The 279,026-nt window shown below is 47.9% G+C and overlaps 22 protein-coding genes, 1 long non-coding RNA gene and 1 pseudogene across 42 annotated transcripts in view; 9 read left to right on the top strand and 15 right to left on the bottom strand.

Moving 5' to 3' along the window:
- Nucleotides 1–2,490: 2,490 nt before the first annotated feature.
- six1a (SIX homeobox 1a) lies at nt 2,491–5,120 on the bottom strand. Its single transcript, XM_076161689.1, has 2 exons — nt 4,262–5,120; nt 2,491–3,490 (listed from the first exon to the last, which is right to left on the bottom strand). The coding sequence occupies exons 1-2, from the start codon at nt 4,819–4,821 to the stop codon at nt 3,196–3,198; spliced, it is 855 nt and encodes a 284-aa protein (XP_076017804.1). The 5' UTR covers nt 4,822–5,120; the 3' UTR covers nt 2,491–3,195.
- Nucleotides 5,121–8,617: 3,497 nt separating this feature from the next.
- LOC143009542 (uncharacterized) lies at nt 8,618–10,545 on the top strand. Its single transcript, XR_012964692.1, has 3 exons — nt 8,618–8,705; nt 9,712–9,915; nt 10,467–10,545. It is a non-coding gene; the product is annotated as an uncharacterized LOC143009542 (long non-coding RNA).
- A 273-nt stretch (nt 10,546–10,818) lies between these two features.
- six4a (SIX homeobox 4a) lies at nt 10,819–17,933 on the bottom strand. The gene is made up of 3 exons (XM_076161491.1): nt 16,902–17,933; nt 14,545–15,236; nt 10,819–13,179 (listed from the first exon to the last, which is right to left on the bottom strand). The coding sequence occupies exons 1-3, from the start codon at nt 17,633–17,635 to the stop codon at nt 12,566–12,568; spliced, it is 2,040 nt and encodes a 679-aa protein (XP_076017606.1). The 5' UTR covers nt 17,636–17,933; the 3' UTR covers nt 10,819–12,565.
- Nucleotides 17,934–19,938: 2,005 nt separating this feature from the next.
- Nucleotides 19,939–47,102, top strand: mnat1 (MNAT1 component of CDK activating kinase). The gene is made up of 8 exons (XM_076161632.1): nt 19,939–20,119; nt 24,884–25,036; nt 25,447–25,520; nt 26,009–26,112; nt 26,265–26,405; nt 27,653–27,784; nt 35,081–35,202; nt 46,721–47,102. The coding sequence occupies exons 1-8, from the start codon at nt 20,031–20,033 to the stop codon at nt 46,839–46,841; spliced, it is 936 nt and encodes a 311-aa protein (XP_076017747.1). The 5' UTR covers nt 19,939–20,030; the 3' UTR covers nt 46,842–47,102.
- trmt5 (tRNA methyltransferase 5) lies at nt 47,086–49,577 on the bottom strand. Its single transcript, XM_076161630.1, has 5 exons — nt 49,483–49,577; nt 48,428–49,002; nt 48,015–48,139; nt 47,299–47,938; nt 47,086–47,219 (listed from the first exon to the last, which is right to left on the bottom strand). Exons 1-5 carry the CDS (start codon nt 49,488–49,490, stop codon nt 47,149–47,151), a joined length of 1,419 nt encoding a protein of 472 aa, XP_076017745.1. The 5' UTR covers nt 49,491–49,577; the 3' UTR covers nt 47,086–47,148.
- Nucleotides 49,578–49,602: 25 nt separating this feature from the next.
- slc38a6 (solute carrier family 38 member 6) lies at nt 49,603–60,162 on the top strand. Its single transcript, XM_076161631.1, has 16 exons — nt 49,603–49,933; nt 51,101–51,231; nt 51,333–51,406; nt 51,750–51,802; nt 51,927–51,966; nt 53,948–54,026; nt 56,615–56,700; nt 56,877–56,935; nt 57,042–57,104; nt 57,509–57,565; nt 58,009–58,088; nt 58,291–58,391; nt 58,477–58,601; nt 58,713–58,857; nt 59,172–59,266; nt 59,377–60,162. Exons 1-16 carry the CDS (start codon nt 49,817–49,819, stop codon nt 59,458–59,460), a joined length of 1,389 nt encoding a protein of 462 aa, XP_076017746.1. The 5' UTR covers nt 49,603–49,816; the 3' UTR covers nt 59,461–60,162.
- A 4,698-nt stretch (nt 60,163–64,860) lies between these two features.
- prkcha (protein kinase C, eta, a) lies at nt 64,861–80,175 on the top strand. Its single transcript, XM_076161567.1, has 14 exons — nt 64,861–65,438; nt 68,380–68,443; nt 69,628–69,778; nt 69,872–69,906; nt 70,004–70,089; nt 71,128–71,257; nt 71,370–71,503; nt 71,593–71,730; nt 71,848–72,021; nt 73,250–73,404; nt 75,724–75,862; nt 76,673–76,861; nt 79,305–79,451; nt 79,637–80,175. The coding sequence occupies exons 1-14, from the start codon at nt 65,088–65,090 to the stop codon at nt 79,784–79,786; spliced, it is 2,043 nt and encodes a 680-aa protein (XP_076017682.1). The 5' UTR covers nt 64,861–65,087; the 3' UTR covers nt 79,787–80,175.
- A 4,282-nt stretch (nt 80,176–84,457) lies between these two features.
- hif1aa (hypoxia inducible factor 1 subunit alpha a) lies at nt 84,458–95,554 on the top strand. Of its 3 annotated transcripts, none has more exons than XM_076161583.1 (15): nt 84,458–84,741; nt 89,977–90,167; nt 90,629–90,789; nt 91,068–91,152; nt 91,566–91,675; nt 91,800–91,999; nt 92,177–92,283; nt 92,420–92,567; nt 92,699–93,003; nt 93,188–93,363; nt 93,455–93,577; nt 93,664–93,929; nt 94,016–94,106; nt 94,192–94,297; nt 94,389–95,554. In XM_076161583.1, the coding sequence occupies exons 1-15, from the start codon at nt 84,710–84,712 to the stop codon at nt 94,547–94,549; spliced, it is 2,262 nt and encodes a 753-aa protein (XP_076017698.1). In that variant the 5' UTR covers nt 84,458–84,709; the 3' UTR covers nt 94,550–95,554. The 3 variants fall into 3 exon arrangements, with proteins under 3 accessions (XP_076017698.1, XP_076017700.1, XP_076017699.1); XM_076161584.1 differs by having other exon boundaries at nt 84,459–84,741; nt 90,632–90,789; XM_076161585.1 differs by lacking the exon at nt 89,977–90,167.
- A 2,232-nt stretch (nt 95,555–97,786) lies between these two features.
- Nucleotides 97,787–101,227, bottom strand: LOC143009566 (serine protease HTRA2, mitochondrial-like). The gene is made up of 8 exons (XM_076161587.1): nt 100,570–101,227; nt 99,966–100,170; nt 99,661–99,855; nt 99,517–99,549; nt 99,172–99,280; nt 98,923–98,992; nt 98,732–98,827; nt 97,787–98,627 (listed from the first exon to the last, which is right to left on the bottom strand). Exons 1-8 carry the CDS (start codon nt 101,007–101,009, stop codon nt 98,462–98,464), a joined length of 1,314 nt encoding a protein of 437 aa, XP_076017702.1. The 5' UTR covers nt 101,010–101,227; the 3' UTR covers nt 97,787–98,461.
- A 136-nt stretch (nt 101,228–101,363) lies between these two features.
- Nucleotides 101,364–106,330, top strand: mis18bp1 (MIS18 binding protein 1). Its single transcript, XM_076161582.1, has 15 exons — nt 101,364–102,350; nt 102,432–102,548; nt 102,625–102,929; nt 103,025–103,098; nt 103,182–103,394; nt 103,480–103,589; nt 103,683–103,840; nt 103,929–103,998; nt 104,073–104,700; nt 104,916–105,094; nt 105,182–105,315; nt 105,392–105,534; nt 105,619–105,706; nt 105,799–105,853; nt 106,031–106,330. Exons 1-15 carry the CDS (start codon nt 101,633–101,635, stop codon nt 106,129–106,131), a joined length of 3,093 nt encoding a protein of 1,030 aa, XP_076017697.1. The 5' UTR covers nt 101,364–101,632; the 3' UTR covers nt 106,132–106,330.
- Nucleotides 106,331–107,169: 839 nt separating this feature from the next.
- Nucleotides 107,170–109,049, bottom strand: srp14 (signal recognition particle 14). Its single transcript, XM_076161588.1, has 5 exons — nt 108,947–109,049; nt 108,367–108,439; nt 108,158–108,270; nt 108,043–108,075; nt 107,170–107,873 (listed from the first exon to the last, which is right to left on the bottom strand). The coding sequence occupies exons 1-5, from the start codon at nt 108,968–108,970 to the stop codon at nt 107,784–107,786; spliced, it is 333 nt and encodes a 110-aa protein (XP_076017703.1). The 5' UTR covers nt 108,971–109,049; the 3' UTR covers nt 107,170–107,783.
- Nucleotides 109,050–109,300: 251 nt separating this feature from the next.
- Nucleotides 109,301–112,185, bottom strand: pld4 (phospholipase D family member 4). Its single transcript, XM_076161586.1, has 10 exons — nt 111,941–112,185; nt 111,703–111,863; nt 111,408–111,591; nt 111,187–111,307; nt 110,958–111,085; nt 110,665–110,865; nt 110,430–110,569; nt 110,174–110,339; nt 109,974–110,070; nt 109,301–109,867 (listed from the first exon to the last, which is right to left on the bottom strand). Exons 1-10 carry the CDS (start codon nt 111,989–111,991, stop codon nt 109,641–109,643), a joined length of 1,476 nt encoding a protein of 491 aa, XP_076017701.1. The 5' UTR covers nt 111,992–112,185; the 3' UTR covers nt 109,301–109,640.
- A 495-nt stretch (nt 112,186–112,680) lies between these two features.
- On the bottom strand, nt 112,681–127,953 carry cep170ba (centrosomal protein 170Ba). 5 transcript variants are annotated; one of them, XM_076161620.1, is made up of 19 exons: nt 127,778–127,953; nt 126,600–126,737; nt 125,036–125,125; nt 124,170–124,248; nt 123,660–123,718; nt 123,310–123,466; nt 121,031–121,156; nt 119,882–120,385; nt 118,843–119,705; nt 118,502–118,642; nt 118,016–118,154; nt 116,281–117,894; nt 115,205–115,451; nt 114,977–115,106; nt 114,714–114,851; nt 114,547–114,638; nt 114,261–114,354; nt 114,122–114,173; nt 112,681–114,042 (listed from the first exon to the last, which is right to left on the bottom strand). In XM_076161620.1, exons 1-19 carry the CDS (start codon nt 127,817–127,819, stop codon nt 113,810–113,812), a joined length of 4,938 nt encoding a protein of 1,645 aa, XP_076017735.1. In that variant the 5' UTR covers nt 127,820–127,953; the 3' UTR covers nt 112,681–113,809. The 5 variants fall into 5 exon arrangements, with proteins under 5 accessions (XP_076017735.1, XP_076017737.1, XP_076017738.1 ...); XM_076161622.1 differs by having other exon boundaries at nt 114,547–114,635; XM_076161623.1 differs by having other exon boundaries at nt 115,205–115,346.
- Nucleotides 127,954–130,090: 2,137 nt separating this feature from the next.
- akt1 (v-akt murine thymoma viral oncogene homolog 1) lies at nt 130,091–156,894 on the bottom strand. 7 transcript variants are annotated; one of them, XM_076161758.1, is made up of 14 exons: nt 156,684–156,894; nt 153,672–153,824; nt 140,226–140,355; nt 138,488–138,598; nt 138,132–138,223; nt 137,498–137,614; nt 137,291–137,356; nt 136,797–136,839; nt 136,540–136,639; nt 135,122–135,244; nt 132,121–132,339; nt 131,435–131,500; nt 131,224–131,291; nt 130,091–130,717 (listed from the first exon to the last, which is right to left on the bottom strand). In XM_076161758.1, exons 10-12 carry the CDS (start codon nt 135,203–135,205, stop codon nt 131,483–131,485), a joined length of 321 nt encoding a protein of 106 aa, XP_076017873.1. In that variant the 5' UTR covers nt 135,206–135,244; nt 136,540–136,639; nt 136,797–136,839; nt 137,291–137,356; nt 137,498–137,614; nt 138,132–138,223; nt 138,488–138,598; nt 140,226–140,355; nt 153,672–153,824; nt 156,684–156,894; the 3' UTR covers nt 130,091–130,717; nt 131,224–131,291; nt 131,435–131,482. The 7 variants fall into 7 exon arrangements, with proteins under 7 accessions (XP_076017873.1, XP_076017874.1, XP_076017872.1 ...); XM_076161759.1 differs by having other exon boundaries at nt 130,091–130,714; XM_076161757.1 differs by having other exon boundaries at nt 130,091–130,714; nt 131,224–131,500.
- A 3,597-nt stretch (nt 156,895–160,491) lies between these two features.
- On the top strand, nt 160,492–167,651 carry zbtb42 (zinc finger and BTB domain containing 42). The gene is made up of 2 exons (XM_076161742.1): nt 160,492–160,672; nt 161,999–167,651. Exon 2 carries the CDS (start codon nt 162,013–162,015, stop codon nt 163,606–163,608), a length of 1,596 nt encoding a protein of 531 aa, XP_076017857.1. The 5' UTR covers nt 160,492–160,672; nt 161,999–162,012; the 3' UTR covers nt 163,609–167,651.
- Nucleotides 167,652–170,801: 3,150 nt separating this feature from the next.
- Nucleotides 170,802–172,822, bottom strand: siva1 (SIVA1, apoptosis-inducing factor). Its single transcript, XM_076161744.1, has 4 exons — nt 172,636–172,822; nt 172,186–172,374; nt 171,522–171,675; nt 170,802–170,981 (listed from the first exon to the last, which is right to left on the bottom strand). Exons 1-4 carry the CDS (start codon nt 172,754–172,756, stop codon nt 170,933–170,935), a joined length of 513 nt encoding a protein of 170 aa, XP_076017859.1. The 5' UTR covers nt 172,757–172,822; the 3' UTR covers nt 170,802–170,932.
- A 284-nt stretch (nt 172,823–173,106) lies between these two features.
- Nucleotides 173,107–177,331, bottom strand: adss1 (adenylosuccinate synthase 1). The gene is made up of 13 exons (XM_076161743.1): nt 176,965–177,331; nt 175,985–176,087; nt 175,835–175,897; nt 175,702–175,752; nt 175,532–175,598; nt 175,295–175,402; nt 175,121–175,202; nt 174,911–175,037; nt 174,653–174,807; nt 174,007–174,131; nt 173,769–173,866; nt 173,529–173,678; nt 173,107–173,413 (listed from the first exon to the last, which is right to left on the bottom strand). Exons 1-13 carry the CDS (start codon nt 177,154–177,156, stop codon nt 173,361–173,363), a joined length of 1,374 nt encoding a protein of 457 aa, XP_076017858.1. The 5' UTR covers nt 177,157–177,331; the 3' UTR covers nt 173,107–173,360.
- Nucleotides 177,332–177,451: 120 nt separating this feature from the next.
- On the bottom strand, nt 177,452–189,838 carry LOC143009675 (inverted formin-2-like). Of its 8 annotated transcripts, XM_076161737.1 has the most exons (24): nt 189,626–189,838; nt 188,923–189,035; nt 186,298–186,708; nt 185,473–185,588; nt 185,120–185,279; nt 184,304–184,337; nt 184,011–184,152; nt 183,797–183,929; nt 183,062–183,658; nt 182,570–182,715; nt 182,379–182,440; nt 182,188–182,290; nt 182,002–182,087; nt 181,813–181,913; nt 181,650–181,720; nt 181,454–181,561; nt 181,293–181,363; nt 181,065–181,185; nt 180,806–180,970; nt 180,457–180,559; nt 180,191–180,343; nt 179,024–179,890; nt 178,683–178,736; nt 177,452–177,960 (listed from the first exon to the last, which is right to left on the bottom strand). In XM_076161737.1, exons 3-23 carry the CDS (start codon nt 186,692–186,694, stop codon nt 178,684–178,686), a joined length of 3,789 nt encoding a protein of 1,262 aa, XP_076017852.1. In that variant the 5' UTR covers nt 186,695–186,708; nt 188,923–189,035; nt 189,626–189,838; the 3' UTR covers nt 177,452–177,960; nt 178,683. The 8 variants fall into 8 exon arrangements, with proteins under 8 accessions (XP_076017852.1, XP_076017850.1, XP_076017849.1 ...); XM_076161735.1 differs by lacking the exon at nt 188,923–189,035 and having other exon boundaries at nt 178,652–178,736; XM_076161734.1 differs by lacking the exon at nt 188,923–189,035.
- A 2,893-nt stretch (nt 189,839–192,731) lies between these two features.
- On the top strand, nt 192,732–220,096 carry dnajc17 (DnaJ (Hsp40) homolog, subfamily C, member 17). Its single transcript, XM_076161694.1, has 11 exons — nt 192,732–192,938; nt 197,596–197,665; nt 199,206–199,264; nt 199,353–199,440; nt 199,581–199,657; nt 200,299–200,398; nt 201,373–201,422; nt 202,831–202,908; nt 204,573–204,653; nt 205,242–205,361; nt 219,805–220,096. The coding sequence occupies exons 1-11, from the start codon at nt 192,858–192,860 to the stop codon at nt 219,916–219,918; spliced, it is 918 nt and encodes a 305-aa protein (XP_076017809.1). The 5' UTR covers nt 192,732–192,857; the 3' UTR covers nt 219,919–220,096.
- LOC143009641 (cdc42 effector protein 3) lies at nt 209,098–212,921 on the bottom strand. Its single transcript, XM_076161695.1, has 2 exons — nt 212,799–212,921; nt 209,098–211,321 (listed from the first exon to the last, which is right to left on the bottom strand). The coding sequence occupies exon 2, from the start codon at nt 211,219–211,221 to the stop codon at nt 210,607–210,609; it is 615 nt and encodes a 204-aa protein (XP_076017810.1). The 5' UTR covers nt 211,222–211,321; nt 212,799–212,921; the 3' UTR covers nt 209,098–210,606.
- A 2,508-nt stretch (nt 220,097–222,604) lies between the features above and the next one.
- Nucleotides 222,605–224,529, bottom strand: gchfr (GTP cyclohydrolase I feedback regulator). Its single transcript, XM_076161512.1, has 3 exons — nt 224,251–224,529; nt 223,700–223,794; nt 222,605–223,113 (listed from the first exon to the last, which is right to left on the bottom strand). Exons 1-3 carry the CDS (start codon nt 224,284–224,286, stop codon nt 222,963–222,965), a joined length of 282 nt encoding a protein of 93 aa, XP_076017627.1. The 5' UTR covers nt 224,287–224,529; the 3' UTR covers nt 222,605–222,962.
- Nucleotides 224,530–238,882: 14,353 nt separating this feature from the next.
- LOC143009698 (cytochrome P450 1B1 pseudogene) lies at nt 238,883–241,534 on the bottom strand (annotated as a pseudogene).
- Nucleotides 241,535–242,525: 991 nt separating this feature from the next.
- Nucleotides 242,526–245,228, bottom strand: cyp1c1 (cytochrome P450, family 1, subfamily C, polypeptide 1). Its single transcript, XM_076161772.1, has one exon. It carries the CDS (start codon nt 244,973–244,975, stop codon nt 243,398–243,400), a length of 1,578 nt encoding a protein of 525 aa, XP_076017887.1. The 5' UTR covers nt 244,976–245,228; the 3' UTR covers nt 242,526–243,397.
- A 30,298-nt stretch (nt 245,229–275,526) lies between these two features.
- Nucleotides 275,527–279,026, top strand: part of bmf1 (BCL2 modifying factor 1) — a 10,873-nt gene continuing 7,373 nt past the window's right edge. Inside the window, exons 1-3 of the mRNA XM_076161726.1 lie at nt 275,527–275,769; nt 277,435–277,631; nt 278,295–278,521. Of these exons, the coding sequence (XP_076017841.1) occupies nt 277,460–277,631; nt 278,295–278,521 (399 nt within the window). The 5' untranslated portion in view covers nt 275,527–275,769; nt 277,435–277,459. The remainder of the gene's footprint in view (nt 275,770–277,434; nt 277,632–278,294; nt 278,522–279,026) is intronic.

The following is a 279,026-nucleotide window of genomic DNA, read 5'->3' as shown; positions in this document are numbered from 1 at the left end:
TATGGCACAGCTTTAACATTGTCAGATCCATGCATCATTGGTAAGAAAATCTCTTTAAACCCCCCCTACACACACACACACACACACACACACACACACACATACACACACACACACCAACACCCCCGCCCCTCTGAGGCAAACCTGAAAAGATCCTTTTGTCCCTCATCGCCCGCTTGCCTCCCCCCACCATCCCTTTCCCCACACACACACACACACACACGTGAGACAGTCGCAGGTATCCATAACCACAGGGCTGTGTGTGTGTGTGTGTGTGTGTGTGTGTGTGTGTGTGTGTGTGTGTGTGTGTTGGGGGGGATGAATCTACTTCCAGTCACCAGACCGAGCAAGGGCAACATCCCTCAACTTCTTCTTCTTCTCTTTTTGTGCTCTTTTTCTGGCTGGACGCTGATTCTGATGCCAGAGCAAACATGCAGTTTGAGGGAGAGACGGCGCACACACACACACACACACACACACACACACACACACACACTCTCCCTGTGTTTATTTGCACACGTCAGGGCCCTTCCTGCTGTTGATATAGAGCCACTGCCACTTCCATCCATGACAAATGAAACGCAGCGCTGATGACTCGGACTCTGTTTGCCGTCAGCAGCTGTTGTTACTGGCACGGGCGGACCTTCACCTCCGGGCTTTCGCCATTTTTGTTTTACACTTGTTGCATATGGATGATGAGAGACATGACGACGCGCTCTCTACATGTCTGCCGGTGTGTGTGAGTGGGTCTGTCTGGGATTCGGAAGCGAGGGGATTCGAGCCTACATGGAGGCAGATTAATTTGAGTCTCTTGCACATCCTGAAGGGCGCCTCTGTGTGTGTGTGTGTGTGTGTGTGTGTGTGTGTGTGTGTGTGTGTGTGTGTGTGTGTGTGTGTGTGTGTGTGTGTGTGTGTGTGTGTGTGTGTGTGTGTGTGTGTGTGTGTGTGTGTGTGTGTGTGTGTATGTGTGTGTGGCAGAGAGCCTGTTTAATCCGGCCTGTGGCTCACATGTTGTCATTAGATTAACAGGTATGAGTGATCGCCCCGGGGGCTTTGTGATCACCTGTTTGCTAATTTGTGAATATTCCAGTCGCACCGTGAGCCAAACGGGATGCACTCAGGCCGGAATAGGTTCACATGTAAACACCAAACTACACCGCTGCTGCTATATTCTGTCTCTTAATCCAATTACAGTTGACCTCTAACATGGATTCTGCGCGTCCATTTTGGAAGAACATGACTTATTTCCAAGCTGCAGCTGCTGGTGTATCACCTGACACGTGACATGATATATGGGAACGGATTAGTGTGTAAAAATGTATAGAATCAGCTGTTTGACTTTGATGGGGTGTATCATATTTGGGAGTAAACCTGGTCTGATAGAAGGTCTGCTGAGGACAAGCAAACACACATATCACTCACTCACACACAGATGTATGGATGGACAGAGGGTGGGGGGCAGCATAGCTCTCTCTCTCTCTCTCTCTCTCTCTCTCTCTCTCTCTCTCTCTCTCTCTCTCTCTCTCTCTCTCTCTCTCTCTCTCTCTCTCTGTGTGTGTGTGTGTGTGTAGCAGACCTGAGGGGCTGAGAGCGGGAGGCCTCCGGTGATGCCGAATGTCTCAAGGTCCCTCCGCGGCGGATCGAGGCCGAAGCCGCCGCCGCAGCAGCCCCGCAATCTGCGCAATCAGGCAGCAATGCGGGCAGCGACTGTTTCAGATTATGCTGCAGGAAATCCTCGGTGCACTCTGCTCAAAACAATTTAGCCTGACATGAGCCCGAGGAGCCCAGGGGGGGAGGGGGGGAGTAAGGGGAGGGAGGGAGGCAGGAGAGCTGTCCTCAACCAGAGTAGACCCTCATACTGGGCCTGCACCACAGCTTGGCCACCACACGTGTGTTTGGACTATTATCTGGAGATTAACTATAGAAAATGTAAATTATAATTGTTATTGTTGCTGTTGATAATAAGGGTGGGCGTTCTGTTCCCATAGTTACTGTCAAATTATATTTAATCTATTGCTTCATTATGCTCTTATTAGTATCAATATGTATTTATATCTGCCATAATGGATTTATTATATATGTAGCTTTTAAATTTGGTTGTGTGTGTGTGTGTGTGTGTGTGTGTGTGTGTGTGTGTGTGTGTGTGTGTGTGTGTGTGTGCAGCTCTGCAGGGGTGTGCAGCCTGTGAGCGGTGTGGCGCTTTGTCGTGGCCCGGAACCGACAGAGCAAACTGACGGGGAGAGCAAAGAAAACACGGCAGCAAAAAGCAACGATCCGCAGAAAAAGAGGTAAAAAAAAAAAAAAAGCCCCTCCGCCTTTTCCCCCCAAACATGAAGTATGAATCAGACAGGGACGTGATGGAGCCGCATGTTTACACAGAGACAGCTGCTGATGTTTACTCACATGTGTACAATTACAGATTCTACCACTAGCATATGTATGGATATATATATATTAAAATTACCATTATGATAGTGACGTCATATGCCTGCACGCATTTCATCTCATGATATTCGAGTTTAATTATTAAATATTTTGCATGTATTCTACACATTGAGGTACATCATATTTTGGAGGAAACACTTAATTCCATTCAGCAGGTTTAAAAAAAACAATAACAACAAAATTAAATATTTTAAATCTTAATATTTGCTGATTCTCTGTTAATTTCCGGTCTGAGTCATATGGACCTCCTATAGCTGCTGCCATATACATTAACCTGCAGGGATGTTTATCCTCCTCCTCATAAACAAATAACACAGAGACAAATGTAGGCCTATTACTTTTGTTTTATTGGAAACTAATTACCATGACTCTAATGATAACGTTATACCTCTTAGTTTCCATTGCAGGAAGTTGCTATAATTCTTTTGTTATCTTAACAAAATATCATAAATTAAGCAAATGGGGGGAGTCCAGTTAAGTGTTTGGTTGAGTTAAAAGTTCCATAAAGGTCCTGGTTGTGTTTTCATGGGCAGGAGATGAGAAAAGCTCCTCCACGTGAGGACATACAGGACAGGATAAGCGCATAAAGGGAGTTCGGTTCTAACCCAATTTAACGACAGACAGTCAGTCTATATTATAAGGTAGAAGCTATTATAGTGTTATTTCATACATGTACTCAATCTGATACACTTATCAGTCTTCTTTTTTTTGGTTTTTCTTTTTGCAAAATAGAGTAAATCTGCCAGCCTCTTAAGAGCCTAGATCCACGAGACTGGAGGTTAGAGGTCCCAACAAGGAGTCCTGCAGCTGGTGCGGGTGTCCGTGCATGCCGTGCACCGACTGTGGGGGCCCCAGGCCGGACATGGGGTACGCGGAGGCCCCGGGGTGGCTCATGTTGCCCTGGAGCAAAAGCGCTGAGTTCTGGTCGGGACTCCCGGGCGGTGAAAACTCGTCCTCCGAGCTGGACATGAGAGACTTTCCTCCGTCCAGCGGGGACAGCTGGTTCTGTTTGTTGCCGCCTGCGTTGTTGTTTTCGCTGTTCTCCCTGGAAATTACAACAGGAAATAACGTCGTTAAATCTGAACACTGGGAATATATTAAGAATAGAATAAATCAGGAAGTTACAGCAGCAGGAGTATACAGTTTACAGATTAATATGTCTTAATAATAGATAACAAAACAGAGAGGATTAGATCATCAGCTCCTCTGCAGATCTGATCTATAAAGGATTATATTTCTCCACATTTATTTCCCTGGGATTTAATTCTGCTTATTGCGTTTTTGTGTTTATTTTTTATACCAGTTCAACACAAAGCTTCTCCTCCTCTTAAATTGCTTAAAAAAGTATCACTATTCAATCGTTTTTACATCAATCCACACAAAAATACAAGTCACTGTTTTATTGACATTTTGCATATTTTTGTGTTGAGTTCAATTCAGGCAAACGGGTTTATTTTCTCCGTCTCACGTTGTTGTTTACCTGTTTTTCTGTCACTGTCAAGGACCTAAAACCTCGAATAAATAAGAAATGGCATTTAAAAAAATAAAATAAAATAAATGTGTGTCCCTTCAATATAAATTTAAAAGTATTTTCCTATAAACTTCGAGTTCCATCATCTTATATAAATATTATCCCAGCAGCGTGACTCTGAGCCTTCACTGTCACCTCACTTTGACTTTAACTAGAAGTACAAATGTGTCTCTCTCTGGATAAGATGTAAACAAAAATGTGCATGACTTCCACGGGTGGAAACAGAGCCCTCGAGTGCGTGTGTGTGAGTGTGAGTGTGGGAGAGAGAGAGACAGAGACTCGTACCTCTCTTTGGCCTCTGCAGCTCTGTCTCTCTGCCGTCTGTTTTTGAACCAGTTGCTGACCTGCGTGGTGGTCAGTCCCGTGGCCTCGGCCAGCTCCCTCTTCTCCCGCGGGGACGGGTAGGGGTTGTGCGTGTACCACTCTCTCAACACGCCCCTGGACTTTTCCTTGAAGCAGTAGCTCGTCTCCTCTCCGTCCCATATTGTGCGCGGCAGAGGGAATTTCCTCCGCACCCTGTACTTCCCCACGGCTCCGAGCGGCCGGCCGCGCAGCTTCTCCGCCTCCACGTAGTGCGCTTTCAGCCACAGCTGCTGCAGCTTGGGGTGGTTGTGAGGCGAAAACTGGTGGCTCTCCAGGATCTTGTAGAGCTCCCTGAAGTTCCCTCGGTGGAAGGCCACCACCGCCTTGGCTTTGAGGACGCTCTCGTTCTTGTGGAGGTGATCGCAAGCGGGTAGAGACCACAGGAAGCGGCCGAGCCTCTCCAGATTTCCACCCTGCTGCAACACCTCGCACACGCACGCCACTTGCTCCTGCGTAAACCCAAAGGACGGCAGTATCGACATAATGTCCGATCTCGCTCCTCCGTCCAAAAAAGCTGATATCCAAAACGACAGCTGTCCTTTCGTGTCTCGACTCTGGCTGTTGTCGCGGCGCAATCCGGCGCAATCCGTCCGCGCAGCACGGGCCTGTACGGGCGATCCACTCTCCGCTCCAGCCCCCGATGCGCGCAGCAGATTGGGGATGTTGATTGTTGGGACAATTTGTTCCTGTTGGAGATATGTCAGGCTTAAAGGGAGCCTGTGCGTTTCGGTGATTGGCTCTTCTTCTGCCCTGCACCCTGTACAGCAGAGCAGGACTGAGTTTGCAGCTCCGTTTCCTCCCCAGAGGCAATGCGTCAGGGGCTGAAATAGGAGCGCTCCCACCTCCCGCCACCTCCCGCCCCCACAACCCCACTGCTGCTCCAGCTGAGGGAGCACAGCGGCACCTAAACACTAATCAATTATTGCAGACCTCTTAAAAGCCTTATTAACGTGTTCTCAACGTACCTCCTCCATACATTGAGCTCCAGATTTCTCACGTGCGCGTGGCATCTCCTTTATCAGTTACCATGGAGATTAAAGCCCCATAACCCCTTATCTTCTTTTATTTGTTTATCTGGAGTAATAACATCACGTCTATGAGGCATTTTAAGTTGGTAATTATCTGAAAATGTGATTTATTTCTTCTGTTACTATTTTGCTTTTATGGTTGACGACTTATTGTATTATGCTATATATTATTTACCATCACTGCAGGTCACAGTTGACGACCAGCACGTTAATTACACACAGACGCGTTTGCCTTCATAGTCTATTAATCACGAAGCCGTTTATTTTATGAGGTGATATAATTTAATAAGTCCCGATGACAATTAGGCCAAAATGCTGCTTGCTGCGCCATTACGCACTTCTGCTTTATGGGACTATTGCCAAACGTGTTATGGGCTGTGTGTGTGTGTGAGAGAGAGTGAAAGAGAGAGAGAGAGAGGGAGAAGGAGAGAGAGGGAGAAGGAGAGAGAGGGGTGGAGAGAGAGAGAGGTTGCCACATGGTAGCCTTCTTGACAAACACAGTGTTGAAATAACAAACACTTTTTCAATTATCATTTAGACCCATGTGCCTATTTGCACATTACAACAGTAATACATATTGTTCATTATATTCCATCTTTAGACCATTTCACCCAGTTTGGCCTATATGGACAGATGAGCAACCACATGGACAAAAACAAACCCCTAAATGAATGATATTGCATGCATCAGCTCCTCCCTCCTGTAATTGCCTCTTCTGGTGTGATATCTGCATTACTGGGCTCCTGCTTGTATACTTACAGACCAGCCTATATACATTTATATTTCAGGCTTTGGCACCGTGCTGGCTCCAGTGTTTTCTGAGGGCTGAAACACTAAACCAATCCATTAGTAAATGAGTTCTCTGTGACACTGCTTCTTGGTGGTGCAGTTGTTGGTTTGAGCCATAGATCACGTTTCTTTATCTGCACCAGAGCACTGAAACTAGATTCCCTGGCAATATGTTAAAGAACAAGACCGGGCCTAGAAAATAACCTCCAGTCTAAACACATTCCTATTGAGAAGATAAACCCTGTGCTAAAGATTTATTTTTTTAAACTTTTGTTTTTGTGGCACAGACACCTGCAAAAACACTGATGGGTCAAAATCTAAACAGCTTTAATGCAATTTACCTGTATTCTTTCTTTTTAATTGAACATATAGACTAAAACATACAAAAAGCTTCTTAATGTTAATTTAAGGAAATTTATTTGAGGTCATTTTGATTTTCAGTAACTGATGAACACACAGTAATAATGTATTCAGTTATTGTGTGTGTATCTTTCAACATCATTTGCCTTCACACACAACGAGTAGATGTATATATATGTATTCTTTTATACCGATCAGCTGTTTATGAGCTCAATTGTAATTGGCTAAATCGCTCAGTCTTTCTGTTAAAATGGTGAACACCTGTGAGCTGTGTGAGTGTGTCACAGTTTAGTCGCCTCATGTTTGCTCCTAGTGGTCGAATCCCACACTGAGGTAAGCAATTTGCTGAATCTCATTTTTAAATAAGACAATTGCAGAATTTATAATCGCGATTGTTGCTTTTAAACAATTTATATAGTCTCACACCGGGTTATTGAAAGTCCTGATCTGTGTTTTGAAGTGGATCCTGGTTGATAAATAGGCCAGCAGGCCACCGTGGCTCGGGGTCCTGCAGTGTGGCAGCTCGGTGCTCCAGTAAATGAGCTGTCTGATGAGCGCCTCTCGGGTTTCTCTAATATCTCTGCCACATTGCGCCTCCTCCTCCTCCTCCTTTAACCCGAGCAGCCCGGGGGGCAGATTATTTCAAGATGTGGACTCTCCGCCTCCCTCCGCCTCCGCCGCGGCCGGGGCTGGACTTCACCCAACACACTCATACAATATTGAGGCAAGGCCATCCCCTCGTTATTCGCTCGAAATGTGACTTCCAAGGGAGGAGCGACTTCAAGAAGAAATCGCGATAACACCAAATTCTTCAAATTGTGGTACATGTCCAAAGTTTGAATATTAGTAAAACTCCATAATGTCAGAATGTTTTCACTCAGGCAGCATAAAGCTCCCAGGCCTCATTTGAGCTTGTTTAGTGGTGTGCAGGTCTGTGACTGAACTGTGTGTGTGTGTATACGCGTGTGAATAATTTCTATTCATATTATCATGAAAACAAATCTGGATCCGTAACGTGAGACAAACGTGACGAGCAGATTCAAACAGCAGGAAAGGCTTCATGATAATGTCACCGTAACTAAGCCAAACAATCAAACCCTCCTATGTTTCCTATCGGATGTTTGATTAAAAAATAAGGCGAAATTGAAGCTGTGGCTGCCTGGCTGGACTCGGGCAGCAGCAGCAGCAGATGGTTTTCACTCAGTGCGAAGCCAAAGTGCTATTTCAGCTGCGGCTGGAACAAAGCCGATACTGTTTTAATAGACTGAAAATCTCACATTTAAAGACCCAAAGGCTTCCTTTGAATTTTTGGACTTTGGTGACCCATATATATAAATATTAATATAAAAAACGCTTTCCCTTATTGGAAAATGTAGAAGGAGAGTTAAGACGATCAAAACATTAACAGCAAATACTGCAGCCTGCTGGGTGAGTCAAGTTTATTTTATTACAAGAATATTTGACCTATTTTCTTACAGCAATTTCTCATATTTTTGTAGTTACTTACTTATATTTTAGTCAATAACAGCTATTTATACATATATTAGCACACATTAATAGATCAATTAATTGGCTTCAGACTATCCCCGAGTTTTGTCGTAATTTAAGTGGCCTCTATTGAAATGTGTATTTAATTAAAGCTACAGTTTAAAAGGGTTTAATATTCCGATAGGCCGTAAAAAAAAAAAAAAAGCTCCTTCTCTCAAAACAAAACACAACTGTTGACATGAGTGAGTTAAATGAAATTGGAGCTGCAATTATCAGCTTAACAGAGTTTCCTGTCATGTTGGAAAATTAGACCTGGTCCAAGTGCGCCGGGGTGAGCCCCCATCAAAACCATTACCCGGGTCCTCAGAGGGCCGCGCTCCCCCGCAAACACGCCACCGCGACCCGGGCTGCTACGGTGTCACCGCTCGGTAAACACGGCTCGCACGGAGGAAGGCATTTGTTTCAGGGAACTCATTCAAATGCTGCACAGGATTGAGATAAGTAAACAAAGCGAAACGGCATAAAACAAACAAACACTTTCTTTTCCCCCCAACAGGCTTCTGCTGCTGCGCCGTGTGTCACTGCTGGCAGGAAGGGGGCGCCATGCTATTATCAACCCCGGGACCAGGCGCTGCTACACGGGCCGAGAGCCTGCGGGAGAGCCGTGACGCTGACATGGGGCAAATGACAAAGTTTGAGGGGTGAGACAGTTGAGGAGCAGGTGTGTGTGTGTGTGTGTGTGTGTGTGTGTGTGTGTGTGTGTGTGTTTCAGTCAGTGTGTGTGCTCTTGTTTTTCTCTCTGAGAAATATTGTTTGACCACTATGGACGTAATGCAGCCTCCCAGCTGCTGTGTGTGTATATATATATAAATGTGTGTGTGTGTGTGTGTGTGTGTGTGTGTGTGTTTGTGTGTGTCACCCCCCCCCCCCCCCCCCCCCCTTCACACTTAAATCTCCCATTAAACAGTAAGTTCCAATGCCGTTTCTAACTGTAAGCCCACATGTGGCAGATGTCCTTGAAGTCCAGAACCAAACCAGTGAATCATGCTGGTCCCCCCTTCCCACACTGGATGATGGAGCGGACATGTGCACATACCTTCCCCCTGCCAAGTAACAACTCAATTATTTGAGGCCGAGGTAAAAGAAAAATCTACAATGGTTCCAGACATTTATTTGGGGAGGATGGCTTTGTGTAGGCAGGGGATAGCTTGTTTCTGTGCCTGGAGGAGAGGGGTCCGCCCGGGTAGTAGTGGTGGGTCTGTGTGAGCGGGCTGGTACCCGGTGACCCCTGCCCTCTCATTAGTGGGACGTGGAGCAGCAGAGGACCGTGCTCCCCAGGTCATGTTACATATGGCTTGCAGTCTGCTGCGCCGCATTAAATGTCAGCTTTGAAACCATCTGAAAGATCAGAGGTCAGCGTTTTTAATAAGGCCCCGGTTCTCAGGGAGTTCCCTGCTTTTACTGCTCGCCCAAGGATTTTCTTTCTTACATTGTAAGTTGGAAAATTGTGAAGAAAATCATATATCAGCCAGGTCCTGCTTCAAAATGGGAATGTCCTGTAATTCATACTCAAACAGTCATAAAAAATGTCATGTTGTAAATACTTCACATACACAACATTAACCCCTAACTGCTCGCACTCGTAATGAAAATCTACTACACACACTCCAAAAACCAACCTGCACTCCTTTCCTTTCTAATTTGTAGGTTGAATACAAAGGTGGATTTTGGAGTTTTCTGTGCCCCCCTCCCCGTGAGACCCACGAGACCATGGGCCCCTGCTGCGAATGGGACATTGTTCTGGGCTCCAACAAAGCTGTTTTCACCCTCTTCAATATTACAGGAGGAGTCACCCGATACCTAACAATCAGCTAATCCACTGCCCATGGCGACGAGGTCACCTGTGCACAGGTAACCTTATCCGCCTCTCCCTCTCTTTCCCGCTAGTCTCTCCCATTTTTTTTGTCTCTCTGTGCCTCAACAGTGAGCACAGACAAACAGCCTCTGTTTATTTAGGTCATCAGTTAGATCATTTCTAAATCCTCCAGCCAAGATCCACCGAAAGGACAACTCCTTTAATCCAGCGCAGACATGTTGAGTATAAAATAAAAGCCCCTGCTGTTCGCCCATTTGTCGAATTTTCTCCACTTCTTATCTTCTTTCCTTGGGTTTGGTTGGGTGCCCACAAGTGAACAAGTATTGGGTGGAAATTCATGAATTCTTCAGCGATCCCCCTAAGCCATATGAGAGGCTCTTTTTGGACAGAGACCCAGTGTCTGTGAGTGACAGCATCTCGGATTCATTCCTCCACAAGTTGGACGGGGCGTGCTGGGGGTTGTTGAGTATTAGCCCAGGGAGAAGGCCTTTTGGATAGGGCTGGTCTGTGTGGGGAACAGCACGGACCCCCCACCCAAAAGGAGCTTTACCTCTGGAAATCTCATTGCTGTTTATTTGAATTACAGGGGCTGAGATGAGAAAAGGAGGCCTAATGAACTCCAGGTTTGCCCGGCATGTGCAAACGATCACCGCAGGTTCGCAGAGAGCAGCGTTGGCTCGACTGGATTACTGCACGCCAGTTTTCCCCCGTCCACACATAGTTCGGCTACATCAGGCACTTTATGTAGCGGAGACATGTGCTTTTTGTCTGTCATAAATTTACATTTATTACTGACATAATATGTGCCTGAAAATCATCAGAGGTCCTTCAATCATTTCATCGCGGTCATCTTTACGCACTCAGACTGCAACCTTTGCTGGAAAGAACATGCAGGTCCATTTATATGTTTTTATAAATATAAACTTTTATTGCATTATGGAGATTTAGAAAAATACATTCACATAATTTCAGATAACAAACATATAATTCAAACTAAGATAAAAAACAAAACAAATGACCATCAGTTTGACTATTTGCCCATGACTCGTTTTTTGGTATATGAAATTAGAGCACTGAGAATTCTTTCACTGACAGGTCCATTCAAATTAATGGTAATCTAATCTAATGCTACTAGTGTGAGGACCTGTGATGCGTGTGATGTCCATTGGCTGTCAGGTTGAAATGTGTGTGTGTTGACCATGGTTATGTATGAAGACACACTTCTCTGCGTTCTCTTGCCTTTCCTCTTCCTCTGACAGCCAAGAAACGCACCGTCGTGTCTCGCTTGAGCTACGCCAGAACGTTATTATCTCAAAACAACAAAATAACACGTCCAAAACATGACGCCATGCAAAGAGAAATGGTCACGATCCCTCTCTATTTCAAAGGCGGGACCATAAAAATACACACTGCGTGTTGTGGGTGTGTTGTCTCGGGTCAGTGTCCTTGTTCTCTCTACGTGTCAGAGGCAAACACTCTGTCCACGTTTGCATCTGGATTTATAGAAAAATATGAAAATATCCATGATAACTAAAACTCGGGATAGTAAAGCATCAACACATCTAGTTAACATACTATGACCTGCAGCATTATAAACCATATACGACGGAGAACACGTGAACCCACACTTTGACCTTTTCGATCATCGTCCGCGTCAAGCTGCTTGTTGATGAGGCTTGAAATAGGAGTCCATTGCTGAAGTAGTGTGCATTTGTTGGGCGCGTGTCAAAGTGACAAACCGCCCAACACAAAAGGCCGTCTGAAACATGTACAGGCGTGTGTTTTTCTTTACGTCGTCATGGTAGTGCAAATGCCAAAACAGACCAACGCCATCTTATAGTTTAAGTAGCATAAAGGCACATTCATCTAGACTCCAGTCCAATTATCTAAAACCCCCACCGTGTTTATACTCTTGTCGGTGTGATGCAACAAGACGCCGGTGACCTTTGGAGAATTTAAGGTGCTCACTGAAGGACAAAGCTGCGTAAATCAGCAGCTTTGTGCGTATGAAGACCGATCTATCCTCTGTATACGTGCGCTGCGTCCTTCAGCAAAGCCGTTGCAGTTGTAGTGAACGTTTTCACCCGGGGAGGGGGGGTGAGACAGTGGGGGCGCTTTCCTTCTTCCAACCCCCCCCCCCCCCCCCCCCACCCCTACTGAGTGACCTTTTTGGTTTGACCCAGATGACGCATTTAGTTTGGAGGAACATCCTGGTCACGTGACCGGGGACATTCCAGCACCTGCTTCTGCGGATCAAATCCCACTCAACAGGAAGTAGCAGGTGTTGCCTATAAAAAATGCACATTTAAACGTGGCTGAAACGCACACGGGCCACCAGTAACAGTGGCGACGCTCAGTCTCTTAAGAACGGGGATCTTTAAAAACATGTCGTGGATTTTTTTTGGGAACTTTTATGATAGATTTATAAAGCCCACACACCGGGCTTGTGTCTGGGCAGAGTGCATTGTACAACAAGTCAAATGAACACAATGTTTGCAAATAATTTAACATTTAAAGGAAATGAATGGTAAAAAAAAAAATCAACACACCCACACGCACACACACACACACACACACACACACGCACACAGAAAAGTAAAAAGATTCACCATGTCACTGCTCGGGGCCAACATGGCTGCTTCCGCCAAAAAAACTAAACAAAAAGACAGGTTTGGAGGTTTGAGGTTAAAGGTCAGCCATGTCCTCGTCTATCTGCACTGTCTGTAGTTTGGCTAGCTCCTTCCCCTCCACCGCCTCCATCTCCCCGCACATGGCCCGCACCATCTCACTCACCCCACCCGGGCCAGAGCCGATCATCTTGCCCTCCGTAATGTTCAGGTAGTTGTTGTTCATGCCGGGGCCCATCAGGTGCGACGAGCGAACCGTCCGGACCTCGTGGCCTCCCAGGTAATCGCCGGGCTGTAGGTGGTGGCCGCTCGGGTCCACATGGGCCATCAGCGGCGTGCTGACGGTGAGGGTGGTGTAGACCTCCGGCTCGGGGCTGGAGGAGCTGACGGCGGTGACATCTGTGGTCGTGGCGGAGCCTTGGCTGGAACGGACTTCGTCGGAGTTTGGGCCGGCGTAGCTGATCTGACCGTTGGGATCCATGTGGAGGCCATGGTGGTACGGGGAGTAGACGCCCCCCTCCAGCGGCTCCTTCTTGATGGACGTCTGGCCTGCAGTACCCATGCTGTAGAGCACCGTGCTGTAGTGCAGGGGCGTCATGTTCTGCTTGTCCCGTTGCTGTAAGGAGTCGTCACTGGAGGAGCTGACTGCTACGTTGTTCAGTGGCATCGTACCTGAGGTAAGAGAACACATATCAATGTAAATATTGCTTTTTCAATACACATTTATAACATCTCTTTATCAGGCTATAATCCATATCTAGCACTTTGACTTGTAGCTTTCCCATTGCTGGACCCCTTTACACTCCTCACAGTATTCCATATTTCACTTTGAGCAGGCTGCGACCTCAAAATCACTGTTGTGTGTCTCACACACTTTGTGCTCTTTCAGCTTGACCCCGTGGCGCCCCAGAAGACTGTACCACTAATGCAAAAGTCTGTTTGGAGCCAGCGGCAAACTCCATTTTTCAGTTTTTTCCTTGTTTCTCTTCCTGGTGTGGATTCTCTGCTTCATGTCAAAGTAAGTGCTGTAATGGCTCATTCCCTGTTAGTGCGTTTCATGACCCTCTGATTGTCTGAAACACATTTCCCTCCCTGGTCTGGAGACCAAGAGAGCAATGATGATGAGTGATGGTGACTTCAGAACTCATTTTATTCATCTCTAGGGTTTTTGAAGGACCACCTCTCTGTGTGTGTGTGTGTAAGTGTGTGTGAGTGAGTGAGTGTGTGTGGCCCTGCCCTGCTCTGCTCTGTTATGTGTAGTATCAGGCCTTTGGGCAAAAGGCCCAAACCCAGACAGGCCATGAATAAAGCACCTCAAATGTATTGGACAGGCGTAGTGGAGATCTGTTGACAAACCACCAAAGAAGTGCGACATTGCAACAGGCTGGAACTTTTACAGAGAGCAAAGGGGCACCCATGATATCAAGTCAGGCTTATAATGATAAACATGTTGTGGAAGTTTCAGTCACTCTATTCTTAGACGCTGCGTCAGACGAGCTTTACATCACAGCGAAGTTTACACTTTTACTTCTCTGACCACAACTAAACTGAACACTGACTTGTGTGGCAAGAATGTTCCCTGGTGATGTTTTTGCCTGAGAGGATTCCATTCAGCCTTAGTTAAAGTACTAAGGCTAAGTTTTTGACCATGTAAACTGAAGTTCACATACATGAGTGAAGAGTTCAATCAAGTTCATTACTGATACAAAGAATCAAGACTTCTTCTGTTTGTCAGCTGAATTTACAAGCAAACAAACCTTCAAAAACGTCAGAATATAGGTTGAAAATTAGTCACTTGTATTATTTTGATAGTGAAAACAGCTTAAAATGATTAAATGTGGGTGTTTCATTATAATGTGTAACATTCTGTGCCTTAAACATTAAATACTGTCTTAATTGTGTAATGAGGCATAACTAAGTCCATGTTGTTACTCTTGACTCTTCCTGAAAAGAGCTCATGATGAAGTTATAACAAGGAAATGACTGCAGCACGTAGGCTGTGACTCACTGTTTTTGACTCACATTTTGTGAACCCACCTTGTGTGATCGATGAGGAAGAAGAGGCAGATGAGAGCTGCATAGGAGGAAGACCCACGTCGTTGCTGAGTAATGAGCTGCCGTCACCGTCGCCGACCCCCCCTGGCACCTGGACCAGGCTGTAGCCGCCTAGCTGAAGCGCCCCCGACCCGGAGCCGAACGTCAGCACGGAGGAGCCCCCGTTCTGGGCGGCCATGGCGTGAACCTCCTCCAGCTTCACCTCTGCGCCGTTCACGCAGCCGGAGTAAGAGGTGTACTGCAGGGTCGAGTCCTCAGTGCCCAGTCCCTTCTCCTGCCCCGACTGCATCTGCATGTCCACCCCTGAGCCCCCCAGCAGCACCCCTCCAGAGGGCCGCAGAGGGTTGAAAGCCAGGGGCTGAATACCCAAATTCAACCCGTTGAAGAGGATGTTACCGGGTGTGTGGAGGTAAGACGAGCCGCCATTGTGAAACACAGTGGAGGAGTTGTTACTGGTGACTAGACTTCCATTGTAGAGGCCCCCGCCGCCGGATCCAGGGGGCATCTTGATGTCCCCGATCTGCTGGATGACCACCCCGCTGTCCAGAGTAGTCTGAATGGGGAGGCCCCCGTGGGTGATGGGCCCGTCTGAGGAGTTGGAGAGGGGCCGAGGGGACAACTCCTCCTGGCCTTTACTGGACTCGTCCTCTGTGCTGTGGTTTCCATCAGACTCACTGGAAGTAGAGAGAGAGAGAGAGAGCGATGAAGAGCTGTGTGTCACCAAACCAAGCAGGGGGGTCGAGCTGACTTATTTAAGAAGATATTAAGTATAATGTTCTGAGTCCAACATGTGGAATAAGCATGTAGGAAAAAATCCTTCACATTCTTATTGTTGGTTTCGGGCACAGAACTGTTAAAAACTATGTGTAGCAAATATTTGGTTAAAATGTTATGAAGCAAATTTGAGTTTATTTCCTTTACCTCCACATGTTGGAGCTCAGGCACATTTGTTGCTGTTGTTACTGGGCTTTGAAGAGCAGCCTGCGTGTGTGAGTGTGTGTGTGTGTGTGTCTCTCTCTGTGTGTGTGTGTGTGTGTGTATTGGCCTCTTACCCCATGGAGAGCCACACTGACAACAACCAACATCAACGACCGTGAAACCATTTGGCGCAATAAATTCTAGCGTGACAAAATGCCAGCGCAGAGGCGTGACAACCCAAATGGCTCCAGCTCACAGTTTATTTGCATTTTTCCCCTTCATTCTATATCGGAATTTAATCGGGGTTTATTCCCAGTTTAAATAGTTTATTTGGTTCAATAACTCGACGAAAAAATATCGATGTTGCTGCTGTTACATTGCAGCCTATTGATTAAATTAGCTATAAGAGTGATTCAAGCAGCTGCCCCCACTCACACTCACACACACACAGGCGCGCACACTTCCAGGAAAAGCTATAAAGACACTATAAGCTACATCTGAGCTACTTTTAGTATTGACTATTCACTTTAAAAGATCCAGAGGGTTTGGATTCAGAATAGCAATGTGCAGACTGTCTGCCTGCTCTTATTGTTTCACGTGTGTGCGTGTGAGTGTGTGTTTGTGTGTGTGTGTGAGCGAGTGAGTGAGGGAGAGAGAGAGAAAGAGGTCACCTCCACCAGGTGCGCGTCAGCTTTGTTCACAAAGAAGAAAACATGAAAGAAGACAAAATTGCGCCTGTTTGTGAGCAGGATTATGGAATGAAACGCTGGAATCCTTTTAGATCTCAGAGGGAAAAAGGCGATAATGGAAACGATTAATGTGGCTGTGGACGCGCACACATGCACCCGCATGCGTACACACACACACACGATACATAGTCTACATGTAAAAGGAGATAAACGAGGACAACTTCGCGTGTTTTATAAGTCACTTATCGAATTGTTTCATTAAAGTTACTCGCTCCGTGTGTTTGAAGCCAGCGGAGTGTGTGCGTGTGTGTGTGTGAGAGAGAGAGAGTGTGTGTGTGCGCGTTATTTCGTTGCTTATGGTTTCCATGCCCCTTAGCTCCAACACACTTGAAACCGGATCCGAATGGCAACCGCTTCATATTTCAAAACAGTAAAAACGTGCTGCCGACGCTTTTACGGAGAACTTTGTGTTTCTAAATTAGCAACAGTTAATGATTAACGCTGTCAAGTCTCACAGCTGCTTGAGTCCGGTGGGATATTAAGAGACTCACCGAGCTCACTGAGTGTGAATGACTGTAAACCTCATGAGTTTCGCCCTTTCAAACTAACTCTGGTCTGAAAATGTAAACGCGCCTTTTTACGCACAAACACACGAATTTGACGTTGAAATGACTTCACTGAGTGGCGTTTGATGATGTAATAACCTGTGGATTGCTCCTTTTGTGGTCTCACCTTTTGGATTGCGCCTCGGACGGGTTTCTGTCCCTCTGCCTCCTGTTCTTGAACCAGTTGCTGACCTGGGTCAAGGAGAGCCCGGTGATCTTGGCGAGGTTCCTCTTCTCGGCAGGGGACGGGTACCTATTCTGATTATACAGATCCTTCAGCGCGTTCCGGGACCTCTCCTTGAAACAATACACCGTCTCCTCGCCGTCCCAGATAGTCCTGGGCAGAGGATACTTTCTCCGGATACGGTACTTGTCCACGGCGCCCAGGGGTCTCCCCCGCGCCTTCTCCGCCTCGGTGTACCGCGCTTTGTACCACAGATCCTGCAGGAAGGTGTGGTTGGACGGACTGAAACTGTGGTTCTCCAGAATACTGTACAGCTCCTGGTAGCGAGCCTGGTGGTACGCGACGAGTGACTGGGCTTTGAGGATGCTTTCGTTCCCGCGGAGCAGGTCGCTCTGTGGCAAGGACCACAGGAACCTGGCCAGCCGGTCCACATTGCCTCCCTGCTGCAGAGCCTCGCACACACACGCCACTTGCTCCGGGGAGAACGCCAGGGAGGAAGCGGCGCTCACCAGCAGCTCCGTGCGCACCGCGTCCGCGTTGGGAGTCGTGCGCTCCATGGACAACTCCGCCGCGTCCAGCGCCACAAGCTTGATGCACTCCCGCTTCTCCGCCGCCTTCACATTTTCCCTCTTGATGTCATCCGCTGTTGTGACTTCTCCGGCAGAAGAAGAAGACATTTTTTTCCTGTTCAAGCCTTCCCTGGTAAAGTCACTCCTCCCAGCTCGATCAGGTTACCTCCTTGCCATGCGAATGCGATCGGATATCTGACAGCAGCTGTAAGTAGATATCTCTCTCCCCTTTTCCTCCCAACGTGACTTTTACTCTGCGGGGACTGGAGCTGGAAGGAGACACGCTGGGGTCTATCTGCGGGAGAGCCACGCCATTGGCCGCCCGAGGCCCCATTAGGGAGGAGCGAGCGGGATCCAGACGCCAATGTTTGGTTTCCAGCTGTCACTCACAGGACTTCCAGTATGTTTCCCGTAGCTCACCTGCGCAAGGTGAGTGAGTGAGTGAGCGAGTGCGTGTGGGATCGTGGGAACGGGATCTCCCTGTTGTTTGTAGGTGTGTTGTTCATTTGCAAGTATTTACAACCTTTAATTCATTTCCTGTCTAGGGGGAAATCCACTTGTAAGTTGTTCCATACATTCTTATTTTATTCCATGAAATAAAAAATGGGAAAAAGCATGAAAAAGCATTAAAGAACTCGTGAATTTCCGTTTGTCTCGTCTCGTTCGTCTTTAATCGGTGTTTGTCGGTTTCTCCTACAGAGAACAGCCTCAATGTGACCCCCCTCCCTCCTCCCCTCCCCCCGCACATGCTCTCCACTGCTTATTATAGCTTATACTTTCCAAACATTTCTCAATTTTGACCTCTAGGGAAGGCACAATGCAGAATTCCACGTTAGGAAGACACGCAGCTCAGTTCACTGTCCATGCCAACGCAACCCCCCCTGCAGAGTTATGACTTTACTTACAGGCTAATTTTAACATCTTTCAACACAGATGAATAGTTTCAGTTGAAGGTACTCACGACTGGAAATAGAGCGTGAATATTGTTAATTTCTCTGTCATAAATCATCACGTTTGAAGCCCTACAAGCATCAGGATCACAAGAAAGATCAAATCCCATCAATCAATGCAAAATCTGATTGACATATTTTTATTTTATTATAATTCAATCAACCATCCCTGGATTAAGTGTTAATTAAGTTTGTGTTAACATGTCTTTAGTTAGTATTTGTTATATATGTATGTTTTCATGATATCTCCAGGGTTTCCCTCATTATACGGCTGAGGTGCAGCACCTAAAAGTGTTTTTCTGTGGGGCTCAAGCCCAAACAACAAACAACTCAACAGGAAAAAGATAGTTTGGCTGCCTATCATGGTGTCCTCAGTGCACACAGAGGCTGCTGGGAGACGAAGTGACAGCAGCTACAGTCATCACACAGAGAGAAGGCACTGCTAACTGTTATGAGCAGCTTCTGGTTTCTGCACAAGTAGTTTTACATGCTTAAATGTAGTTTTGAGCTCCCCTTTTTACACTCTTTATTATTTGGTTGGCTTATGTGCCGCCCTCATGTTAGAGATTGCTATCAGACGCCATAGAAATCTTGGTAAGAATATCACCTGTGAAAGACACAGCCCTTTCAGAAGGTTGTCAACTGGTTTCTAAGTTTTACACTGAAGTGCACCGGCAGTCTCATGGTCATCCAATGTGCGCAGACCTAAAGCTGGCATTATAGTTTTACAAATTTTTGTAAATCAGGAAGGTGCTCACAAGATGGCTGTCAGACTGGGCTTAGTTTATATCACTGAAATCTCTTGTAACATTTACATTAACATTGAGTTATTTGGATGGACGCTTTATCCAAAGTGACTTGAGCTTTGAATACAACAGAGTTGCAAAGAGCTAATCTGAAGAGAACAACAAGAGTCACTGAGAGTTATGTTGTTAAAGTTATGTTGTTAAAGTTTGTTTGCTTGAGTGCAGTATCATTAAGTTCCTTTTGATTACACAGTGTACTGGATTGACTGTGGTTTAATCTAACCTAACTCCTCACAGGACCACAGCACCTAAGAACTTAACTAAAGTGAGGGAAACCTTGTAATATGTGAAGTTATGTATGAACAATATTATGTAGTATTTCCATGGATCCCATAGATAAACACAACATCATCTCTGCTGTTGGCCTGGAGAGGAACATATAAACGCATGTTTGCTTTTTATTTTGTTTCAGTTCAGACTTAGCTCATGGGGCTGAGACAGTGGAACCTCTCATCACAGCAGCCATTTATATATGTACACATTCTCTCTAAACACCAGCTTCATGTGGATAAGACGACTCAGCATTTTCACAACATGCCCCCTGGGACACTTAGGGGACCCCGAGTGGGCCGGCACCGCAGTGTGACCGCCACTCCGTCATTAACTAGGAACTCTACTTATTAGCGACGGTTTCTGTCGGACCACATTCAGTGTAACGCCGCTACTAGCCGCCGGTGTTAGCAACAGCGGCTGCGTGTTGTTGACAGTGTTTCTCCAGCGTGTTGTTTGTGTGTTTTAGACACAGACATGGATGACCAGGGGTGTCCGCGATGCAAAACAACCAAGTACAGAAACCCGTCACTCAAACTGATGTTGAACATCTGCGGTCACACGCTGTAAGTACATTTATGTGGCAGCTAAACATGACGAGAGGTGACAAAACCTCCACAACACCACAACGAATCCACCTTAATACGACCCGTGTGTCAAATAACGGAAACATTTCAACACATGACGCTTATGTTTCAGTTTTAAAACTCTTTCTGTCAAGAGAGCTTGGTTGTGTCTTATTAATACTGATATCTTCTGCGGGGTTGTTTGATAACTGTCATAGTGACGCTGTTTGCTCTGTCTAATGTCGAATATGACCTCATGTTCACACAGCTGATATGATTCTGAATTGTCTGTAATGAATACACAATAATTAAAGTTGTGTGTGTGTGTGTGAACAATCCCAAGCTGCAATCAGTTTCTGTGTAAACTTGTTGAGTAGATTAGAATTTAATTGTCCAGCTGAGGCAGGAAAGGCTTTGCTGGTCTCCCTCTCTCTCACACACACACATGATAGAAGTCATTGCAACCTTACATGATGTCACGCCATCACATCTGTCAATCAATCCTATCCTACACTGGAGCTGCGTGCATTGGTTGGTTGTTTACTTAATCAATAAATTCTGGGCTCTGTAGAATGATGGGAACAAGCCTGTATGATTCTGAAAAGTTACCAGAGTCTAAAGTGATAAAAGTGCTTAATCTCCTTATTTAAACTGACTACACACACAATTGGGAATTATAGAAAAGCAACCAACTCTGTGCTTTTGTGATCAGGACATATTCAAACTTGTCACAATCACACCCAAATAGGGATTTCATCGACTCAACATTGAAGCCATTATTCCACCAATTGGCGTTGCGTTGTCTCTGTTTGACAGCGTTCACCTTGTCAGCGCATCACTTTAAAGTGGCGGGGACAGCGCGAGGTCTCTGTGAGCGCCTGCCAGGTAGTGATGGCGCTGGTGTGATGAGTGCATATATTTTTCGACCCCGTCTGTTTATTGACCGTCCCATCAGGAAGTGGCTGTGCTTTGTCATCAGGTCAGCCGGCCCATAACTCACTGCCTCGGTCGGGACGCAGGCGGAGACGCAGGGAAAATTAAACTGATTTTGCAATGAAGCAATTTCAAGAGATGTCCTAGCCCGAGTCACCTTGGGTTCGTTCCTCCGAGCCGCTCTCAGGGTGAATCTATGCACCACTTGGATTCTGCTGCACTCTCTCAATATATTAGCATTTTCATCACTGATGTCATTTAGCTTTTGCTTTGCCACTAGGCTACCTGAAAGGTCACTGCATACAGGATGGAGCCCTGTAACTTCAGCAGAGTTTGACTTTTACAGTTGATGACTTCCTATTTGGTTTGATAAACAAGCCTTGGCTAAAAAAGTGAATATAAAGGAAAGGGAAATAAATCAATCAGAAAGGAATATCGGGTATGTGCATGCATGTATAATTGAATTGAATAACTGTATGGTGGCACACAAAGAAGAAGTAGAACTGCGTTAATCTGCTGAGTGCACTGCTTTGTTTCTGTCCACACTCAACTGTTCATGGAGGAAAACAGTAAGTGTCACATTGTGTCAGATGTGAAATTGTAACAAAAGTATCAGTCGTGTTGCCACAATGAAGTGAAGAACCAATGGAACCGATCCAAATTTGCAGAAGTGCTGCGGCTTAGGTTGTTATTGAGTCTTTATATGAGAGTTAGTGTGGGAGGGAAGGTTGTGATTTGTGGGCTTGTTTGCTGATGTTCGCCTCTCTCGTGGTTCATTCACCTAAATCTCCACCTCAAGCCCGGTGTAACGACACTGAGACGCAGCTCGGTCAGGCCTGAGTATGTTTCCTGCCAGGTCAAAGCGGTGCAGTATGGAGCTCCTCCACCTTTAGCCTGCGTCTAATTTTAAACCCCACCACAGCACATTTTGTTTCTTTGTCACTAGGGGTGTTTGCTGTTTGTTATTTATTACCTTTGCACAATAACGCAGGGCCCATGTTCTTTGGCTTTTGACACAGGACACACACACACACGGGCCCGTCAACGGGAGGGTACACACAGGGAGGTAATTAGCGAGTGTGTGTACTGTAAGGTTGACGGGACGTACACACACCACATACAGTAGAAGCCAATGAATACAGCTAATCTTAAGTTTTCTTTAGTTTATTTTAAGTTTCTCCTGTTAATGCTCACACTCCTTGGCCTGCAGGTCTTGTAGGTCATAAGTCAGGACCGTAGCTTAGCCTTGACATGGAGCCACCCAGCCCGGCCTGTCTGGACTGGGTCACGTGTGATTCCATAAAGAGAGAGAAACAGGTGAACCCAGCTCCTCTCTGCCGATGTTGCTGTTTTGTGCCGGGTGCTCTGTGTACAGGGAGCGAGGCAAAGATGTTGGCAATGTCACCAGGGGGTGGGGGTGGGGGGGTGGGGTATCTTTGCTGAGCCAGAACCCTGTTTACCCTCCTCTCACCACCCCCTTCCCTGACCTGCTGACAGCTGCAGATGGGAGAGATAGCAGCCTGGAGCAGGTGAGAGAGGGAGGAGTCAGGACTTCTCACTGGGTGATAACAGCCTTGGGACAGTGAGATAGCAAGCTGCTCCAGCCCCCCCTCCGCTCACTTGGGTCTGTGCTCAGTATGCCAGACGATGTAGCAAAGCCTTGGCAAAGAGGTTTGTCAGTCCCCCTTTGATTACAAATTGCAAAAGGCACACAGACACAAAGCTGTTCCTCAGAGACGGAGCACTTCAGAAGAAAGATGGCAAATTGACTCTGAAAGTCTCCTCCCTCCCTTTTAGACGTTCACCTCTAAGCTCTAGAGTTACGCAGGATTTCCCCTATGGAGACTTCTGTTGTGTGGTCCGTTTATGGGGCAGGGGGGCAAACTACGCCCCAATCCTGGCCCTGGGTTGATGAATGGGCTCTTTGTGGGCCTGTGGAAACAAGCTGAATCCCTCCATCTACCTCCATATGGCCGGGCCTATACATCTCCTGTAGCCCGGGGCCACAGTGAACATCTGCCCTTCCAGGGTGCACTTGAGCAGGAGGCTCCTCGTGCTCAGAGGAACCAACTGGACAGCGCAGATGTTTCTGCCTGTGGTTCAGCTTTCATTTTTATTTTGTTGCTCCACTGAAGCCCAGCTAAACGGTCACAGTTGTCAGACGGGCCTGGGCAGTGTTTCGTATATTTTCTTTGTGTGTGTTGAGTTGTGTTGCTGTGAAAGGTTGTGATCACATTGCAGGTTGTGCTTGTTTGACCCACATCACAGCCGCTATGCGTAAACAGCCAAACTTCATGGCTCTGCACTTTCTCCTGTAACTGCTTTTTGTTGTGAATCCTGCTGATGAGGTGGAATGACTCTCACGACGACTCTGTCATGATTGCTCTAATAGGCTCCATCTCCAGAGAGGTTTGGATTAGGCAGCGCTGTCTCGGGCTCGGGCCTCGACGTTGGAAAGAAATGATTCAGCCACACCACAGTGACGTACGGCGAAAACTTTTGGGGTTTTCCCCCGACTTTGCTGTATTTTGTATGAAAAAAAATGTCAGTGCTCAAAATCAGATAGTGACATTTGGAAACCAGATGTTGTAGATTCCTGCGAAGGTGGTCAAGAACAGGAAGGAGAATTCCTGTGGAATAAAGCTCCACTGAGACTTAATTAAAAGAGCGGACTGTGCAAACGTTTATCCAGCCCCTCCGCCCTGCCATCGCCTGCTTAGGAGAGATTTAGGAGCATTCCCATTGTCTTCGGCGTCCACTCCTCACTCTAGTGTGACTGATGGGTAAACACCTACCTGCTTAAAGGTGTGATTGATGGCTAAACTCTGGGTTGTGCCCTGGGGTTAGGTCTGCTGCTCTGCTCAGAGTAAACCTCAGTGTTTAGTTTGAACCCTAAGCTTTTACCTGACGTGCCCCAGCGTCGGTGTTTCTACATTTCTCCTCTGAATGGTTGAGCTTTGCTGTGAGAGGATTGTGATTCATGCTTGCTTATTTCAGGAACCAAAGGCTGCCTGAAAAACTCATTATGACTGCGCTGCACTACAAGCCATTTTGTCTTGGGGAAAGCAATCTCGTCCATTAAACAGATTTATAGTAGGCCGGGATATTTTGATCGATAACTGCCTGGATTTCCACTGTATTTGAAACGTGCCTTACACATCTCCACACACAGCTTCCCTCCTCCTTTAGGCGCTCTGTCAGGAATGTTCCAGGATATAGGACATAGGTGGTTGTTGTTGTTGTTGTTGACTAAGTTGCGCTTCAGCTCATTTAGATACTTGACTAATTATACATCTTAAATTACATCTTAAATTGAATAATAAGAACAAAAAAATCAATAAGTGTTTCTTTTCCTTTCCTGGATTGCATAAGAATGATGCCATTCCATAATGAGAGAATACGCTGTGGATTTGTATTCTTATGCAACGTGGCAGATTGACTGTTTGAGGTCTGTTGGAACAACAATAAAGCTAATGTTTTTCCAGTGTAGACAGACACTCCACTGATGGGGTGTCAGACTAATTTCCTCCTTGTCTGAGAGTGGGAGGCAGCCTAATCGACATTCCAATCATAATCCCAGCCTTGGTTGAGCACTCAGAGGAAATATTCATATGCCCCATTATCACCCACTGGGCTTGGCGATAACTCACAGGCATTAAAAAAAAAAAGAAAAACACCCCAACACAAATTTGCTTTAGTGTGAGGAAAATTGTGTTTCAGCCACCGCACACGCTCACCCATGCTCCGGCCTGAGAAGAGAGAGAGAGGGAGAGAGTGGCTTCCCCCTAGGTGACGTTCTCCTAATCTGTCGCCCTGCTTTGCCCCCCTCAGATGCGAGAACTGCGTGGAAATGCTGTTTGTGCGCGGCTCGGGGAACTGCGTGCAGTGCGACACCCCCCTGAGGAAGAGCAACTTCCGAGTGCAGCTCTTCGAGGACCCGGCCATAGACAAGGAGGTGGACATTCGCAAGAAGGTGCTGAAGATGTAAGTGGAGGCGGGTGGGGGGGGGGGGGGGGGGGGGGGGGGGGGCGAGGGCGAGGCGAGGGGCTCTGTGTGTTTACACGTGATCCCATCCCTCCTCCCTCTTCTTAAGCCACCTTTGTCTTCCTCATTACACTGTTTGTTTTGTAGACAATGAGTCTCCCCAGGGACGCTCAAACGGGAAGGCTCTTTCCCTGCCAGCTTTTTTACTTCTCGGCCCCTCCCCGTGTTCCCTCTCCTCCTCATCTGTGCTTTAATAGCCCCTTAATTGACATCTAATGTGTGTCTATTAGGCAGTAAGCAGACCCAGTATTATAAAATGCTTGATTTAAAGGACCTTTAATAATGTCTCTGCATATTTGCTGTCATCAGGTTTGACCATATGTATAATCTGGGCTCTTCTCCCTCTGCAGATACAACAAGAGAGACTTTGATTTCCCCAGCCTGAAAGAATATAACGACTACCTGGAGAGAGTGGAGGACGTAGGTAAGGAGCAGCACTTTGGAAGCCTGTCGCTGGGTGAGGAGGGGAGGAAGGTTACAGGGAGGGGCGCCTACTACTGGGGTATTGATTTCCCCCTGACTGGAGCATCTGTGCCAGCTCGGGGTCATGGGTCAGGGAGTAGCTCTGCAGATGCCAACAAGTCTTTCACCGGCCCCCTGACAAAAGTGTAGAGCCCTTGGCAGTGAACCTCTGGAGCCTCTGTGGTCGAGTCTTCAGCATTAAAACCTTAGTGGAGCCTCAACCCTCAACATTCTCTTCAAATTCCCTCTTAAGCAGCTTTGAAGATGGATGAAAAAACTAAAAACATTTGTATTTGATTCCAGATTGATTCCAGATTGGCTCTTTCCACCATTTCATCGGAGAAATCTCACACATTATGGCTAATTTTCACATATTCCATATATTCAAAAGGACGGTGAAATAAAGTAGATTTCTTTGGGTTGAGTGGTGCTCCTGCGTCTCCTCTCTAGTGTTTAACTTGGCCAACAACATCGACGTGGAGAACACCAAGCTAAAGATGGAGCAGTACCAGAGGGACAACAGAGATACTATCCAGAGGAATAAAGTCAAGCTGGTATGTATGAGGACATTTACCCAAACATTGCGTAATACCTGAAACAACAATGATCATTAGGTTCTTGAGGGTCTCCCTGGCTGTGGTGTGGATTGAGCTGTCAGTGTGTCAGGGCTCCCCTTCATGTCGGCGGCCTCTGGTCCTCTCTGTAGACACGCGAGCAGGAGGAGCTGGAGGAGCTGCTGCTGCTGGAGCAGCAGGGGAAGGAGCAGCGCAGGCTGGACGTGCTGCAGGAGGAGCAGAGGCAGCTTCATGCCAAGAGGAAGAACAAGCAGGCTCTGCTGGATGAACTGGTGAGGTACACACACGTGTGACGTCTGAATTTGTTCAACAGAGCCAAAAAAGTACCAGAGAGCGGTCGCAATATGAGCGATTTATGACACACACCCACACACACACAGACATACAAACACACCCTCAGCCCGAGGGCTCATGGCTGTGAGATCATTAAGAGCTTATTACCAGTCATTGTGCTGTGGGCTGCATTGTTCTCATTCTGTGATTCCAAAGCCCCTTGGCTCCATTGTGTTGATCTGCAGGCTTTGGAAGTGATTGTTCCTGCAGAGCGGAGCATCACAGATAGCAGGCTAAGCTGAGTGTTTGTTGGTTTAAGGCACAGGGCCTGTTGACTGTAGGCAGATGAGATCGGCTCTGATGCCTCTGGGGGAACTCTCCTGAGCACTGACATCTGTACCTCCCAGCGGCCAGAGAGCTCACACACACACACAACCCCCCCCCCCCCCCCCATCAGGTTTGAATGTTGTTTTACCTGTAGCGGTGGTTAACCTAGCATCGACATCCATCTCTAGAATGTGGGACCCTTTCATCTAATGTGAGCTCAGATAGGAAATATGTGCAATGAATTCCAATCATTGTTTGTGGGTTTATTGTCTATTTTTGTGTCTTTGATTGACCTTTATTTTTCCAGATGATTGTTCGGCGACAAAAAATACCATTTGAAACTGTCAGTTAAACTCCATAGTGATAAGTTAATGGCGTATGGGGATAAGATATGGATTGAAGATGTCCATTCTGCACTTATAACAAGTTTTATGAACTTGCCCACTGTGTTAAGTGGCGCGCAAATACTTCATTGATGTGAATAAATGCCATTAAAACTGTTTAATTCATTTTCCGATGCTAAGAACCCCTCCAGACCGCCCCGCCACCCGCGCCTCCAGCCGTCAGAAGTGTCCTACCCCTCCAGTGTGTGACGCGTCCAGCCTTGTGTTTCTTAGACCTCTGTGCTTGGCAACAATCCACTGGAGAAATTGAAACGTCCGACCTTGCGTTTAATGGAGGTGAAGGCGGCGCAGTGCACTTGAAGCAGTGTCCCCTGCACCGCCACTGTTTTGCTAATACGGCCTGCGTCAGTAATGTGGCAGTTAGCCTGAAAGAACCCCACCGGGCGCCGGCTCGGGTTCTCCATACTTCCCCACATGTGACACTTACAATAAGAGCTCTTCCACGAGTTCAGTTATGAGCTTTTGCATGCACGTTTTACTTGAATAATCCCAATCCCTTCCTTCTGTGTCCCCAGGAGCACTCCCAGCTTCCTGCCACCATCTTGCTCGCCCAACACAAAGGCCGCGCCGCCCAGCTGGAGACGGAGATCGAGAAGCAGAAGCAGGCGGTCAAACCGGCGACTCTCTTCTCTACTGGTGTTCGCCTGGTGAGTCCATCCAATCAGGCAGATCAGCCTTTTGTTTGTGTGAAGGAAGGTAGAGGGATGGTTATGGTTCAGACCTTCAAAGTTCCGGATGTTCCCACATGTCTGGTGCTTCTTCAGAGCGGATCGGCCCCTGGGCTGTGTCACCACATTCCTCAGGAGGAGCGCCGGGGACCCACAGAGACGGCATGTGGGCCCGGAGCTCTTGCCCGTGTCTTTGTTGAGCTCTCGCCTCTTTGTGCTCGCCACGTCTGGAGAGCCTCCGCTGTTTTGGCCGCCGTTCAGGTTTTCACTCGTTTATTTTCATTTTATTGTGATGAGATAGTCTGCGTCATCGCCCCTCTCTGCAGCCCTCATGGGGTGCAGCTGTCTTCCCACAGTTCAGTGATGCGAGAGGGAGAGATAGGGCTCACCTATCCTCCGCCTGGAGCCAACAGAAGCCAGCTCTTCATGTACTCTCATACACCCATACTCCATTCTTTATTGTCTGTGTGTTGTTAACTGAGATAACTCTCTCCAAAGTGGGAGCTCTTATAGAATCCAGCGCCCTGATAACTTATAAATAACCACCAACTTACTCCTTAAAAGCCCACAGATACAATCAGTGGAAAAGCAGTAGGTCCAGAATGGATGGATCCAAATGGAGGATGTGGTTCTTTCACTCTCACTCTTGATATGCAGCATGAAGTCAAAGTTGCTGATGGAGAGAGAAGCGGTGTGATTGTGTTGCTCTTGGCTTCTTCTGCGGCTGTTTTTCCCCGCTTCTCTCCTTCTGTTTCTCCTCACGCTCCCGTCCCCGAGCTCCTCGTGGCGGCGCAGAACTCTCACCGTGCATCTGCCGGGTTGGACACAGAGAGAGAGAGAGAGAGAGAGCTGAGTCGGGGGGGAACTTGCGGGTTTGGATTTCCCTCCACCTCCGAGTCCATAAGAAGAATAAGTTGTGTTTGACTTGGTGGCGTTTCAGCACAGATCTGTGGATTCCTGCAAGAATGCTGGAATTAATTTATTTGCTAGTTTGCGGTCGCTGGTTCCAAGTCGGGGGTTTGAGTTTTTCTTCGGCAGGAGTTAGAGGAGGCACATGTAAAATACATTTTGAAAGTTGAGACGCATGTATGCTTTTCAGTGACAGCACAGATACAAAGGAAGACGAGCTGCTAGACGTGACAGTGATGATTTACAACCTCGTGTTTTTTGTGTCTGGATGCTTTGGTGGTGTGTAAGCCTGCGCCTCCCCCAGCTCCTCTGCCAGCTGCCTCACTCGGGCCAGTGTGAGCCGTCACCAGCCGAATGACATATCAGTCTGTTTTTGAGCCCTCCAATCCGTGGAGCGCGAGGATGCCAACGTTTCCTCAGCGCCGGTCTTTATTTAAAAGTGTGATCTAACGTTGGGTCTAGCTGTGTCATGTTGTTTACTAGGATCATGCGGGGGGCCATCTTAGCCACGCCAGCACCACGCAGACCTCTGATCTCCTGTATTCCGGCGGTGCATTAACACATATTGGGTGCTGGAGGCAGGTAGGCCATCCTGAGGGAAAGTAGTCTGGGTCCAGGTGTGATCGGGAGGTGGGATGGGTCTGGTCTTGCCCCAGGAATGGTCTGGAATCATTGGCTAATCCCTCACTTTGTAGGCACTCTATTGAACGGAGGCACACACACTCACACACACACACACACACGTGTACGGGTGCGTGCACAGACACTTCACAGACACTATCCTTTGAAGACTGAAGTGTCTTTTTTTTTTTTCTTTTTTTTTTTTAATAGACGTCCCCTGCAATCAAAAGAATCTCTTTGTGTTGTGAGGGAGGCGACTATCCTCTGTTGAAACAGACTGCTTGTTGTTGTCTGACACACAAGCTTTGCCTGAGTGCCAAGTGCGATGACAAGACACCTCTGATTTCACTCCCAGTGTCTCTGTCAGAGAGAGAGGCAGGCCTGAGTTGAGGGCGATCGGCCTGTGGACCTCCTCTTATTTCGCTATTTCTTGATTAAAAGTGTTAACTTTGTTTCGCCCGGAAATCCGATTGAGTTTCCCGGTCTAAGATCGTGTGTGTGAGCTCGGGGGACCATGCACAGCTGCTTCAGCGCCTGAGAGCAGTTGACCGTCGGGGAATCTCTTCACCTTGGGGCAGCTTTCAGCGCCATCTTAAGTGAAAGGTCCCAGGTTCCAGCGCTGCTCACAGGCGGCAGAGCAGCTGACATACCTGACCAGGCCAGCATGTGATCCTAATGAATGCAGGAGACACTTATAAACAAAGAACTCCTCTCTCCGTCACACACACACATTCAGCCAAATGTGGGTGGAAAATGTATCTCTAAACATAGATGTGTAGCCGGCTGAAATAACCCTGGGTTCTCTTTGGCATGATTCCATTTTACACTTAGGCTGTGGAATTTAAGTGACATAGAAAACACAAAGACAAGTACACACACACACACACACACACACACACACACACACACACACACACACACACACACACACACACACACACTTGCATAGGTTGTGAGCATGTTTGCCCAGGTCTGTTTTACTTGGTTACGTTGTCCTCTAAAGTGACCTTTATTTGGTTGACGCACTCGGCACTGCAGGCCGAGCTCAGCTCCACTCTGCTATGTCAGACTCGCCCAACCTGTTCTGTGTGTGTATGTTGACACCCCCCCCCCCCCCCACCTCCCCTTCACTTTATTGTGAATTCTTTTCATTTCCTTTATTCACTCTCTTATTTGGACTCTCTTTGCTCTTCAGTCGTTTTCCTGGATTATTCTGTCCTCTTTATTGAAGTGACATAGACAAATCTTTTTTAATTGTGTGTGTGTTGGTATTCATACTCAAACATAATTGACATGTACCACTCTCACAGAGCAATCATGGGGTTGTTGTATGTGGGAGAGTTCATAACCTTTGCACTCTGCCCTTTTCTTTTTTTACTGGATTCGTGGCATGCAGGTTTCTGGCAGCAGGGTCTTGCAGAGGGGTTTGGCCCAGAGGGTAAAGGAAGACCAAAGGCCTGGCTGGCACCGGGGCGTGTGGGCACTCACACCTCTGCCTGTGCCCCCGGATCGGCCCCCTTTAGGCCGGCCTCAGCAACCCCTCTGCCCGTGGCCGGGCTAACCTCGCTCTGCCCTGCAGAAAAGGGAGTTGTCAGCTTTAGGGGCTTTGCACCGGGGCAGCTGCCACTGGTCAGGCAGATATATTTAAACATGTAAGGCAAAGGGAGACACAGCAGCTTTTACACTTGCTACTTGCTGCTCAGTGGGCCAGCGGGGGGGCCAAAGCTGTTTATCCATGCAGAAGCACTGTCAGTGCCAGGACGGGAGGAATGGAGGGCCGGGGACATGACGGCATTAGGCTGTCCCCTAACTCAGCTTATTCATGTCACCACACACACACAGTTGACCACTGTCAGTATTGTATATGCTGTGACTTCCTGAATCCTCTGTGTGTGTGTGTGTGTGTGTGTGTGTGTGTGTGTGTGTGTGTGTGTGTGTGTGTGTGTGTGTGTGTGTGTGTGTGTGTGTGTACGTGTGGTGTGCTGGTGCTGATGGAGAGGTTAGTCTCCAGCGCCCTTGACGTGTCCTGCTGAGCTGCAAAATCAGGGGAGAGATGGTGGCCTCTGGATTGCTGATGAACTGTGTGTGTGTGTGTGTGTGTGTGTGTGTGTGTGTGTGTGTGTGTGTGTGTGTGTGTGTGTGTGTGTGTGTGTGTGTGTGTGTGTGTGTGTGTGTGTGTGTGTGTGTGTGTGTGTGTGTGTGTGTGTGTCAGAGTTTTTGACCAATGAGCTGATAATTAGCAGTGGTACTCTTCATCCTTGTATCAGTGCTGCTGTTCAGTTGCCCTCAACATCTGTTTTCCTCTTACAGTAATGTCATCGTAATGTTCATGTTTGGCAGAGGCCCAGACATCTTTTGTTGGCTTTCAATCTGACACAGTCACTAGGATGGCTTGGATTATAAAGCTGATGAGTTAAATCATAATATTTGTTAGAAAATGGAAGATGAGTGAATGTCAGTGTGTTAAAATTTCACAGATTCTTTTTTTGCTGCTCTTCCACTTTTGTCATTTTAAATATGAAAGCTTTCTGTTTCCGGACAAACTGTACCATAAAAGTTCCCCGTCAGCCTGTCACACCACTCCAGTAGAAAGGACAACATTATTTTTCTTTCCTAGATTGTATTATTAAATGGACAGCAGAGTTGTGTCAGGGCACAAACCCGACCTTCTGGAAAGCTTGACAGGTTTCAGCTCAGCCTGTTCCCTGTTGGCACCTAAAGGACACACACCCCGGGGTGACCTGTTTCACCATTTACAGCTGCTCCAACCCCAGAAAACCGAAGCCCACGTTGCCGGTTCAGGGAAACTCCGACCCCCCTCTGCACTCTAAAGGTGCAGAAGAAGAGAACCGGCGCTCCCTCTGGTGCAATGATTTCCTCCAGTTATCCTCCCCCGTGGTTTTATTAAGACCGATAGTCCCCACAGATTCATTTTAGTGTCAGAAGGCTGTTATAAGGGGGTGAAATACGAGGGAAAAGGCAAAATGTAATGCACGGCGAGGGCGCTCATTATATGCTACAGGTACTAACACAGGCCTCGGTGATGATGATAGCAGATGTTTGCGTTGGCTCCTTCAGTCGTGTTGTTGCAGTGGCCCCCGAATCCCACAGTCCCTTTCTGCTCTGTGGGGCTTGGCTGGGCGTCCTCTCTCTCTCTCTCTCCCCCGCTCTCCCTCTCTCTCTCTCCTTCCTTCTGTTGCTTTCTTTCACCCCATGGCGCAAGTGGAAAACAACGACCGTCTCCAGTAATTCACACAAGCTTTTAATAGGACGTGATGAGTTTGTGATTGAAAGTTTCAGCAGTGTGAGTCTGAGCAGGGGGGGACGCAGCGGCTTGTCTCGTCTCATTGGATGTGCATTAGTTTACATGTACTTCCTATGCACTACTGTGTTCTTTCCATCTAGACATATTCTACAGTTCTATACGTGGATGAGCAGCCCTGTTCTGTGTCAGATTTGATGCTCTTTGTTGGCGCTGATGTGCCTCTGCCAGTTCTCAAGGTGTCCTTGTAGCAGGAATGCAACAGAGATCTCCCCGGACCGGGACTTGGCTCGGTTCCATCTGTCACTAAAAATCTGATTTACCGCCCTTTATCCAGCTGTAACTCCCACTCTTCCTCCGCCGCTCCGCTGTCTCGGGCATTTCTTCTTCTTCTTCTTCTTCTTCTTCTTCTTCTTCTTCTTCTTCTTTGTCTTCTTTGCCCTCCGTCTCCTGCCCCGGTCCACCCCTCTTGATTGGCGCTGCGGGGGAGTCGCACAGCGCTGAAAGTCTGAAAGAAGATGGATGGAGGGCCTGACAGAGTGCGAAGAGAGAGAGGGAGAGTGCCTGGGTTTGGGCCCGCTCATGTCTGGCTTTCATTAGCCTGCGGTGAGGCGCCGCTGTGTTGGTTGAACGGACGGGACAGCAGAGGGGATCGTGGGCATTTTCAGGTTAAAGGTTGAGTGAAAGCTGCGGAGAAGTGTGTTGAGTGTTTTGCGTGTCGTCAAAGAATAATCCAGCAAACCTGAAACAAGTCGGGAGGTATCAGCAGTGTGTAGCAGTGTAATACGCTTTCATTGACTCGATTTTGTTCTGTGTCGTCATTTTAAACATCCATTTCTGCTTCAAAACCCCTGACGGTAATGCATTCAGAACCCACATCATTTATCATATTGAGAAATCAATCACAGCAGAGAGAGAGAGAGAGAGAGAGAGAGGTCTGCCTGCTCCTCCTCCTCTGACAGTGGCTTCATTAGAGCGTAATGCAGCGCCGCCACCAGACGCCTCAGGTTTGGGCTCAAACAAAACAACTCACCCTCTTTCTCTTGTTTTTCCTCAGACTGGGGCACTCTGGCTCCCTGGCTGTTAATAAGCTGCTGTTATTCCCATCCCCACCTGCACGTGTAAACCACTGCTCAACGCAACAAGCTCAGGCTCGCCTCGCCGGGTCATTGAAAGTCATTTTGGGAAAAGTAGGATAATAGCTAAACTGCATGTGGGAGTAGATAAAGCAGCCAAAACCAGGAAATTACAACACTTAATCATGTTTACGTCACGTTTTTGGGCTGCGTTTTGTTGCGTTCCTTCATCGTCTTGTTGCCTTTTGGAACTTCCAGCTTTTGCCTCCTTCGCTTTTTTTCCCCGTGTGTGCTTGCGTGTGCCAGAGCGTGTGTGTGTGAGGGAGGGCAGTCTGAGGCCGTGGGGCACATGTTACTTGTTTAGTTTGGTTTTCATCAGCTCCCCTCTGTGCTCGCTTGTTTACGCCCCCCCTCCCTCCCCCCTTCAGTAATCTCTCCCTTTGCTCTTTCTTCAGTTGTTTTTTTTTATCTTTCCTTTGTCTTACAATTTTCTCCGCTGTTCTCCCAAGTAGTCTGTTTGTTCAGAAGTCATCTTTTTGGATTCCTGGTTGGTTTTTATGACTCGGGCTCGTGTGTGTGTGTGTGTGTGTGACGCTGGAGAGGACGGGGTTATCGGACCCAGTGGTGGCACAAATTGAACAATTTAGCGATGTCCTTAAGATGTATCATATTTCTTACTATGTGGCCAAGGACACCAGGAGCTGAAGTCTGTTTTTTTATTTGGCAGTCCAATTGAAATCCCAACCTCCAATAATTTTCTACTAAATGGGTTTTTCTAATAGTGGCTGGGTTTACATTTTCAGCTCCGCACAGAGTTAATTTATTCCCGGTCCGGTGATGTTCAGTGCCTGATGTATTGGAGCGACCTTGTGTTGGGTGGATGCTCTCTTTCCTGTTTGCTGAAACCATTAAGAGCTCTTCGTACGCACTTACACATCTATTCCTTGGCGGTTGTTTGGGCCGTTTGATGGCAGGGCTCTGTATGGACACTGTTCGTCATGCACACACGCCCCATTCCTCCCATTTGGAGTTTTGACTTTTTGTTCCAAATGGAATTGTTAACAGAAACATTGTTGTTGAGTCGCTGAGAGGCGCTGACCTTCAAAAACATGCTCAGTCATGGACATTAGTCCTAGTTGGGTCCGTCCCAAAACCACCAGTGCCTTGGGAAACTAAAAAATGTAGTCGGACAAAAATTTCCAAACCAGTCCGTCAAGAAGTGGTGGTTGGAAGCGCTGAGGTCTGATTGACATTAAGCCTTTTCCACATTGTTTTTCCTGCTTTGTGTCCTCTTGCTTGTGTCATAGCCATAGTTTCCAGCGGTTAACTGAATGCTAAACTGAGACAATGAAGATTATTGTCCTGTGTTTGTTTGTGTTTGATAATGTGTCTCTGCTGTGTTCTCAGGGTCAAACCGTGTCTCTCCAGGCCATACCAAGGACAGAAGAAGTCCTTTACCTCTACAAAGCCCTTCACATCGCGACCAATGGACCCCCGGTGCCGGACCTGGAGCAGCTCAACAGACATGGGTACAGAGTCTTTCACATACACACATCTGCCGCAACCGCCATATTCTTATTGAACTTGGTCTTGTAATACTATAGCAACAAAATCTCAGTGGTGGGGTTGAGTGATGCCTAAACAAGTCAAGTTGAAATGTTGGGGAGCTCCAGCAGGGACGGTCTTCTCAGGAAAGCCCGGCGTGTCTCACTTGATTCTCCTCTGATTAACTGAGAGAGTGAAAGCAGCTCTGCCACAAGCCGCCACAGTGCCTCTGCAGGAGCATCCATTAACACACACAGGAAGTGCTCCCCCCCCTCCGACGGCCCCTTCGGGCCAATCAATCCACGACGCCATTGGTCCGGTCCTCGCTGAATGTAAGCCATCCATCAGACAGCCCAGCGCCCAGCCGTCTGCACTCCAACTGGCTGGCACTAAAGCCTGCCCACACACTGAGAGAGGCCAGCTTTTATTGGGTGAGAAGAGCGCAAATGGGGTGAATTTCAGTTTGGGGCGAGCTCATTGACTTTCTCCAGGCTTCAGCCTCACAGAAACATTTATTCGGCTGAGCTTGTGCTTATTTGAACATGATTTCAGCACGTTTAGTGTTCCTGGAGCTCTCATTGTACTTTCTTCTTCTTCTTCTTCTAAAAGGTATTGAGTTTTGTTGAACAATCGCATTTAGCCAATTACCTGGAAATTCATCAAATTAAGGTGGAACTTTCCCCTTAAAGGATTACAGGGGAGTTTAAGCAGAATAACTGGCCCTTATTTACATTATGTATACAGTGAAATGCTGAGGTCCTGCTTCTTTTGGCCCGGGCTGATCAATATGCAGATGAAACATCTTACAATTTTTGCCGCATGCTGAAGCTCAGGGGAGGACAGAAGTTTGGGGGGGGGGGGCGGCTTGGTGTCAGCAGTTCATGGGTCTAGCAGGACCGACGCTGGAGCGGACCGGCTCTGCTACAGAGATAAACGAGGCTGGATCCAGTGAGGAACACCAGTCCCATTCTGACACACCGCAACTCCCAAGATGCAACGTGCTGTGAAGGAAAAGCAACAAATACTGCTGACACTTCTGCTCAGTTGGCAGTTTGCGATCCAGCTAGTTTTCGGTGCATGCGAGCTCAGATACATATCGACCATCCAGCTCCAACACACGTTCACACAGATGGTGCCCCTTAAATCTGGTGCACACTTTGTGTCCTCCACACTCACGCTCTCTCCCCTGTTATTGCACTCCTGGCATTTCAACTGCAACGGAATTTGTGTGATGTGGTAAATGTTCACAAGTGTGTGAGCAGAGGACAGAGACTGCAGACGAGGTTTAGAGGGTGAAACGGGAGTCACCAGTGTGGACCGTTGGGCTAGAACCTCAGTCATATGACCTGTGAAGGGAATATGCTTCAACGTGTGAGCAGATATGGATGTGCTCAAGTGTGGAGGAGGTTAAAGGGCTGTGGGGGCAGGTACTTATTTTAAACATGGCTGTTTGTCTTGGTCAGGGCCCTTGGTGACAGCAGCACCACTGGTGATTTGTCTTGGACACAGCCATCAAGCGAGGCAGGAGAGTTGAGCTCACACACACACACACACACACACACACACACACACACACACCCCTCCCCAGTGGCCCCGTAGCCTGTGGGGCCCGGTCTGTAGCACAGGATCGCCAGTCAACTCAGGACTGACTGGAGCCATGTTTTTTTTTTTTTGTGTGTGATTTCAGTTAGCTCTTCTTTTTCCTCTCTTCTCTCCCTCCTTCTTGGTGTCTGTGTCTTTTTCGTCTTGTCCCTTTGCCCCCCAAAAAACCGCAGGAGCGTTTGCACGGCTGCCAGGAAAAAGCCGAGCCACGCCTCTTTCACTGTCTCTCTCCCTTTCTGTCAGCTGTACCTGAATAAATATGGGCTGCGCTGAGCTCTGATTAAAGACAGCTGCCTCACGACACCAGCAGAGTCGAGCTGCATGTTCAGGCAACAGGGGCCTCCTAAGGTGTCCATTCAGCTTCCACCTTAACGTTAACCGTCGCTCACGCAGAGCCAAAACGCTCCTCCCCTGACGTGCGTAGGTGTTTGTGATGTGCCACAGAGGATAGGACCCTAATCATGCGGGCCTTACATAATGGAAGGATGCCGCTGTCCGTCTCTCTGACTGGCTCATACCCACAACCGTGCGTGAGCTGTAAAAATTATGACTACGCTATGAATAAAACACTACAGCTCATTCCTGAGATGCCCTGCTGAGGCTCCCCGGCTTCTTGCTTTTATGTTCAACAGTAAAAGCCTTGAATAAACAACAACCCAAATAAAGTAAATACTGCTACAGAGACGTAAATAGAGAAACATATGATGTTTACGCTGACATGGCTGCGATATGAATCTCGGCGCACAGCAGCAGCGAGAGAGAGAGAGGGCAGCAGTAGCTTTTTTTACAATGGCTGCCGATGGGCTCGACCCGAGTTAAAGCACCGGAGGACATCTGCATACAAGGCATAAACGAAATCATGCCGGCATGCTAATTTAAATTGGCCTGTATTTACATGAGCCCCGGACCTGAGAGGAAAGTTTGCTTTCTGTTTTGTGTGTGTGTGTGTGTGTAGATGAACATCTGGGTCGGAGTTTGTTTTCTGCAAGAATACTTTTAAAGATCTGGAGTGCGTAGGCGTTGAAAGACCGACTGGGATCTTGGGCAAGAACAAATCATATGGGGGGGAAAAATAAGGGGAAAGAGAAATTGGCTGCAGAGCATTGAACATTTCAACTCCAACCTCAAGTGCTGACAATGAAAGCTCGCCAGAACAGTTGTTTGTGTTGGCACAGGTCGCCCTAAAATTAGCCCATCTCTCCCTGACAGAAGTTGCTCAACGCACTTCGCCAAATGCCAGTGTGGATAATATTTTGAAGTTTAGCCTCCTCCCCCACCCGCATGGCTCTCTATAATTGGTGGAAAAAGTGAGGTTTTCTGTTGGGATGGCTTGTCAAGCATCTGTCTGTTGTCGGCAGGCCGGAGGGGGAGCAGCTGAATGAGTGGAGTGTTTAGTCTGGAGCTCCTCTCCGGGGGATGCACTTCTCTGCACCAGGAAGTAATCCTCAGCGCACTTCCCTTAACTTAAACAGACCACTGGTGACTGGCTAAAGGGTTAATTAGTGACGTACAGTTTGCCGCGTCTGTCAGTCACCAACGCGGAGGATTAGCGTTTCATCCCCCTGCTCTTCGTCAGATCTTCATCGTCACCGACTTCATCTATCCTGCGGACGTACATACCTTACATACGTCGCATGTACTGACACACACACTCTTACACAAGTGATAAACGAGTGGCCCTCACACACACGCACAGACTAGCTGGGTTTATTGTGTGCTTACAGGAGCGCTGCCTACTGAACTGGTTGGGAGCCAGGGGTTAATGGGTCTCTGAGTGATGCTCTCCTCCTGCCTGTGTTCTTTAGCTTTCCTCTCATCCCCTGGGTGTCTGTGTGTTTATGTGATTGGTGTGTGTTTCTGTTCGTTTGTGTTTTTGCTTATATGTTAAGTGCTTAGGTGGAAGTGCGGCACCCCAAACAGTCAGTGGCGCTATCGGAGCCTCGGGTTCCTGGCAGCCGGCTCGACTAACCTTTCCCTGCTATGTTGGCCCGGCTCCAGATCCGGGCTCTTCATCCGTCCATTTTTAGGCCACCGGGCTTTTCCGAGCTGTCCCCCAGTAGCACTGCCGCTGACCCTGGCTTTGGCTCTGGGAGTTTTCAGGCTCACCAGACACGGTCCATAGAGAACTCATGAATCCATTTCTGCCGTCACTAAATTGGAGTATATGAGGTTTAAATTGCGTACAAATCATTCTTTCCTTTCCCCGCTCTCCCCCCTCAGTCTGTGATGATGGGGCAAGTCAGCCATGATATGGTTTCTTTTTTTCCACAATATGCAGCAGGAAGCCGCTCCAGTGAAATCTTTGGAAAACGACCATGAATAGTTTTTCCATGTATCCCAGGTCCTCTGATCCCCGCAGGGAGGGATCAGGGATCATTCCGACGGTCCTGGAGCTGGGGAAGAGGCCGGGGGTCACAGAGTGTGAGGAACCTGAGGTGCAGCGTTGGGATGTCAGAGTGATGAGAGTGACGGGAGCAGAGCGATGGCACCTTGGAGAGAGAGAGAGGGAGAGCGTCTCGCATACTGGGCCTCAAGTTGTCATGCACCCGAGCAGAGTCTCTCACACAAACACAGCTTTGATGCTGAAGTTATGAGCTGGATGAAGGAGACGCAGGCGCCGGCCAGCATGACCTCGGATGAACTCCCTCAAGAGCAGTGGGCTTTGATCTCCTTTTACTGCTATTAGATGAAGTCTCAAGGCGCTCGTTGTGCTTTCTTTCAGCCAATTAAAATATTCATTCACACCGCCAAATAATACCATTTATGAGAATCTGGTTGAGCATGACTGTATCTGGCTCTTGCGTAACAATAGGGCTTTCCCCTCAAATACTTTGGGGTTGCCACCAGAACCAAGACCCGAAGCTGAACTTGGGTTGCTCAGATATCCGATCTGCTCCATTCTTCCACCCTTCTTCTCACTCTTTGCGCGTGTCCGTGTCTTGTGTTACCGCACCGAGCCTAGCCTGTCTCTGACCATTGAAGTGCCTCCGTGGCTCAGACAGGAAAGCTTTGACTGAGGCCTTGGCCCTCACAGATTTAACATTTGCATAGCCAAAAGAGACTGAAGGCACCGTGAATGAGTGGAAGCTTGTGTCCACCTATTTGACTTGCAAACCTGTCTTGCCCAGGCGTCGCGCTCTGCACATGACCAAGTCCAGATTCCCAAAGGTGCTCAATCTCATAACTAACTAGAGCAGGAACAGAGAGGGGCGGCGTGCGGTGGAGTGCTGCACCACCCCCCACCCAGGCCATTATCCTGTCTGTCTCAGTAAACAGACCATTAACAGACAGAGCTCGTGGAGGCCAGATCACTATTGTTTCCCCTCCCATAGATTTGTGCAAATATTGATCTTCTCTTGAAGTATGAGTCATAATAAGCACACTCTGTAGTTGACCGTAGTCCTGACTGTCAGGAGGCTTTTTACTTGTGGTCGAGTCTTTTCTGACCTGGTGAGGAAACGGAGAGCAGGACAGAAGGCTAGAGAGGGAGCCACGGTGCTGTCCTGTATGTATTCTGGTCATCTTAAGAGGTCGGCTTTTAGCGTTATTGTTTCCTTCTGCGGGCTGAGTGCCAGACAGTCCAGCCCTCTCCTCCCAGGATGAACCCAGACCAGGCCAGACCAGGCCACTGCCAGCGCCGGAGACACCAGCGGGGAGGGAACTCCGGGGAAAACAACTTCTCCCCACTCCAGGTTTATTTGTGTCACAGCCTGCAGGCAACAGGGTCACTGCCCGGCAGAGGGAGGTGACGTCTCCCGCCTATTTATACGGTAACACACACTGACCTGTGCAGGGGTTTGTGAAGCTGCCGCACACTGTCTAGGGTTGCGTACTTTGATTTCCAGCCTGGTGGTGCTCATAACTATGCTTTGTATTTGTGCGCGCACTCTTGTCTCTGTTTGACACAATGCCAGTCCGTGCCTCTGTGCTGCCCCGGCCGGGGCCAGAGGTTCTCTGTGATGCACAGGTGGATTACCAGGCTCATTTTCTTCCCTTAAGAGCCACACACAGACAACAAGCTGCCTTCATGTGGGGCTCGGCTACACGGACTTCTCATGGGACGCCTCGTGGTTGGAAGTACCATTCCGTCATGATGTATGATTTGTGGCCCTTCCCCGCCCTACCTTTCCTTGTTTTTTTGTTTTGCTCCACACCCTTCACTCCCCTTTCTTTGCTCTTTTCCCGTCTTTCTCCCTAATTGAAATCCTCGTCGCCTCTCTCCAGGGCGAGAGCTGCTTCAGTAACTGATACCTGTGGAGGCCAATCCCCCCTGGGAAGACTATTCTTCCATTCTGTATCGGTTCCCTATTCCCAGAATGTTACATCCAACAGTCGCCGCTCCCTCGCTGTTTGTGTGTGTATGTGTGTGTGTGGTTGTGTGTGTGTGCGCGCAATGGGTGTGCCTTATGCCAGCAGCCATTCGCTGGACAGCATATGTCCTCCCATTGTTTACGGCTCCATTTGGTTAACGATGACACTGATGTCATGTCATTATCTTCCCATTGCAGTCCAGTTTGCCCCCCCCCCCCCCCCCCCCCCCCCCCCCCTCCCTCCTCCCTCCACTGCTCTCCAGGGGCCAGAGTTATCAAGTAGCGGCTCAGGGGATGAAAGAAAGATGCAGTGTGTATCATGTGGCCGGCGGGGTGTGATGACTCCCCGAGCCCACTGCTGCGGTTAGGTGTAAACCAACGGCCCAGTCAGTCAGCCAGCCTCTACTGCCCCCATCAGGCTAGACAGAGGCGGTGCAGGCGATCCCCGGCTGGGTGAGTCCCAGTGACAGGTGATACTCAGAGCGGGAGTGAGGTTGCAGTTGAGGGTTTGCAGCAGCACAGTGGGCCTTTATCAAAGCCCACAATGTCATCTTTCATAGACGCCAACAAACGCTGCTCTTAGCCTTTATCTGTGATACCAACACGCCGCCTTCTTGAGGACAGCTTGCACTCCACACCAGTGTGCATTTCTATATGTGTTAATGTCAAGTGTTACCCAATGCTTCTGTTAACACTCTAAACGTGTTCCCCTTTAACTAAGTGTTATCAATACCCTCCCCTTTCTCCACTTCTCTGCCTCTCTTTGGATGCAAACATGGAGACTGGGCCTGTCTGCGGTAATGATAAGGCACATGATGATAATGGATAAAGGGGCCGGAGAGGATATGATGTAACCGCGCCGCGCCGCTCACGCGCAGCAGATAGCACAACTTCAGATAATCCGCCGGACAGTTGCGTCAGCTAATGGCCGCCGATCTGTCTCTCACACTCGCACGTCCCCGAGGAAGCTGCTTTCAGTGGAAAAGAGTGTGACCTCTGACCCCCGGTGATGAGAGACCACTGTTGACAGATATAGTATACCTGTGAGAGTCCTCTGAGTTTGTCTTGACTGCAGGGGGTTTCGGCTCTGGACTGCAGCCTGGACCAATTTACACATTCTGCAGATCCTGCTCTGTGGGTTTGCTGTCGGTCGCGGCACAAACAGCTCGGGCGTTAGACAAACATGTACCCACACTCGTGAATTGTGTAGACACACACACGGGGGCATAAGCATACATTGCGCAGCCACACAATGCGCTCAGTGTGCTGTGTCTCTGGCGTTGGGTACATTTTCTCCCGGGGCAGAGTGTAGGAAGGAGGGGCAGATGGGGTAGCAGCACTGCGAGTGAAACTGGAGCCGCCTCAGGAATGCAGGGGGTGTTTTTGGAGAACCAGAGTGGAGTTTGGGGGGGAGGGAGGGGGTGACTTAAGGGGGAAGGATGGGTGATTAGGGGGTGACAGCTGAGTAGTGACCCCTCTATAATGACAAATCATCTGGCAGGTGTGTGGCTCTGCACCCCCTCCTTCCCCCATCATTCCCAGGCCAGGAATCCTCAACCGCTGCCGGAGCCCAGTGCTAAAGGAAGACTTCCGGACATTCGGACTGCCGTCCAGCAGGCTTATGTCGGCCAGGCGCTGTGCGGATATAGCCTGCTTTGTGTTTGTCAGCTGCCCTTCTCGTGCACTCACACACACTCACACACACTAGTCTAAGCTCCTTCCCTTTAGTAAACGCAGTGAATGAGGCCTGGGTTCCTTGGAGCCGTCTCAGGTAGGGTTGAGTTCATCGATCCGTCTTTGAAAATGTAATTTTTCACTTCCACCATTGATTCAACTAAGTAGATATAAAGTTTTGTGCTGAAAGTGGGAGTAGCGTGTTCAGGTCATGAATCACGCTGACGACAACGTGATTCTTTGTGCTGGAACAACAACAGCTGACCCCGGAGGAGCCAGCGCGGCGTGGAAGTGGACAGGTGCCACGACGGGGGGCGTGGCCTCAGGTCAGCTCTAATGGAGTCGAGGAAAATCCCTTTCTCACACACACTGCTCCACACACTTTCGCTTGACTTTCTCGATCCTCCTGAACGACGCACAGGAATGCAAAGTCATGATGTATGGAAGCGGCCAAACCACATAATTTCACGACGAGCGTTCTTGGAGACTGATTCAGATTGCTCCTTTGTCTTGTGTGTCTGCCGTGTGGTTTGCATGTTGATTAAGTGTCTTCTTACTCAAATAGCCTTTGTAACATCACAGCCCCTCTTTTCTTTTCCATGGAGCCTCCGCAGCTCCTCTTAATCCAATTCCAGCCCAACACATGGAGTCTAGACGAGGGGGCCCGACGCGAACGGGGCCTGAACCTCCATCTGATATCTGCTCCGGCTCCCCGAGACTTCCACCCCCGGAGTCCCACAGCCTCGCAGACGTTTTCTCCGAAGAACCCAAACACCCTCCGTCTCGCGGGCGTATCGACGATTCCAAACACAAAGCGGAGCCGCACATTCTCAGCTGGAACTCACGCGGAACCCGCTGGAACATTTCACCACTTATCTTTTCACTTTGCATTAGAGATGGGGCCGCGTTGTATTTTCCAGGCGACGGGGGAGCCGGGGGGGTCTGGGTGCCGTTGTGGGGGAAAGAAAAAGATCTCTGATGGTTATTAGCATTAACAGGAGACACTGACCAGGTAGTGGAGCTCCAGACCCCAGTGGAAAAATGTTGTTGGCCTCTGCTATCTGGAGGAGGTATAAAGTCATATGATCGCTCTATTATTCCCTTGAAAACACCAACAGTACTCAGAGTCCACCAAGAAATATGGCAGTAATCAATGACATTATTTATAGATTGGTTGATTACTAATGGAAACCCCCCTGTGGTTTTCCCAGAGGTGACAAAGCTGTACAATCATTCAGTCTCTATCACCTGCACTGCTCTCTTCCCTCTCTCTTTCTCTCTCTCCTCCCCCCCAAGCGACATAATGGCCCAGTCCAAAGTGACCCATATTTACCCAATAATACAAGGCTTTGAAAAGACCCGTATCGAGTTGCAGCTAATGCTCCAGTGGGGCCCGGAGAGTGAAAGATGTTACCGGCCGAAACGGCTTGGGTTTCAGGGCCCTGTGAACAAAAGGCAAGGCCGGGTCCCTCGCAGAGAAAAGGGGGGAGTGGGTGTTGGTGAGGGTGAGGCGGGGGGGAGGAGAGGAGGAGGAGGCGATGGGGAGTAGAGAGTGGAGAGTGTTTAGTGTACGCTGAAACAGTAGCGTCACAGCTGGCTCAGAGCAGGGCGAAGTGGCGTTAAGCGTCTGTTTCAATGGCCTGTGTGTGTGTGTGTGAGTGTGAGTGTGTGTGAGTGTGTGTTGCGGTTCATGTGTGAATCTGCGTCTCCTTTCTGTTGATTCATTGCAGTGTGAAAATAGAGCCAGGGACTTTTTTCTCCTCCTCTATCCTCTGTATATTTAATGCGTTTCAGGCCTCGGCACGTCTCGGTTGTCGCCGGTCCACTCTTGATATCTAAGCCTGGGTCGAGTACAGTCATGTGAAGTGTCAAACTCATCTCCCAGCTTTATTACCATCTGGAGGAGGCTGTGTGTGTGTGTGTTAGCTTGTGTGTAGCCCTTATGGGAAGATGCGCGTCGAGCAGAGTTAATGGAGCAGAACTGAACCAACCTGCAGTGTCGGGGGTGAGCGGAGGCCAGGCCAGGTTAGTTTAAGGAAAGAGCGTTTGCGACGTCGATGTTAAACCAAAGGTGATTTCACCTCATGTCCTCTCTGCTTCCCACCCAGTCGCCCCCTCCCCTCCTCCCTCCTCCCTCCTCCTCCCCGCCCCCCTCCTTTGCCCCAGCGTTCTCTCTGGCTCCCTCGCTCCGCTCTGCTCTCTCCTAAGGGGCAGGCAGGTATAAAGTTACACAGAGCTCTCAGCTTTCTTGGAAGGAATGACCACATGAGTAGCTTGGGGATTAGATTAGCAGGAAGAGCAGACTTAGCCAGGCTGTAAATAGCCCACTTTTTTCACCATTAAAAAGGGCCCAGTACAATATAATCAATAGATAGCACTCATCTGATGCAGGAAGCCATATGAGAAGACCTCCCTCAAGTGCTCTGAAGGACAGGCTACAGCAGCTTGGGCCTAATGAAGTTATTATTAATCACTAGGCCTCCTGTTTTGAACTTGTGTGTTGTTTCTCTAGTGGGTGATGAGTGGTCTTTGTGTGCAAAACCTGATTGGCATCTCTTGTTACTCTTCTCACTTTCACTTGTCTGTTTTTACGACTTGATGATGATGCCTCGCCCGGCGTTTGTCAGTGTTTAATTTTGCGTTCCGGGGCTTTTATTTTCAGCCAGAGTTCTATTTCTTTTTTCTTTTTTTTTTCTCTTCTCATCACGCCTCCTGGAATCGTAAAACACAAAAGGCAAAATATAATCCATTCAGTGTGCAGTTTCACCAACACCTCTTTTCTCTCTCTCTCTCTCTCTCTCTCTCTCTCTCTCTCTCTCTCTCTCTCTCTCGGTCCGTCTCGCCCCGTTCACATTCACACACACGCCTCACCCTCGGTCTCGGCCAGCCTCCCCACAGGTGTTGGGTTACTCTGTAAAGCAGCTTGAATGGGCACAGAAATCACAGAGGGCCGTCTGTGCTCTTGATTCCTGTCTCACTTTGAAGTTCCCCCCTGGCTCACAGGAACAGGGGCCACAAAGCCAGACTCGTGTGAGGGCTTTAGACCTCTCTGCCCCGCACTGTGAATTCTGCAGGGATGGAAGGATGGATGGAGGGGGAGGAAGAGGAGGGGCGGGGGGGGGGAGTGTTGACGAACGTGTTGTCTGGGTTGCTCGAGGACTTTGCTTTTTTAGCTTTGTAGTCAGATGCTACAACAAAGCAGCAGCACGGCGGCACATGTGCAGGCTCTCTCTCCCCCGTGTGACCGCTCTTGACAGCAGAAGAGTGTGTGTGTGTGTGCGCGCGCCTATGTGTGTGTTAGTGTTAGTGTGAGAAGCAGAAGAGGAAGAATTAGAGAGGGTGGGGCCACAGGTCAACCCCCCCTCCCCCCTCCTCCTCCTCCCTCCAACACACATACAAATCATAAGTAGAGAGGCATCCATCACTGTGAGGAGAAGATGTGGAGACCTGACAGCTCCTCTGTTTGTTCTGTCTGTGGATAAAAGTGAAAATAAACAGTGACTTTTGGCTTTGCTTAAGAAGCTGAAAAGAGGCTTTGGCAGCCGACATCTGTAAGTGCTTAGAAAATAAAAGACACCTATAATACTTTAATAGGGCCGTGTTGGAGTGGCTTTTAGGCACAAGGTGTTCCAGTGTCGGTGTGCGGGGGAGCTCTGTCGTTGTTGATCTCATCAAGGGGGCAAAGGGTCCAGGAGAGTCAGTAGAAAATACCTCAAGTGTGGATTTAACCCAGGATAAACTTAATCTCAAGTTTCACTCGCAGGAACTAGTTTTGGAACGGGCTCACCGCCCGCCGTCAGCTCGCCACGCCACCCTGCACGCCACGGCCGCCGTCAATCACTTTATTTACTAAATGCTTCACTGCTGTAACACAGTTCCTGACATAACCTGTGTGTGTGTGTGTGTGTGTTCTCAGGTATCTGAACCACGTGCGGGCCGCCATGCCCCAGGACACAGCTGGAGGATACACCTCGGCTCTGGCGTGTTATCGAGCCATCCAGGATGCGTTCAGTGGTCTCTTCCCTCTCAAAGACTGAGCACAAACCGCACAACACACAAGGGAAATGTGAACTCTGAGGTCAAAGGTCAGAAGCTGCCACGGTGGGTGTGGTCAGACTTATTTTCATTAGGATTATAGAATTTTTATGTTTTGTGTCAATATTTTTAATAAATCACAGAAATCATTTGAGTGTTTCCATTATTGCACAGATTTAATTAAAAAAAAAACAATCTGATGTGATCTCAGCTGTGATGCATTCTGGCATAAAAGAAAAGGAAATAATGGATTCAACGAAAAACTGGATCATCATATGGAACATAAAAGCAGCAGCAGATCTCGGCTTGTCAGAGGTCCGACGTCTCCTCACACTTCTGCTTCTTTGCCGGCGGTTCTTGGATGGTTGCGTTCACGAGCTCTGTGGATAAACAACAAACTGGATGAGTGTGTTTTCCTTTTTGATGGCATATGGACATTTTTCATAGATCTGTGCTCACCTGTGGTCTCTTTATCACTGCTGTAGAGAACCTCTTTGGGGAGTGTGAAGCTCACACACATCATGTCTTTGTTGGGTGATACGTTGCGCACGAAATGCACGGAGCATCTGTCCTCCAGGGAGAATCCCAGGCTGCTGGAAGCTCGTTCCACCATGTCCCTCTCTGGGTTTTCATCCTTGGAGAAGCCGTAGCAGTGAACCACGGGCAGGTTCTGGCTGCAGGAGAGCTCCGGGTCCAGCAGGCCTCTGAACGCATCCAGGAACTCCAGAGCCAAAGCAGGGAGGTTCATGATCACGTGAACGCCGGCTTGTTCCTTCAGCAAGGCGGGCAGCTCCTCCTTCACTGGGCCCCGGATGAAGGCTCTGCCATCCAGGTTAAAGCTCCGGACTTTGCTGGTCACCTTGTTGAGTTTGCAGTTGTGCTGTAACCATCGGTACGACTCCGGGTTGAGATCGTTGGCCAACACGTTGATGCCCGAGCGGGCGGCGGGGACGGCGAAGGGTCCGACGCCTGCAAACACGTCCAGGACGGTGTCGCCGCGTTTGAGGAGCTGCACCACGCGCTGGTGCTCCGTGCTCAGCCGAGAGTTCCAGTAGACGCGCGAAAAGTCAAACTCGTACGCTACTCCATTTTCTTTCACCTGCAACACAGATTATGGTCCGTGAGCATTTCGGGTTTAAGCAGAAACATCAGAGCTCGTCTGTGAATAAACCTACTTTGGTCACCATGTTCTCCTCTCCTGCCAGCACCTCCATCTTGAAGTTTCTGTAGGTGGAGTCGATGATGTTTATCTTATTGACCACACAGGTCACTCCAGGGTTTTTATCCATGATGACCTGACCTACAACAACGGATCAACAACACCATTAAATTCACCTCCTGACTCAGGAATCTACCTAACAACCACAGAAATTTACATTCAGTTTCAAATCTTTGTTCATGTTTGAGTAGATTATAAACAAAACATTGGTTCTCATTTGGGTGATCTCATTAACTCTTTCACACTTGTATTGTTATAGACATTGAAATAAAAAGGTTAATTTGTCCTGAACCCAATCGCTGAGTGCTGAGTGCGTGTGCGTGTGCGTGTGTGTGTGTGTGTGTGTGTGTGTGAGAGAGAGAGCCTCACCTATGAGGTTTTTGTAGGGGAGCTGGTGGTCCCTCAGGTTCATGTGTGCGATGTGCCCCACCCTGCTGAACCCAGAGGTGACGTCTTGGCCCAGAGGAAGCACGGCCTCCAGCACTTCCTCTGTTTTCAGGTTGTCGTAGGTCATGCGCAGCTCGAAGTCCTGGAGCTCCTGAGCGACGCCGAACGACCTGAGTGCCTCGGCCTCGGCTTCACTGAAGGAGCCCGGCGAGGACACTCTGTAAGGGTCCAGCAGGAGCAGACGGAAGTCCTCACTCTCCTCCTTATCTGCTACCACCCTGGGTACGCCTGTGTGATGGATGGTCGACTTCTTCAGGCTTTTCACCACTTTGTTTAGAACCCCTTTGGGCACCCGTAGGGCCGGGACTGTAACCATCTGAGCGAACACCTCTCTGTCCAGTGAGGTCATACCCCGGACCTCTGGAGGGAACTGGTACAGCTCAGACCCCATGATGGGAGATGCTGGGTGCAATGCTTCAAATGAGAAGTTGCAGCACACAGGGACGAGTTTGAGTTTGTTTTGGGTTAGGGTAGAGCTGAAGAATCTACTGAGGGCCCTGAAACAACAAAACACACAGAAAATAAAATGTAAATGAGTGTCTTAAAACAGCCCCTAGTCTCCTATTGTTCTAACCACAGCTGTTTTTAATCTAGATCTGGCTATCTGGTCTCACGTGGACAAACTAGCTCATGTGTGTTTTCTGTCCCTTTACAGGCATGATTCATGTTTTATCACAGTCTTTGGCCTCTCTAGATAGCTTTAATCTACATTAGCGTGTTAAATCAGCCGTTCGTGATGTGATAAATGTTCATTATGTAGATTAAAACAACATTTGGGTTCTATGTGATGCCTGGCCGGTTTGAGAAATACGAATCATCCCATATTACCATTTTCCCTTAAGTTTCCTCTTAACTTAAAAAGCGGAAGCCCGTTTTAGTGAACCCTTCGATAAGATTATCTAGATCGAAGCCCCGCGTGCCTAAAATATAGATAACTAAACGTATATTACCGATACGATTCACATTGGGAAACTCACCTCAACATCCTCACGGCGCAGACATGCTTGAAACGTCATCCGTAGTGGACCGAGAGCTGATTGGTCCATTGAGTAGAGAGCCGATGTTTGATTGGTCGAGCTCCGGGCTACGTACAACGCGCGACGGAAAAGGCTCGCGCTTTGTCAACAACAATAACAAGGGGGTGTGACGAGTCGTTAAAGCGAATAAATAGCATTGATTTGACGGAGATAATGGTTTTAAAAACGCCGCTTTCGGTCGTGACACCAGCTAGAGTTTAGTGAGGCTCGACACGGAAAGTTAAGAGTTTGTTTCCTGTAGTTTGTGCGCTGATTTTACAGAAGAACCGACCAGATGAAAATGAACATTGATGGAGATGCAGGCGTCTATTTTGGCCGTGAACGCAGCACTGGGAACACAGCAATCAACGCGGACACGGAAAGCAACGAGAACACACCTTTAATACCAAATGTAAGTTTGCTCTACAGTTTGTTTAGCATAACTTTACAGGAAGTGCAGCGGAATGTGTCACGTGCTTGGCCACTCGTGATGTTTTTACACTGTCATCAGGTTTTTTGCCTCTTTCAGCTCTTTAAAGCAGAATTATACCATGAAGCAGAACGCATACTTTGTTTTTCACTGATTTGGAAAGCTTAATTCATCCATCTCTTGTGTGGATTCATGACGAATTCCAAAACACGTCGATCATCCCTCATTCATCAGCCGTTTTCATAAAGCTCTTTCATCATTGGCCGGCTTTAATGTGATTAGAAAGAGAAACACAGGTGGAATTATCGTCAAGTTAATGTATAACAGAATAACTAACGAGCTTATCTGCACTGACATAATCAATAGTCAATCACAAAACAAAAGAAGTGGTTGAAACACTTGATAAGAGCAGTGATTGGCCTGTGTTTGGTGTTTTGGTTAGACTTTTTTCTTTATCAGGGAGTCTCATTTAAACTCAGTCATTTAATGCATCTTCTGTATCTGTAATATGCGGATGATGACAAGCCATATAAACACTAACTGCCTTCTGTCCAGCATAACAAGAGTTCATCAATAGTGCCAGAGAATACACAAATTAAGCTTTAACCATTACATTTTCCAGTGTATTCTTTTGCACATCATCATACATTAATATGCAACATTAATATTTGATCGTGCTTGGATTAGTCTGTATCTTCGGCCACTAGTTGCCCTCCTGCCTGTCAGTAGTACTGTAACCCTGGGTGACGCAGAGTGAGCTGCCCACAGGTCAATCCAGCTTGTTGTGACACTGACACCAGAGTTGCCGCCCGTTCTCTCCAGGATATCCCCCATTAGAGAGGTCAAGCAGTTTGGGCAGCTCCCCTTATCCCCAGCTCAGGCAGCTGTCCTGCCGCCAGCAGCTCAAATCCCACCTCATCCATTCCCATTTCCATTCCGAGATGCTACATGCCACTGTAGTGTTGTTTCACAGCGTCTGTCATCGGGGACGGCCAGTTGTTCTTAATACGCACAAATTCTCTTAGTGTGCCAACGGAAGGAATCTGATTTGTATTGGGTCCTCAGTCTGCACACTGTGTCGCCTCTTTCTGATTGATCTGCTCTCTCTCTGTCCTGTGTGTGTGTGTGTGTGTGTGTGTGTGTGTGCAGGGAGCGGTGCTGGCTCAGACCAAAGGAGCCTCCTTCGCCTCCTGTGTGTTTAACCTGATGAACGCCATCATGGGCAGCGGCATACTGGGTCTGGCTTACGCTATGGCCAGCACCGGCATCATAGGCTTCAGGTAGGATTGCCGTCTTTCGAACCTTCTACCATAGTGCCGTTAAAATGCCTGGCGTCCCTAACGGTGATGTCATCCCTGTCGTGTCTACCTTTCCTCACTAGTATCCTGTTGGTGTTAGTATCTAGCCTGGCATCGTACTCTATACATCTCCTGTTGAAGATATGTGACCAAACAGGTGAGGTCTAACTTTAGAGAACAATGCCTTTGTGGTTTAATCCAGGAGGGGGGGGGGTCGGGGGTTCATCCAGATTTTAACCACGCCCTGGAGGGTCTCTCTTAGTTAACTCATGATTAGATCAGTGTGTGGAGCTGGACTGTTTAACACCTCACATCTTATCTGCTGCTTTGTTCCTCTCTGTATATATTGTGATAGAATTTTCAGAATGCAGCCAAGACAGGAAACAAACAAAGATGTAATGAGATTAATAGTGAGTTTCTGACAGAGGAGGCATCATATCTTTGTTTTCTGAGTAGGTGCACACACTTCATTGTTGGTAATGTGGCTGTGAATCTTTTAGGCGTCAATTCATATGAAGAGCTGGGAGGGCGAGCCTTGCAAAAACCAGGAAAAGTGAGTGTTTGCCCTGTAGAAACAACATTCAAGCACTTTCCCCATAAAAGCTTTATGCCCACAATGTTTTTGTTGTATTTTAAGCTTAACCATTAAAAAAAAAACATTTCAAAATTCTCTTCAGGTCGTGGTTGCCATCAGTATCCTGGTCCAGAATATTGGCGGTAAGTCTGCTTGTGTTTCAGTGTGTAGTTAACACACATTGTTCCTGTCATGTTGGACACAAACCCACTTTGGTCGTTTCTCAGAGGCAGAGTGTGTCATTCTGGAGGCAGATAGCGCCTCCTACTGGAGAACAGGAGTCTGAGGCAAAGTTGTTTACTGCCTCTTTCCTCTGAGGCTATTATCCATATTCTCTGATAACCTTTGACCCTGTAGCCGCTGTCCTCTCAGCCCCCTCCCATGGGCCTGAAACCTGACTTCACATCTAATTGATCACTGATGGTAAACCCACTCCCACCCTCTGAGTGTTGAGTAACCTAATGGGACCCCTCCTGTATTTCCACACCCCTGCACCTCTCTCTCTCTCTCTCTCTCTCTCTCTCTCTCTCTCTCTCTCTCTCTGTGTCTCTCTCTCTCTCTCTCCTCCCGCCATCTCCGTCCATCCCTCAGCCACAAACCGGGCGTCTCAGACAGCTGAGAGCCCGAGCCGATTGCTCCTCCGCAGTCATTAGCGGCATGGCTGAGTGGATTATTGCAGTGCCCTCTGGTATGTTTGTGGTTTTCCCAGCATGGGGCAGTGTGTGTGTGTGAGAGAGTGTGAGAGCCAGCACTCCAGCATGCATCTGTCTGCACCCCGGGCCCCTTTTATAAGAGTGCAATTAGCCTCACTCTGGGTAAACATTCATCTGCACTGCCAAAGGCTGATGGGCCAATTGACCTTAATTACTGGCCGGCCCAGGGCTCTCACAGGCTGCCTCTCCCCTCGCTCATAATGAAATGAAAGTGGCTCTGTCTTATGTTGAACACACTCGCCTACTGTGCTTACTTCCCTGACCACACACACACACACACACACACGAGGTCCACGCCGGCTCTCTTTGATTTTCCTATTTGTGATTGAATCGGATGTTTTTCTTCCAGTTGACTAATATCGATCCCTTTTCTTCACTCAAGGGCCGTTTTTGTTTAGAGACGTAAGTATTTCCATCCTGCTCCATGGCCGTGACAGTGGTGTTGTGCTTACAGTTAACCACCTGCATGAATCTAAGCTGTTGCATCACGCCTGCTGTGTGATTCCCCGCCCGTATGTCTGTGCTCGTTCTGTCGTGTGTAGATGTTGAGAGATGAATCCTAAAGTCCACCTGCTCCCTCTAAAACTCCTCCTCTAGATTTGCTTAGAAGTGCTTAGTTGCTGATGAGGTTTGCGTCCTTGTGTCTGTGTGGGTTCTCTGGAGGTTATTGGAGGAATTTTCTTATCAAATTAATGACAGGATCTGAGGGATTAAGGTATTGGCTTCCTTTGTGGAGAGTGCAGGACCTGCCCTGGGGCCAGGAGGTCCCAGCTCGCCCCGGCTCTGCCTGCCCTCACAGATCTAAATCCTGACATTATCTCCCTTTTGACTGACCACACACACAACCCCCCGCCCCCCGCACCCCCAACGCCCCCAGATCCTTGCTTTAGCCACACCTTGGTCCAAAGACATCCCCTTCTTCTCCCTGTGCATTCTCTCATCTCCCCAAATCCCCTTCTATGTTTTTTTTTTGGGGGGGGTTGGGGCTGGTACGACCCTCAGGGAAGTCAGCCAGACCCCCTCTCCGATTGGCTGCTCAAGTGTGCGGGGAAGTACGTCCAGCAGCCCATGAGACGCAGACAATATCCGGTTTCCGAAGGAAAGGGGAGAAATACCTGGATTAGCGTCAGGGATCATTATTGTTGGTGTTTCTCCTCTGTGCAGGTCTTTCTCCCGGCTGCTACCATCGGGCTCTAGCAGCCGGAAGATCTGCCTAATGTCTGCTCCTCTGCACCCAAGGCTTTGTCAGTGATCCCTTGAGCCGCTTGCCCCGCCCTCCTGCATTAACTCAGAGCCGTAGTTCCCCTCCAGCCCTGGAAAACTCACCTCATGCAGCAGCTTAGACGTTGTGTTTCTGACAGTGGACAGACATTTTCTGAACCTTTTCCTTTTCTCTCTCTCTCTCCCTCAGCCATGTCATCCTATTTGTTCATCCTGAAGTCGGAGCTTCCAGCCGCCATCAGCAGCTTCCTCAGTGCCAACGACCCCGGGTGGGTAAACTGGGAGCTCATACATGGGAACATTACATTACATTACATTACATTACGGTCATTTAGCAGACGCTTTTATCCAAAGCGACTTACAATAAGTGTGTTCAACAAAGGTAGATAAAAGAACTTCAGGTCACAAGAAATCGTAAGCGCATTTCCTTCCTAAACCAACAGCTAAGAGCATAACTAGAGCTAGAGTAGAAGTGCAATAAGTTAGGTACTATGATGAATGAGAAAAAACAAAAAACAAAAGGACAGATTAGAAATGAAAGATTAGAAAACAAGAGCATCAGAAGAGCTAGGACAGAGTAGGTGATGTCCTAAGAGGGAGGATCAGGGTAGTGTTTCTTGAAGAGATGGGTCTTCAGCCTGCGGCGAAAGATGGGTAGCGACTCCGCTGTCCTGACATCAGTCGGGAGAGCATTCCACCACTGAGGTGCCAGAACAGAGAAAAGCCGTGACCGCATCGATCGCAAGCAGGGGCCGCTGAGCGCCGGGGCAGCCAGTCGCCTGGAGGCAGCAGAGCGAAGTGGTCGGCCGGGGGTGTAGGGCTTGACCATAGCCTGGAGGTATGAAGGAGCTGTTCCTTTCACTGCCCTGTAGGCTAGCACCAGAGTTTTAAACTGGATGCGAGCAGCTACGGGGAGCCAGTGTAGAGAACGGAGAAGGCAAGTTGTGTGGGAGAACTTGGGAAGGTTGAACACCAGAACACCGGAACAAACACACACACACACACACACACACACACACACACTCACAGCTGCGATGAGTGCTGAGGATTTCCAAATGAGTCATCCCTGCTCACGTGATGTTGCAGATTAGACCTTTGACCTTTAAATAACTCACATTTGTCAGTTCCTTCTGCGGCACAATGCTTCACAAACCGGAATTAGTCAGCACAGTGAGCAACGTATGAATAATGTGGTGGAGGAGGATCTCTCACCAAACCACAGCACACTAATACTTTGCCTGTGAGCGATTAGAGGGGAACTCACTCTCGGTGTTGTATGACATGAAGTAAGCCCCAGAGGAAATGTCTCTATGATAGAGAGCCATTCATCACCCGTCATCAGCAGCCCGTGTCCTTCATTAGGCCTCAGAGGGCGACCCCGCTCTTCCTCGTTCCTCTCAGCCAGCGGAGGAGTCCCGAGCTGAGAATATAGCGTCTCTGGCTGGATCGCGGCCCGCACAGATCTGAGCGAGACGCGGCCCCGATCTGTCGGCATCTGCATCTTCCCCGCACAGCTGCTTTGTATTAGCTCGCTCCTTTCACCCCCCAAATCTCTCGCACATGTTCCCCCGGAATCAGACTGATACAAGAGGATATCAGTTTTGCCATTCTAATTACAGCTCACTGCTGAGGGAAACAAAACATTTCTGTTAATGAGAGGCTGTGGGATGTGAACAGACACACGCGTGATCCCATCAAAGCCCAAATAAATGAGTTGTAGCATTAAAATCCAAAATATCTTTCTGGCTCATTAATCATAATGTATCAGAGAGGAAACACAGTTGTATTCAGTCTCTCTCTCATTACACCGACACACTGTGTGTCCTCGCTGTGTTTAAACTCCAGTAAGTGGTGTTTGTGCCTCAGCGGCCACACCGACGCCGAGCTCCAACACTTTGCAGAGATTGACTTATTGGCAGTCACACACCAGTTCTGACTGAGCCGTCCTGCAGCGTGTTACAGCGTGAAAGCAGCACATTTCATGGGTCTTGGAGGTATCCTGTGCCATTACAGCCAACTCTGAGGCTCAGGAGAACAAGAACGCAGCCCAACTGCGTGTGTGTCACGGCGTGTAAATGTGGAGCAAAGGGGTGAGACAAGATTTACTAGAGGGCTTCAGCTAAACTTAGGTTAGAGGAGGAGGAGGAGAGCCTGGGGTCAAAGCGCTGCCCCCGTCTGACGTTCAGTCAGAGCTCACAATCCGCTCAGAAGCAGACGAATCCATCAGCGCCGACGGTAACGCCACAGCTGTGAAACTGCCAAACAGGGGTCAGTGGGTGTTGATGTGGTCGGAGCAGGTGCTGCCGACTGTGGGAGCTCCATAAAGAGCCCTGGAGCCCTGGAGCCCCGGAGCCCTGGAGCCCTGGAGCCGGTCCCTCCTGACCCCATGCTGCGGCCGACGCACAGCAGCGCCAGGCAGCGCCCTCCCCGCCTGACCCCCCGACCCCAGCGGAGCCAGCATGCTTTTCTGCATGTGTCACCGCCGACACAGCCCCGCCTCCCCCGCAGATCCCCGATCCCGAAGAAACCGCCAAGTCTCTCCCCTCGGCAAAGGAAAATATTATTCCCCCTCTCAAAAAGCTCGGCAAGTGAAATGTGGCCTCGTCTGACGGAGCGACACAACGTTTGCATGTGAATTACATAATTGTTGTGGTTTTGCGAGAGCTCAAGCCCCTAATTCGTACCACATGACGAATCTGTCGCTCTGCGTTTCAGCACAGAATGCAGACAAATTTCAGCCGGTGTTTCAGGCGCAGAGTCAGATCAGAGCCGGGACTCAGGGTGGGAACTGTGGGGGGATTCAGCACCAGCAAGAACTTCTTCATAACTCCTGTCCCTTCTGTTCTGTGTTTTCTAGTGGTGCCTGGTATGAAGACGGCAAGATCCTCCTCATCATAATCACCCTGTTAATTATTCTACCTCTGTCACTTCTGCCTAAAATTGGTAAGTGGATTATTCAATGATAGGCAGCATCTTAGTTTCCTACTGTGACTGAGTTATATTACTCTCTCTCTGTCCCTCTCTCTCTCTCCCTCTCTCTCTCTCTCTCTCTCTCTCTCTCTCTCTCTCTCTCTCTCTCTCTCTCTCTCTCTCTCTCTCTCCCCCCCCCCCCCCTGTAGGTTTTCTGGGCTACACCAGCAGCGTTGCGTTCCTCTTCATGCTGTACTTTGCCGTTGTGGTGAGCTCTCTGACACAAACCTTCCCACCATCATCACCTCTTCCATGTCTTCTGTTCTTAATCAGCTGCGTCTCGCCCCTCCATCTCCCTCCCCCTCTCTCTCCAGATCGTGGTGAAGAAGTGGTCCATCCCCTGCCCTCTGAACGTCACGCTTCCACTCACCTACCAGGTAAACAACAACACTCCAGTCTGAGGGAGGTCGGTCAGAGCAGACGGTCAGGGCGGCTGGATTAGAGGGAAAAGCCAGGAGATAGACTTTACTGATTGGTTTGGCTCTGGTTGATGAGGACCAGAGGAGCCGTGCGCGGTGATTGGTGCCGCTCCTGAGGGGAAGGAAGCTCGGATGACCTTGTCTGAGCCTGGAAATGACCTCCGACCTTTGTGGGGATTACACAGGCCGTGCTATAACCTCAAACCTGGCACCGATTAATTCAGACGGCCGTCGTCCTTCCAGCCTCACACACCGCGACACTGCAGAAGTCATCTCCTCTCAGAAATAACACAACCCCCCCCCCCCCTCCCCCCCTCCCTCCCTCCCCTCTCTCCCCTCTCTCTCTCTTTTTGTTTTGCCAGATATCAAATTCCTCTGAGTCAGACTGTACAGCCAAACTCTTCATCATCTCCAGTAAGGTACGTATCTGAAACCCGTCTCTCTGTGCTGCAGCGGAGAGACAGACGGGGCCAAAGCACATCTGCTGCAGTTGTTTGACACTCGTGACATTTCCCACTCTTTAAGTATGAAGGATTGGACAGCGTAGGCATACTCCAGTGCGCCACGCAGCTGCCACTCACATGTACTTTAGACCACATGTACATGTGTGGCATGCAGGATCGCCGCACACAGCACATGTTTCAGTTCCAGTTGCTCAGGAAGGACTTGACCTGGCTTTCATAGAGTTTGAGACGTGACGGTACGCAGCGCAGACCGCCGCACAGCTCGCCGCTTTATGACATTTAACCGAGCGTGTTCACACCTGCATCGTCACACTCTGCGGCTCGTTTGATGTTTTACGACACACACAAACACGTGGTCCTCTTAATGACGCCTGTGCTGTGACTGATCTGTGCTGCAGAGCGCCTACGCCATCCCCACCATGGCCTTCTCCTTCCTGTGCCACACCGCCATCCTGCCCATCTACTGCGAGCTCGACCGGTCAGTACTGCATCCTTACAGTAACACAACCACTTAAGCCCCGGTCGAAAATATGAACGGTAATAAAATGATGATTAGGGGGGCTTCCGGGTTCCAGGTAAGAGGTGAACAGAAAGTAGATTCTTCCTTAAGTGGTTAAGTGGTTAAAGTAAACAGAGGAAGTAAAGGTAAAGTCATGAGTGTCTCCTTGTGTGTCTCTCAGGCCATCAAAGACCAGGATGCAGAACGTTACCAATGTCAGCATCAGCCTCAGCTTCCTGGTTTACATGATCTCCGCCGTGTTTGGGTACCTCACCTTCTACGGTAAGCCAGCGGGGACACGCGGCGTCTTCGTCTTCGTCGCTCCTCGTCCTGCCTTCCTCACCGCGTTCTCGTCTGCCTCTCGCAGGTCACGTGAACTCTGAGTTGCTGCAAGGCTACGATCTGTACATGCCGCGGGACGTCATGGTGATCACCGTCCGTCTGGCCATGCTGGTGTCCGTGCTGCTAACCGTCCCCGTCATACACTTCCCTGTGAGTACTGCCACATGGTTACGTTTCACTGGATTTGTTCCGGAACAGAGACGAGGTAGATGTTCAGTTTGTTTGGTCTGACCTGCGTGTGTATGTGTTTGTGTGTTCCAGGCCCGTAAAGCAGTCATCGTGCTGGTGCTCGGGAGTCGGCCCTTCTCCTGGCTCGTCCACATCATCGCCACTGTGGCCATTGTGGGTGTGGTGCTGCTGTTCGCCATCTTTGTCCCAGACATCAGAAATGTCTTTGGAGTCGTCGGTACGTGCTGGAATTTTCACTTTTGAGCGGAACGTTGCACAAATCACAAAATTGATAGTTTAAGTAGATATAAGCAACAAACATCAAAATCGTCATGACATCAACATTTTATTTAGTTTTGGAAGTGTTCTCAACTCCTGCAGACATTAAGAGGAAAGCCAAGATCAGCCAATATTCCACAATTATTGATCGTGGCAGCTAAATTCAGTGTGTGCTCATGCATCATTAATGCTGCAGCGCTGCTCAAATGGCAACTTTGTAAGTCGCCATTATCAGACACAAACTCCAACTGTCATCTCTGTTTTGTTCTGTAGGATCGACCACTTCCACCCTCCTCCTCTTCATCTTTCCGGGTGTCTTCTACCTCAAGATCTGCAGACAGGACATCAGGTCCCGGGACACCATCGGGGTAACGACACAACCTCCAGATATTCTCTTACAAAAACACTTTACTCGTTCAGTTCAGTCTGTAAACTGACTTTAGGATGTGATGACCGTGTTGCCTCTCTGTGTTTCCAGGCGGTGGCTCTGGTGATCTTCGGTGTTATTGTGGGAATACTCAGCCTCACTGTCATCGTCATCACATGGGCGAAGAGCTCTTGACGGCTCTCCTCTCTCTCTCTCTCTCTCTCTCTTTACAAAATCAAGCCTAAGTCAAAAGCACAAAAAGGGAAAACGTGCCAAAGAATCTGAATCCTACAAAGAGCGACAATCTAGACGCATGATTTATGGTTAAGGTTACAAACGGTGCTTCTTCAATCGCAACTCCTCCGACATGCCAACATGGACCAAACTCAGATGACCTCATTCCCTATGGAAAGCCGCCTCACTCGGCTGTTTCACATCCAAGGTTTCCTCCGGCTCATGTGAGCATTTTACACGTTGACTTTGGACTTTAAACACTCGGGCGACTCTTTGCAAAGTCTGTTTACAGATACTTAGTGTTGTTTGTGTTTAATTTGTGTGCACCAGCAGATAAGTGAGGTCACGTTTACACTCATTTCTCTTTTTATGCTCCCTACAGATGTGTGTTATGTTCTATGTGGGGGAAAGATAATTAACCCTTATTACCAAAACAAACGGCTGTTGATCCAAGTTCCCTTATCTTTTTAATTTATTATATTCTTTGCTGTCTTTTTCCTTCTATCCCTTTTATCCTTTAATTCATCTGAAGGATTTTCATACAACCGCTTCCGGACCAAAGCTCATTTCTGCTGCTACTTGTATTTAACTGAGTGAAGGCCGTCACTCAACTTTGGTGCAGGATTTTCATATTCTAACATACATGGAATAAAAAGGGAATAGTTTATGCATTAATGTGTCCAGTCTGACTCTGTGGTGTGGTTGTCAGTGCTGCAGAAAGCTGGTGGGCCTAACATGTCATATTTCATGGCTGCGTTTGATTGGCAGGCGCTGTATTGATGCGGGGACCCGCTGCTCGGCGCTGGGCTCTGGGTTCAGTCTGTAGCTAACCAGAGCCACATGCTCGGTACGTTTCCAATCACGATGCTGTTTAGATTGTCTTCATGCTGCCTCTGGAACCTACAGCCACCCTACTGCTGCTTTTAATCTCAGGAATTAGGCAGAGCAGCCCTGCCGGCCCTCCGTAATGCAGCGGCTGCCCGCTCTTCACGCCCATTTAAAGGAGTCCTCGCCCCCCTCCAGTACAGGAAATACCCATCCGGCGCTCTGAGAGAATGGTGCTCATCAGCTTTAGTCAAAGATCATCTGTTTAGTGATACAAGGGGCATTTATTTGTTCAGTGCTTCTACTCAGCATCATGGTCTGGGACGTGGGCCAACAGAGCGGCTGTGTGAAGCTCATACACAACACAAGATTACCACCTAGTGTTTGGTTGGCTTCACAGCAGCCTGCACATGGACTCATCCTCCTCCCTCTGATTAGAAGGAGATAACAGACATGGAGGCTTTCTCCCAGCTTCATCGTGTGTTGGATACACACATGTTAACGTGGACCAGAGTTGTGCGTGTGTGTGTGTGTGTTTTTATGGAGGTCTGCCCGGGGGCATGTGTCCTCAGCCCAGGGTGGGAGTGTTTTTGTTTAGTTAAACTCGCTCACACCCCCGGGCCCGCGTCCAGCAGTATGACAACACCGTCTCCCAGGGTTCTGGGATGGAATGGGGCGGAGGAAGCACGGCTGGGCTGAAATTAAACCCCTGCCTCCGCTTTCGTATTGTTTTAAGAGGTGTCGGCTGTGTTCTTTGAAAATTCTTTTTTTTCTGTTGGTGGAAATCAGGATATTTGAAGGATCTGGCGTCCCGACTGTGACCTTGGTGTCGATCCGTTCTCTCCCACTGGCAGTAAGCATCACCCGTGCAGGAATTGTACTTCCTCTTCCTGTTTGAGAGCAACAAACCGACCTGCCTTCAGACGTGATGAACATCTGAAACTGTAGCAAAGCTGAGGACATCATCGCAACATCTGCTTGCTGTTTACTGGCATAATCTCATTCAGCAGGCGTTCCACACACACCGGCTGAAAGGTGCTTCAAGGGTCTTTCCCTCACGAGCTCCATAATGCTGCTTGGCATGATGAGTGGCTTTCCTTGTTCGTCACGGTAGCAACAATGCAACTCGGCAAATGGCATCGGTGCGCGAGTGTCACCGCAAATGAAGTGCTCCCCATCAGGTTTTCCATCTCTCCCTCCGTCCCCCCCTTCATCTCCCATCACCCCGTGCCGCTTTTCTGCTTTTAATCGATTTCCATGCTCTATCTGTAGACATGCTCAGTGTGTCACAGTGAGAGCATTCCTGGCTCTGAGGACTCTTTTTAAGTCTGCACATGCCCTTTCATTCAAGCCGCTCCAGTCATACTCAGATTTATTGTTTTCACCCTCCACTTCTGCGGCTTTGTTATAAAATTCAACCCACAAATAGGGAAAGTATTTCACGTCTAACAACTCACCAGCATATAACTTCTATATATGCCTTTTATGCGTAACATCGAGTCTTGACATTATCGTCTCCCGCTTTGTTAGACGACGCGTGGACGAGTGATGTCTCTTTGCTGTTCTGATGTGAGAGCGGGCGACACAAAGCTCTTTCTTACTTCACCTTGCAGCTCGAGTGCTCCTCATGTTGAATGGAGGTTCTTAAAACAGCAACCAGGGAACAATGGCTTCATGCACTCATCACCCATCACGCCACGCTCAAGGTGAAAACAACAATAACACTATGACTCCAAGGCTGCTGTTACCATAGAGACAAAGATAATAAGCTTCAGGGAGAGAATGACAGAGATTTGATATTGTCGTCGTGTAAGGGAAGAGAGTGAGATTGGTTGATTCATTCTGAGATGCTTTACCAAGACTAGTTATTGTGAAGCAGGAAGTGCTCTGATGAAGGATGGTCAGAATGGTGGGGATCTGAGTTTTAGAGGAGCCAGGCAGTGTGTTTTGGGATGGGGGGATGGAAGGGGGGTGAGCTCCTCTCTGTGATCCAATCCGCCCTGGGCTGAGCTCTTAATGCGGCCCTGACGCCTTGCTGGCGCAGGGGCCACGCTGCTGCACATCTGGAGCCAATTACCCAGGAGGGGGCTGTGACACCCCCCACCCCTCCCCTCACTCGGCTCCACTGTCCAATGCAGGACCCAACATTCTCACAGTTGCATTCCTCCCCTTCGTCCATCTTTCCTTCTCTTTTCTGCCTCACAAACATCTACATCCGCGATCCTGCACACAGGCGCCTTTCTTCCCTCTACACAGCGGATAAAGAATGTAATCATCAACATAGAATGACGCAAACTCACACTGCCTGCTCTCTGCCTTCTCCTGGCATAACTCCCACAGAGTATCATTGACTTAAATCATGTTTTCCTGTGGCAGAGCACTGGCAGTAAACACCACTTGTGAGTAAAGCACATTTAGTACCAAATCAGCTTTTACAGGTGTGATTTATGGGGTGCCTCCATTTCCACAGAGGAGAGCCCCAGGGACTGTGTGTGTTTGTGTGTGTGTGTGTGTGTTCAGGTTGTAGGTTTGAATACAGGACTCTGAGCCTTATTCTACCTGAACAAATCCTAGGGTCCCGTGAACACAGGATGGGGGAGGGTTCTGCTGCTCCGACCCAATGACCGATGGATGTAATTCAGTTTGTAGTGGTGCAGAAAGTGAGGTGGGGGCTCTGGCTCGCTCGCTCGCTCGCCCCTCAGGAGCTCTGACCGGGGTCATGAGACTTGGAAATGGGCTTGGCTATACCTGGGCTATATTCTTCCTATTCCCCACTGCCCTGTTTGGCACCGATGCTATGGTTCATTAGCTGCAGCTATAGGGTGTACCTGGGCAGGGAGCCAGAGGATTGAGCTGTCCCGGGTCATACAGGCATCATTTGGAGCGCAGACTGCGGAGAGAATGTGGAAACTCCACAGGTGGCTGAAATGTAGTCGTATACAGAGAATCACTGGACTGAAATATGGGGTATGGGCTTCAGGGAGCCGGCCTGTGCTTATGTGCAATAAAATGTTGGCATTTTCAGACGATACATCCAGAAATATGTCAGTGTGTGTGTGTGCCGAGGACATTTCTATGTTTTGGGGTCTCATGAACACGTGTGCAAGTGTTTGCTGTCAGTGATGTATCTAGATTCATGTAGCGTCGCAGACTACTCCCATGTTCCCCCTGGGAGCATAATTCAGGATTTGGCCTTGACAACCACTTACAGTGAGGAGGAGAGGAGGCAGGGCAAAGAGCAAGTTTGACACAAGGAGACAGTTGGTAGAACAAAGAAACCAAACAAATCATCCCAAACTGTAAAAATGCCAGCTCTGGCTCCAGGGGGAAAGTGAGGGAGAGAAGAAATAAAACATACAAATTTAAGCAAAGTAGCTACGACGGAAGCAAAGAGGAAGAGAGCGGTGAAGATGAGGAAGGAGAGGTGGCTCATGTAGGCCCATGGTGCCCTCTGCTGGAGAGTGTGAAGCTCAAAAAAATGTCCTCATGAGCTGGATGGAGCTTCAGTGGGTACAAATACCCCACATTGACCACATGTAGTGACCACACACACACACCTTCACTGTCACACACTGTCCCTCTCACACAAACAAACAATTTTCATTCTACATTTCAGCTTTTACCCTGCAGGTCCGGTAGAAACCTTCATGCCTCTGTTCATGAAGACAATCTGTTATCTGCTGGCTTTATTGCTTCGACCTTCTCCGCTCGGTAAGGTCATGTCTAAGAGGTTGTTTACAAGACAGTCTGTATCCCAGGGATGTGTAAGATCTGGGACCCGGGCTCTTTATTTGAAGCAGCTGGAGCAGAGGCATGTGGTGTGCTGACATTTGGCAGAGTGGGGTGAGAGGTCAAGTCTAACACCAATAAAGTTGAGACTTTGATCGTGGCATTTATGGATGGAGCCGACTTCTCCTCAGACGCAGCACTCACTGAGATAGGGAGAGAGAAAACAACACGTAAAAGGTTCGAGGAAGGGAAGGGATAGTGGGGAAGCACTTAGGAAGAAGGAGGGAAGGGAGAAGGGATGGAAGGTTTTGGCAATTTATTCTAATTAAATAAATAAATCTTTAAAGGGATTTGTTTTCATTCAGTTTGCACATTCGAGGTGTAAGGCAATCCGTTGTAGGTTTTGATTGGCTGACTTAGTAAAGGTTGCCACTGATGAAAAGCGAAAGAAAAGTGACAATAACGTCTTTTTATGTATCCATCTATATTTGTCATGTTAGTTTATGTCAAATAGTTTGAAAATTGTCTTCATCAAGTCAGAAAGAAGGAGAGAAAGAAAGAAAAGTAGATTTATCCTGAAGCAGCCACAAGGGGGCGATAAAACGACATAGAAGAACAGGACAGGTGAGCCGTCGCCATACCTAGTTTGCAGGTATGCATTATGGGAAACGTATGCCCAGACTTCTTTAAACTACAAATAGAAGAGCACGTGACCTCTGGGTTGACAGGTTGAGGCTGGCGGGCGGTACGTGCTGAGTTTGTGATGCGGAACTCGTAGCTCCTCCTCGGCGTGTTTCGGTGCCTTCCTATTTACTCAAACACACACACACACAGGCTGCCGATCACGTAGCTTCACGCCGAGACCAGTGAGCGTTCGGGCGGCTTGGCAGGGGACTGACTGCTGCCCTGTGGCTCAGGAGGACAGGAGCAGGTTGTGCCATGAACGCAACACGGCGCAGAGCTGCTTCATTCTAATCTCAGTTGTTTGTTCATGTTTCGCTCCCCGGTGAGGCTTTTGTTGCCAGCCGAAAAAAATGAAGTTTAACGGGGTACTGAAGCTTCGTATCGGGGAGGCGGTGGACCTGAAGCCGACCACCTTCTCCCTCCGACACTCCGTCATCTTCAACAAGTCGCGTCCGGCTCTGGATCCGTACATCGTAGTGAAGGTGGACGACTTGAAGATCGGACAGACGCACGCCAAACACAAAACCAGCTCGCCGACCTATAACGAGGAATTCTGCCACAAAGTCCGCAACGGGAAACGCATCGAGTTGGCGGTTTTCCACGACTCTTCAATCGGATATGATGACTTTGTGGCCAACTGCACCATCCAGTTTGAGGACCTCATCAAAGTCTCCAACACAGGAGAGACGTTTGAGGGCTGGGTGAGTAGAAGTCGAGCTTACAGGTGGAAATAAAGATTAGAATGGAAACAGGTTTAAAAAACTTAAAGCAAAATGTGGACATATTCTATGATAGGCTTTGTTTTCTCCTTGAGGCATGTTCACTACACACTAACTGTGCTGTTCTGCATCAACACACTGACTCCATCTCTCCTGCTGTCTGAGCTGAGAACCAGAGCGCCTCATAAGGGCCCAGAGCCCCAAACATATGTCAGAATTGTTCTCGCCTCACTCAAGCAGCATTATCTCCTCTGTTTTGATACGTTTCAGTAACTCATCAGCTGTATTTGACTCCTGTCTGAAAACATATCATCCAGATCCTCATGTCACACACACCTGTAGGGAGATCAGTCTGAGGTTTGTAGGTCTTCATCTCAGATCAGACACACATGGATCCTCCTCAACCTGCCCACAAAGTTTCATGAAAATCAGCTCAGAATATTTTGACCTATAAACCATCTGAATGTAACAAAAGTCCTCATTTATTCATGATTTGTCTGAGCGTTTGAGTGGCGGTTCAGAAGTGGACAGGGACTTTTATGTCTTCCACCTACAACCCAGGAAGTGGCCACAGTGATCAGCAGTATATGTGCTCTGAAACCACAAGTGGCCTCAGAGCGAGGCCAAGGTGTTATTTCTGCTTTTCTGCAGAGCCATGCAGCCATGCGAAACTATGAGGGTAGGCGCACAGACTTGCAGAGCCCCGGCTACACAGCATGTGACCACCCAGGACAAACAAACGCACCCTGCTGCCATCCCACTGGGCTCCCTGCAGCCTGTGTGTGTGTGTGTGTGTGTGTGTGTGTGTGTGTGTGTGTGTGTGTGTGTGTGTGTGTGTGTGTGTGTGGGTGTGGGTGTGTGTGAACCTGAACCTGCCCAGACCTGGAGGAGGCTGATGTGGTATCGACCCACTGCATCTCTTTATTTACACACTTGTCCTATATTGGACAGCTTGGCTCCGCCCACTAAGACACATCTTAAGACAGCACATTTTAAGAACACTGAGAGGAAGTGGTGCACAACTGATGCTCATCTTACAGTTTCTACAAGAAGAAGTCAAGAAGAAATGTCAGTGATGTCGTCACTTCAGGGCTTGAGGTTGTTATCTTTCCGACGAGAGGCCTTGTTCTTGTTTTTGCTTTGTCGGCAGTTTGCTATGTGAAGCAGCAGCGGCAGCGGCGGCGGCAGCAGCAGAGACCGAAGGCACAAGCCTCCACTCGCCCACGCCGCTGCTTTCTCTCCACTTTCCCACCGTCTGATCTGTGCTCAAGGGCTCACTGCTGTTTCTCTGTTGGCCCTGAGCCAAGTCTCGCTGGTCTTAGGTGACAGATTTGTTGTTGGACTGGAGCCACAAGTGCACACACACACACACACACACTTTTATTAAACTTACTAAACTAAAATCCAGTGCGTTAGGATCCAGGTCATCACAAACTGTCACTCTGTCTGTGCTTCTAAAGAGAATCAGGCTCAGCTCGCCGAATAATTAACTCTAGAAGGCTGAATGCTTTAGCCCCGCCCCTCCACTGCTTAGTAAAGGCGTCCCCCCTTCATCTCTGCATACAGGGGGGCTCATTAACCCCGAAACAGCCAGGGTCACACTCATTAGTGAGTGAAGTTGTCAGAACCACCCCGGACTTTCAATCAATGACATTTAGACACAGGATGATGCAAGTAGTGTGTGTGTGTGTGTGTTTGTGTGTGTGTGTGTGTGCTGGCGTCTCATTTTCCAGCTGTGTGGCCGCCGCTTGACTCCATCCACCCCCGACCTGTTAGTTTCACATCCTCGCCCCTGCAGGCCGGTTTCCTTCGCCGCCCACCAGCCTCCTCTGGTGCCTTCACACAGATACTGGGGACTGAGCTGCATTCATTTAGCTCCTTTGTTGTCATTCCTTTGGCTGTAATGGAGAACTGACGTGGAGTTGAACCTCGCCCTAAAACTATTCAAACGCAAAAGAAGGGGAAATGAGACTGTCCTCAATTTAGCAAATTACCCCCCTCTTTTAAGCTCGCTTCACGGAATCACTGGCATCATCCGTTTCTATAATGGGAATCAAACTTCCTGTAATGCAGGATTAGCTGTTCTGCTTTTTAAATACACAACACCACGCCACCAGCATCCATCACAGCACACACACACACACACACACACACACACACACACACACACACACACACACACACACACACACACACTCACACTCTCACTCTCACTCACACTCACACAGACACACACACAGGCGCTCCACCTTCACACTGTCAGAGTCGCTGAGGTGTCGCAGGTTTCTGCTTTGTCTTTTGAGGTTTTGCTGAAGATGGCAGCTCTCAAAGTGGACGGTTCAAACTGGGAACCGAGAGATAGAGTCAAGATGAGGTGACACACACTCGACCATGAAGCACAGACACCAGCTGTGTGTGTGTGTGTGTGTGTGGCCTTAATACATCTCTATTTAAGGTCAGACTCAGACTTCATCTTGGTTCCCCTGTGGCTGGGTCTCGTTCTGTATTCTCGTCTCCGGCCGCCTCTGACTTGGACCTTTTTGTCTCGGCGTGCAGGTCTTTTAATTCTTCGCATTTGAAAGCTGTCACTCACTCACTCACTCGCAGCTGCAGCATTGTGTCACCGCCACCTCCACAACCTGCCCTACCTGCTCCACCTGCTGCGCTGTTTTGGCGTGACGCCGTCCAAATTCTCCCCACTTTACATACGTGCAGAAGAATGCAGCTGTATTGTGTTGTGCTCCAGGTTTCTACCCAGTGCGTCATACTGCACCTTTAATAGGACAAATCTTATATTCAATTGCCTCTGTGACGTCACCTGTGTTATGTTTAGCAGCAGTTTAATGTGTGTGTGTGTGTGTGTGTGTGTGTGTGTGTGTGTGTGTGCGTGTGCGTGTGCGTGTGCGTGTGTGTGTTCATGCAGATTGACCTGGAACCAGAGGGCAAAGTCTACGTCCTGGTTTCGCTCACCGGATCCTTCATCGACGGTAAGGCCGCTCACAGCCGGCGCTTCACTCCCTCGTGACTCTGCCCCACATTGTCCCCCGCCATTGTCCCGCTTTCAATTGTTACTGAAACACCTAAGACGCTGCCGCGCGCAGTTCAAAAGGCCGTGGAATGATGTGCACACGCATACCTGAGCCAGTGTGACTCGGCCGGGCCGGTATGTGGCGACGTGCGTTCTGTCTGGTTCATCTGGTGCGATGTAGAGAATGTTTGCGTACCTCAGACTTCAGGTTCAGTGTGTGGAGGTTTGAGCCGTCCTCCTACACCCACACACACTCTGTTTAGATATGAACAGGTGGGCCTACTTGTTTTAATGTTTGCTGACTAATTATTATTTATTTACTATTTCTCAGTACAAGACAATTTTATTTAATCCTTTAGTTTTACAGTGACAGTAAACTTCTTGTCATATTAAAAGCTTTGTATCGACCTCTTCCTCTCTGGTTCGTGCTCTCAGGTTTGTCTCCTATAATCCCTTCTGTCACAAAGTTAACAGCAGTCACTTCCACGGTTAATGACAGCAGTTCGATTGAAAAGTTAAAGAAATGTGCGCGTAAGAAGAAAACACACTGAAGTCGATTTGAAGCTTTTTATCATCTCAAAGCCGCTCTGCGTCGGCGTCAGCTGAACCAGAAGCTCCTTCACACCACGGCCACAGCTCTATCACACATAGGTTTGCGATGGGTGGGCTCTGCAGACACCGTTTCCGGTGTGTGTGTGTGTGTGTGTGTGTGTGTGTGTGTGTGTGTGTGTGTGTGTGTGTGTGTGTGTGTGTGTGTGTGTGTGTGTGTGTGTGTGTGTGTGTGTGTGTGTGTGTGTGTGTGTGTGTGTGTGTGTGTGTGTGTGTGTGTGTGTGTGTGTGTGTGTGTGTGTGTGTGTGTGTGTTTTAACACTTCTCAAATGGCTCGCCTGTACAGCAGAACAAGTGTGCCTCTCATGCACAGGCAGCCAAACCACACAGAAACGCAAAGAATCTACATATACGACGCGTCTGACTTCCTGTACAGCTTGTCACCTCAGGCAGTGAGGAACACGACCAAGCATCACTCAGGACTTCAGCCTGGGGCCTTTTAATGTGGAGTGGCGATATTTACTACTCATTATTACTGATGAGGTCACCGTGAGACAAACCTGATCCTCCTCTGTTGTTGTTTGGTGTTGTCAGAGGGGGCCACGGAGAATAAGCCCCATCCCGAGTTCACACGAAAGCGTCAGGGGGCGGTGAGACGGAAGATCCACCAGGTCAACGGACACAAGTTCATGTCCACCTTCCTCCGCCAGCCCACCTTCTGTTGTCACTGCAGAGAGTTTATCTGGTGAGAGACGCGCCGGAGGACCTCCTTTACTGTTGCCATGGCACACCTGTATGTTTGTGTGGAGTGTAAACAATGTCTCTGTCTCTGTCGTAGGGGTGTGATTGGAAAGCAGGGCTACCAGTGCCAAGGTGAGCAGAACTTCTGTCTCTGCAGCACTTGAATGCATCAAATTGCGGGTGTGACGTTCAACGACTGTGTGTGTATGACATATCTTCTCCTCTGCAGTGTGTGTCTGTGTGGTTCATAAACGATGCCACCAAAAAGTCGTCAACGTGTGTCCTCGCATGAAGAAGCCAACAAAGGAGCAGCAGGTAAGACCGGCCTGAGCGCAAGGTGAAGCTGCATGTTCTGGCCACCAGGTGTCAGTAGAGCACAACCGCAAGCATGTTCCCTTTTAAAGTACACTGCATCCTGAACTACAACTTAAAGTTCACCTAAAAAAAAAAAGGTCACACACTCTAATATTTTGTTGATTGATGATGATTGTTTGATGATGGGAGGGTCGGACCACTGCGCAAAGCCTTCTCCAGCACATCCCAAAGATTCTCAATGGGGTTAAGGTCTGGACTCTGTGGTGGCCAATCCATGTGTGAAAATGATGTCTCATGCTCCCTGAACCACTCTTTCACAATGTGAGCCCGATGAATCCTGGCATTGTCATCTTGGAATATGCCTGAGCCATCAGGGAAGAAAAAATGCATTGATGGAATAATCTGGTCATTCAGTAAATTCAGGTAGTCAGCTGACCTCATTCTTTGGGCACATAATGTTGCTGAACCTAGACCTAGACCTAGACCTAGACCTAGTTAAATCCAGGTGGCGACTTTTTTTTTTGGCCGGGCAGTGTAGTTTTGGTTACTAAAGTTGCTGTGGCGACAACAGCTGCAGCTGTTCTTTGAAAGTGAAATTCCCCCACACACACACACACACACACACACACAGACACAGACCGATCTGCTAAACACCTGCAGTCTGTAGGTTCCTGCTTTTGTGCTGAGCTGGTCACTTAAGCAGAACACTGACGTTACCATATTTGAATTTTCCGCATGAGCCTTTCCTTGGCCTCATAACATCTGGTCACATGACTCCTGCTGCACCGCACTGCAACATATAGGACACACACAACATGACCTCTTATAAAGAGTGTGCTGAACGATACAAGTTTCTCTTCCTTGGGAAAGAGAAGCAAACGCTGCATAAACGGAAGTAAAGCAGTTCTGAGTGACATTTAAGAACTTTTTAATGTGTGTGTAAGTATTTTTGAAGGATTTGCTGCGACCGTGTGACGCTTCCTCTCCAGTATATATGCAGTAGAGTGTTAAATGTGTTTGTCTCTCCTCTTCCTTCAGCCCACTACCCAAGGCTTCAGTATCAACATCCCACACAAGTTCAACATCCACAATTACAAGTCGCCCACCTTCTGCGATCACTGCGGCTCGCTGCTGTGGGGCATCGTCAGGCAGGGGCTGCAATGCAAGAGTAGGAACCTTCATCTGGGCCCACATTCGTCTTACACAATCACTGCCTCGCTGCTTTAGGAAACTCAATGTCCCTTGTCTGTGTTTTGTGTGTCTTGCACTTCGCTCTGCAGTGTGTGAATTGAACGTCCACATCCGCTGCAAAGGCAACGTAGCGCCCAGCTGTGGGGTCAACAGTGTGGAGTTGGCCAACACGCTGGCACAGATAGGCCTGCAGCCCGGAGGACCCTCCAGACCCCCCTCCATGGTGAGCAACGCTTCTCAGGTGGAACGCCTGCGTAGTGTAGATGAATGCCACTGCAATCATGATCAAAGCAATGTTCTTACTCTCATCAGATCGGAAGTGCAGGTCATAGCCAATCAAAGGGGTCCGGTGTGAAGAAGGAGAGCGAGGAGCCTCGGCGTGAGGGCAGACGCCTGGGCCTTGCCAACTTCACCTTCCTCCAAGTGCTCGGGAAAGGCAGCTTTGGAAAGGTGAAGCGTGGAGCTCAGTTTTTCTGAAAATACATGAAGGTGTTAATCTGTAAGCTTTACCCATGTGTCTTTGTGTGTGTGTGTGTGTGTGTGTGTGTGTGTGTGTTGCACGCACAGGTGATGCTGACCAAGCTGAACGGCACCGATCAAGTGTTTGCGGTCAAAGTGTTGAAGAAGGACATCATCCTGCAGGACGACGACGTGGAGTGCACCATGACGGAGAAGAGGGTGCTGTCCCTGGCCTGCTGTCACCCCTACCTCACACAGCTGTACTGCTGCTTCCAGACACCGGTCAGTTCTGTTGGCTCATCCACCTCGCAGTGCACAGATTGGTCTGCAGGTGGCGGCAGCGTGCCTGTGTTTGTGTCTTTGTTCTGACTGTGAAAGGGCATGAATGAAGGCCGGATTGTCTCGGCTGCCGGCAGGACAGGAGCAGGATAATCTGCTTTACATGTTTGAATCTGCTTAACCTAGTGGATCAAAATAGAGGGACTGAGCGGGGAACAAACCGGCTGACGCCTCTGACTCACACACACCCAGCTACGCTTAGTGACGCGCCTGTTTTCCACCACTGTTTACTCTTTCCTTTACCCGTAACACACAGTTACTCAGAAATGCTGATACGACACCACTGATACACTTCAACCTTTTTAAGTTTCCTGCCAGCAGCTTGATGTCTGAGGGGGAAACACACTCTGCATCTCCAGCAGCTTGGTTTAATCATTTAAAAGTAAATGTTGCTTGTCACTTAGCTAATGGAAGTCTGGAAGAAGTCTGGAGGAATAAAATATGCAAAACTCTGATTTGGAAGTAGACGTTTTAGTATCAACTCCCTCATTACTGTCACCTCCCCCGGTGTGTTTAAAGAGCTGTTTCACTGCTGAGAAGGAACACACACACACACACACACACACACACAGTTTTCTTTACTGCTGGACCACATGATTATCGTATATCACCCATATCATTTCAGAAGGTGTGTGTGTGAGCCTCTCCAGTCTAAAGCCCTGTGCTGTAGCTGCTGTGTGTGTCCTGATTGCTTCAGGGAGCTTTATGAGCACATCTGTACATCACGTCCTGCTGCAGCGCCTTCTTCACCCCCAGGCTCTCATTTTCCTCTGCACTTATCGACTGTAGCCTGTAATGAGAAAGAAAGATTTATAGGGCCGATTGCTTTTTTTTTTCTTCTTCTTTTGCCCACCGCTGAGTTGGAAGCTGCAGACATCAACACATAATCCATTACATCGACGTGTGAAATGTATGAGTGTGATCCTTGAAGCGGGCCGAGCGTCGTCATGGCTGCTCACACCGTTTAATAACATGGGAGTTAGTGTGTGTGTGTGTGTGTGTGTGTGTGTGTGTGTGTGTGTGTGTGTGTGTGTGTGTGTGTGTGTGTGTGTGTGTGTGTGTGTGTGTGTGTGTGTGTGTGTGTGTGTGTGTGTGTGTGTGTGTGTGTGTGTGTGTGTGTGTGTGTGTGTGCGCACATGTGAGAAATGTCTCTTCCTCTCCTGTGTTGTAGGACCGTCTCTTCTTTGTGATGGAGTTTGTGAACGGCGGTGACCTGATGTTCCACATTCAGAAATCCAGGAAGTTTGAGGAGCCCAGAGCTCGATTCTACACGGCAGAGATCACATCAGCGCTCATGTTCCTGCACAGCAAAGGAATCATCTACAGGTGGGCAGCAACCAGAGCTCCATCAATAAGCTATCAATACATCAATGACACATTACAGCAACGCAAGTGCTGCTCAGAGACATTTAACAGACTTAATTACAGGATTATCAGTCAAGTCATAACACTAAAGGAAAATAAAAAAGACCATAAAACATACAAGACATAGAACTGTGACAAGAGGCATAGGTACAACAATTTAAGGAACATTATAAGAACATTTGATAAACTTTCTTTCAAATTAAATCAATTTATAAAACATTCTATCAAAACGTATATTATACTTGTATTAGTTATATATTAGAATTGAAATTTCCCCATCATTATTTAGAAAGTCTATTCGTTTCAAGAACCAGTGAAGTATTTTATGTTTATCTTGTTTTGACTCGAGACAACTCCGGGAAATTCCAGAAACAAAGGAAATGGGAAAGTGTGTGTGTGTATGGGTGGGTGGGTGGGGGTGTGTGTGTGTGTGTGTGTGTGTGTGTGTGTGTCAGTCAGATGGCCGCTCTGTGGGTTTCCCTCATTATCACCTCTGCTTCCCTCACAGACGATCCTCCGGTCACACACACACACACCCCATAATAGCCAGCAGAGACCAAATGTGTTTCATAGGTTACACACAAACAACAGCACCGACATCATTTTCCTTAATCCTTTGTTATATTTCCATAACTCGTCCGTGTTTCACTCGTGTCCCAACCCGGTGTTCTCCAGGATGATGTCACCTGGCTCCTTACCACCACTCGATAAGAGGGCATCATGTGAGCTGACAGTAAATCCTGAGTTATAATTAGGCTCCCCTGTTTTCCATGTCAGCCCATCGCCACATGACATGGCTGTTGGTTGAAGAGGCCAGACACGGTTGCTCGCTCGGTCGCCACTTTATGTAACGTCAATATGAGGCGGAGGAGGAGGAGTCACTCAACGCTCCAATTACACTACATATGTCATGTGTGAGTGTTTACCCTCGCTGTTCTCTTCCCATCCAGGGAGAGTTCAGGATGAAAGATAAACCGAGCAGGCCGATGTTACAGGACAAGATTTGCTCATCAGATGTTTCAGCCATAACTTTTGTTTTAATCGCAACAGCATCCTCGGGATTTTAGTCTCTGTAACTTAATGTTAATTAAGAAAAAGGGAGACAAACAGAGCGACGAACTAATCTTATCACAGGCAGATATGTTGAAATAACATGATAATGTAACTGCAGAATTTCAGATGACGTCATCGGTGCTGGATTGATGATCTCGTTGGTACAATTTTTACAGAATTACATCATACCACCATACAGACAGCTGCAAAACGCATCATGGGCAGTGGGGAGGACAGAAAGGGGGGGACACGGGGGAAAACAAAGAAGGGGAGAAATTTATGTCCTTATATGGAGCATAAGTTTGAATCGGCATGTAAACTTATTGACTGCATGCCGAGGATACACACACATGATGAAATGTTCAACCAAAGTTCAACTTCAGACAAATATGCTTGACGCAGGCTGGATTTAATGTATATTCAACCCCGACAGACACTTTTGGCTTTACTAATCTCATTGATAACAACCCAGTGTGTTTGTGTACCTGTGGTCTGTCTGCACACTGTTACCAACATTGCAAACATGTCAACTTACTAAGGAATTTGCATAGAGTACAGGCGGTTTGTCCAGATGTGTTGTCGCCCTCTAACCACATTTACAGTCTGTGCGTCACTGTGTCTGCGTCTGAACATCCTCTTCCTCTTCCATGGCAATTCTCGTATTAGCACAACTGTACTTCTGACCCCGTTAGTTGCTCTAGAAAGCCGATTCAGCTCGGCGGCTCCTTACCAGGCGTTAATCACCCGGCGTTGCACTTCAGGAGCAGAGTTGATGCATTGATATGTCGTGTTTGTAGTATAAAAGCATTATAGGATGAAGGATTATGAAAACAAGTGTGTATGACGTGGCTGAGTGGCCCCGGTGTGTAAGCTGCAGTGTGTCGATCTTGTTTGGCTCGTCTCCAAGCTGGCATGTTACGTCTGAGTCACACACTGTTACACAATCGGCTTACAGTAGGGAAGAGCAAACCAGAACAATCCAGCCGCAGCAAAATTACTCAGTTACGTCATAATGTTGTGAACTGGTTTTGATGACATTTGCTGGAAGGGAAATCTGAGCCAATCTGCATCCCGTGGCGGGTCAAAGAAGACTAGACTAGACTAGACCAGAGCAGATACAAATCAACATCAAAGCACTCCTTCCCCCGTCAGCTCTTACTGTTGTGTCTGCTGGAGGAAAATCTCCCAGAATTCATAGTTTTTTGTTATTTCTGTCTCGCCTTTCAGGGATCTCAAGTTGGACAACGTTCTTCTGGACAAAGACGGCCATTGTAAGCTGGCAGACTTTGGCATGTGCAAGGAGGGCATCAATGAAGGCGACAACACCGGCACTTTCTGTGGCACCCCGGATTACATCGCACCCGAGGTCAGCCTCCGCTCGTCCCTGAACCACACCATATCCAGTGACAGTACACACACCTGGACTGGGACTAACAATAACCACACACTGCTGAATTCTTTATGCAGCGCCACACCTGTAATGTTACACCCACACACACACACACAGCCCGTCAGGTGTGTCGTCCATTACTAACCCTGTCTGTCTGATAAGTAACCCAGCTCTGTCAATAGTGATCCGTTCACATAGGCCCTCATTTTAGATGCCCTCATACAATTTCAGTTTCATAATGAGAAGAGTGGACGGGGCTTAGTCTACCTTGTAGTTGTGCTGTTGTATATTTCAGACTTTCCAGCAGGGAACAGATTCAAACTTTGTGCTGGAGGTCCTCCGAGTTCACTGAGTTCCCAGTCTAACCTCTCTCTCCATCACTCCACCTCACTAAAAACAAACAGTGCGGTCGCTTACTGCAAACTGGCCTTTGACTCAGTGTGAGGCAGCACACCTGCATGTAGCCGGCACCAGTCCAGCTCCGGCCTCTTGTAGTCCTGATGGGAACTGTGGACTTCACAAACCTTCAGCACAAACCTTCATGCACAGTGACAGATGAGTGACTGAAGGGCTGAGGGGCCTCGCTGGTGTTTGCTCACTCGCTGCATGACCAATACGTTCATGCCTGGACTTATGAAAGGCTCCTTTTGCTCCCTCACACACTCGCTCCTCAGTGTCACTTCACCAACATGCACTAATTACACCTTATGGAGTGCATTTAAGTTCACTGTTGCTCTTTTAAGCCGGTTGATTAACCTATTTGTGTGCTGTGACCTGCTCCCACAGATCCTCCAGGAGATGCTGTACGGGCCGTCTGTGGACTGGTGGGCGCTGGGGGTGCTGCTGTACGAGATGCTGTCGGGTCACGCCCCCTTTGAAGCGGAGAACGAAGACGACCTCTTTGAATCCATCCTCAACGAGGAGATTGTTTACTCGTCCTGGCTCGGCGCAGAGGCGGTGGATATACTCAAATCTGTGAGTGAACACACAGCGGCATGTCCTTCACCAGGTCCAGTTTCATCGGCTGCAAATATTATGAATTGCCGGATGACGGGGGAAATTGGATGAGGCCCAGGTGTTGCTGTTGTCTTTGGGTTTCTTATCTTATTGGCAGAGGTTCACAGTCGTTACGTTGCCTCTGCCAGACAGCATTCCACTTTATGCACATTATACAACTGCTGGAAACGTCTGTGGGGTTTTTTATATCTGAACTAATGGCACAGGAAATCAATGTCTCAGTGAGGATGTGTGCGGTGCATTGGGCAGCAGCGTTCAGTTCTCAAACCAGCAGTCCTTGTGAGAACATTACCCAGGATGGTGAGATAATAAAGAGGGAGATGATAGGAAGCAAGATGATAAGAGCCCAAGACCCTTCGATTTGATTAAGTAAGGGTCACATTTCTGTTGCTCGGCGCGTTTGTTTTCCTCCACGCTGACTGACAGGCAAACTCCCACTGGTGGTGGTGTCCAACTCTGCCCCACAGCTGTTTGAGGCGGGGGCTCTTGCATAACTGCATTAAGTCAAGGTCCACTGCCCGGCCACAGCTCAGGACAGCCAGTGGAAACGCAGCAACCCCTCCTCTGCCCCACCCCTGCTGCATCCCGCCTGCTGTTGTTTCCCGGCGTGCTTGAAGGAAGCGCCAGATCAAGCTCCCCCTCAAGTCTGGCACGTTACGTACAGATTTGTGCTTGTGTGAGTGGATTTGCACTATTTATACCGACAGTTGATCTGTGGCTCTTCTTGTTCCAATAAGCAAGTCCAGGTCAGACGGGGGAACACGGCCCTTATGTAAATGTCCTGGACTTATCCAAAGGGCTTTGCAAGGCCTCAACCTGCACCAGGAACAGTTAGGGATTCATTGTCTTGCTCAAAAACACTTCGACAGGCTCTCTAGGAGGAACCCAGAATCAAACCAGGAACCTTCTGGAACCTTCTTGACAACCCCATGCCCCCATGGTTGCACTTCCTCATTTCTTATTCCTGCATCTGTTCTCAATGCAAGACACACAAATTCCCGCTACTGTTTCTGTGCGACATTTTGCATTGGTCTCTTTGCTGCACGGTGTAGTGGAGCACAGCCTGGTATTGTGCTGACGCAGCAGTTCTGGTGGGTAGGATGGCACAGCTGACGCGTAGCCGTGGAAACATGGCATCAGCCTCAATGGAAGAGTTTCATTTCACATTTTTGGTCAGTACAGTTTGACAAAAATGCAGTCGGCTCCTCAACTGATCGCCCACTGCTGCCCTCTTTTTCTGAGCCACTTCATATTATTCACTCGTTATTAGCAGGATTACAAGAACATTGACATATTTCATGACCTTTGGTGGAATTTACCCGTTATCATCGCGAAGTAGAACGATGGGGGAGGAATCTAATCTACCAGGCTTAATGGGAAGGGCAGGCGTGTCCACCATCAATAAGTGCCATCTGCTTTGGATCCAGATAATGACCAGGATCTGGTGGTCAGGAGTGTGTGAGGCCTCATTTACCCCAGTCAAAATGCATTTCGGTGTTATGGGAACACCGGGGAATGCGAGCTCAGTCTTGTTTAAAGGGCCAGGCAGGTATGAATGTTTCAGCCCTGTTAACTAAAAGGTTAACAAAGCAGGTCCCTACACGCAGCTGCATTACCGGGCAGATATGATGCATCTCTGCCAAAAAGTGAAATACATCTTTGACTTGGTTGAATTAGTTTATGCCACAGCAATGTCAACATCTACTTGCAGAGACTTAAAAGAATTTGAGACTTAGAGCAAACGCCTTAAAAGTCTGTCCATTAATGTTTTATCACACGTTTCCATTTGCTCCTTTCCCTCTCTCTCTCTCTCTCTCTCTCTCTCTTCTCGTCTTCCTGAGGCCTGCTGCATGGCTCAGATAATTTCTATGCTGGTTAATTGTGTTTTGTGCTGATGTCGTAACATGGCATATTCATCTTTACAATGATGAATTACACGTGTGACTTTCCCTCTGGCCTTTCCCGGCTTCCAGTCTCAGACTTTGGAAATTGACCCCAGCTGGAGTTCAACAGGTGATTCACTGTTGTATTCTGTTGAGTACAACACCAGGAAGTTGAGACATCATAAATGTAATATCCTGTACGTGGTTGCTCTATAAACCTGTAATAATTGGAGGTGCCAGATATCATTCAGGGTGTGTTATTGTTAGAGCCTGGGCAGAGCATTGACGGGATGTCGCCCTGGCTCAAGGCCAGTTTGGTTTTGATCTTAGAAAAGTGCTCAGTCTGACACAATAGAGTCGTTTGCCTATCATTTCCTGTTTTGGTACAGATCATGAGTAAACACACAGTGATTCAAAACATTTTAATCCCACTTTCTTTTTGTTTCTTTTTACGTGTTATGAAATTAAATCTTCTAAACGTTAATTAATAAAGTTCATCCACCTCTTGGTTTCCACAGTTCTTGACCAAGAACCCAGCACAGCGTCTGGGCTGCGTGGCCTCTGAGGGCGGAGAGAGCGCCGTGACCAGCCACGCCTTCTTCACCGGCATCGACTGGGAGAAGCTCAACCGCCGCGAGATAGAGCCGCCGTTCAAGCCCAAGATTGTAAGTGATGACTGCAAGAGTTCACATTTACAAGCTGACAGTGTGCCAGTGTGTTATAATGTCATAATGTTTGACTTTGTCTCGCCAACACTTGTTCTGCATTGCGACATTAGCAAAGCTACTCTGTAGTTTTACCTGACGGTTACCTGTTGCTACAAGTTTGTTTCTTTGTCATTCCTGTGCAGAAAACACCAGAGGACGTCAACAACTTTGACCCCGACTTCACTCAGGAGGAGCCCACCCTCACGCCTATTGATGACCCGCTCATCCCCTCCGTCAATCAGGACGAGTTTGCTAGCTTCTCCTTCACCACACCCGAGCTTTTGGACAGCTAAGAGTTTCCTGGCCGACTCCGCTCAGGGTCTGGGAAAAGACAATTCCCCCTGATACTTATGATACTGTGACATTCCCCAGAGAGGTGAGGGTTGAAAGTCCCACAGGGAGCCAAACACGCTCACAGGGAGCCCGGCTACACCTGATGAACTCTTCAGTGCTCCTGTGGTTTCTAATGAAAGTGGCATATGAAGGCAACTGTTGTGTATCATCCTTTTTTGAAGTGGCATTCACTTTTTGACCGCAATGTGTTTGAGACACAATTGTGTAACTTGTGTCATAATGTTCCGATTTGCTGAGCAGCCTTGTGATAGTGTATAGTAAGAATGTCTGTCATTTTAAGTCCAGGTGAAGTCAAGGTTCATGTTAATAAACTCAGACTGTAATGTGATTGTGGTTGGCATCAATGTTGGAATTTTAATGTAGATTTGCTCTTTCCCAGAGGAGTAAGTTTGCTTTTAGTTACTTAAAGCCAGAGAGCACTTAAGAGTATTGTTTGTGTTTCATGATTTGTTTCTTTCTGCTCCGGCACTGTCAAGAGGGTGGAAGCAATCAGATTAAATGTTAACCAACTCTGCCAGAAATCCCCCAGACTGCAGAAAATCCTGGAAGGGTTGACTGAGCAACTGAGCCTGTGGAGGGGGAAGCACATGCTCACATTGAGAGAAGAAGAGTTGAGTGATTCTATCTGATTGACTAAAGTCCGTTGCAGAGGACTTTTGTTGTATGATTTTTCCAAAACCAGAACCTGAAGTAATGACCCAGCATTTATGAATCTGCCCCCTCCACTTAAATGGAAGAGCCAGAGCAGCAGTGAATGATGCAAGGTTTCATCTGAGCCGAGCATATGCTGGTGATTCATTCTTACTGTGAAATGGCTGAAAGTTTCAGGATTTCACCATGTTGGCTCTCTGCCAGGACCACGCCTTTTTATATTAAAATTGAAAGCTTTTCAAAGAAAATTCCAGATCCTTATTTAATGGCAACTTAAATCCATAATATTTATTAATGTTTGTATTATAGGTTGCTGTTTTTTTGCAGCCCGGCTCGCTGTCCAATATCCAATCAGTGGAGTTGAACAGAAGGTTCCCATGTCTTTTCCAAGTGTTTCTCTGAGGTACCGGGGGCACAGAGCTGTGTCGGTGTTCAGGCAGGCGGTCCAGGGATGCTGATTCAGGCAGAGCTCAGTCTGTGCAACCAGAAGCCAAAACGCTGCCAGCTCCCATTTTGAGTTTTGTTGAAGTTAACAGGGGCCTGTGGTGGTGCACAAAGCAGCTGGGAGCTGGAAAGTGTGCAGGAAGGCCAAGAAACAATCCAGGGAAAGTTAAAAAGTTAGTGTGTGTGTGTGTGACTTTTTCTGCTGTCTGTAGACGCCTCATTTCACTATAGAACCACAAAACAACTAAACCAGTCGCTCATGCCACAGGTTGATCATGCAGTAATACAATCCTATGTAATAATATTGTGAAACAAGCTTTATCTGCACATCTCATCTGATCTGCGGTGCCATCAAGGACACGAGGGGAGATGCTGTGAACTGAGAGCACTGCCTAAAGGCCGAGATGAGACAGCAAAAGCAGCCTAGGCGCATCCACACCACAGTCAGTTGGTCTCAAGTTTGAACTTGCTTCTTCTCTGTGATGGCAGAGGGCAGCAGGTTCCTGCGTAGCGTGTCTGTATGTACTCTGCTCTCTGGATCCATCCCAGGTGCTGAGACTTGCTCGTCTTTTGACAGCTTCAGCCATTATCCTCCTCATACCACCTGCAGCCCTCACTTTGCTCCAACAGTAGTTAACCCTGCATCCATGCAAGTAGCATAACCAGAGTCAAAGGAAGGTAGATGGCCTGAATAGAAGTGCTAATTCAGTCCTGACACTGCTGCCTCTTACACACACTTTCTGTCAGCAGACACAGGGCCTTTGAATCCTTCCTGGTTTGTGGGTAGACGACCTGGGTACAGTCTGTTCACTCACATTCACAGTCATTTGCAAACATGTAATTCAGAGAACGTTATTGTGTATTCTCCCCGCTGCTAATTCAACCACCCACTTGTTGCTCGAATATGAAATGGAAACTAGGACGAGAGAGGCTGAATGTAGCAGCCTAACCCTGCTGCACAATACAACATTGTGGAGTTTGCTCGGTGCTTCATAAACAGGCTCAGTATAAACAGGAAGCCACACGGCGTCATGACTGTCGCCTTTGATATCTCCAGGAAGACCACAGAAGAAGTGCACTGAGTTTTTGTCACACTCTGCAAAGCACGATCATGCGCTATTGGGTAATGGAAAATAAAAGCAAAGGCGAAAACAAAATGACAACAAAGAAACTGGGTTAATCCAGTGAGAACAATCACTGTGCCTCGTTCCAAACCGTCCGAAAAGGTTCAGCGTGACCTGAAAGAACGGAGATCGACTCATCCTGTTAGTTTGAAGAAGGAAGTCCTCAGGCTTCACATATGCTTATGTGTTTGGCACCCTGTCCTGTGTTCTGACGATGAAGCAGTTGGAAGCTTTAGTTAGAAACTGTCTGGACTTGCAGTGTTGCCATGTTGTCAAGCAATAAACAGTAAAACTCCATTGCTTGGTGCCAGTTTTCAGTTGTGTATCTGGATGTCATGGAAAGCATTTGCATGTTGAACATGTCAGAATGAGTTATGAAAAGGTGTACATTTATGTTATTTACAAACACCCTTGGAGTCAAGAGGGAAATCAAAACATTTTTTTTTGAAGCAAACATTTTACATGACCGCGCACATACAGTTATAGGATATTTTATACATCTTTTATACACAAGAGAGGGCAAAGGAGAGAGAGAGAGAGGGAAAGAAGGAAGGCTGTATCATCATTATTATTGTTGTTGTTAAACTCTTAACGTTGATCCTGAGGTAAAATAGGCAATATGAGGTACAAGTAGATTGAAATTGAAATGGCTGCTGGAGGTTGTGAGAACATGGCACAGTAGTGTGGGCGCAGAGTCCAGGATGGCATCAGTGATGTTGATGCGATGATGTCATAGGGTAAGATACAGTTTTCACAGGATGATGTCAAACAGCAATGTAGGCTAGTACAAATCGCATCATAGGCTGTAGTGGAGAGAGAAACAAAAACACACAAACAAAGAGAGGAAATCCCACCCACAGACTCCCGACACAACCCTGCAGTCGTACAACCCCGCATTCACACAACCAGCCACTGTTTAAGAATTAGATAGGTCCCTGAGGTCCAGAATGCGGCCTTTAAAATAAAATTCACTCAAGATTAATAGGTGTGTTTATTTTGTGGCTGTAACAGTCATTACGTAAAGTTGAAGACGATCAGCATGTAGAAAAGCTCTGATTAGGACAGTGGCTTCAATGGCTTGACTGTTTTTTTGTTTACACTATAATATGTCTCTATCTGGCAGCTTTCCTGCAGTTAAGTCTGAATGAAAGGTTAGACTTATGAGCCTTGTCTCGGCTTTCATTACTGAGATTTACCGCTAGCTGCCAGCAGTGTCTGCACTGCTTTATTAAATCAGCACTTGACCCTGCTGTTCCGCCTGATTAATTGTTTGAAATAGGCAGAGAAAAAGACGTTTCCACTCTGATACATCTCTCTGATTGTGTTTAGCATGGCAATCCAGACACAGACACAGAAGGTAAATTCTGCAGAGTGCAATCAGATGAGTGTGTTGCAGAGTCACTGCACTGAGTCCTATCACGCTGTAATGTTCTGCCAACCAGACAACTCTTCTGGGAAGTGACAGTCAGAGCTTTCCAGGTCCAGACGGTAAATATTTATCTCATTTCACTGTCATAACTGAATACAAAACAACGACAAAGTTTGTAATGCGGCTTCATAAATGTAGCTTTTTAACAGATAGTCGGGTTTGCATTGACTTGGTGAAGTGGAAAATTGGTTTTCTTTCCGAAAGTAATGGCTGAATCACAGCATGGAGACATTTCTTGCAAGGGAGCTGTGGCAAGAGGGGTGGAGCCTGAGTGCCCAGGCAGGAAAATTACCCAAACGCTTTCCCAGACAGAAATCGAAATGGAATCCAGCCGAAATTGGTGACAAAATATGTGCTGAACACAGGTGGAAATGTCATCACAATGGACTTAAATGTAGCTCTTATGTAGTCCTTAAATGGACTTAAATGTAGCTAAGGCAGTTGTTCATAATACACACAATTCAGTTGAAACAGTAATTAGATATGATATCACACTTAAACTGCACTTTGGTTCCAGTTTGATAAGAAGCTCTATGACTAAATTTCGGAACATATACGAACAGGCTGTATCTCCACTGGCACCACAGCAGTGTGTACATGCATTTGGGGACAGGGTCTAACCAGTGAACAAGCCAGGGGAGACTAAATAATCATAATCTCTCTCAAATGTCTGTACTTGCTGAACTACTTGTCTTATGCATGCAATAAATATATACACGGAATTTAAGTGGACTGGCTACAGTAAATGTTGTATGTGTATATCATTATTATGAGTATGTATTCAAATAAGGGGTCAACTCTAGCATTAATGCGTCATTACAAACTACACTGGAACTATGAACCGCTCGGCTCGGCTGGATTGATCAGGTTCCCCTGGCGACATCATGTGATTGCCCCCCCCGCCGCCGCCCCCCTGAGGAAGCAGTGGGAGGGGCTGAGGCAGTGGGAGGGGCGGTGGCGCGAGGGATCGGAACCTAGCGCTGATGTGTCTCCAGCGTGGCACTGTCGCTTAGGGGCGGACGCGAGAAGACGGCGAGCTCTCAGTGGGAGAAACCAAACACACACACGGACTCACGGACTCTTATGTAACCCGCGGACGGATCTAGGGATTCATATCAGCGAATAAACGTTGGACCTTTGTATATTTCTCGCCGAGCCCGGAGACAGCGTTGAAACCGAGAGAGAGACTCAACCCCGGTCCTTTACGTCCTGACATGGACACAGGAATTGTCCCCGAAAAGAAAAGGTAATGCTAGTTAGCAGGCTACACCATTGCTGCTACATTCTTTTTGGGCAACTTTGGTTCTCCCGGTTTGTGTTATTCTGTTGTTACTCCGAGGCTTCAGTAAGTCGCAGTGTCTCAAGGTTTACTCGGAAGTTGCGCGTTTACTTTGATACAATGCCCCGTTAGTGTTAGCATGCGAGCTAGTCAGCGGCTAAGTTAGCTAGCTGCTCCGACGGGCAAACTGACAGCCAGCTAGCTTGTTTCCTACTTGACGCTCGTGCTTTTGTCTCTCAGCAAACCGCGTTGTTGTGTTTGTTTATGCATTGGAAACAAGATTGAACGCTTTCTACCATTGTAGGGTAATAATAGCGTTAGTTAGTATACACTGGGACGAGCATTTTGCGTCTTTTGTCTGTTTTCTAATGGCTGAATGTTTTGTCGTGCAGAAGTATTGTAACAGTCAATCAGCCTCATCTCTAGTGTCCTATTAAAAGGACAACATGTGGACTCTTAAGATAAATACTTTTTGGATGTAAATTATAGGCTAGAGATCGCGAAAAAGCTACCAGAGCTCTTGTGAGTAGTCCCGGTGTGAGGAAATGGTGCTGTGCTGGTGTGTGTGTGTGTGTGGTATCTGATGAAATATTTACCGTCTAGTGAAAGCTGCCTCTGCTTTGGTTTCCTTTCTTGTTAATCCGTACTTGCAAAGTTCATAACAAGGAAACTCAGCCTTCACACAACTCACAAGGCTGCGAGGAAAATGTTATTTATCTACCAAATTGATTTGACGTCATTGATATCTGCACCAATTCAACAAAGCTAACTTGTTGCTACTGAATTAGTCTATTCCAAATACCTGAATCACATAACATGGAGGTTTTTTCTGCATAAACAGAAGCAAGCAGACCGTCAGTTAGGAACAGGAAGACATAAACCTGTTTGATTAGGCTCCAGTGTGACAGGAAAGACTCACAAACGGTTTGAGAGAGACATTAAAAGTGACCACCAGGCCTCTCAAACATGAGTAGAACACAAAATAACAAGTTTAAATGGTCTTTGTCTGACAAACACAATAACCAAACATTATTAATTTCAATGATTCATTGGTGATGACAACCTGAATTGATATCCGCCCCTCTACCAAACATATTAAGCAGAGCTATTAGACGAGCATGGCTGAATCTACATTTGTTATGGCTGCTAGTTTACTGTCATTGGCTTCGTCCTTGAATCTGGTGGTGTTGTTCAATCTACCACTGACAGTTGATCAGAGACTCTGATGATGTGCGTTACTTGACAAGAGTGCCTCACAATCTGGCACAAATCTTCCTAAACAGGACATAGAGACATGAAGTCATGCATACTGCTATTGTTGCCTGAACAGTAGGGGCTTTAATTTATACCAGTGTTGGATTATACTTGGTTTCATGTGTTTTTGCGAGTATTCCATGACTACAAATGATAACAAGTTTAGAGACTTTTGAAATTTGAAAATGATAGAATTCTTTTCAGGAACATAAACACAGAATGTAGTAAACTAAGTGTCCTGCTGATCCTTGCTTTTTTGTCTTGGTTTAGTGTTGCTTTTGTTCAGATGAAGAGAAGCTGTCTGCATAGTTAGGCAGTGCAACATTTGAGAGATTAGACTTGTGATAAAGGGAGGTCATCTTGGAACAACAGCGAGTAAGCAGGGTTGTAAAAGTGGACCAAAGAATCAAAGCCGTGTATGTAACCAAAGATTCTTCCACGGTGAATTCCACAGCTCAGAGTGTCCCTGTGGATCACACACACTCATTTAAATCACTGTATCAGGCTCCAGTCTGACGTGGCCTTGACAGAAAGCACAGCATATGACACACTCCAGCTGTTAATCTGGCCTCCGTCCCGCATAGACCACGAGACTTTTCTACTTTTTATTACCAAAACAAAAGCTTATTTAGACATTTGTTATAGTTACTGGTTCATGGAAGGGCTCACACTTTCTTTTAGGTGATAAATGACATTTATTGTGTTTTTGCCTGTGGCCTCTCTGGGTGTCATCCTGCAAACCAGACCGTGTCCAATCTATCAAGCAATTGGCGTTAATCTATAACGTTTCCTGATGCCTTTCTGAATTGCTGCCGTTCACCAGTTATTGTGTGCCTTCTCTTGGCGAGCAGACAGGTCTTTGGAGCGTGAAATCACACTGTATGGAGGTTATGTAGTAAAGCTCTATGTGCTGTGACATGACTTCCTCATAACAGGAAGGTTCTAGATTTAACTCCAGGAATTTGTTGATATACGAAGTTATGTGCATGCTGAAAGCCGCTCTCTTATATTGCTTTAGGTTTGAATGTGTGTTTCTCATCTCTGAGCACCTTGTATCCGTCTATAGCCCTGTGATTGCCCACCTGCTGCTGAAACCCTGTTTGTGTTTGTGTTTTGCTCCCTGCTGTATTGATCCAAATCATCATTGAACCTTTCTAATATCCAGAGTGTTTCTAAGCTCTATACTTGTTGTAAGATGAGTCCAGTATCTACTCTTCTTTGGCCTACATACATTTAAAGACTTTCAGCTCTCTTCTATATGTGCCGTCACAACCGCTCTTTGTGCTCCAGGTCTTTAATTGATTGGATTGATGCAGCGGTGGCTGCCGGCGCTCGTGAGGCGCCTCGGTCCTATTTCTTTCTCAGCTCTTAATCACCAGGACTTGACGTCAGTGGGAGCGGCAGAGTGTGGAGCAATTCACTGCCTGGTAATTTACTGGTCGACCTGAATGATGCACAAGTGTCCCTTGTTTGCCGGCTGGTTAGAACGTGTTCACTCGGAGCAGGCGCTCGTCTAAGGCACTAATGAGTTAATAATGTGTGCTGCAGGTTTGCTTTGACCTGTTTATCGAATGACAGCGTCAAATGTTTCATTTCAGTCTATCCATAAGTATTGATGATTTTTAGTGACCTGTTTGTAATCATGACCAGGAGTTCCCATGGAGACGAGGCTGTCAACAAGCGTTTACTCTGCAGACTGATGACATGTCGGTGGCTCCAGGGCAGGGGTCGGGAAACTATGACTCTTTCTATGACGGCATTTGGCCCGCAGACAGATCTTAGCTGACATTGTTGAACATGCATGCGGCTCTTTCCCGGCTGCCCCCCACATTGCCACATTATAGCCATGAAGTGTTGTGGAGGGAACTATTAGAACCCCACACAAGTAATGTGTTTATAAGTGAAACCCCAACAAAATGACCTTTCATTGACTCACAGTGATGTCCCTCCCTTATGATTGGTTGATCTTCTCACTATCACTCTTGTGTTATCGTGCCTGGAGGCCTGTGCAAACTGTCACCGCTGGTATTTGTGTTTGAGGATACACAGTTACCCAAGTTTACTTTAAACGCTCTACTGGTTCTAGCTTAATTATTTGTTTCGACAATCCTGAATAAAGTTTGACTCCCCCAGTAAAGTGACACATCCGAGGTTACAACTTTTGGTAATAGTAAATGAGAAATTTTACTGCTGCACACGATGAAACCTTCAAAAAAGTGAGGGTAAATATTTAGTTTCCAGCTGTTGATTACATGTTACTGTACTGAACACACACAGACACACACACACACACACACGCACACACCCAGCTGCAGCTGAGGCTCATACTGGGCCTTTGAGCAGCAGAATATCTGAGGGCACAGAGCAGAACCAGCCTGCTGATCATGAGCTCGCGTCTCGGCTGCCTACTCATAAATATTTCAGCTGTTTTGCATTGTTTTGCTGAATATCCTTGTAAGCCGCCGAGGCAGACAGCTGCTCTCTCATTTCACGTCAGATCAACGTGAATTACATAATAGACAACAACCCGGTGTTTACTGAGGCACTGAACGCAACGGACAGATGGGCCAGTCTAGTATCAAAGGTGTGTGTTTCCATCAACATCCTTTTGTTCACGGCAAATGAATCTGTTTAGTGCTCATCGTGATAGAGACTGGAGAGATGTGTAATTAGATTTAAACCAAACAAAGCAGATGTGATTATGTTTAGAGTGAAGCTGTGAGGCATGTGTGTTATGTAATGAGACATGATGGCTTTCTGAATCAAATCAAAGCCATTAACGCAGCGATTTGATCATTTTTATAATGAATTTTGATAGAACACACTTGTTCCTGCAGAGTGAAGGAGAAGTAGTGTGAGGCCTTGTTGACTTCTGGCTCCTCAGACAAAACAAACAAAGACTTTACAGCACCGTCGTCCTCAGCTCACAACCTTGCACGGTGGTGAATCTTGTGTCACAGCGGGAGCCAGAACTCTTGTCTCCGAGTCTGAGTGTGTTGATACGATGCAGAATCGGTTGCATAACGCGGAGATCACCTTCCAATGGCGCCCGGGTATTCTGGCTCCGTCCCCCGTGCGTCCCCTTGTGACCAGCAGAGCCTCGCTCAGAGCTGCAAATGCATCAGCCATCAATTCCAGCCGGGGCTCATTTCACCACCAGGGCTTCCTGAGCGGCACATCCACTCTCCTGTCACATTGTCATTTTGGAGGCGTCTGAGGTCGCTGTAAATAACAGCAGGAAGATGAAACCGTTGAGTCGCCGTTGTTTCCTGATATCCTCTGTAAACACGCGGTCGCTTATAAAAGTAAAACATTGACGTTTATGCACTTTGTATTATGTTTTCCTTGTGTCCAGGTCTCTGCTTAGCTCCTTTATTGTGACATTAGTTCAATCGGACAGATTGTTAATAGGATTGGATTAATAGGATAAATGCCTGAGCTGTGTGACTATGATGTAATGTGTGTGTGTACAGTAAATACATACATACGACTGTGCCTCTGATCTAATAACGGCGGGGGTGTTTGGCTCTGTGTTACCTTTCCCCTCTATGTAGAGCTGTTGAGCCAGGCTCATAAATGTCAGGGTGATTTGTGGCGCCCGCTGTCTTGGCTGTGTACCAACAGAGCAGACAGGAGGAGAATCCATGCGACCCGGCTCCTTCCTCCCGTCCAATCGCTCTGAGAGGGGCCACCGCATTGTTTTTGGTCAGCAGCCAATAAGACGTTTGGAAGCCGTGTATGTATATGAGAGTGTGTGTGTGAGTGGGGTGGGGGTGGCAGACCAGACGGCGGCTGGTCGGCGGGATTGCTTGTTGCAGCCCGCCCGCCGTCATGAGAAGCCAGCGGTTGAGCCGTTGACTCGACGGTCAGAAAGGGAAGGATGCCGGCGGTTGTAGTGTGCCTAGTAGGACCAGTGTGTGTGTGTGACCCTGCATCTGTCTCCCGCAGGGTGAGCTCGGAGCGGAGGAAGGAGAAGTCGAGGGACGCGGCGCGATGCCGGCGTGGGAAGGAGTCAGAGGTGTTCTACGAGCTGGCACAGCAGCTGCCTCTGCCCCACAGCGTCACCTCCAGCCTGGACAAGGCCTCCATCATGAGGCTCACCATGAGCTACCTGCGGATCAGGAAGCTGCTCTGCTCAGGTCAGTGTGTGCTCGCTGGAGGAGAGGATGGAGCTCAGCCATTCTCTCTTTCCTCTTCCTCGTCTGGATTAGCAGTATATGTAATAATAACAGGACATTTATAGGTTTAAATGTAATATAAACCTCAGTTGGAGCGAGCTGATGGGAAATGTGACCAGATTACAATGTTTCATTTTGGCAGCTCCCAGGGTAAGGAGAGAATAATGGAGCCATGGGAGCAAAGATAAGAGCGTAATGACGGTGACAGTGAAGTCGACCGCAGAGGCCGATAGCTAAACGCTGAGTCCGCAGATATAGATCCTCTGCAGTCGTGTGTAGGTGCAGAGTTTGTCTCCCACATGTTGCAGTGCCATGTGAACATGACCACGATGTTTGAGTGGAATGTTAATGACCTGTGCCTGATTTATGGACTCCTGACTTGATGCTCCCTCCTCTTTGATCTCCCTCTCTACTGTATGAAGCAGATGAGCCTGCGGCGGTGAAGGTGAAGGAGACGGAGCTGGACGTCCAGGTGAACAGCTCCTACCTGAAAGCTCTGGAGGGGTTCCTCATGGTGCTGAGTGAGGACGGAGATATGATCTACATCTCTGAGAACGTCAACAAGTGCCTCGGCCTGCCACAGGTTGGTCTGATTGGCCTCTGTAACTCCACACTAAAGTGATCCACAGAGTGTAAGAGAGGGTTAAAGGTGTTTATAAGGCCTCAAACTCTGCTAACTTTAACAAAGGTGTAGATATCTGACCTGATCTGTTAAGCTGGGTTGTTAACGCCACATGGTCGGTGTCACAGAGCAGTGAACTAGACCTGTAGAATGTGACACACACGTGATTGATATGCACTGAGCTCTGGTATGAACTCGTGGGGGGGATTCACACTCTGCTCTCACTCTGTCCTCTGCAGTTTGACCTGACAGGACACAGTGTGTTTGACTACACACACCCCTGCGACCAGGAGGAGCTCAGGGAGATGCTGGTTTACAAAACAGGTGAGGGGCAACAACAGGGAGGACAACACGCTGACCAGCCGGGGACGCGCGCGTGCGGATACGCGTGTGTGCCCTGACTCGGCTCATTCGGACTCGTCGAATCTGTCAGAACAGGTTCTTATTTTTCCACTAAAGCCCTGAGGTCCTGGTGAGTGTGACACTTCACCGCTGGCCCAGGTCCCGCTTTGCTTTAACAGCGCAAATCTGACCCAGTTTCTGTATTTACTTTGAAACATCTCCACAGAGGACATTTGGGTAGAAGCCTGATGCTATCAGCTAACTGCTGCTGACACCACTTCCTTCATCATTACATTCATTGCAGCACAAACATCTTCCCTTGTGCTGTCTTATTTCTTATTTCCATGAATGCAAACCTCAGCAGTTAAGAGTTGTTTCTCCCTGTGTGCTTTCAGGATCCAAGAAGGCCAAGGATCCAAACACAGAGCGCAGCTTCTTCCTGCGGATGAAATGCACGCTGACCAGCCGGGGACGCACGGTCAACGTCAAGTCGGCCACGTGGAAGGTAGGCGTCACCAGAGTCATGTAGGTGGGATCTGTGTCCCACTTCCACCCCAACCATCCATGGTGTTCATTTGCTCCCAATGCTCACAGGCTCACTGCAGCGTGTATGTGTGCTCTGTCCCCAGGTGCTCCACTGTACAGGTCAAATGCATGTTTATGAAGGCCTGGCCCAGGAGACCCCCGGCCCCCCGGAGTCCCCCGTGCCCTACCTGGTGCTGATCTGTGACCCCATCCCGCACCCCTCCAACATCGAGGCCCCACTGGACACAAAGACCTTCCTCAGCCGCCACACCATGGACATGAAGTTCACATATTGTGATGAGAGGTGAGAGGCGTGTCCTGAGTGCAGAGCAGCTCCGTCCACCGGCCTCAGGCGGGGTGCAGTTATTTTCCATTGATGGATAAAAACAAAGCGTTCACTAGCACAGTCTGCTAGAGCCGCCCAGTGGTCAGCAGAGGTACTACACTGCTTTGACTCATACTTTCTTTGTTTCTTCTCCAGGATCACTGAGCTCATGGGTTATGATCCAGAGGACCTGCTGAATCGTTCTGTGTATGAGTATTACCATGCACTGGACTCTGAGCATCTCACCAAGACTCACCACAACTGTAAGCACCGGCTCAAACTGCAGCCACTCTGACTGACTGAACAATAAACCCAGAACTAGAGGCGCTATTGTTGCATAACCTTTAGCCACATGACTACAAACCTAATTCTACCCCTTTTCTTCCTCTTTGGTTGTAGTATTTGCCAAGGGGCAGGTCAGCACAGGCCAGTACCGCATGTTGGCCAAGAGAGGAGGCTTTGTGTGGGTGGAGACCCAGGCCACTGTTATCTACAACAACAAGAACTCCCAGCCACAGTGTGTGGTCTGTGTCAACTTTGTGCTCAGGTAATATTAACACACTCATATGAATTATTGGCTGTATTTTCAGAAGAGAGTGATATTCTAGTTTCCTTTGTGTTCTTACAAATGGCCCAAGATGGCTAATAAAGCTGAGCCGTGTCTCGTCTCTGCTACAGTGGCATCCAGGAGGGGACACTCCTCTTATCTCTGGCACAAACGATGGACGAGAAGCCAACAAAACAGCAGCAGGAGGAGGAGGAGGAGGAGGAGGAAATGGAGAGCTGCGAGGTGGACGAGTCTCCAGCTCTGCCAAAGGAGGAGAAGAGCCTGGAACTGGACGTGATCAAGCTGTTCACTCAGGCAGCCTCTACCCAGCCACTGGCCAGTCTGTACGACAAGTTTAAGGAGGAGCCCGAGGCCCTCACACTGCTGGCCCCCGCAGCCGGAGACACCATCATCACCCTGGACTTCAGCTGCCCTGGTATGAAGCTACACACACACACACACACACACACACACACACACGCGCACGCACGCACGCACGCACGCACGCACGCACGCACGCACGCACGCACACAGACAGACTCAGTTTGTACAGTCAGAGGTGCTCATTCTGATTCGCTAAGTGTTTACATCCAGGTTGGTCTTTCTGTCCTCTGCTGCAGATTCGGACATGCAGCTGCTGAAGGACGTCCCTCTCTACAACGACGTCATGCTGCCCTCCACCAGTGACAAGCTGGCCCTGCCTCTCTCTCCTCTGCCACCCAGCGAGCCACCCAACGCTTCTGGGGATTCAAAAGCTGAAACCACCACCACACCCATCAGGCAGCGCACCCCCGGGGTAAGAACCCATGAGATCCAGAGGCGACACGCATCGCAAGGTCGTGCTCTAATAAAAATCACTGCTGACCGCCTGCCTCTCTGCCCTTTAGGCCGACAGTGGAATAGACTTCTGCTTCCCCATGGACTCAGACATGAGCTCAGATTTCAAACTAGACTTGGTTGAGAAGCTGTTTGCCATTGATACACAACCCAGGACGCCATTCGACACACAGGTATGTGACGGCTCAGACGACTGTACTGAGGACATCCTTGATCTCATTCCTCATTCACTCATTGGATCTTTGTCTGCGCCTCAAAGGCAACGGAAGGCTTGGACCTTGACATGTTTGCTCCCTACATCCCCATGGACGATGACTTCCAGCTGCGCAGCCTGACATCGGAGGAGCCCATGTCGTGTGGATCGCTCACATCTATTGAAAGCTCTCCTGCTCACAGCACACAGGAGGTGCACAGCTCCTATCCCAGCTCTCCATTCAGCGGACAAAGCAGTCGCGCAGCATCGCCGGCCCTGGCGCCGCCCGAGTCGGTGGTTGCTCCCAATCCGGCCGCAATGATCGCTAAGAGGTAAAGTCCGTGTCAAGAAAACCTTACTGCATTTCCTGCGGCAGATCTAATTTAGGTTGCTAAGCGCCACTGTTACTGTGTTGCAGGGTGTCACAGTTAAACAAAGAAGCGTCACTCAGGACCTTGGCAGCGCAGAACCTACAGCGCAAAAGAAAACTGTCTGAAATTCTTGGACAGGTGAGTCATCAACAGCCAGACACTGTTCACACATCAGGCTTCACATCTACACATGCAGGGTTTGAGCCTCTGATGTTTTCCCTAGGGAGTATTGCTCAACGACCAACAAGAGCAGGAGAAGAAGTTGAAGGTCTCCAAGTCAGCGGCACCGGCTGCAGTCTCCCATCGGACCATACTTCTACTGCCCACAGGTGAAGTAACCCATTGTCCCGACAACGCTTTACATCTTTCAGCAGAGCTCTGAAGAAGTACAGTGCTGATCTGTGTATTCATGTCTTTCAGATTGGGCGAGTCGTCTGCTGGGCAGCACGTCAGAGAGCAGCTCCCTCTTCGCCTTGCCGCACCTCACCCGCGATGACTGCGAGGTCAACGCCCCCCTGCAGGGCCGGCAGTACCTCCTGCAGGGAGAGGAGCTGCTGCGTGCTCTGGACCATGTTAACTGAGTCCATGCTTAGTCTGCTCACTGCTGGACTAGACTGGACACTACAGTTTCTCCCCAACGTTGTCAGTCCCTCTCCAATGCCCCGCCCCTTATTTATGTATCTGTATGAGTCTGACCTTAGTTTGGCTGCCGTTTGTGCACTTCATGTGATATCTGCAGCATTCCACCGTACAAACACCATAGCAGTGTCTTGGGTTTTGGTGCAAGGGATTCAGGCATCAGGAGATGCACTTGTTTTTGTTCCTCTCTCCTCTGGAGGGTCTCAGCACACAGCGCCTCTACAGACGACCTTTTTCCAGCGGGTCACCACTCAGTCTGGCGCAACTGCCAGCAGTGTATTGTAAGCTTAAGTCGCACAATTTATATTTTCTTAAAAAGAAAACTATTACCAGCAATATATATTAAGCCTTTTTAAAAGTAGTTTTAATGGGATTTGAACTATTTTATTTTCCTCATACTTGTATGTTGTAGTACTTGTACTTAACAAATGTGTTTAGTCCACAATTGTAAACTTATTGTTTAAACCTAAAGTGGTTTGAATGTTCTCTCCATTGAATAGTTATAAGTCTGAGGTAAATACATTGAATTGTGTAGCAGTCCAGTACATGTCACTTTAATACATTACTGTAAGTGTGTTACTGTACATAGACCAGGGAAACGTTTGTTTTCACATTATTGCTTCACAGTTTGGATCCATGCACTCAAATTGGAAATTGAGAGCAATTGTTTTAACTTTTTGTTTTGGCTTAATGGTAAATTGGCATTTTGTTAAAGATGAAGTGGATTCCTGTTTAGATTCTTACTGTGTGTGACCTGCTCCAAGCAGTCTGTTTAAAATAGCCAGAGTTTCAAAATTTCATATTTTACTTGTGTGCTCATTGTCACCATAGTAGTGTTTGTGAGTTGCTCAGTTAATGGTAGTCAGTATAATACCATTGATCCATGCCATATTGTTGGGTCTCTCATGCTTCTTGTTGCTGTCTAACATTAAATGGCTTTATTAATATGTGCTCCGTATTTCATTTGCTTAGAGTTTGCTAACAATACACTTGGGCTGCAGAAGCACAAACATCACAATAATCTGTTTTCCCAACTTTAATAAAGATAGACAAAGCATGACTATAAATTAGGACTGGTCAACAATTACAATTTGTAATCGCATAATTTGCTGCGATTAATGGCATTGTTTTTCAAGAAATTCAATAATGAATTCAAAAGTAGGATATTGCAGTACTTTTTTTGAAAGTACTGCAATACGAACAAATGCAATCAAATTTGGTTAAAAAACACTAAAGTAGGTAAATAGTTGTTTTTAACTGCCGTGGGGCAGGGTTTCTACATTGGGTGTGTTTGACTATTTCTGAATATGCTGTTTAATTGTTTAGTAGTAGTAGTAGTAGTTATTCACATTGAAATTTAGTAATGTAGTAACATTGTTATTGTAGCTGGTCGCACCATGAGTAAGAATGTGTGCGCTTTGAATGACGTCCTTGCCTGCCACGCATCAGTTAATAAAAGAACTGTAAATTCGAATGCTTAAATCGCTACCACGCGATTAAGAGGGAGAAAAAATGAAAATAAATCTTACTGCGCAACTCTACTGCGCATACCCGGAAATTTGTTTTGTGACAGTTTTCTAACAATTGTCGTGTGGCATGCAAGCAAATTATTCACAGCACACACAACAATATTACTCTAAATAACTACAGCTAAATGTTTATAAAATCAACTACTGCTACTTAACTAGTTGTAAACAGAATATTAACAAAACAATCAGAAATAGTAAGATTTATAAATATACTTTGATCCCAAACTTGGAAAACGTTCAACACACTTAACTTAGAGACAATTTATTTACTTAGTTTAGTGTTTGCAACCAAACGTTATTGCACTTTTGTTCATATTGCAGTACTTTTGAAATAAAAGTGCACAATACACTACTTCTGAATTCATTCTAGCCATAATGTATAGTCATGCTTTGTTTATCGTTTGCAGAGTTGGAAAAAAGAATTATTGTTCTGTAGCCCGACTGTATTAACCCTTTCATGCACGATGTCCATCTGAGTGTAGTCCGCTGTAGTGGACATTGCGCGTCAGTGACTACAATTCATGCAAGAATTTTTCTTCTTGAAAATGTTTCATCTACAGTAACTTTTTAGGGTATAAATAAATGTTTTCACATTTTATTAGAATAAATTAATTTTAATTTATGTATGTTGTAATGTTTATATCAAAAAAAGTATCATTTTATTCATTGATTTGTTAAATACACACGTTTTCTGTTTCTGTTCCTCAGATGCACAATGTTCACTTAAGTGGACATTTTAGTAACTCCTTAAATAATTGGTGTAAAAAATAAAATAAAGATTTATTTGTTTTTTTTATCCCTAAAGATAAATAAAAAGACTTGGGGAAAAAAATCCTGACTGGGGCTTTCATAATTCGTGCATGAAAGGGTTAACTGAATACTTTCAGTAAATGAAATACTGAACATATTTCAATAAAGCCAGTAAAGAAGCATGAGACCCAACAACTACTACAACTACAACTAAGCAACTCCCAAACGCTACTAGCATCAGGGCTGTGTTACATTACATTACATTACATTACATTACATTACGATCATTTGGCAGACGCTTTTATCCAAAGCGACTTACATTACATTACCACCCTTCGCAGAGGGGGGAGCAATTTAGGGTTCGGTGCCTTGCTCAGGGGCACCTCGGCAGGGGCTCGAACCGGCGACCCTCCAGTTCTTTCTCCTCTGCTCTTCTCCTTATACACCAACGTCTGCACCTGCAGTCATCTGTCGCTCCAGCTCCTGAAGTTTGCGGAAGACACCTCCCTCATTGGACTCATCTCTGATGGGGACGAGTCCGCCTACAGGCGGGAGATTAATCAGCTGGTGAAATGGTGCAGGCAGAACAATCTGGAGCTTAATGCTCTGAACACGAAAGAGATGGTTGTGGATTTCCGACTCAACGCAGCCGGGCCCGCCATGATTGTGTGACTCCCCAGACACTGTGAAGTCCTTTTAATTCCTGTGATCCATCATCTCCCAGGACCTCAATTGGGAGCTCAACATCAGCTCCCCCACCAAAAAAGACAGAGGATGTTCTTCCTGCGGCAGCTGAACAAGTTCAGCCTGCCAAAGACAATGATGGTGCACTTCTACTCTTCCATCATTGAGTCCATCCTCACCTCCTCTACACAATCTGGTTCACACACAAGTAAAATATGAATTTTTGAAACTCTGGCTTTTTTAATCAGACTGCTTAGAGCAGGTCACACACAGCAAGAATCTAGAAGAACAGGAATCCACTTCATCTTTTAACAAAATGCCAATTTCCCAATAAGCAAAAACAAAAACTTACAACAATTGCTCTCAATTTCCAATTTGAGTGCATGGATCCAAACTGTGAAGCAATAATGCTAAAACAAACGTTTCCCAAAGTATTTACCTCAGACTCATAACTATTACATGGAGAGAACATTCAACCCACTTTAGGTTTAACAATAAGTTTATAATTGTGGACTAAACACATTTGTTTAGTGCAAGTACTACAATAAACAAGTATGAGGAAAAACGTACTGCAATACGAACAGAATTGCAATAACATATGCGATAATAACACGTCAACTTGCCCAGCCCTACTGTAAATGTTTTTTCGAAACCTTAGAAAACCAAAGTTGTCTCTGTGGAGCTACGATTAACTTAACAGAATAAATAATGTAACTGTCGTCTTGAGGCATTGATCACCACATGATGAGTTGTAATGAGAGTTGTGTTTACCATAAGACCTTTTCTTTCCCTCATTTTTATTAACACACTTCTGACAGCCCAGTGGCAGTCACTTATTTTCCACAGTGTCCTACATGAAGTAGTGGCTGCCCGTCATGCAGCAGTGAGCGTTCACTCTGTGCACTCTGGGGCCATTTGCAGTCGCAGCAGCTCTCGTCCCCTCTGCACCACCATGGTGAGGCTGTCGCTGCTGCGCACCACCTTGTAGATCTCCTCCGACGTGTGCACCTTCACCCCGTTGATCTCCACCACCACGTCTCCGGGTTGCATGCCGGCTCTGAACGGCACAAACCAGGGAAATAAAATCCACAATTTGTGAATCTGTCTGTCGCCGCTCGACTGATCACAAGCTTCAGCCCACACATCTGTAAAGGTGCTGACCTGTTTGCCGGAGAGCCCATCATGACCATGTTGATCAGGATGCCGTGAGCCACGTCCGGGAACATCGGGTCTCTCAGCTTTAGCTCGGCAATTATACTGGAGTGAGATGACAGACACACAAAACGCGTCAAATCTGATGGTAAGATATTGTGCAGCTTCGCCACAAGACCTCATGACTTCTAAGCATTGACCTCTGTGTCAGCGTCAGCATCATCACACCGATGTACCGCCGCTTAGGCTCCGAGTCACCGGACCTTGAACCTTGGAAAATGTGAAGAAAACAGACACACACAGTCACAGAAATGTTCCGGCTTTATGCTTAAGCAGAGAATTTCAAGCTCAACATGCCACAGAAACATCTCAACCTGTGAATATTGCAATTTCTCGGGTGTAAAATAGTTTAATTTCTATAAACAACACCTCGCGGACCTCATGCTTACTCTGCTTTTTAGCTGCTTGATCGAGGAAGAGTCTTAAGCTGTCGGACGGGATGGCAAAAGAGATCCCTGCTGTGACCTTCATGGTGTTTATCCCAATGACCTCTCCATCCTGACAGGAGAAGAGGTGAGTTTCATCATGTTAATAAAGTCACAAAAGACAAATCTGTTCATAAAAAAACATTGCTTTGTAGTGAGACCTTCTTTCATGCAACATTAAGAGCTGGACATGAGTCACAAACCCTGGGAATGCCCCGTCTGTCCACATGCAGCATTCCACACACGCCAAAACGGGTTCAGTGGCTTTTGAATGTGACGATGAACATGCAAACAGATTTAGTGACTCACCAGATTAATCAGAGGACCTCCAGAATTACCAAACTGTAAAACAAAAACAAGTTGCATAAATGATCTTTGACTGCATCACACACACACACACACACACACACACACACACACACACACACACGCATCGAAGTAAACAGCACTCACATCAATGGCTGCATCTGTCTGGATGTAGTCCATGTTGCTGTGCGACAGGCCGATCTCCTTGCTGCCTCTTTGTACCGAGCTCACGATTCCCGATGTGATAGTGTTCCGTAAAGCAAACGGGCTTCCCATGGCAACCACAAACTCACCCTGTCGAATGTCAGACGACCGGCCGATAGGAAGCGTGGGCAGAGGATGCTGCAATGTCAGAGAAGACCAATCAACAAGTTGGGTCAAAGCAGCAAAACCACAATGGGAAGTTAACTACAGGCTCCAGTTCAGCAGCAGGAGGAATCAAAGGTCCTCGCCTTGGCATTGATTTTGATGGTGGCGATGTCGGCCACCGGATCCACGTCTTGCACCGTGGCGTGGTACATCTCTCCATTTGTCAGCTTCACACGCACAGCTCTCTTGTTAGCCACGACGTGAGCGTTTGTGACGATGAGGCCGTCACTGCTGACGATGAAACCAGAGCCGTTGGAAACCGGAACTTCCTGTCCAGAAAATCGGTGCCTTTGGAAGAGTTAGAGCCAAAATCAGTTAGACCACAGGATCATTTATGAGTGCATGTTCTGTTAGTTTGGATGTGATCACTATGTTGATTGAAGACATCACTCTTGTTTGATGGCTTCATTATTGTTGACTTAAGTGAGCTTGAGAGTTTTGTACATTGGAAGCAGCACATTAGAAAGTATGTGAGCATGCACTTGGATTTCGTGTTTTCTGATTAAACAACACAAAGGGAAGTTACAAAATCTGTTTGCTGAAGGAGGCAGGATGTGCTGCCACCATGAGATTACTTTTGTAAGACACACAGATGATTATCTGGACATTTGATATGATAAGAAATCTGACACTTGTATAACATGACAAAATACAACAGTTAGACTGAGTCATGGCTGAAACTCTCACCTGCCCATTATTTCCAAGGAAACCACGGCTGGAGTGGATTTTTCCACCACGTCTGCAATAAAGTTATACTTATACCGGGGGCTGTCCGGTTTGTACGGAGCGGCGCAGCGGGCTGACGGCACAAACCGTCTGGGCACCGAGCCTCCGTCCTCCGGCTGCTCCTCGGCGGTCTGACGGTGCAGCAGCGCCGCGCCGCAGAGCCCCAAACCCGCCGAGAGCGACCGGAGCAGTGCCGCGGAGGAGCGGCCGCCACCGTCCCGGTCACCGCCTCCGTCCCAACCCGGTACTCTCTGCTCCAGGCGGCTGTGCGCGGCTCCGGTTCGCTCACATACCGGAGCACTGGACACCTGTTCCGCAGCCCCGAGTCTGCGGCTCAGTCCCCGCAGGTGCGCCCTCCTCAGCGCAGAGACTAAACACTTACTAACTTGCGTTGCTGCCATGTTGCATCACTTGTCCGACTCCACTCCGGGAGTTTGACAAACAACACTTTGTATTAGAGTTTGATAGTTTTAAAGGCGGTCCGCTTTGTATCGAAGGTTAAAGTCTCATTCCACGTATAAATAAACACGCGACACTGCTGATATTTGCCAGATATTCTGATGTTTTCCACAGCAGATAGACAACAGACGCGAGAATAACATGAGCTCTACCGGAAGTTTACGAGAGACTTTCTTCTTCTCCGTAAAAATCTACATCTTCAGAACGCATTGACGCCATCTACTGGTAAAATATGGATATAGCGTCAACATTTTCTAATGAAAGAAAAACGTGTATTATCTCATACAACTTATCTATATACTAAAAAATATATGTTTTATTTATGTTTATGCAGCCTAAATGACTAATAATACGGTCATAAACTGCCAAAACTGAGAAAGATACGGTATTTCCGTGTCGAACGCGAGGCGGAAATGTCCTACGCAATGTACCCGTACTCTACTTACGGAAGTGACGTTACTAAAGAAGGCGGTAACTACAAATTTGAAACGAGTGCTCGAGGAGCATTGACTTTAGCGTCATGCTCGAATGGATTATAATCGAATTGTTTTCCTAAAATAGAAGCATGACGTCGCATCCAGCGTTTTTGCGACACACAGCGGCACCGATGGAGTCTCCCGCTAAAGTGTTCGCCAAGCTGAAATCCAGAGTTGAGAAAGAAGCCATGTTTGCTAAGCCTGGGAGGATAACGAACAACAACACACAGCGTCATGCGAGGGACGTCCACGGGTCAGGGAGGAGGACGGAGAGCACCTGGATGATGGAGGACAAGGAGAACAAGGAGGACCGGGGGCTCAGTGTGTGTCCGTGCGACGCGGAGGCTTTGACGCTCTCCCCCATAGCGACGCCGCAGAAGAGCCTCGGCTGCGGGTACGAGGACCTGAGCGCCATGTCGCCACGGAAACTCCTCAACATCACCAACGAGTTCACACCGAGGAAGAGGGCCCCACTGGAGTCCACAGCCGCGTCTCGACCCCCGGGGAGGCAGATCAACGGCGTCCCCGGCGTCTGCAGGATGATCGAGCGAACCCCAACAAAGCTGGGGGAGGGTGTGTGTGCGGGGAGTGTGTCAGAGCATCGACCCCCTCTGGACCAGCTGATGTCTCCGGCTAAGGTGTTTTCATCCATGAAGGAGAAGATAAGGAAGAGGAAGTGGGAGCTGGACAGCGAACCCACCCGAGAGAGAAACAACTTCACATCTTTGAATACGGATAATGACGTCAAAGTGGAGGATTTGTTGATGAATCCCTTTGTCACACCACAGGTCCCCATTAAAAAGCAAAGTGAGATGACTTCCTGCTGCTTCTTCCCTCACTTCCTCCACTCAGATATCGCCATGACACCTCTGCTCTTGTTTTGAACAGGATGTCATCTTCCTCCTGTGTCCCCCACCAAGATGTTTGGTTACCTGTGGGAGAGGAAGAGGCAGCAACCGGAGGGTCAGAAGGTCAGCAGCAGCACCAGAGGACTCCACCATGCAGGTTAGTGTCAGCGTGCACACGTTTGAAGTAAGTAAGGAAGTAAAGTTAAGATGAGTCCATACCTGTGTCTCTGTAGGTCACAGGCCTTGTTTCCCAGACGACCCAGCAACCACAACATTCAGTGAAGAGCAGCCAGAGAACATCACGCCTGATAGTTTGGCAGAAAGCGTCACGCCAGCCAGCAGATCCACGTTTGAGGCGGCCGACAGCCAATCAGACAACTCCCCCAGCGGTGCCCAGCGAGTCCCGGTGGTCCTGTCTCAGCCCGTCCTGCTCGTGGACCCGCTGGTGCTCAACTCGCCGCAGATCTCAATCCCCAACAAACGAAAGGCCGTCGCGTACATGGACAACAAGAGGCCCGTGGCGGCGACGTACCTCAGTGTGAGTGGAGCTGTTACATCAACCTGACCTACATTATGAAGGGGAGACGTAAACAAATGTTTACATCATGCTTCGTCTTCCTTCTGGTTTGGCAGGAGAGCAAGATTTATCTGAGAAACTGGTCTGTGGAGAGCAGCAGGAAGGGTCTGTACGTGGACGGCATCCACAGGTGACTCATCGCTCTTTAAACCGCGTCGTTGTGAGTCCTTGTTGGCGTTTGAGGTGAGCTGATGTGTCTTGTTTGGCGTGCAGGGATGACGGCATCGCTTGGCACAGTAACATCATCGCAGAGAGGGTGACTGGGTCTACGCTCAAGACCGTCTCTGGCAGGATCTACGTCTTGGTCGGCAAGATGAACGCGGGCGTTCAGTCAGAGTTTCCAAAGTGGTTTTTGAGGAAGTTTACTCAGGGTTTCCCTCCAGACTGGAAAACGCTTTATGAGACGTTTCTGTCCGGGGCAGGAAAGTAAGAAAGTTTCAGTTTTCCATCATTTGAGTGTCGATTTACAAAAACCATACTGATGTTTACTCACAACCTACATTTCCTTCAGATGTAGTGATGCCAGCAAGGAGGCGAAGAGAAGCAACAAGAGGGGACCCGTCAGGTCCAGGACGGTCTCAGAGACGCCTGACTCTAAACCCTGCAGGCAGAGAGCCGCCCGTAAGTATCACACAGGCCTGAAGCGTGAGGGACACACTGAGCCGGACGCCGTTACGGTCAGAGTAAAGTATCTCTTTCTCTCCTCATCTCCAGCTGATTCCTGTCCTCCTTCCACCTCCTCCGCAAAAGTGTCTCGTAGCGGTCGAGTGATCAAGCCGCCTCTGGAGTACTGGAAAGGAGGCCGAGTGATGCTGGACGCCCACATGAACGTCACCATCCACGAATGTTACGATACCTCCTTCTGTAAGCCTGTAAGACAAAAGTTGATTACTCGTCTCATTCGTCTCTTTGCTTGAACACGGCCTGAGTGTGATTATGGTTGGTTTCTTTATAACACAGGAGGTCACAACAACCGTCTCCACCCGGATGACAAACAAACCGGTCAGAGTGTTGCTGCCCTGCGGTGAAGGTAAAGACATTTGCACTTTGCTGGTCGTTGTCATGGTGACAGAACCTCCAGTCTGACCTCTGTTGTGTTTGCAGACCGTGAGGAGCCATCAGGACCACGGAGGAGGGTCAAGGCCCCGCAGCACAAATGGAACCAGACCAAGGACATCCCCGGCAGGAAACCCTCCAAGCCCTCCGGTCCAAATGTGCGTCTGGAGCCGGTCCTGGCCCACGACCTCAGCAGCCCTGAGCAGCAGTGCAGCCAGGGCCCGAGGTCCAGGCAGAGGGGCGTGGTCCCACAGAGTCGTCCTGAGTCAAACTCAAGGAAACAGATGCATGAAGCCAACAGGTCCTCAGCCAGGCTGGCAGAGAAACGGGCCGTGTCTTCAGCCACAGAATCGCCCACAACAGGCAGCCAAGAGTCCGACTTAGACTCGTCTGTTAAGAGGAAGAAGACGCACAGGAAGAGACAAGCCAAGACGCAGCCTCTGTCCATGCAGCCGCTAGAGTCCCCAGAGGACGGCAGGAGGAGACAGAGGAGCAGGACAGCTGCTGCACAGACCAAACACAAGCAGAGAAAATGTGCCACAACGTCTCCACCTCCTCCTCCTACAGAGACGAAGGCTAAACCCAGCAAGAAACACGACAAGAGCAGGAACACAGGGACTCGGTGGGGGAGGGACGAAGACGAGTGGACGGAGGGAGAGCTGAGGAAGCTGCACAAGTACGTTTCACACTCACACACAACAGCAAACCTGCGGAATTGGTGTCACAGCTAACACCTGTGTGTGTGTGTGTGTGTGTGTGTGTGTGTGTGTGTGTGTGTGTGTGTGTGTGTGTGTGTGTGTGTGTGTGTGTGTGTGTGTGTGTGTGTGTGTGTGTGTGTGTGTGTGTGTGCGTGTGCGTGTGTGTGCGCGCGCTCTCTCTCTCTCTCTCCAGGGCGGTGACCTCCTACCCCAAGCACATGACTGATTACTGGGCGAATGTGGCCATGGTGGTGGGGACTCGGTCAGCAGAGGAGTGCCACGTGCAGCACACGTCTCAGCAGGGGGCCCAGGTGAGCCCCGGCAAACGGGCCAACAAGCCCAGAAAGGCGCCGACAGCAGCAAAAGCTCCAGGTACAGTTTGAGTGTTTGTATCCTGAGCATCTTAAAGCCTCAGAGGAACTCCAGAGTTCACTTTCAAGTCCACCTGCTTGGTTGCAGATCATCCCGTCATATCTGCTCGAGTGGGAACCCTGAAGAGGAAGCAGCAGGTGCGTCAGTTCCTGGAGGCCATGCCCAAGGACGACATGGGCGACGTGTTCAGCTCGGCGCACATGCAGAGCAAACGCTTTGAGGTACGGCTGCTGGCTCGCTCGCTCTGCAAAGCTCAGGGTCCAGACCGTATAATGACAGGCGCTCTCTTTGGCACAGCTCCCCTCCATGTGTCCCAGCGACGACCAGGACTTTGCGCTGTCAGACCAGGAGCCTCTGTCCCCCTCGTCGGTGGGCTTCCCTGAGGCGAAGACCCCTCGGTGTCTCCACATCACCCCCGGCATGATGGGGTCCCCCAGCAGGTGAGCCTTCGCCTTCACTGTGGGAGGTTTGACTTTGGTAAACAAGTACATGTCTCATGGTTAATCGTCGTCAATGCTGTGCAGGAACAACGATGACAAGTACATCTTTCAACTCCAGAGGAGGATGAAGAAGAGTCAGTTCAAAGTCTGCAAACAAGCTCCACCCATAAAGGTCATAGTTCATGTCTGAGATGATTGTAGATCAAAAGCACACCTGAGTTACACGGACAATTGTATGTAACGATTTCATTTTCCATCTTTCAGAACTTCACACCGACTCCGTCTATCAAACGATCGCTGAAGAGATGCGGTGAAACAGGTGGGTTCACCATCATCTTCATCAAATTGGTCTTTACTGTTCTATCGCTCAGTTTGTTTGAGAAGCTGAAGCATTCTGTCACACAGTAATCAATCAAGCAGCTCTGATTTGAATGCTTTTGTATGTGAAGTGAATCGTGTTAACAAAACCAATGTCTTCTTCTTCTCTTCTTACCAGAGACCGACACCTTCCTCATACGAGAGATGTTCCCCGAGAAGGATGGCGTGCTGTCTGACAGTGGAGAGGAAGAGGACTTTTACTTCTCAGACAATGACTGACTGTTACCTCCTGAAATGAGAAATTAAATGAAATCTAATGAGGCAAACTGGACGAACACAGAGGCCACAGCGCTTTAACCCTTCCTCTTCACGTGTGAACGCTCTGATTTTTAAGTTTTCTCTGTAAATTCATTATTTTCAGGGGCTTCAGTCTGATTGTTAGGAGTTATTAAAGTGCTTTCATTTTTGTATATTATGTAATGTGGAGTGAACATTTATCCTTTACTTTTCCTTCAGTTAAGTGTTTACCTACGTTTACCTTTGACAGTAAAAACGGCTGACCTCCAGCTGTTCAGTTACTTGTCAAAAAAAACAAGCTTTCCTGAACACAACCTTAGCAGTTGTCTGGATTTCTGGATCAATCTTTTTCTCTGAAATGGTGCAGTAAAAGTCCTTATCAGTAACTACGGGAAATAGAAACAGCCCCTGAAAGTGCAAACATCAAACCATTACTGGATCAACTAAAATGTTAAACACAACTACGTCATTGCTAGTAGCTATGGGGGAATTGTTTTTCACAGCCCCTCAAATTGCCAAAATCAAGACAAAAACGGCCGTCGTCACTCGTGCATCCTCGCGTTTACTTTGAAAAACGGATATCGTCACTCGTGTCCTTGCGCTAACTTCACCAAGTTCCGTTTCAATAGGTGAGTGTAAGCGGGCAATCCGGAAGTAGCAGCGGTTGATTTGACGCGAGCTTCAACGCGCAAACAAATATACACTCACTGTTTGAATTCTTTATCTAAAAGGCGAATTATTCAACCTGACTGCATTTGTTCATTGCTTCTACAATTTCAAGCGGTTTCAAGCACTTTATTCATTAAACTTAAAGCGTTCCAGCACCTGTACTAACCGTCAATGAGACAATGCAGCTGGAAAATCTACACAAAAAGAATCCGTTTGTTCTTTAACCTACAATCCGACTGAGAGACAGAGCTGATTCTTATATTTACAGCATTCAGAACTAACTGGTATATAAACAAGCTTCACCATGAACTCAAACAGCCTTAGAGATGATATTTCAACTACCCACATCTGCTCAGACTCCTATGATTTAATATTTATAAAAGCACACACGAAAGCTTTTCTTTACAATAAAAAAAAAGAAAGTTTGGATGAATTCTTTATCTTCGATAGGGAGCCATTTGTTTTAAAATGAAAAAAAGAAAAAGAATACAAATGTATACTTTGGCCTGGTTTCATACTCGTAAATCGCTGCCTTTGAGAAACTAAAATTCCACTGGAAACTGAAACATTTGTGTAGAGATGCAGCTGACTGGAAACATGCAAACTCAGCAGTTTGTCTGCAAATACAAATAAGGACAAATAACAATAAATATGCTGGAGGACAGTGAGACGACGGCCTCCAGGACTTGGCCGCTTCCAGGGATCATGGCTGTTGGCGACTTGGTAGGGAAACAGAAGTGTGGACTTGTGGCAAACATCCTGTAAGGATTCAGAGGAACCCTCAGGTCTAGAGTTCCAAACCACCCGAGACCCTGCAGGGCCGGAGAGGGGACACGTTCATCACGCCGACAACTGAGATCCCGATTCCTCTGGGGGAAAAGAGGGGAAAGCTGTGTGTGTGTGTGTGTGTGTGTGTGTGTGTAGCCGTCCCCTGAGATGGAACAGGCTCTGCGCTAGTCTGTGGCTCATTGGGTGGCCTTTGTCTTTTTGCTTTTGCTTTTCTTATCTTTCTTCTTAAGTCCGTCGATGTGAGCTCTGAGGAGGTTGGAGTACGCCTGCAGAGACAGAGAGGAGAAACCATCAGCACTCAGTAAGGATTCTGTACTAACACAGGGACCCAGGGGGACTTATAGACATCAAGTTTACCTGCTCAAGGGAAGCTGCACTCTCTTGGTAACTTTCACACACACACACACTATATTCAGTTGCTTCACACACACTCACCATTTGAAACTTGATGACTTCTTTGGTGCTGACCTGAAAATGCAACAGAAGGCAAATCAGTGATGAAGTCAGAATAAATCCTAAATTAAAGCTGTTTAGTCTCCAGTGAGCTCACCACTGTGCTTAGCTTCTTTTTGCCATCAGACGCTCTGATGAGACATTTGTTGTCTACAGGTTCAAATGTGTCTGTGTGTCCCTTTCTGGGAACGGGTTTGGTCCTCCCATCATCTGGAACGCACACAGATCAGAGCAGCTGTTAGGGTTTAAAGGGGAAACTTGTGGTTTTGGAATTGACTGAGGATCAGAGCCAAGAGCATCACTTACATTTCTTTAACGTGATGACAACACTACCGGTACTTCTACACTTCTGGAAGAGCCGAGTGAGCTCTGTGAGAAACTGGAGAACAAACACACAATCACACCAAGTACAGCACGCCCAGTAGGCACATTGTTCTAATAAGCTGCTTAAAGCTCACCAAGCTACTCGTTCCATATTACACAGCTACTTGTTTCACATACACACACGTTACATATAAAGAGTTAATGTTTGCCCACATTTACGTGCCTGTTCAATGTAACCACAACTTCATTTAGGTCAGCAACACACGCAAACCAGTTCTATGTGACCGAGTATGACGAAGGCACATAAGAATCTTGTTGTTATCTAAGCAGAGAGTCTAACAAAACAAAGAGTTTAACAACAAACCGGTCAGAATGAACTTACAGTGGCTCACTAACTAATGTTAGCATGCTCGCTAGCTGCTGCGGATCGTCGCTGCCTCCCTAAAACACACGTTACTATAAACTGTAAACTCTCCAGCGAACACACGCCGCGTTCCTTCAAGATTACAAAGCAAGCGGTAAGGACAACGTTGGATGTTTCTTTATTTTATGTCTCACTCACCGCATCGTTTTCCAGTAGCACCATATTCGCTCCTCAGCTGTAGCGTTAGCACTGAAGCTAACGGCTGGGGAAGCACACGTACCTGCAACACTAAGCCCCGCCCCCTCACCACTCACCCTTAGCTCTACACAGGCTGTGCTTTGCTACACTGCCCCCTAACGTCAGGGAGCGGAGTAGCATCTAGCGTTACCTCTGGGTTTTCCTTTTCTAATTCCCAACTTTGTGATGTATTTTAAAGATGTAATTGATGTTAAGGCTTCTTATATTTTAAGTCCTCTCAGCGAAAGCGAGAAGATGAGGAGAAAGCCAGCACCAAACACCCCAGGCTGTAACAGAAAATATGCTAAATACAAATCATATTAATATTTCTCTTTATTCCGTTGTTTAATCACATCCACACAATATAATCGATTCGAATGTCAAATCAAGCTAATAATCATTTTCACACATTCAACATAATAATTGGACACAAGCTGTTTCTCTTCTTTCTGGTCCATCAACTCTACATGACAACTGAACACAGCTTTAAAAATATCATACAAAATCTATATTTCCTATATTTGCCTACAGTTTCCTGTAAGAGTTTCTCAGCTCTCATAAGTTGTTGAAAATAAAACCATTGATTTTGACAACATAACATTATAAAAACATGAAGAAGAGAAGAGAAGAACCGTAGAGGAAAAATAGATCAACTTCAAACACTTGTGAGCGGCTGCTGCCATGTGGACATTGCACAGTCTGGATCATAACCCAGGTGGGCAAGGTCTACAGCAAACTGGGAGTGCCAGTCCCGCTCAAACACCCCCCTGAGCTGTCCCTGCAGGGCCTCCGTCTCCCACACTGAGGGAGGAGAATGCTGGGAAATCACCAGAGCCACTCCAGCTGTGGTGGAAAAGTAGTCCCCTGCCCAGTTGGACGTACCTGCAGAAACATAATGTTGGACGGTCGACGAGTAGCCGACTAACATGCAAACAAAATGGCTCCTGGACATTTTAACACAAGAGAATGTAGATTATAGATTACTCACCAATGTACGCTGCTTTATCAGTCACCATGTATTTATTATGGTTTACTCTGGAATATGGAATGTTAGACTGGTTTCCCACAGGAACAATGTATAGTTTCTGAAATTAAAGGAAATGTTACCAGAAAAATGGACTCAAACACATTTGCTGATGTTGTGTTTACTGTCAGTCACATGTTTATGTTCATGAAACTGCAGCTTACTATCTGGACACTGATGTGGTGTTCAGGGGAGTCCATGGAGGCCAGAGACTGAAGGAAAGGCATCATGCTGGGATCAGAGTCAAGCCCGCAACTGATCAGCATCCGGATCTTGACCTTCTGCTCGAAGGCAGCGGTCCTAATGGCGTCATCAATGACAGGCCAGTATCTGCGGAACGGAAGGGACAAAAGCTGGGAAATAATGCAAAATGGCTGCCGAGCTTAGTTGGAGTAAATGGTCTCGGCTGGTTAGTTTCACCTCCGAGGCCTCCCAAAGCGCGTGGTGGGGAAGTACTCCATGACGGCCACATCCACGTAATGATGAGCACCTGAGATCATGGAGAGAATCGCTTCCAGGTCCTGGGTCCTTGATGGAGGACAGAAAGATGGTGGAGAGCCCTGTGGGGAGAACCAGCAAAGACATTAGATACAGAACTTTGAATCTAATCTTAATCTTCTTCTTCTTCTACTAGACTGACGCCTTATGAACTCACTGTGAGGTAGAGTCTGCTGGAGATGTTATCAGCTTTGACCACAAGGGGGTGATGTTTGTTGATGGCTGTTTCGTACTCCGAGGGCCAGCGCTGTGGCAGGGAGCTGTTGGGTTCTCCCATCACCCAGTAAGACTTGAAGATCTTCTGGAGGTCCTTGGCTAGACTGGAGCAGTTGTAGACAATCACTCCCAGCTCCTTCACCTGCAGTCAGAAAGGAGTTCAACTGTTAAATCGGTTCAAATCTGACGACTGCGATTATGACCTACGACCTTAATCTGTCCTTTTGCGTTTACCTGTGTGAGAGCTCTCCAGTCCATGTTTGCACTTCCGATAAACACATGCTTCCTATCAACAATCCAGAACTTGCTGTGAAGGACGCCCTTTGTCAAGCGCCCAAAGTTCACCTTCCTCACCTGAACTCCTACAGAAAGCCAGCAGGGAACAGAGCGGATCTGAACAATAGAGTGCAAACCAAACATCCTGAACTCAAAATATCAGGTCATGTGAGAATTGGTTCCAAACCTTTCTGCTTTAGTATTTTTAAGTCTGTGGAGTTTTCTGTAACAGAGGGAATACTGGTCACCACTCGGACAGATACGTTCCTGGAAGGCAGAGCCTCAAATTGTTCCAGAATCTCCCGTCCCTGTGAAGGACAGTCCGAGAGTTTAATAGGCCTCTATCACCAACACAGACTAGGCCTACTCAAGGAACACTTAGTTTGTTTACATCTTCTGACAACTCACGGGTCTGTCAGAGGAAGAGTTCACGTTGATGTCTTCCCCTGTTAGAGTCCAGTAAAATGAGGCGACGTCTACCTGCTCTTTGGCCAGTGAGATGAGAGTCTTCCAGGCGTTTTCCAGAGGGATCCCAAATGTTACATTGTCTTTATATGTCACATATTGAGGAATGCTTTCCACAAGGACAATGCTGAGAGAAAAGCAAGATGAAAGCTTTAGTATCCTTGGGTAAATAAACGTTTATGATGGTGGAGCCAGTCTGTCCCCCAGTGGCCCCCAAAGTGTTTACAGATCCACTTACCTGCATTGATTGTAATTGCCCCATCCAGGCTCACTGTCCTGGGGGAGGATCTCATGGCCCTCAGGGGCTTTTGGTCTCTCTAGCACAGCAATGGCAAGCAGCACGCCCAGTACAGTCAAACAGCCCAGAGCCACAACTATCATCACACAGCTGGTTGGCCTCTAACAACATTCATTTGTTAGAGAAATCAGTTAAAGAGAAGGATACAGTAAATAGTTCATGCTGGCTTTGGTCTTACCCCTTTGTTTGGAACATAGCTGTCATGCAGAGATTCGTATGAAGAGGTCATCTTCTTTGACGACGTCCTCCTCTGAGGAAGACAAATCCACGGCTGGAAAACAACAGCACACAAGAAGATCTAGCTTTAGCTACACAAAATGATCTTCAAACCAGTGAAATGAAACTTAAGAGTTGACAGTAGATATTCCCCTTCACTGTGTCGAGGTTTCCCCCGAAATGCAGCCTTTAATATCTCTGCTATTGATATCAGGCCACAGTTCCTCTTTTGACTTTCAGTTCTGTTTCAGTCCTAAGACTGAAAACTGCGTGCGTAGGAACATATAAACAACAAACAGAGACTGGAGAGGACAACAATTTTGCTGATCAAATTTATTACAAAACAAAACTATAAAGTGAAATCATCATCTACACAATATACAACAGAACGACACAAATAAACATAAATACAGAGACGATAAGGAGACAAAGACAGAATTCTGGGGAGAGGGAAACAAAACTTAAATACAAATTTACAGCCATGATGTCATTTTACAGTTCAGAACTCTTGAGCTTGGGCTTTTAAATGGAGTTAAGCAACACAGGAGCAAGTATTGTCTGAAAAGTAAAAGTATAGCAGCGACACTTTCAGCATGAGGAGTCTAAAAGTCAAACATTTTCTCTGTCTTTGTGTAAACAATCGCTGCACTCGAACGCATCGTTCCAAACAGCTCTGTGTGGCACTCATAGGTTTCCCTAGTAACAGTCACATGCATGGACTGAATTGGGAAGAGGAACAAACTTGCTGGTAGTACTGGTTTGCACGTTACACCCCCCCCTTCCCCCATCTTTAACATCAACAGCATAACATTTGAGTTACAATCTTCTAACAGGAGAGTAAAGGGATTCAGTTTCAGCAGTGCAAAAGAAGCCCGGAGGTAATCTGCAGGATCCATACATCATACATTTACATCAACAACATCATATCTGTGTGATCCTGTCATGTGAGGACCCGTTAGAAGCCACCTCACTGAAATCTGCAGGAATGTCAAAGAGAAAACAGGAAGCCTTAAATCTCAAACTGTGTTTCTAAATGTTAAAGAGTGCAGGAATGCTGGAAAACTCGCCACGCTGGTTTTATAGCCTCTCCAGTTTGTGGTTGCCAGGTGACTAAACCTCCGTGCTCAGGCTAAGCCCCTCTGCCTCCGTTGGTCCTCACATTCCTGAGGGATTTTAAACACGAGGTGGGACAAAAATATGTCGCCTCCACCTGCAGCTGAAGGACGCAGCGGCCACAATGAGAAATGTTTACAGATGAGATTTGGCTTCTGCTCGGGCACCAAAGACCACAAACTCTCTCTCTCTCTCCTCAAGTCTCAGCTGATGCATCTCAAATACCAAACTCATCACCACTAATAAATACTTTGTTTCTTATCTGGTCCATAGAAATGCAACAGGGTTACTTACAATACAAACACACATATAAACACTAATGATCCTTTTAATCAAAGCAGATATTCATTCATATTTGTCACTAAACGCATTAATCTGACTTGTATCCCTGATTTCATTATGCTCAGGTTCATTTGTTTTGAAGTAATTACATTGTGCTTAAGTCATATCATTGGCAAATAATGAGGTTGATCTCTCCCACAGAGAGTCGTTATAGTTTGGAGGCCTGTCGCAGGTGGATGGGAGATCTGTATGTAGTATTCAGGCTTCAGACCTCCTCGTATCCAGGCTGCAGACTGAGCCTAAAGTAAATGGCGTGCAGGCTTAATTGAGAACAGCTTAGGCGTGTAATGCTCTTAAGTGTTCTGTGTGCAGTTAGTGCCACTTCCCCCTCTGAGTTTCAGTCTCTCACAGTGATCTGGCACACCTGGCTTTGTGCTCACACTAGATATGCTTCTCTGCCATCATCCGCCGCCGCAGCAGCAGCTGCTCCTCTCCTGACGCCGTCGCCAGGCCTGAGGGCGGCGGCTCGATGCGTGACGGATGGGCCCGGCCGCAGGCTCCGTGTCGCAGGTGGTTTGGTGGAGCGGACTCCCCTGGTGGAGGAGACCACAGGGGCGGAGGCCTTGGACGCTTCAGGCCGCTCGCTGGGTTCCATCACCGTGTTGATGACTGAACAAAGAAGAAGAGAAAAATAAGTGTTAAAAGTGATTTAGTATTAAGAAGAGATTTAAGGTGAAACAGGACTCACCTTCAAGTTGCCTTTGAACTCTTCGCAGCTCATTCAATATCGATGTGACTTCCTGAAACACAGAAGGACAAATAAACTCAAACACACAGAACCACAAACTCTCTCCTCAGTTTGAAAAGTGGCAAGAATAAAAGCCGACCTTGTTGGATGTTCTGATGACGGGGGCATCGGTGTCAGCGCCGACCTTTGCCTCAATTTCCTCCCAAACATCCATCTTGTCCTGGAACAGCGTCCTGAGTGCAGAATGTTGAACAAAAGTTCAGTGAGGAGAACGCCTCTTTGTTACCGTGTTCCAGCTCCTGTGTGTGCTGCTCTCTCACTCTGGTTCTGTTTCTGTCACTGCACACCTGAGATCTTCCCCAGGATGAAGTTCTAAGCTGGAGTTTGGGGTCGGTTTTCTTTGTGTGCTGTGTTTAACATCTTACTTGATTTTCCCAGAGAGTTCTTCTGTGTTTGCTCTGATGGCTGTGATGATCTGAGACACTGGATCCAGCATCAGATTGTCCACAATGACCTGCTGGGAAAGACGTGTGTGATAAGTCTCAATGGCTTTCAGATGCTTTTAAGATGAGGCAGCATGTATCTGTCGCACCTCTTCTCCGTTTACAGCTTGCTGTCTGAAGTTTGCTGGTTCACTATGAGCCGAGTTCTGCTCTTGGGTCCTGGCAGCAGCAGAGCCCGATGCGTCCCTCTGGTAGGTCGGCCCGGCCTCAGGGATGTGCTGAACCTCCTGCAACGCAATTATCACACAGGAAATCATCTCAAAACTCTCCGACTTGGTGGTAGGAAGTGGGAATTTGCAAGTGAAGTCACGTGACACAGATATGAAGACATGTAGTGCAGAAGTTGCTGTACCTCTTCCTGAGCGGTCGCGGCGGCGGGTGCACTGGCGCCCACTGTAGAGCTTTGTGGGTCACCCTCACCCGCCACATCATGGATCTCTCTGGCCAAGATAGCCAAGTCCTTAGCCAGGTCCTGACTCAGCCTGTAGGGGACACAGGAGACACATCATGAGGACCGTCCAGCAGATCTTCCTCCCATGAAGCTGAAACTCATGATGATTTAAGTCTTCTCCACTCGTACCGTGCGATCTCTGCACTGTGGGAGGACCAGTGGTAAGCGTCCCCCTCGTGACCCCCCTCCTCCTCCTCCGAGTCTCTACTGCGAGATTTGGGGCGCAGGGCGACCATGGGCTGGGCCCGAGGCTGAGCGCGCGAGTGGGAAGCTGAGGAAGGTTGGGAGCGTTTGTGTTTAGGAGTGTGCTGGCTGGAGTCATACTCCTCGTCTGAGGTAGAAGTGTAGCCAGAGCCTTTCTGTCGTCTCCTGGAGCCTTGGGGGCCGTCGTGAATTGGTTTGAGTGAAGGAGGGGTGAGGACAGAGGAGTCAGGAGAAGAGGGGAGAAAGAGGAACCAGCCAAGAAGAACACCACAGAGGATTACAGATCAGATCCAGTCCACTAAAGCTCTCCCCAGAACAAAAGGCAGAAGAATCATTATGGAAGTTGTCATTTCTACAGGAAGTATTACACGACTCACACTATCATTAACTATTATAGATCTCATAAACTGGGCTGCAACATTCACGTAGAGGCTGAAATGAGCAGGCGACTTCCACAGCAGCTTAGCAGGAGTGACAGTTTCAACCCCCAACTCAGCCCTCGACCTCTGAGACAGGCTCCAGCCCCCCGCAGCCCCCAGACAGGAAGAGCCGGTACAAAGAGAAGGACGGGTGGAAGTCACAGTGTCTAAAGCTCTTTGACCTGTGAGTCAGGGTCATGTTATGGTTAGTAAAGGTCTCCTTCATCACGGCAACAGAGTCCTCACAACAGGAGTGTCAATCAGGGAATGGTCGCATTTATTTTCTGGGAGCATCGCAGAGATGAAGGAGGATCTAATTCAACTGATTCATTTGATATTAGTGTTATGAATGTGAGTGTTACCGTTAGTGATAGTGCTCAATCTGATGAATCTAAACAAAGTAAAGACCCGAAGCTCCAGCTGCCGGACCAAAACGTCAAACCAATTCACCACTGTTGATAGAGTGTGTCTCTTTCCTGACAGGATGGACTCACACACACACATCGCTCTCTGGGGTCACAGCTGTGGAGTGACAGAGGGTCAATAAACATGAACCTCTGTGCTCGTGTGCTTTATACTCACTGGATCTGCTGCTGGTGTATTTGGCACTGCTGGAGCGTCCCCGTGTGATCGGCGTCTTGCTGAGCGCCGCCTTCTGGGGTGCAGGCGCAGGTGCGGGCTTGGAGACGGAGGACCTGCGGACAGAGCTGCCGCTGGACTCGGTGCTCCGGTTGGAGAACCCGGCAGTCCTGCCCGAGGACGCGGTGGGGGCGGAGGCCTCCGTGTCGCTGGGCGTGGTGAAGGAGCTGGTCCGCTTGCGAGGCATGGCGAGTATGTCCAGCCTGGAGAGCTTCTTGTTCTCCTGCGCAGGCTTGGCGGGGACGTTGCCGGCGTCCTGCGAGAGCCTGTCCGTCTCCGTGCCCTCGTTGTCTGAGGCGTCTCCCAGGCGAGCGCGGCGCAGCATGGACGTCCTTGTGGCTCTTGGCGCAGACATGCTATTGGCGCGAACCAGGGCTCCTTTGGCGGTCTTGGTGTCGTCTTTCTGGAGAGGCACGGTGTACTTCCTGTGTGTCTGGTGTGTGCCAGATTCCTGATCAGAGTAAGAGACACTGGATCTCTTGGGTTCATCACTTTTCTTCTCGCCACGTCTCAGTCCAACCGGTCTCCGGACGACATCAGTCTTACTTCTGCTGTCGGTTACTGAGGGGCGACTCTTTTCAGACAAGCGCTCAGACTGGCTCACTAAACTGGCTGAGGACTTTTGCCGCTGGAGGCCATTATTAGAGGCTTTATGAGACATCAGTGTGTTGGGTCGGGTCTTATTGCTGTGCTGGCTGACTGTGCTGGAAGTGTCCATATCAGACTCACCAGAGAGAGAGTCCAGTAAGGGGGAAGGAGCCGGTTGTGATCGGGCTGCTTGGAGCTTTGCCTCCAGAACAGCTAGAACATCCTCCGTCTCTTTGAGGTAAGAATGAGTGTCCTGATTGCAGCTTCCCTGAAACGACTCAAAGTCTTGATCCATGTCTGCGTCGGTCTGAGCCTGGCTGGAGATGTTGGGCAATCTGTCGTTGCTGGGCCGCTCGGTGGTGAAGCTCTCCTGTCTGACCAAAGAGGTGAGTGCAGCCTCTCTGGCCTCGGGGCTCTGTGCTCCCGGTCCCAGGATGGGAGCTGAGACACAAGGCCTGACCTTCAGAGACTCCTGGCTGTGTCTGTGTTTAGTCAGGGTGGCTGAGGAGAAGCTTTTGGGCGAATGTTTCCTCTCAGCGTTGGGAGAGGCGGGTTTGGTATCCTGGTTCTCTGGTTTGGACGCCGTCTCTTCTGAGTCGATATAGAATGATGAAGGCTTGTTGGCCTCGTCTTCATTCTTCTGCTGTAGTGTGTTTGACACCGGTCTCCTCCTCTGTACTACCACTGAACTATCGTCTGAGTTGCTGCCGTCACTCAGGCTGTCAGGCTCCACGTCCTCCTGTGCTCTTAACCAATGAAGCCTGTCCTCAGCCTTTGGGATCGCCGCGCTATTCTCTTCTACATCAAATGTGGAATGCAGGTCATAAGGAACTTGAAGGCCGGGAGCTGGAGTGTCACTCTTCTCCCCGGGTGGCACCTGAGGCAGCAGGCGGCGAGCTCTGGAGCCCTCTGAGCCGGAGCCGTCGTGGTTTGGGCTGAAGGAGGTCTGGAGGAGGGTCCTACCTCCTGCTGAAGTAAAAACAGTTTGGATGCATATTAACACACACTTAGTGAAAACAAACAGCATTCATATTCATCAGAGGCTCTCATTATCATTTCAAACAGAGTCGTGTCTCCTCAGGTGGCTCACCCCCTCCTGATTGCTCCATCTGGGAGGAGATGTCACAGAGGCCAGACGAAGGGCCGCAGTCCGAGTAGCTGTCTGCCAAGCTGGCCCAGCGAGACATCCACTTAGGAGGCCCCTGTGACACGGCAGCTGCTGGAGGAGCCTGCAGGAGGGAGGACGCAACGCTCACTCAACATGTTTAACATTCATATTCACACAGTAATATGGGAAATCACTCTGAGCTGACAGACAACACCAGATCTGTTTATCACTTAGTTAGGTGGAATCACTCTTGATTTGCTGATTAGAGAGAAAGTCCAACAGAATAAAGGAACCAAGAGTTTGTGAGGAGAGAGGAAGATTCCATCACCAAAAGAGAGAGAGAGACAAAATCAAGAAAACTATGCATGCTTATGAATCAGCGTCCCAACAGATTCTCTTAAGAACTCTGGCTAAATGGTTGATTAATTCACCCATTCACCGACTCCACACAGGGCAGGAAGGCTTTACCTTTACCACACTCTGTCCCACACTCTGTCCCTGTCCTGTCCAGCTAGTTTGCCTATGCTGCTCCCTGCCCTGAATAACAACAGGCCTATCTTCTGCTGAGGTCTGGCCGCTTCGCTCTGGGCTCTCAACAACACCGAACACCTGCCAGGGACAAAGCAGCGCAAGTGGATGAGAGCAGGAACGCAGAGCTAGGGATTCACAGCGACGCCTGGGGTTTCCTCCAAAAACACCACAGGACATTGATGCAGAGAAAAGTCAGGGAACTTCCTTTTGGCATCATGACAACAGAAGTAGAGATAAGCCTGAGCTGCGAGTAAACATTAACTGAAGGAGGAACTTGCCTGATCGATTCTGCCCCGTGCCTCCTCCAGCTCTTTATCCAGGTTATCTGCCTCGATTGTGTACGTCCCTGCGTCGCTCAAACAGTCTTCCTCTTCGTTCCTGGGGCCATCGCGGGAGCTCTTGGTGTCTACACTAGGAGACGGCACCGGCATCACAGGGACCTTGAGGGGAACAGGCTGGTGAATAGGGGAGGAGGTCTTGGGCTGGTACGGAGCACTAGTTGGACCAGGACTGACGGGGTTCTGGTCAAACAGTGAGGTCTTGGCTGCAGCAGGAGGACTGGCTGTGCTCTTCTCCCGTTTTGCTTGTTTGAGGAATTCTGCAGTGAATTCCTGGGCGAGTTTGGATCTCCGGCCCACGCTGCCAAAGGGCCGAACCGAAACTGAGGACGACGAGCGAGAGGAGTAGCTGGTGCTGATCTGGTCATCCGTCTTCTCCCTTCGCAGGGATCCAGCTCTGTGGAGCCACGAAGAAGAACCGGCGCTTTTCAGGGGGACGGTGTAACGCTGGGTTGCGGCGGAGCTGGAGGCTGGAGGTTTGACTTGTCTCTCCACACTCGGGCTTGAGGTATTCCTGGTTTTATCCAGCTGGGCCACCGGACCTGCAGCGTCAGGCTGAGCACTGATTTTCCTTGAGTTTTCTTCAAAGAATTCAATGACAAAGTGATGAGGGTCCGTCTGCGAAGGGCTGGATCGGGACAGAGACTGTGAGGGAGCGGAGGACGAGGGCTCCTCAGGGTCTGGGGGGGTGGAGGATGGGGGGTTGTGGTGCGGTTGAGAGGAATGGGGCTCGCTCTGAAGTTCTGCTGGTGGAAAATCCTCTCCATTGACTGCAGGAGCCACTGAATCAAAGCTCACAGCATCTGCATGAGGAGTTAGACAAGAGGGAAGGACAAAAGAAAGAATGAGCACAACTGATGCCAACAAACATAAACAGACAGACATTGTGTCTCCATGAACTTTAAAACTTCAATTATAAAGCAATTAAAGCATGAAACAAAGTATGCAAACCCCGAGAAACAGACACTGAGTGATTTACCCTTATTGAGCCTCTGAACCGACGAGTCACTCTTGGTGCTGCACGACTCGTCACTCTGCGACCTCCTCCTCCTCCTCATGCTAGCATTGCTTTGGACCAGCCAATCTGCAACTTTGCTCTCTGCTGACATCACCTCAGTGGGCGCTGTGACAGCCTCTGTGGAGGGTAACTTACGCTGCTGCTGCTGCTTGTAACAGAATTTAGTCACGTGATCCTTGATCTTCATCTTGCCCGGCGCGCAACTATCGAATTCGATAGTGAAGGAGGCGTGGCTTTGGACCACCGGAGGTGTGGGGGTGGAGGAGACGCAAGGAGGAGCATCCGCTGTGTCCTTGGTGGGAACCTCGTGAACCTGTGACTCGGGTTCCGTGGCAGGCCCCGGCTGGAACTCCTTGGTAGGGATCTCAAAGTAGCTGGGCTCCCGGCGGTAGGAGAAGAGGGCCTTAGCGTGACTGTCAGACAACGAGCCGTTGACCTCATATCTGGGCACCTCCTTGGGGAGCCCTGGGAGCAATAAAGGACAAAGACCATACATTAGAGATACATAGCAACTTTGGCATCAACATATACAGATGATTGATTATTTACCTCTCCCATCCCTGCATCATTATAGATAAATAGATTACATTTCAGAGGCTACATATGTCAAGAAAACTGCCTTAAAATGTCAAATGATAATGAGAATCAGATGGATGGTAAACTGAGTAATGAGTGCTTGTAACTCTGACTGTGAGCAGATCAGTCAGCTGGATGTGCTGGGCAAACATCACATCAGCAGCTCAGAGTCCAGCAGGGGCACATGAGCGGTAGTAATGTGTCCCAGGCTGAGTGGAACAAGGCAAACAATCCCCCTTCCTCCATCCTGCAGCACCTTACAGGGTCACAATGCATGGTGGGGCCTGCAGGCGCCGCCTCCTGGTCTGCCACCGTGTCGTCTGGCTGGCAACCCACAACTGGCAGCCAGAGACCTGCCTCAGGCTGAACACACTCCATCTCTCAGTGAGCCACACAGGGCAGCAGATAGCACCCACAGTTCACTTCAGGATGGATAGCAGTGATGGAGCTGCTGCTTATTGGAGGCTTTGTTTTGAAGATAAGGGGTCGGAGAAATAACGAGTGAAAGATAAAGATAAAGATGTGTTCACTGACCAGTAGAGTCCGTCTCCGTCTCCTTTCCGCTCCTGTTGTGCATGGTGTTGGCGGCCTCATCCTCCCCCCACCAGGACGGTTGGCCATACAGAGGAGTGCGTTTGGATATGGGAGAATCTGTGACAGCTAGCAGACACAAACACACACAGACATGAATTCTACTCCACTTAGTCATCAAGTTTTACAATATTGTGCCAAGAGGCCTTAATTGCCTGGTTTTGCCGACTCATTTCAGAAATTCCCCGTTTTCCCCTGACACACACACAGAGCAGAAGCAAAGGGCAAAGTGTGACAACAACTGGATCGGGTGACAGGGAAACATAATCCTGATGATGTGTCAGGACAACACTAATCCTAATCTTGAAACAAAAAGCTGCAGAGGAAACGTGGCTGCAGCAAAACAAATCTATGAATGAATCAGTGTGAACAGTATGAAGACAATATTAGACAAACAAGCTGGATAATTAAGCTTTTGGTTCTAGAGTTGGGCTTCACTGCGGCGGCGGCTCCCATTGCTTCATCCTGACCTAGATATGACATCTCTGTGTGTCGTCCCTTTCCATGTGCAGCTGGGGGGAGGGGGGGGCGGGAAGAGGGTGAGTGCCCTCCTGTCACAGCTGAACTGGTGTTTAGCTCCAGGCAGAGAGAAGCCAGCCTATATGGCACTAATCAGATAATCTAGGAGCGGTCTGGTTGTCTGCCTCATTGCTCGGACAAACAAGCTCTCTGGTGTTTAACATGGTGGCCACACAATGCCAAGCATCAGAGGCACGCCAAACACTGTTGCCAGGAGACACGCGGACACACAAAGAGAAATCAACAGAGTGACAAGGTGGCATGTTATCGATTCCATTCCTCTTAACTCAGCTCCCTCTATAGCTAAAGAGAACATGGGGGCCAAGCAGTGAAGAGTATGGAGACAGACACAAGCCTAATACATGACTGAATGGATAACCAGTTAGTTTAGGACGGTCTAGATGAGAACAATCTGAATGAAGTTATTTGGTTTGATGAGCTCATAAGAAACGCTGAGCCGTCTCTGTGCCCTGCCAAGGTAAACTAGGACCGACTGAGTCACGCCTGGGAGAAGACAAACAGCTGGAGGACCGGACACACAGCACGCCCAGCACTGCTGCAGGAGGACACACGCATGAGCGCACTCAACACACCAACCAACACAGACACACATATCAGTCTGAACACACACAACGGGGGTTCATTTGTTATTGTCATCACATCAGAAGCCAGTCAACCTAATATACTATAACAAACTAATCCAGTCACACACAGCATTTCCTCTGCTTATCGGGCCAGGTGCAGAACTTTTCAGTCGTCATTGACCCCACGAGGGAAGTAGCGGTGCACTTGTGAGAATTGTGTTTCCTTAAATAAAACCAGCGAAACAAACTGAGCGGGGACAAAGATCGTGTCAGTGAGATAAATCTGTCACACTTCAAAGACAGCAAAGTGAAACCACAGCGGCGCTTCGTTCCGTTTTCCAGCTGCTGAGGTTCGGCCCAGCTCAGAGGGAGACTGGCTGCTAATATGAGGCTCGGTAAATGTTTTCCAAATGTTCCCGTCCTTCTTGAAGACATTCTTTCAGAGGGATGTGAGCCCAGAGTCCTATTTTAGGCACCAGCTGTAGCTTTCCCATTCGGCTCGCCGGGACAATTTTGGAGCATGAATCATGAGAATTGCTAAGTCAACAGTTGGAGTGAGTTCTGCCCGTCTGAAAGAACTCCATTCACAAAGCGCTGCTCTTGAACTAACCAGTGTGGAACAGGGATTTACTCATCACAGATAAAGGTGGAGAGAAAAAATGAGGACAGGAAACACGAGACGACAGATTACAGCTGCAGGGACGGAGACCAGGACCTACACACACACACACCTTATTTAATTCTCCTGGGACACGTGTTAAGCATTATCTGCTCGCTCAGCAGTGCCCCACCTCTTGTTGCCAGCAGCCAGAGCATGGCTGAAACAGATAAGACCATGTGTCCGTCACTCCTCACCCCTCAGCACGGCTCAGACATACCATAGGATCCAACTACAGCCTGATCTCACACTACGTATGTGACCACTTAACAACAGAAGCCCCAAACCGCTTTATCCTGAGACATACAGACAATCTGAACAGCACGTGAAGACCCAAACACTTCCTCCTCCGTGTGTGTGTGAACAATGCATTCAAATCTACTTCAGCCAAAACAGGAAAGGAGCCACTGTTACACTGTCCAACTCCATCAGCTGGGTTCCTGTCTGTCTGTGCTCAGTACCTGTGAGGGAGTGAGCCCTGCGCTCGGCTCTGTCCAGCAGCTTGACAGCGGCCACAGAGTCTTTGCTCTTCTCCGAGCTGTGTTGCTGTTGTTTTGCTTTGGCTCGGGCCTCCAGGGCCTTAAAGCTGAGCTGCAGCTGGCTTGTGTACTTCTCATGCTGCAGACAGAGACAGGAGAGGGAAGCAGGATGTGAGAAAGCTACATGTCTATGAGCAATGGCTGCTGAGATAAGAGCAGTAACTCTTTACGTAACATAACATTTGATACATTACAAAGTAGATGTCATTAATAGAAGTCTTAAATCGATAGATTCCTCAGTAAAGAAGCTGGACTACGCGGACGTGTCTTACTTTCAGTGCTTCCTCTGGGACCTTGTGTTGACTCTTCTCTAGGATGTAAACGTGAGCATGTGGCAGAGGCGTAAAGGCAAACACACATTATAATATTCAGCGACGTGATTAAGCTGCATCTCTGTTAAATGTAGGATTGTAGCATCAGCAAAGATCAGTCAGTGCACAACTCTGCTACCCAGACTGTGAGGAGGTCAGCTTAACCTTCTTCACCTGAATTGTTGACAGCACACACTGTACACACTAGATACGTGTTCAGTCCTAGTGACAAACAAACACTCCTACATGTGTCTGCACTAAGAAGCTTTACCCCCCCCCCCTCCTCACCCACATCTGTTTTCTCTGCAATGCAGGGGTCAAAGGCTGGGGGAGATTTTCTGTGTGCTGCTGACCATAATCTAAAACTCCTGACTGAGAACCACAGGGGCTTAACATGCTGATGGAGCACAGAGCAGAGGGCCACAGAGGGAACAGAAAGAGTGACTGAAACAGCTCCGTTTGAAAGGATATCATAGCCGAAGCGAATGACATCGGAGAGCTTGAGGGTGATGTACGTCTGGTCCGGAATCCTGAGGTCGTTTACAAATGTCTGCAAGAATAAAGGAGACAAAATCAATATCGAGGCAGCATCACTTTAATTGGTGGCAGGATCTTTGGCAGATAGCCACAGACACTGTGAGGCGCTTTGTAACTGACCGTTTCCCGCTTAAAGTTAATCCGTCAGCACGCGGAAACTCTGATGAGATTATGACGTTACGCAATAGCTGCGGTGGCAGTGAGAGAAGGCTCTGCGGCGAGGAGGACGTGAGATGCAAAGACGCCAAATCCACACTTTAGGTTTTGCAGTGTATAACATTTAGTGCTGCTTATGTTTCAGAGGGCCTTGAACTGTCAGCTGATTAAATGTAAACAAAACAAAAGCATAATCAGTCTGGACTAAATTAAGATAATTGGTGGAAAACTCAGCCATGTTGGTTTTTCTCTGTGTTCTGCTCTGATTAGTTTGGCTGCTGTAACCACAGCCAAAGGAGGAAACCCCTCTGAGAGAACAATGACTGCTCTCTCACTCTGCTCGACCCTGGATCGCACTGGGACGACGCGGTGCAACCAAGTGGCAACAGAATGGCAAAAGGAGGGAGTGAGACGGAAAGAATCGAAGCCTGGAGGGGAAAAGGGGTCCGAGGCAGCAGGAAAATCCAATCCAGCTTTGTGATTACAAACTGTCCGACCAACCGTCTCTGGCACAGGGAGACATCTTTTGTCCTGGTGGAGCTGCTGCCTGAGACCGGAGCCTTCAGGGAGGCCGGACACAGCCAGGCTCAATCCTTTACTGCTGTGTGCTGAGGCAGGTTGTCTGGCATGGAACGTGGACTCACCCCGTTTAAGCTGCCCAGGTCCTTCACCATGTGCTCATCTGTATTTGGGTCATAGTTGATCACAGCATGCTGCTTGTCCACACTACGAGACTGCAAAGCAAAGGCAACACAAAGCAAATGTCATCATATCAAGACTGCACTCTCACTTTAACATCCCTATGTTACTAAAAACAAGCGAGTATACAAACCAACTGATACAAACCGATACAAACTGATACAAACTAAATGCCTGAGACGTTGCTGGAGGAACGAGTTCTAACGGCGCCTCATTACAGAAGCTTCTAGGTTTCATCCCATCGTGTCAACCTGACATTTACCAGTGGGAGAAAGTGAGCAAACTTTGAAAAATGCTTTCAACAGTTAAGAGTCGACACAAACTTAACGGCTAAGTGATTCATAGCGGCTCTGTCACTTCTCTGCTCATTAGACACTTCAGGCCTCCACATCTCATAAATCAGAGAGATTAAAGTTGACGGCCAAATGTATTTGCAGAATGAACGCAGTAAAAATAACACGGAGGCTTTGTGCACAACCCATGTTGTCTTTAGCACTGAGTGAATAACTGCCCATAAATACGGCCTATAGTGGAGGGTTTACCCACTTGATTAGGTTAACAGTGCAGCAGCACATTCCTAACATGGTGGCCTCCTGACTGTTGTATTCTCCATTAGCTTCAGTTTGTCCCTGCTATCAGACACAGAGAGAAAACGTTGCTCTGGAACCAGGAAACAATAAACACTGCACTGAGCGACTCAGGATTAAAGTAGCAGTTTCTTTGTCTAAATGCTGTTCATGGAGAAACACACACTGATCAGGACGTCAGTTGTCATGGAAAGTCAAAACATTCCAAATGAGGCCTTCAGCTATTCCATTCATTGGGACTCCAGTTACGCTCATGTGCTCGTGTTGCACATACTGCTGTGGATTAAATGCATAAAATACTTTGAGTAGCAAACACAAAAACACAATAGATTAAAGGGCTGAGGAGGGTTTGAGGCTGCAAATGTCCATGTGCCGAGTCAGGAAGCTGCCCAGAGCCTTTAACCCGTCTGCATCATGTCAGACTGGGAGAAGTCGAGGTTTTTCCAGAATCCGGCAACGCCTGAATCTGGACATGAGCAACATTTCAATCTGAGCGACCTCAGTGGTAGGCAGGGTTTTACTGAGCATACCACTCTGTTTAACGCATAAACAACATGTCTTCTTCCCTGGTCTAAATACAGAGCGGGTGGAAAAAGATTATATAGGTGACTAAGAAATTCAAACATGGGAAATCAGCACAAAGGAATGTTTTAGCTGAATTTTAAGACATTGTCTGAAAGGCTGCAATGTTGTGAGAAGTTACTGTCACCAGGTTACACTCTCTGAAACACACACTTCTCAAGCATGTAAGGAACTTCCCACTGGTGTCTCACACACTTATAGTATGTGTCTAGCTGTCCTGTCAGGCAGTACAGTGAAGGTAAGTATGACATACTTCTGGTGTTTGCTCTGGAAACGCAAACATCCATAGAGCGACAAGAACACACACATTCCCTCACTCTTAAAACATACAAACGCGCACCTGCAGCATTAGCTCACAATCCTCCCGGCCGACGAAGATCATCTCTCGCGGCAACCGGTGGCGTGTGCCAGAGCTGCTCACCAGGAACCATGACGTCACACTCATGTTGGAACCACGACTCAGAGTCTTCTTCGCATCCTGAGAAAGGATATCGGAGAATTACACACATTAAGTTTGCATGACCACACCTACATCCTCCTTTTCATGACTGCAGACAGATTGAGACTTTCTCATGTTTAGGAATAGGCGAACTCATAAGCGGTGGCAATCCGTTCAGTCGGGTGGAAGCTGAAAGACTGCAGATCAAAGTCATAATCATAACCAAGGGGCATCTTCCGGTAATCTTAAACATCTTTCTTTGGGTACTTATCACTTAACTTAAATGAATACAACCCTAAATTACGTCAACCCTCAATCATTCCCTTGTGAGTCAAAGTGTCAATCAGTCTCTAAACAATACTGGGTGTCCTAAAGAGAAAATAATCCACTGAAAACATTCTTAAGTGTTGAGATTACTGAGAGAAAATTATCCTCACCCAAGTAAAACCTGTTTACCAGACACTTCCCACCACTCTGATCATTTTGTGGGTTGGTTGATTGGTTAGCTGGCTGGATTACACACAGGTAGGATTCAAACATTCAATATGTTCACAAATTCATTTAATAAGGCGCAATATTGAACTTTAATCAACGGTAAGTAAAATGGGGTTATCTGTTGCAAACTTGGTGTCTCCAAGAAACTAACCTGGCAACATTTCCAGCGTTAAATTCTACTGAATGCCACATGAACCTTCACGTGGGTTCCAAAGCAAAGTTTGGCATAAACAACTAGACTTTGACACACGTTAGACTTGTTTTTTGTCTGACATCAATACTCGCGCATTGGTGCCTGTCTGAGCCTGGGTGTTCCAGTGTAACTAGTGACTATGTTAGCTTGCGCCTTCGCCTTAGTTACTGCCGGTGTAAACCTTTAGACACTTTTTAAGAGTTGACAAAAATAACAATTAACTGTTATCGTCTTCTTTTAAAAGTATGTCTCCATTAAAGTACGGCATCAGGCTAATGTCACCAGGTAACATGGTGACTAGTCAAAGCGTCACACCACACGACCTGGTCCAGAGGGTTTGACGTTAGTCGAAACAAGTCGCTTTTTCCACACATTTCCAGCGAACACGTACCTTTAAAGTCAGCTCCGTCTTCCTCCTGAGTGAAAACAGCATTTAACGTCAAAACAAAGAAGAAGACCGAGTTATTTCACAAGAGCAGGTAACACTGAGCAGGTAAATTCGGTTCACACCCTCCTCTTCCTCCGGGAATGACAACCGAGCGAAACTCTGGTCTCCTCCTCCGCCTCTTGTCCCCCACAGGGTGACGTAAGTGCCCGTCCCGCGTTCACACTTTTCTCCACCGGAGATTCGACGACAAGGATGTGATTGGTCGATCGTGACCACGCGACAATGCAAATGCTGCTCTAATTTCTATTTTCTACTATTGTTGCCCTTTGATTACATATTAGGGCTACATATCTCCAACCTTAGCACAATGAAATCCAATTCCCATATAAATATATACATTTTTCGTATATGTTGAGCTCTGTTCACTTCATAAAGGGCTCCTCCTACTCGACTACGGACTTTGGACTTGCCCGCCTTGTTGTCGAAGCTCGGGTGGGGAAAAATAACGCGCCTGTCCCGGAGCATGCAGTTTAATCCGACAAGAGGAAAACGAAGACATCCCACTCTGTCAGTTTTTACGGAGAGCAGAAACATCATTAAAGAAAACGCAGCCTCGCAATGTTGAGACCTGGTTGGAAATGCAACTAGCGAGTTTTCAAACCGGAAACGAGTACCTGTAAGTCCTCTTGTTACCCACTGATCTTTGGCTGCATTCGGACCGGCAAGACTTTTGTGTGTCACATTTCATGTTGGCTGATGGGCCGAACACAAAAACTACAACATTTTAAAATATTCCATTCGAAACCCACCTTAAAGCAGTTTAAACTTTGTTACAATGATAAGCTGCGATAACAATTATTTGAATTGAAGTGTATAAATGTATGACTGGGAAAAATATATAGAGTGAAACGAACACAAATAAACACAATTTATTCCTTCCAAATATTAGCAAATAAAAATGTGTTGTGTTGTTACTTTGTGGATATACAGCAGACACACAGTACACACGCATTCTCCGCTATACGCCTAATGCCCGGTAGATGGCACTATAGGTCCAAAGTTCTATACATTCAAATTGATATTTAATAGGTTCAGATAATGTTATCTGAAGTCACAATTAAAATGAAAATTGAAAATTGAAATGAGCGTCAAATTTATTAATCACACTGGCAAGTCTTTCCCCCCTCTAAATGGTGTTTCCAAAGAATTTAACATAGCATTATTCTGTTCAGAAAATGGTACAATACTCTCTGCACCTGGTGGAGACATCAAAGGACTTGTTGTCAACAAGTTTAACCTGATTCCCAAGTATCACGACCCCCTTTAAATAAATCTGTTCTTTCACCAAACCACAGAAGCAATATTTCAAAAAAAGCCTCATGAATCAATAATATAGGAATATAATATATTACAAAAGTGAAAAAATGATTTGGCTTTCACTGCGCTGCATCATTCAGCATATTTATTTACTTTCTTATAATTGTACAGTCTGCTTTGGCAGTATGATGGCAGAATCAGTTGAATACAAGATATATATTAGGCAGAATTCAATAGCATCAATAAAAGCACCCTTTCACATCTATGTGATATGAAGCATGTGAGCTTATCTAGACACTCTCCTTTATTATTTCCTTAGGTGGGATGTGGGAAGAACACTTCCTCCAGCTTGTGCAATATGTGAGTGACAAGTTCCCTAGACAGCACTGCACTACATCACCCATGGGAGAGCTGTGGCAGAGATTGCAGCCGCAGAGCAATGTGTTTTGGGCAGTGCAGCTGGAGTCAGGTGAGGGATGGTTGTCAGGTGAGCGCCACACTGGGCCAAACCTCGGTCTTGCCATGAGGTGCTGTGCAGTGCAGCTGGCCAAAGACAGACTGTGAGCTCTGGCTGTCAACATCTGCTCCAGAGACTGTACCATCTGCCCGAGGCCCGGGGGAGCATCTTCCACATCCCAGACCAGCTGCGGAGCCCCAGACATGGCCCTGAGCAGTCCTACAGAGGCAGAGAACATGGCCAAGACACAGCCAAAACCTCTGTTTGCCTCACACACCTAACCCCATTTTAACAAACCAAGATTTTCCTTCTAGCATTGATTCATTCTCATTACAGAGAGGCATGGAATCACAGTAAATCCTTTTATGATGCAATGTAGCAACGAAAACACGTGAATATAAACATGCAAGTTCAGAAATAGGCTGAACATGATCAAGTGCACATAGAATGCCTGGGATGTCTTGCAGTCTACATGAAATCATTGACTTGGCATTAAAGAGTTGACAATAAAAGATGAGCTTACACTGCAATCATTAAGACTTTTTATTAATAAGAAAGAAACACACACAGTTAAACATGTACAGAGCTTATATTACTAGTTTACTAAAGCCAGTGGGAGAGCAGGTAAAAAACATGATCAAATTATAAACAAATGATGAAAAGACACACATGGGATGTTGGTCCACTGTATGCCTAATTTCCATAATAAATGTTTTAATCGTATATTCTTCATAATGGCCCTTAACCCTAATTTGTGCAAACATACTTTCCCCCAGTACCCATGTTGTAAAGTACTTCGTCACTTTTATTATGGGGGGATACGTCTGTCCTCATTTGCTGTTGCCTGTGCACTTTATTGTTTACTGTTACTTGTTACTTGTTACTTGTGTTGGTAAATGTCTTGTCCTGTCTTCACCGTGGGATAGTTAGGAATGTAATTTCAACCTCTTTGTATGTCTTGTATATATGAAGAAATTGACAATAAACCTGACTTTGACTTTGTATGAAGCCTGCTCATCTCTCCATGGTCTGTCTGCTACATGGTATCTTTCTTTTGTTTAGGCTTTATTATTTCCGTGTTGTAACGTTAACCAACATGCTGGGTTTGGAGGAATGTGACCAGGGAGTGGTGTCAGCTGTTCCACTGGCAGAGGAGCGGGAGACATCTTCTGAAAACAACAACAACATATTTTAATGTTATTCATATTTTGTATCAATAACGCAACCTGTCTACTATAGTGCTGCTTGCAGTTAATGATCTTACTCTGTTTTCACTCAGTCTCTCCCTTCATGTATGCACTGTGCAGCTGTGATGCTGCTTCTCCAGGAGAGGGCACACTGCTCTCTGATGGGTTCCTTTATTCTTTACATTTACGAGCAAACCCAAACTACAACGAAATGTATTCCAGTAAAAAGAAGAGGGAAACACTGAAGAAAGCCTGCCTGAGTGCTTTTGTTCACTTTCACTGGCTTCACAGGCCTGAAAGCTCATGTTTTAATCTATCTATCTTTCTGTCTGTCATTATACATTGCATTATTTATATCATAATAATTGAGTAATCCTGAGTGGATCAACAGTTAAACTTCTCATTCTCAATAAATGAGCTTATGTCAGATCGAGCAAAGGAACTTGTGTGTATATGTGTGTGTGTGTGTGTGTGAGAGTTTGTGCTACCTTGTCCCCTCAGCAACATTGTGCATGTCTGTCTCCGTGGTAACTCAGGGCACAAAAGGCACCTCCAGCTGTTGGAGAAGAAGAAGAAAGAGGCTCAACCACATCAGCACATTGGCGCCATCTATCGGTTAGGATGAGAACTTAACAGATCTATGGGTTGGGATGCATTGTGACATTAACATTTGCGGTTTACTTCTGGTAAACATCTTGCCAGTTAATTCCTAAGAAGAATTCATGCTGCTTAATTCCCTTGGCGTCCTCAGCTCCTCCGCCTCACCTGGAAAACAAGCACAACACAAATCAGACTCCACAGAAAAGCCCCAGTATTGTTAAAAAGATGGAACGAAACGACAGGTAAGATAATCTGTGATGGAACACTGCATGTACTGTATTAGTACCTCACAACCTGTTATACCACTCCATGCCAGTAGGGGGTGCTGAGTGGTCATATGCAGTATGTTGTTATAGGTGGTGGTGACAGAGGATGTGGATGGATGGAGAGGAGCTTGGGGTGACTTTAGTGAATTTATTGATCGTAAAGAAGTCAAAGGACATGGAGGAAGAGACTTTGTCTCCTCAATAAGAGCTGGAAGGAAGATTTTGATGGGAGAATTTGGGGCAGTCCGCCCACAAGAGATGCTGTGTGTTGCTCCAGCAGCAGAGGAACGCTCTGCCTGCTGGCTCCTTGCTGATGACGCAACACTGCCATGTGATTTTTGGGAAGATTATGGCCAGAGGGAGGTATCAGGAGGGGATCCGACAGTAAAGAGCACAAAGAGAAGCTCAGATGATGTATACTGGAGTCTTCACATAGGAACTTGACATAAATGGAAATGCAGCTGTTTAAGAACCAAAATACTGAGAGAACAGAAACAAGCAGGAGCAGAAAGGTCTCACCTGTGTTTGGAGCAGGCCAGAGAGCAGTGAGCCAGCTTCAGAGCTGAGAGCTTCAGGTCTGAGTGCCAGAGGGAAGCGGACTTCCTTTGTGAGGATGTGGTCAATCAGGATTTCACGGTCCCGGTTAAAGAAGGGCAGTCGGCCGCACATCAACTGATACATGACCAGCCCCAGACACCACCAGTCTACAAGTCGGCTGTAGTCGCTGTCTTGCAGTATCTAGGGTGAAGGAGAGAGGGGTTGAAGATTATCTAATGTACCTGTGGGTATGATTACCAGCATATAAACATCTTCCACAGCAGTTATGGTACACAGGAGTATAGAAGTACATTCATTCTGTATTTTTGTTGATACATGGTTCAAACATTACTGCTGCAGCTGTCAGAGTCAGTTGTGTGTGGACATCAGAGGTTTTCTTTAGGCTGACGATATCAACGCATATCAACGCAGACCCTCCACCCCTCAACAAGTTCACCTGCTCTCCCCTCTGGTCTGAGGTTTGAGGCAGCCAACACTGACTCACATCTCACATTAGGAGCAAGGATAGAGTTTCCCCTGGAGCCCTGCATATTTAATCGCTAGAGGGCTACACACACTCGCAGACACACACGCACGCACACAGATCAAACAGCAGTGGTTTAGTTACCCGCACAAAAAACAACCTTAGACACAGGGAGGCAAATATTAATCTTATTATTTCTATGGGATGACTTTTCTTGACAGTTCTTAATGAGACAAACTCCTTCAGCCTTGTGCTTACTGAGCAGTACAACCTGTTGCCTGACTAATGCACTGCTGAGCAGAGTTGTTCCAAGGTCTCTGGGGACATGTACTGGATTCTACCTCACCAGGCGGATGTTGAAGGTGAAATCAAGACAAGGAGAACATACTGTTCTCTAAAAGCTTAAGCAGCATGATGCTTGGCAATTTAGACCTAAGAATAGAATCTTAGGTAAAAAGACATGGGCGGATTAATACAATTAGATATGGACACAACGGCACACAGGGCGAGAGAGAGGGTCCTGGAAAACAGATGGACGGATGTGTCCGTAAAAGGAACAAAACTGCTGTGTGTGTGCACACGTGCGAAGCCCCGCTTGCGTCTGTGGGCACACCGCCTGGTGCTGCGGTGAGTGGTGAGCATCAAGGAGGACTGTGAGGGCAGGGGGAGTAACGTGAAGCCGGCGTGGGGCTAGGATTACTGGGCCGTCTCTATTTCCAGCGCTGCTGTCGTGTGATTCACACCGTGCGACAGCTGGGCCTGCAGCTGCCCCATATATGTAGAAGAGTGCCACAGCTGTGAAGCTGCCAGGAGCGCAGGAGCCAAGCTCATCCCTCATATACGTAACCAGGACTGCTCGCCTGCCTGCCTGCATGGGCCCCAGCCCCAAACTAATACTGTTACATTGCCCCAAAGGAGCGGAGATAAGGGAGGAGGCAGAGAGGATAAAAGACACACTTGCTGCTGCTCTGGAGCTCAACTTGGTGCTGCAGCTTTTCTTACAGAGTTCTGCTCTGACAGCCATTAATCTTACATGCTTGTGAGTTGAAATCACTTAGATTACACATATCCACATTTGTCTTTTTAGATGTTCCCTAAAAGCCAATTCCCTCAGCCAATAATGTCTTTTTCATGTAACTATTAAATAAAAGTGACAAAGTGAATTTGTCCGCTTCCTCCTCAAGAGACACACTGGCCAGGCTTTGTGGTCCCCCCCCCCCCCCCCCCTCTCTCTCTCCCTCTGTTTCTTCATCTCTCTCCTGCCTGCCTGCTCTGGGTGGAATATTCCCAGACGTTACAGCATTCCTGTGCAGCACACACAACAAGGTCATTGTTTACTGCAGAACAACCTGTAACAGTGCCTGGCCTGCACTCCATAGAGACGCTTGCCAGCGACCCTGTTACCATGGCAATGCCCCCCGATGTCTCCTCCTGCGCTCAGGCTGGAGCCATCATAGACTGTGTTACTCTACGGAGAAGGAAACTGGGCTAGGCACAGCTGCGTGTGCTGCACAGGTAGAGGCTTCCTATGGAATCTTTATGGTGAAACACATAAAGTTTCTATAAAAATAAGCAACAAACTGAATGATTTTATGCTTTATGCTTGTCCAGGTGTGTTGGTGTGTAGAACAATGTATTTTACAGATTCAAACACAAGATCAACTGATGCATTTGTGGAGATGGCCTGGTGCTGAAGGCCGAATGTAGGCAGGAAAACACAGCAGAGGATGAAGGAACAGCCTGCTCGCCGCTCTGCCCAGGTCAAACCAGGCGTCCTGGGCAGTGGTGGGGCTCCGGTGCCGCTCAGCAGCTGTAGCTGGAGTGCTTTTTTTTCCTGCAGTGAAAGCTCACGTTTCCTGAGGACTGCCAGCCAATGGCCCCCCAGCAAATTCCAAATGGAGGCTAAAAACAACGATCGGCAACTGTGTCAACACGGACACCCTTCCCCCGGAAAACATTTTTACGGCAAGAGGCGAGAGGCTAGAGCAAACACTCGTGTACACACACTCACAATGCACTATCAGGTTACACAGCCCACTCCAACACTTGTCATACCTGCACGCAATAGGGAGTGGCCACACCCCTGCTCATACAGCAGATATGAGAGCAGGCTGCCCTGCCCTGGGCACACTGCACACTCATTAACTCACAGACCTCAGCGGAAGATTAGACAGGCATTTTGGAACAGCTGCCCTTTCTTCCAAATGCTTTTCATCCACCAGTGTCCAACAACACGCTGCATTGTTGCATGCTTTTGACTCAAGTCATTTGCGACGGGCTTAGCATTTGTCATGGTGCTCCACATTCTTATATTAAGACTTTAAATACTTCAATTAAAATGATATCACTTTGTGTTGTTATTTATTAGTTTTGTATTTGTTTGTATACCTCTAAGCTCCCTGTGCATGCAGTGGGAACAGGTTTTCCACAGACTGCATTGATTTGTAAAAGAAGGCCGCCTTTGTCATGGAAAATGAAGATGTTTATCAGTGTGGATACCTCAGGTGCAAGGTAGTCTGGAGCTCCACTGCATTCCTCACTGTCTCCATCGTCCTCCTCATTAGATAGACCATAATCTGCCATCTTTATGTGTTTATCTTTGGCCGGGAAGATGTTCTCCAGCTGAGGGGAAAACAAGAACAAGGTCTCACTGATTGGGGAACTGAAGAGTCCAGATAAACAAACACAGACTGAAGAGTGGATCTACAGCTCTACAGGACAGAAAGCAACAGTGCGATTGCAGGAGGATGTGTGTGACAAAGCACTGGGAGCTACTGGGTGCAGCAATGGGCAGTAGTTACTTCACACAGTTCTGTTATTAATAGTTCAGGTAACACTGATGGTCGTTTCTCTCATCGCAGTCCAAGTATTTGGTTTGTGGGAAACACAGACAAAGCAAATCTGAGGATATTGTGATGAACCCAGGCAGCTGCTAGATGATAGAAAGCCTGCTGCATGTCAATATGAACACTGTAGGATGACAAACTCAACCTTTATTCACAAAACATCACTTCAAAACAAATGTTGCCATCGCAGATTTTACTTTGATGGCTTTATTTAAAAATGTGTGTCTGTTTTGGTGCAAAACTGGCAATGGAAACACAACCTCTGTCCGTCTCTCTCTCTCTCTCTCTCTCTCTCACTCTCTCTCTCTTAGTTAAAGTCACCTGGCAGCTGTAGCTCACACGTGGCCAGCAGCGCCTGGCCAGAGTCAGCACATCCTCCAATCCTGCTACCCTGGCATTTTCAGGAGAACCCTAGCAGGCTGGGAGCCTGCCTCATAAACCCAGGGGAGAGAGAGGGAGAGACGGGAGGAGGGGAGGAGGGAGGGAGGGAGGAAGGAGACAGTGCTGTGCTGCTGACCTGGCTTGTATAGTTTTATCAGCTGGAAGTAGGAGGGCTACAGATGCCCGATGCAACACACACACACCACCACCCTCCAACCACCACAGCCTCCCTAATCCCAAACACATCATCTCAGTCAGCTGCTCCCCCTGAATGACCTCATCCTTAGAGTTCTAGAATGCAGATGTTAAAAAAAGGGAAGTAGCTGAAACTGTGAAACCATCTTTAACCACAGCGGCGATGAATGCTCTTTCTGCAAAACACAGAGTAAGAACACTGTATACATCTGTGCTAAAACAGGAGGGAGTTGGTATCTGCTCAGAGAGGCTGCTGGTTATTTCTGTCTAGCTGCAGTAAGCGTATGGACCGTGCCTCCCTCCAGCTGCAGTGACGTCTGGAGGCTGGGGAAGCGGATCAATAAGCCCTGGATACTGCCACTGCTCTGGATGGAGGCGATCCCTATTTATAATCTGCCACCAGAGAAATGAAGAGAGCAGGAAAGAGGGTGATAGAACAGAGGAGAGGGCCAAACGTGTGGGCGAAAGGAAAGGAAAGCAAGTTTTCCTGCCCACCTTCAGATCTCTGTACACACAGGTAGTCCAGCGCAAAACACCATCTCTGCCCCGTAGAGCTGAGACTGAATACCTGCTCCTTTGACAGACGGAAGAGAAGCTGAAAGAAAAAGAGGAGAGAGTTAACCAGAGGTCAGAGGTCAGCTGAGGAGAGAGAGGTCGCGTGGTCCAGGGAAGAGAAGCTTGATTCAATTATTTTTGTCGCTCTACACGCTGGAAACCACAGGTGCAGATTTACTGACGGTTCAAATGTTTACCTGAAGAAGAAGCACAGGCTGTTATCAGTGTGTGTGCCAGGCCCTGCAGATGGACGGAGAAGAAAGCATCACAGTGCATCACAACTAATCACTACATCCAAACACAAATATGGAATGATGATTGCGGTGCTTCTGCATTGCGTCGGGTCTTTCTAAACAACTGCTGTGTGGCAACAACTGATCCTGTTCACGGCGCTGAGCACATCACATCATGCGTCGCCTCCGCCCACCACTTAAGACTTTAAACATTTTGGAGGAGCTTTTGAATGCAAGCCACCTCAGACATTTAGACAAAGAGTTAAATGATTGAAAAAAAGGCATCTAGTGTTTGCTATTAACGGCTTTTCTAAGCACTGCCCTTGGAAACATTCCTGGTTTTTAAAAAAAGGAAAGAAGACGCACACTTTTCTGAATAGATGTCGGCGAGTTAGGAATGTGAGAGGCTCCAGAGTTAACAGAAGGTTTGGTTAAGGAATATGGAATGGGCTCCTTACTGTCAAGAACGGATGCTTGCCATTCTCAGAGACTGTTCCCGCTGAGTGTGTGTGTTCCACTTCATCCTGAAAAAGCCACAAAGAGTGTTTGTGCAACTCTCACAATGGCAAAGCATTTAGGTATCAGTCATTGCTCTGCTGCACTAGCCCAGTGTTTTTCTCTCCATTACTGGCTCGTTGGCAACCGTTCACTTCTGCTAAGATCACCTCCTTCTTTAGGGTCTTCATGGCGTAGGAGCATCCTGTGGCCTTCTCCTTTACCAGCATCACTTTGCCAAAAGTGCCTTTTCCCAGGACTTTGAGGAATTCAAAGTCTTCCATAGTCTAGGAAGCCACAGGAGAGAGAGTGGCATCTGGTTACAAACAGAAGCATTAACAAACTCACGCTCTAACTAGCAAGGACACACAATCCCAGTGACAACAACACAGACGCATTTAAGGCGCTATTTCACCCAGCACGCAATTTCCATTCCTCTAATGGTTCAGTCTATATGAGGTTGTGTCTCAGTTAACCTGTGACCTCGCTGGGAGAGAGAATTTTGAAAATGGTTGCGTGGGGGACATCTAATCCAGTGGCCTTGGCCCTGGGTGTCATGCCCCGGGAGCACACATGTGGGGGGTTGTGAAACTTGGTGGATATGCTATCTGGTGCTAAGCCACCCACGGCTGATGTTGGGGAAAGTAACATGGGACCTGGGAGAGGTGGAGAAAGCCGGGGTGAGGTGGGGTCAGACCCTACACAAACCAGCAGAGCGGCGGAGGAGGAAAGGAGGCAGGGAGCCGGGCCAAATACACACAATGAAGAGGGAAAACATGGAGCCGAGGTGTGAGCGAGACGCACCGCGGTCTGTCCGGGTTTGTCCGCGGGGTCTGGAGAGTCTTTTTCTCCTCAGGTCGAGAATCAACGCCTGGATGGCTTCAAACCATTCTGCCCTGAGGGAGGCACAGGCAGCGGAGAGATTACATCATCCCATTTACCATGATACAAGCCCAGCAGTGCAATCATGTAATTGTCTTCTTATCAACAGGAAAGCAATTTCAAGTGTGAGTTCTGCCAATAGCCACTGGACCATGTGCGAGTGCATAACAATGATTAAATATGCATGTGTGTGTGTGTGTGTTTGTGTGTGTGTGTGTGTGTGCTTCTACATGTTAGCAAAAAGACAGCAAGGGCAATTTGGTGGTTTTGGTGCTTGCCTCTCCTCGGAGGTGTTGGCGCTGAGGTCCGCGCCGCAAAAGTGGTCAACTGCATGCAGCGGATGATAAATGTGTTGGGCCTGGGTTGTTCCTTCTTCATCAGCTGGGCCTCTGACCACAGCCAGGAAGAGAGAGAGGGAAAGAGAGAGAGAGAGAGCGCAGAGCCAACACAGAGGGGAGCACAGGGGGGAGAGACAGAGCCACAGTTACAGCCATTTATCTTTATTGCTACCCTAACAAACACAGGCGGCCACTTTGGAAAAGAACAGGTGCACTTCAGTGAAGGAAAACAGCCTGAAGTTATGAGATCTGTAAAGAAGTTAGATTTTTGATAATCATAAGAATTCCTTAGAATAAATTGTGACATTAACAGTTTTGACATTTCTAACATTTAATACAATGCCATTCACAATAAAGTGCTATAAAGAAACGCACCATCAACTTCTCTTTTTTTACTCAGTTTTCTTCAATTCTCATTCTTTTGCGGGAAATAATTGCCTCGTAAGCAGTTTGCAAAACAATTATTCACAACAGTGTAATAACGGAATTTAGAAAGCCGAGATTTCCATCTGCATCTCCTTGGAATTAACATCTGTTCCCAAATGAAAGATGTCAGCAAATATGTCAGAATGTGACACAAAATGGCCTCCGTCTGATAGATTGAGGACAAGGGAGTGGACCACCACTGAGATCCAACATGGCTCCATCAGGGTGAATATGTAATCCAGCTGCAGCAGCCCCGTCAGCCGCCACACACACCATGTGTACTCTACAGTGGGGTCGCAGCAGTGACAAACTCAGAGCCGCTGCTGATGGAGACAGAGCCTCCGAGCGCAGCCCAGATAAATACATGAAATCAGGCGGCTAATAGCCACGATAACTCAAGAGCGTCGGGGAGGAAACATTTTGTTAAACAAACAGTATGCTGTCTAATTGCTGTGTTCAGTCATCTGCACAGCTTATCCCAGCAACTTTCTCTGATGTGAAGATGAAGTGGGTTGGGCTGCTGGGCACAGAGAGATTTGGGGAATACACACAAAGAAGAGGGATGACAATGGAATGTATTCTGTCAGGAGCCAGACATCTTGCATGCGTGTTCAGTGCCATAGCTTGCTTTGCCTTGGAGCAGTGCCCCTACTGAAGGAAGAGCCAAACTGCACACTGATGAAGCCACTCTACTCCTCTGTCTATTCATTTCAACTGAAGTCATACTGGCAGATAAAAGGGATCCGACACTACGGTGCAGACTACATGACCTGGGTTGGCCTGATATAAGTCACTTTCATGTTTTGAGGGCAGGTAGAGAAGGAACCCCTCCAACCTCCATTTTGGTCTGTGCCATCTTCTTCTGTGACAAAGTAGGTGAGACGCTGTTTGTCATTATATCACCATAAACACACACACCTGACATGACATGACACTAAGTCATGCTTGTTTGTGTCGGCCATCTTTGTCGTGTTTGTGTTTAGCCTTCTAGTTTGACACATTAATCGTTAATATGTGCTGGTAAGCAAAACACATGAGACAAGTACGGCTTCATTTCAGTTACTGTGTATTGAGGTTAGTTGCCATTAATGGAGAACGATGACATCATCATGGTTAATTGGGAGGAGCTGACTCGAGTTGATTTACCAGAGATACACCCTTACTAATGGGACTAATAATAATAATCATTTCTTTTGAGTATTGAGTATGTTTGCTTTTGTTGGTTGAACTGATGTGATGTTCTGATACTCACCCACTATAGAGAAGTTATTGAGCGGCTCGTTCAGCTTGGTCATCAGATTTTGGCTTTTCTCTATAGCCCAAGAACATTCCATCACTCTTCAGGACAAAATACCTGGGCCTCCAGTTCTTGATGTATTCTCCTGATGAAAGAAATGCAGAGAAAGAATTTGCTGAATTAAACAGTATTAGAATCAATCTGAGGCAACATTAAGTGAAAGGCTTCATAATGTTTTTTCCCCCCAAGTGGATTTATTGTAAAAATGCTGACAACAGTTTTGTTTATACTGTGGCTTAATGATTAATGACAAACCGCTCCGTCCTTTCTCTTTCTGTTCGAATTCCCAGAGGTGCAAACTGTTTCCTTCTAACTAATTGCTATGCTGTTCACCGGCGCTCCCTAGAATGGCCATCTTGTCACCCTCTTTCATTTAGTGTAGGTCAAGCTGCAGGACAAATGGTAGTTTTAGTAGAAGTCAGGACCCCTACTCACTCACACACACACACACACACACGGGCGCACACACACACCGTCAGTCACTCCCACAGCGAGCTCTAACATCACACCTTCGTCTCTTCGGCAATTATCAGAGTAAAAGTTTTACAAAGAAAGTTCCTGAGGGCTACAAGTGAAGATCAAGTTTTTTCTCTGAAACTTTTCCCAACTTGCCGCCGACTCCACTGGTGACCTTAAGCCGTGCATGTCCATCACATTCACTTAGACACACTAGCAACACACCAATGAATCTCTCATAGGCAGGCCAAATTCAATTTATTCTGGTGATGCTTCAGGAAATGTCGTGCCAGATGTTACACAGACGGGGGGAAAAAAATAGCTTACATACCATAACAAGGCAGCAGCACACATTGGAGTGGGACTTGAATATTTATACAGGAAAAGTGTAATTTATTTTTAATTACGGAGCTGCATATTAACCCCATGCGGTGTCGTAGCAAGCTGTCCTTAATTGCCCCATTTCCTCTGACAGAGAAGAGTGTGTGTGTGTGTGTGACAGACAGGGAGAGACAGAGTGTATGTCTGTATAGGGGAGAGGTGGGTGATCTGTCAATATGGCCTTCTGTTACAGTCTTACAAACAAGTATACATATACAGAATCTATACATGCTCGTTCCTGATGTGGAACTGGCAACAGATTTGTGTGTCGGCTGGTTACATACATATTTACATACATAACGAGACACGTGAACTACATGCCACTTTGTCAAACGTGTCACTTCTTACGTACGCTGGTATAAATAAGTATGATCCAACGTCCTGCTCGGTTTCTCATTTCTTTTCTGGAGCTTTGGAAAAACAAAATAGGGGAGACGATATGAGACATGGATCCTAATAGCTCCTCCATATGGCTCATCTCTGTCAAAGGGGAAAAAAAGAGAGGAGCAAGGAGGAGGAGGCGGAGGAGGAGGAGGAGAAATGACACTTAAGAAGGCACAGCCACTCTGGAGAAGCTGACCTTATCCAGCAGGATGGAGCCTGGTAGTGAGGAGCTCTTAACAGGATATCCTCCTCCTCCTCCTCCTCTTCATCACCGTCCACCACAGCACTGAGCCATTACACTCTGAGCAGATACTTGAACGTAAAAACACCGGTATGGTTGCGGCACCAGTCACCGCACGGAGAAAACATCTGCCCCGCGGCTCAGTATACTTTACACTTCAATCCTCAGCAGATGTCCAATATGTTATTACATTTTTCATTATGTCATTGGAGTAGATTCTTCATTGCCTGTTCTGCAGCGTAAGTGTTTTCACAGCAAACACAGCTCATTTGGAAATTAGTGAGACTTTGTCAGCGTTCAGATTCTCCTCGTCTTCCCGACAAAGCCACACCCATTGGATGCGCTGTCCTACTTCAGACGCTCGCAAAACGGGGACGTCTGCTGGATTTCCCTCCAGACTCACTCGTCAATGTCCACATCAGTCACCAGCACGTGCTCACTGTCCTCCAGAGAATCTACATGTGTACTGTGATTTATCACAAGCTTACAGGGGAACCAAACCTCCTTACTTCAGCCTGATGGTGCCATGAAACCACCAATGAAGAGTGTGAAGAGAAGAGAGAAGATGCCATCTAAGTTTAGATGCAATTTGTTTCATAAAAGCATCGGCACGGCTTAATATCTCCAAAATGTCATCTTAGGTTCGTTCCCAGAGCTGTCCATTCCCAGCTTTGTTTTCCTCAGCAGGGCCCCAGCTGGAGCCTCGCTCTGTGGTCAGGTTTTGGCTGACCCATATCCCCCCGCTATAGTCCATGCCAGGCCACATTGAGGACAGTATGTGCACAATGCAGTGGCAGCATAATGAGCCGCTACCTAGCATCAGAGGAAGGCCCAGTGCACACGCTGCTGCACATGCGGTTTGACTGGAATACATCAAATCACTTCCAGACCTTATACATTCCAACATTGTGATCCTGATGGGCAGAGGCAGGTGTACACGTACACCCATGCATGTGATTGTGTGAATACGCGCACTGAAAGGTATTTGTGTAGTGCCCAAGAACAACACGCACTCTGCGAGGCACACAAACTTCCCGTCAGGCCCGCTGACGCACAGCGGCCGGCAGAAGCAGCACCAGTTGTCATGTTCCATGTCTCCGGTGACGCAGCGGTGTACAGCACATATGGGTGAGATTCCTCCATGCAGAGGTGGCCTCCGTCACATGGACGTCTCCTAAAAGAACTGTCACTGTGTTTGAGTGATGTCATTGTGATATCCAGTGCATGACGGCAGGGGGAGAGGCCACATGGAGCAAAGAGTTCAGCTGGAAATGGAATGTGACACCCATGGTCCATCTCTAAACACTGCACGAGTGAGCCAAACACGCTGCTGTGATTGGTGACTGCAGATCACACAGAGAGGCTAACGAGGGACGGACACATCTTCAACATCACAATAAAAACAACAGACTCCGCTTCCATTATTCAAACAAAGGGTCACATTCATGTATAGAGACGGATGAGCTGCGGCGGTGGGCGCATAACGACCAGCGGACACCGTGACGTCCTCGTTTGCGGATCGCATACCTGGTCACATGACAACAGTGGAAACAGCCATGTCTGTCTGTGTACAGTGCGTCTGTGACCCCGCCCCCAGCAGTCTGCGCTCCAGGCACAAACAACAAAGATGACCCTTGTTAGTTTCCTATCTAAACCACTTCCCCTTCTACTTTTGCTCCATTCTCCTTCCCACACAGCTGCCTTTCTTAAGCACCAGCATGACTAGAAAGTGAAAATAAAGAACTGTGCTTTTTGCATATCTCATAGCGATAAGTGTGAGAACTCAGACACACAGCTGGGGAGAATATAGGGCAGCCAGAGCAGCAAACTACACACAACCAAATAAAAGCATTACATGTTTATTAGCAAACTGGCCTTCTAATGTCTTATCCTCTTTGACTACAATGTTGCAGTTTAGAACCTAATGACATCCTGTGTACGTTGAGTACATTGAGTGCTGACAAAGGACAATAGGCCTCCTAACGACTGAGGAGACCCTTTGGCTTTTAAATTGGTTCATTATCATCGCGTTCCAGTAAACGAAACCCTTTTGATGTCAAAGCATTGTCAAAACAGGAAACTGGCCAACAGACGGTTGTCTGACCACAACCTAGATAAGATAACACCCTGAGTCTCAGGTCTGTTTGTGACTGACACACACACACACTGTATCACTGTAACATATCAGCGTTCCAGGAACACACCACACACCACAAAGATTGTACAACTTTTTTTCTGTTAATATCAAAAAGTGCAACATCTGATGTGCGGCTGAGCTCCGAACTAAAGCAGGAAGCTGAAGAGAATGGAAAAACAGAGTGATGCGACATCAGATGAGGGATGAGAGAAGGAGAGGCCACTCAGTGTGTGAAGATGTTGTGCTAGTGAGACAGATCACTACATATGTTCCCCACATATGTACGCCAGTGAGTGGGGGGTGTGAGCGCAAGTGAAGTGTGTATGAGCCATGCGTTCTGAGTGCGTGCATGGGGTGGGGTGGGTAGGGGGGGTAGGGGAGCTGTCAGGGCCTGATAAAGTGTCTTTACATGACAAGCAGCTGCTGAGGTCTGGGATGCGCGCTGGGCAAAGTGGAAAATAATGAACGGAGAACCGCTGCCAAACACAACAGAATTCATCTTTATTTGCCAACTGCTGCATGGCCCGAAGTGTGGACAGCCACGGCCACGCCCTGCATACCCCAAACACACACACACACACACACACACACACACACAGGAGGGGAAAGAACAGGTTCGTCCACAGCTTTCACGTGGACGAGCATCGCCTTGTTTGCCTTTGTGTCTCTGTGATGTTTGATGAACCACAAACAGCGAGTTTTACCCTACACATGTTTATTTATACTCAGCTGAGTTTGCATAAGGACACGAGCATACACATATTTCAAGAACAGGGGGAAAAAAGTTTTAAAGTGCCTTTCCATTCCAGATGCTGCGATGTGCTCACAAGATGGAAAACAAGTGAGCAGATTAAAGTCTGCAGCCTCTCGCTAAGAGTTTCCATCTGACTCCTGAGGGAGACAAAGGGTCTGAGGCGATAAGAATTAAAACGACCGCTTCCTTTTTGAACCTGTAGCTATTTGCAAGTCACTTCACTTAGGAGGTTCTGGCAGGAAGCACAAGTCAGGCAGCCAGGCAGGCAGGCTCACTGAGGGGTCAATAAGGGAAAGAAAAGGGAAAAATGTGGATCAGCAGAGGGAGAAGAGTGACAGAGGTCAGTGGTTGTTGCTGGGGAGCATCCTGCTCACTTCGTCTCTACGTGACAACCACAAGTGAACGCTGAGGTCCCAGCTGCCGTTTAATAAGATACATCATGCAACATTAACCATGCAGCCCTCAAAATCTGCAGCCAATGAGTTCCCGTGGGCTGATGTGGATCCCATACACACCAGTCAAACCCAACAATATTCTGATAAAAAGAAAAACAAAAAAACATAAAAGAACCCATCACTCACTTGAAACTGGATTTTCATTAACGTACATATGCACAGACACACACACACACTGTATGTCCACAATGGACACACAGAGTATAAAGAGCCAAGAGAGGGTCAGACTGAATGTGCCTCTCAGTGCCCACACACCCAGTGGTTGGACTTCCTGAGGGGACTGCTGTTGGGTTTTGTCCCTGTCTGGCCATTCATGCATTTAGGATGAGAGGAAGAGAGCCAGTGGTAACTGCATGAACCGTGCCCGTGTGCAAGTGTGTGTTTGAATGCATGTGTGTGTGTGTGTGTGGCGAGAATCGGATGAGAAGGGGGTGTGGGGGTGTAGGCGGAGGTTAAGGATTAGGGAATTAGAACTCCAAAGCGAGGGAGGAGGGGTAGGGGGCTGTGGCTTTTGTTGGTTTTTCCTCAGCCGGCCCCCCCTCCATCCCTTCGGCCCTTTTCTTCCGGGTTCTGCCTGTAGGCTGCAGCTGCGGCCTGCCACCCTGTGCCCTGCATCTCAATGAGCCGCCGGCCACCCGCTCCAGGGGAGAGGGGGCTCGCCCACGCAGGGGGTCACTGCTGAGCCGCAAGCCCCGCAAACTCCGCCTCTGCCATCCTCCAGTCGGAGGTGGAGCGCTCCCAGCCTCTGGCTCTCTTGTTCTTCCCGGACGCCCGTCTACCCATTTGCCCGTCTCTCCCTGTGACCATATAAGGCGGTGCTGGGGCAGTCTGGCTCACATGCCATCCTACAGCACCCAGGAGTTTGGGCTTCTTCAGTTTTTCTTCATTTCTTCCTGCCGTCCCCCCTCCTCTGTGATTCTCATTGGTTGGCTCCTCTCTCTCTCTCCCATGCAGCTGGATGGGGACTCTACTGCCAGGGCTTTGGCAGCGGCATCAACAGGTTGTGGGGAAGGGCCACCCTGGCCTCCAATGTGGCCCTCTCTGTCTCTTCCCCTTATCCCTCTCTCTCTCTTTTACTCTGTCACTACAAGTGCTGCTGCTACCCCCCCCTCCCCCTCCCCTCTAAAAAAAACCAGGGGGGTTGGGGTCTGATGGAGGCTGCCCCTCTTTCTCACGCTCATAAGAAAGCCCTCACTTCTTCTCTGTGGCGAGTGACACCTGCTGATTACCATAGAGACACTGTGGGAAGTTCCCCCCTGCCACACTGGGGCTGAGATTTGCCCCCTCTCACTGGGTAAACAAGCAGTCCATGGATTAGTTAACTAGGTTACTGCGTGGCAAACAAATAAACACACATTATTTAGTGCAAATTAGTGCCAATTAACTCTAAATGACCAGTGTAAGATCCAACTCCCTCAAACGGGCAAGGGAAAGAGAACGAGGCAGCCACAGCTCTCCACATGTTGGTACTCAACAGCTGTGAGATATTGACTCCTTTTTAAAGCAACAACATTTTCTCTGATCTGTCATTCACTCATAAATAATTCAAATACATTCCGAGCTCCAGTATGGGCTGATGTGGAGGATGAAACCAGGATCTGACCATACAGTCAATTAGTCTGCAGATAGCTGAGCATCCCGGCTGGAACGGCCCGCATTCTTCACTCCTTCCTTCATCTCCCTCTCTCTCTGTCTCCCTCCCTCCCTCCCTCAACTGGAGAGAAGTGCCAGTGATGTGATTGATGTCGGAGACCGGGAGATTTTCGCTGGTCGAAAAGCAGCTTCCGCCATGGGTCTGAGTTGTCAGCAGGGTCATTATCCTTGGGAGGGGGGGGGGGGGGGGCAAGAGGGGGTGAGGTGGGGGTCGGCAGAGGCAGCGAGAAAAGAGAGGAGCCAACAGAGACAAGAGGAAGAATGTGGGAGTAGAATGAGAAGAGAGCGGCGACGAAATGACAGAGACAGAAGGGAGAGAGAGCGAGCGCCACAGAGACAGAGCGTGGATGCGACGCAGTACAGTTGTGGCGAGCAGGCGGACTCTGCACAGCAAAGTAAGCACACAGCAGGGCTCGCCGCGAGAGGAGGCGAGCGGCGGAGGTGGAACCTCCTTCAGCCTCCTGGTCCCCCCCCCACCCCCTCCTATCCGAGCCCCCCCACCCTCCCACCACGCAAGCCAGCCTGCCCGCCTCCCTGCCTGCCTGCTGACAGCTGCACCCCAGCAATTTACTTCTCTCCACCACATTTAGCAGGAAGACTGCTTCCCATTACCCGGAGCAGGGGGTCCACGCTGACGGCCAGACGCCCAGCCAGAGCGCTCGCTTCCCGGGGAGACACCCTCTGCTGCTGGACCCTGCCCATGGGGCCTCACACCCCACTCTGTCTGGCAACTTCCATGTTCCCCTTCTGTTGCTGCGGTTGGCTGGCGGCTGATACTGGAGGTTATTGTTGTGGAGTAATTTGTAAAAAGTTTATGAAATGCATATGTACGATTAATATGAATACAATTCTATGTTTCAGTCAAAAATAAGAAGTCGCTCTCTATGAACATGGATCCCACTAAAACACCATGACCTCATACTTAGCACATGCCTTTTTTAAACAGTTTTATCTTTAATTTACTGATTTTAAGATTATTTTACATCATTTTTAGGCCATAGATGCTCTGACCTCATGTTGAGATGTGATGTGTGTTATATTTATCAGATAGATTGTCCATGATCACTGAATATCTAAATAAATTAAAATAAAAACCCTTTTTTAACTCTTTTATATTCATCCTACAACTTTCTTACAAAATTCTACTTTTAAAATCTTTTATTATTGTTGATGTCATTATCACTCTGCATGTTCACTCGAAATTCTGAAACTAAAATACCCAGCTACATTAGGTTTAATGCACTGATTTATGTAATGTTTTAAGTTACAATGTGATCTTGCTTTGAGGGAAATCAGCCCTAAATCCGTTGGATAATATACAGATTTAATTTGGACTAATTGTAGACACTAAAGCAAAAATTTATCCACAAGCATCAATACAGGCAGGACACTTTTAGGATCAGTTAGTGGTTTTATGTGCATGTGTTTTACTAAATTGGATCAGTTAGCTATTGCTGTAGTGGGCAGGCTTTGTGTGTGTGTGTGTGTGTGTGTGTGTGTGTGTGTGTGTGTGTGTGTGTGTGTGTGTGTGTGTGTGTTCCAGTACAAATGTGTGGCTCATGACAGCCATAATGAGGGGATGTGCAGGAGCCTGGGCGAGCCTCACAGTGGAGCTGGCAGAGAGTCAAAGTCCTGACGTACAGAGACAGTCAGCACTGCAGCATCGCCGTGGCTTTAATCTGGAGCCTCTGAGAACATAACCATGCAGGAAACATCCCCCTCCTGAGATCACACAGCCAAAACATCCTCAAGTCCATAACTCAGTATTAACACAACAGTAGAAAGTGGACGTTGGAGGCCTGTTCACCAGCTGCACAAGAGAAAGACACTACGGCGATTACTGTGTCCATGTTTCACAGAACCCACGCGTGCTCTTCTTCTCTGATCTCCCACTCTCCCTCTCTCTCTCCCATACACTTCCCCAGACCACCGACAAGGTCTTGTTCTGGGGAGCAACTCATGGGTGTCCTTCAACCGCATGACCGGCGAGGGAGCCAATCAGCTGATGAGCTCCAGGCCAAACCACGAGAGGGTCTCAGCGGCACGCTGCACACTGCATCCTCTTTCCTGAGGCTGACTGGGTCACTGAGCAATGTTCCAGCAACATCACAAAGACATTGCTCAACTTCTGTCTCCCTCCAACTCTCCCTCTTGCTTTCTACCACCCTCTTCCTATCAATACTGGTGTGTTTTCTGTTCTCGCTCCGCTCCTCCCTCGTGTCCCCAAAGCCAGCTGAGCATGCTACCCAAATCCAACAGTTGTTGTGGCCTTCGTTAGCCTAACGAGGGGGCCGACTCTTTATACTTGTCAGGGAGCAAATGAGTCAAACAAACAAGGGCCAGGGAAGAGGGGAGGACAAGTGAGCGCTGTTCTGTTGAGCTTCACTGGGTTCTTGGCCACGGCGCTTCCCTGGAATCTAGGGAACCCACAATCTGCCTCTTTGATGTCTGACGATCCTCTGGCTTTGATGGAAACGTCGGGAAAAACACACTTGCAACATGAAATGACCTGCTGCTCCGTCACCGTGGCCACTAGAGGCCGTGGGCACTGTGAAAGTGTGTGGGTGCAATATGTGAAGCATAACAACTGGGTATGGGAGACACAACAAAGTAACGCTGTTGTTTCAAGTCCGCACTTGCAATGTGGTTTGTGTATATTGCAGCACCACAGGTAAAGTTCTGTTGGCATGTAAACAGGCAGCAAGCAGGCACACATGGGTCCTAAAATGGAAGATGCACAGCTCAGATCACCTAAAATGGACAATTGCGTATCAGACGGTAAAAGCCTAAACAGATACACAGATAGTTAATTGCATTTCCCTGATGGATTCTCTCTCTTGTCTTTGTCTGCCTCCCTCCTCTGTCTCTCTCCCTCTCTCCTCTGTCTCTCTCCCTCCCATCTCTCTCCCTCTCTCCTCTGTCTCTCTCCCTCCCTTCTCTGTCTCCCTCCCTCTCTCCTCTGTCTCCATCCCTCCATCAACTGTCTCCATCCCTCTCTCCTCTGTCTCTCTCCCCCTCTCCTCTGTCTCCATGCCTCTCTCCTCTCTCTCTCCCTCTCTCCTCTGTCTCTCTCCCTCCCTCCTGTCTCTCTCCCTCACCCTCCTCTGTCTCTCTCCCTCTCTCCTGTCTCCCTCCCTCCATCAACTGTCTCCCTCCCTCCATCAACTGTCTCCATCCCTCTCTCCTCTGTCTCTCTCCCTCCCTCCTGTCTCTCTCCCTCTCTCCTCTGTCTCTCTCCCTCCATCAACTGTCTCCATCCCTCTCTCCTCTGTCTCTCTCCCTCTCTCCTCTGTCTCTCTCCCTCTCTCCTCTGTCTCTCTCCCTCCCTTCTCTGTCTCCCTCCCTCTCTCCTCTGTCTCCATCCCTCCATCAACTGTCTCCATCCCTCTCTCCTCTGTCTCTCTCCCTCCCTCCTGTCTCTCTCCCCCTCTCCTCTGTCTCCATGCCTCTCTCCTCTGTCTCTCTCCCTCTCTCCTCTGTCTCTCTCCCTCCCTCCTGTCTCTCTCCCTCACCCTCCTCTGTCTCTCTCCCTCTCTCCTCTGTCTCCCTCCCTCCATCAACTGTCTCCATCCCTCTCTCCTCTGTCTCTCTCCCTCCCTCCTGTCTCTCTCCCCCTCTCCTCTGTCTCCATGCCTCTCTCCTCTGTCTCTCTCCCTCTCTCCTCTGTCTCTCTCCCTCCCTCCTGTCTCTCTCCCTCACCCTCCTCTGTCTCTCTCCCTCTCTCCTCTGTCTCCCTCCCTCCATCAACTGTCTCCATCCCTCTCTCCTCTGTCTCTCTCCCTCCCTCCTGTCTCTCTCCCTCTCTCCTCTGTCTCTCTCCCTCTCTCCTCTGTCTCTCTCCTTCCATCAACTGTCTCTCTCCCTCTCTCCTCTGTCTCTCTCCCTCCTCTGTCTCTCTCCCTCTCCCTCCTCTGTCTCTCTCCTTCCCTCCTCTGTCTCTCTCCCTCTCTCCTCTGTCTCTCCCTCCCTCCTCTGTCTCTCTCCCTCTCCCTCCTCTGTCTCTCTCCTTCCCTCCTCTGTCTCTCTCCCTCTCTCCTCTGTCTCTCTCCCTCCCTCCTCTGTCTCTCTCCTTCCATCAACTGTCTCTCTCCCTCTCTCCTCTGTCTCTCTCCCTCCTCTGTCTCTCTCCCTCTCCCTCCTCTGTCTCTCTCCTTCCCTCCTCTGTCTCTCTCCCTCTCTCCTCTGTCTCTCCCTCCCTCCTCTGTCTCTCTCCCCTCTGGTTATTTCAGATAAAACATATCTAATTCAGTGTGAAAGTTTGCCCTGGAACATCCGCACTACAACTTCTCTCTAAGCAACAGGGGGCGGTCGGGTTGAAAGGAGGCATTGTAAGTTTGGAAGCACAGTTTGTGTGCTCACTGCAGAACATGGCAGTAAGGGAAAGGAAAGAGAAATAAGCTGTGAGCAGGGGTTTTTCTTTGTAAAATGCAGCGTGTGTTGATGTTGGAAATCTAACTTGCAGCTCACGTTCCTCAGACTGAAGCAGGAGGAAGCTGATAATTGACCAGCGGAAAGATAAGAGTTGACATTCAGGTTCCTTCACGTAAAGTCATTTACTTCACTGGTTGTCATTTTAGTTCATGGCTGAAACAATTATGTGCACCCTTGAATCCAAATGTAATCACAAACTCAATACTGTCATTTGCATATATTTACATATGCCTGTCTAGACAGACAGAGGGTCGATCTCTACGTCTGCTCCTTTTCCGTGGGTTTGTCCATCATTCCAAACCTGATCATCATGGTAACAGTCACTCCAGCGCATCCTCACCTCTGTGCACAATCCAGAATAGAACTGAATAGAGCAAATGGCTTCAGGAGAAAGTATGAAGGTGCGATACTCAGAGTAAGATAACCTCATTGGACTGGAACACACAGAGCAGTCTGTGGGCAAGAAGCAGGACGAGCTCTAGATCAGCTGCTGCCCTTTCTTTAAGGAGCTTCACGGTCATGGTGAGCATGACTAACACACACGGCCCAGCTTCTGTGCTCTCTGCCCATGAAAGGCCCGCCATGTAATCCATCCCACACTTCAACTGTACTTACATGTTTGTACACTAAGAATTTGGAATGGTGTCCTATGGAACACACACACACACACACACTCACACACGCGCACAAAATGTTGATGGCAATGAAAGCTACCTTCAGTGAAACATCAAATTGCTGTTTTGAGTGCACACATGGGAGTAAGAAGAGGCCCAGAGGAAGCATAAGCCGTTTATTATAACACCCGCATGGTGATGTAAGTCGCTCGGGTGGCGCCACCGCAGTAAAAACTCACTCCACTCAAGGTGCAACACGGGATGATAGTGGTTGAGAGGGGGCTGCCTGGCCGAGGTGATGGACAGGGAGACAGGGCCACTGCAGGCTCACCTTCTGTGCTGTGGCTCTGGGGCAAAGACGGCGTGACAGTGACGTGACACTAAAAGCCTTCCTGTCAAGGAGGCAGGCGGACGCCCTCCAATCAAAACACAGAGGCTCTGGGTGACATTTCACAGGGCACAGCTGCTGGGCTGCGACAGCGTGCCAACTCACTATTCCTGAAGGCTTGTTTGTTTAGTGTCTGTGTGTGTGTGTGTATGTGTGTGTGTGAGAGTGAGTGAGAGCGAGACAACTAGGGTGTCATTGCTAGAACTTTGTGTATGTGAGCCCACTTACCGCACAGCTCCAACCAAACTCTTCTTCTATCAGTCACTATTTCACGGCGCTCGCCATATTTTAAACCTGCCTTTCTCAACATTTTCCACTCATACCGACCCTGCAAAAGAATACGGAAGCTGGACCTGTGCCATCTTGGTGGCACAGATAAAACAAACAGAAGGGAATGGACACCACTGCGTATTTCGCATTTATAGGCACAGAGTCAAATTACACTTCTGGCCAAATGTGTAACTGCTGGATTAATGTAAATTTGCCTCTTCCCTTCTGATAAGAGGATGTTCCTGTTCTCACAACTCATCCTCTGAATGCAGCCGCAGTGACACAGTCGCCTCTACAGCCTCTGATACGGCAACAAAGGGAAAACATCAAATTGGTTTTCACTGATTATTTTTTGTGCATGTCTTGTTTGGTGCGCGTCGTGGTGAGAAGGACCCGGGTCTGTCACCGAGTCTGCACTGCCCAATCAGGCTCGCATTGCGTAAACAGAGATCCCGTTATGCGGTTAGTCCAAGCATTTGGGCATGGAGCGCGGGCTACGGCGCCACTGCAGCACACTGACCTGGTCTCATCGACTTATCCCCTTTTCCAGAGTCTTTGTTCCCCCACTTCCATGTAAGAGGCTGCTTCCCTGGCACTGGGCCCTTCAGCATTCAGTGGTTTTGGAGAAGCTCCTTATCCGATTTGTTTGTGGGGGGTGAGGCGGGGGCAAGGAGCAGCCGAAGACAGCTTGAGGACAGAGTTAGTACGCACACATAAAGCGGCTCAAAGCCAGCAGGTATGTGAGGAATGCCTCTACGTCCAAACAACAGAGCCACGCAGCAGCGTCAGAGCAGCTGAACGGGGCCCGCGGGTGACTTTGGAGCTGGGAGCCTATTAACATTACGTTTGGCATGTTGCCTACTTGAACAGCTTCACCCAGTGAGCAACTGTCTCCCAGATATCATGCAGTGTATCTTGTGCTTGCATCACACTAAGCCCTGTACTGCTGCAGTTCACAGGACATCTGTTCACCAAGAGATCTTTAAGTTCAGTGGAGGGCTTCTGTATGTTTTATACACTTTACCATTTGTCTGCCAAGAATGCTTCAACTTTCTAGTACTTCAAGCACTGCTGGCTATATTCTGATTAAATATGAAACGACCCATCATGAGACTAGATCACGAGAATGATGAAGAACATAACGTACATGTCAGTGTCAGCGATACTTCCACTAATCAAAACCCCTTGCTGACACAATCAGACACTTTCAAATACAACTTAGTATCTGTCCATTCACCTCTGTTTAACACCCATCCCTCTTTGAGGATCCCCACGCTGGCCATGTTGGTGGGACGAGTAGAGGAGATGCAGCTTTGTCTCTGGAGGGTTCTTCACTCGGCCGCGGACAGGAGCCTGGAGACGGGAGCCTGGGGTGCCGAGCTGTGGTTACCTGTTAGTTAAAGAAAAAGGAAAATTAGCTTCATATTTAGGTTAAAGATCAACCTTTAGGTCAACACAGAAGAGAGCCAATGGAACTTTGAAGATCCCAGTGCTGTAAGGTCCAGGAAGTGGAGTCTAAGCAGGTTTGCCCCTCTCACACGGGGAACCGGCGACGCTGCTTACTTCAAATATGTGTGTAAGGCAGTTTGGAATCATTCTCTGTGGAATTAAGCCTCCCATCCAGAGTCGGCTATTCAGGCAAAGCATTACTACTCCTGATTAGGTTTTAATGCAACCAGCACAGTAGAAAAAGTGATGATGCTGAGGAAGAGGAGTGGCTGTCTCACAGTTCTCCTGATACGGCCTGAATGCTGCTCAAAGGCACCAGGGAAATGCTGGCACCTTATTCACACACACGTCAGATTAAATGTACAGGTCATGGGAGAACTATTTGGAATGTGGAAAAAACTGTATAAAGTTTTTTGTTTTAAATGTGTAAATACTTCCTGGAGCTAAATAATGATTTTGTGAACATAAACTTCCCATACTGCACCGCGTGACTTCTGACCATCGATTGTAGAAAAAAGGCCATCAGAAGCGAGCTCTGTCTCAGCGGCCCATCCAGCTTATCGGTGAGGACAACAGGAAGTGGGCGCTGTTTTTGACAGACCACCAGTCAGTCATTTCCAGTACCGCCCCAGGCTCTCATACATCCATCAGTGAATATGCTATCAAGGTGCCGTCTACTACTGCTACTCTGCTCACCCGCACTGTATCTATGAGTAGAAGTGAGATTATGAGAAGAATGTTGATTTTCACTCAGTGTTTGTGTTTATTGTGGCGTTTGGGTTGCACAGACGCTGGAGAAGGATTTGAAAAGCACACTGAGTCCAATTCAAGCTCGGATCACACAAACCGTTGGCTCGCCTCCCCATCTCAGTGTGGACTCTGTGACACGGACACGCACACATTATATAGTACACATTGGCATACATCACACACACACACAACACAGCCAAAAAAGCGACACATGCACAAGGCCGGCTCTGGCGGCACAACAGAGCGCTGCTGTTTTAATGGGAACGACCTGTTGCTACTGCGGCCTGTGTGGAGAAGCTGGGACGCTGCCAGCGCTGCATCCACTGAATGAACCCAGTACCCTGACAGCAGGTCACATGGTCCTAAGGCCTCTGGGCCACACCGCCTGCTTGTCTGCCCTACTGTCAGTAAGGCTTTCAATCACCCATCAATTTGGCTCCTGCACATCATTTAATGCAAATCAGCTTCATGCAGCAACGATGCCACACACTGAGCCTGTCACCGGGCCAAAGGGGACGGCCCCGTGTGTATGACAGGAAGCAGAAAAATCAGGCCCACATCACCACACTACTTCCGTCAGCACACACAGCTTACATTTGCTCAATTTGGTGTTGCTGCTGGGTAGAGTGCTTGTTACACAGTAGGGATATAGAAGATTATGAGCAACCATTCTCCCTTTTCACGTTCACCTGTGTCGCTCAAGCATCACAGTGTCTATGTTCAAATATCCTAATGGCCCTGTACTCTACTGCACAGTGACAAGCTCCTTACTGGGGGTCGGTGTAGTTGAACAACACACTGCCAGCTGTGGTAAGTGTAGACAACTAGAGTCCGTGGGATGACGTAACCGGCGATACTATATTGATTTATAATAACAAAAATAATAGATCTTACTTCCCGTACCACAGGACAGTACGGGCACAGCGAATCAGACCGTGTACTGGACACATTCAAACATCGTTCCTCCAAATCTGCATGGAACTGGTGGCACATTTGCATCAACAGAGCAATGAGGGAAGTGGAAGCGGAGGGGAGGGTTTCTAAATAGAGCAGCCGGGGTCAAACAGTCATTGGCGACATCATTACGCCAGCTTGTTGAGTCTTCTGCGTGTGACATGCCAAGTCTCCAGAGAACACACAGTCACCAGACATGTTGACACTAAAGGCATTATGGGAACATCATGCACAGGGACAAAATAGCCTCTGGGGATTAACGTGCGTGTGTAACATCTGACAGAATGAGACAAAGCTGAGAAGTGCAGTACACGAGTATCTCACTAAATAACACAGAACATCAGGAAACATCTGTGTGGTAAAGTATTTAGTGCAGAATTGTAAAACTGTCACCAACATATGTGGAGTAATAACAGTAAACACTATGAAACCAAACACCAAAACAGTTACCTACATGAATTCTCTCATGTTCCTGATTGCAAGAAAGAGAAATACCAAACAGCCGATAACAACACTCCAGCTTCTTCCTTAGAAACTTCCTGGTTCCCCCCATGTGGACCACTGAGGGTCCCTGGAGCCCAGTTTGAGAACCAAATATGAGGACAGCGCTTCACCACGCAGGTGCGGTACTTTGCATCATTCTGTGGGCTGCAGAAACACAACAAGCTGGAGAAGATGTTGACTTAAATGGAGCTGGTGTCCTCATACAAATGAGTCTATGTGCAAAACTCTTTCTGCAGATTTAAGCTCATTTGTTTGGATTTGCATTATACGCCATTCAGTAGAAGTAAAAACAACTTAATGGGAGAGGTGTTTAAGGGAAGCCTGGCAGCAGCTGACACATGTTGTCCCGGTTGATGTGCTCCCTGCAGACACTCCCCATTGTTTACAGGTAAACAACAACGCGTTAGTTGACGAGTAAGAGCTTATATGCGCCTGACCTGACTGGCAGCTGACCTATATTAGTATTCTGAGTATTTTGAAGTGAGGAAAGTAGCTGTTTTCAGTTTGCATCCAGCGACAGAGAGGGTATGGGGCCTAGCAGGGCAGCCTGGGTGAGAATAACCGCATTCCATGTAGTACAATGAGGACCTACCCTGTCTAGCTGGCGACCTCTTGTAGTGAACCATGCGAAGGAAACGTGGACATTTACCTGGACAGGAATTAAACAATGTGCCCGTCTCATTACAGTGCGCGGTTTCGGCGGTATTTTAAGTTGATAAGTCCTTGAACAATGTGCACAAAGTGCTCTCATTGACTCCGTTTCTCCTGCTTTCTTTCTCCCACTTCACCTCCCAAACGCTGTCTGTCTGCAGCGCCTCTGTGCCGTGCGCCTCCACGGGGTCCTAAAGCCGACCGAGTTCACAATCACCAGGAGGAGCAGGCAGGCTTCTTCCCATTGTTGACAGAGAAGACCTCCGCCAAGGCAGAGTGGTGCCCCAGTTATTACTCATTCTCTCAATGATTTAACAGGTTATTGATGCAGAAAGATGTTGGATAATTTTGCCCCTCTTTTCAGTATAACGAGCTGTGCATCAGGCTACATATAGTCCTGTCCAGTGACCATGGAAACAACACCTACACAGAAACTCTGAAAGTAACTGCTCAGAGAATAATCAGAGATAGATCGATCATCACAACTGCCAACTCATTCACCAGGGAACTTCTAGTAACAAATACATCACAAAGACAAAGGACTAATTGAAAATGGTTCTAAAGATTCAGAATACAAACACAATAATAGGATCAAAACAAACCTGGATCAGTTCAAACGCAGCAAAGTGGATATTACACACAGTGTAGCACAGGAGTTCTGTGAACATCATGCTCAATGGTCTCTTTGCTGGTCCCCTTAAAATCCTCTTGAAAATAAATATTTCAAGAATATTTGGAAATAAAACTTGTTCTTGTCCCAGGTCTTGAACTTATGGTAGCAATTATTTTTTGGGTTATATAAGATATAAGATACTTCTCATTCCAACAGAATTAAATTGAATATATCTAGAACTGTCAGCATGACACATCTTGGGATATCTGGTGTTTTAAAGGTCAATAGGCTATTTATTTTAGTACAAGACTAGTAAACAAATGTGCAAGTAACAGTTTGAAGAGGGTTGAGCAAGAATAGCTGAATAACAGAAGAACAGGGTAGCGAGGGCAGCTGTCAGTGCTCTCCCCCTGATGAAACACTTATTGGCCCCTGCCCTCCGCTTCATCTGTTGTAATTTCCTGTCTTTGTCACCTACACTGTAACGTGCTCCTCTCTGCTACTGTGCGTCAACCCTGCCAAGCTGTTCCTGTCATACAAACAAGGCTGACTGAGGGCATCCCATCATTTATGTTGTTGTTATTCAGTTGTGTCCTCCTCCTCCTCGTCCTCCTCATCTGGCCTCCAAGGCTGGTGTCTGGTCTGGTGATGAGTCCGTCTGCCCTGTAGATGTTTCCTGCAGGTTCAAAAGAGGAACAAGATCAACAAGTTCCTCTAGTTTGTTGCTGTCTTTCCTAACAGACTCTCTAATCAGATTCCAACGGTAATATAAGCAAACATATTGGACTTTGAATGCATGTTTAAAAGGAGAACAGAGGAGGTGTGGCAGCAACAAGACACATAAGCGCAGGAGGGCCATAACTGGGGGACAGGGGTGAGGGAGGTGGGGTGTATCACCAGCGCAGCATCTCCTGGCAACTACATTGTAATGTAACACTGGCCAATGCAGCTATGCCTCCACCACCAGCTCTTAAAGCTTAACAGAAAGTTACTTGTTTTTAGGGAATTCTCTTTGTTGAACTCCAGCCACACGGACATAGAAAATAGCGATGCTGTCCATTTTCTTTACTTGTTCTAAATCTCTGTAAAACGCTCAATTAAAACCAGAAATTGTTGTACCTGCCAATAATACAATATTCACAACAAGACCAAAAGAGCACTGATAAATAATATAAATCAACTTTAAGATATCATAAAGCCCTGGGACCTGCAGGCCGCTACAAGGCAGCTCCTGGCTATGATGGGACCAGTGGTCCTCGGGGGAGAGAGAGATGTGGCTGGACTGGCTGCTCTGGTCAGTCAGGCTACACTGGAATGCAGGACCTTTTGTTTGTCTGAGAGAGGAATGGGCCAGGGAAAGAATGCCATTGATGATTGCAGAGGAAGAATGAACCTCCAGGAAGTGTTCTCTCTCTCTCAACCCACTAACCCCCCCTCCCCTCCCTCGCCCTCTCCCCCCCTCTCATCCCGCTCCCTCTCCCTCTCCCTCCCGCTTTCTCTTTCTGTGTGTGAGAACCTTCACCGTGTTGAGCCTCTCTCTCTGAGGCCACAGTCCTCAGGCACAACCACTGCTTTGTCTTGCCCTGTGAACACACACCCCTCCTCTACTGGGTGCCTATGTTTGCCAGGCCAGGGAAACACAGGGCCACTGCTCCTATTCTTATCCACATCGCTGCTCCTGCATGGTGTGTGTGTGTGTGTGTGTGCGCGCGTGTGTTGAATAGTAAATTGTTTTTCATATAGCCCACACATCAGATTAAAGAAAATCACTTTGTTTACCGGTGCGTTGTGACAAGTTAAGTTATCCATCATAAGTTTCTTGCTGAATACACAATTTATTTACTCTGTAGCATCCAATTTAGCTTTGAAAGCAAGAGAGGGAAAATATCTAATTTCTTGCTTATGATCATCTGGACCAGAGGGGACGCAAATATCCGCTCCCTGTAATAGTAACAGCCAGACTAAAAATGGAATAAAGCAGTAAGTGGATAAGAATCCCAGCCAGTAGCCCCTTCTGACCAGTGGCTGCCGTCTCCCATCACATTGCTTATTCCCCTCTGTGTCGGGGGGCTGCGCAGAGCTGCAAATGGCCCTTTCAAAACACACGACAGCTGGAACACAGGGCAAAGGTGATCGAGGCAGTTGGGGGAGCACAGGGAGGGACAGGAAGGGGGGGCATGAGACGAGCAGCTGCAACCTCAAGCCCGGGTTTCTCCACTGTGCCGCCATCCCAAGCTCCAACCCTTACAGAACACACATCCTCCCTGTTTTTGGAAGGTTTTTTATTATATTATATAATTAGATTTTGGGACTTCAGTTTTAAAAACTTTATCCACAGACTTTAACATCTGTCTCTGGACTTAAGCTATTACAATGATATGAATCAGAACTGTGGAATTTGGTGGAGTCTAGAGAAACAGAGACGCTGGAGAGCTTGGTGCCAGTTAACCATGAGCACCACAGTGAGATCAGTAGGAAGAAAGCCCTTAAACATTCACTTTATTTTTTAGATAAATACAGCAGCATTTCTCAATTTTTTTTTAAGAAGAAAGAAAGAACTCTCAGGAAATCACAACATCAGTTTTGAAGTTACGGTATAGGAAAGACCTCCACAGGTATACTGAGCTTAAAGAGTGACACCCACCTGTAGGATGGACGTGCACATGGGACACATTGTGCTATTTTACCACAAAAACATCAATTTCTTTATTATGACACAACAATAATTAAATAAATCAAACACATGCACCACAATTTAAGAACCACTGTGCACCTCCACTGTGATAAATAATCATTTTAAATATTAATTGTTTCCCCTGCACATGCCAGAAGATGTAAATCACAGAGCAGAACAAACTAAAGTGATCATCTTCCCATATGAATCATTCCACAGATATCGAACTTCATAATTAAAATGGAGAACAAAGCAAAGCAGCCAGACATACACTTAATCGTGCAATTACTTACATCCTATCATTATAATGAAGCGGGCCACTCCTCCCACACTGAGGCGACACGCACGGCCCTCTTCGTGACAGGTGTTTCGGCGAGGCGGCCAATTGATGTCCCGTGTACTCTGCTACTTGCTGCCACTGTGTGAATTCTCGGAGTAGTACAGAAGTTATTGTGGCCGGCGTTATCGCGAGACTTGGGCCATTATCAACCTGCTTGACACACAGCAGCGCTGAGTGCAGCCTGCCTTGCCAGGGTCGGACCGAAGCTCAAGAAACGACAAGGAGAAGCGAACATCTGGCCGCACATCATGAAAGGACGCCGGGGCGTGTAGGAAGAACGCGACGAACAGGAGGGGAATTAATGTGAGTATTGCTTTGTTTCTGCCCGTAGGAACGGAGAAAGCGAAAGTTAAAGAGTGTCCCTAAGCCTCGCTGCTTCTCTCGGCGCAGTTGGCTTCGCTGCGAGTTCCTCCGCTGTTTAAAAGGCTCCCAGCAATGCGTTTCCCAACACGGACATGGAGCTCGTTTTACTGCGCCCATGGCTCCTCCGGCTCCGGTTTGTACTTTTCCTCCTCTTCTGAACACCGCAACTGCCGAGCGTGAAATTATAGCAACACGCAAACTTCACTCCAATGCCATTATATTAATTACCATCCGCTTTTTTATTGAGTTCTTTCCTTTTGCAACAGCGGTTTTCGAACAAACATCTTTAATTCGTGCGAGTTTCTGATGAGTGCGTAAAGGGAACACACAGCAGGTTTTTTTTTTGATAAATATATTCAAACCGGATAATCGAATTTGTTTCCTGGGTGATACCGGTGAAAAGTTGGACATGTCGTGTGATGTGGTGACATTTAAAAATCCACTCTCATATGAAGTTGTGTGTCGTTTTACACCGCGTCGCCCATAGTTAACATATGGCCTTAAGAGGAGCACAGCTGGAGGTAGCGTTTCCATTGCGGTGATGTCAGAGCAGCTGACTCCACAGCTTGCAGTGTAATTAGCAAACAGAGCAGCAGTTTACTCACTCTGCTCCGCTCTTATTATTATTATATTTTTTTCCTTTTACGTTCGCCTCTTCCCCAGTGTGTGTCTCTCTCTCGCTCTCTCTCTGTGTCTCCCTCTCTCTCTCTTTATCCGTGTGACCGGTATCATCCCGGCTGTCCTGCTCGCTTGTTCCGTAAACACCTCAGCTTGTGTCGGTGTCCAGGCGCGCCGGTTGCGGCAGTTTTCGCAATTTCTTTTTATATTTGGAAGCACAAGAAGTAGTTGTGACTTACAAGCAGCCGGAGCACTTTGGAGAAACTGAGAGCGGAGTCGTTTTTACACCGCCAATGAAGGGTTTGTGAACGCACCACGGCGTCTCCCTGCACCACTGGAAAGAATGAGGCGTTTAATGTCGGAATGTTTTCAATTTCGTTAAAGTTATTGATTTATACCAGCGAGTTTTTAAATATTTAAGAATTCATACTTGAGATTGAGATTGACTTTGTTACTCAAAGCCAAAAGTTTTAATTAAATGTTTGCTGTTACTTTTCCTGAAGTGATTAAGTGAAGTTATTGCTCTCATTCCCTCTGGATTTGTTGACTGTCTGCCTCTGTGCGCCCTCATGCTGTCTGACTCCTCTCTGCCCTCCAAATGGCTGCATTTCGTTTATCCAGTATCCTGTTTTTCCTGTTTTTCATCAGGTTATGAAGGAAGAATGGAGTTCCCAGACCATAGCCGCCAGTTGCTGCAGTGTCTGAGTCAGCAGCGTCACCAAGGTTTCCTCTGTGACTGCACTGTTCTTGTCGGGGAGGCTCGATTCAAAGCGCACAGAGCCGTGCTGGCCTCCTGCAGCATGTACTTCCATCTCTTCTACAGGGACCAGCTAGACAAAAGGGACGTTGTGCATCTCAACAGTGACATTGTGACAGCCCCGGCTTTCAGTCTGCTCCTTGAATTTATGTATGAGGGGAAGTTGGAATTCAGCACTCTGCCGGTGGAGGATGTCCTGGCGGCGGCCAGTTACCTCCACATGTATGATATAGTGAAAGTGTGTAAAAGCAAGCTTAAAGATAAGGAACTTTCCTCCGTGGATGAAAAGATGAGTGAGGGTTTGGGACTGAACTGTCTGGAAAGAGAAAATTCCTCAGACGTGGAGCTGCACCGTAAGCAGCTGAGCCGGCGACAGCCCCAGACGCTGTCTCAGGGGCTTCAAAGGCCCCCCCCAGCAGAAGAGTTTGACATGGACAACAGCGAAGTCAAGCTGGCTGTCACAGATTGTGATAGGTCTGCACAGAGCAGGCAGAAGGCAAACGGTCACTCTGGCAGGTCCCCGGACCTTGTAGGTGTCAATTATGTGTCAGCAGAGGCCGAGCCCTGCATCCAAACAGCTGGAAAAACAAAAGCTGATGTCAGTAGTTCCACCGTATCGCTGTCCCAGAGGTCCCGGGCTTCAGATGACATGGACTGTGCACTGGATTTGTCTTTCAAGCCTCTGTCTAGCAGAGATCCCTTACACCCCTCCTACGTCTCGGGACAGCTGGCCCTCGACAGCCAGCAGCAGGGCACTGAGCCACTTGTTAAAGACGAACACGACTTGCTGTCAGAGCAGGAGGACAGTGAGCCGATGAGCCCGGAGAGCCAGCGCTTTGGGAATAGTGCCAGGAGCTCAGTGGTGACAGGGTTCGCTGCCCTCTTCCCAGGCAACAACGGCTCCACAGCCGCCCTGCTCTCCCAGGAGGAGGACCTGATGGACGAGGAGGGGGAGGCCTGCAGAGGGAGGGAGGGCGCCCCGGGCAGAGAGGTAGAAGAGAGGAGGGGTAGGCTACTGGGGGACAGCGAGGAGGAGGAGGAGGATGACTTGGCCTCCTCAGACATCTCCACTTCCAGTGGGGTGCTCCTGCCCCCGGGGCAACAGGTGTGTGTGTGCCCCCTCTGCAGTAAAGTCTTCCCCAGCCCCCACGTGCTGCAACTGCACCTCAGCTCACACTTTCGCGAGAAGGACGGCGCTCGTTCCAAGCTGTCCCCTGATGGCTCCGTTCCCACCTGCATGCAGTGCAACAAGACCTTCTCATGCATGTATACCCTTAAGCGCCACGAGCGCACACACTCTGGCGAGAAGCCATACACCTGTGGCCAGTGCGGCAAGAGCTTCCAGTACTCCCATAACTTGAGTCGACATGCTGTAGTTCACACACGTGAGAAGCCTCACGCTTGCAAGTGGTGCGAGCGGCGCTTCACCCAGTCTGGGGACCTCTACCGCCACATCAGGAAGTTTCACTGTGGCCTTGTCAAGACTCTTGCCATTGGATAAAAGCCCTCTCACCAGTGCCATGACATAAGACGGAGTGTGTCTTTTCACACACCGAGTACTACTGAACAATTTCCCACTAGTTCACAAATGTTGGCAGTTTGTCACACATATCTTTTGGAATTCTACCCCCATGTGGCATTTATCAATTTAAAGATGTAGCAAAAAAAACAAAACTGGATCTGTTTTCCGTGCTGGGTTATGTCAGAGGCATACATGGCGGTCAGAGGCGGGCAGGCGAAGGTGCTCAGGCTGTAAGACTAACATGGGTACTGTGATACTCCAGATGGATCTGTATGGAAGGTGAACAAATCAGATGATGCACTTGTTTATTTCTGTCTTGTTCGTGTCAATCTGTCTGAACTTATTGCAGAGTGTATTCGCTGAGAGAACGGCACCCTGCGTCCGTACGTCTATGGACAAACGGGTGACGGCCGCAGCTAACATGTTAATACAATCGTCTTGAATGAATGCGACTTTATTTGTGCACATGGGAGATCAGAACCGTCCTTGAGTAGCAATATATGACCTTTAACTCCTACATTATTATTATTATTATTATTTATTTTGAGGTTTGTTTAGTTCTTAACAAGTTAACTATCATAAGGCAGCAAAATAATGTTGTAACTTTGACTACTGCAAGTATGATTATTATTTTCATGGAAGTAGAATTTTTCTGGAATGAAGTTGGTTTTGTGTTCGTTCAAAATGGAAGACTTTTAGTTTTTAATTTTCCCAGTCGGTAACCTCCTTTTTGTTTTTTTCGCCTTGGCCAGAAGTAACTAATCTTTAGTTGTTAATGCAAGTAAGCTGACGTGGATGGAACGGCCCTTTGTAATTATATGTATACTGTAGAATCAGAGGGGAGTATTTATGAAGGTAGGAGAAGCAAACAAAGCTACAGCTGAAGCCTGTAACGTCTGTGCCTATTGAAATCCTTAACGCTTCACCTCGTGTACTTAAACAAGAACCGGTTCCGTCTCGACGCCTTCTCGTCACATGAAATGAACCTCCAGGCCTCTTTTTTTGTTTTTATTTTGAATATAGTATGCGCTCTTGTCCACATACCAGGTGGTAAAAAGGTGATCGTCTCCGCTCGGGAGAGAAATAAACGGATGTAAGCTGAGATCTCGTGAATGAAAAGAGTTACTGTGATTGACTCGTTTACCAGTGAGTTACCTTTGTTATTTCCTGGTATTGGCGGCAAAATAAAGCAATGTGGGACACCGGCGTCCAAAGCTGGAATCGGGATGTTTGCCCGCATCATCAGTTCGGTTTGACTCCAGCGACTTTTTGTTTCTTTCTTCCTTTCTTTCTTTTTTTAAATTAACCAGTTTGTGTATCATCACATCTTCTTACTGTACGCGCGCAAGTTACTACTGATGGAGTCGGAGCGATGCTGAACTCGGTCCAGTGTTTCGTGCGAGAGCGACGAGACGGAATTCTTCTCCGTCTCTTCACGTAGATGCCGTTTTGGATTCTTAACAGGGGCGTAGCACTAAAAAAAAAGTTCTTTATATTTGTCTAATCTGTCCTGAGAAGACTTGATCATAATTATTTATTAGTTTGACTTGGTTCAGGGTTTACTCTAGGCGTAGTCTTGCCTGTCTATCTTGGTACTCTTTCACTGGTATTGGGGCTGTCTGTTAATTTTTCGCTGTGCAAATCGAGTTACTGTAATCATATTTTAATATACCTTGTAGAAACCTCGACGGAGTATTCAAGATTTGTCACATGGAACATAGAGAAGCACTTGTTTTCAGCATGCATATAGTTTCAACACTATTGTCTAGGCTGCTATTTCTTACTATTTGTATATTTAATGTAAATATATATTCTATTTATCAAACCGTTTTTGTTTTTCCGTGTTACAACACACGTAAGGTGGAGAGAGTCCGGGTGTCTTATCAAGGCTGCAGTCTCTTAAAATCGTCTCGTCGCGTCTTCCCCCCCGAGGGTTCGGTTCCTTTTTTTTTTTTCCCCCCGTGTCCCAGACTTGTTGGGACATCGCCTCACTACTACAAATCCTTAGTGTTACTCGCGCTTCCACTGCTGTTCTGCCACGGGGGAAGAAAACGGTTGTTGGCGAGCGAGGCCACGCTGATGTGGAACTGGTTACCTATAGAAATCCAGACAATACAGGCATTGTACCCCCCCTCACCCAGCCCCCCTCCCCTCCTTCCTCTCCCCAAGTTCCAGGTAGTTCTCAAGGGATCATTGTGTATCTCTCCTTGCTGTAGGGAGGAAAGGCATCGCGAGTCTCCTTTTGCACTTTTCTGTATTGAATGGAGCCACTGGAATGTGAGAAATGTATTTAGCAGGAGGGAGACCAGGGAGACTGTAAACAGGTGTATTGTTTGGCAGCATCAAAGAATGCCCCCCCTCTATCCCCTGCATGTACATAAATGCCTCATTGTTCTGCGACACAGAGGAGATTTGATTGCACATCTATCAAGAGAATCAGTGAATGAAGAGACTTTTGCTTTCCAGGTGCTTGATTAAGAGAAAGATGGAAGTAGACTCTAGTTTCTCTTTATCTGGCAACTGTGATTTCATTCACGGCAGAAGCGAGATGTGCAATCATATTTCACAAGTCGGGGTTTTAGGCCTCAGCGTTTTGTCGGCAGGTTAACGGAGAAGCATGGAAGCCAAATCCTCTCTCCGCTTTCATTCCGTTGCCTAACCCGTCGTCACCTGTGGGGCCTCGGAGTGAATCCATGAGAGAAATTGGATGAGGTTTTCCTTTTTGCAAATAAGTTACAGAAGCCACACAAACAGCAGAACTCCTCAGCCTCGTCCCTGCTCTTGATTCCCCAGAGAGTTTAATCACTCTTGTCAGTCTCAGTCTTTTCTGTTACGGCGTGTTGGTCGACACGCAGGAATGAAGGTTTTTGTCACTTACAGTTTCAGTTTTTTTGTAAAGCAACTTTTTCTTCCACGGTGCAGATGAAATGGCTTGATTCTCTTAATGTACACGTGTACAACGGTAGAAACTAACGACACGTAAAGAATAGTTTGCGTTTATGGTTTGCAGTCTTTATTTATACCTCCAGGATGATCACCGATTGTGCCTTGTAGACACACTAACAGGTGTTGCATCTGGAGAAGCCCCCCCCCCCCCTCCTTTTTTTAAATTTTTTTTTTGGTTTCTCCCCTGTTAGTTTCGCCCTCGACGGTTCATCAACGGGGATCGTCCCCGTTTATTTTCACGTCAGTTCAGACAAAATAAAACATTTGGAGTCCATTTTTACTTTTGCTGCTTTTTGCGAGATTACATTTCGTGATTCATTTGACCTGTTTGTTTAATGTTCATGTGAATAAATCTGTTTTGGATATGTCGCACTGGAGACAAGCATTTCTGTTGTTTGGCTTTTTCGTTAAGCCAATATGATTTGGAACTAACAGTGTGTTCCTTGGTCAATGTCACTGTTGAATGTGAAACACTGATTTTTGATTGTTGATTTTTATGAAAACAGCGCTACTCTTGATTGAGGGCTATGTTTGCTTAACTCTCATGCTGTATGATCTTGAAGTCTAAAAAGAAAAAACAGAAAAAAAAAAAATCAACAACTTTTACTGATACTGGAATTTTTGTCCTCTGCAGGCTACAACTGTGAAATTTGTGTATAATCATGAGAAATATTTATTATTGCATCGCTTCTTGTGCAACCTTTGACTGTCTCAGTTTTAATTTGGTTTAAACAAAAAAGCTAAAAAAGAAAAAAAAAAAAGCTTCTGAAGGTCAATGAAAAATCTTTTTAATAGAATTTGTAGAAGTGCCATTAGAATTTAATATAATTTTTAATAAGAAAAGTATATTTTATAGTAATCAATTGCTTCAGTGTTAGTGGTATAGAGATTAGGGGACAATCTTATGCAGAATTGACATTGCTTAGATATTGAGGCAATTTACTTTGATCTATAATTGTATGTGCATTTGTTTTGTTTGCGCTTTTGGAGTGTGCTTGTGTGTGTGCTGTGGAAATGTGACAATCTTGATTTAGGTCTTTATTAAGATTATGCATAGATTAAACGGAACAACTTTCTTTGACTGTGTGGCTTCGCTTCATTTATACACACATTCTGCACCTCATGACACCACATGATCTTTGTTTGAACACTAAGAGTGGAGGACAAATTCACTTGTATACTATGGATGTTTCCTCTAAGAGCTCATCTGTGCAGCAGCAGCAGCAGCAGCAGCAGCAGTCAGGCAGACGGTTTGTGTGGGAGACGCTGCAATGTGTATAGAGACAACAGAATGTGATAATAGTGCTGGTCTTACATGCCCTATCCCATTGAAACCATAAACTCGGCTCAAGGACGGAACAATTTCAACATTGGCTCCCATTGTTCCAGACCTGTTGCCAGTATTCCGGAAAGGAGATAAACCTTGGAAAACAAACGCTCCTCACTTTGCCTATGTAACCATTAAGGCTGGATTCATCTGAAGCTGGGTGATACCTCTGCCAGCGAGCCTCAAACTCATTTACATATGTGTGTAAACAAACACAAATACCAAATATGTGTGTCTAATTAGGGAGCATAATGCCAATTCACTGGTCATTTTCAATGGCAGAGAACTTTTAATTATTCCCCCGCCGCACCACCAAAGAAATCCAGCTGCTCTGCTGTGTGATCCCAACGGGGATGGGCTCGGGTTCCCACCACCCTCCCCCCCAGACCTCATGCACCCACTCTGGGAACCCCTTATAGACAAGGGCTGCATCCAACCGACCCTGCCCCCAACTATCCTCCCTCCACCCCCACAGCCCCCGAACCACGGCCCCCCAAACCCTCGGCCTCATCCCGCCGCTCCATTGTGTGCGTGGGTAGTAGCTCAGCCGCTCTATTGTCTGGCCCAGCTCCCCAGCACGTACTTTATGCACAAACAGAAGACACAGCGGCGCTAGCCAGGCAGCCCCTCGACATAAAGAAAACAATGTCCTCCCAAGATCATTCATAAACACCCTGAAAACCCCTCGTGGGCTCACAGTAAATAAGGGCCCTCCACAATGCCGTGACCAGCGCGCACTGTAAACACCGACAACAGAGCGCTCACTGGCACTAACATCTCACATCTGCCCTCAGGGATCCTGAGCTCAGGCTGCCTGGTGTGAGTGTGTGCATTTCTTATGGACCAAAAGCTTCACATGGAAAGTAGGGGCCATGTGATAGGGCTTAGCTGCAGGGTGACGAGCTGGGATATGTGCAGTGTAACTCGATGGTGTAATAAAACATTCCTCTCCGAGCCTCAAAGCCTGGCTCATTTGGCTGCGAATGGTTTGTGTGTGCGTGTCTGTGTATGTGTGTGTTTTTGTGTGTGTTTAGAGGTACTTGAGAGAAGTTGAGAGAAAAGTTGTAAGTGTCCACCACCTCAACAAGGCCAGCGGTGGGAGCCCTTGACCTCTGAGGGGACGGACTGCCAGGGACAGCTGGTGAGGCCTGTGTTTATTTATTTATTTCTTAACAAAAGACAGGTGGTCACACTTGAAAAGGGCACACAAACACAGTCACACACACTCTTGTGTACAGACAATGCGCACACACACAAACATACACACACACACGCGGGTAGATTTCTCTCTCCATATTAACACATGCATATGGTTATCATCCACTTATTTGTAGAGCCATTCTTTGACTTTCAGAGATTCTCAGTGAAATAGAGGAAGAAGAATAAGCTGAGATAGATAGATAGATAGATAGATAGATAGATAGATAGATAGATAGAGTACATGTTGCGTGCTGTAGTGCATAATTGCATACCAACTAGTGCTCTCACACCAGGTTTGCCTTTTTTGGAGCGGCTTGCCCTGACGGTGCCAAGACAGCGTGTCCTTGGTCCACTGTACAGCTGTCACTTACTCACACTCGTTGTCGCATATTTATAGCAGCAGCATCACTGGGCCTGACGCTCGCCGCACTCAGACCACAGCTGGTCCCCAAAAGAATGGGTGAAAGACAAAGCCACATGCTCCCGCCGGTGGACTGCAGTTGGTCTTGGCTGGAGGGCTGCAGGGTTATTATGTGGCCCCCTCGCCTTGACGCTCCGGGTGAAGACGAGGAGCATTCTGGGAAGGCGCCCTAACCTTTTCTCCCCTTTGGGTGACATGGATGGGGATGTGTTGAAAACCGTGACAGCTGCACTCCCTCATCTGATGGTGCATATAGACACATCACATCATTACAGAGAGCGCAGGGAGCAGAGGAAGACTAAGCATCTTCATTTCCTCTCGTAAAGTCAACAATAAATAGCTACGGTAAATGTTTTGGATGACGGACAGGCACGTCAGGCCTAGAGCTCCTCTGTAATCTGTTACTGGGGCAGTAATAGTGAGGCAAAGGGGAAACGCACTCATAACAAAGGAGTGAATGGTGTCCTTACAAAGCGTAATATCTCGTCCTCCGAATTCCTTAAAGGTCTTATCTATCAAGAAACGCTCAGACATCTTGACGCCTCGCTCGCCAGCAGCTGTCTGTTCACTGAGCCAGAAATCAAGCGGCGCCCTCGGACACCAACTGCAGAGCTCCCCAAAGACCGGGAGCCACAACTGGCCCTGACCAACGTGGATGGAACTCAGACACCACAGGCTCATTTACAGTAAGCCAGAGGAAGCGCACTCATCCAAGCCAACCTGCATTAGACTGATTTCTATCAAGTCGTGCTGGTTACAATTGAGTATAATCACCCAGTGTACAATACATGACTCAGAAACCAGTTATTGCTGTTGATGAGCTGGAGCCAACAAAGTGATGACTACACCCCAAGGTCATGTCCAGTATGCAAAATTGCAGCCAAGCTGTCTGCTGCAGTAGCTTTCCTCTACAACCTCTGGGCCCTCTTTGTTTTAATAAGTAAATTGGATAGCGTTCCTCGTTGCAACTCCCAAGGTCAGTGGGAACAAGCTGGATAGGAATTTCATTATCATGGCCAAGAAGAAACGAACACCTTCACAAGAGAAGCTCGGGAAAATATGCTTTTTCAGCACATCCAGATACAAGAATTGCTGTGCGTCCAATGAGGAAACAGGGTCGCTGTGTTACCCTGAACACAACTCATCAATCTACTGGGGGTCCTTGGAATGTGCTACCATCTACTGGTGTGTGTATGCAACTGCAGTACCCACCAACAATATAATACAATAAGCAGCACACAATGCAAAAGGAGTTTATATATAAAAAAGTTTATTTCTGATAAGTTTGAAATGCAATTTGTAAATACAAGTAAACATCTGGATGACAGTATTGAAAACAAAATATATCACAGGTATAAAGCGCAGTCATTCATCTCATGGGTGCAGTGATCGGTCGTCAGGTCGCTCCTTTACGTGGAGCAGCCGCAGCAGAGCAGTTCATCATACGGGCCGCTGTAACTGTGGGAGGAAGAGGAAAACAAATGAAGCTTCAGTGAACACAAACAACGCTTCACTCACACTGAAACATGATATTTGTCAAAAAGGGAACAATAGGAAGAGAGTCTGACAACATGTGTATCTGTGCACAGTCACTTCCTGTAGAATAACGACCACGGCCAAAGTGTTTACGGTTTGAACTTGTAATCACTTATTTCAAAAGGACAAGTTTACTTTGCGTGTCGAGCACAATAAAGGCAGAGGACGCTGTCAGATATGAGCCTGTGCCAGCATCATGAATCAATCACAACACGGTCTACTCCGACTAAAAAACAAGTAGCTATTACAGGCTCATCCCGAAAATCCACAATCTGTCTGCTCACGGCAACACAATATACTTCAGTCAGACGTGTTTCCCAGGCAACCCAACTGTCACTGAATTGAGCCGATTGTGAAAGGCAGCCTGTCACAATTCAGTCAGACTGAAAACTCTGTACTCTTTCTATGCATCTCTCCCCTCTGAACCGAGTTGAGCTGGTTAGAGAACCGAATCGTATTTACTCTATAATGGTGCACACGGAGCAGCAGAGGCTGGAGCAGCTGGAGCACTGTCGGGTGCAGGAGGAGCAGGCTGAACGGTCACACTGGGAGCACGGCGTCCGGGACCCCTGGATCTTCTGACAGACGCAGCAGCCTGTGGGACTCATGGCTGCACCTATACAACATCAAAACACACAGCAGACGCATTTAAAAAGAGGGGAAATCGAAACTCGACCACATTTATGAGAACTCTGACATCTACTGGCAGGAAGGAGGTACTGAGCAATCGACAGCCAGTATCATCTGTAGTTAGATGATCTACTTCAGAGACACGGCTCGGGACATAGACAGTGCATTACCCACTCTGTCCTGTAGGTGTCAGTGTTGTTTCAGAATGTCTGCTTTGACTTTGTTTACTCCTCAAGTCCATGTGTGGACTCGGTTTTGGCCCGTAGAGTTGAAAGTTCAAACCAGAGGAGCTTCTCAAGTTCATGTGTTTGATGTCTCAGCAAACTCCTGCACATTTACACGAGAACGAGTCATTCTACATGAGCAGGCGTATAATAAGCTCACTCAATTAAAATTGCAGCAATGATTCTATTCTGACTATAATTTGAGCCACATGGCATCAGCGTCTGTGTTCAGTCAAACGTTGTGTTTCTTCAGGACATGTGTCCAGGCTCACCAGGCTCTGCGGTGCCTCGGGTCAGTCTGCCGTCCTGCCCGATCAGTCTCTGTCCCTTTAGCAGACTCTGGCTGCATGTGGGTGTTTCCACTCGTCCATTGGGCTGCGGGTCTGCGCTCTTCATTTCTCCGGTCCAGATTGTTCCCATCATCGCCTTGGCCCCGGTAAAGAGCAGGTTCTTAGTCTTATCTAAGAGAGGAGGCAAGAAGAAGCAGCCGATGGTAAATGGATATAAGGCCACATGTGCTACACAGGGTTAAACAAGCCTGTAGTTCAATTCTGTGCCCAACGCAGGCGGACACACGGCCTAAACTGTGACATGACTCGACTGCACACCGGCCAAATGTGACTAAATGGACAAAAGCTTAATTTTGTCTCCAAACTTTTGCTGCGCACGCCATCGAAGCTAACATGAGCTAGCAGGCGTACACCAGTTTGTCGCGCTCTTACCGTAGATTTCTTGCTTGTATTGGTTCCCAAACACGCCGTAATGACTCATCTCCTGCTGTCCGACGTGTATTTTGTATTGGGATGAGAAGGTTTCCCGGAAAGGACAAGCGCGTTTAGGCATTGTAGCGTCTGTGTGCCAGCTGGCTAACTTCGCTCTTCTATACTTGTTTGTTGCGGGAAAAAATTGAGAGCTACGCGGCAAAAAGCCAATCATGTGATGAATCCGCAAACATGTGACCTGCGCGGGCCAATCAGATGATTCCACTTTGGCTCATCGTTCCAACGTTCACGCCGTGTTGCGTTCACTGACTAACGCAATTTTTGGATTGTAAAGATTCTATTCAACTGAACTGAAATCTGAAATAATATGAACTAATGTATGGCATGTGCTTCCAACTTATACCAATGAATCCATTGCCATTACATATAACACAACACACACACGCACACACACACAAACACACACTGACATGAGTCCAAGATAGAAGGCTTTTATTTAATGGTATTTGTGCAGTTTTCATCGTATTGTGGCACAGATGATTTCTTAAATACCAGGAATATTTGACACTGATGACCAGCACTGTTACAAAACAATTCACTAAGTTTAAACACGAGTAATGAACTGTATATCAACTGAACACATATGAATAATTATAGGTGATGCAAATATGTCAAATCATATCAAACAGTACACGCTGCCTTCAGGGGTTGGAAGAGGTTTCCTTTTAGAACATCTGGATCATGCACTCTCTGGACTTTCCAACACCGACCCACTTGACTGGAGAGAGAGAGAAGGAGGGGTATATTATTATTATATGCATTTAATGATTTTGTATGTTTGTATTGTATAGAATTTTGACAAATGTAAGGTTGCTCCATTGTGCCAAACATACTGGGAACTCCAATGTGGTTCTCAATGAAGCGGATGTAGTTTTGTGCTTTTGCTGGAAGGTCGTTCCACTTCCTGGCCGCAGATGTGTCGGTCTTCCAACCGGGGAAGGTCTCATACTCAACCTCCACTTTGTGCAAAACATCCATGTTGGCTATAATCAAACAAAACACATTTTTAGGGTCAGTTTTGCATCTTGATCATTCAAGTTCTCCCCCCAAACTAGTTTCTTCTGTTAGGATACCTGGGAAATGAGGGATTCTTTTCCCGTTGAGTTTGTAGGCAACTCCAACTTTGATTTCATCCAACACATCCAGAATGTCAAGTTTAGTCAAAGCAATGCTGTAAGAAAGGCAGCATGTCATAATAAAACCACTTTAAGTGTGTATCATCATCACATACATTCCTCAGAGAAAGACAAACTGTTCACTGCTACACAAGTGCTACACACTGCTTCAACACCAAGAGATCCATCCACTCACGCAGTGAAGCTATTGATCATTTGAGCGTATCGGACGATGACAAGATCCAACCAGCCGCAACGCCGCTTCCTTCCTGTAGTTACGCCGATTTCATGACCCCGAGTCTGCAGCAGCTCTCCCGACGCCTGGAGACAAACAGAGGGAGCACACGGCAAAGCTTCACCTGCCTGACGTAGGATTTAACATGGACTCAGAACAAACGCTGCACCCATCAGATCACAATACATACGTACAAAAGGTGGGGGGCAAAGTGGAAACATGTTGACCTATGTCTTGTATGGCCAGTTCTTGTGACAGGTAACCCAAGCCAAGCTCCCACACTGAATGTATTTTGAACTCAGACGCTGGCCCTAAATTTAACCCTGTGAACATGTGATCTGCATGAGAGGTAAAGAGTGTTTGAGCCTGTCTCGCACAAAATTTGACAGCTGCACTCAGCAAATAAATATAAACTGACGACTCCCACAAGCCTCGCTGTGGTGATGGGGAGGGCAGGGGGGGTCACACTATACAGTACATATCAAGCTCAGTGTCAGAGAGTTACATAAGAGCTCATGTCACGTGTCCCTCTGTCCTACAACAGGGAATGCAGAATTGTCACGTCCCAGTTTGTAATGCAAGTAGAGGAGAAATATGCGGCTCTTACATTGAGTTGTTCCGTGGGGAAGGCGCCGATTCCCACCCGGGTGGTGTAAGCCTTCGCTACGCCAAACACGTCGCCGATGTTCGCGGGAGGGATGCCGAGGCCGGTGCAGGCTCCGCCCACGGTGCAGTTGGAGGATGTCACGAAAGGATAAGTACCTGAAGAGAAGAAGGTAATCAAATTAGACTTGTCTGGGATTACTGGGAGTTATAAAATGAGATGAAACTCTTCGAAATCCATTTTAATGACGGATAAACGTACCAAAGTCAATGTCTAGGAGAGCAGCATTGGCTCCTTCAACCAAAATCTTCTTTGGGGGACCATGAAGAGCCTCGTACATGTAGTAGACACCATCTCTGACCATCGGCCGCAATCTCTCAGCATATTCCTGAGCAAAACAGGAAGACAGAGAGAGTTTTGGCGTCGGAAGCGATAACAAACAACTGTAGAGTTCCATTAATCAGAAACTACCTTGAGTTTTCTCAGTTGGTCCTCGGTGTCGACAGTCAAAGACGGATACATGGACTGATACTGGCGGACCAGGTTCTTGAATCTTAAAGGATTAACACCAGTCATGATTGACATCACACACACACACACATGGATCCATGTGAAGGGCGACACAGTGTCTTAAGTTGTCCCCACCTGGTAGAGAAGTCCTTAAAGTCCCCGAGGAGGTCGCACACACGCAGGCCGGTGCGAGAGGCTTTGCTGGAGTACGCCGGTCCGATTCCCTTTTTGGTTGTTCCAATGCTGTCGTGATGAAACACAAGCAGAACTGAGGTTAACTGAACGCACCATTGGCATTATCCTAACTTGTGTATTAGTTCAGAGCCCATATTTCCTGTTTGGGGATGTCTGACTCTGTCCTCATCACCTTACTTCTTTCCTTCTTGTGCTTGTCTTTCGGTTTCCTGCAGGCCATCGACTACCTGGTGGAAGTCGAACACTGCAGAGAGACAGAACCAAACAAAAGGAACCATCATGTATGCGGCCTGTGCATATGTAAACTCTCTGTCTCAGTTAAGCACGCCACACACACACACACATACCGAGATGAGCTCTGTCTGACACGATCAGCCTCTTATCCCAACCTTTCAGACCTGCACAGAGAATAGAAACAGGAACTTAGACATAATTCTCTTTTACAGCAGTGAAGGATGTTTGTTTATTAGAATGTTATACCTTTCTTGTCATTTTTGTCACCCTCTTCAAACAGGCCAGGTAGGTGAATAACCACGCCGTTACCTAGGAGATCAGAGCGCGAGGTCAGATCTGAGGGCCGAGCGTGAAACAAGTAACACCGAAGCTGTTACTTGGGATTGGAGCCCTTACCGATCAGAGATATGCTTTTGGAGTTGATGATTCCACTGGGGAGAAGGTGGAAGTCATACTCCTTGCCATCGACGACCACCGTGTGTCCGGCGTTGTTACCCCCCTAAAACACAAACCACGCATCGTAACCACGTGATCAAACACTTGATGGCACAGATGGGAGGACATACAGTAAACACTAGAGACCACCGCAGACGCAAACCGGAGCGTGTTTAATCTTATTTCTGTACGTGTTAATAGACGACAAGCCGCCTTCCCTTCAGATTCACTAGGCTTTTCCAGACGCCTATTTTAACAGACTTGGCTGCTGCTGGCGGATCCTCCAGACTGTTCCCTTTCGCTAAGACCTGGCCTTCTCACATATCAAGCCACCCTGAGAATGTGACCTCTCTCTGGCCCGTTGGGTGGGATCACAGGGTGCTCGTCCTGTCAGGGGGAAGAGTACAACATGGCAACTGCTGCTGGCGTTGACCTTTGATATCTCGCCAACATGTTATGTATTTTCCGTGAGTGGACAGAAACTGGTCTGGGTGCTTCTGTTTATTCAAACAAGTCAACGCCTCGGAGGTTTGCATGTGTTTCTCATGCAATGCTGGTGTTGGATAAATGAATCAGAGCAGCAGAAGTAGAGATTGAGTGAAAGTGATTATGAGCGTGCAAGTTGCAGATTCTTCTATAAAGCCAAATGTTTAGTAATGCAGATTAAATATGAGCAATAATAAGGATTCGTTTTGGTTTAAAGTGCACGATCACATTCCTACATTTCTTGATTGCACAAAACGAATCAATCCAAAGCAGCTTCAAGCGAGGCGAATGGTGAAGTCCAAGTGTTTCCACTCCAACTCGGCACCTGTTGCGCACCAGCAGAAGCAACAAACATGCCACATATTCTCTCCCAGTCGAGTTTATTCACGCAAAAATGACTCTAATCTAAATGCACACACGCACACGCACACACCCCTGGATCCACACACACCCACCTGACATCTGCAAACCATGTCGGCTTCGGTCGCCAGCAGGTCCACCACCTTCCCTTTGCCCTCATCTCCCCACTGCGCGCCGAGCACCACGGTCACTTTGTTCCCGTTGTCGTTCCGCGGCCGCTTGATTCCCGTGGCGGCGGGGGGCGGGTTGGTGTTTTTGTGATCCTTCGCCGACCAGGTGAGCGACATGTTGATGGCTGTTTGGCTGGCTGACTGACTGTTTGGCTCTCGGGCTGTCCCGTCTCTCAGACAGACTACACCGTCGCCGGGGCTGCCAATACCATATCTGTCCCCCCCCCGCCCCCCACGGTGGGCTATGATGTCACAGGCTGGACGCGGCAGGAACCGAGCGCGTCGCGTCGCCTCTGCGCGCGCAAGATCCTCCACCGCTCACTTATTAAACCACTTCAGTCACTTATTAAGTACACTTATGTATTAACTTTGATTCAACACAGACACGGGAGTTGTGATTTTACTTTTATTAAAATATATTTAACATTAAAAGTGTATATTTATATCACATTATAGCATATAAGAGAGTAGAGAAGCTTTGACAAAGATCCAAGTTATTTTTTTTTGCTCTGTGAGTGAAATTCATTAAGTTCGCACCAAACACTGCATCAGGTCCTGAAAGATAAATAGAGCGATAGGAAAACACATTCACCGCATATTACAACAATACAAAATAACATATAAAGCTTTTTTTGTTGCTGATAGTTCGGAATCAAAAACACATTTAGCAATATTCTTGTACATAAAGTGACATGTTTTCATCATGGCTATGAGTATCCCAGTATCATACGTGTTCTTCTTCTTGGTTTCAAGATAACATGCAAAAGGAAACACCTGTTGCATTCTCTTCAAACAGTCAATATCCAGGTCATTTACACTCAAAACAGCATTTACTGCAAGTCCATCCAGTTCACAAATCCACCAAGGAACAACTCCGTTAACATTTCCTTTTCCCTCTGGCTTTCCTTTTCCTGGTGTCACCTGAGAAAACAAAAGCTACAATGAATTCATAGAATCAGTTTGTGTACAAAAAAGTTGAGCAAAATTGTGCAAAAGTGGAATTCAAACAATCAGAAGTTAAATCAACTTATTTACAATTTGTCACCACTGTAATTAGCAAACTGGGACATTTCATTTATAGAAGTTTAGTAGTGAAACCATTTTAATGCACATAAACCTTGAGAGAGTAAAGGACAGATCACAGGAAGCACACAGACGGCTGTTTGTGCTGTCCCAGTCGGGCATGGACATGAAAATATGGAAAAGACAGAAAACTGACACAGCTTTTATGACATAACTCAGTCCACGATTTCACGATGACGCTGACAAGCTGCAAGACTGTGTGACCACAGAAAAGCCCTAAAGGTCAGATTAGTTACATCGGTTTAAGAAAAGCAATTCGAATTCTTCACAATCCCTTTTATTTTAGGATTTGTTTCTCCCTCAGGTTTTGACGGATGTTAGATTTACCACAGGGCAATTAAGGTTAAGATTTTGGGGCGTGCAACCATCCGCTTAGCAAGAGAGAGAGAGCGAGTGTTAAGCAGCTGGACGACACAGACAAGATGAGATCCAGATTCCAGTTAGACCGACAGATGGTGTGTTATGCGTTATTTGGAACAACAAAGCTGCGGCGGCGATTTGAGTTCAGTGGGATGAAGCTGCTGCTCACATCAGTCTGTCATCCCCGCCGGTCGACCTACCTCACTGCAACACACAGCCTTTTTTATGTTTAGTGTGTCCTTTCCCACTGTTACCTTGTGTGTCAGAGAGTCAAAACGGGAGAACAGAGCATTGAAACAGACGGGCCACAGATCTGTGCCACAAAAAATCATCAAGTGTGCATCCAAATATTGTGTCCTTTAATAAAAACGTATGTAACTGCGCAACAGAAATACTGGTCAGCATATGCTAACATAGCCCATACAGAAAATATAGCACATGAAATGCAATAAAACAAAAATAAATAAAGATTTCCCTTTAAGACGCTTCAAGAGACTAAAATTGCAAACAAAATCTTTATTGGAGTTAATGGAGAAATTACCTTGACTCTTCTTCTTGCCTCGTCTAAAGAGGCCCTGCTGCTGTTTCTGTGGTTCGGGCTTAAGTGGGGGTGAAGAATCGGATGTGGGCGGAGCTTCAGAACCCGACGGCTGCAGGCCTTCCGGTTCCGGTCCCTCGCCCCGGATTCCCTCGACTATCGTTTTCTCGGCGCTTCTGCGATCCGAGTGTTTATTGCTGGCGGACCCGTCTGGGCCCGGCGTTCTTGTGGCGTCGCTCTCCCGCTTCTCTCTCTTCTCTGGGGCCACGCCCTCTTTCACACAGCTTACATCATCAGAAGTCTTAGTTTTCTCAACTCCCGCCGTCTTGGTCTCGCTGCTGTCTTTCACAATAATCTCTACATCAGGTATATGGGTTTCGTTCAGCTGAACATTCACACCTTCGGTTTCCTCAGGCGTCGGTTTCTCACTTACCACGCTGGGAGAGCCCACCAGGTCGGCCTCCAGCAGGTCAGAGTCGGAGAAGGAGGATGTGCTCGGATTGTTCCTGACTATACCGCTGTCAGATGGATCTGACGTGTAGCTGCTTGAACTTTGAAACGGTCGATGGTCCTCGTCCTCCTTAGTTCTCTCTTGCGTCGCTTCCAGGGGACTGCGTGGCGACGTCACAGAGACGGTAGACTCCGTTGTGGAGGGCGGTTCTCCTGGGGCTGTCCTGCGATGGACGGCGGGTCCCTCTTGGCGAGAACTCTGCGGAATTGTTGGAGTCTCTCCGGGTGTTCTGATGTTTCCATCCACTTCGTCTGCCATCGGCCGGTGACCCCCTGTCAGAGCCGCTTTGGCTCCGGCAGAGGAGGCTGCGTCTGGAGGTGAAGATTCTGCTTTTTCTTCTACACACGTCGCATCTGATCCTGACGGGGACAAATCAGAGTGGTATTAACGCCGATGTGGACAGCATACAAATGAGGACAATTATCTTTGAAATGGTGCTGTTATTTAAAAGAAAAGTAGCAAAGATGCGTAACTTTGTAAAGAGTCTCCATGGAAACAGCTAAGGCAGATTGCTTGACAAGGCATAGCGAGATGGGGGCAGTGTTAAAGCACATACAATGGCACAATCAAAAGCAGGCAGGATGTGCTGTGGCTCACAGTGAAATGGCTCGGCAGCGGGGGAAGGAACTGCGAGATCAAGGCCACAATCTGGTCCTTACCAGGCGGGCAGGTATCCCTATGAATTTCATTAGAGGGGAGGCTTTCCGAATCGCACCTTGGCCTGGTCTTCCTCAGGCTGAACCCTTTCCTGATATCCGCCAGGAGGTGGTCGATGATGCAGCCGTCGTCCGGTGGCATGACGCCTTTCTTGACTGGTGGAGAAGAAAGAAGAGCTTCATACAATCCTGTGTGCTCTTACTCAAGTCACATGTTTGGAATTTGGAGCACAGAGCGTCTCTGTGAACAGGAGACGGTCACCACTCACTTATTTTTCCGTTCTCCCCCTTCTGTCTCTTGGACTCTTCCTCTGCCAGCTGCTTCTTTCTCTTCTCGGCCTTGGCTGCCTGTTCTTTTCTGGTTTTGTTTTCCTTTTATCGGGAAAGAAAGGAACTCGCTCACTGCCAAGTACAAAATGTACACTGGAAGTTCTCACGGTAACATTAAGACAGAAATAAATGTACTTATCAATTTTTGACAGATACATTGAGGTCCACAAAGATAACCAGCTGTGCTATGACGGATGAGCCATTTCAGAGATCATGTTTAGAACTTAGACAAGATAGCCATTAGTGGCTCTTATCAGACCGTACTAGATCACTGAAGTTTCCTCTGACCTTCAACGACTTGATGAAAAGTCCACGGAATGTCTTGATGGTTTGGAAGAGCTCCTCAAGTGACAGCTGACTGGCATCTTCACACAAGTAAACAGCCAGCTCAGCCCTCTTCTCATCGATCTCAGAAAACCTCTCCTTTAAAGATTCAAACGCCTCCAAACTTTCCTAGAGCAGGAAAAAAAAAAGTGCAAAGACCAAGATTTGGGCGCAGCTTCAAAACTGAAGAACGTTTCTTGTGTCAACGTAGAGAACTACACACCTCGATAACCTTTGCATACTGTTCCTTCAGCTCGTCTACAGAGTTGGAGACCTTCTTGCCCGCCTCGTTCAGCCGCTTCAGCAGGCCGCTGGCCTCCGACTGAACAGAGTCCAGGTTCACTCTGAGGAAAAAGCGGGAAACCTTTTGACACGCGCCTTCTGATCATTACAGATCCGCTGAGGACTAATTAAAACAGGGTGAGTGTAGATGTGAGACAGGTTTCCGTACCCCGCTGCTTTCTCGCAGATTTCTATCTCGTCTGGCAGTGCCAACAGCTCTGGGTGCTTCACTTCTGCCTCCTTTGCAAAACAAGTCACACGGCGGGTAATTAAAATGGTTTGTTACTGTAGAAAGAGAGCGTTAGGGCAGCTGTGAGCCAGCTTGCGTACCTCCAGGATGTGATGGAGCAGGGTAATGCGGCTCTTGTTGGCCTTGGTCTCCGTGAGCTTGAGCAGGGAGCTGATCTTGAACCCCTCTGCGTTCCCTGTGTGACTTCCCTGCAAGGAGACGGGCCATTAAAAATTCAAACCTCGTCTTAAATGTCAAGCTTAGGTGGAATAAAGACAAGACGGCAAAGCTTCTCACGTAGTTGAGAAAGTTCCCGACGTCGAGGATGAGCCGGCAGAAGCTGGGCATGTGGGTGCTCACCCTGAGGGCTGAGGGAGGCGTAGGCTTGGGTTAGACGTTATACAGGGAACGGAAGGAGGAACAAACAGGCCCTGAATGGTGAAAATGGCGGTTTACTCACAATGGCAGGCCTCCTCCACCAGCTTGGCCTTAGGTTTGAGCATGTCCAACACGCAGGACGTCTCCTCGCACAACAGCATGCACTCGATCCTCAGCTGATAACTGTGGAGACAAGTGAGGGAGCAAAGTTGGTAAGGAGCAGAGTGTGTGTGTGTAAGTGTTCAAATCACTCCAGCAGCAGAATGTTTACCACGACACAGAGAGGAGGGAGATGTAGAAGCGGTCCACGTTTGCCAACTTGTCTTTCTCGCCTTGGAATGACTTCAAATTTTCAATCTTAATTAAAGAAAAGGGAACAAGACGGCGACTCAAGATTTATTCAGCAAAACAACCTTCATCTAAAATTAGGATGCAGAAACGCCAGAGCGCTGCCAACCTCATGCTTCTCTGGAAGGAGCTTCTGAAGCTGCTTCAGCACCTCCACGTCAAACTTGGTCCGGTCCCCATTCTGGATCATGGTGACAAAGTCCTGGTTTGAGCTGCGGAGAGAAAAGAGGAAAGGCGGTAAGCTGGGAGATGAAACCAAAACATGAATGTAAGCATCAAAACAGCTGCTGAACATCTCACCATTTGAACTGCCTCAGGAAGATGTTCAAATTCAAGTTTTTCTTTGGATCAATGAATGTAATCTACAGGAAACAGGGAGGAAGAGATAGAGTGGGCGTGTAGATTAGTTGTTGCTGCTGTGAGCGAGGCGTGTTTGTTTCGTGGAGTGCTGCAAGCTCCGAAGAGCCCTGTGGAGTGTCGACCAAGCGCACCTCTTTAGCCTCCTTCTTGACAGGAGCAGCTGCCCCCTTGTCTTTGTGTTCGGTCACCGGGAGACAGAACAGCTGCTCGATACTGCTGTAGTCCGGCTCCCGAGGAGGAGGGTCTTTCTGGACTGAAGCCCACATGGAGTGACCATCTGCGTGTGTGAGGACGGGAAGAAAAGTCGCCTGTCATCAACTCGTGCGACTCCAACGTGTCATCGAAAACCAAATCACATCACGGCTGAATCTCATTTGCAACAGAGAAGAAGTTCCTTTCTGTTTGTTAGCACCTCCACGTTTGTCTCATTTATTTTTACAAGGTGTGAAGTTCACATCGACGTTCTCTTCTTGGCTGCTATCTGCTGCATTTGCAAAAGTGCTGCATGTTTAATTTGTTTTGCCTCCTTCTATATTTATGAGTACAAGTTTCTCCTCCTCTCTCTACGGTAAAAGGATTAATTTGAGTCGTCATTGAAATGGATCACACACACACACACTCACCGGTAACAGTTCGGAGCTTCTGCCAGTTGAGCTTTTTCATCCTGAGCGTGGGGCATCGGTATGCCTTAGCTGGCGCGCTGCACCCCAGGGACACGGTGCTCCTCGACATGATCATGCCTGGGGGAGGAGGAGGCGGAGGAGGCATGCCAGGTAGAGGAGGAGGGGGTGGGGGCTGTCCGCCGAACATAAAGGGCGGCGGGGGTGGCGGCGGAGGCATGCCGGGGCCACAGGGGAGCGGTGGAGGAGGAGGTGGAGGAGGAATTCCTGGCAGTGGAGGAGGTGGTGGGGGTCCTCCAACCCAGCCAGGAAGTGGTGGAGGGAGAGGAGGAGGTGGCGGGGGCGGTGGCGGGGGGCTGTGGAGCAGGGAGCCCATCACACCTGGGGGTGGGAGGGGCGGAGGGGGTGGAGGAGCACACACTGGTATCTGGGAGCAGGTGGAGCTTTTGGCAGCTTTCCCATCGTCCTCAGTCGGGTCAGTCTGCACAGCTTTGTCCGCTCGTTTGACAGGCTGCCCGTCCACTTCCTGATGTTCAGTGCAGCTTTTGCCTTTGGTGAACATCAGCCGCTGCGTAATGTTCTCAGAGGAGTCCAACTGAGCTGGAACACAAACCCAAACAAGCGTCGGCATTGAAACCAACATGTCCCTGTCACATAAGTCATCAAGGAGGCCATTATGCAGCCATTTGCATCTTTAAGAAAACGTCCAAACATATTGAGGTTGCAGTGGCGACTCACAGTCCTGGGCCAGCAGGATGGCTCTGTTAGTGACAGCCTCCAGAGCCAGCCAGATATCTGACCGCTCGGGCTCCAACATCGACAGCGTCTGCAGTATGGAGAGCAGCTGGAGGGAGGCTGGAGAGCTGCTCACCTACACACACAGCAACACGTCAGTATGCATCCACTCTAAAGCTTCTATAGAGTGAAGTAATGAAGTCCATTAGCTTCTCACCTTGTTGAACAGAGTGGTGAAGACCTCCAGGTGATTGCTCATATCAATGCCCCCGTACACTCTCAGTTGCTCCTCCTCATCCTCAGCCATTGCCTCTTCAAAGGTTTCACATTGAATGATCAAGTCTTCATCCTCCTGCTCCCTACACACCACACACACACACACAGCGATCACCATCATTAGAAACTTCTGGCAAATCAGAATTGACACTTATTGATCTGATCTCTGCTACTTGAGTTCAATCAGAAGCTTTTGAAACGTAGAGATGGACTCAAAATCCAGGGACATCTCACCTTAACTTTGGCAGGTTATCTAGCAGCTGAAGCCCTGCAAGACCACAACAAAACACATTATTTTCAACAAATTATATCTTTAAAGAAATTGGGCCACTGAGCTGCTCGCAACTTCACATAAGTTAGTTGTGCGCACTGGCGTGGAGTCACAGGTGAACAATCACACAGCAGAGGAGGCGCCAATCCAATGATTGATAGGCCACGCCCCCTGGGAACACGGAAATGACTGATTGGCCACAGGTGGGCGGCACTTTGACAAATTCAGACAGACTTAGACATGTTTATGTTTCCTTTTAGATCAGGCAGCTTGATGACTCAACAGAGGTTCTAGGTTCAAATCCAACTCCTGCTGCCTCATATTCAAAGACAAGCATATGGAACAAAATGTGAATGTTTATTATAATGGCCAGCTTTATGGGATTCTATAGACTTATTCAATAGACTGAAGTGACCCTGAGTAGAGGGGAACGCTGTAAACGGGTGGATAATGACTCATCTGGCCTCAAAGGATACATAAAGGATCCCACTGTATGATTTAGTAACGGAGAAATGCATTTGCTTTCAGTGCAAAATGTATGAATACACAACACTTTATCCACTGGAGGTTTGCTCCGTTCTCAGGTGTCTTTTTTACAGAGAGAGAATGAGGCCATTAGACCTATTCTTAGTCAGACCCAGTGACAGAGATATTTGTAATAGAGCTTCTGCCGCTGGCCTGCTTCCCCCTCTTCATTCCCGCAGAGTTTCAGCACAGAATGCGCTGTACTGACAATTAACCACACCGCGTGACCTCGCTTCCCCATTAAAGAGCCGCACCGATAAACTCCTTCCTCATCTTGTCCCTCTGTCTCAGGTCATCGGTCCCGAGGATGAGGGCGTTGATGGCGCTCAGCAGCGTGACCATGTAGGGCACGTTGTCTGTGGCCTGCAGCTCGTTCATGATCACGCTGAAGCGATACTGCTGCGTCTTCACACCCTGAGTGGGAGAGGAATTAAAAAAGTCAAGGTCATTGTGGGTAATCAACAGGGAAGTGGTGATTGTTATGATTGTGCATGCAGCTCACCACTAGAGGGCGGTGTTAAAGACACAACCCTTCAGGACGGTAAGATGTCTAACCCATAACACCTCTGATCTTTAACCTAAATGACCTTCAGGAGCTTCTACTTGCCTTATAGTGGTCGAGGGCGTCCAGTGCCAGGCGATGGCCATCTGGGGAGAACATGGTGAGGGCTGCAAGCAGGTCAAACACCTGCATCTTCACCATGGTGTTGGAGGTGTCCAAAGCTGTGGAACATCACAGATCACATCACTACGGGGACAGGGATCAGGCTTCTCATCTGTTTCACCTACAGCGAGTGTTTCTCTCTATTCCTACTTGAACTTTGGCCTTAAAAAGACGCAGGGTGGTGTCGTCAATCATTGTGTGTGTGTGGTTTTGGAAGTGGAATCTCCGGGGGTTTCCAGAGACAAATTTCCAGACTTCTCTATAAACATTTTTATGTTGTTTTTATGACTCAGGTTGATTCTGACAAAAAAGTACCATCGTTTCCAACCCAAGCTGGAGTCCCATAGACTCACTCTGTCACCCACCAGCAGCTTGTATTGTTTATTTTAAGAAAAATCTGAACCTCATTTTAAAAAGACGACATAGGAGGCCAATTAGTCACAATAGTCTGGGAATGCCAAAACCATTCCATATGTCAAATCTTCTGCTTTTTCGCAGAGCCCTGTGCTATTATGCAGCATTTCCTCGCCTCACATTAAGTGGTTTGATATGATGAATACAAGGTTTTCCTCAAAATAATTTCTGGGCAAGAATTCAATGGATCCTTGTTAATCTGAGATACTGTGTGATGAATACTCTTATGTGGAGGGACGATGTGATTCATGGTGCTCTCTCTCTCGCTCTCCCTCTTCCTCTCTGTTTAATTGTGTGTATTTTTGTGCTTATACTGCCAAATGTGAAAGCAGCCGAGTGCATGTAGTGCTCAACCTTGGGAGAGCTTGCGAATGTATCCCTCGTTCTCTACGATGAAGTGGATCCCGGCGGAGGAGTTCATGACCGCTCGCACGCAGTTGACGCAGGTGAGCTGCAGGAGGGCGTCGGCGATGCGAGAGCAGCCGCGCCCCGAGAGGCGGTCCAGGGCCTCCAGCAGGAGATCCAGACCGCTCAGCTCCAGGAACTGCACCATCCATGACTGGTCGCTGCCCTCCAGCCGTCGCTTGAGGCCGGAGTAGTTGACCACAGTGGGGACCTGCAGCAGCCGGATGCACAGCTCCGGGTCGGCGCTCTCCAGGTTGGCCTCCTGCTGGGTGTCCGAGTCCTGCGAGGAGCCCAGGCGACCCCTGACTGCTTCCCACTTCTTTTTCCCATCTGACTTCCCTGACATGACAGCTGGTAGGACTGTGCAAGAAACAAGAGTTCACAGTTTTCTCAGTGTTAGATTGTGCTGAAAATTACAGATAATTACCAACAGCCTTAGTTAGAGATGACATTTTGCTTGCTTGGTGCTGCAGACTGTGCCTGCTGGAGCTGATATCCAAGCATTTGGTCGGATATGCGGCGCGATCATTGCTGCGCCTGAGCAAAGGAAACGAGCCTTATCAGAGGGGAACACTGAATAGGAAGCGATAGCTCTGCATATTGCGGATGAGAGCAATTGATGACAGCAGTCCAGTCATCACAAACTCTGCCAACATTCCAGCTCAACCCTGACGGAACGAGACTCGACTCCGAGCTCCACACAAAGAGAGCATTAACTGGATTAACTGGATAGAGATTGACAGCATGTTCAAGGGTGCAGTTATTCCAAGGAAGAGGCTGCAGTTCAACAACATCACACAATTCCTGATACTGACATGAATGCAGGCGTTGATCACTAAAGTACCCTTTCCCTGCCGTATCCTTAGAGCACAGTTCCCTCTTTGACGACCTCTTCCACCCCCAATGCCTCCTACAGAAAAGGTCCCTATGAAACCAGAGTGAGTAAGAGCCTACATTCTTACAAAACCAGCAGGATACGGCTTCAGACTAAAAAAGGGGAAATCTAAAAATAATTCCTCCCAAACCAGAGTGGCGGTACACAAGGTGGCGGTTCTGCAATCTCCTGTTGTTGACTTCACACTTGGCTGGGAGAACATATACAGACGGGACACTGACAGATGAACTAACAGTCACAGCGCTCGGCTCACAACTCTCTGGCAACCCTGACGTGAATTACAGTGTGTGCAGCTTGCCAGTGTGTGTGTGTATCTGGACAACGCAAAGGTCCTGCTCAGGAATCTGCCCCCTTTTTCCATTCTTCTTTGAGGGAGATTTATATGACGAGCTCAGCAAACTAAACACGTTTTTAGAGCCATTTAAACCTCTTTTTCTTTTGCAAAATGTTAATCGCAGCAAACAGAAGTAATTACCTGTGAAAAATCCGACAAATTAGATTCTTATTGACTTGGTAAATTCAAGGTGAAGTGACGCTCTTCTTCTCTTCTCCCCCTCTTCTTCTCTCGCGCTCTGACGAAGCATTTGTCGGCTGCAGCTTTAGTGATTCTGTCAGCTGCCAGTGTGAGAGCGTTTCCGTGACAGCGAGCAGGCAGACAATGGTGTTTTACAATGGGCCTTCACAATTCCCTTCAAAGAGATTTGTTCATTAGCCGCAAAAAGGGAGGAATGCTCTCTGACTCCTCTCTGCAGCGGAACTACTGCTCCGTCCAACCAGCATGTAAACACTCTCTGAGTCAAGGGGACATTATTGGTTTTGACTGTGCGATTTTTGTCTGCAAAAAGTCTGCAAGTTGAGTTGTTTTTCATTCATCAGCACTAAACTTGTAAGCTTCACCTAAAATGAGCTGAGTAATATGAAAAGAATTCCATTTGCTGCCAAGATTGAAGAAAGCTTTGGTTAGGTGCATGTGTGTGTGTGTGTGTGTGTGGAGGTTGGGCTCTGCAGCATGGATCAAGCACTCCTCAGTCGGAAGTTAAGGCCTTTCCTGGGACAGGAAACAGGAAATTCACGAGATAAATATGCTGGTGTGACAGCTCGTCTTCCTCTTTTGGAATTTCATTTTCATTTCTGAGGGATGCTGAATTGATCTGCAGCTTTGTTCGCCAACAGCCGGGTTACATGAGACAGCGACACCAAAGGTCGTCAGAGATAGAAAAAAAGAAGATGTTCCTTTTATGCGTTCCGCCAATAAAAGCAACTTTAATTTGCAGAGCACATCCAGCAGTAATAGGAGGCTGATTCACTGCACACAGGGAAGGCCCACTCATGTGCACCTTGGTGAAGCCGCCCACACACTGAAGCCCACTGAGAGGCAACAACACTTATGCAGAAGCAGAAACATCAACGTCTCCTCCTTTCCTCTGTCGACCATTCAGTAATACAGTGAGACTGTCTTAGATGCACTGATTACTAAAGATGTTTCAGTCAGTAATTATGTGCTTAGTAATCTTATACCTCACAGTCTGTGCGGTGTTAAATGTCTATAATGGGCTTATTAATTATGTAGAACTTGATTTCTCATTCTGAGCAGCTTCTCCTTGGTACACTGTGATGAATAAAGCACATATAGCTCAGATATTCCAGCTGTATCCCAAGCAAAACATATAATTACATACCAGGCTATTTTGCGTGTATGATTTTTGATATTCATTCCATCTGGAGCTCATTTGCTGACCTCATGCTCCCTCCTCTGCTTCCCTCTTTGCTATAAGAAGGGAGTGACCGACATCTGTAAAGTCCAACAGCAGCACATTTCGGAGTTCAAACTCATTCCTTGACTCTTTGAGGATTCCCGGGGTTAAGTACATCAAAGATAATGGACGGCGGGTCGACAGAGTGCAAATCAATAAAGCTTTAAAACGCTATTTCTCAGTTCTATGGGATTTCGGCAGATCGTTGTTAGATTTCTCATCCCGGCTTTCAAACTGTTTTCCTTCCTCTCTTTGGAAGGCGTGAAAGCTTCGGGAAGCCTTAAAGGCAACATTGATCCCCTGAACTTGTTGCAGGACGGATCGATCAGACTTAAAGCTGAAGCTGGAGCTGACACGGTGTTACGTAATGACACGCTATGGTCCAAAACATCAGCAGAAGCAGCGACATTGACGGCCCCGTTTGAGTTACTTTACGCTGGGATTTTCCATATAGCAAAGGACATAACGGCACTTGGCACTTGACCGGGAAGAAGCAGAAGAAGAACGGGAAAAAGCTCCAATGCTGCTGGGTTCATTTACTGCAGAACGCCACGTGTTACCGCTATATCGATCACCTATAGGCTGATTACGATAAACAAGTCCAATCCCCTTAAATCCAGCTCCTTACCTGCGCTCATTCCATAAATAAAACCCTGAGGACCCGCGTCCTCTGTTGTTCCCTCAGATGCCGGGGCGCTCTGCTCTCATCCGCTCAGGCTTCCCTCCGTCTGGCGCTGTGGGATATGTGGGCCACCCCGGAGATGTGGAGATGCGGGCACAGTGTGGAGGGTCACACACTGAACGTTATGCGGATGGCAGCGCGTTCCCAAACCCCCCCTCAGCTTTCACTTACTGACTGAGAGGCGATCAGCATCAAAACAGCTGGATATTTACTTCTCATTTCCGGTTAAGTCTTTCAGATTAAAACCTTGATCGGCAATGTTTTGATTTGACTGATGTTACTATTGAAATGAACGGTGCAGGCAGAGGTTTCCCCCCGGCAATAACATTCAAATCCTTTATTCGTAGTCAAGTCTGTGTTTTTAACATTGTATAAATAAGATAATTCATTGGGAATTTGCCATATTCTACACAGGTGGTTCTCAAACTGTGGAATCTGGCGTCGAAACTTTAGCTTCCCATTAACATTTCTCAATTTTTGCACAGCGCAACGGTATATTCCATCTATCTATCTATCTATCTATCTATCTATCTATCTATCTATCTATCTATCTATCTATCTATCTATCTATCCATCCATCTATCTATCTATCTATCTATCTATCTATCTATCTATCTATCTATCTATCTATTTATTTTACAAGACTGTTTATAATTCTGAAGGGAATAAGTAGCGCCGCGCTTGCTTTGCGGTTTTATTTTGAAGGTCAGATTACCCGTCTTCTGATGTAAACATACCTTTTATTGTGTAAATTGACGGAGTTTTGATTCTGAAGGCAGCCAGAGGTTGGGCCCTTCTCCCACACCTCCCACTCATCAGCTGGAACTCAAAAATTAACTGGAATTCTGTTGAGCTTCTGTTCCCTGTATATATATATGTATACATAAAGATATAAGTAACATTCATGTCACAGTCACATATGATTTTACTCTACATTTAAAAGAAAGTCAACACCACTGTTCCACTTTCTTCCCAATAAACAGTCTGTCGTTTCTATTGACACTGTATATTCTCTTATGTTGGAATGTTTCTCTTAACTTTTTGCGTACATAGCCTCAGATAAGAACAAACAAACACATCTGACACATTTATAAACTTGCATCCACTACTTTGGTGACAAAATGAGCATCGCACAACCCACTAATCACTTCAAATGAATAGCCTGTAGTGCTTTTCTCGGTAAAATTGCAGATTTAATGAACACACACAAGGCTTGATTCATTTCCTCCTGCGCCCACTGAACACTTGGATTGGCAAATCACTAGAAAAAAATGGTGATAATCCTATTTCTTCTCTAGTTTCCACACACAGTAGTTTCCTTTGTTTCGGCAAAACACAAATCACTGTTCCATTGATAATCGTAATCAAGAAAGAAATCTTGATTGAAGCACCTACAATGGTGTAATCATTTGTTTCTTTATGAGCTTTTGTTAGGGGTTTATGATTCCAGGCTGTTGCAGTGCAGTGTTATTATTCCCTCTGGGGCATAGAGACTGGGATTATTTAAATAGTGACACAAAGGCCCTTGGTTGTTCAAATTGAATGTGTTTTCCACTGCCTGAGGATCAAAAGAAAGTGCACATATGATTTACTCATCACAGAACACCCCTATATGAAAGTTGAGCTAGTTAGACAGGAACATTCTGTCTCCCATCTTAAGGACTCAGCATCATATCTACATTACAAATGAGCCAAGTGCCATTAAAGAAGGAGAAACGCAAAATGAACAAACATGATCCATAATAACCAAATGTTCTGTGAGTTTATTTAAGGAGGAGATGTGATCAGCATCCTGAGAGCCGGGTAACACAAACCCAGGACCTGCTCCTCCTACACTCCTACACCACAAACTAGTTTGCCTGATGGGAGCAAAGGGAAACAAATGGATGCGCATGGAAAAGCAAACATGATGTCATTATAAGCCACCGGCAGACCAATAACATGATGCCTTTTGTTGCCACTAACTGTCTTGCTGTTTATTATCTGTTTGTTATTAAAAGGGGATTACCATTTCAACTTTCCCTTTCACTACTTATTACTTACAGACATTCAAGGATCAGAACATAAAGGTACATATTAGGCCATTTGGTTACATTTTGTGGTAAGTGGGCTTTATCAGAGATTCCAGATGTTGATGTGGTTTGAGGCAGGACTTGGCAGCTGTGTGTGGAGATAAACAAAAAAGCACAGAGCACAACATTGTAGACATCTTTTCTTCATATTATTAAACAGTACTACATTATTCATCATTTACTGTCGTTACTGCTGAGGACCTTACAGGAGGAGTCTGTGGTTGCGGTTTGGGTGCTCCAGGCCTTTGCCCGGACATGCCTCATGGAGAAGAGGCATGAAGTTCTCCAAACTTTGTGTGGCTGGCTGCAGGTTTGAGCAGATCAAATCAACCTAATTACAAACTGTGGCAGTGTTCAAACTGCTTATCAAGCTCATTCTAACCTTTTAACAGTTTCAAAGCAAAACTATATATAATCAATATAAAAGCACAGCAAAGTATTACACGGCATGTTTTTCACTGATTTGGCAAAGTGCATTTTGCTCATACAAAATGCACTCATACACTAAACTAAGGACTGTTGTGACAAAGGCTGAAATGGAGACGCCTGTCCGTGCTTTGATGTCCTAGCTCTTGTATTACAGGTGTAACACTCGGCTCACGTGTCTGAACAAATCATCTACGGACCTCTAACTTGAGCCAACAGAGAGCTGCATGCCTCACCTATTTCAATCACTCTGCACAGGTTTTCTGTACATTTTGACGTTATATTGTTGTATGTATTGCTGTTCACTGGTGCTCACGTTTAAAGTCTTGCCTCTAAACATTTTCCATCCCTACACTGCCATTGTTGTTTGACTGTGTTGCACTTTGTGACCTTTGTTTGTAAAAGTTGCCATATAAATTAAGTTTACTTTCTTACTCATATTGCACCAAAATCGTTATACTTGCCAAATTCTTGAAACACGGATTGCTACAATAACATCCTGCGTTTCCCAGGTTACTGCTGTGTACTTCCGGAGGCGCGTGGTTGATGACGTCCAACTCCCGCGCCTCACCGGGACAATAACAAAGTCCTGGGCTAGCTAAACGCCATACGTTGCCTTTGCGTTTCATTGAAGTTATCCGTCGTTTTCTAACCTTGTGTGTGTCTCGATACGGACCGACATGTCGGCAAAGGCGAAAGAGCTGCTGCAGATGGACCTGTATGCTTTACTGGGCTGTGAAAGCACCGCGACATCTAAACAGGTGTGTAAACCACCGGCTAACCGCCAGCTGTAGTAGTATTATTATGACGTTATTAATACATACGTTTGTGTTGCGTTATCTGCAATAGTCACGTTCGTTTAGTACCAAACTAAGGCATTTCATTATCAAGCACAGTTCTGTTGTTACAATTAAAACGACGAAGGATTTTGTATGTATGTATTTGTATGTAAATGTGTGTGTGTGTGTGTGTTTGTGGGTGTGTGTGCGTGTGTGTAATACGCGTGGGAATAAATGTGAGTTATGACTCCAGAGTCTTTCAGAGCATTGACGTTAGATTCCAGCTAATTGAAGAAAACTAGAGGAAACCGGCTAATGCTAAGCCATGCTGGTGCGATGTGACAAAAAATCCACAAGATGGCGACATTGACTCAATCAGGTCTCTGAGCTTGCATCAGCGTGAACGAGGCGCTGCTGTGAGTGTGTAAAATGGACTTATGCTGCAGCCAGTTAGGTTATATTATTTATGTCAAACTAATCTAACCCAGGTGGTCAAATGTAAAGTATGAGTGGTCGGATACAAATAATATATAAGGATATTTGAGAGGGAAAAACTGAAGACTGTAGACATTTGTGTACTTGTTTTCTCCTAATTCAAACAGGATTTGTCCTAAATAACATTTTATGCTTGCACGAATTTCAAATTTATCCCGTGAAGGTTCCCCTCGTCCTCATCCAGCCTCATTTTCCCAGCCCAGAGCCATCCACCGTGCTGTCCCTGAATGCAGCGGCAGTGTGTGTGTGTGTGTGTGTGTGTGTGTGTGTGTGTGTGTGTGTGTGTGTGTGTGTGTGTGTGTGTGTGTGTGTGTGTGTGTGTGTGTGTGTGTGTGTGTCGGCCAGTCTGCAGGCCAGACGGGAAATTAAAATCGCTGCCAAAACGAGGGAAGAAGTTAATTTCTTAATTGGATTTCAAAGTCCCGTCCTTCCCACGGGAGTTTGCTGGAGGAAGTAAGCGGTTGTGGCTCGGGCAGAAACGAGTCTCCAGAACGCAGAGGGCTGATGGTCTGAGGTCTGTTGATGGTCGAGAGAGATAGGAAAGCTGAACGCAGCACGTACACCAATCAATTGTATGAAGACAGATGTCATAAGATGGGCTACTTAATCTCAGTGGAGTCTCAGTCACAGAGAGAGGAAGAGGCTCATCCTCAGCCTGTTTATGTGGGCTAAGCCGCAGCTTGTAAAACACAGCAGAGTTGTATTTGCATCTCCTCCTGGTATTATTTACATCTCCCACCATCGCCGCTGCTGTTAACCTTCCTGTGATCTTAAATAGATGTTGTGGCATCAGAACCTATCATTTAATGGCTATGGATGACTGAGGGTTTGCTTTGCTGCCACATTGCTGAGGATAATCTCCCTGTTGTTAAAGGCCAGAGAGAGTTGCGTAATAATAGTGTGTGTGTGTTTTACCTACCACACACTCTGAAACAGGGTCAAGAATCCAGACCCATGAAAAAGATAATTATTGCATTTTATTTCCACGTTTTCTACCTGTGTGTGCCTCCACACACACACACAAACACACACACACACAGACCGCCTGCCTGCTGCAGCCTCCAGTCCAGCTGATCCTATCGCCGTCCTAAACAAATGTTCCTGACAGGCAAATGATGCTCGCTGGCTCTAGATGCCTCCTGGAGCAGCGGTGGACAGCAGGGGGACGATTCCCCCCTGGTGGCTTCACACACGCAGAGTCAAACACAGGGCAGCAGCAACACCTCGGCTCAATTTGTCTCTATTACTATCAACCCTTTGTAGGTTGTAGCCCTTCACTGGTGTTCTCTTCTTCACCTCTGTCCCTGCTCATCGCCCCCCCCCGTTCCCCCCTCCCCCGTTTGTCTTTGTTGTTTCTGTTATCATTTTCCTCCAGCTGGTATTGTTCTGTGCATAGCAAAGTGCAGTCATTAAGGAGGATGGGCCCATGGCAGAGCAGGCAGCTAATCAGCCACACAAGCTAGGGGCCTTGTCGGGGCTTCGCTGCGGCTGCACCGGGACCAGTTTGTCATCTGTAATTGGCAACAAAGACCGGCGTAACGAGGACAAGATGTGGGCACGCAGAGAAGACTGTGGCAGGCAGGCAGGCAAGCAAGCAGGCAGGCAGGCAGGCAGTCAGGCAGGCAGGCAGGCAAGCAGGGCGGCACAGAGAGGACCAGGCAACCATTAAGCTACTGTTGTTGATGCTACACGACTTGGGTTTGAGTCCCTCTTTGCCTTTCTGCTTCCTTTTCCTGCACCCAAAAGGTTGGAGATTCAGTTTAGATATTCCAGATCCACTTCACCCCAAAGATGAGACGGGAAAATGGAGCAAAGCTTGATTTGAGTAATTGAAGGAGATTGTTTTGTCCCATTCGTCTCTCTCAGAATTGATTGAAGAGCCCAGAGGTCACGTTGAGCTGCACAGGGATAATTGCAGCAGTAACTGATTGGATTAGTGTGTCGGGTAGGAAGATGGAGGCAGAAGGGAGAGGAGGAAGGAGAGGAGAGGAGGAAGAGTATTTAGCTGACACACACGTGTTGATGTAGCAGAGAGACAAACAGGAGGATCTGACACACGGTTGCTCTGCAGCCGAACACGACGACAGGTTGTTCTCGTCAAAAACGCTCACTGGCCCCACTTTCATCCGGCCAAAGCCAAACATCTGCTCTGGTTATGGCAGACGGATGGAGATGTGTTTATGTTCTCGGCTGACTGCAGGTGCTGAAGAACACGGGAAGAGGAGCGAGTGTGAGCTGAGGACATGCAGCGACCCGGTGTAGCTCCGCTCCGGCGTGTGTAGGTGCGGGTGAAGCTGAGACGGGGCCCGTTTAACGCGGCGAGCTCTCCGGGCCCCGCAGGCTTCCAGCGTCGCCTCCCTCTCCAACATGATTAAAGAGCAAAACGTGGAGTTCTAGGAGAAGAAGAGAGACAAAAGGGAGGAGAATAAACAGACAGAGGGAGGCTCCAAAAGGGGAAATAAGCTCACGCCAGCATTAAGCATATGTGTTTGGCGGCGTTCCACAGCCCTGCGTGTGTGTGAGGATCTGTAGGAGGCTTCCTGTGCCAAGCAGCCAGAGTCAATGTGCCTTAATGATGTCTCATCCCCAAGATCCAGGCTCTCATTAACCCCGAAGAAGCACGGACAGAGACCAAATGTGAAGCTGACCAAGAGATAGAAGAAGAAGAAGAGGAGGAGGAGGAAGAGGAGGAGGGCAAACGGCTCTGAGCCCTGTTAGTCTGTAGATGTGTGACTGGAGCACTGACGCAGTGTAATCTGGTCTCTCTTGGTCAGTGGGCATCCAGACTGACTGCTGTTCAATGGTCTGGGACTCTGATTGATTGCACCATGCTTGCCCCGTTCCCACTGGGACTTGCCCCCCTAACCCCCCGACCCCCGGACCCCCAGTCCCCCTCCTCCCGGTCCGGTCTGTCTGTATGTCTTGGCATGCGACGCAGAGATAAAATTGTGCAAAACAACACGGAGGGAAACATCGCACATGCCAGAGGACACGGCGTCCAACGCAAACGTTTCCCAGACATGAGGGAAGGAAAAGGAGCCCCCGATTTCTCCGGCTCTTAGCGCGCTGGCAGCAGATTGATTTGCGCTCAGGGGGGTTATGTGAAAACACGCAGAACATTGGCACGGCTGATTAGGGCTGGTGAGAGCATTCGCCCGCCGTCTGTGCGGACGATGTGCGTGCCAAAGCCCAAGCGTGTGTGTGTGTGTGTGTGTGTGTGTGTGTGTGTGTGTGTGTGTGTGTGTGTGTGTGTGTGTGTGTGTGTGTGTGTGTGTGTGTGTGTGTGTGTGTGTGTGTGTGTGTGTGTGTGTGTGTGTGTGTGTGTGTGTGTGTGTGTGTGTGTGTGTGTGTGTGTGTGTGTGTGTGTGTGTCCCCGAGGCAGCGCTGCAGTCCTCAGCCCCCTCTGGTCTCCACAGAGAGCCGCTCGCTCCCCTGTGGGCTCTGCTGCCCTGCTCCCTCCTGAGCTGCACACACTCCTAATGGAAACCACCTTGTTATTAGCCGGGCCTGAGCAGGACCGACAGGAGGGTGAACGTTTCCCACCCAGAGTCACACAAGCGGCCATAACTAAAACCCTCTATGACAAAACTCCAAAGTATTGTTTAGGTTGTTTTCTCTCTCTCTCTGCTCTAACCCCCTAAATGTTTTGGCTTCAACCCTCAGATATAAATGGCCGCCTTCCCAAGTGTCTAACAGTCAGAGGCTCAGTGTTTGTGTGTGCTGTTCTAGTTTGAATAAAGACTAATATTGAACTACTACTGAGGCCACATTTGTCTCAGTAACCAGCACCGGGGTTCACGAGCACTTCAGCTTTCCCCTCCCTCTGCAGTGTGAGCCGGTTGTGGTTAGACTCTGTTGGATCACCTCAGGTGTGGATTTGGTCTAAACGATACAATCCAGGATTCTGCTTTAAATGCAGGCCACATTTCAGCCCAAGTGCATTCATCTGAAGCTCGAACAACTTGTGCCATTGTTTGAATGGGAACATGAGGTTTGTGTGTGTGTGTGTCTGTTCTGGGCCCAGCACAGTGGAGTAAAGGTGACCGGGCCTGGAAGTTAGGACTCTTTGCTTTCATTTGACCCAAACTCTTTGCTGAAACGTCCGATCTCATGCTTCTCTTTGTGTCTCTTATTTCTCTCTCAGATAAAGAAAGCTTATCGACAGAAAGCCTTGACGTGCCATCCAGACAAGAACCCAGACAATCCTAAAGCAGGTGAGTCACTGTACACACTGCACACACTTCACACACTGCACACACACACACACACACACTTACACACACTTACACACACACACACACACACACACACACACACACTTACACACACACACACACACACACACACACACACACACACACACACACACACACACACACACACACACACACACACACACACACACACACACACACACGTGGCTTCGTCTCCACTCTGAGCCTCAGCAGCTTCGCCTCTTCAGTTCCTCCTCTCAGAGTTTCTCCTTATTTTACCCTCTGATTTTCTTCATCCATAAACAAAACAAAACCCAACATTGTTTGTGTCCCGACCGTATAATAACCTTATAACAAGAAGTTCAATCAAATTCACATTAGCATGTAAATGGTTGACTTATTTGTTATGTTTTCCTGGATTCTGAGCTGAATCCTCTGGACACTCTCTGGTCTCTGGTCTCAGCCAAACCCCGCCGGTTCCTCCGTCCCCCGTGTTTCCTCGCCCGGTCCCTCGCTGGGTTCTGAAACCCGCCGTCGGCCTCCTGCCAACCAACATGTCAACAATTAGACCAGGAAGTATCCATGTAGCGTTTTGTCGTGAGGGGAAAGAGAGGCACCTCGGACAAACAGGCCGGTCATGACGCATGTTTTCATGTGAGGTTTGTGTGGTTGCTGGATGCTTCAGACAATTCCTGATTGTGTCGGGGGGAGGAGGGGGGGAGGAAAAAAAATAGGAAATTGGTGGTGGTGGGTGGAGAGGGATAATAGAAGAGCAGGGGGTCGCTTTCCCAGAAATGGAAAAGAAGCGGTTTGGAGGGCCTCAACATTTGAACCCTCGCGTGGACGGACGGCGTCTCTATCGCACGAGAGCGCGCCGCGTCTCGGGACTGGGAGCCCCGCGGGGGGAAGAGGTGAGCTGAGGGTCACTATCCTCCTCCCAATCCTCCCCCCTCCTCATGTTGTGACACTGAGCTGCCTGGTGGGCACGCAGGGTCTCCCCCCAGTTGGATTTCATTCTCCCCTATTATCTGCGCGTCTGTAACCCGAGCGCCTGTGTTGGCAGCGTGATCTCCCCGGCCTCGTCTTCGTGTGTGTTGCCCGTCCCCACAGGGAGTAACAGTATCAGCCCCATAGGCCTCCCATAAGTGAATGATTAAGTCTGGAGAGTCGACTGCAGCGCTGCGGCGGTTGTATGACGGCGAGCTGGATTGTGGTTTCCCCTATTTATGTATGTATGCGTGCGTGTGTTGTTTATATGTCTTATACCAACCTTCCGTGGTCGGAGCGATTGTGTCATTGGCCCCTTTAGGAGTGAGGCACCGGGACTTAGCGTGGAACGGAACGAAACACATTTCCTGGGGGTTTGTGTGTGTGTGTGTGTGTGTGTGTGTGTGTGTGTGTGTGTGTATAACCGTGACATATTGGAGATTTGCTTCTTTGTGAATGAATATAAATAAAGTTTAGATTTTTCAAAAGCTCACATTCCTCATTCCTGTCTGAAGTCCTTTGCTCAGCTTCCTCTCTGGTCCTTCTCTTCCAGCCGAGCTCTTCCACCAGCTGTCTCAGGCTCTAGAGGTGCTGACCGACGCAGCCGCCCGGGTAAAGAGCAAACACGTCACACTGAGACATTAAGGTATGTGAAGTCACACAAACACTCAGCTCATCCTTCCCTCTCCTGTCGCCTCAGGCCGCCTATGATAAAGTCTGTGCCGCCAAGAGACAAGCGGAGGAGAGGAACAGGAAACTCGACGACAAGAGGAAGAAAATTAAACTCGGTGAGTCTCGCTGCTCTCACAGAAATCCATCCCATAATGTGTGTATATGAGATTAGAGTGTTCGAAAGTGATACTGACTGTGTGTGTGTGTGTGTGTGTGTGTGTGTGTGTGTGTGTGTGTGTGTGTTTTGCTTTGTCAGACTTGGAAACCAGAGAGCGACAAGCTGAGGCCCACAGTCAAGAGGAGGTGAACATCACTAGAACACTCGAGGAAGAGGTACGTCACACACTTTGGATCGCCCTGGAGAAGGGGTGGAAAACAAACAAACAAACAAACAAAACTACATCACGACACACTCCAGCCACACACTGGACACAACACACACACACACACACACACACACACACACACACACACACACACACACACACACACACACACACACACACACACACACACACACACACACACACACAGGTGCTCCTCCAAAGCCCTGGGCCGGGCACAGAGCCTTTATCTGAGCGAGGCTTTTCTCACGGCCAAGTCCTAATCACCAGTAAACACGTTAGCTGATATTGCATGACTTGATGCACTTTATCCAGAAAGCTCACGATGAAGTCAAAGTGAGTCATGGCTCCGGCTCCGACCTTTTTTATCGCACGTAATTATAAAGTTGCTGCGTGTCTTCAGGGGAGGGAGTTTACCAGCAGGTGGCACTCTTCCATCTGCTGCCTGAGAGGAAGGTGTTACTGCCATGAACTCAGAGCAGGAGCCTTTCATCTGCACCTTCCTGCCCTTAATACACAGATTACTTCACGTGTGTGTGTGTGTGTGTGTGTGTGTGTGTGTGTGTGTGTGTGTGTGTGTGTGTGTGTGTGTGTGTGTGTGTGTGTGTGTGTGTGTGTGTGTTCCACCAGATTGCCCGTTTGAGAGAAGAAGGATCCAGGCAGCTTGAGGAGGAGCAGCGGCTCGTCAGAGAACAGATCCAGCGCGAGAGAGAAGAGGGCACCCAGACATGTACAGCCACACACACACACACACACACACACACACACACACACACACACACACACACACACACACACACACACTGGGTCCACTGCAGTCCAGGTCAGACTAACTGTCGCAGCCTAACCAAGTCCAGTCCGGTTCAGTCCAGTCTGATTCAGTGAAGTTCTCCATGTAATCCCAGACCGAAACTTGAACCCCCTTCCCTGAACCCCCCCCCCCCGGGTCCCGCTGTAAGTGTGAGCTGGTCCGCTGAGCCGCAGCATTCATCACACAGCCTGCGGTTCACCAAATATCATTCACATAAACAACAGAACAACAATTTGAAGTACATTTGAATTTGTGTTGAAAAACTTTTAAGAGGTCTATTTTAGTTTCTTGGGTGGGGAGCATAGGAATGCCACACGCACACACACATGCACACACATGCACACACACACACACACACACACACACACACACACACAAAACGTCAAAAGGCTTCGGCCTCGTGATAACATGCTTGCAGTAAAGTCTGTGTGTCTCCGCCGCGGAGCCTCGAGACGAGCAAGAGTCTTGTAAAATAAGCCCATGGAAGTGTGGATATTTAAGGGAACTACTGGGTCCCGGCCCCCCCCCCCGGCTGGACCCCCCTTTCTGCGGCCGGACAATTACTCATGCGAAGTCAGCACGTCCTCGCCGAGTCCCCTCCATTTGCACGCAATCAGGCCTCCCCCGGCCCTCTCCTGGACGCCGTGTTCCCGGCGCTGGGCGGCCTGTCAGACTGAGCAGGAGTCTCTGCTGTGAGCGGCCCTGCAGGAGCGCACATTTACTATGTGTCAGACTGCTTCCTGTCTGTTTGATGCAACTGCTAAGCCCCAAACTGCCGTCCCAGAGTGCTATTTTTCTCTCCTGAACCAAACAATTGTCTCTTTGTATTCACTTCGCTGTCTCATCCTCTCTCTCTCTCTCGCTCTCTCTCTCCTCTGTATGGTTTCCCTCAGACTCGGGAGTGGAGAGATGTTCCAAGAGCAACTTGACCCCCAAACTGAAAGTAAGTCTCTCTGCCCCGAGGGCTTCTGGTCCAGGGGGGAAACGGCCGGGAGGAGAGGAGGGGAGAGGAGAGTAGAGGAGAGGTCGGGACGAGGCTGCAGCTCTTTGGGAGATGGAAGATAAGGGGGTGAGGAGGGGGAGGCGTCCCTGTCGCACTCTGGAGGAACGGCTCCATCTGAGCGAAAGTGCAGGCGGGACCTCAGCTGGGATTTTGATAGAACGTTCAGCATTTGTAATTCATTATTTGCAGACCACATATGCTGCCTGAGTCCCAGCGAGCACACAGGCGGTTCTCAGCAGGCCCAGTAGGTCCGTCGTCTGGGGACCTGTAACTACGCCAAGACCGGCCTTATTATATTTCCTCCTGGAAACTGCCGAGCCCACGCATATTAACAGACACTGGGGATGTTAGCTAATGTGTTTAGACATTAAATCTGGTTTTAAAATTTGATAGCCATCGAGTGCAGCTAATGATTGAGTGTTCCGTTTAGAAAAGCAAACACGGGCCCGTATGACTGATGGCGTTTGGGCTCAGGCTCGTGAACACAGCGACGTTATTGCAGGAGTTATCTCAGCCGCTCGGCGCTGTGATCACAAGACATCACTTATCTGAGCTTACTCGCTATGAGAGACTCTGAATTTCTTCCAACAAAACCGAGAAAGAACCCGGCAACATCCCGTATGAATGTGTCACCTCCGTGCGAGATGAATGGGGACGAAGGTTATCGAGGGGTAGAGGAGATCACTCATGTAGATTTTCAACGTAATTGTCAGTAAACGATCCTACATAGACAGGACAGTTCCCAGAAAACGTCCCCGTTTCCTCTGACGCTGAGCAGAATGCTGGAGACAAATCAACCCCGCTGTATTTGCTTTATAATACTGTTTCAAGCAGTTAGCGGGATAAGTGCTGGACTCCGCTGTGCTCATGAAACACAGCGCGCAGACGTTGCACAATCGGTTTGAGGAGTACGAGGACTTGGGAACGAGACTAGGAAACATTGTCACCGAGCGAAACAGAGCACAGAAGCGTAACGGGAGGAGGGTCTCCTTCTGCAGGGCACATTCCTCAGACCCCCGGCCCGGGTCGTTAAAGTCACTCACGACGGGCTCGGGCCTGTGAAGTGGAAGTTAAATAGGTGAGTCATGGTCGACTCCAGGTTGATTGGCCCGTGTGTTACGTTTCAGCCGCTCTAGCTGTCCGTCACCTCTGGCATGAATGGAAATTGACTGCAGGTTTCCCAGGCGGTGCCAGGATGATGCTCCAATAGCTCAGCAATGTTTCTCCCCACAGCTCCAGTCTGTCTGTCTGTGTGTGTGTGTCATCAGAGGCAGACATCAGTGCCGTGCTCTTGAATGATGCATCATATATGAACATGCCTTCGCTCTGTCGTGTTTCTCTCCCCTAGTTGAAGTGGAAGTGTAAAAAGGACGACGAGAAAAGCGGCGGCTACTCTCAAGAGACTCTGCTCTCGCTTCTACAAAAGGTAAAGTCACGGTGCTGCAAGGTTCTACGTTAACTTCCTCTCCTTCTCTCCACACAGCTCCACTCCACCGCCATATTTGAGGTCTGCATGACATCACTGCTGTAGATAGTTTTATTTTTCTCCTTAAACAAGGCCCATTAAGTTTTGTTGCAGTGAAAGTGCTGAGGGCAATGTTGGAGTGCCCTTTTAAAGCCACGCACGCCATTGTTAGTGCCCCTCTTAGCAGGTGATTAAGCGCGGCTGGAGGGAGACGTTAGCAAATGCGCTCTTCTCATGCAACGCCGCTCCGACCTTACGCTGCGATCGCACCGCAGGGGGCTTTTGGTGGAGCACATAGGTTGGGCCGAAAACGAGCGCCAAAAGCCGTTTGGACTTTTCCACCGGAGCGATACGGCATCCAGGCCGTCACGGGGAAAGAAAGAGGCCAAAGATTATGGAAATAAAACATGTTGCTTTTTTAAATTCTTAAGCGATGGGAGCGATTTTGAGGCAACGCTTTGTTTGAGATGGCAAGCTGCGCTGAGTGACAGTTAATGGCTTTGGTGAGTGGAAATAGCCACCCCTGTGTGGGAAAGCCAGTGTGTGCATGCGTACGTGTGAGCATTTGTGTACTTTGGCCGCGCAATAGAATACATCTTCATTTTAGGGGGGAAAAAAGCCTGTCAGATATTTATATTTGGTGAAATGGAGGCCTTCTGAGACTCTCCTTTGTCACTGTTGGCCTGCTTCAGAGTGTCTCTAGCAAGCATTAGCATTCCTGGCCTTTCCTGTTCCCAGAAAGCTAAATTTTCAGGGAATCAAACCCTCAAAGGTCCCGATTCCCTCCTCCCAGGCCTCCAGAAGGTGAATCACAGGACCTCGGTCACAGGTGACACACACACACACACACACACACACACACACACACACACACACACACACACACACACACACACACACACACACACACACACACACACACACCCCGAGGAGCTCAGGCACCGGTCAAAACACACTCTGCTCCCCACACATGACCGCATCCAATATGTATTAGGTTTGAGTCTCCCGGCCAAGAGCTATTCCCAGCCTCCTCTTGGATGGAGGTCAGGGCCCGCTGAGACGCTCTCATCCCGCTCTTGTTTTTCGCCGCTCGGTGTTTTGTGGCAGGCGGGGAATAAGAGCCGCGGCTGGTTTTGGGATTGGAAACACGTCGGGCTCAGCGGTGTCATGAACGTTTAGAAGCTTTACCTTACGCACAGTCTGAAACACAGTGTGAAAATGAGGCGTGTGTTTTGATTAAGGAGTGTTTCACCGATCCAAGAGGCCCAAACATGGATGCAGACCGGCCACAATCCGTGATTCATCCTGTGTTAATCATCTTATCTCGTCTTAACTCATTTATGATTCTGCAGAGGTTTCATTCGGACAAACGTGACGCGACGTTCCATCTGCGGCTCAGACAGCAGAACGCGATGGTTACAGATTGGGATTAATTACCAAACATGACCTCTAACGTTTCCTCCAGAAGTCTGTCCTGCTCCAGCAGTGTTTTGAGTTTGGGAGTCTGCATGTGCTTCGTATTGTCACGGTCCTGAGTCGTGCCGTTGAAAAGGAAACACTCATCTGAATGTTCTCTTCATCTCTCCCTCTGCTTTCCTTTCATTCTCCCGTTTCTTTGCCTCTAGTACGGGGATGTTTTGAACGTTATTGTATCGACGAAGAAGAAAGGAAGCGCTGTGGTCGAATTTGCAACTGTCCGAGCAGCTGTAAGTACCTAACTCATCCTCAGCCTGTTTGCTCCATTAACCAAAATATGTTTTTTAAACAAGGCATTTGCATGGAACCACAATTTTTATTACCCACTTGCTTTGACATCTAAGGCGACGTGCTGACTTTGATTATGATGAGCAACGACACCTGTCACAGATTTTTCCCAGCCACGGGACACAAACGTGCAACGCAAACGTGCGCCGCAGTCCCAACAGACCTCTGTGTGCTGATGGGAACCAGTGGACGGAAGGACCCGAGCCGCCTCATTGTTCCCCACTGTCTGCGTCCCCGGGCCCTTTGTTGAGATGGTTACTTTTTTTTGTTGTTGTGGTTCCCCCACCACATGATGTCGTTTCCCTCTGGAGAAAAATGTCTGCCAGTCCACTGGGATCTGGGCGCAGGGTCTGCGGTCTCCGCTCGCCCATCTCCAGGTCCCAGCCTTGCTCAAGGGCCGGTGGAAATACGTCTGCATGTGTTTCTCACATATCCAATACCACTTGTCTCCACGTGTGAGACATAACGCTCAGACAAGGGAGGAAGAGTTTCTTATGTTGGAATCTGATGATGTGGTTCTGTCTCTTTAGGAGCTGGCGTGCAAGAATGAGAGCGGCCTGAGTGGAAACCCATTGAAGATCTCGTGGCTGGAGGGAGAGCCGGAGGTCATGGCCCCGGTGTGTCAGCCCGGCCTGTTCATGCCCACACAGGTACCACTCACACACACGGCCCCTCCGTAACCTACATGTGCTTCCTCCTATTGGCTCCCTCTCCAATGAAGCTCGATCGCCCCATGTTCCAACATCTCCCCCGTGTTCACTGATTCCAACACAAATACTACTTCCCACAAAGGGAGGTATGTAAACCTTCAGAGGCTTTATTATGGTATCAGTGGTGCAGTGTAGACTCTCTCTCTGTCTCTCTCTCTCTCTCTCTCTCTGGCTCAGAACAATGCGTTTGGATAAATGGGTTTATTTTCTTTTTCTTTTCTTTCCCCCTCACCCACCCACCCAGCCCGACACGGTCCCAGGGCTCCCGGTCCGCCGCTCATTAACGGGCCTGACCTGGGAGACCCCAGGAATGATGCGATTCACACGGCAGCCCGAGGCGAGCAGCGCTGTAATGACGGCTCGGCACGTGAGAGCAGACGGCGAGCCTGCAGCCACAGAGCGGCGGGTTTCTTCTTCTGATGTTAGACTTTTTAAAACGTGCAGGTGGGATTGGGGGCGAATATCAATGATTGACTTGAACGCATGATGGGTCACAAGGCAAGGTTTCACGCTTAAGAACTCCTTTCCCCCTTGTTGGAAATGAGTCTCCTGTGATTGGGAGATGGCAGTCGTCAATATTGCAGTTCAGATCTTCGGTTTTATTGATTTTACACGCATAGTTTGTCTTCTGCTGCCAGCACACAGGCACAGTATTACTTCCTCTCCTGACTGAGGCTAATTTAATTTCAGATGTACCCACTGAGTGTATACAAAGGCTTTATTTCTTGTCATTAGATTACAGCCTTCCCCTCTTCCTCCCTGTTGGTGATCGTGACATCATTGTGCTCGGTCCTGTGGCTCTGGTCGACTCTTCCTCTCCTTCTCTCTCCGACTCCAGAGCTGCAGCTGAACTGGATTTCACCGCTGGCCTCGGCGCTCCGTCTCAGACTTGTTGTTGTCGGGGGCTACTAGCCTGTGAGACTCGCGGCCCTCCGCTCGGGACTTGTCACACTAATCTGTTTTAATGTTATTATGGTAACTGGGTTTGCCTTACAGATATCTAAACCTGATTGCTTCACCTCTCTTCCCCCCGCGGCCGCTGCACCCGAAAATGAAAACACGACTGCGGTGGGGCAGTTTTCTCATTAGCCCTCAGTCAGAGTGCTTCTCACTGAAGAGGCCCCTCATGACATAATGGGTGAACCGGTGTGGATATTAGTAATGTTGTTCCACATCTGGACTCGGTCAGGGGGGAGAAGGAATCGGACGGTGCAAAATAATACACACAGAGATGCACTTTGAATGGACAGGCAGAGCCTTGGAGGTCTTCTTTCTGTCACACACTCAAATCTAATAAACCGGTCTCTTTCGCATCATCATCATCACACACACACCCCCACACCGGGCAGCTGCAATTACAGCGGAGCACCTTGGGTGAGGGACTTGAGTTTTTTTAACCTCATCAATCCAGCCGTGTTGCTGAGGGAGTCAAGGTCTCACTGCAGGGAGTCCAGAGACACACACACACACACACACACACACACACACACACACACACACACACACACACACACACACACACACACACACACACACACACACACATGGATGACTTCAGCCTCAGCTTAGTTTCCAGCCCTGTTGGGTTTAATAAATGAACCCGGGGGGCCGGTGTGTCAGGCCGACAGCAGTGGGGGGCCCAGACTCCCTGAGGGGTCCGGCAGACCTTGAACATCACTTACTACACCACGGCGTGTTAGATTTACACTGCGCTCACAGGCGAGACCTGCTGAACTGTTGAATGTGAATAACCGGTTCCTGGCTGTGCTTTTGTTCTGCTTGTCCAGACAGCAGGCGGGGACATCATTCTGTTAGGACATGATTTGTTTGGGCTCCTTTCATCTACATTTTCTCACCGTGGATATTAAAGGTTTCAAAATAGAGACGCCCTCGCCTTTCACATTCCGTGGAGTTTAACCCCGGTCAGATTACACTCAGTGGGATAGGATTGTGCTTTGTTGTGTGTCTTAATAATTATAAAACATTAATAATAAAGGATTTTGAGATAGTCGTTGTAATGAAAGGAAACCTTCAATCATTTGTGCTTGAGTATTAAAAGTACAATCACTCTTCTTTTGGCGCTGTAATGTCCCGAATGGTGTGTGATGTCTGATACAAAGCACATTACTTGTAGTACATCTGTTCGTATTTGGTGCATCAAAGTTGGATTTTTATCTCTCTAGTCCAGTAAGATCAGTAATTCTTGTCCAAGACTGTCCAGGATCAGCAGTCACACAGTATCGCACCATCTGCCAGGTCGCTGGCAGACGGCGCTCGTGCCTCTGGAGATGTAACACCAGCATGACTCGGCGTGTCTCGATTAATACTTTATTGTGTTGTTAAGCAGACCGTAATATTTAACACGCATCAGCCTTAAAGGATTTAAGCTCCGGCCCTTTTATTTTGCGCGGCTGCTTCTTCTTCCATCCAGAGTCGGCGCAGGCTTGTCACGACACAAACCAGATGCGGCAGATCAGCTATTCTGGGATTGTTTTTGCAGCCCGCCGCTGCGCTCGCGCTCCGAAAAAAGTGCACCCTCACCTAAAATAGCCCCTGAGTCTGCAGGAGACGCGGTGTATGCGGCCCTGCGGCGGGCACGCTCAACCCTGACTGACCTCCCTCTGGATGAAGATAACACAGAAAAGCACATTACCTCATTTGTATTAGTGACCTTATGTTAATGGGGCATGTCTGAAGGCAAAATACAAATCGTTCAAACCCTGGAATGATCGAAATGGAGCAACGACTCAAGAGTTTGGCATTCTTTCCTGGGTTTGTGCTGAGATGAGGTTGTACTCCGCCATATGCCAGGCCGTCCTGCGTATAGAGAGAGACGGAATAGCTTTTTGCGGATTGGCTCGGCTCTCCGCACGCCCCGGTTTGTGTTATGAGTCCTTCCACCGCGGAGAACGCACAAACCGCATATGTTTTATCAAATCCCCTCCGTGTGTGAGAAACTGCGTAGAAGCCATACAGTGCACTGTAAATACCAGGGAATAACACATATCACATGTCAAAACAATATTTAAACAAAAAAAAAGCTACCTGACAGGAAAATAATCTATAAAAGCGATTCTTCTGTGAACCGAGCCGCTTTCTCTGGATCCCCAATGACAGTGAGTTTAGATTTTTGGGAGGGAGGCGAAGTGGTACCAGATGTGACGGAGACGCTTCACGGCTCGAGATGCTCGGGCCAGCTTAACGCAGAGCCTGGATGATGTGTCTTTAATTACGGCCCCCTTTCTCCTCACATCAGTCATAAAGCCGAACACTTGTTGAGTTGGAGTTTGTGCCGAGGAGCTCCCGTGTAGACGACGGTGTGTCATAACAGCCCAGGACACGGCTCAAATACTGTATTATACTTTTATATCCTGCGTCCAGTGTTTTACAATGACCTCATACGTCTGTAGGTGTGTGTCGGGGTGTGTAGTACCTGTCTGATCCCACCTGACGCTTCCCTGGAATACCCACAGCTCAGAATCAAAACCCCCCCCGCTCGGTGTTCCTGTCTAATTCGGGCTCGCGTTTCTCTCCACCTTTAAAACAATATTGTGCCGCTTGTTGTCTCGGTTTTAGTCCAAAGCTGTAATTCCTGCAGAGATGGGTGAAAGTCTACGTGACAGACGAGGCCTTTCTGCCTCCACAGTGGCTTTCCGGCTGCTGGGAAGCCAAATAAATGTCAGTCCATCTGCGTGTGTAAACAATGGCGTAGCAACCCTCCAAAATGTTGACACGAGCACTTCTGTCCACAAAAACCACCAATCTTGGAATTTGAATGATATTTTGCTTTACTTTACCCAAAATACAAAACAGAATTTTTTTTTCAGATGCAAAAAAAAAAGAAAAAGAGTGTCACAATGCGTTACTGTCATGAAAGTACACAGGAAACGGTGCCAATGACATCCAGTTTAGGAGAAACAGTAAGAAGACACACAGCACAGATTAGTGTCTCTGTCCGCTCACACATGCAGCACTACATCAGCATCTGGACACCCGGGGTTCATAGACTGTATTCTGCTGTATAATATGAAGAATTAGTTATCTCACACACGTGCAGACGCAGACTGGAGCTGGAGCGGCCGTGCAGTAACCTCAGCTTGACGTCGCGTGCGTTCACTGTATGTTCCATATGTCGGCGCATGCGAGAATGCGAGCGTGCGTCTCTTGCGTGCTGGGGGTCTGTTTGGTCAGAAGGTAGTGTTTAAACCCTCATCAGGAGTCTTTCTGCAGTAATGGATGTCTCTGGTCCTCCTCCCTCGACACCCCCCGCATGTGTGGAAGTATCACGTTCCCCCTTTTACCACTCTCCCTCTCGTGCAGCACTCAGCAGAGCTCGGTACTCTGATTCACAGCTACAAAAACAGACTCTTTCTGGCATTTTTTTTTTTGTCTGAGGTCTTGGACCTGTGGCCTGGTTTGGGTTGCAGCCCAACCTGCCACCACTGGCAGGCTTTTATTGGAAGCAGAGCTAAGTGTTTGTTTTGACTGTATTGTTGGGAATGAGAGATGGGGGGTACCTTGGTCTACCTTTGAGTGGGGCCTCTGGGATGCGTGAGGAGGAGAAATTGCCCTCTGCACACAATAGAGGAGCGAGCACGCCAAGAGCCCAGACAGCGCAGGCTGGAGGACCTTGGAATCCAGCCGCAGCTTTTCTTTACTTCAACATAACACCCTTAAGTCTTAACAGCCGTCTCCAGTGCTGTACAGAGCCGTTTGTGGAATTATAATAAGGAAGGAGGAAAGTGAAAGACAGGAAAATGTCCCGCTTGGAATCTGACCTTGGACTGAGCTCAATTATTAACTGAAACACTGAATCTACCTCTGTGAGCGGCGATGCTTGGAGAACATTAACCTTGTGTTGATGTCTTGGTTTAACCCCTCAGAAGGGATTATGTTCTCCTGCAGTTATGGGCTCGTCACCTTTGTGCTCTATAAAGCTGTAAACTGTGCGTGGATGACTTTCCTACGAAGACGGTTTACGTCCATTAAAACTCAGGTGCTGCCAGTTCTGTCAGCAGGACATTTGTAATGGATTCATGTCTCCAAATGTACTCCAACATTGTGTGTGTGTGTGTTGGTTTGTCCATAACACTCGAGCTCTTCATCACCCGCAGCATCAGGTTAAGTCAGAATGCTTTCAGTTTGCTTATTCTGCTTTGTGACTGTGAGACAGCCACCATCTTGGTTAATAGTGGAGCTTCTCCATGACCTGGAGAACATCGTCCAGGATGGAAGGGCCCAGGTCCAGGCTGAAGGAAAAGCCGCTGTCCTCGTCCTTCTGCTGACCCGCCGTCTTGTCACGGGTCACTGTGGTTTTGCCGTCCCCGTCAGAGTTCAGGCTTCCCCGTCCAGCGCTCAGAGTCTGACTGGGCTCCACGGAGATTCCACGTTGGAACGCGTCCTTCTCCCCCGCTACGTCCTCGCTGTCCAGTAACGGCAAAGAGCTGCATTTCTTCCTCTTCTGGGATGCGCCCTGTTGGCGCCCGGCGGGCCACTGCACGTCCTCCGGGGCGTCTGCCTCGTCCAGGTTCAGCCGAGGGGGCTTGGGAGGTGGAGAGCAGGCCAGGAACAGGTTCTGCTCACTTTGGGAACTTTGTAGAAGAAGGTTGTGTCCCATCTTAAGGAATGATAGATCTCCAAAGCTGTCTGTGTGGGCATCATTGCCGATATGAGAGATGTGTCGAAAATCAGCCAGCGGTAGGCTGATCATGTTGACCGACAGCATCTCCCTGTGCTTGGTGCTTCTGCCCGGCCAACGAGCAGAACCTGGCTTCCTGTGCAAAGTTGTCCTCAGTGGCATCTTGACAGGTCTGATCAGGACGGGCTTTTGTTTTGATGCGTCCTCTCCTTCAGGCAAACCGAGCCTAACAATGTGCTGAAGCTCAGACGTGTAATCCCATCTACAACCAAACACAAGAAGAGAGAAAAGGAAGTTTGAAAAAAGCAGAACATTACTTTCATTGTCCGAGTTTCATCCTGAATCCGTTTTTGATCATCACAGTGTTGCTGCCTGTTGCTTTGAAATGGGAGCGAGTCTGTGCTTGTGTTTTCTTGCTGTGTAATTTTGTGCCAGATGTTGGTTTTGGACGTATTGGGATAATATCAATCACACAGATGTGAACAGGCAGCCGTTGTTTAGAGAAGACACCTGCTCCTTTTGATTTTGAATTAATGATATTCCGCATTATTTGGCAGGGGCCGGATGTCCCGACATATGTTTCAGAGCGTTCTGCCTGTAAATATTTACTTTTCAAATCCCAGTTATTTCCCATAAATGCAGGTTTGGTCTGCTGCGTGTCCTTCAAAGGAAGTCTGATAGAACTACTCAAGACTTCCAGTAAGAAAGGCAACAGAAGTGCAGCTCCCTCCCCACTGGGACTCAGGATCCAAACAGGATTGGCCTTTTTCATATTGAGAGATGATGAGCTCTTTAGTTCTGTCAGAGCCACAATATTAGCTTTGAATTTGGAACACGTGTGTCCGATTTTCGGAGAAATCCAAACAAAGCCGCTTCTCTCTGGAGGCGTCACATTTTTCTGGATGAGACTAAAATTGAAATCGTTTATAAACTCTATAAAAGTTTTTCCAGGAACAAACTCAGAGGCGTGACATTGTATTTTGCGAAATAATCAAAAATCCAATTTGGGGGTTTTTCTTTATGACTATTATTGATATTTCCTTTTCAACAACAAAGCTTGAGAGCAGACTAGCGGGCCAGAAGGCAGCGATAGAATCAAGCCTCCACGCCAAATCCAGTCGCCTCAAAACAAACATGTATTCCGTGAGCTGGAACGCTTTTATTGAGTCAAACCGAACTCGCTCCATCAGCTCTGGCATGTCGATTAGATAATCTCCGCGGTCTCTGCGATTTTACGGTTCTCTCAAACAGCTTTGCCCGCATTAGCTCTGCGTTCGTGACTTGAAACACTCACTCAGTAAATTTGTAAGCCACTACAGCAAACAGGTTTTGTTGGCCCGTAAAGGTTTTTATCGGCACTTTAGTAGCAGCGGGAGATTGCAGGAGTGCGGACACAACAGCATTCCTTTCCCTTCATGTCAGTTTGGCCAAGGAGGAGCGTCAGGATCGCAGCCACGAGGATGGCGTTCAGGAAGCGCTCCATGGCCAAGTAAGAATGAAGGAATCCCAATAAAGTTACAGATGCCAAGAAACGCTGAGGAAAAATCATCTTTCTCCTTCCTCTCCCTCGAGTGAGACCAGCAGAGGATGAGGAAGATGAGCTGACTTCCTTTTTTTCACCGATCAAGTCCAATTGACAGTTCAGAAGTAATGACTTTGTAGAAGAAGAAGAAGTAGCAGCAGGCAGCAGTAAAGACGGCAGTAGAGTAAGAATGAAGAGCGGACGTGTTGGTGCTTACCTGCCTCGCTGAGTAAATACAGGATGTTTGAATCCTTCACACACTCGCACACACGCATGCACACTCGTCTTTGTCAGGGCGCAGTGTCGTGGCTGGAACCTGCACACCCAGACAAACTCTCGCCTGACATGACGGGGCTTGTTCAGCCGTTGCAAGAGGGAAGGCAGCGCTCAAACCCGGAGACAGACACAGAGACAGAGTGTGTGTGTGTCAAAACAAAGTGTTCCTCTCCTCAGCGACAGAAGCAAACAGAAAGATTTAAAGCCGCTAACATAACGCTGAAATCTCCCGTCTTTCCTACGCTGCTCCTTCGGGCCGCTTCAGTCCTTCAACATGTGATCCAGTTCCTTCCAGGTGAAAGGAGCCGTCTGGGGTCAAAGTCCAAGAAGGGGAAGGACGTCCAGGATGAGGTTTTCCCTTCCCCCCCCCCCTTCGTCCACCTTTAGGAACGTTGCCAGCCCCCAGGTGTCATCGCCCCGGGTTACCCAGTGACCGTTTGTCCTTCTGCACACACTACGCAACAGGCGACAAATATGCGAGCCGCCTCTGGCCGGACCGCGAGGCCGCGTTAATGATCAAATCGCACGGCAAAACTTTCCTCTTTCCGCGGCTGTGTGGCGTGTGAGGGTTGTAGGGAGGGAGTGGTCGTGTGTTTCATCTGTGTGTATTTCACGGTGTGTGCACTTGTGCCTAAAAGGAAGTCATAATCAGTGAGCAAACAGGTCAGCCGCCGGCAGGAGGGGGGGGGGTTAACTGATCGCTAATCTCCATGTCATTGTCCCTCTTCTGTGCTGATTTCCTGATTTCCTGCCCGCCTAAAGCCCCCGGGGGCCGGCCCACTCCACAGGCGCTTCTGCCTGACTGGAGGCTTTTAGCTTGTTTCTATGGAACCCAGGCGCTCTATCGCATGTGGACGTGTGCGTACAGGCAGGCCAGGTTGCACAAGAGGCACGACCGCGCCGCAATTTCCAATTCCTGCGCCTCCAGCGCGCTGGCTTCACCTGTGGAATGCTACACCAGCGCTGTCATGGCAACTCAGAGGAGCAACTTTGTTTCTGCTGTATGGAATGTGGTCGAGTTAGAGATTGTAGGATGATCATTACTGCCAGATTACAAAAGGAATGATCCAGAATATTTGTGGGTGTTCATGTATGGGACCTCCAGGGACCCAGCCTGCACGCATTCAGATCCCCGTCACCTCCAGGCCTCAGGAGGAACTCTCTCTCTGTGCGCTCCTGCAGAGAGGAGGACGTGGCTGCATCCAGAGAAACCCCCGTCTCTCTGGAGACCAAATGTTTCCCTTTGTTTGGTAAAGTTCAAACCTCCAGGGTGTGTTGGGAATCTCCAAATGTTATCTTTGAGTGCTCGTCCAGAGCTTTCAGATCGATCCAATTAACAGCAGGCGTGCAGTCTGATGCTCTGTGCTGCTCTGCGTGCCAGAGCAGCCTGTGAGAGCAGACACAATTACTCACCAAAATGAAATTATCATAAATTTTACTCAAGACTGAAAACAAAGCATATTTAAGCATCTCTGTTACATGAACCCCCCCCTCCTTCCTCCACCTACTGCCACAGAAATGTCCTTCATGCCAGCAGACAATCAGAGTGTAACCTGAGTGTATCGTGCCGTGTTTGGGAGCGACCTCATGCGACCCGCAGTCTGTCCAGCGCCGGGTTCACTGCGCTGCGGCGGTCTGGAGCCTCTGGGCCACCGCTCTCGGCCTTGACTGGGGTTTGTGTTGGGCTGTCTCTCTGCCCTGACCAGAGCAGCTCTGCGGTTCACTCAGCTATGCCGGGGCCTGAAACTTGGGACGCTGCGTGTTTTCTTGTTGTTGAGGATCAAAAGTGTTTCCAGATATTGCTGAAGCTGGTGCTAGAAGACCAAACCCAGTCTTTGCTGGATATTCTTCTGGCCCTTTGTTGTGTGTTCTCCAACTTCCGCTGTCTTGAGTTCTGAAGGCAGCCGGCAGATTTACAACGAGAGCTGTGTCTGATTCTTTTATGTGAGTAATCCTGTTTGATGCCACCAAGCACAGGGTGTACTGTAACTTCAGAACAGGCCTTTGAAGTTTATCCACGAAGGAACCGGAGCGTGTTCAACTCAGACGCATCTTATTGTTCATAGACTGCGGCCTTTGATTTGATTATTCAGTCCTTATTGATCTCTAAAACAGATCTATTGTCCGATCGTTCGCTGTCTTTGTTCCGTTTTTTCCTCCCGGTGCATCTGTCATCACGTAAACTGGCGTCGTCACCTTTTGTCTCCATAGCGATGAGTCAGTAATGAATGGTTTGGTAACGGTCCAACCCCAAACTCCCCCCTCCCCCTCCGCCCGTCTATCTGGCTGCTGAGGGGAAGCGTTACGATCTGCAGGCGCACGTTTGCATGACTGACTCCACTCCGCTCCGGTCCAGGTATTGCATCACCGGGTGTTATGTGTAGAATCCAAGTCTGGACAGCCGGCATTACATCATACAATTATGTATTTATCCCTTGTTTTTGTGATGTTTGGTGTGGGGACTCGTGAGACGTCTGACTTTGGAACTCTCTGGATCTTTTTTACTGCAGGGTGCAATTTGAAAATCCAAATATTTGATGCACGCTGCCCGGCTCTGTTTCTTCTCTTTGCTCCGTCTCGTCTGGCACAGGAATCATTAGTAATTATTAAATCATGTTTGTGATATTTACGTTGCTTTGAAGAGCGCAGCTTGGAAGTAAACAGTGTGTGCAAACAGGCGGCATTCCACCGGCTGTTTGCTCTGAACATTCAAGAGATAAGGAGCTGTGTTAACATGCTGTGGTAGGGGAACACACACACACACACACACACACACACACACACACACACTTCATATTTGTGTATTTGGAGCCTTTCTTCTCACTTTCTTCTCCCTTATAAAGGCTGAACTCTTTCTGGCGTCTCTAAAGTTTGGACTCTGCGTTCTTCTCAGTCCCCTGGCCTCCTTTTTCTTTTAATGGCAAAATCTGTTGCAATCAGACGTCGTTTCCAGGAAGGCCGGGACGTGAAAGTCATCCGTGCTTTACAAGGATGCATTGTTAGATATTAAATAGTCCAAACCCCCACGTCTGCCTTCCTCGCTGGGATCCCCGAGCTCATCCATCATGGAGAGAAATGCCAGGGCGCCGGGAGTTCAGGTCTCCGCTGCCATTTCTCTTCTCACTGTTTATTTCCTTTGCTTCGAGGGTTTCCAAAGGCGCTTTACACGCTCTCTGTCCAGCAGACGTCCTGTCTCACTCCCTAACCCAAAGCTGTGACCGCGCACGACCACGAACAGACAGAGGTTACAGATTCTAAATTTGGGAAAAAGGCGTTTGTCAAAATCGATCACCTGTGGTTTGATTCATCGATTGAGTTTCCACGTGGATTCCGCCGTCCAAGAAAACGCCGTCTTTGTCCTCCAGATGTTCGCCGGGATGCGTGTGTACGCAAAGGGTTAAATACAGGAAGTAGATTTGGGCCTTAATCTGTGTGTAGTGTTTGTTCTTCACTAACAAAAACAGTGTAATGGAGCAGACCTCTGGGCCTTTGTGTCTGCCCGCTCTCATAATAAATGATGATTAATCCTCCAGCGTTTACAAAGCTGCAGCTCTGTCTGCAAAGGAATTTCACCTTGGCTGCTGCGTCGCATGTGCGGCACCGCGGCCTGTTTGTTTGAGTTAAAATGGTAGTGCTGGGGTATCCACACACACACACACACGTACACACACACGTACACACACACACACACACACGTACACACACACACACGTACACACACACTCGCACACTAATGATCTCTAAATAAGTGTTCGCCTCTCATAAATCACCCACACCATAGCTCAGTGACACACACACACACACACACACAAACACACACTACACCACCACACACACCGGAGATAAATAGTTCCTTGATTAACTTGAGCAGAGGGAGAAATGTTAGCTGAGGGAGAGAGAGGGAGACAGAGAGAGAGAGAGAGAGAGAAGCTGTTCCTTCTTCTGGCAGTAAAGCCGGCGTCTTCAGTCTCATCCTGGCCTACAGGGCGTGTAGTGAGAGAGATCTGATGGTCGACGGCTTCAATGAGTAATCCAGTTATCTAATCATAATTGTGAACCTCCCAGGCTGCAGAGAAAGAGGCTGTCGGCACACAACAGACAACAGACAGTGCTTATAGCGGCAATAAAGTGGACGGTTAGGAGAGTCGTCGCTTCATTTGAGGTTTTGGGAGAGTGAGGATCACCTGAGAGGAGCTGAGGCAGGTAGAGGAAGGAGCTGACATGAGGTCCTAAAGAGTTGTGATCTGCTGCGTCTGTGTGTGTGTGAGGAGTGTTTACTTGCTGCCGTCCTCGGACACTTTTGTGTTCATCAAACACCTGCGCTCAGGTCTGAACACGCTCAGGGAGTAAATGTCTTTGTTCCCACCGGTCTGTTCCTTTGTGATCGTTTCTCTTTTCCCTTTTTTCCCCTCATGTAGCGATGACGACCACACACTCCTGCACTCGCTCTCAATTACACACTCGCACCCTCGCAGAGACCTCGCAAACAAAGAGGCGTGAAGGAATGGCGTAATGTGCAGCTGATCCGACAGCTTGTGTGTGTGTGTGTGTGTGTGTGTGTGTGTGTGTGTGTGTGTGTGTGTGTGTGTGTGTGTGTGTGTGTGTGTGGAGGGGGGTGGGGGGGCACGGCGGCCACCTGCGCTGCGAGATGCCTCCTGCTGCGTGTGGGAAGCAGTGTGAGAGAGAGAGAGTGTGTGTGTGTGTGTGTGTGAGTGCGTGCACTCGCCTGACTCACTGCACTGGTGGTACTCATGATGTCATCACTGGCCCGGGGTCAGGCAGGGGGTGTGCTGGTTAGAGTCCCAGCCATGTGACATCAGCGGTGTGTGTGTGTGTGTGTGTGTGTGTGTGTGTGTGTGTGTGTGTGTGTGTGTGTGTGTGTGTGTGTGTGTGTGTGTGTGTGTGTGTGTGTGTGTGTGTGTGTGTGTGTGTGTGTGTGTGTGTGTGTGTGTGTGTGTGTGAGAGAGAGAATACCATCCTACCTCTGCGGTGGCCTTGTACCCTCCTCTCTTGGCTTTGTACCGGGGGCCCGTTGTTTGTGTTCTGTGGTTTCCTCTTCACTACGGGCCCCCCTGTCTAGCACACACACACTTACACACACACGCACGCATGTCATGCATACACACCAAGTGATTTCAGAGTGATGTACTGGCTAAACATGTACGTTGTAAGTTAACACCCCGGGCATGGAAACCTCCCTGCTTCTGAGCAGCGATGCGTCACGTTGCCCATAAGCCACCTGTGAGCGGTCAGAGCGGCCCACAGACGGCGGCGTGGTACGGCCCGCCCGCCGCCGCGCCGCACACAGAACGGCCCAAACCGACCTGGCCTCGGAGGACATCATGCTGTCTGTGTGTTTGGGAGAGCGTCCAGTAGAGGGCGAGAGAGAGTGGAGGTGCGTCTGCTCTCTCATCCTCAGCAGCTTCACCTTCCTGCTGCCTTTAAGTTTAGGATGTGAGAGTTTGTTTATTTACCTCAGAGCGCTCGCGTGATATTTCATAGTTACGCGTTGGACAAGAGCTTGAGCTCACATTACTGGAATGATAATAGCAGCTTTCCTCAATCCGGGGGTGGGAGCTGCGGGGAGGAGGGAGGGGAGGTTGCTTCTCCTCTCCTCTCCTCTCCTCTTCCTCCACACTTACTCTCTCTTTCCTTGAGCATATGGATGCTGCAGTCGCCGTGATGTTTTCCAGATGCCTTATTTCAGCATGCACGTTTGACAAAAGCCTACCTCTCCTCTTCAAATCTGTCCCAGTCCTTCACGCACGCACGCACACACACACCCACGCACACACACTCTAGCAGCTCACTGTCTTGTTAAGGAGACACTTCCTTGGCTCAGCAAACTTCCCGGATCTAATCCTATGAAACAATGGCTTACTTTGTGGATATTTAGCCCCCCTCCCCCTCCAAAACAGGATTAAGGCCTGTGAGTCATGCATGTGTGTTGCATGCTGCGCATGTATGTGCATATAAGCAGCACGCAAACTGTGTGACGTGCTGTGCTTCAGTGGAGCAGAAGATGCCTCCTTTGACTCTGCATTAGGAGCCTCCTCGTGTCCTTGGAGCCGTGTGTGTGTGTGTGTGTGTGTGTGTGTGTGTCTGTGTGTCTGTGTGTCTGTGTGTGTGTGTGTGTGTGTGTGTGTGTGCGTGTGTGTGTGTGTGTGGCATGCCTTTGTGACAGCACCAATCATGGCCTTTGTGTGTGTGTGTGTGTGTGTGTGAGTTGACTGGCCCGTGTTCCACCTTGTTGATTAGCCATTAGCCAGTGGCTGGCCTCTCCATTTCACCCACAGTAAGAAAATCTCCCTCCATCATCCTCCGAGTCCAAAGCCCTTCAGAACAATCACACACACATTGAGGTGCAGCGTGACTGCCAGGTCAAATCCCAGCCCTCATTTTGGGTTTAATGACCTCAGACAGCGGAATTACCCTGTCACACAGTTACTCCACAGGCTCCTGTCCCGTGCCTGTTGGCCGTGCCGTCATCCTGGTGGTAACCGAGCTGACGGCGTGTGTCTGTGTGTGTCTGTGTGCGTCTGTGTGCGTCTGTCCTCTGGTGCACCGGGGGAGAGAGAGGGGCGGTCGTGAAAGCAAACAGGCAAACATTAGGCTCTGACAGTGGTGTCATTCACTCCGTGTGCTGCTCTTTGTTTCTGCTCTCATGATACCAAACACAGCTACAGTTTACTGAGAGGACGGCCACTCCCTGCCAACGCTGGGACGGATGACTTCATTATGGTGTAAATGTGAGCTGAAGTCCCGTTAATGCAACACGTTTAAATTCACGTCCTGGATCGCCTCTGTTCATTTAGGGGACTGATGACCAATACATCAATATGATACCATTCAGTTAAATACCAGCTGATATGTTTGTACCTGGATGTTATTGTCTGAAGTGTTTAGTTGCCATGTTGTCAACATTTCCCGTCTTCGTCTCCCCGCAGGGCTCGCTGAGAAACGAGCGCGACTACGAGAGCGTGGTGATGATGAGGATGAGGCAGGCCGCCGAGCGACAGAAGCTGATAGAGGAAATGCAGAAAGAGGACGACGAGGCCTAGGCGTAGCGTGACCAGGAAACCACCTGGGTACCATCAGAACCCATCACACACACACACACACACACACACACACACCCCACACCTGATTTGCTTTAGTTTCATAAAGCCTCACCTTCATTTTGTTATCAGTCTTTTGTATCGATCACACTGTATAGCAAAATAAACGTCTTTAATAACAGAGACGCTCCGTTTTGCTTTTTGGGCGATCATTCGAAGTCAAAAGGTTCAAAAAACAAAGAGCTTATTATGTTTCATGTATCACGGCTGACGTCTCTTTTAGATCACATTACAGGAGCTCTGTTGCTTCTCACCGCTAATCTCTTCTCCATTCCCAGCACACTAATGCGTTTGTTGCTAGATTATAAAAGCATTAAGAGTCTGACGGCAGCGGGAGGAGCTGGACGTTTGTGACGGTGTGAGCCAGAGGAGAGTGGACGGGCAAAACACTACGAGTAATCAAAACGGCTTAATGATGTCATTTTGCGTTTGTCAGTAACCTTCTCCCGCTCATTAGCTCATTACTAACGTCAGAATCGCTCCTCTGCCGCTGCCGCCCGCGTTTCGACTTCAGCCGATCTGTGAAACGAGTTGAATCCAAACCGCAGACCGGAGAGTGGAAACGGTTCCTCCTCCACGTTTTAGGGGAGCAGCAATCAGGCCAAGATGAGAACAGGAGAGTAGGTAGGCCGCTCGCCTGTTTTATGGGAATTCCTGCGGCCTCACGTGATGAAAAGTGAACACGGTCTGGAGGACGTCCATTATCTGGATCTCACGGTGGTTGAGATGATTGTTCCCCGGGTTTCTGTGCCTCCGCTCCCAGACTGAGCAGCTTTTGTGGACGGTGCAATTTTCAAGGCTGCACAATGGCCGCCTTGTTCTTCTCCTGTGGTAACTCAGATATTCTATGTAATCTTTAAGCTTCTCTATGGAAACCAGTCACTGTAGAACATCTACTCTTTAGGGGATAAGACACAGTTACTACAGTAAAGCCAATGGACATCAATTACTGTCTCATGTCAAAGAAAATGCTTAAATTAAAGACGCAGCTTGCTTAGAATCTGTTTTTAGATTTGAGGACAGAGTTTTATGGACAGAATGAGTTTGTATCCCACGACGACCATCCGTTTCCTTCATTATACATGCACCTCTCTGCAGCCTGATTGGTGCTTGTGGGTCATGTGACAGGCCCGAGCCCAGATTGAAGAAGATGCCACTTGTTTCTAAAACTCTTCTCAGCGTTTCTGTTTTGTGATGCAGACCTGAATGTATTTCCTCTAATCTGCATTCACCCTAATGTCCTGTGACGTCCTGCCACTTTGTGACCCCGTATGAACTCTGACCTCACGGTTCCAGCGCCAGATTGTTGCTGTCACTTCCTTTGGTCCGCCTGTGGAACATCTACGTATCCATCCAGTGAGGGGGGGCTGCAGCGTGTCGTAATGGTGTTTTTGTATCTGCGGGCCTGTGCGGCGGCGCTTCCTCCCTGTCACTGTGTTATTTAAGAGCCACATGGCAGCTTGGCAACATCCAGCTCAGTCATCCATCTCCCAGCCACTCCTGCACTGTCTCACCGTGCCTGTGTTACACAACGTCCAGCTGTGGAGCGCGGCGGCGGCGGTGTGGTATGGTGCGGTGGGAGACATCTGCTCCTCTCCCCCTGCAAAATCCCCTCATCACATGGTTTTGTTTACCCGTAGCTCTTTTCATATCCCGGCAATGTGAAAAGAAAGAAGGGGGGGAAGGAAAGCCTCGAAACACTCAAACTCTGTCCAAATGACAACAGAGGAAACACAATTACAGGAAACACGTTCACCACCAACCAAACCCTGCATGCGAACCAGGACGGGGAGGATGAGTCCAGAATTGCAGCACGGCCTTGGAAGCTTCCCAGTATCTTCTTCCCGTCTCCCTCAGGTTTGCGTGCGTGGAAGCTGGCACATCAGGGAAAACGCGAGGAGCACCCGGGAAACTTTGCGCTCGGAAGCCCCGGTCTTTTTGATCTTTACAGGGTGGAGATGAGGGCGAAGTCATGTGTGAAGCAGCAGGCCTGGCAAGGATTTGGCTGCGAGCTGGCTAACAAATGGTCTGGTTTGTGGGTTCTGTGATCCGGACCTGCTCCAGACACGTGCTGGCAGAGCCTAATGAAACCACCCAGCGTCTTCTCAGCTCTCCAAAGCCAAACACTGCTGCACTCCGTGTGCCGCCTGCGCCTGCAGCAGCATGGCAGAGCGGAAACCTCCCTCACGGACGCCACGGAGCTGCGAGCACGCGTCATTAAAGCGTTTAATCGGGAAGGTTAAACCTCTTTACAGGTTGAGGGAAGGCGGAGCTGCTGTAAGCTGGAGGTCTCACAGGTTTAAGCACTTAGAATATGCAGGATGCCTATAGGGAGTCTGGAACAGGAGACAAACAAGGTCTAAACCAACGCAAAGGCTCCAACTTTGACCTGAAGCTGGACACATCAGTGTTTCCTTCACTGCAGACTTCAGGTTCCACATTGCAGTTCATAAAGTCCAGAACCATCTCGTGTCTATATCATATTTACCAGGTGTGTGTTTGAAGCCACTGCAGGTAAACAGTGATTTAGTTTTGTTAACCACTGGACATCTTTGATCTCCATGTGAAGGATCACATCTCCAGTCTAGACTAGAGTCCCATCAGCTAAAATAAGAGAAAAGACTCTTAACCTTTACACACAAATGACATAAGCAATTCTCTTTAATCATAAGCACATAACACATTTACAAAACAGCTTCAGACGACACTCAACACGGGTCAAACATCTAAACAAAGTCTGTTTACACTGAAGCAACATTGCAGTCACGAGTTGGGAATTGTCAACATTTGCAAGCGACCTTAGAACATCTATGCAAAGTGCAGTAAATTTGACTGTTCACTCAGCTCCTGCAACCTATGACCTCTAGCTCATACATGATCTGTGACACGCGTGTGAAGGACATCCCTGACTTAGCGAAAGAACTTTGTCATTTTCTAACACAGTCATTTTGTAGCTGTCAATGCGTGGAAAGGAACCTTTTTAAAGCTTAATCGATGTGTTTAGCCTCCACACACACACTTCTGTGGAGGCACCACACCAGCGTCTGTCCCACCCCCGTCATGGACAGCACACGGAAGCCGATCTTCTCCAGCTTGTCCAGCACCAGGCGAGGCGGGTCGTCCACATGGTACTCGGCGCTGGAAACGAGCACAAACACTAAAGTCATTCGGGCTTCGCACAGATGTGGGATTTCTCTGCCTTTTGTTTGGACGAGCAGAATGCTGTTAATTGTTCTGGTGCTTGTTCACTTCCTTCCACACCTTGGTTCATTTCCCAGCAGCATTTGAATCAGGTTGCCAATGACAACACTCCCCTGATCTGTGTTCCATCAGTGCCGATGGTTTACTCTAAATCTGCTGTGTGTCCTGATCTCAGCTCTGTCGTCAATATGTGAGCGATCGGGCCAAAAGGAAAGGAACACCCGCGTTAAGAACTGATAGACATTCTGGAGTTGATTCTGCAGATGAAGCAGTGCATTGTGGTCCATCAGTGAAGTGTCTCAAGTAGCTTACATCCTTCCGAAATTATTCCCTAACAACTCATGGAGTGTAGAGGTAAACCTGTGGCTCCTCTGACGTGACAGGAACCTATAGAGGCACTTAACATTCTCTGCATTTTAAAGGGGGATTACATGGCCATTCGCTCACTTTCTCTCCTCTTCCCTGCCACACTTCGCCCGCCCACGACCTCAGAAACTGATCCCCTTGATGTCCAAATACTCACAAATTGTTTCCCAGCACTGTTACTTTCCTGGCTCCCAAGTAATTCATGACAGCTGGATCTGAATGTTCATCTCCAACATTGGTGGGCCCGGTCTCCTGAAACAGACAACAATTAAGCAACCATGAATGTTCTGCATCTACAACCTGTTGATTGCGCAACTCTTGCGTGATTATGGACTCGCTTGCACCTGCAGCTCTAAACAGGTGCAGGTGATCGATACTAACTGTGCATCCTAAAAACAGCTGATTCAAATAAATAGCAATAAAGAAAAGTGAACATGCGCACAACAGGCCTGCAACTGGGTGGCATGTGGTTTTAATTTAGGCCAAAACTGGCACAGAAAAATAACCAAAACACAAGCTTGCTCCGTAAGCAGCTGTTTGCCTTTTTGTTGTTTCCGGGTTGCAGAATATCAATGCAAAATCAAGTTGCGCAATTGTATCTTATAACTTAATAATAAAGTAGCGAGAACAGGGGGGTTGATGCGCAATTTTCCGCAGCCACGCAAACGCAAGAGCCCACGAATCTAGAGCCAGAGACGGGATACGAACCAGTCGGATCTGCGTGCTGACGAGTAAGTACGGCATCCTTTCCCTCTCCGTCCCTTCAGCCCCCGCGCGGCCGCCTTAGGTCCCTCGGGTGCCGGCGTGTCTTCGCTGCTCAGGCGCAACGGTTCCGCGGCTCCAGCTCGCCTCGCGCCCTCTCTGCCCGCCCGGAGTCTCTCCGTCTTTTTTGCGGGGAATGCGGAAACACCCACCGCGGCGGACCAATCACAGCCCCCCCGCTCAGCCTGCGGAGCCTCGCCGCCTGAGCTCACTGCACTTTCATACGTGTTCGGTAGCTTGTTAACGGAGGAATTGTCCGCGGCGCGTCGGCACAGGAAGGAAGGAGGGAACGCCGCCGTGTTTGTTATGGTGCTAATTAGCCGCTAATTAGCCGCATTACAGGAAGTTACAGGAAGTGAATCATCCGCCTCTGGCAAATGGTGCAACAAAATCTCGGAATTAGTGTCGAAAAGCACATATTTTAAAAGACATATACGCTTTCTTTAAGTATTTGCTCGAGACTGTTATTTCAATATTGATTTATAAAGGATATGAGTAATGTGGTGATGCGTTTATTGCGTTAAACCTGTTTGCCCGAAAGTCTCATTTCCTTCTCGGGAGATTTGTTAATTTCCTCTCCAGCGCAGCAATAACAGGGTTCGAGGGGAGGAAAGAAAGCAGAGGACCAAAGGAGAACAACAATGTGGCTGTGATAACATCAGCAATATGAACCTAATGTCCTATTGATGCCAGACGGAGCCCGACAGACATTCGGTGAGGCCTTCACGGTCTCAGCCTGATATGGGGAGAGAGAGAGAGGAGGGATTCAACTAAACCACAGCCACTGTAAACACACAACGCTTACAAGGAAACCTCAATGTGGCTTAGTAGGAAAAACACCTTTCAGATTCGATCCTATATTGACTGTATATTCTGTGTGATCGATTATAATCTGACTGGTTGATTGTGTTGGCCTGCTGATGTCATCCTCTGCCTGTAATCTCTTGTTGTTGTCATTCAGAGGGACCACAGGTGCTTGTTGGGTTGGGATTACTGAGGATCGCCACCTACTGGCTTCCAAACATCACTGTCACCCACAGATGATGTCATCAGTTTTATTGATTTACTCACAAAGTTATTCCATTTGTTTGATCCGATGGAAGCTTTCATGTCGCTGCTGTCTTTACAAAACAGCAAAATGTTGGTGAGCAAAGAAGCATTCAGGTGTTAAGTCGTCAAATGAAGATGTGACCTCTTGACTTGAGTGTTAAACCCATACATTTGAAAAGCACAAAAAAAACCCCGCCAGAACATAAATCCTGACTAAGTTTGTGTCTTAACTCATTTGCGACCCAAAATTCTGGCAGATAGGAGCTCATAACACTGAGGTCAGGAGATCTTAAATCATCCCCGGTGTGAAGAGAAGACGGGGAGTTCCAGAAGAATGTGTCTCTTTTTCATGCTTGGTCTGTCCCCCGTTGACCTGAGACCTACTACAGGAAACAAAACAGGAAAGCAGCGGGGTTGTCAACCGAGACCCCTAAAAAACAAACCTGGGACCCCCCTCCTCCCCTCCTCCCCCTCCTCTGGCTAAAGAACACCCTCTCCAAACATGTTCCTCCCCGAGCCACTTCCTGGACTCCCCGCAGCGTCTTCCTGCGCCGGCTCATCTGCTGCTGGTTATTTGAGTCGGGGGTCACCTCTGGCGTGACCCGAGGGGACAGTGGGGTGCGTCCCTGGTGGGGACTACAGGAAGCAGTTTGATGTTTTGATGAGATCTTTTACCTTCACCTCATCAGCCTAAAGGGTGTTTGATGCTAAAACAACATCTGCATCTCCAAAAAGGAAACCTCAGGTCCTTAAATCAGACTCTTCCTCAGTGTAAATGTTCATATATCATATAGTTGCTGCACTATGATCTGAAATACACACTGTTATGTTATGGAATTAAAACGTTGCACTGAGACGTTTAACAAAAGACTAATTTGATTATTTACTGTGCAGAATGAAGGAAACAACCATCTAACACATAATAACTTCAACTCTCTGCACCTTAACACTTAGCATGAGGTGAGAGGCTCTGCGTACTCTCACACAAACCACACAAACCACCGAGCTTCCTATGATCGATGTGGCTTAAGGGGGAGAGAGGAATTTATTTGCTGTGTGTGTGTGTGTGAGTGTGTGTGAAGACACGGGAATGCTGCGGCAGTCGCTTTCGATTAGCGGACGGGGACAGAGGGAGGATGCGTTGCGCAACGGTCGGCGTGTGTGTGTGTGATGGATGATTTAGTGTGTGTGTGTGTGTGTGTGTGTGTGTGTGTGCGTGTGCGTGCGCGCGCAGTGATATTGGGGATGTTGAGCAGAGACAATGGACAGGACGCTGACAGATCGGCTGTTATTGTTACTCACTGTGCAGGTTTACATTGGCTTAATTGTGATGTATTACTTTAGAGAGGAGCCATGTGACGTGTGTGTGTGTGTGATATACAGCATCATTGACCTCCTTTCCTTTGTTTTGTGTCTGAGCTCCAGGTATTACCCAGCAGCCTCAGCAAGCTTAAAGTTCCCTCCCACACTTGTTCTTCTTCACCTCACCTCACCTCCCTCCCTCCCTCCTCCTCCTCCTCCTCCCCCTCCTCCCCCTCCTCATCCTCCTCGTCTTCCTCCTGCATAGTGATAGATGATGCTGACTGTTTGGAAATTGCGCAATACATCATAGTTTCTACAAGCTTCAAGGTTTAGTCCCTGGCCCGACATGTAGCTGAGGAGCAGCAGGATGTGGCTGCTGTGGTTGTGCTGCACACTGGAGGCTTTCTCTCCCCCGTGATTAAGAGCGATGTCATCAGAGATCAGGCCCGACACATTCTTACACGCTGCGTCTTTTCTCTCATCGCCTTGGCTCGGAGCAGAATTCCAGGAATGCATCTCTGTGGGAAGCTGATTGGGACGCATCAGGTTTGAAGCTGCTGCTCAGGGTCAGGACTTTTCAATCACTTTGTCTTCTTCTGAGAATATTTAAATATTATTCTGGATGTTTGCTTATTTATTATTGAAACCCAAATTCCCATCTTAGCTTCATGTTTGTATTGGTTGCATGTTTCCTTTCCCTCTCCTCCTGATGGTTAATGTCCGAGTCTTCTCTTTGTTATTGATCTATCATTGCCTTTGAAGAAGAAGTAACACATTTGTTAAGCAATCATGTGCATAACTTTTTGATCAGCCCATGGATCTGGATATGATCAATTATTTCCTTGGCCACGCCTCAACCTTCAGCCAAGTTTCATCCGAATCCATTCATAACTTGTATGAGATCAGAAGAGGCACAAATTTAATTTCTGCTAATCATGAGAAAATAGTTTGGGATGCATCTCTTGAGAAATTACACCCACTTCCTTAAAACCCAAACGTTTGGCCGTAAGTTTGACGACCCAACCGCCACTTTGCAGCTCATTCATTAGGTTTGATTCGCTCTCTTCACCAGATCACAAAAGCCTTGTTATGTCAAAGTGAAACATTTGTCTCAACTCTCCAGTTGTCTCCAAAGGTAGAGTCGGGACACACGGAGGGGCGGACGGAGACGGCTGAGCGGTCCAGGAAGTGATGGATGATTGAGAAAGGAGCGGGATGACAGCGTGGATGCATACCGTGCAGCCTGAGTCACGTCATGTTTCTCATCAGGCCTGTGGTTATAATCATGTTTTGTATTATATGTGGTTGTTGTTTATGAGCGAGTACGGCGGAGGCGACACGCTCAGTGCAGCATCACCGCGACGCTCCATAAGGAATCGCTGCTCTTAGACAAACAACAACAGCGAGAAAGATGGAGGACAGCTTCGCTTTATTAAAGGCAACATGGCCGCCGTGGCAGTTGCGCGTTACTGGACAGTTTAGTTGGTTTGCAGTGAAGTTTGCCTCGCCTCTTCTGCCTTTACTAGCTGCGATGGTTGCACGTCTCGACCTAAACGTGAGAGCAGGAGCGATTGTGATTTATTAAGACGATAAATCTCCAGCGGCGGGGGCAGACGTTAAATCGTCCCCTCCAAGGCTCCCGACATCATTTTCCATTAATAAATCACCAGATACTTGAGATGAAGAGCCGCGCTGTCTGCTAAATATCCCGCTTTGGGAAAGAAAGAGGAACGCGGCGTTCCGATGCATGAAAGCGGTTCATATTGAATCCCGCAGTTGAGAGCGTACTCGTGCGAAAGGGGGGGGGGACATCAATCGCAGCACGCACAACAAAACGAGCGAAGAGAGCGACGCACGATGAGAGGCGAGTCGATTATGTGACGGTGATGTCATGGCTGTAATCGTTCCCATGTGTGTATGGGGTTTCCTTCCACGTCTGCGCGCACGTCACCGAACCGGGTTCTCCCGTGAAGCGAGCGGGGTCGTCGCCAGGGCCCGTGGAACAGAGGTGAAGGAACAGATCACAAAGAGTGTGACACGTGGAAACCTCACACACACACATCTGTAAAGAACGTAACGTGGGAGACGAGCGACCGCTTCAAAACAACAACAACAACGCCACCGTGGCTTCAGCTGTGAGTCGAGTTGTTGTGACGGATCGGCGAATTATCCTCTCGCCATTCCACAATCTGACCACATGACACGTATCAGGGTTTTGGTGATGAGGCTTGAATATGGTAGCTTCTCACACACACACACACACACACACACACGAGGGCTGTGATAGTTTTACAAGATGATAGATGGAGCTGAGGCCAGAGAGTCACATTCTCAGATGAACGGCGCTCGGTGTTTCCAGACCGATCGCTCACTGACGCTTATCTAACTCGTTTACCGTCTTTAGCCAGGACAGACTTGGACACATCCAGTCTCACACACACACATTCCCACTTCTATATCAGAGCACGTGGGAGGTTGAGCAATGAGGCTTAGCTCTATCTCAGCTCTTCCTCGCTTATCTTCGCTCGCCCTCATCTTCGTCTTTCGCTCCCTCGCCTTCTGGGAAAGCTCAAGACAGCCGTTAATCTACGTCTCGTAACACTCCTCCTCCCTCGCTTTTTAAAACCAAATTGCATTCCAGACGAAACTCCTCCCCCGACGCACGAGGTCACTTTAGGATGTGGTGATGTCATCATGTTCATCTCGTCTGTGGAAGTGGAAGTTTGGATTCGTTTGTTAATTTAATAACGGCGTAAATTATTCAGACAGTTGGAGCTGGTCTGTTTACATACACACTGTGTAACTCTGGAACACAGTGTTGTGAAATTCCAGACAACTTGGAAAGTGGGAATATCCATCACCCGGCAAGGAGAAGCTCAGTGAAACCCCTGTGAGTCACGGAGTTCCAACCAGTAAACTGGAGCAGAATTCAACAACTGCGACTTCTGTGCATATGGTGTCGTGCAGGCCTCGGTAACCATAGCAACTACCACAATGAGAGGCTATTGGTGCGGTGCAACATGAAGGTACAGATGCAGAGAAGAAGTGAATCCTCCTGAAGTGTCCTCTCCCCTGCATTAGCGTTGGTGTTGGACCTCTGGAGCGCCAGGAAATCCAGGAAAGTGGAGCTGATCGGGGAGCGGCTGTGCTCTTGACTCAACGCCATTGGCCCCCCCCCCCCCCACCTCCCCCACCTTCACCTTCATTCCAGGCCGTTCTGTCCTCTCCTCCGGATCTTTCCATGCTCGCGTCCTGGTCCGGGGCCTTCAGAGAGCGAGCGGCTGCTTCTTGTTCCCAACTGGGCCGCGGCCTGTAATGAATCATTTCCTCCGAGATACGTACGGCGAGAAAACTGCTGTCAGAGTTTTTGGGGTCGCCAAGCGAGAGAGAGAGAGAGAGAGAGAGAGAGAGAGAGAGAGAGAGAGAGAGAGAGAGAGAGAGATGCTCTCTTGTTGCGTCTCAGTCAGCGACTCAAGCTGCATGAAGCCACAAACTTGATTAAAACGGTTTTTCGCCACATATGGATCTCAGATGTCGAGGCCTCGTTCTTTTCTACCTTCTTTTTATTGTGTTCTCTGCTTTTTCACGCAACAAACTTTTGGGCACACGCGACGCACGCTGCCTCTCAGGGGACACATCAAACATCAAAGCCTGCTGGCACACACACACACACACACACACACATACACACACCTTGTCAAGGTTGTGCTCGGAAAATATACACTCTGGCTCCTCTAACCTGACCCACACACTCTCACACACACACACACACACACACACACACACACACACACACACACACACACACACAGTCTGCTCTCTGTCACGTACCATCTCCCCGCGGGTTTCTGGACCTCCCTGCTGCTCAAGCTGTGTGACTTGGCAGTGCATACCGTTGCACAGACACGCGGGACCCTGGAGATCACGGACTGTGTGTGTGTGTGTGTGTGTGTGTGTGTGTGTGTGTGAGTGAGTGAGTGAAAGAGAGAGAGAGCGAGAGAAGGGGAAAGGAAAGCAACAGAGACAGTGTGTGTGTGTGTGTGTGTGTGTGTGTGTGTGTGTGTGTGTGTGCGTGTGCGTGCAGTGGTGCGTGCGGTGTGTTTGTGCCCTGCGCCGCTCTGTGCGTTCGGCTCCATTAAACAGGTGGCTCCGTATCGCCGTGTGCAACCAGACCCTGAACGCCTCGTCAGGGGGAAACCACACGTCAGGCTCGTTCCTGTGTGTTCTGGTGCTGCTGCGGCCTCGTGCCCCCTCCAGCCTGCCTACGCTGCATGTAAACCCGGGCCATGGCTTCCCTCTTACCCCCTCGGGCTGTTTGTCTTGGCCTCCCGCCCAGGTCGCCCCCTCTCCCCCCTCCTCCCCTTCGTCCTCCTCCAGTCACCGCGGTCATTTGGGAGGACTATTTTCCTCCATGCGTGTTCTGTGCTCAGCCCCCCGTCCCGCTGAAGTTTCTCCTCCGTTTACTTCCCCGTGTCTCTTTTTGTGCTGGTCCATTACTCACGCACGCACGCACGCACGCACGCACGCACGCACGCACGCACGCACGCACGCACGCACGCACGCACGCACGCACGCACGCACGCACGCACGCACGCACGCACGCACGCACGCACGCACGCACGCACGCACGCACGCACGCACGCACGCACACACACAAGCGGTATGAAATATAAAAAACAAAAGGAAGCGTGCCACCTGGAACGCTTTATCTGTTTCCTCCCGATGCTTATCTGAGCGAGATGTTACACGCTTACCCAGAGAGTCGCCGCTCGCCCTCCACAACGCTGTGAGAATATGCTTGTTGTATGTTGGGCCCCCCCCCCCCACACACACACACATCTCGTCTGCAGACTGTGTTGGACCACATCACACGGCGAAGCTGCATCTGAAATCCTGATTCCGATCCAAAGACGAAGCGGTTCGTTGGCCTTGTTGTCACTCTGCGTCTTCTTACCCAGGCTGAGGAGGAAAAGCGGCCAAGATCTCCCCCCCGTTCCTCTTCCTGTTCCCGTTTAGCCCATTAACAAATCTGGCTGGCGAGTGGTCCTGGCGTTCCACCATTTCCCTGTGATAAATGTCCTTGGGCCTTCGTGGAATTCTATCAATCCAAAGCACAAGCCGGCCTCACGTTTTGCAATATTGCGTGTTGCGGTTGGCACGGGCGGCAACAAACTCTGCTTCCATCCAATTAGAGCTCTGACAAATTAACACACTTTGTTCTAAACAAATGTCTGCTTTACTTCCAATCACGACGCGACTGAGCGAGATTCCTGGAAACGGCCAGGCTGAAGTTATTCCTCTTCTTTCCCGATCTGTTTCCTTCTTTTGGTGCACTTTGCCGATCTGGATATTGACCTACGTCTTCGTACAGGAGGAGCTGAGCGGAGTCATGTTTCTTCCTCTCTGATTGCTGATCGATCATCTGCGCCACACACGTCTGATGTTTGTGTGTGAACGCAGATCGTCTCATCAAAGCTCGGCTCTTTCTCTGATCCAGCCCGTGGTCTCCCTGAGGCTGGTTAACATCACTGTCATGCGGGTGAAACCACTGTGACGACACATGCTTGGAGCACAGACGTGGTCATTCACAAGTCACCGCAGCCTGTAGGACGAACAGATGCACCATGGGACGGAAATGGAGCCTCGCTCGATCACCATCACGCAGGTTTCTCCTTAAACGGCAAATCTCTATATCAATATGTCAACAAATAGCCGCCCTGCTGATGTGCCTGTGAGCAAGGCACTAAATCAATAGCGGTTCCTGGGCGCTTTTCCCTCAACTGTACCTGAACTCTGACCTCCCTCCCTCTCTCTCTCTCTCACGTCTTCTCACGGCAAAAGAATTTCATTAGTCAGGTTTCATTGGCGAGTCCGGGTGTCACGTGATCGTCTGAGCTCTTTCTCAGATGCTGCGCCGCCCTGCCAAGAATTAAAGTCTGTTGAAACACTTAATTGCATTCTGGCATGAAAAGGAGCAAACTTAAAGACATTTGATACGGCTTATTGGCCCAGGATGCGAGTAACGGCGTTGTTTTTTGCGTCGCGCCGCTCAAACACGAGCACATTATGTTTCCCGTGTCGTCCGGCGTACGTGTGATGGAACAGGATATGGCCGAGCGCGCTCTTTCCTGTGAAATCACCTGACTTCCTCTCTATTCTCACGGGCTCCTCCCCCTCCCCAAACAGACCTTTGCATGCTGGAGGCCGCGGTCAGCACTACCGTTAACGGCTCGTCATAAATCAGCCGGCGATGTACTGCACGTTAAACTCTCCCGCCCGCTGCAGCATGTTATGAAACCAAAGGAGGAGGTGTGATGTCAGCTCCGGGCCAAACCAAATGGTCGCCGGGGGACGCCAGCGAAACGGGGCTCAACGTTTATTTTCTGTGTGTGTGTGTGTGTGTGTGTGTGTGTGTGTGTGTGTGTGTGTGTGTGTGTGTTTGCATGTTTTGCGGAGGACAGCGAGGAGTGTTTTCTCAGCTGGAGGATGGAAACCCCCCCCCGAAAATACAGAATACATTGGAGCTCGTCTTGCCCCACTGTTGGTAACAAGGCGCCACAAGCACAAAGACAGATGTCCAACACGTCTCCCCGTCAGCGCCTGTTTGCTTTACAGTTTGTCCTGCCAGTGAACTTGAAGAAATGTACGCGGTTCGAAGATTTTATAGGAAGAAATTACACGCTGGAGATATAAAAGTCTGTGAAAATTTGCGGAGCTTAAACGAGACGACGCTCGACGCCGTGACAGGCCGGAGAGCAGAGACGTCTCAGGGCAAGAGGCGATGAAAGTGTTTGAGTTAGAGGACGTCTGAGTTTCTCTTCGCAGTAAAGCTGCATGCCAGAAATAAGGCAGATGGGTTGTTTTTGTACGACAATCGAACTTCCCGAGAAAAGAACATATGAAGGAATAATAATAATAATAAAATAAACTGTTTGAGGATTCAAGGTTCACGGGCTGAAATGGAGAATTAACAGAAATCGAACCTGTTTATTTACATCTGCTTTATCTAAATGCGCTCTATCTTTTTTCAAACCTGCGGTCGAGCGCAGACACACACCCCCCGCCTCCCCCTTCTCGCGCAATTTCCAATGTAACAACCAAAAAGCGCTCCTGTGTGTAGTAACTGTAACCCATCAGGCTGAAAACACATTTCCTCTGTAAAGGGCAAATCCCTCCTAACGACAGAGGGAGAGAGAAAGCAGAGCGTGTGGCTGTGGGCCGAGGCTTCACGCTTTCTGAGAAGTGGGACGGGGGAGGAAAGGAACAGGATGACTTTCTCTTTACTGGCAGGAGGAGAGAGAGCGCTACCTTGGAAGAGCCGGCGGCGTCCTGCCAGTGGGGGGTGGTAGCGAGCGTGGGAGGAGACGAGAGAGAGAGAGAGAGAGAGAGAGAGAGAGAGAGAGAGAGAGAGAGAGAGAGAGAGAGAGAGAGAGAGAGAGAGAGGTCTAAGTCAGCCAAAGTCCAGCTCTGGCTTCACTGGTTCTCCCCCTCTGCCGTGTCGTTACGGTTTTGGGGAGTTTTGTGCCGTGCGGCGATTCGGAGCACGGCGATTGGTTCACACCGTGGCCCTCGTGCAAACCAGCACACGGTTACCAGTTCTGATGATCCATTTCCTCCCAGCGGTCTCCACGCCTGCCTGAGCAGCGTTCCTGCGGTTGGTCTCTTCTGACCGTCACCAGATTCTTCGATTTGTTTTCACAAACCGCTTCCTCTTCTTCTACTTCACACTACGCAGGACCACCGGCGTTACCAGAGGGGGAAAGAAATCATAATTAATCCTCCATCCCGTTATTATTATGATCCAAGAATCAGGTCGTTTATCTTCATCGAGAGAGAGAGTGAGAGTGAGAGTGAGAGAGAGAGAGAGAGAGAGAGAGAGAGAGAGAGAGAGAGAGAGAGAGAGAGAGAGAGAGAGAGAGAGAGAGAGAGAGAGAGAGAGAGAGAGAGAGAGAGAGAGAGAGGGGTCTGGTTCGTAGTGGCAGGTGTTTGTGAAAGCGATCTGGTCAGGTAGGAGTCGGGGTGAAGTGGGCGCCATTTGCACGAACACTGTGATTGCGTCCGAGAGGTGAGCTGCAGATGCTGTTAACTCCTTCCCTGCCTCAACCCAAGCGTCAAATCCCAGAGAAGCTACACACACACCCAGGAAGTTAGTTGGCTCTGTGTTGGTCGTCGTCGAGGTAAACAAGCCGAGCAGGTTTGACCTCGACCGCGTTTATGAGTCCAGCTGCGTGATCGTCCTCGTGCACCTGAATGTTTCCAATCTCTCCCCGTCTGAGGTTCTGGCTCCCATTCTGTTTATGTAACGGGATGAGATCACACACCAACACTTTAACGCTGTAATTCATATTTGTTGTGATCAGTTGCATCGCACCTGTGTGTGTGTGTGTGTGTGTGTCTGTGTGTGTGCAGAATATTCCCCTGTTTTTGGCAAATCTGTAATATCGCAAAGTATTCCTTCTCCCTCTCTGGAATAGTCTGTGGATACCATGACGCTGCATAAACAGTTTGAACACCATCGGCTTCTGTGTCCTCTCCATAGAAACGCGTGTTTGCAGATCACAGCCCCTCACACACCACAGGCCAAGTCCTCTAACGCCGCCCGGCTGAGTAAACGGTGTCTCCGGAACCCCGACTTAGCCCGTAAGCCTCCTTCATCCCCTCCGTGTTATTCCTTGTGATCCTCACCTCCGCTCCAGCTCACGAGGTCTTCCGGAAACTCCCCCCTCCGCTTGTATCCACTCAGCTGTACCACACCAGGACAAAGTGGACAAACTGTTCCCATAGCATTGTGGGATTCAAACCCATGGCTGAAATCTGCTGCCCAATGTTTCCCTTCTCTCTTCTTATTCAACGATAATCATCCATCATGTTGATCGCCTCATATTGATACATGTTTAAGAATTTTGCAGCTTTGGATTTTCTGATTCCTATTCTCTTATTGCCTACTTCCTAAGTCTTTTCCGTCTCTTTGTCTTTTGGTTTCTCCCTGTTTCTCCTCACACATGGAGGCATTTTCAGGGACTTTTCCCTTGTTGTCTTTGTGTCGGGGGCGAGAACTCAGAAAGCCGCCGTTTGTGTTTGTGATGTTGGGCTCCACAAACAAACTTTGACTCGACTCGACTCGTATGTGGACGAGTGTGTAGACGAGTTGACATGTTGACAGTGTGTGTCCAACAGAAGACACATGTGAGGGAAACACCTGATCTGGTCTCACACTCACGTGATCAATAGGGTCAAAGAAGAAGAGGAGAACTAATGCCAGCTCACACACACTCCTGTCCGCACACACACGCACACACATGCACACGCACGCACACACACACACACACACACACACACACACACACACACACACACACACACACAGTACAAAGTGATGATTCTGACATGTTTGAAATGTATAAACATCATCCAAAATGCTGCAGTGGGCATTTCAGTGTTGGACTGAGTTGTTGTTATTGTTCAATCCTTCTCGGTGCCGTAGACGATGTGAAACTGTCACTTCTGATAACAGGAGCTAACATATCAGGCCTGGTCAGCGGGGGGGTGATCCTGGCAGGCCAGCGGAAAAAAAGACGGGGGGGAACGCGAGAACAACCGAAAACCAATCCTGACGAACCCAAATAACTCCTTGCTAAATAGTTTTGGTCTGGCTCTGCGGGTTTGTTGCCAAAGTAAAAGAGGTTTCTTGTCGATTTGGCAGCGTTACGATGTTTCATCTAGCACGCCGTAAAAACTGATGATGATGATGATGTATGCTTCAGTGTTGTTTGTCCCTGTTGATGGATCTCTCTCTCTGATGTTGACGCAGGATCCTCTCTGATAGCTGGCAGATAGCGAGGAAAAGTGAACGGCCCGCACATCTTTCATGGTTTTCCCTTTTTCTTTCAAAACGCGCAAGAACCCTCTGTGTTTACGCTGTGGGTGTACTTCACCATGGTAACAAGCCCGGTTCGTCCACCCCTCACTGTTTCCTGCCAAGACGACATCGGATATTGGATTGAATCAGTTTTGAAAATCAATATCTCATTTCTCCCCCCTGCACTACTTTTCTCCTAAACTTGTTTTGGTTCTGATTCCAGAATTGAAACGACTCAGATTAGTGTCAACACGTTTTTCTCTTGTTACTTATGAAAACACACAGAGTGATAATCGTATTTATTTTTCCCCTCTCGTGTTAAACTCAATCTGATTGGCCGTGTCAGCGCCTCACAGAGGTTCCAGGATGGTGCCAGCCGTGTGTTACTGTGTGTGTGTGTGTGTGTGTGTCTCTCTCTCTCTGTAGAGGCTTTACGGCCTCCTGAGAAGCTGTGAAGGTCCAGCTGCAGTGACGAGATCAACCAGAGCTGACATCATTTAGGTGTTTGTCTTCACGTTATGAATCCTGACCCAGTTTATTACCACCACGGTAACCACGGTAACCGCGTCCACGTAATTGACAGCAGACGGGACCAAAGACCACCAATGCAGTCTGACGCTCGCTGACCGGCGCGGATGAGCGACTTCCTCCACTTCCTGTAAGAAGTCATTTGTTTGTGTTATGCTAAATGGGAGCGCACATTGTGTTACTTTATATCAAACACTCCCGAGTCAACAAACAGTGAAGTAACGACGTTCAAAGTTAACAGTGGCACGATTCTTTTGTTATAATGTCAACTGGAACAGCGCTGTCAGTCCCTCTCGTTGTGTTTACGGCGATGACATAATCTAACATCACACGGAGCTTCTGGAATACATTAAACCCCACATTACAACGCAAGTTACAGCTCTTTCCGCTTTATTTTGGACACAATTAAGCTCTTTGTGTTGCGATGACAGGATGACAGCCTCTTGTTGTCCGTTTACGAGGGAGGGATCTGTGTTATTGAATTGTCAGGCAGACGTTGTCGTTGCCTTCTGGGGTCAAACTGTCATGAACGTAACGTCAGCCAGAGTTCAGCGTATGTAGTGTACAAAGTGGGACAAACAGAGGGAACACATCGGTGTGGATCTCTGTTCTGGAACCGTGTGCTTTGCGGTGAAATGTTCCTTCATAAGCTTCTTCTTCTCAAAGGCGTTATTTAGCTCCTCTTCTTGCTTTGGATGGCCGTGTTTCTCATCTGTAGCCTTCTGGAATCAGGCCGTGGCTGTGGTGAGCGTGTTGGTGTCGAGGGTGGCGTTGTAGGAACGTTTGGCCCCGATCGGTGGGAAGCATCGGGCCGTTTCCAAGCCAAAGCTCAGACATAATGTTCCGCTGTGTTTCAGCTGATGGCACCGCTCGAGGGCGAACTCGTATCCCCGAATCGCTTCCAAGCACCTCGGCACGTCTTGGGACGTCGCTTGATTAAAGAGCGAGGTCCCGTAAGCTCGCATGTCAGACCTCAAGCAGTGGAGAGGCTGGGGAGGGGAGGGGTTTGGATCGGCGGGGTCACGTCTGCTGCTGGTAGCGGAGGAGCAGTTTTGGAAGGAGAGCTGCGTGGGAGGTCACTCTGCGGCTCTGCGTACGTGCGGAATGTGAATAACCTCAGCGCTCCAAAACTGTCAGACTGTACACTGAGGTTTTCCCCCCCCCCCTCCCCTTTTCCTAAGAAGGAAAACCCGGCAGGTCGAGGGCCTCGGGGGTGTGCGGAGCGGAGCAGGGCTTGAAAGAGAGCCTTTCAGCGCCGCAGATTTCATAGGTGGTTTGGGGGGAAACGGCGGTGGAAACGGAGGAGGTGGAGTTTCTGGGTGTTTGGGGGGAATTGACCCGGTGGTGTCAGAGAGAGAGAGAGAGAGAGAGAGAGAGAGAGAGAGACTAGAACAGTACAGAATGTTTCCAGCCTCCTCCAGACTTTACCCATGATTCCTACGTCTCCTCCTCTGATTCTGTCTGTGCTGTGATTCATGCAAAACTATTCCATCCCATGTAAGTCATACGTACGGATGGAACTAATACGACTGCGTCTCCGGCGAGGTGACTGACGTGATGGAAGCGCGGCAGGTGTGCGGAGGTTTAAGTTGCACAATCGAGGAAAAGTTTCTCTAACGCTGATTTAAAACAGATTGACAGATGTAACATAACGTGACCCACGTTTACGTGTGTGTACATACAGATGAGTTATGATGATGTCAGTGAAACAGGTGAGAGGCGAGTAAATGTACGTGATAATGGTGATGTAATGGTGAAGGGGTTTGGCACCGGGTCAGAACCTGTGACCCAAATGAATGTTTCAGAGGATCTATAAGCAAGAAGAAGCAGAAGCAGAAGTTACAAAACAAAACAAAGTCTTTATTATAGGATCCAGAGCGTCAACCACAGAACACAAGATTGATCCTGAAATCATTTAGCTGAAAATCAGACGAGTATACAGAAATAAAACAGGATAATCAACATTCAATAACAGTAATACATCAGTCACATAGGGATAAGTAGTTATGATCAGAATAGGTGGTTATGCTGCATTAACATGGACGTCTCTTCAGTGCAAACAGAGAGAAATGAGGCCGGATGAAGAAACACTGCCGATTATTCATTTGGGACGAAGAGGCTGGCACAGGATTCCTCCTCCTCATCAGTGAAAAAACCCAAACATTCAAAGTGAAATCAATTCATCACCACCGGTTTATGTTCCAATTTGGTCCGACTAAACTAAATACTCTCGTTTAACTTGTAACAATACTGGCTTGAGATTTATTATAAACTGCGGTCGGGGGGCGGCCGCATCACAGCCAGACACCGTGTTCCTCTGCATGTTACCTCATGCTGCGCAGTCGCTGCTGATATATTTAATATATTTAGGCTTTCACAGTCGCTTTAGGTCGTAATACGCTGAGTTAAATTGCTGAAATGGTTCAGATGTGAGCGACTCTCTGGCTCTAACGGCCGCTTACGGGCTTGTTTTCACTTTTTAACGTGACCTGAACTGAATTTCAAACGTGATAAAGCAGTTTTGAGCAAAGAAATCCCAAATATTGACATTTAATGAGAAATTAGGGTAATAAAAGCTTATGAAAACATTAATATTGACACACACACATACCTTACATTGCATAGTGTGTATTTGTTGGGGGAACTCATCACTCTCTGTGAGTTACTTCTCCTCTGCGCGTGGCACTGATCTTGTAGTCCAAAGGCTTCAGTGTTAAACCGTAGGAGCAGTCCAGAGAAAGTTCTTGACCGGGACTTTTTTCAAAGTTACACTGGTGCAGCAGGATGGCAAAGAACAAATATACTTCTGTTTTGGCAATCTGCTCCCCAATACAGCGTCTCTTCCCTGCTGAGAAGATCATGACGTTGCTGGACAGATCCTTGTCCAGGGAGCCGCTTTCATCCAGGAAGCGTGAGGGGTCAAACATGTGCGGGTCTTTCCACTTCAGGGGGTCATGGTTGACGGACCACTGATTGATAAAGACCACCGTGTCTTTGGGGATGTGGAGGCCGTCGATGGTGACGTCTGAGGTGGTGGAGTGCGGGATGGTGACGGGGACGAAGCTGGTGAAGCGCATGGTCTCGTAGATGAAGGCGTCCACGTAGGCCAAGCTGCTTCTGTCCTCCATAGACGGCAGCCGGTCGCGTCCCACCACTCCGTCTATGAGCTCCTGGAGTTTGGTTTGTATCTCGGGGTGTTTGACCAGCAGCAGGAGAATCCAGTGGAGAGCAGTAGAGATGGTGTCCAGACCCGCACCGATCAGGTCCGACACGGTCCCCTCTGTGTGGGCTTTGGTCAGTCCGTTGTTGCCCTCAGCCTTGTCCATCACCCCGATGATGGCGTCGCTCATGTCCCGCGTCACCTCCGGATCGTACGTCTCTCTGTGCTCCTCCACCTTGTTTTGCACAAACCCAAAGAACTCATTGTTCAAGTTTTTGAAGTTCTTGAAGACACGGCGGACCGGGTTGGGGAACGACTGAAGCCAAGGCATCACGTCCACTAAGCTGCCGGCGCCCACTGTCTCTCCAAACTGGTTCACATTCTGCAACAAGGCTCTGAACTCCAGATCATCATGTCCGTAACGCTTTCCAAAACACAGAGCACAGATCACATTAGCTGCTGCGATCGTCAGCTCGTGTGCAGGGTTAAAAGATTGGCCCTGAGCGCTGAGACCAAGAAAACTCTCCACCAGCTCTGTGGCTTCAGCCACAATTTGTTGCTCAAAGGCTTTCTTGGTCTGACTGTTGGCAGATGAGAAGGCTCTGATCGTTGATTGAGCAATTTTCCTGTGCATCTTCCACTGCTTGCTGTAATTAGTAAAAGTCATGCTGTTCCCCCCTGAGACAAACTGAAAAGACAAAAAGTTTGGTCTGCCTGCAAACTCTGCGCTGTGCTGCACCAGCGCCTCTCGGATCGCTCGGTCTCCATTCAGAACCACGATGTCGCTGCTCCCGAGCCGGATCTGGTACACGTCGCCGTACTGCTTGGCCAACCTGGCGAAGGTGATGTGAGGCATCTGGCCCAGCTGCATGGCGTTGCCCACCACGGGCCAGGCGAAGGGTCCCGGCAGTCTTCTTTTCAGCCTGAGGTTCCTCACCCACAGGCAGGCTTCCAGGCAGAAGAGGAAGATGAAGGAGGCCACCAGAGCCGGCTGGACCTGTCCGCTCCATTCCCTGATGATGCTGCTGCCTTTCACGCCAAACTCAGTGTCCAGTTGGGCCATTTTGTGATCCCTTTGGTATTATCATCCGCTGTATCCAATGGTAGCACAGTTTTCACTTGAAGCGGCCAACATTTCAAAGGGTTCCTTCGTAAACAAGAGTCAAGCGCAACTGATTAGCCTTATCTAGTCTGTTCTACCTTCTTATCATTGACTAAATAAAGCTGTGCTGCAACACACACACACACACAGGCCGTCTCCTCCTCCTCCACAGCAGCCAGTGAGCAGCGTCCGCTCAGGTTGAGTGGCGAGCAGCCGTGCTTCAGATGACCACTTTAGAGCAATGCACAGTCGAGCGTTAACACTTGGCTTATATGTATCTTTAGGGTGGGAGGGGTCAAAGATGATCTCTCCCCTCCCCTTTTGACCACACCCTACAGACCATAAGAGTCCTTAGTCCTACCCGGGCCCCTGTCCAGCAGTGTCCCCTGTAGGATGAGGGAACAGGAGAGCAGCTACTTATTAGGCCCTGCTGCCAAAAGGCACAGATTTACAGGTTTTATAGCCACAGAATCAGACAGAGAGAGTGCAGCTCGCATTAAAAAGATAAACAACGCCAAATAGCGAGTTTAAATCCCAAAGTATATGACTGTATGAACCTCTGTAACTTAGGAAGAACATATACGGGAAGGAGAAGAGGCTCAACTGGAGTTCATTTGCTGTTTGTACCTTCCTATAGACTTTCCGTTGTTATTTTAAACAGGATTTTTCTGTAGTTCACAGCCAAACTCTTAATTATAAACACAAAGGCAACGGCTTTCAGAATATTACAAAGAAATTTATGGGTTTCATATCCAAACACTGAAACAGATCCAAGGGGCAACACTTCTTTATTACATTCCTCGGAAAACATTTAGAATATATACAGTATATAAAGGCTTAATGTGAGGTGAGATCCCTTTAAACACCTTAGCTCAGATAATGGAGCTGTAAGAAGCTCCAGAAAAAGAATCTTAATAACTTGAGAGTTTGGTTTTAATGACGTTTTGCCATAATTCCTGCAGCCTGGAGCGTTCTATATTTAGAAAGCTTGAGGACTGAGTGATGCCACATGTCACAGTGTCGACTTGGCTCCCTCAGCTTTGACAACGCTGATACTTAAACACACAGACATGAGTGACTAGTTTAGCCTATTAAACCTGTGTGTGTGTGTGTGATAACCTGAACTCCAAATTCTGTTCCTGAAAAGTGCTTTAGGGGAAGAGAAACTTGATCTCAGACACACACACACACACACACACACAGAGTCACAGATACAAAAAGACCATCGACAGTTCACTTTATTCATGTCAGATATAGCTTATTCTTCTAATCGTACAGAGTAAAGACATTGGTATTTGCTGATTGTTTGTGTTGGCTGATGAAACATTCAAGGTTTGCTGTAGTTCAACATGTCACATTGACAGAAACAGAGCTGCAGTGACGTCCACATAGCTTGAAAAGGTTACATGTAAACTCTCTATTCTCTATCTGTATGGTGTGTGTGTGTGTGTTTCCTATGGGCTGTAGCTGCATGGTAATACTGAACCCTGGGCACAGTAACGTTTGCGATGCCTTCATGGTCTAGCCAAACCTGTGGATGCTGTGTTTAATGTGTTCATACATTTTGAGTACAGTAGATAGTGAAGTACATTACAATCTAATACATTTACTGTAATACCTGAAATATAAAATCATACAAAATTGTTTGTAATTGCTTTATGTGGCAAGTCTAAAATATCCTTTACACATATCAATGAAGATCAAAAAAGACATCAAGTAACTTCATTGACATTGGTACATATAAACAAGCGTTTCATGTACAGTTTGATAAAGTGGGCGTGTCTACTTCCTGTACACTCTCACACATGTATACACAGGATAGTGGAAGTACAATGAGCTCAGAATTACACAGTCATATATAAAATCTGGTCAAGTATAGAGTACTTTGTGTAGCACAGATATATCCCCAAACCCAGAATCCATCATATTTCAAACATAGACTGTGGGACATCATCATTAAATATTAAATATGAAATTACTCATACAGTAGCATGGTACAGGTATTTGCGATACTCACTGTTTAATGTCATAGGAGGGGGGGCGTGTGAAGTCGTTTCTGGCCTTGAGTCACAGTTTTGGGGGCTTGTTGAGTTCATGCCGGGGAAACTAAGCCGAGCAGCTTCCCCCTGAGCTTGGCGCTGACTCTGAACTGGATGGGCTTCAGTGTGAGCCCGTAGGAGCAGTCCAGAGTGAGCGGCTCGGATGGGTCTCTCTCAACGCCGCACTGATGGAGCAGGACGGCCGTGAAGAGGAACATTTCTACTTTGGCGATCTGGTTGCCGATACATCGCCTTTTCCCTGTGGAGAAGATCATGACGCTGCTGGTTGTGTCTCTATCCAGGGAGCCGCTTTCATCCAGGAAGCGCGAGGGGTCAAAGATGTGCGGGTCTTTCCACTTTAGGGGGTCGTGGTTGACGGACCACTGGTTGATGAAGACCACCGTGTCTTTGGGGATGTGGAGGCCTTCGATGGTGACGTCTGAGGTGGTGGAGTGTGGGATGGTGAGAGGGACGAAGCTGGTGAAGCGCATGGTCTCGTAGATGAAGGCGTCCACGTAGGCCAAGCTGCTTCTGTCCTCCACAGATGGCAGCCGGTCGCGTCCCACCACTTTGTCTATGAGATCCTGGAGTTTGGTCTGGATGTCAGGGTGTCGGGCCAGAAGCAGCAGAATCCACTGCATGGCGGTCGACACGGTGTCTTGACCCGCGCCGATCAGATCTGTCACTGTCGATTCTGCAAACTCTTTGGTCAGCCCGCAGTCCTTCCCGTGGTCGATGGCGTTGATGATGGCGTCGCTCATGTCCCGGGTCACATCGGGGTCAAAGGACTCTCTGTGCTCCAACACTTTGTCTTTGACGAAAGCGAAAAATTCTTCATTGAGGTACTTGAAGTTCTCGTAGATGCTGCGGACGGGGTTAGGAAAGGACTGGAGCCAGGGCATCACGTCCACCAAGCTACCTGCGCCCACCGTCTCTCCAAACTTGTCCAGCTTTTTCAACAGGGACCTGAACTCGATGTCGTCGTGCCCGTATCGCTTCCCAAAGCACAGGGCGCACATCACGTTGGCAGCGGCCACCGTAAATTCATGGGCCGGGTCAAAGTACCGTCCGTCTGCGCTCTGGCGTAGAAACACTCGCACCAGGTCCATGGCCTCGGCCACCACGTGCTGCTCAAAGACTTTTTTGGTCTGACTGTTTAAAGAGGAAAACGCTCGGATGCTGGTCTGAGCAACTTTCCTGTGCATTTTCCACTGTTTGCTGTAATTAGTAAATGTCACACTCCTGCCTCCAGAGATCATCTGGAAAGAGCCAAAGTTTGGTCTGCCTGCAAACTCTATGCTGTGCTGCAGCAGCGCCTGGCGGATGGCCCGGTCCCCGTTGAGAACCACGATGTCGCTGCAGCCCAGTCGGATCTGGTACACGTTGCCGTACTTCTTGGCCAACCTGGCGAAGGTGATGTGAGGCATCTGGCCCAGCTGCATGGCGTTGCCGACCACAGGCCAGGCGAAGGGTCCCGGCAGTCTTCTCTTCAGCCTGAGGTTCCTCACCCACAGGCAGGCTTCCAGGCAGAAGAGGAAGATGAAGGAGGCCACCAGAGCCGGCTGGACCTGTCCGCTCCATTCCCTGATGATGCTGCTGCCTTTCACGCCAAACTCAGTGTCCAGTGCCATTCGGACAAAGTTTGAAAGAAAGGGGAAAAATGAAAAAAAACTTTCAGATTCTGGTCAGTGTCTTTGCCTTAAGGATAAAAAAAATCAATATTGCTGTTGTACATCCATAGCAGATGAGATGAGATGAAAATGTCAAATCTGATCATCAGATGTCACAGATGTCATACTGATCATTTAGGAGGTCAAGCAAAACAACTGATTCATTGAGTGAATTTAGGTGAAGTTTTGCCTTTTGCAGGTTTTTAAAGGAAGATTTAAGGCTTAAGTGGCCGGTTGTTCTCCTCAGCGGGGTCTTATATGTGAGCTGATGGTGGGCGGAGCTCTGGACGCCTCCTCACTCCTCCCATCGTGTCGCCCCGCAGACCCTCGCGCTCACTCCGCACACCGCGGAGGCGCGCGCATGTGAGCGGCAGCTGGAGCGCACAGCGGCGGTGTGAGCGCAGACACTCGCTCCGCGCGGAAACGTTTCGACCGCCGCCGCGTCGCAAACGCGTCGAGCCGATCTGCGTTAATAACTGCGAGCCCGGATGACAACTATTCCTATTTCTATGACGTCATCGACATTCTGGCTTTGGGAGACTTTGCCGCTGCGCACCGTAAATTCCCTTCAGGTATAATGACTATAATTGATCCTCGTAAAGCTTCGTTTAGACTCTGATTCTTGCACTTAAATGCGTTATTTGTGATTAAAGTTCTGAATTGAAGGAGATACGCTCTATGTGCTTCATTACGTCATATCTGTAAATATCGACTTAAATAAGCCTTACAAGCCCCTCAATCTGTATTTATTATACAGTGTAATATTACAAAGTATGCATTTAACACATTTGTGTATCAAATATTAAGTGAAAGGCCAACTCCAAAGACCTTTAGAAAATGTAATTTAAGTATATCTGAATAGTAATAATCTTATTTAACTTCATAATAATAAAACAATAGATTAATAAACTAAACTTGTGTGGTTTCAAGAAATTAAATCACAAAGATAAAACTGAAAATCTGTCATAGAAAAAGATAGATAGATAGATAGATAGATAGATAGATAGATAGATAGATAGATAGATAGATAGATAGATAGATCGATCTGCTGCTTTCGTTTCCCTCAGGCTGAACGTGTTCCTCCACTTTGCGGCAGAGAAGATTTGTTCCCTGTTTTCCCACCAGCTGTAAAGTTTATTTTTGCAGGGAGGTAATGACCCTAATTGGAGGTATAAAACATTTCCGAAGCCGAGCAACTAAGTCAGAGGGACAGAAACTTTACCGTCACACAGGCACAGGATCACTCATCGCTCATTATCAGAAGGAGCCGAGGAGGAAGAGGAGGAGGGGCTGTGTGGAGGAGCAGGGTGCCAACTCTGAGTGTCAAACATTATATCCAACTGATTTGCTAAACATCAAACACTCTGTGACATGCACATAGTTTTAAATGGTGCTTAACTTGAAGTCACTTAAAGTTGTGACACACACATGATTATGTTTGTGTGTTCCCCCATAAAGTTTAACAGCCCGTTGCATCTAATTGCTTCTGTGACACTGGAAGCTTTTATAACCCTCACATGAAGTCACAGCAGTAAGAACAAATGTAAAATCACTTTTTCAACCCAACACTTCTGAGGTCTGAGGTAAAACCTGAAACGCTCAGTGTTGTGAAATCAAACAAAAAGGCAACAATAACATCACATAACGTCACATCTAGAACAATATTGCCTTTGAGAGCTCTGTGTGGATGTAGAGCGGCGTGCTGGTTCTGAGCTCTGCTCTGCCTGAGAGCTGTTTGTCTTGAGAAATGTGGCGTGGCTGAGCACCAAAGCCCCCAGAATGATTCCTCGGTTAACCAGAGACATAGCAATGTCCTCCAGTACGCGGCTTTCACTGGGGATGACTGTCTTCGCTCTGTTGTTCCTATAGGGGGAATCCTTCTCTGGGTGCAATGTGACACCCTAAGTGCACCCTCCCCCCCCCCCCCCCCCCTCCCTCCCTCCACCTCCTTGCCTGAGTCTGCTCCTCATACACATGTGGCCACTCGCATCCCCATCACGCTAATTAGAGCCAGGTTTGTGGCGGCGGTCTTGTGTGTGTGTGTGCGTGCGTGGGAGGGGGTGGGGCAGTGTGTGCGTGTGTTGCGTGTGGCTGCCGTGTTTGCCTGTGATTACCCCTCGTAACCTGGCTGTGAAAGGTTGGCCCTGACCCCGCGCTGACTCTGGCTGAGAGGGGGGGGGGAGGAGGAGGAGGAGGGCTATATGCCACCGCATGTAATGTGCTGGCGGGTGGGCGAGGACTGTGTGGAGACAGGACCAATGGTAGACCATGGCTGCCCCGGCTCTGGAGCTAATCATTGTTTACTAGTCTCATTTCCACTTCTCAGTGAGCTACTGTCACGCACAGCACCGACAGGGAGGAAGCAAGAGGGGAGGGGAGAGGGAGGGGGGGGTCGGTGGGCTGTGGGGGAGTGGGGGTCTGCGGTGGAGAGGAAAGCCAGGGGTCCAACAGGCAGTTGGGGAGCTGGTGGGACTTAGGGAAAGAGAAGAGCGGAGGGAACGCTGGAATCTGAGTGTAGATTAGAGTTTCTCAGTCGAGGGAACAAAGGTGAGCCAAGACCAAGGAAGCTGCGGCCAAAAACAACCCAGACCAACCAGTAAACACACACACGCACACACGCACACCGACACAAACATCTCCTGGGCCAGCGCCATCGCAGGCAGCCAGGAGGTAACCACCGGACGTTGCTGGTTAGAGACGGTGGTGTTTGAAATGAGAGCATTTACCCTCACCAGACCACAATAGGGGAAAGAGAGATACTCGGAAAAAATCGTCAATGTCCGCTTAGATTGTTGTTTGTGGGGTAAAAAAAAAAAAGACGAAGAAGAAGAAGAGAACCCACAGGCTTGACTGGTGGATAATGCGGCGCATGTGAGGAGTATTGTTCCGTTTGCCCCTCAATGAAATTATATCACTTTCAAACATAGAGATTAGCTCTGGAGGCGGACCGGTCATCCCGTGCGTGTTGTTGATTATGTTAAAATGCGAAATGGAGCTGAATCCAGTTTGCGGAGGGCTTTGCTTGAAATAAAGGACAATGTCTGTTCTTCTTTCTCTCCCCGTCTGGAAACACCGGCTTGTTTTCATATAAGACCAGGCAAGGTGGAACGTACGGCACAATGTAGGGACGACCTGCAGCTGTGGATCATCCAACACGAGACAATTGGTATGTATGTCTTCCATAGCTGAAGGCGAAATGTTTCCGCGGTTACAGCGTGAAAATGGAGGATTTTATGTGTAATTTTTAACCCGAGCAAAATATCATCCAACACTTTTATGTGGCCCTCAGCAGGAACACATGCAGGGTGGACTTTGGAGGAATCAGAGAGAACTTCGCAACTTTCTTCTCAACTATAAAACCTCAGTCCTTCACTATTAATAGTAACTTTTCAAGCCTTTTAAGCCTATTTTTGGCAGTGTGATCCCCGTCCTCCTCATTGTGTGCAGGAGCCCAGTGTAATGTACAGTATCAGGATATTTGCTCCTGATCCCGGGGAGTTTGTGCGTGCTAGAGGAGGGGGAATGGGGATGAGCTTGCGTGCCACGCCGGCCTGGCGTGCGCGCAAGCTCGGTCATTGAACTCCAGCTTCCCCAGGGAGCAGGAGGAGGTGGGGAAGGGGAGGAGAAGGAGGAGGGAGGAGGGAGGAGGAGGAGGGGGGTACTAAGAGATTAAAATGAGACGAGGGAGAAAGCACAAGTAGAAATGGCTTCCAGATGACCCCGACTGCGTGCAGCTCATCAAAGTCAGGCCAAGATATCAGTAAGACGCAGTTCAGTTCCTACCTTCTGCCTGATCCATAAGGAAAGAAGTGCAGGAACTGTGCAAAAAGCATTGAGAACACGGAAAAGGAGTTTATTTATTTACAATACCGTCCTACCATCCATCTTGTGCTAAATGTGTGATTTCCCCGTCCTGAAGTTTCAGTGTAGAGCCGGACGCTGCGTTTCGTAAACGTCAGATCATAACATCTGTCATCCATCATCCGTGAAACGCAAACCTTTGTTACTTTTAAGGCTTATAGGCTTTATGGTGGTGAGAGACAGGAAAGATGACAGCTTTACGTTAAGAGTTCCTCCTGACCTTTGACCCCAAGCTACCGGAATACACCTCAGATTTACGCTCAGGTCTCCACCAGGTTCAACCCTTAGATTCTTGACAGTGTCCATAAAGTGTTTTTTTTTACTCTGTAGAGATTTAGAATCCCAATTCAGCCATAATCTCCACAATGAAGTTTAAAGCATCTGTTTCAATCAGCAGCAACAACACATCGTCTACACAATAAAATGCTTCAATTCCCACCTGAAGTCCATAAATCACCCAAAAAATATACAGTTAAACCTGCCTTTTGGAGTTGTTTGCACTAGAAATGTACCATGTTTAAGTGATCATATTAGATTAACACGCTTTTTGAAGTATTGCAGTAATACTGAGTCCATTTTAGTTTGGTTTGGCAGATTTTAACAGTAACTGTGAGGAGATTTCACAAGAGTCGGGCAACTTTCTATCTGCCGTCCCTGACCTAGTTTCATTCTAGGTTACTCCGAATTTTAAAAACCAAATAAAAAAGGAGCACTCACACGCACACGGGCAGAGGGCGACCTTCAGATGTAGGTTACACAAATACTACACAATGACTCGAAGGACACGAACCGCCAAGTTAAAATAACAGGATGACAGCGAGATCGGACCCTCTAATTTAGCTACAGACGTGTTTAACTGAACTGAACAGAGTGAGATTGGCGTGTGTTGCGTGCTCTATTTGCAAACATATAGGAAGCATATAGTATGTGGCACCTTGAGTTCAGCTTGAATCACAAACGTCTACTGAGGAACAAAATACTGCGTTTGTGTATATGATTAAGTTTTCCCTGCTCAGGAGCCGTGGGAGATACTGGCTTTATTGTTCCAGAGCTTTTACAGTCGTTTTGGGACAAAACCCGAAGTGATTTTCCAGAGCTACAGCACACATGCACACACATACACGTACCAACACACACACACGGTCTCTTAGCCCCTCCCCGCTTCCTCCTAATAACAATTCAATCATTACAATGATTTCAGAATTATTTGTACAACATCCATAGTCCATGTGTTTAGTCTATAGTGCCTATTTTTGCACGTTGACTTTGATTTGTTAGTAAAACAAGTGGCTCCACAGCTCACAGTAAAGTCCTCTGCATTCGTTTTTGAAGGTGCATCTGAACAGAACAGTGTTAAATGACAAATGTCAAATCTCGAGGATAGAAAGACAGAGAGAGTCCAGACTCGTGCCAGTCTGTCTGGGATGTGCAGGTTATTCAGGGTAAAGGCAGTTTCCTTGCGCTTGCGGTCACATCATCGCTCTCCTGAGATCTTGAAGACCTTAAGAATGTGTAATACCTTCTGCTCATGGCAGAGAAGAAAAATGAGAGGTTGATAGCAAAATAATTTATTCTTGCAGTGTAAGAAGTCTAAGCACTAAACAATTAGTATTTCCTCCACCATTAAACTTGGAATTGGTTAACCATGCAAACGTTGTGTCTCGTGATACCATCAGATCATCTGTAGAACATCTGCTGAATGTGCTGTAATGAGACCTGGAGTGATGTTGTTCTTCTTTGGACACAAAACAGGATGTTGTTGCTTTTTCTCTAGACGTTTTTTTCGTGACTCACTATTTTATGAGTTGTTTTGTCTCTGACATGTTCAGATACAGGCCGTCCCAGGCTGAGATGCTCGCAGGTGGTGGAGGCCGAGTCAGTGGGGGGACGAGGGGCACAGGCTCAGTCACAGACGCGCTGAACATGACGTGCAGTGTGGATACTACCAGCGGGTCGCTCTTCTCATTGTGTAATTGGGCGGATAATGTTCCGTGATTTCCCCTCTTTTTGGCACCTCCGTATGTTCCGCTTGAACAGTTGGGTGCGTTTTAGTATCCTGAAAATGAAGCCGGGTCATGGAGCGGTCGGTTTACCCCCCTTCGCTGCTCCACTTCTTCAGATGGACCAATGGTTTTGTCAGAATGCTGGGGCGGAGGGCAGAGTTCAGTCACTGTCCTAGGCCCTACACTACTGTCTGTCTGTCTGTCTGTGTGTGTGTGTGGGTGTGTCATCTTATTGCATCACTAGGGCTGGAAAATGGATGTTCTCTTCTGGAAATACATATTAAATCACCAGAGTCGGACAGGAGAATAAAATATGATCCAGAATGAAAACAAGAAGAAAATTATATATATAAAAGCCCAAGGACTTTGTGTACCAAAGAGGGAACAAACAGTACTATGAGCGAAGTGTGAAATCAGTGTGTGGGTGGCCCTATGGTGTGTTTTATGTACCGCATGCACGCCCCATTTGCACACCACAGCCCCTCTGTATCTAAGAGTGTAAATTGTGAGGTAATGAAACCAGAATCCCTGCCAAGACCAGCAAATTCATGTAAAAACATTTTAGAAAACTTTTTTAGAAATATGGAATGCAGATATTTAGGTGTCGTATTCCTGTGTAGTCACGTATTACACGACTACACATATAATCTAGGTTGAGTAATCTGATTATGGCGTTTACAGGCTGTTCGGTTTCAGCGCTGCCTTTGCTGGTTTGACAGGTTCAAATGTATACGTTAAGCTTCGCGTCTTTCCACTTTCACATGTACTGCACGTATAGTTAATAGGCTCTTTACTGCGTTTGTGAAGAGCAGAGATTTGTGGAAAAGCTGCTGAAGTGTTTACAAGTGTCCATAAATTCAGAAACAGGGAGGTTAGTGCAGCTGAGAGCAAGCTGACGTAAAATAACTCCGAGATTGTTGGAGAAGATACAACTCCCTCATGCTCTCCCAAACGTGTTATATCCAGCTTTAGGTGACGATGGCCCTGACTGCTTTATATTTCCAGGGATGAAACATTCTGTCAGAGAGCATTTTGGCGCTGCAGAAAGGCAGAGTGCAGCCCCGAAAAGGTTTATTTAATATGCTCAGCGCCGCCCTTCAGACATTTTGTTCTCGTGTTATGATATCTAGGCAACACAGGCAATTATAAAGAATATCAAACAGCGTCTTCCTAACAAACTACTCCCAGATCGCTCCTCTGTTTAGATTTCCTGCTTTTCTTGTTGTGGCTGGCTGCTGTTAGTTCGCTTTAGCAACGGAGGTTTACTGTTTTCGTGTCGGAGAAACACAAGAAACACATGAAACGTCCGGTGGTTAATTTGCTCCCCACTCCAAGCTGCTGCCTCCATTATTAAGATGAGGCTTCGCAGAAACGGAACAAAAGACTTTGATATTTCATTTTCTGCTATAATAACATTCAGTCTGGGCACAGAAGCATTTTACTACCTAGCATATGCTGCTAACATGGCCTCCTCACCACGTAGCATGAGAGCTAGCCCCTAAACTGCTAACCTGACTCTCCATCTTCCCCACATTCTCTGGCTAGACCCCAAGCTGTGCCTCTGTGTTTACAAAACCTCAGGCACGGAGACCGACCACGTGTGTGTGTAATGTCTCCGAGCTTCACCTGGCCGTGCGAGCATTGCTAGCTGGCAGCTGACAACTTGATAGCTAGCGTGCAAGCGTGTTTGGGTAGCTACCTTGTTTGATAGCAGGCTAGTTAACATTAACTGAATCAGTGTTTTGTATGATTTTGTATGATTTGTAACAGTTGTGATGGAAAACTCCACTCTGAAGTCAGCCTGCTGTTTGACAAAAGGTCCATAGTTGACACAGAATTTGTAAAACTGCTGTTTTATTCCCATTAGGAATGATGGACTTCTGCGTTACCAAGCCAAAAACACGTGAAGACGTGCAGGCTGAAAGTTTCATATGACAATGAAGATGTTTCATCCCTTTCTCATCGCGTTCAGATGCTCCTCTCAGTGGAGTTTGTCTATATAAGGCCTGTTCCTTTCAGCACTAGACACTTTTAAGTGGGAATGTAAACACATATCTGTTAGCAGGCTAATGGCCATCAGCACACATGTTGAGAGGAGAGAATGTCTGCACTTAAGACCAAATCGTCTAGTGTCCATCACTTCTATTGAAATGTATCTTTGACCAAGAGTATGTGGATCTCTCCCCCTCCTCCCCCTCCTGCCCCTTCTCACCCTCCTCATCCTGTCATTGCAGCTTCCTTTCAGGGACACAGTCATTTACTTGTTCTCCTATTGAACTAATTTCTTCTGTGAAGCGCCTGAAGTAAAATAATAAACAGAGGGAGAATTATATGTTAAACAATCAGTTAAGAGACATTCGGGGGGGGGGGGGGGGTGTATTTCTTTTCACAGCTTTTTAATGGAGTTCTGCGGGTTGTGTTTGCTGGAGCGAGGGACTCCATGTCGCCCTGTGCTTCATAGAGGATGATATGCCTTTTCCTCCCCATTGGATATGCTTCGGTACTTCATTGACATTATTACAGAAAACCTCAGGGAGGAACTGCATTCGAGGCAGATGTGAGGACCGAAACCCACATTTGGTGAAGAATACAGACATGGCCAAAAAATTAAGGTCACATGTTGTTCTTTTGTGTAATACAATTTGTCATTAAAGGTCTTTTAAGGTTGATCAAACCCCTTGTAGTCAAAACAATATATTTAAAACTATCAAAGCTGTATCCCTTAATTGCAGTAATTCACAATTCTTTTCAAAGTGTATATTATGTTATCTGATTTAGAATAACTACACGAGCGGTGATGTTATCTGAGACGTGTTTTTCGAAGCTCCCCGTGGTGGCAGACCCAGACACAAATAACCTCAAAGCGTGACCTCCTTCCTCGGTCCTCCTGCTCCTCATCCTAGTTGCGGCCACTGCGAAGGTGATACATTTCTCAATCCCGCTGTCTTTGCAGAGAGGAGTGTGGGCCGCCTCGCTACCCAAATAGTTTAAGAGAGAAACGTGTCGGAGGAATCCCTGGCGCAGAATGTATTCCATATGCTGTGTGAGGCTGAGAGGCACCCCTTACCTCACATCTGGCACGGACCACCTAAGCTCACTGACACGTTCCTCCTCAGACCATCAGACCGACTGCTCTCATTGGAAGGAGTTCAGCCTCATCAATGGTCCCTTCTGGCTTTGATGTGTGTTTGTTGTAAGATAAAGGGCAGCGGGTTTATCTAGAGACACAATGCACTGCACCACTACTACTGGAAAATCCTTTGCATTGTGTGTGTTTGTAGGATGGTGGTGATCCTATGGGTTTTCAGTTTTACTTTCCAAAGCCTGCAGACAAACATTCCAATTGTCCCTCGGTGTGAATTTGTCAGTCTGTCCATGATGTTTGCTTGAGATTCTGCTAATGAATGCTGGGATACGTTCCAGTTCCATCACCGGGTAAAGAAAATAGATGAATGGATGCAAATATCTGATTTCTTGCAGCCACTGTGGACTTAGAATCACAGGAGAGATACACGATACGTCTCCTTATGAAAACACAGCAGTAAAATGAGATTAGAGGGAATATCAAGGGAAGTGGACTGAGAATTATTTGGTCCCAGACGGATGGTTTTACCTCATGTTACTATCAACGTTAAGCTTTTTCCTGAAGGTTAATTAAGGACGCTGTTAGTTTGAGATCTGTGATAAACCAGACAGCTGAGGTTTGACTACTCTGATTGTTTTGCGTCCTCAGCTACAAAGACGAGCAGCGTTTCTGCTCTCTGAAGGGAAGAGAGGATGACTCATCTCTCCTCTCACCTCTTTTGCTCCCTCGCTTTATTGCCTCCCCTTCAGTCCTAATTTAGGATGATGGGGTGGCTGTTGCATGACAAGACAAACGTCTGGGGCCTGCGTGAGAAGCCGGCTGGCTCGCACTGGGCTTGTTTTCTTTGCGTGACCATGTCCCTCCCTCTGTCTCTCCTGGCACCTCCTGCCCACCCCCCTCAGCTCCCCGACCCCCCGACCCCTTTCATGCCCTCGTTAGCTGGCCTGTTGCTGGTTTATTTGCTTTGGCCGGCCGCCCGTGTGAGAGGCACATTCTGACCAGGCTCAGGGAAAGGTCATCTTTGAGTCGACCAACAGCAGAGGTGTTGGTGGGGCTATTGTGTGTGCAAAAGAGGCGGGGTGGGCTGGTGATGTATGGTTGTGTGGTGCTTGTGCCTGTGCGTGTGTGTAGCTGGTTATAGCTGAGTGTGTGTGACCTCTCTGCCTGGTCAAAGGGAAATATGCCCAGTGTATCTGTTGTGGTAGAATGACACAGGCAGGTCACTCAGAGTTTCCTGTCCCCAGCTGCCATACAAACATAGAGAATGGCAGAATGAGGACCGTGGCAGTGTGTGTGTGTGCGTGCGTGTGTGTGTGTGTGTGTGTGTGTGTGTGTGTGTGTGTGTGTGTGTGTGTGGAGATCTCACTTGTTCTCACTGATGTAATGAAACAAGTGCTCACGCTAACACTGATTGTCTCCTCGCATTCTCACACATACAAAATTCGAAGCAGGGCTCGTGTCAGAAACGTTCTTCAGCACTGTGAAAATAAAATAGGGACAAAAATGTGTCACATAATTGCTAAATTATTGATAGATCATAACAAGTTACAGCTTCATCAATTGAATTGTTTTCCCCACTTTTATTCATTTTATTGCGTGGGAGGCTAACGTATTCTCCCTTCATTCTGCCCTCCTGCATGCTGGTACTTCGACCAACCAGTAGGTTGATTAAGGAGATTAAGGGTGTACCGCAAAGTAAACAACAAAAGACCAAAAGCAAAGGTGAGCTGAAGATGTGGACCTTATGACTTTAAACTTTGCCTCTCTTCCACTTTTACTGTAGGGAAATTGGTTTAAAAACAAAGCTGCTCACCAACGGAAACCCCATGTAAGTGTGAGTGCAGCCATCATGGAAAGGATTTGGGCTGCAACAGCTACATGAATGAAGAATTGACACTGAGAGCAGGAGGGACCAGCACAGGAGTACATGTGGTCCTAATTCTGAGGATCCAGGCCGTGTTTCACTCGCTGTGTTGACTTTGCTCCCCACAGTGTTTAGTTCACTATCATTACCCCGACACAACATCACAACGAGATTGGACTGGCGCTCAAAAGGTACCATAGAAGAAGACAGTGGAGTATTTTCCCAGATTAACACACACAGAGCTACACACTAACATACATGTAACACATGAGCGTCGGTGGAGAAGCTGGGAAACCCGCCTGACGTCACTTCCCACTAATCCTATAAATCGGAGAAGAGACGCGGTGAACAGCAGCGAGACGAGGCCCATAAATCCAGCGGGATGTCAGGACGTATGTTCCAGATTAACCTCTGCCGCTGTCTCATGCGATACCTCGGCTGGGATGGAATCTCCCGAGCTGTCTGGTGTCTTGCGTGCTGGAAGTCGTGCTTTGCCTGTAAACACAGACACCACATTTCTGACCAGGAGCGAGAGAAGACAAAGGAGACAAACCGTGCCAGCCTGCGCTTTGGTTTCTGACTCAATATACCTCAAAGATTCTTCCAGCACACAGTTACGAAATGTCACTTCAGTCCTGACCGGCGGCGGGCAGCATCAGAAGAATGAAATCCATGTTTCATTGCGAGAGCGGAATGGACACATTCAAAGAAGCATATTAAGAAGATTTATTCCTTCCAAATGATCACTCATCAAACTCCAATTATGCGGTTTATCCAGTATCACTGTGAGAGAGCAGAGCCCACATGTTTGGACTAAACCCCGAGCCACATCTTAATGTTCTGAGACGTCCATGAATGACAAAAGACATTAAAAATAAGCCTTGGAGAAGATAAAAAAACTTCCTCTGCCTCTCCAAGAAACAAACAATTCTGCTGGTGCTCGACATTAAACTGCCACTAACCCAAACACAAACACACGGATACAAACAGGATTTGATTACGACTGGCACGAGAAGCCAAGCGTCCCCGGTCTCTCTCTCCTCATGTGATCTCAGTTCATTTATTTACTCAGGAGGACATATTCTCACACTTGGTCGTGTAAAGGAAAACACTTTGTATGGAGCGTCTGTGGTTCAGTCTGCGGAGGGAGACAGGAAGCAGACAGAGTGTATCACGCTTCAGCAACAGTGTGGCTGCACTGAAATCAGATTCCTGTGGACTCAGAGGATGTATTCATAACATAGAATCATACACACATGTATGTATGCAGAGAAAACACACACATACACACTCTATCTCTTCCCCCTAGGGTTGTCACACACTTCACTGCAGCCCCTATAGTTGATTTAATGAAAGTGTCCAGCAAAGCATCCAAACCTTTATTTTCTACCTGTGCAGACATCATAATGCAGCAGTATTGATGAAGTGGTTGAGTCCTTCCCTCCTGCAAAGTCTTCATCAATGTGGGAAACTTCAGTGTGAATTTTAAAGGCCGTGCAGCTGCCAAGGCAACAGCGAGCAGACCGGGCTCAGTATGAGAGGATCCAGGCAGCTTTAGCCTGTTAACCGAAGGCTTTCATGTCTTTATCGCGCGGGACCAAACTGGTAGTTATGAGGTCTGTTTAAATCCTCCTCCAATGAGGAAACACTTTAGAGCCAAACGCTGGCAGCTGTGCCGTCTAAAGGAGAGTCGCAGTCTGTACGGGAGTAATACGGGGAAATTACTGAGGAAAGCTGCAGGATTAATCGCAGGTGTGATCAATATTTATGTGAAAATTACACAGGCTGACACTGGATTTGACTCATTCAGCCTGATCATAAAGCTCAAACAGCCGCAGAGCGCCACTGAAAGTAAAGTAACATGGTTTATTATTCCTGTTTGTTTATATCCAGAAATTATCTGTGTTGTCTGTTTGTTTGTCGACAGGATTACTCACAAAGATATGAACTGATTTTCATGAAACTAGAATCATGGGACATTATCGGAGGACTGCTGGGCCTTGGTGGAGGTATGCAGTGTGATTGATCTTACCTTGCACGCTCAAAATGTGCAACAAAACCATTTATTGTGACAGTGTGATGATGCAAATGATGCTAAGTGACGGACGGATAGGAATGTGTGAGAGTTGTTATCGGGTGATCCATGCAGCGGCGAGTGAGTGAGTGATGAGCAGCTGCTGCGGGGTCACGGGGGGACACCGGTTACGTGACACGGCTGAGGCGGGGGGTGAGTGATCCTCCTCCCCCCTGCTGCCGAACATGACGTGAGAAACAGAGTCAGGCAACTTTAGGGAGGAGAAGCTTGAAATCCGGAGGTCGCTCAGGCAGGTCACGCTCACCCTCGCCCCCCTCCCCTCCCCTCTCCTCTCCCCTCCCTTCCCTCTCCTCTGTGTCCCCTCTTAACCTGCCGTCCTCACCACAGTCTGAAGAAACTGACGAAAGCTGCTGTAAACAGTCAAGACAGACGTAGGAATTGACTTCAGGCCAGACAGTTAATAATGTCAGTCAGAATTTGGCCGCGTCTCCTGGACAATAACCTGAAATCACCTTGTTTCGTGTCTTTATTCTCATTGTGATCCCATAGGAAGAGGCCTCGTTTCGTGCTTCCTGCTGAAGTAGCTCAGTCGCTCTGACATGCTCGACATAAATCTACAGACTTTAACTTCAGGACCTCACATCTGTCAGCCTGAAACACTCCGGAGTCTGGGAGCTACGTTGTGACATGCAAGGAAGAGGAAGAGGAGGAGGAGGTGGGCGGTTTGACACAGGTGCCCCCCCCACCCTCCCTTGCATTGAGACTTACGGCCGGTGCTCCCCCACCCCTCACACACACACACACACACACACTCTCTGCAGTCACGCAACCACTGCCCCGCGCCTGGACCCCGGCCTGATTTTACTGCACGCAACTAAAGGGGGTGGGGGGCTAACCAGACGCTACAAAGGCCCCGGGTCCACATCGATTTCACGAGCAAAAGTTACTAGGAAATAAATCATTTGGAGGATTTATGAAAAGAAAAGAGAAGGCGAAATGGGGAGGAGGGAGAGGAGGGGTGTGAGGAACGGCCGGGTTACATGAAACTGAATCCATGCTGAGCTCTTTTGCACGCTTTTGCTGTTTTCCATTGAGAAAAATGCAAATATTAATCACGCCTTCACGCAAATAACCCAGATGCACGTACGTATCGTTAACTTCAATTCAAAATGTATACGTGTGCATAGCTCGGCTCGACTAATCATATTTCCTTTGCACACTCGGGGTTCACAGGAACGAGACCCTCGGGCTTAACTAGTCACTTGAGTTCTCCAATTTGGCTTTTTTACAGGCAGGATTCAGCCCAGACTCCTTTTTTCCTCCACACCTGAAATGTGAAACGCCATTAAACCAAAGCGACTCCATTCACACTTGTGGCTGTGATTAGGAATGGTGCTATAAGTCTGGTGCTACTGAAGAGTAATAGTTCCTCATTAGTCGATCCTATATAAGGCCCAGGGAAGTACGTGTGTGTTAGCAGGAAAGAAGGCACCTGTGATCATTCCAGCACAAACCACTTCATTTTCCTGCATTTGTACTTCAGTATAAAGGAGAAAGTGATGCAAATTTGGTTTCAGATTGAGAGAAATGTAAAGATTTGTTTATATGACTAAGCGTTGTGGAGGTTTACGGTTTGAGAAAAGCAGCACGACACTTCAAATGATGATCCATGAGCGGTAAACTATGGAAATATTTGTCCACACGATGCTGAATGCACCTTTACAATGTGCTTCAGAGCTGCGATGTGTCCGTCCCTCGCTCAGCAGATGAAAGAGCCGGTGTGGCTCACCCAGCCAGCCCTGCGTGGCTCATGGACACACAGGTAGCTGCACCACAGAGGCCCGCTGTGCTCTGCATGAAAGGCCTGTTCTTTTGGGGGCGGGTGGAGACACAAATCAGACGTGTATGAGCTGTAATTACTGCCGTTTGGGCACGCTGTGGTCATTGAGAAGATTAATCAGCTCATAGATAAATAAACAGGCTTGGCTCTCTGGGTTACTCAGAGCTCTGCAGAGGGAAAGATTCTTCTGGTATGGAGTGAAGATGCTGTAGTTTGATTCAAAAAGGGACTGTGCTGTATGAAGAGTTGTGTTTTCAGCTGCATTTACTGGTTATTTGATTATTCTGTGTGACTTACGGGCAGCATGGTGTTGCCAGTGAGAAGGTTCTGGGTTCGAAGCCCTATGTTTCTGTGAAAGTTTCCTCCATGTACTCTGGTTCCCCAAAAACATGTTACAAAGTGTGAGATTAAAAATGATCATGAGAGTTACACAGAGTTTGTTCAGCCCAGACAAAGGTATGAAGGAACACCTCTTCCTCTGTGTAGAACGTCGTGCCCTCCAGGTTCTTATCACTATAGGTAGCCATGAGCTCATTTCTTGTCAGCCAGTTAAGTCTCCCGCTCAGTGGATTCTGCTCTCTGTAGGCACGCAGTAATTATCTGCAGGCACGCAAAGCGGCTGCCTGCTTAGCCGGGCCCCCCAACGCTGCATGTGGAGGACAAGACTTCCCTTCACCATGTTTCTATTGCATGTTGCCATCATCAAAGCCCTATGACAAGCACATCAGTCATAAAGAGGAAATATGTTCCTTACTTACACAACATTGACACGCTGCATTCCAGTGTGTGATTGGGATGCATTGTGAGTGAATCACAGCATTCTCTGCAGCTTTAGGGTGAGTAGGCGAGTCAGAGGAGAGAATCATCCACACAAATGACTTCCAGGAGAACTCGTAACATGCCTGTCACATTCATTCATTAGTTTGGTTTTTCATTTCACGGGAGGAGGCGCAAAAATGAAAGATGTGTGTGTTTGGTAAGAAACCCCGCAGGACCTCAGTCAGTTGCTCGACTAAGATCATATAAAATGAAATGCTGCCCTCTTGTGTCAGACCAGAATGAGGCGAGGAGCTTCTGCAGGTCCTGAATTTCCTATCAGATTCTGCATGAGCTCACATGAATGGAAACTAACCTGCACTTTGTTTGCTTAAACACATTCTGATACAGTAAACTACAGCACTGCTACATCATATAAACTAAAAGTCACTCACAAATACCTCAACTTGATTACTATTACTGTCACCCATTTTAATTTGAATACACTGCTGCCTTTTCTGCACTGATCACTGTGCAATTGTTGAACATGACTGATCTGAGAGGGTAAGAGTGCTGTGCTGTGCAGCTCTGGCTTTTATTCATCTGGTTATATGATGATTGGATATTAAGATGTAACGAAAATGTAATGCAAAAAAGTTTTATACTTTAATGTCTTCACATTTAGACACACAACCAATAGGAAACCAATGAGCTGATTACAAGAGGGAAACACTCACACACTCAGTATCAGAGAAGGTAACACACTTTGACCGATAGAGGGCAGTGTCTGACCGTTTTGTGTGCAGATGTGACCTGGAGGGTTTTGTTGTGGAGGTTGGATGACACATAAACACAAACATCACAATGTCTTGAATGGACAGAGTGAAGACTGAGGCTGCATCTGTCTCCATGTCTCCTTATTTCAGCGTACAGCCACATTTCAACAAATCTGTCAGATGATATTCAAGAACAATAAAGAACAATTAGTTTGAATTGAAGTAATTAGGGTTATCTTTACAATACTGTACTATATTGCTAGTATGTTAAGAAATGCTCAGTCAGCCTGAGTCTGACAGAATAAACCTGTGGAACATCTCTGCACGTAATGTTTGCTTTTGTTAAATATACACAGCTAAGCTAAGTTCTTGTGCTATAGGAGGACCACATTTCCATAGTAACCTTACAGTGCATAATGAGATTAGATTGTATAAGTGAAGGTTGGAGCCATATAGACCCTGAAACGCTTCCCTCCCTCCCTCCCCTGTCCCCTTTACAGTTACTGGACGTTTCCCCGTTGATGTTCCTCCTGATATGAATGAGCGATTTGCCTTGCAAATACAGAGCGCTTCACTTCTCAAAGGCCGTGTGGTGAAGTGGTTCTCTCAGCAAACCGCTCTTAGTTCACCAAGTACAGCCATGTGTCGACCACAAAAGAACCCAAATACTGCTGGTGTCAGGTTCATCACATTTCTGTTATTTCTTGTTGTGACTTGGCTGAATAATGTGGGAATTCTCTGCATTGTAGTGTGAAACTTTGAGACTCAGTTTAAAGTTTAATCGTGGTACATTTGCATTTTTCTGTCCTTTGATTTTGTTAGTTTTGTGTATCACGAAAAAAATAAACATGGCCAACTAAGGAAAGTATATTCCCAATCAAAAATGGTTTGTGTGTGTGTGTTTGTGTGTGTGTGTGTGTGTGTGTGTGTGTGTGTGTGTGTGTGTGTGTGTTCGTGTGTGTGTGTGTGTGTCCAAAAGGGCAACAACCCCCTTGTGTCCTGCTGGAATCCCAAAGTAATTTCTTTCAATGGGCTGAAATGTGAAGGAACGAAGGAAGATTAAACGAAAATGAACTTGATATTCCCAAAATGTGTTGATGCCGCCCCCTGATGAAAACTGACAACGATCAATACCACGTCTGTGTGTCAACTCATTGTCCTGCTGTGTGTTTCTTCTTCTTCATGATGGCAGCATCCACACCATTAAGCTTCATTTAACATTAATAAACACAAGTGCAGCTCTACAGAATGGGACCTGAACCCACGAGGCTGCAGGGAAACGTATATAAATTGAGAAGCGATGGAGCCTCTGGAGGAGCTGGAGCTCCACTGTGGTTGTTAACATGTTCTTAATTCCATTACGGCCCGACTGCTGGACTGCTAAGGCAATTACCGCCCCAGCAGCAGCACTAAACACATTTAAGGCCTGATCGCAGTCTGGATGGACCCGCTTGGATTCATTGATGGGATTTTTATTGACAGTTTGGCGTTAACTCAACATATTAAGCCGTGTGGTCAGCCCGGTGATGTCATTGTTATGCTCATTAATGGGCATTTGGCCATTAGTTTGTTGTTAATGCAGCTTAATGTGCCTTGGTCAGAAAGTAAACTGGCCCCTCCATTAAACTCTCGCTTGCACAGTTGGTTGTCTTGAGAAAATTCGATAACCGCTCTGTTAGAACGCTTGTAGTCGTTGTATTAAGTGATGTGTGTGTATGTGTGTGTATGTGTCCTGCAGGTAGATCCCATAGTCATCAATAAATAAATCAGCCATGCATGGTTACACCTCTGTGCACTGATTTCATTCTGTTGTTGTTTTTAGCAGCAGTCGTCTCTGTGACCGACGTGTGATCCAGCTGAGCGTTCTGCACCGTGTGGCAGATGAATATTTGATGTCCCTTAATGGAGCCTTCGGCTTCGCCTTCATGTCCGTTTCTCGCTGCGGCATCCATTTTGGCACTTCCCTGGTGAATTTGGTCTGGCCGCCTGACCACACCAAACCGACAGCTGCTGTGATTTCACCGTGGCCAGTCGGTGGCTCGCCATGGAGACAACTGTAACAGTGGTGAGAACACTGCTGGAACAAAATGTATGTGTAATGTGTAATGCATCACCCACACCCCTGCTGTGTTACCCTGCCCGGACACGCAGCTGTATGTGTAACTCGCGCCCTGTGTGTGAACCTGTCACCGGGACGCAGCTTCACCAAGGTCAGCAGATCACCTGCCATCCATGACAAAGCCACGGCCTCATGTTACACACAGCAGTACACACATACAGATACGCGTGTCAGTATTTATGTCCTCTGGGTATAAAACATTGTCGGCATCAATCCTGCTGAGGAGATTAAGATCTTAACTCCAGACAGATATGAGCCGTGTGTGTCGCTCCAATTAGAAAAGTGACAGTGAGGCAGCGCAGCAATGCATTTACCCGGTGACCTCATCCTGTAACACGCCGTCCAATCCATAACAGTGACAATGAATAACGGCACGCTGATGATTTGCTATCGGCTCGGTGGCGTAAATGGATGGTGTTGTCGATCAGAGCGCGTGGGTGACTGAAGAGTTTAGGTGGAGGGTGTGATGGAAAGGAGGAACACGCTGGCCTTGTACTGGAATGTCTGCTATCAGAGTTGGTGTCTGTCTGTGTGTGTGTGTGTGTGTGTGTGTGTGTGTGTGTGTGTGTGTGTGTGTGTGTGTCTTCAAGGCACCTGTCCATGCAGTCTTTGCACGTTGGAGCTTGTATACACATGTGTAAAAACCCCACATACACAGCTGCCCCTCACATTACACAGCTATTTCTGACCCGCTCAGTCAGCTGGAGGCATGGGGGGTGGGGGGGTCAATAGGGGGTGGGTCAATAGTGCACTTTCTCCCGCTACATCAGCTCTGATCCCCTTTGTGGCACCTTTAACTGTAAAGTCTGGTGGTTCTTTAGCGTGTGTGCTCGTTATGTTGTGGGTGAATGGGTGTCAGTGGGTGTGTCGCTCTTTGTTCAGTTGATGTATGTCTGTCATCCGGCGAATCTGTGGCCGATGCGGGTGTGTGTGTGTGTGTGTGTGTGTGCGTGTGTGCGTGTGTGTGTGTGCGTGTGTGTGTGTGTGTGTGTGTGTGTGTGTGTGTGTGTGTGTGTGTGTGTTTGTGTGTGGTGCTTGCTGATTGTTTTACTGTAAAACCCGAACGACAAACATGACAGATATAAATCAGTTGAACGCAGCCCCGCTCCTTCTTTGGTTTCTCTTCTGTAACCACGGCACCTGTTGGTACACAAACCAGGTCTCCTGTTAGAATAAGTGAAAAAGGAAGAAGGTGACAATTTAAAAAAATGCAATAAACATAATTTACTGTGGAGCTTTTAAATAAGAAAAAAAAGAGGGGCTCAAATTTCTCACATTAATTTTGCACGACATCATCACTCTTTAACGAGCTCACAGGTGGCACCACGTCTTACTAGCCCACTTCTTACTAGCCCAGTGGCTCGCAGCCCTCCACCACACAAACTAAGCAACAAATGTGAACAGATGAAGGTTACAACAGTTTGCTGCACAGATCTGAGACGCCTTCCTCGCCATCCTAGAGTTACATGAGGCTCAATCCAAGGTCACCATGGATACACTGGATACAGAGGAGGCGATATCCAGTGCCTGATTTTTTTACAGATTCAAACTCATCCACCTATCATCCATCTCCCCTTGTTCACTATGACATCACCAGTCTGTACAGCGCATCCCTGAGGAGTCTGGTCCATGACATCAGCGTCTGCACCCAGGCAGAGGGGGTGTCACTCCTTCCCATGACCCAACTCAGGACTAACCCCTTCTCAGAGGCCTGGACCTCAACCCAGATCTGGTGTGAGGGTGGTGAGGTAAAGTGGAGCTGCATGTGAGGAGATATGGTGAGACAAGAACAAGGTGAGGAGTGTGAAGTGAGAAGCAGAGGAGAGGGGGGGATCGAGCTAATCTTAACCTAATCTCCTTTCAGGTTTGGGGGCGTGGAGGTCACGCTAAGGTGTGAAGGAGCCAGGAGGACCGAAATTACAAACCTCTCCCGTGTCACAATAGAGGTGTGAATTTAGGAGGTAAGTGTGAAAAGTTTGGGAATAAAAGGGAGGGAATGTGGAAGTGCAGGTTTTGAGCGAGTGATGATGGCTCACAGCTGAGAACAGCTTGGTGAGGAGGTGAGAAAGACTAACAACCCAGCTTAGAGACACAGTTAGACATGAAGGGCTCATTATTTTCTACACCAATGCACTTCATCATTATTTATTAACCAGCTCAAACACTTGACCACATCTCCTCATTCTTTCTCTCACACACCCTCAAATAAAGACAGGGATGATCTCACTGTGGGGAAAGGACAGCAGATCCACTTTCATTATGAATTGAGGATTTCATCACACCGGGGTTGAGTTACAAATGTGTGGCAGACTGAATACTTCAAGGCAGTTTGATTGAAATGATAGCTTCTCTGCGGTGCGGCGCGTCTTCGCCGTGCCTATAATATGAGTACTTTGTGGTTTGTCTTGGTCTTCCAAATGGGCCGAATCTCTCAGACTGTCACGTTAATAGCCGTGATATTGACTGGGAAGTGCCACCGCTGTCAAACGGGAGACGGCGTGACATCATTCACTTTTGTTGAGATGTTGGGTCGGTGACTATCTGCCATTTGCCTGCCAGCGAGCTGATTTATGTGTCTGCTTGGCCGCTGCTGAGGCATCCCTGCCTGGCACGGTGCCACAGAGCACGGGGGCAGGGAGGGCGTCGTCCCTCCTGGGGAACACACAGGAGGACTTCAGTGATGTAGCCTGAGACAATGGAAACACAATGCAGCATTCAAGATGGAGTAATATACTGGGAGAGGAAGACAGAATGAAATGAAGAGTGTGTGTTATATGTGTGATAATTACATGCAAACAATGAGAATCTATTTGATCTATGCACAATATGAAGACTGACACTGTTGAAACCCTTTAGACTCACACAGGCCAGCTGACACACTGCCTGTATCGTCATACAGTCCAGCCAAAGCTGTATGTTCTTATCAATCTGATCAGGCCCAATCTCCTCAGTTCCTCTCTTTATATTCCCATTTCCATCTTAATGGAGAAGCCGACAAATCCCCGGTGATGGAAGAGGCTCATGCTGGCCTGATACCCTAATGTGGGCGACATTCATGCCCCCCCCAGCTTGACCTTAAAGAAGTCCCTTTGTTAAAAGGTATGCCATCATTGTTGTGTTGTCCTCAGCCGCAGGTGGCCAGGAGCTCCCTGCTGGGCGCCGGAGAATCCCAGAGTCGGCACATTAGCTTGTCAAAGGAGCAGATTAGGCAGCCAGGGGAGAGACCCCCACTGAGACCCCCCCCCCCCCTCTGCCTCACAGCTGTGAGCTATGAGGTCGCCTTCAAATAGTTTGCAAGTACCATGCAAATCATAGAAAATGTTTTGTAGATTTCGATCACAGTTTCACTTCACTGACTTTTACTGTTCCGCCTCTTAGCTCCACATTACACATCCTTTACCTTTACAGCTACAGTATTCTCAGGAAAGCAGAATTAATATTCCAAGGTAAAGGTCGCAGGGGGTTAGTTTTTCCAGACTAATTTCTCTGACTGGCTGGATGGAAGTAAACAAACACGGCCCACCATCGCGCTCGCATGCTTCTCTGGCAGCGGAGGCAGGGGGCAGCACGCTTGAGGTGCGAGCGGGGAGAAAACTTCACAGCACATTTGCTCGGTTTGAGAAATCAATACACTGGCTTTTATGTGAGCTTCACGGGAAAGGAATGACCCAGATACACTCACACAGGTTCATTAGTGCTGATGCTTGTGCTCACTTATTGCAGCGGGGAAGATGGTGCAGGCCGTCGCCTATGGGCAGAGTGAAAGGCCGAGACGTTTTCATATCGAAGCCTATTGGCGCTATACAGTCTGCGTCTCTGCCATATGGGACAGCCGGCATGAAATATGCATGTAAATCCATATGTGGAAGAGTCTTTTCTGTCATGAATATTTAACATTGTAGCAATGAAGAGGGATATACCACCAGGCTTTACGTTGGTTAGTAACAGTGCTGAGGTCTTAAGTGCAGCGCTGATCTCTCTTTCCCTGATTATCACAGGCATCCCGATCAATAAATCATCGCTCTTGACAAGCAGGGTTTCAAAAGTCAGCTCAGGATGAAACAAAAAAACTAAAGTTTTGTTGACTACCTGAACTAAAAACATCAAAGCACAAACCCACGGGGGCGATATTGATCCAGAGGTGTGAGGAGTTCAGGTGCATATTGAACACGCGGCTTATGGCTCTGCGCACACATGGCTTGCTGGGACAGATGTTGGGGTTACAGTAGGGGTAAGGGTTGCCAGTTCAATGCTGTGCAGCAGGCGTGGAATGATGTGGTGGGAGGTTCCAGCAGGGCCGCGCACGTGACGGAGCCTTGATAGCTGATCAACATGCACAGATACACATATTGTTGATGCATGACTGCTTCAATACAAAACAATCTTTGTACTGTAGTGGTAAACAGCACTTCAGTCTTATTTAATAGTCTGATCAAATGGGAAATTGGCTCTTTTTTTATGTGAGAGTGTGAAATTTTAAACACTTTAATACCTTGAGGATGTTATTTGAGGACAATAGACTTTGATTTTTAATATCTAATATCTCTTCCACTTGAAAGGAGACCCTTCCCCTCCATTAATAATTGACATTTTATTACTTATCCCCCTCGTCGCTTTGATGTGAGCGTGTTCTTTTATCAACACAGTGCTGTGTATTGATCGCTGAGCAGATAGGGGCACTATCAAAGGGATTCCTCTCGGGGCGGTCGACACCCGGTCACCTCATACTCCTGGAATGTGGTCAAGCGCTGGTCTTGTCTTCCCTCTCCTCTCTATATCCCTCTCATCCCTCCATCTTTGTGGCCCAGCCGCCACTTGAGCGTTGCTTATCTGGGTTAAATATGGGCAAAGGCAAACAGGGCTAATGAAATGACATCATTTGAAGCGGATGGAGACAGCGTGTTCAGCGGGAGGGTGTGTGCCAGAAGGGGTTTCCACCACAGAAACGGTCGCTGCTGTGCATCTCCAAGCGTGGCGTCTCTCAATTATCTGTCAGGCTCTGTGATACATCTGTAAATTGCAGCGGATGATGATGTCATCCATAATGCTCATTACGGGTCGCTGGAGATGCTTATCGGTCGCTGCCAAACAAACAACTGTGGATAGCGTGTAAACACTGTAAATTACAGTAAGGGAAGGGAACTTTAGATTAACTTTAGATTTACACTGTATTACTCCAAAAGTTGCACACAACAGGATTATGAGATCAAATATCCCTGGGTGGTTAATATACCACAACAACATACAGCACAACCTAAACAATCACCAGACAGAGAAGCATATTACTCATACACGTGAGCCAAAGAGGGAAAAAGCTGATTAACCTAAATGTGAATTACAGCATAACTGCTTCACAGTGCGTGAGAACGTTCAGCAATCTCCCTCCACACGCCAGAGGGATTATAATCATTTCAAGAGATTTATATAATCCATCTATATTGGCAAAACACCAGACTTTCTTCTACATTCTCCCATCCAAATACATCACATGCATACATAAACTCTGTATGCAGTTGCTGGCTTGAAGGCTAGACATTGATTGTTATTTGACACTCAGAGACGAATTGTCAGGAGCACTTACAATAAAACACAGAGCGCAATCATAATGAGCGTAGCCTATTTAACTGAAAACATAATGGCCAGCAATGAAAATACATTTTCACTGGTGAACACTTAGAGACCATTAGCAGAAGTGTAGAAGCCCAGCATGTTTCCATCATCAATATCCCATAAGTGGGCCGTGACGTGGACGCAGAGGGCCTGATCTGGTGAAATTCTCTCAGGCCGCTGCTGCCGCTGCCGCCGCCGCCGCTGTTGTTGATGACTTGTCCAGACTGACTGACAGCACTTTTGTTTTCCGTGGATTAGGCAATCTGACTTCACCGCGGTCCACGAGGGGGTTCACGTAACGCTGCCTGGAGGTCACTGGAGGCCCGTGTGACCCCTCCTGTCTATTGGCTGCCCTGATGACAGTCCATCAGACCCGGGCTAGACAGTGGACGGACTGACCCCACCCCAATGGTAAACGCAGCCACTGGCCTCTTTGCATTAAATATATGCAGAAACACACACACACTACTTGACACACTTACAGATCCTCCAGACCCAGAGTGTAAATTTTTAATGGAATATACATTAAGGGTCATTCGTGGGCTGGTATATATAATGTTTCCCCACAGCTAATATTTCAGCAGACTATATCAGATCAGGATTGAATGATTGATTTTCTATCAGGCAGCTTTTCTCCAATGAATAATGCAGGATTATAGCTTGTGACACCTTGTGCATATTCCATTACAGTCTTACATGGTTTTCATCACCAGTTTCAGTTTAAATTTGGTCATTATAATGTAAAAAATCTTTGAAAATGGCAGAAATAGACAAACAAAGATGGCGTGCGCATCAGATGAAAGATAATTCTATTGCTTGCTGGCGGTATTTGTTGTCATATCTCTCATCTTGTGTGCGTGTGTGTGCGTGTGTGTGTACAGTATATGAAGACTTGAGGTGCGAGCGTACGTGCCTGTTGACGACTTTCTCTCTTGGCCTCCAGTCTGTGATGAGAAAGGGGAGCCGGCACTGTATGAGGTCACATGCTGATTACTTGTCCCCACACGGGGTCGAATGACTCTTAAATGTTTTGTTTACACATCTACAACCTCTCTTAGGCTCCCAACCCACTAGGGCGACGACTGGAGATCGCTTGAAGCCACGAGCGCCGAGTGCACGGGTTTGGTGATGTGTCGAACAACGTGACAAGAAGAAGACTTCGAAGGACAACACGTGAATCACACAGCACTGGATTTTCAATGATTTCTATCAAAACAACAATTGTGTAAGTATCTGTTATCAAGCAATAATCACAAATGATGAAAGACTTCATCAAACTATTATGGCCTAATTATCAAAATTGGTCAGAATCTGGTGATGAATCTGAGATGATCCCCCAGATTTATAAGATATAAAGGTAGAAATCAGTTCATTTCTGTGTTGATCCACAGCTTGTAGTAAGGGGATAGTGCTGTGTTGTTTGTTTAATAGCTCCCTGCATCTTTCAGCAGCGTCTCCACTTTCAGCTGGCTGGAGTCCTAGAACTGGACGAACAAGTGCTGGATAATTATCCGCACCAGTGTTAAGTACAAATTGCACAGTCTGGATCTTGAAAGGACTTGCTGAAGCACATCAGATGGCCGACAACCAGCCGCTAACTCGCACCGACAACCTCACCTCGAGCAAATACGAGCAAATTGAGGACACGTGACCCACGTCTGCACACACATACACAGGAAAACAGGAAAAAAAAAAGGTGACACTTACAACACGACACCGGACACCATCTCTGTTCCAAGGTAATAGAAGTTGCAAGTGTTCTATTCCTGCAGCATTAAAGACTAAAGTCACATTTGATGTCCAACATCAGACCCACTACACTTTAAGAGTGTGACATCATAATGACTTTGAGCTGACGGCCCCAGCAACAAACCTGCTGTTGTTGTGTGGATAAAGGATTACCCTCCCTTTGCTTTTGCTGCTCTTTGAACCAGAAAACACAGAAACGAGATGATCTCACATGAAAGGAAGAGCCCAACGTGCCGAGATAGCACAGAAATGAGTCGTGGTTCTTATAAACGCGAGTCATTTCCAGCACCCGCATTTGAGACTTCTTTGCAATTGTGTCGTGAGCGCTTGTGTGCGGTTGCAGTCTCTTGCCTTTGCAGATTGCACACTATCTTCTCTCACTGCATGTCCACGGTGTCTGTCTGGCACATGGGCTAACGTCTCCTTCCTACATTGTTGTGGGATAATGAGGTGTGATTAAATATAAATGCTAAGTGTTTGGTGGCTGGAGCCCAGAGCTGAAATCGAATCCAGTCGGGGAGACAGGCAGCATAATTAGTACCTGATGATAGACACCATTAATAGTGCTTTTCCACACAGCGCCGCCGGGGCCTCTATGCTGGACCTCCACACAGCAGGCCGCCTATAAGCCATACACACTTAATTAAGTCACAAATACATCAACTCTGGCGGTTCTGTGCTGTTTTCACGCCACAGCCCTGATTGTAATCGACTATATTCAAATTGCTCTAATATTAAGATCTGTGTTTCATTTATTTTGATCTCATTCCCGTCAACACCTCTGGGGATCTCGCGTCGAGCGCTTGATGAAAGTCTGCGGAAAACAATATCAGCATTTCAAAACTTTTGCAGGAACGGTATGGCGCCTTTAATGACAGAGAAAAGCCCTTTGTGTACGCTTGAAGGGCTGCGTCGGCTTCTGAGGCCTCGCCGGGTCGTCATAACCCCGCAGTGAGATTGACTCATTCATAGCGAGTGTACTCAAGTCTTCATCTTCTGCTTGTGCACCGTATGACTGTGCTGCTTCACTTCACAGAGACACACACACACAGGGATAGAGAGAGAGAGACAAACAGTGAAGTCCACAGCTGTAAGGGCTCGCCTGCTTTTGGAGTCTCAGAGGCTTTCATGTGTGGAGTAGATTAGACGACATGTCGGCGTGAAGGCTGGATACCTGGACAGCTCTCCCATTTGGTTATCTAATATTATTCACAGTTTGAGTGTGTGTGTGTGTTCGTGTGCACGTCGCCGTGGGTGTGTGTTCTGCTGCCACACAGACTCTCTTTTAATTCTCTGGAGAGTGAGCGAAACAGCGTGACACTCCGGTCAGTCTAATTAAGCGAAGCCCGGAGTTTTTCGAGGAGACTCCTGCCCGTGCTTAGCCCATGGGCAAAGTATGGGAAGAAACTCGGAAGATAAGCCCTCCGCGCCTAAATTGATTATTCCCGCCTTGACATGAAAGCATCACCTGGAGTCTGCGAAGCGCCGGACTTGAACGCACCACAATATTCTGAAGCGCAGTTTTGCAGTGCGAGGGCAGCAGTCGCCTGCAGAGAAGATCAAACAGTGGCTGGTTCAGCAAAGGGTCAGTGTGTGTGGAGCGGGGAGACATTGAACAATCATTACAAGCCTCAGTCTTCCTCCTCCTCCTCCTCTTCTTCTTCTTCTGCCTGATCCACATGTTCCCAGCATGGCGTGCATGTAAACTTTGTACCACGTAACAGACACTACGTATTTTCAGCTGTTTCTTTACCATTTCTTCTTGACAGGGAGGGTTTTGTTACCGGACCAGACAGGCTTGTGTAGTAACCAGACGAGATGTCAAAAGTTGGCCGTTTGTGTCTGCACGCCTCTCAGTTACGGCGCTCCGATCAGGTGTCCGTGCTTCATAACAGGCTGCCGTCACAATTTCGGAAAGCGGTTGGGTTCGGGCGCAGAATTTGTACACAGCACTGCTCCATTATTCACTCTGCCTTCACCCGAGAAGACCTGAGAGGGGGGTTCTTGACCCAAACCCGGGGGAGGATAAATGGGCAAACGTTTTCTGTCTGTCTTCCCTTCGTTCTTCCAGCTGTCACATCTCATAACACACAAATACATAAATGCCTCCAGGTCACATGTCAGAGCAAAAACTAGACTGGCAGCTCCATAGTGTATGTGGTCACCTCCCACTCTGCACTGGTCCTGAACTGGTTTTACTGCCAGCGTCTCGGCCATTGGGCCAGTGTGCCACACAGGGCCAGCAGTCAGGATGCGGTTGCCATGGAACCTATCCAGCTGGAGCGAATGAAATCCCTCCTTTCTAGTTTCCAGGCAGGATTCACATGCTGGGGATGTTTTGATGAGAAACAGCATGCGTGTGTGTGTGTGTGTGTGTGTGTGTGTGTGTGTGTGTTTACGTTGTGCACATGGATAGAGGCCTGTGTGTGTGTGTGAGAGAATATTCATGTGAGTCTGCATAGAGAGAATGATATAAAAAAAGGGAGAATTGATGTTTGAGGTTACAGGGGAAGTAGGGCGTGTGATTGTGCAGCCATGTGTATTTGTGTGTGTGAGTGTGCGTGTGTGTGCCTCTGTATTAGCTCTTCAGTAACAGCTTTTGAAGGCAACAAACACCCATGCCTGCCTTTCCTCTCCCAGGGTTCTCAGGCGTCTGTGGGAACTTATTTGTGAACGTTCCCTTTCCACGGCTCGGTGGCGGTTTTGTCAGCGCTGAATAGATACACTGGCACAAATTTCTGTTTGGCATCCTATTGCATCTCCCGATATCCTCATTTCATTAGGAGTTATTTGTGTCTGGCGTGTACATTTCACTGTTTTTATGACTGCACAAAGCCGCAATTATGGCTGAGTTAGTTGAGTCAACAATGTGTTGAATTCTAAATGGATTTTCCTTGATAGTGGGGAAGGCTGCAGTGAAATTATACTTATATATTATTAATGCTAAAGACATGTGTTTGTGTCCCACTGAGAGCTGCCTCAGGGCCTAAACGATTCCTACAGACCCTGATAAGTCACAGACTAATGGGAGGCAGTAGTCGAGTGGGTAGAGCTTCCGCTTAAGAACCGGAGAGTTGTCGGTTCGAGTCCCTGCCGAGGTGCCCCTGAGCAAGGCACCGAACCCTCAATTGCTCCCCCCTCTGCGAAGGGTGGTAATATAATGTAATGTAAGTCGCTTTGGATAAAAGCGTCTGCCAAATGATCGTAATGTAACTAATGCATGTGGATGAATAAGTTAGGTTTGTTTTCTTAATATGTACGTACACGCATCAATACTGTATACTGAGGTTTCACGTTATCATTTCATCACAGGGCTATTAAATTATAAACCCCTTACATGCACATCGCCCTCTGTGTTTCCCTCCCCTGTTGATGTATACAGAACAGCGTCTCTGTCAATGGCCTGACTCACAGAGGATTCTGGCTCTCTTCACTAATTACAGCTCATCTCCTTTGTTTTGCCGAAGCACAAAGGAGCGCTGCAACTAATGTCCCCACTTCTGTGAGCTTTTGTTGTTTACAGTGGTCACTCAGGCAAAGGCAGATCGAGTTTCCAATATCAGCGTGTGGGAGGAAAACAATCCCCTCCTCCGCTGGCCAGCTCCAGTTAGGCTGCAGGTGAGACAAAGTCCAAACTTAAAGGTCTGGACAATTCAGGCAGGACAGAGAGAGCAGGGAGCCGTGACTTCTCACACAGCTCGCTGGTGGGGGGCAGGGTGGTAGCGCTGTGTGAGAGAATGCAAAGGGTCGCCCTTGTCCCCAGCTGGCCGAGGGTTTATTGATCAGCGATGGCCCCGAGGGGAGGGGACACAACACCAGCACCTGCACTCCATTACAAGAGCAGTGGAGTGCCTGGTAATTGCATAAATACTCTCAAAGAAGAAAGCAGACCGAATATGCGCCACTACAATAAAAAAAGGTTTTTGTTTATCAAGAATTGACCTAGATCTTGATCATTCTAAGTAGACACCTGCTGCTGTTGTTGTGGAATCTGCTCTTCCTCCCCACTGTAGATGTTTCTATACTCAATCTCTCTAAAAGCCGCCAGTATTTCATTCTTTTCAGTAATAAGAACTAGCCAGAAGAGGACCTTTGGCCCCACAATAACTGCAGTGTTTCACATTACACCTACATATGAACTGGTTGTAAATTAGGTCCTAATGAGGTTGTTAATTGTCGCTTTATTGGAAGCGGTGAAAAGTTCAGTCAGATAGGATTGTGACATTCACTGATGACATTGTGACATTCACTGATAACATCATGTATAACATTAAGAGCTTACACACACAAACACACACAGAACCCAATTTGTTACAGTGTCTAATCAAAATGAATGATAATGAAGTTATTTCAGTCAAAATAACACACTCACCTCTCTGTTCACACATGGAACATATTCTTTACTTGTACTTATACTTATATACTAAATGAAATGCAGTAGTAGAGGTATGACCGAAAACTCAGAGGAAGTAAAATTGTACCACAAAATTGTATTTTGTGTCTTTTCGGCTTACATAACGGGAAATATTTTAATTATGCCATATACAGATAACAGATTCACTCGTTTCCTTGTTTTCTCTTTCCTTTCTGGTGACGCCTGTAGCGCGCGCGCTCTCTTTAGCAGCGCTGCTTCACGGTGAAGCTGGTCTCGAGCTACGGGGGAATTTCCCGTCCACGTGTCTGAATACGAGATGAGGAGGGCGGGATGAAAACAAACCCGCTGATTGGCCCGCGCAGCAAAATGCAAATGACCCTTTAAAGGGGCGGAGCCTGTCGGTGTTGAGCTACAGTGCCGACAGAAACACGGGCGAACGTAAGAGCGCTTTATTTACTAACCCGGGTCACCACGCCCCGGTGGCGGGGCCTGAGTTGAGCTGACGTCGGCGAAATGAAATCAGCTTGTTGCCGTTGGTTTCACAGAATGGAAGTTGTCGTGGAGGCGATACGGACTTAACTCGCCGGACCTGCCAGGATATTTGAACCGCGGTGCTTTTTTTTTTATTTTTATAACTATTCTCTTAATACGACAATCGTTGACATCCAACACCATCTTTGTGGTAAGTTTCCTCACAAACTGTTCGTTTTCGACCGCAATAGCTAGTCTGTCCGGGGGATGGTGACTTTAGCGGGAAGAAATGGGAAGCTGCGAAACAACGTGTCGGTGTTGTGCGGTGAAACAGACGCCTTCACCAGACGCGCCTCCATTGTGCACCTCCTAGACAATGTTGGGTTCGCCTCAGTGTGTCATTCATATCACCGGGTGTAGTTGTACCGGCGTCCCGGTTAAAGGGCTCCGGCAGTGAATGGACTTCATGCTGCACACACACCAGCTTCAAGTGGCTCCTCTCTCCCGTGTTATTGTCCCATTCTAGTTAACATTCTAGTTATTTACTGCACCGCGCATGTTACACTTCACATATAATGTTGTGTTTGTTCATTCTTTTGTCCTTTATGTCAATTCGCGACATACAACTGCCGTCTACGCGTGGAATTTCAGCGTGTTTTCACTCATAATTCCATCCTCTTGTGTACGATTGTTACTGTGAGTGAGTCGAGTGTCTCGGAGCAGGAGAGGGGCGGGGGGGTGCGAGTCATTTCAGGTCATCTACGCTGATCTGCGCGTTACATGAGTTGGGAATATGGTGTGATACGCGACACTCAGCGCTGTTAGATAAAAACTGTGTCAATAACAGCACACCGACACCACCGCCCCCTCCTCCTCCTCCACACTCCTCCTCCTCCTCCCCTCCCTCCCGGCGTGTGTGTGTGTGTGAGCCTTATTCAGTCTGCAGCAGGGGGAGCTACTGTCTGACACAACCTACTCACTACACTAGAGACGATCATAAAAACAAAGCAATCTGTGGTATCAGGAGGTTGAGCTTGTGTTTTAAATCTCACATGTTCTTACTCTGTGTTGATCCAAACAAAGCATGGAGTGCTTTTACACACAGGAGGGTGTATTGTGAACGCACACAGTGTCTCCTGAGGTCTGAACATGCCACTCACTCTCCAATCTGCTTATGTTGATGTGTAGAAATGAGGACTGCTGGCGAGCTGACAGGCCCGGGGGGAGGGAGGGAGAGTGGATCAGGGTTTTCCTCAAAGGCTGTTATTACCCTTTTGCCGTGGACCCTCATTTGGAAATGTGGTAGTAGCCTAACCCTGTATTACAACACCATGGTGAGGGGGGGAGGAAGGGGGGCTTAAGTTTCACCAGTATTTTGATAACTCTGTGACCCGACTACATGATTCAGGGTTGAGTTCCGTGCATGGTTGACACTGGAGAGAGTCCAGAGAGCTCCACATGGCAGCGCAGCGTTTATCTTCCTGTCATCAGCTGAACGTATACATGTAATTAACAGATATGTGCCTAAAAATATAAATATTAGTGTTTAAGTTGCCGGGCGAGTACTGGACCTCTCATCTGACGGCGGCCACCAAACCCCCCATTTAGGCAAATTTAGCTCAACTGAGTGTCCCAACTGCCACGAATCATGTGGTTTCATCATGCAGATGAGCAGATGGATGGTTCTAAGTCAGCATCAAGCTCCTTGTCTGAAAAGATGGCCGAAGCTCTCAGGTCTAATGCAGACGGCCAGGCTTGCTGTCATCTACTACCTTAAAGAAACCTTGGAAGTCCTCCTTAAATTTTCACTCTTGATTAAAGTACAAATCTCCAAACTCCACTAACTCACCTCTCTGTTCTGTGTTCCCCTCCTCAGGTTGCTCATGTTATAGCGTCGCCGTATGGACGATGAGGAGGATGATGTGTTTGAGCCAGACTCCCACCACTGGCGCACGACATTCAGGGAGATAAAGTGCGAAGACCAGGGCACGCAGACTCCCGGCCCGGCCCTGCTGTCCTCCAACGGCATGCTGCCCTGTGGCGTGGCAGAGGAGCCCAGACCGCTGTTCTACGGTGAGAGCCACGCTACAATGTTACACAAATAGGCAAATGAAGGCCGTTTCCCTCAGTGTGATAACAAAGTGTTGCATAAGAGAAGCGTGGTATCATAACATCAGAGTCGCCGTGAGAAAAAGGCCGACAATTGCGGCGCTGATCTCACCTCTGGCGCCAGATAGTCGTGATGGCATCAGCTTTTATGGCCCGACGCGGAGTGTACCCAGCTGCTTTGCTATTCAAAAGGCGCCAGACTGGGTATTGTGGCTCCGGCGATGAGACAGTAGCGTTCACCTGTGTGAGCACTGACAGAGACGGCTGAAGTGATTATCAGCGAGCAGTAAAGCTACAAAAGGCGCCGTCAACAAGTTTCCATTCCGCACACGGCTCCATAGCGACCAGGCTGACCTAGCTTGCAGTTTGTTTGCAGTGATTGAGTCAAATCGCAAAGTCGCTCACTAGATTTGTTTTGAAAATTAAAGCTGGGGACGTTGCGGTCACAGGCGAGTAATCACCTCAGCAGGTACACTCAGCAGTACCTGGATGCCCCTTGTACCCATGATCTCATCGCCATAATGGCCGTAAAGCATCAGGCTGCTGTGTTTATCAACCGCTGCTGCTCCACCGGCGCCTGAGTTCACTGCAGATTCATGAGTGTTCTCCCTTTTTTCACACCAACAGGCAACGCAGGTTTTCGATTGCACTTCCCAGCACACTTTGAGCTTGTTGGCGGGGTTCAGGCGGTGAGGCAGCGACAGAGCGAGGAGGAGGAAGGAGAGGAGGAGGAGCGGAACAGGATGGAGCAGCGAGCCCGGCACCAACCTGCGGCGCAGCGCAGCATGGAGGCCTGCATCGGCCAGAAGCTCCAGCTGATAGGAGACCAGTTCCACCGCGAACACCTACAACTGGTGAGCCAAACAAACTTCAGCGTGTGTGTGTGTGTGTGTGTGTGTGTATTGACCTGTAGTTAATCTGAATTGTGACTTGTGTGGGGTGAAACGTTTGTCTCTTGCATCTGTTGTGGAGAAGCTTCAGCCCAGCTTCTCCTCTCTCTGTAGCTGAACCAGGACAGCACCTCCCCCACCTCACCAACCAGGCCTCCTTTTCCTGTTTATCTGTCTCTCTCTCTCTCTCGCTCTCTCTCTCTCTCTCTCTCTCTCTCTCTGGCTGGCCTGTGGTCACGGTGACACCGTCCACTTTGTTGGTGTACCAGTGCATCAATTTGAGTGTTTTGTCAAACTCTGTTACACACTTGCATAGTTGCTGCGTACACACACACACACACACACACACACACACACACACACACACCGCTGTGCCCAGACAAAAAGCAGAAGTGGCGGGAGAAGGTAAACATGTTGTAACCCGAAGCCTGACGCTGGAGCCCTGAGGGGAACAGCTGTGGTTCCAGGG

This window comes from Genypterus blacodes, unplaced genomic scaffold (assembly GCF_046128005.1).
Source record: "Genypterus blacodes isolate CSIRO-AG114 ecotype Tasmania unplaced genomic scaffold, CSIRO-AGI_Gbla_v1 ptg000112l_1, whole genome shotgun sequence".
NCBI lineage: Eukaryota > Metazoa > Chordata > Actinopteri > Ophidiiformes > Ophidiidae > Genypterus > Genypterus blacodes.
This window is presented reverse-complemented; position numbering and strand designations above follow the sequence as displayed.

Coding starts and splice junctions, on each gene's coding strand:
- six1a (XM_076161689.1), bottom strand. CDS start 4,821: ATGTCGATACTGCCGTCCTTTGGGTTTACGCAGGAGCAAGTGGCGTGC. Junction 3,491..4,261: donor GCTGCAGAGGCCAAAGAGAG/GTACGAGTCTCT, acceptor TGTAATTTCCAG/GGAGAACAGCGAAAACAACA.
- six4a (XM_076161491.1), bottom strand. CDS start 17,635: ATGTCTTCTTCTTCTGCCGGAGAAGTCACAACAGCGGATGACATCAAG. Junction 15,237..16,901: donor TCCGAGGCGCAATCCAAAAG/GTGAGACCACAA, acceptor CTCTACTTCCAG/TGAGTCTGATGGAAACCACA. Junction 13,180..14,544: donor TTCCTCATCGATCACACAAG/GTGGGTTCACAA, acceptor CTCTTACCTCAG/GTACGATGCCACTGAACAAC.
- mnat1 (XM_076161632.1), top strand. CDS start 20,031: ATGGATGACCAGGGGTGTCCGCGATGCAAAACAACCAAGTACAGAAAC. Junction 26,406..27,652: donor AGGCTCTGCTGGATGAACTG/GTGAGGTACACA, acceptor CTGTGTCCCCAG/GAGCACTCCCAGCTTCCTGC. Junction 27,785..35,080: donor TCTCTACTGGTGTTCGCCTG/GTGAGTCCATCC, acceptor CTGTGTTCTCAG/GGTCAAACCGTGTCTCTCCA.
- trmt5 (XM_076161630.1), bottom strand. Junction 48,140..48,427: donor CCCCTACAAAAACCTCATAG/GTGAGGCTCTCT, acceptor CCGTTGTTGTAG/GTCAGGTCATCATGGATAAA. Junction 47,939..48,014: donor AGGAGAACATGGTGACCAAA/GTAGGTTTATTC, acceptor TCTGTGTTGCAG/GTGAAAGAAAATGGAGTAGC.
- slc38a6 (XM_076161631.1), top strand. CDS start 49,817: ATGAAAATGAACATTGATGGAGATGCAGGCGTCTATTTTGGCCGTGAA. Junction 51,803..51,926: donor CCTTGCAAAAACCAGGAAAA/GTGAGTGTTTGC, acceptor AATTCTCTTCAG/GTCGTGGTTGCCATCAGTAT. Junction 58,392..58,476: donor TGGGTACCTCACCTTCTACG/GTAAGCCAGCGG, acceptor TGCCTCTCGCAG/GTCACGTGAACTCTGAGTTG.
- prkcha (XM_076161567.1), top strand. CDS start 65,088: ATGAAGTTTAACGGGGTACTGAAGCTTCGTATCGGGGAGGCGGTGGAC. Junction 68,444..69,627: donor CACCGGATCCTTCATCGACG/GTAAGGCCGCTC, acceptor TGGTGTTGTCAG/AGGGGGCCACGGAGAATAAG. Junction 69,907..70,003: donor GCAGGGCTACCAGTGCCAAG/GTGAGCAGAACT, acceptor TCTCCTCTGCAG/TGTGTGTCTGTGTGGTTCAT.
- hif1aa (XM_076161583.1), top strand. CDS start 84,710: ATGGACACAGGAATTGTCCCCGAAAAGAAAAG. Junction 84,742..89,976: donor ATTGTCCCCGAAAAGAAAAG/GTAATGCTAGTT, acceptor TGTCTCCCGCAG/GGTGAGCTCGGAGCGGAGGA. Junction 92,000..92,176: donor TTCACATATTGTGATGAGAG/GTGAGAGGCGTG, acceptor TTTCTTCTCCAG/GATCACTGAGCTCATGGGTT.
- LOC143009566 (XM_076161587.1), bottom strand. CDS start 101,009: ATGGCAGCAACGCAAGTTAGTAAGTGTTTAGTCTCTGCGCTGAGGAGG. Junction 99,281..99,516: donor GAGGTCCTCTGATTAATCTG/GTGAGTCACTAA, acceptor TTCTCCTGTCAG/GATGGAGAGGTCATTGGGAT. Junction 98,628..98,731: donor ATGGGCTCTCCGGCAAACAG/GTCAGCACCTTT, acceptor TGTGCCGTTCAG/AGCCGGCATGCAACCCGGAG.
- mis18bp1 (XM_076161582.1), top strand. CDS start 101,633: ATGACGTCGCATCCAGCGTTTTTGCGACACACAGCGGCACCGATGGAG. Junction 103,590..103,682: donor CTGCAGGCAGAGAGCCGCCC/GTAAGTATCACA, acceptor CCTCATCTCCAG/CTGATTCCTGTCCTCCTTCC. Junction 105,707..105,798: donor AACAAGCTCCACCCATAAAG/GTCATAGTTCAT, acceptor TCCATCTTTCAG/AACTTCACACCGACTCCGTC.
- srp14 (XM_076161588.1), bottom strand. CDS start 108,970: ATGGTGCTACTGGAAAACGATGCG. Junction 108,440..108,946: donor TGCTACTGGAAAACGATGCG/GTGAGTGAGACA, acceptor TTTGTTCTCCAG/TTTCTCACAGAGCTCACTCG. Junction 108,076..108,157: donor AAAAGAAGCTAAGCACAGTG/GTGAGCTCACTG, acceptor TTGCATTTTCAG/GTCAGCACCAAAGAAGTCAT.
- pld4 (XM_076161586.1), bottom strand. CDS start 111,991: ATGACCTCTTCATACGAATCTCTGCATGACAGCTATGTTCCAAACAAA. Junction 111,308..111,407: donor ACTCTTCCTCTGACAGACCC/GTGAGTTGTCAG, acceptor TGTCCTTCACAG/GGACGGGAGATTCTGGAACA. Junction 111,086..111,186: donor AAAAATACTAAAGCAGAAAG/GTTTGGAACCAA, acceptor GGCTTTCTGTAG/GAGTTCAGGTGAGGAAGGTG.
- cep170ba (XM_076161620.1), bottom strand. CDS start 127,819: ATGCTGTTTTCACTCAGGAGGAAGACGGAGCTGACTTTAAAG. Junction 121,157..123,309: donor CAGGGCTCACTCCCTCACAG/GTACTGAGCACA, acceptor TGTGTCTGCTAG/CTGTCACAGATTCTCCCATA. Junction 114,355..114,546: donor GAACTCTCTGGGAAAATCAA/GTAAGATGTTAA, acceptor TTCTGCACTCAG/GACGCTGTTCCAGGACAAGA.
- akt1 (XM_076161757.1), bottom strand. CDS start 135,205: ATGGCAGATTATGGTCTATCTAATGAGGAGGACGATGGAGACAGTGAG. Junction 132,340..135,121: donor CAGACTACCTTGCACCTGAG/GTATCCACACTG, acceptor CCTTCACCCTAG/ATACTGCAAGACAGCGACTA.
- zbtb42 (XM_076161742.1), top strand. CDS start 162,013: ATGGAGTTCCCAGACCATAGCCGCCAGTTGCTGCAGTGTCTGAGTCAG.
- siva1 (XM_076161744.1), bottom strand. CDS start 172,756: ATGCCTAAACGCGCTTGTCCTTTCCGGGAAACCTTCTCATCCCAATAC. Junction 172,375..172,635: donor ATACAAGCAAGAAATCTACG/GTAAGAGCGCGA, acceptor CTCCTCTCTTAG/ATAAGACTAAGAACCTGCTC. Junction 171,676..172,185: donor CCGAGGCACCGCAGAGCCTG/GTGAGCCTGGAC, acceptor GATGTTGTATAG/GTGCAGCCATGAGTCCCACA.
- adss1 (XM_076161743.1), bottom strand. CDS start 177,156: ATGTCGCTCACCTGGTCGGCGAAGGATCACAAAAACACCAACCCGCCC. Junction 174,808..174,910: donor TCTCCTAGACATTGACTTTG/GTACGTTTATCC, acceptor TCTTCTCTTCAG/GTACTTATCCTTTCGTGACA. Junction 173,679..173,768: donor AAGAATCCCTCATTTCCCAG/GTATCCTAACAG, acceptor GTTTGATTATAG/CCAACATGGATGTTTTGCAC.
- LOC143009675 (XM_076161735.1), bottom strand. Junction 182,716..183,061: donor GAAGCTCCGAACTGTTACCG/GTGAGTGTGTGT, acceptor TCACACACGCAG/ATGGTCACTCCATGTGGGCT. Junction 182,441..182,569: donor TCAAGAAGGAGGCTAAAGAG/GTGCGCTTGGTC, acceptor TGTTTCCTGTAG/ATTACATTCATTGATCCAAA.
- dnajc17 (XM_076161694.1), top strand. CDS start 192,858: ATGTCGGCAAAGGCGAAAGAGCTGCTGCAGATGGACCTGTATGCTTTA. Junction 199,441..199,580: donor GAGGAAGAAAATTAAACTCG/GTGAGTCTCGCT, acceptor TTGCTTTGTCAG/ACTTGGAAACCAGAGAGCGA. Junction 199,658..200,298: donor CTAGAACACTCGAGGAAGAG/GTACGTCACACA, acceptor GTGTTCCACCAG/ATTGCCCGTTTGAGAGAAGA.
- LOC143009641 (XM_076161695.1), bottom strand. CDS start 211,221: ATGCCACTGAGGACAACTTTGCACAGGAAGCCAGGTTCTGCTCGTTGG.
- gchfr (XM_076161512.1), bottom strand. CDS start 224,286: ATGCCGTACTTACTCGTCAGCACGCAGATCCGACTG. Junction 223,795..224,250: donor TCAGCACGCAGATCCGACTG/GTTCGTATCCCG, acceptor TGTCTGTTTCAG/GAGACCGGGCCCACCAATGT. Junction 223,114..223,699: donor ACAGTGCTGGGAAACAATTT/GTGAGTATTTGG, acceptor GCTCGTTTCCAG/CGCCGAGTACCATGTGGACG.
- cyp1c1 (XM_076161772.1), bottom strand. CDS start 244,975: ATGGCACTGGACACTGAGTTTGGCGTGAAAGGCAGCAGCATCATCAGG.